The following is a 257,861-nucleotide window of genomic DNA, read 5'->3' on the forward strand; positions in this document are numbered from 1 at the left end:
CTGCTGAGCATTCCTTGGAAACAATTTAGTTTTCAGACACTTCCTCATAATTTGCTTTGTCCTTGTTCAATTTTATTCATCAGTTACTGGACACCAGAAACAGCATACAAAGATTCCGTTTCATATGCATTGCTGAATGGCTGGCTTGTAAAGCACTGAACTGCAATACATAAAATTATATAAATTGCCCAAAATTCCTACATAATGCTCCCCGTGACAGCGATGAGATCCATGTTAGCATGATAAAGAGCATGTCACCTTCCATCTCTCATTGAAGGACAATTTGCAGATAGCTAATTGAAAGTCACATCTAAATCTGTAAAGTTGAAGTCATAGTAGAGTCAGAGTACCTGTAAGAAAATGTAATTTTTCCAGTTTAAACTTTGTACATAAAGATGTTTAAATAATTTATGCAAAAATCACTGTAGGTTCCACTGGTTTAGTTGAATACTCAGCAAAGAGGAAAGAAGACAGTTAAACACTTTCTGAGTAAATACTGAGGTACATTTTTGGGCCATAAGGAGAGTATGATGCAAAATGATTGTCCACAAATAATCAAGACAATCAATTACAAAGACCAAAGTGAAGTCAAGTTACTAAATCTAATAATTTCATACTGGGCAAGATTAAAAGAAAGGAAAGGATGTCCTAATAGATTTCTTTATTAGTTTGGATTTCAAGGCCAAGCAACAACAGAATGGAGAGAGAAATGCTGAGTAAGCTTGGTGTTCCATCACCAGCAGTAGGAGAGGTGCTTTTCACATTTAGATTTCATCCAAACTCTGAAGCTGCCAGGGGCTTTTTGGGGTTTATTCACTGGAGAATAATCAAAGAACTACAAAAAACATCAGGAGAAAAATGCTACTAAAGCAATTTTGTATATCAGAAGAGATTTTAAATATTTTTTAGGAGCTTAGTTATAGCACATGCAAATTTATCTTAAATTTAAAGCATTGGAAAACTTTTCAAGTACAGAATGACAGCAGAATGATCAGATTCTCTTGTAAGTGATCAAATGATCAGCCTGACCTAATTGACAAAGAGGTTATATAAAATATTGCCTTTCACTTAATCCAGGGCTTTAGCAGTGTTTGGAAACTTTTTACAAAATAAAATGTCCCACTTGTTGAGTAAGGAATTATGGACTAGATACATGGACAGTAAGTCAGCTGTGAAACTGCCTGAACTGGTGAGCTCAAAGGATGGTGATCAATGTCACAAAGTCCACCTGCAGGCCAGTCACTGGTGGTATATCCCAGGGGTCAACACAGGGACCAATACAGACTCATAATATTGTTAATGGCCTGGATGATGGGATCCAGTGCAAAATCCGCAAATTTGCAGATACTAAGCTGGGAGACATGACTGACAGATCAGAAGGATTTGCTGCCATCCAGAGAGACTGTCTTGACAGACTGGAAAAGGGCTGATTGGACCTTGATGAAATTCAAGGAAAGAGAAGAAAGGCTGCTCTGCCTGGGGAGAATTACCTCTAGCACCAGGACAGGATGGAGACCCAAGACCAAGTGCTGGGGGAGCAGTTTGGCAGAAGAGTACCTGGAGGTTCTTTGTCTTCCTGTTTATCATGAGACAGAAATGTACCCCAGCAGCAAAACAGGCCAACAGCCCCTTTGGGCTGCATCAGGAAGACAGCTGCCAGCAAGTCAAGGGAGGCAATCTTTCCCCTCTGTCCAGCATTGGTGACTCTGTATCTGGAGTAATGGCTCCAGTCCAGAGCTCCCTAGTACAGGAGATATAGAAGCAAGTCCAGTGAAGGACCAAAAAGATAACTAATAAAATGACTAATAATCTCATATAATTATGAGCATAATCTCCTAAGAGAAAAGGCTGAGAGAGCAGTCATTTTTTTAGCTTGTAGAAGAGAAGGCTCAGGGAGATCTTACCAAATTGTGTAAATACCTGTAAAGTAAAGAATATGGAGCCACACTATTTTCTGAGTGCTGCCTAGTGACAGGACAAAAAGCAATGCTCAGCAACCTGTTGTAGCTGACTGTATTCTAAGCAGCTGGAATAGATGATCTTCAGAGCCTTCAAACCTCAGCTCCTTTGGTAAAAACTTAGTAAAGGCATTCAAGATCTTTTACAATGGAGGATACTCCCATAAATGTCTACCCAACTTGACAGGCATTGAATTCTGCTGAGTCTGTAAACAGCAGTGGGAGATGGGAGCCAAAAAAAACCCATCTGTACTACTAGTCTAGTAAGAGCTGCTTAAAGTATGTGGAGTGATAATACAGTCAGTGCAAAAATCAAAATCTTATATACATACATGTGACACAGGCACAAACACAACTTGTAATAACAGCTATAAAACCTCCTGCAGTGAATAATGTATTACAGCCTCTTTTCAGAGATGGGTTGATTGATAGGTAAATAAATTAATATTAATTTTGAGACTGACCAGAAAGCAAATCATATGTTGCACCACATTCAAAAACCATGGAGACTATTTTAACCCCACTGAATATGGTCTTCCTTCTAAGGAAACTAGCTGTTCTCCTGGTGGAGTGCTGAGATGAAGCTGAGATTATACAAGTGGAACTAGTTCTCTTCAAATTCCAGTCCCTAAAAATGAAAATCTTCAAAAGTAAGGATCAAGGTCTCAAGCTCTTTAATTTTCAAAGCAAGGCAGAGCAGATGGTATGAAACATGGTGCTCTTTTGAGAGCTACTGTTACTGTACATCTTGCCACATTCTGCACAAGCATGACTTGTATTGTGTCCCCAAAAGATAGGGAAAAACATGCTTTGGTAAGCTACAAACTACATTTGTAAATTACTAAAAGGGGATCTTCTACATATTTGGAATGTATCTCAAATTTCATTTTATCAAATGCAAGGAAAAGCAACTCAGGAGTATCACACAAAAAATAATCCAGTTTACTACTCTCAGCTTCTTTACAATGTAAGAAAGAGGAGATTTTGTTTACAAATGGGACATCTGGCAGCCAAATAAAAGATATTTCAAAGTCCCTTCTAAGTGGATAGCTTTAAGAAAAATAGTATGTAATTCACAGATAGTCAATATTTAAATAGAGTGAATGAGGTAGATGTTCTCCTTCAATGAAATCTTACAACCCAGTTCTTATGAGAAAAGATAGCTTGTTAGGTCATTCATATTAACTAAAGTCAGTTTGCCACTGTCATGGTCCCTGTGAAATCACATAAACCCATGCTTGGAGCTGTAACTGGAGGAGATACTCCTACTCTCAGTAAGATATGGATTTCAGAAAGAAATAATTTTTTTGTCTCTACATGCATAATACCACATAGACTGGCAATAATGGAAAAGGGACAAGTAATCTGCAAATCTTCCATCAGTTTGAGACCACATAGCAAAAAATAGGCACTTTCTTTCTCAAGCTATAGAGTACAAGGAGAATATACTTTAAAAAGTGTTTAAATGCATCTATACGCAGTAGAGAGGAAAATGATCAGTGAGATATATTTTTCATTCTTCATATTAATATAATAGATCTTTGACATTAAATTTGGAAAAGCAGAATACAGTACTTTTGATGCCTTTAAGAACAGTCACTGTCATGAAAGAGCGGAGCCAGGACACTTGGAGGAAAATGAAAACTTCTTTCTTCAGTATTCATGAATACATAAAGAAAAGGAATGCCCTTCCTCTGTCAGCTGACTCTTACATGTAAGAGCTCTTCCAGATTTATTGTTTGGCATTTCATGGCTCTGTGTTATTATACACATATACATGCACATAAAGGCTGTAAACAATGGACTGCATAATAGAGAATACCTGAAAATTCAAAGCTACCTTAGATTAAAGGTCTTCCATTGAAAATTTAAAGGCATATTAGGAGTGGCTTGATTTGTTCAGCCTGGAGAACAGAAGACTGAGGGAAGTCCTCACTGCAGTTTATAACTTCCTCAAGAGGGAAAGAGGAGGGGAAGGCACTGATGTCTTCTGTAGTGACCAGTTATAGAACACAAGAGAATGGCTTGAAGTTATGTCAGAGGAGGTTTAGGTTGGATATCAAGGAAAGGATTTTCACTCTGAGGGTGGTTGGGCACTGAAACAGGCTCCCTTGGGAAGCAGTCACAGCACCAGCTTAAGAGAGTTCAAGAAGTATTTGGACAGTGCTCTCAGGCACATGGTGTGATTCATGGGATTGTCCTGTGCAGGGCTAAGATTTGGACTTGATGATCATTGTGAGTCTCTTCCAACTCAGGATATTCTAGGATTCTAGAGTACCTGAAAACAAGGGTAGTTGGAAGATTTGTTCATTTTAAGGGCTACATCATTTATGCAAATACTCTTTTCCATCCAAAATGGAATTTCATTTATGAAGCTTTAAAATCAAATCCTACATTTGACATATTAGAAGAAATTACAAATTCCATAATGCATAATATTATATTTCTAATGTATCACTGGCCCATACTGAGAAACAATCTATTATATAGATTTTGCATTCAATTGTTTTGTCAAAAACTACACAGCACATCAAAAGTTAATAGCACTAGGGAGTTCTGTGATTAATATGAAAACAAATGGTATATTAAAAAATTTCTTTTGTTCTTCATTCACAATGATGAAAATGCTAGGATTTAACCTTTAAGGGTTAAAGAGTTTAATCAATGTCAATGTCTGATCTTCTGAAGGCGATAAAGAACAGTCTGTCTAGCGATACCCAACAGAACATCACTTTGTCAAGCCACAAAGCACCCAAAAGCTTGTCAAGTAAGTTACCAGAAACCTCTTTGTGGTTAGAACTCAGCTCCTTCCTGCTTGACCTATTATTTGATATTTGACCACTTGGTTGCAAGACACTTGCTCTTTCCAGCTGAAATGTCACTGGGGCATCTTGTCAGCTCCTCGACATCTCGGCCTGACATACAATTTTACTTTTGTGTGCTACAAGGCAGAAAATGCAGGGCAATGGCCTTGCTTTAAATTCTGTCAGCATCAAAGATGGGCGTCACTCTTGGGTCCTACCAACAACAACAAAAAAGGAGTCTATTTGAAGGTCAAAACAGCCATTACTTTTTAGTCTTTCAGTTTAAACTAAATACATTACCTGCAACGCTGGTTTGGGAACTGTCCTTATAAAGTATATAAACATATCATCAGAAATCCTCCCTCCACAATTGTTCTTTCTTATGAAATGCAGACTTGATAAAAGGGTGAGTTTTCAGCGCCTGCAGGGACCAGATTCAGTGGTTAACTTAACTTGTTCAAATAGGCAAGTGGTATCATGTAGCTTTACAAGGAGCAACCTGACCTTCTCACATTGACCAGCAGTGACATTATTGTGCAGGAAGAGAAGCAGTCACATCATTTCTGTTTTGCACAACCTGCTTAAAGTTTGCAACTAAATGCTTGTCTTCAGTTGAGCTGACAAGAGAAAAGAGGGGGCTCAGTGAACCATGGCAGGGCTGCCATGAAATGACAGGAATCATTGGCATACATTTCAAATAGCTCTCTCAATCCTATTAAAGTATTGCAGTCCTGCTTTAAAATAGACAAGTATGAAACAACTTTGATAGATAGAGACTAAAATGGCTTATTGATTTTTTTTTTTTAAGACTGAGGAAAATTACCCAAAATGTGTCATTCTTTAACATTTAAAAATATACTACATAAAAAATGAACAACTGCAATAAATAAAAGTTTAAAGAAATAACTGCTTCAGTATGCAAAACTGACAAGTGCAGAAATGTGAACATACAAATGCACATTTTCATAAAACCATAAAATTAATGTAAAAAATACAAATATTGAACTACAATTCAAAGATAACAAAAAAATTACACTTTAATTGCATCATTTTACATTAATATAATTTTTTCCTTCTTGAAGATTATTGATACTAAGAATTTGAAAATCCATTTTCCATTGTTCTTCTGGGATTGGATGTGACATCCAGGTTGAAGAAACAGATTGAAGACAGAGAACTGTCTCTGTTTTGCATAACACTGTAGGATGTGTCAGGTTCAGCTTGCAATGCCAAAAAGTCTGAGATAGAACTCTGGTCAGGCTGAATTTCTAGCTTGGAGCCACGCTGATGTTTGAATTACCTGTTGTTTCCTGGAATGATAAATAAAGAGTAAAAAAAACAAAGCAAAAAGAGAATCTACATTTACTGTTAAACTCCTTTCACAAAGGTATGTATATAAGTATTTGCAAATGCTTGCTTCTTCTTTTAAACACTTACTTTGATACCTGAGAACCAACAGTCATATTTAATAAGAAGAAACAAAGGATATTTTCTCAGTAATTCTGCCCATGGAAGTATTAGAAAAAATAATCTTCTGTATTTGAAGTGCTACAATACTTACAGAGAACTTTTACCCCCTCTTCATTACAATTACCAGATTTCTTTTTTATCAAATAAACCAACTTTTTCCACAGTCTCCCTGTCACTGTTACTAAGAAATATATGCCATGCTAACCATGGAATGTATTTGCTAATTTTTAAATATACTTTATCATCAGTTGAAATCAAACACTTCATACTCTTCAAATTCTAGCCTGTAAGAAAATGGCCAGAAAATATATACTGAATGTACGTTGATGGGAACATGATTCATATTTCAATGAGTTTCAACATTCAGTCAAACAGATATAAAGGTTAGACTAGTTAAAATTCAACATTAAAGAATTTCCAGCACCAAAACATCAGGCATCATAGTTTGAAAGATAATGTATAATATCAGTATATCAGTACTAATAATTCTCTAAAAAATGGCGAAGAAAGACATTCTGTATTCCCCTTAACAAATAAAAGAAAACTCAATGCCATGTTGCTCTTCTGCCCTTTACCAATACACTACATGGTGTGAAAATAACAAAAATTTCATCAGGTCTTATAATACGTGAAAGCATCACATGCAAAGCATAATTATGGAATAGAAATTAACACACTGAATGACCATTACAGTATCTTTAGGGCTCAGAACACTCTCTCTTCAGGAGAGTGTAAGTTTTAAGAAAGAGTATAAATACATATATAAACACACACACATTGAGGCATAACCCGTACATACAGACACACAAACTCATACATATCAGGAGAGAGGTGAAGGGTGTGTGCATATTCATATTTCAACAAATCCAGTCTCAATTATATGTATAAAGACACATTCATGAAAGATTCCCCTTTCCTCTGTTATCACTGCTGAAGAAAAATCAATTGTTGCCTCTAAGACCTACTTCAACAGTTCCCTTTGATATGGACTCTTTTGATTTCCTGATTCACCACAAGCTATATTGCAGCCACTGTAAACTACTAGGTTATGTTAGATCTTCATTAAGAACCCATACAGTAGCAAATTTAGATGACTGTTTCAAGTATGTACTTAAAATGAGGTAGTGCCCTGAGTTTTTCTAAATTATAGGTCTGAGGAGGATCAGATAACCAGCAGGACTTGCAAGGAAGATTTGTAACACTAGTTTTTCAGTCCTTCTGGGCTCAACTCTCTACCAAATAAGAACCACTAAAAAGCCAATGCACAAATGTGATCTCAGTGCACCAGCAGATCTGAAATGAGATCTCAGTGAAGGCTAATACGTCGATTAACAGCCTGTTCTTTGTATGCTTAGTACACAAAATTGTCTCTAAAATAAGAAACATTCATTAAAACCATTACAACAGTAATACACAAACAACTTGTGATGTCCTAAAAAACTTCCATGTGTAAAAAAAATTAAATCAATAAGCTGCAAGCTACAAATGTGTTTCACTCTGGATAACAAATATTCAGGAAAATTTAAACATATAGGTTTGTACTGCTTTCAACAGCTCAATTAATCAGCATACCACAATGAATGAAAAAATCTTATGCTATGATTACACTCACATACTACTCTTTCCCAAGTTGTAGTGAGGGTTTTTTTTAAAAAAATATGGCATCAAAATCCCAGTAAAGAGATAAGAAATCAGATTTCCTTTGAGAGTTGCAAAAAAATGTACGAAACTTAATGATTGGCAGCAAGTCAATAGACTATGTTACAGTAAAAGCTTCACTGTTGGGGGGGAGGGGAGCTCTGGTTTAGTTATCTAGAGCCTGTGCTGTAGTTCTTACACAGAACAGAAGACTACTCATTGAACAGAAGGGAAATCAGATTAAATAGCAATGTAATTGATGTAAAAAACATTTTTTGGCTCTTACTACTAAGAACTGTTTTGATCCAATATCTTTATATACCCTCATGATGAGTAAAAAAATAGTACCCTATAGGTTGGAAGAAAAAATACTCAGAACTGTTATAATATTCATTTTCTGAACACATACCTTTACAGAGAAATTTCAAAGGCAGTTATAAATTCCCCAACAGACCTCTTTCATCATTATTGTATTTAGACACCTTTCTAAAACATGTTTTAAAATAGCAAACTCAAATGACTATGCCAAAGCTGGATGGTGATAATCCATCATATAAATATGCATTTAGGTAATTTTTAAAAGAGGAATTATTTATCTGAAATAAGATGTCTGTTCACGTAAATCTTTAGCACAGCACTTTTATTTACCCTGTAAGCCGTACATAACTCCATCTGAACTGTTACACTTCACCAGGACACATATGTCTAGCAAAAATAGGTTTTCAAAATATTCATGGAACATAGAAATTGGTCATATCCTGTGCACAGTTTTCGAAGTTTGATCACTTAGGTTTACAAAGTATGTTTTCTCAAAAACAAAATATGAAAAGTTAATCTATATTATGGAATAATTGCTTTCTAAACCTTAGTTAAGCAATTTTTTATTAGACGTGGAAAAGATTTCTAAACCAGTTCTTCTCTATGGTTGCTCTGTGACTAACCTACAGTAAAATTTAGGATTTAGTTTGAAGGTTGTCTCATGATATATGAGCTGTTTTACCACAGTTAAAACTCATTTATAGTGGGTTGCTTTATTATGATAATATTGTGATGGAGTATTTTCACACCATCATTACTACACCCTTATGTTTTTATCACAATGTCAGCCTACTCAAAAGCATCATGTTGTGATCATTTTGCTTTTGTATATCCATATTTGTGAAAAAATGTGCACAGCTGAAGACTTGAAGTTAGAAGACTATGCATGTGTTATGACATTGGTGCAGATAATTACATAAGGAAATAAACTGTTACAAATATACTGTGTATCTTCATTTATAGGAGAAAAATCTATAGCTGAAGCTGCAAATTAGTCAGAACGGTTTCAGCCTTCAAAATCTACACAAAGGCAATTTTACTGGACAATTTTCACAGCTTTTCAATTTCCCTCAGCTATGTGTGTTACTATTACAACTTCTTTCACTTCTCAGGTTTCCCGCCATTAATTTTTGTCACTTAAAACTGCTTTCAAATACTCAATTTCAAAATACAGTAGCCCAAACTTCTCTTCTGCTTCCTTCTGACATGTAACATGCTACCTTATTAAAAAAAAAATATTATTAGAAAATCAGAAAAATAAATAGTGATAATACTTTTGTGCATTAAGGCTTCTAGGTTATGCACACAATAACAACTGGCTTCAACTGAGGTAAAAATGCCATGAAATTGCTTAGAATCAAGAGACCACGTAAGAGACAAAAGGGCATGAAGTTTAATACAGAATACAAGCTATGACAGTTCCCTACCTGTGTGATAATGTAGGTGTAATAACAAGTGCAGTGTTACATCCCAATGTAAATGAAAAAAAATTGTTGAATTATAAGGCCAAAATGTGATCTGTAATTTTCCAGAATACAGGACACTTAGGTGTGTGAGCACTCCTGTCAGTAAATAGAAACGCAGAGGGAGGAGTAAGCTGTAGTTTCTTCAGAATTCTAGTGACCCCTAAAATCCCTGGAAAGGCAGTAGCACAGTTTCTCAAGAGTAGGAAGAATTTTAAGTTAAGCACAGATGCAGAGAATGGTGAGGGAAAAGTGAGAAACAGTCAATATATTTCTCCACAATTGATTTCTGATACTCACTTCTCTCAGCCCAACTTCAGAACATGCAAATACACAGTAATACCAGTAGACAGCAAATCAAATGGCCAATAATATTCTCTTCAGCTTCTCCAACCTATACTATCTTTCAGCTTGTATCCTTTCACTGCTGCATTATCAATTCCAGTAAGTGTTAAAAAAAAAACCAGTGTCTTCAATAACCATTTTGCAGTACTTACGTGGAAACCCTATTTCCCTATAGAGAAAGATGAACATTGTCAGATGATTCACAACCTCCTACTCAGACTATTTCCAAAACCATTGTCCGGCCTTTTGCCAGACAATGCCAAGGGACTTCCAGTATGCTGTTTTTTTGTTAGGTTTTGTTGTTGTTGTTGTCGTTGTTTTGTTGGTTTTTTCTGTTAAAAGTAGCTCCAAGAGCAATTTCTTACTCTCAGTGAAATAATCAAATAAAATGCTACAAAATGGTATTTGAAACGTAAACTATGACTTGTGCATGGATGTCAGTGCAGTGCAGTGCTAGTTACAAACTTTTTCAAAGCAGGAATTGTATGACCAAAACTGGAAAGTTTGCTTCCCATGTCAATGATGCAATTCTGTATGCTGAGGCAGTAGGACTAAATTGGTGCTCTGACAAAATGTAAGAAAATGGTAACACTCAGTATAAATTTTAATTGTCAGCACTCCTGCCTGGGTTGTGCAAACAATTTGCTATCAGAGAATAATTCAATGGGCTGCCAACTCATTCCATATTAAGTCAGAAAGGTAGACATACACAACATACTTTGGGTGTTGCTAGCCAACAATACTAATGGCTTTTTTCATTATCAAGAATTCCCTCTTCCACTTTCAGGAGTTTTTAAACAAATATGTGTCTGTAATTTTGGGAAATCACAATTTTTTTCTTACTTTCCTAATGCTCTTGCATTTAATTCATTCAGTGAAATCACACTCTGGAGGCTCAATTAAAAGCAATTAAGAGAAAGATTTCATTATATATTGTATTTGCTTTCCTAAAAGAAAATCCTGTTTCATTCAAACGTACTTAATGTTTAAAGAACACACAGGACTGGATGGATTATCACACCCGATGAACACTTCATCTTCAATGTTTTGTTGGCTTAAAAACAAGTAATTTGGTTCTGCATTGCTAATTTTGCTGCTTTCTAAAAGTTTTGGCCAAATTCCACGCACAGTCTATGCCATAACACTTTGTTTCAGATGCTTTATTGGAATACACAGGGAAGTTTCCCTTTTTTAGGTCAAATTCTCTGCACTGCACTGTTAATACCAAAATATTAGACAAATAAAGCCTTGCTCTGTTTTTTATGGTGAAATGATTGGTCTGTTTTGATTTCAAGTTTCCAAAGTCTTTAGTACTTAGTCCTTTTAGAACCTTTAGTACTTTAGGTCTTAGTACTTTTTGCCCATGATACCTACCACTGTCTTTCCACTTTCTCAAGAATGGAAGCAACTTCTATTTATTTATTCATTTAATTAGACTGGGTGTCCAACCCAAATGACTATTGCTTTACTTTGTGCTGCACACTGCAAACAACATTGAAAGGTACAGTACACTTCCTATTACGGCACCACTCTGTGTTTCACAGCAGTATGTAAGATCATCTCTGCATGTAACTGATGCCTCTCCTGCTCCAAAGAAGTCTTTCCTGCTATGTGACTTTCCCCCCTGCTTCTCATTGCCCTAAATCAGTATGTCATTCATGGTTCCCCCTGGCTCTTGGTTACTTTCTAGCAAGAAGGGGAGAAGAAGACAACAATCAGAAACTAAAAGACTCACAACACGATGCTAAGACACTACCAGCTCACAAAGTAGTCCCCCTGCTACTTAGCTTTTTCTTCTAGGAAAACAGTCCCTTTTCCACTATTTAAAGTGTCATACTTCATATTCTCATGAGATATGTATTCAGCCATCATCCGAATTCCTATCCAGAGGACTGGCTGATGTAAGCCTTCAAAGTTTCATCTGAGTAGCATGTATACTGCTGCTCTAGCAGAAAAAGGAAAGAAGTATATTTACATTCATTTTGCCAAACATTAGCATCTTCTGTCCAATCATTTGAATGCAGAAGTGTTAGGAGAAAACAGCTTAGAGTACAAGGGTTGACACATACAGTGTGAAATCTTAAGGTGCTTGAATGCAATGAGGGAGAAAGTGAGACAGAACCACGTTTCATCTCCCTAACTGTGCTACAGTCCACATGAACTTTGTGACAGGTCTCTGTCTCTCAGCCACACTTCACTAGCTTCTGCTGACATTCAGCTGTCAGACAGCAACCCTTTACCATGCCCCTAACATGCTCTACAGCTTCACCCAATTAACTCGCTTTCACTTGACATTGCAGCAAAAAGCTTCATAATAGGTGGTCAAGGTGCACAGTGTCTGCTTGCCCTCTAACTGCTCACACACAGCAAAATGCTACCTTCCTTTTTGTCTGTTTGCGACGAACCGGCACAACTACAATTTAGGCATTCTGCTACAAAATGGAACAAGGACAGTGGACCTTTGCCAGCAGTGCATTTATTAATCTCTTACCAAAAACTATCCCAGAGCTAATAATGACAGCAATTTTGGCAAAAAGAGTAATTATACTAATTTGGTAAAATACTTCGCTTTATACTTAATATACTGTTACACCAATTTGGTTTCAAGGGGAAAGAGGAGAAAATGTAATTTATTTGCAATATTAGCACTTAAAGACATAGAGAAGGAATGTCTGCAAACAATGAAAGTGTCTTTATGACTCAGCTTTCTTGCATTAAAAAATCTTTAGATATTCAGAAGATTTTTCTTATGTATTTCTACCAAATACACAATATTTTTAGGAATATTTTTAGAAATATGAATCTATGTAGCTAATAAACAAATGATCTATTAAAAATATGGAAATCAACATTTTAGGATTCACTTCATAGCTTATAGAAAAACAAGACCAAACACATTCACTGTTGCTTTGCTAACTGATGCCTTGAGAATACTTCAGTTTGCTCACTAGATCTCTCAAGTATATTTCTATATAAAAATATGGAGTAGGTCAGAAAAGTTCCTTAAAAAGTCGATATGTATGTAATAAGTACTGATGATGCCCAAGTGCTCTTTGCTGAAGAGGGTGGAAGAGTATGGATTGAGCACTGATGTCTGGACAGTGAAATTATGAAAGCCATAGTGGCATTATGGCATATACACCACAATTCTAACATGACAGTTCTAAAAAAACTGTCCACGTAGCCCTTTAAGATTCTGGTTTGCTAAACTACAGCAAGCTCATATAGGTTATGTAATTTATTTTCTTTACAAGCATATCTGCATGGAAAAGTCCCCTTGTAGTTCTCTAAAAATCTCTGAAAGGGCATTTTTTCCACACAAGAAATTTTATTTTCACAAAGTGAAGCAGACATCAAGACTGTAGAAAATAGAAGCTCGAGAGAAGTCCTAAACATGAAGTAAGGAAAACAAGAAAGGAAATACATTGATTAAGATGTAAAGCAGACTCCTCTCATGACAGAAGTTATAGGAAGAACATAGAACCAACTTGTCTTTATGAAAGGTGGTGAACGGCAGCAAATCATAAGGAATTGTAACTCACCTCTGGAAGAGGCTGCTAATGCAGAAGTGGATAGTTTTGCAGGAATGAAAAAATTATAATGAACACCTCACTCAGATTCCATGTAGGAAAACGGCATTACTCAGAATTAAAATGAAGTGTCAGGGACATGCATGGACTCATAGTGAATAATATTACTGTAGATGTTGTAAATGAACAAATGTTATTTTGGTTCACTAGGTACTGAGATTATAATCTGGTGTTGTTCGTAATCCTGAAATGACAACAGAAATGCTGATGTCCAGATCTGACACAGCCTTTACTATCCACTGTCGAGGAGTAGATCAAAATTCACTCATTGGAGACAAATGGAACTAGGACCATAAACTGGATATATGGTTTATGCAACCTATCTGCACCTATTTGAAAAACAGACTGACTGGAATCTCATATACAAAATACAAACACTTGGATTTTGAGTCAGAACACCTGTACAGTTGCATTAGCCTACAGGCTAATCTGAATGTCAGTTAATCTAAATAACTGTATTAAACTGAGTAGTCTCTTTAAAGAAAGATCCTCTAGTGACAGAGCAAAGAACGACTAATTTATACTACATGTTTAGAAGTGAACCAGTGTTACTGTCAATTTAATTTTCTCAAAATGAAGGTTTATTATTAAAATCATCAAGGCATTAGGAGAACAAAGGGTTCCATCCTTTTAGCACTGGCCAATGCATGTAGATTTTCTCGATAGCCTACTGCGGAAGTGTAGGCTTCTACCTCCTAGCCAAAATCCTGAAAAGGGCTTCATCCCATTCCGCCATAAATTAGATTAGAGAAAGATTCACCAGAAAGAGGTACATTTAGCTCCTTGTAGGTTTAGTATAGTTTTCTAAGTTTTGTTTGCTTACTCAAGACAAGTTGTTTAATGTTCATTGATTGCCATTAAAACTTAGCTGAAGCAACTTCAGGAGGGAATTACTCCTTCTCCAGTAGATTACATGCACTATCTGAAGCAGTGTATCTTCAATAGAGTTCTAAAGGGCAATTTTTTAACAGTAATGGTAAGTCAGGGAGAACAGTTGGTTTTCTAGCAGTATTGCTTATGAAGTATCAGCTGATATCTGAATAGCCAAGGAAAAGTATTTCAGGCTCTTTCAGCTGATGGCTAATACATAGGTCTTCTGTAAATTCAAGATCCAAATTACATTAACTGGGCAAGGAATCAAGCTTATCAATTATAAACAACTTGAGTGTGGGTGAGCTGGGTTTACTGTCTCTGTTGGTTTTGGCCAAATCTATATATACAATTATATTTCAGACTGAAATTAAATAAAAAAACATCTAATAATTACTTGAACAGAACTTTTTATACTTACTAGATTCCTGAGCATAGCCTTCAAGAATTCTTTTTAGCCCAGATACTAGATAATCTCTTTCTATGAGGTTGAATATGCAGTTCAAGTGAGTTCACTAAGCAAACGGAACCAATATTTCCTCCATATCAATCAAATTTTATGTGAATAAAAACTTATTTGAAATGAAATTTCAACCTTTCATATATATTTAAGCCAAATGTGTGTTCTTAAAGCAAAGTTAAAAAAAAAAAACAAAAAACAAAAGAAACCTCAAACAAACAAAAACAGATACCACCACCCCATACAAAAAACAAGCAAATAAAAACAGCCCAAAACCCAGAAACCAACAACACATTCAACACTCCAAATTTCATCAGGTATGTAAAACTTCTAAAAGTCATGAAGAACATAGAAGAAGATTTAGGAGTGTTTTTCAGCTTTCTGGTTTGTAAAACCAGAAAGGTGTAATATGAGTTTAAAAAATTACGTTTTCTAAAACAACCCAACTCCAAAACAGGGATGTTTCAGTAATTTGTGCCTTGTACATTGCAGAATTATACCTTAAATTTCTTTACTTAGAGCTCCCATTGAGATTAAAGTCCTCTAAAACATCTCATATTTAAAGCACAGTAAACTTCAGCAAGTTATTAAATTAAACTCAAGATAGTTAAAGCAATAGGATGTTTTGACATATACAAATTAAAATTAAACAGTATGACTTGATGTGTCAGGAAACTTTGCAAAGTCCTAGTTAAGTTACAATGTTTAATGCACAGACTCCCAAAAGAATGCAATGGATTTAACAGACCTTGTGGAAAGAAACTTGATGTCACACAGGCTTTGAAAGACTAACAGGCCCCTAACCATAAACATATAAGCGCCATACAACATACCTTTTGTGATCAAAGGAGACCCTCAGTACCAAAAAAAAAGCTGAAAAATTAGTGAATTGTTTCATTATTGTGGTTCTGGCCTTCAGAAACTGTACATGTCAAATCATCTGCGTCACCTAGATAGAATAAAAGTCTTTCAAATTACTGGTGAAGATACAAATTTAAGAGAGGCAAGTATTGCAATGTCACCTTTGTGGCAACAATTACTGAGTCAGCTATCAGTTTATGGGCCAATTTCAGTTGAGACCCAGATCCAAAGGAGTGGTGTCAGAAATCAGTGTGGCTTTAAGAGCTCTATGGTGCCACTCTAAAAATAGGAATTCCTTTAGGAATTCAAGGAGCTACAGCATCTGAAAAGGATGGAAATAATGTCACTGCTTTCCCAATATCATCACATGTATCAGGGAAACTGCTGGTGATTAATCAAACTATCTGTGACCATATTTTTAGAAAATTTTATTACTCGCTGTTCATTTAAAAGGTACCCTCCTTTCCACCCAAATTCTTGTATAATAGGGAAGTGAAACTGCAGTTTAAGATGCACATTTCTTTCTAAATCCCTTTCCTGAACTGAATTGATAAATAAACTTATGGAAACAAATGCTATTTGAATAATCAAGATCATTATCATAATAATATCCTTTTAGCTGACAATAAAGCTCTACCCTATGGAGTGTTCATTTCCCATTTTAAAAATTTGTTCAGTGATTAGTTTATTCAACAGGTCAAACTTCTGGACAGAGTTCAATCTCTGGACAACACAAGTCCTCACTATGATCAACTAGAAAAACTGTGCCTTCTCTACATAATACGGGTTTCACAGAACTAAATGAAATTTTTTTTATACAACTTAGAAACAATAAATAAATAAATATAAACCTGATGGGTAAAAATTAAACAGTGTGTCTTAAATATGTAAGACCCAATAAAAAGGAAGACAAAGATGTAACTTCCTGTCTGTATTCCCTTAAATCATGCCAATATTACAGGAATAAAATTATGTGTTAAGAACAATATTATGCTTTGTCCATTAATTGAATTTCCTGCCTTTCTATCTCTGTAAGTCATACTCTCCAATATATTTCAAAGATTTGGTTTTTCTTCATTTCTCATATTAACTTTTATGCTTAAAGTAAAAAATGCAAGCCAATAGAAGTAGGCAAATACATTTATTTTTACAAGACATAGGCTACTCTATTGCAAATGTCACAATGTCACAGGAATGCAATGGTTTTTTTTGCAGTTGAAAAAGACGGGAACTTGCACTATTATAGAAGGCAGGGGGAAAGAGTATTAACAAGCCAGCAGGAAAACAATCTGATTTCATAAATTCTAGAAAGGCACAAAATAGACTGCTGTAGTGTGCAGTTACTCTTTTTTACCACACTCACTATCTCACTTTGGCCTGAAGGGGATCCACCCTCCCCTGTGTGGACTAGTAAGGTTAGTTCTGACAGTAAAAATCTGCTGGGGGACCTAGGATAGAGACAATATTCAACCTTATGCCCCATGACCTTCCCCCCAGTCTGTGCACCAAAAGCAGAAACTAAAAGGAGACAGAGCATCAGAGACAGTTGTCTCCTGTGGAGGGAAGGTTGACTGCTATCTGGCACCAAATGATCTACTGGTGGGGCCATGACTACCTCTCTGCCATCCAGAGGGAAACACAAACTTCTTAACATGAGATTTTCCTTTACAAAAGCTAAAGTGTGTGTGTGTGCATATATATGTATTTTTTTGTTAAATTATTATTCTTCTTAGTGGATGCATGTAATATTAGTCATGCTACATTTAAAGTGCATGCTGCGAATTACTGTGTTTCTGAGGCTAGCTGAGAAAGAGACAGGCTCCTGGCAACACTGCCCTAGGTCATACTCTAATCTTCTTTTTCCCCTGTGATCTAGGCAGTGAGCTAGTAGTATAAAGTAAACAAGAACAGCAAAAAGACCAAAACTGTCTTTCTATTATCTATTATCCTGATCAAGTGAACTGCAACCCACAGGGTGCATCTATACATCTTGCACTCTTTATCAGAGTTAGTATCTGAAGATCAGCACTGAATTTTCTCCTTCTAAACAGTGCTTTACATACCCAGCTTGAAACATAAAACCAAACAGGTGTGAAAACAAGAAAATAATTATTCACAACAGTATAACTTGTAGGATCTAAATTTAAAATGTAAAAAAAATATCAGGAAGATGACAGACTGGATTGCATGGATTCACTCACCATTTAAGCATCTATGCTAGACTCATTCAGGCACAGCTATGCTTTAATCCCCTCCAAAAATTTCTCAGCAAATTCAGAGTTTCAGAACAAACAGACATTCCCTTTATGTTTAACCCACAGTTTAGCAGGGAATAATAGAAGCTTCCTGGCTCTCTTTCTTGAAATAACTTCTTCAAAAGGGGGGAGGAAGCACCTTCTGGCCTGAGTAAAAGTCCTTGAGTCTGGAAAGAAGTGAATTTGTCTGCCTTTGTAGAGAATATTCCTTTTCTTCTATAAAGACAGTAAAATTGTATCCTTGGCTCTGTTCTTTTGTAAAAACTTTTTCCCAGGGTTAAATGTCCTGGTCTATAATATCCAGTTCTCAAAATAACAGCCTGTCTAGCACTCCCAATACTTTCATTTCTACTGCAGCATTAACAATATATGTAATTAAATATGAATGCTTCTTTTAATTTGATGTCCTGGAAATATTCCTATGATAGGTGTGGGAAGAAGGCAAAAGAAACAGCAGTGTGTAGCCAACAGGAAGCAAATGTATGTGGCTGATTAATAAAACTCATTTTGCATTACCAATGAAATACATTTCAAAAGACTAGTGCAAAGGTGTCTAATAAGGAAAAAGCCATCACATGGTTGTCTCCTGGCTTACATCTGCCCTTCACAGCAACTGGGGCATTTCTGAAACCTTCTTTTTCAGGAAACGCCACCTAGTATTTGCAAAGAAAACAGAAGATTAGCTCATTCCAGTATTTCTCCTTTGTAAACTAACAAAATAAAGTGGAGGCATCCACTGCCTTGCTCTCCACTAATCTGCTGCAGGCAGAGAATGAATGCATGATGATTTTTTACAGGACAAACTTGAATCTGCACTTTAGACTTGCTTCCTTATTCAAATCATTAGTTTCTCGAAATCCATTTCCAATTAGTTTCTCCTGAAGGTACAGTTGTTGCACTGGTCTGCATTTAGGGTAAGAGATGAATACAGCTTTAGCTTCCAAGTGTCTTGTTTTCAGTCCTGGGAACTGAGGATCCTTGTTTGTGAACTGGTAGTTCCAATACCTCACTAGAAACACATTTCTAATGCCATAGAAATGCAAACCATGAAGGAAAAAAAGGGAAAGGAGATTACCTTCCTGAAAACACGACCCTCCTCTTTTTTCTGACTTAGCCAATGACTTGAAAGATTTGTTTTGTGCTTAACAGCGGAACAAACCTGCGGTCATTTAGGAACTTCATGGTTTCCATTAAACCACACAGCATGGACATTTGGAATTTCATAGCAACAGTGAAGTGAGAATGTAGATCTTACTTTTCCAAAGTACCGACCTCTACTGAGAGTTAACACCCACACACATTCTCGCACATTCCTTAGCCAATTCATGTCATTAAGGAGAGCTGAAGAACAGACCAACAACAAAAAAACAAAACAAAATGAAGCAAAACAAAAAAAACATCCCACAAAACCCCAACAAACTCCACTTAAGCCTCTTTCTTAAGCACTTGAAAGTCAAATGCTACAAGTGGAAATGTAATGTTTAAATGCAGCACTCTTTCTGTCCATTCACACTGTTTACAGCATTAACCCTGCAACTGAAAAACTGAATTATTGGAAACCACCCAATTATCCAAACATTTACCTCTCTGCAGGTGTAAATACATGGGCCTAATAAGCCTTCCCACTGTGAAAGCAGTTACTTAAATTATATTAAAATATTAAAAACTATTTAATGAGCTTTTTTCCCCTAAAGTAAATTGAGTGTGTGCCTTAACCTGCTTCAGGCAAAGGAAGTTTCAAACATATTGGTTTTGAAACTAGCCATTATTTCCCATGTTGCAAAAATGGCAATTTTATTTCCCAACAGCAAATGAAACTGTCAGGAAAATTTAGATGCAATAAAATTGGGTGGTTAAACCAACATGCTGGATTTGGAATAAAACTGAATTAAAGGAATTAAAATTAAGCATTATGTCAGTCAAACTTTAGAAAAAACTATTTGAAATGGGGGAGGGGGATATGTTGGGGTACGGGTTTTTTGCAAAAGTTAGGTTTTGGACTTGGTGGGGTCCACCCATAACTACCCATTTTATGTCCATCAACTGTGTCACATTTGAAATTTGCGCAATGAAAAATATTTTGCATAAAATGTGTTGCTTCTGGCAACATTTCTGCCTAAATAAAAAGTTGTCAGGCAGTGTGTGACTTTAGTGGTACAGAGTTTTAAAATGGTGGCTTCAGTCCAAGGCTAGCTAATAACGGCTGACATGCACTGGAATCTTGAGGCCTAAATCAACATTGTTTTCACAGCTGTAATTAAGCCACCTAATCAGAAGCACATTTTGACGGGACAGTTTCTGGAAGCCAGACATTACAATTTCTTATGCCTGGAGCACAGTGGCTCATGAGAGGTCCTCATTTAATTTCAGGTTTAAAAAAAAAAAAAAGGCTGTAAAATGAAAAGAGTATAAAAAAAAGCAGTGTATGGCTGTTGAAATGAAGCAGGCCTATGTGTTCATGCCTTGACCAACCCTGCATCCCACCCTCCTTTGGCCCTCTGCCGAGTCCCCAGCTCTCAAGTGGCAGCTACACACAGTGAGATTAAGGGCTTCTGCCAAAGTCAACAGATGAGCTGGTCTGAACTGGCTCTCTGTGTGTTCTGATTGTAAATTGTGCTGGTGATGATTAGAGAACTCTAACACAGGATGTCAACTCTTAAAGCTGTCCAGAGAAAATATTTTTTCTTTTTTTTTTAGTTCAGGAATTTTTTTTAAACTTCTTTTGTGGCTTGGTACATAGTGTTGTGTCTATAACTTTCAGATGACTCAAACATGAATTCACACAAATCAAGCAACTATATTATTAAAAAAATACACTGTTACTTGCTCTCATTGGCACACTTCCCTCATTTAGGAATGTTTATATAGCAGTGCTGCTGCAGAATGCAACTCTCTGATTAGTACAATACAGCACTCTTGTGCTTCTTACACCTGCCAAATGGAAAACAGCCCCAAAATTCAGACTATCAACTAGGTTTGTTGTATAATCATCAGTTTGGGATGTTGTCATACCTGCTTCAACAGTATACTGTCTTGCTTTTTTCTTGAGCACAGCTACATTGGTAACTTTAACATAAACTTTCAACCCCAGAGGCCACTGTAAAACTATCAATATGAAGGCACCAGTCACTGGGGTCTGATTACATTTGGTTCTGCACTTTAATTACATATGGATTCTATTAACTGAAACTTTTGCCTTATAGGCAACATTTTAATCAAATTACTATAATTTTCAAATATGTTACAACAGTCTGACAAGTTTAAAGTTCACATACCTAAAATATTGAGTATAAAAAAAAATTTTGCATAGAAAAGGAAGCATTCTTAACAAAATAGCAAATGTTGTTGGATTACTGTTTTTTACAATGTTACCCTAAGTTGCAGAATGTGATTTATATAGTTTGGCTACAACTATTACTTGTGTAAGCAATATCACATGACCAAGTGATCATTTACATTAGGATATGTGCATTCCTTGGCTACGCAGTAGCAAGTGATGCTCAATTTCTTAAAGACAGGAAAGAAATTCAAATATTTCAGTAAAAACATAATTTCAGGGAGATATTACTGCTTGGTGGATTCAGTCTTACAGAGAGACATTAAACTTAGTAAATCTTTATTAATAGAGTTTCTATTTTCACTTGTCTGTTATTTCCACATTTTCACATCTATCACTATCTCAATACTTGGGAAATTTTCCTTGTGGGCCTGTCAGATTTTTCTTTATTTACTATCACTTCGGGAACATTCACATGTTCCACAGCAACTATATGATTACTGAGGTCCATATTTACTGAATTCTATCTTGTCACTAGAGGACATGAAGTATAGAGCGAGAAACTTAAGAGAAAGGTACAAGAGAAAAACACTCTCAGAACATCTGCGTCTTGTTTTGGGAAACCAAACCTTATTTTCACAAACAATCATTGAGAGAGAAAAAGTTCTCAGAAGACTTTCCCTTGGGAACAAATCAGCCCCTAGTGCCTGAAATTCTCTCAGGTTCAGAAAATCATGTCCACACTGCCTATGACTATTTCCAGGAAAACACATCAAGACAGAGAGTAACAACAAAAATAGCAAGTCTAATTACTTTGTGCAAGGCAACTTAAGAACTAGTACTCCAAATTTTCACAAAGGAAATTCAAATGTGTGTAAGACTACATGAGGTAGTGAAAAAGCCAAGCAGAGTCTGTTGGGTTTGCATGGCCTGGTTTTTGGTAGCTGGGGGACCATGCAGGTGAATTCTGTGAGAAGCTGTTGAAGCTTCCACCATGTCTGGCAGAGCCAATCCCTGATGGCTCTGAAGGTGGACATGCTGCTGGCCAAAACTGGGCTAATGAGTGAGGTTGGTAATGCCTCTGTGATAATGTACTTAAGAAGAAAATCAAAGCAGAGTGGGATGCAGTTTTTTTCCTAGCCTAGAGAAGAGGAGGAGGTGAGATGTGAGGGAAAACAACACGGAAACACCAAGGTCAGTGGAAAAGGACAGGGAGGAGATGTTCCAGGTGCCAGAGCCATGACTCCTCTGCAGGCCATGGTGAGACCATGGTGAAGCAGCTGTGCCCTGCAGCCCTTTGGGGTCCATGGGGATGCAGAGATCCACCCACAGCCTATGGGGGAGGTGCCCATGCCAGAGTGGGTGGAGGCCTGGAGGAGGCTGTGATCCAGTGGGAGATCTGGTAGAGAGTGGGCCCTGCTGCCAGGGTGGAGCAGCCTGTCCTTGGAGGGCTGCACCTCATGGAAGAGCAACCCACGCCACAGCAGTTCTGGGAGGACTGTGTGTCCGTGGGAGGGACTCACATTGCAGCAGGTTTGATAGGTCTGCTGTTTGTGAGATTGGAGCCACGTTGGAGAAGCTAATGGAGAACCCATGGTCTCACAGGGGAAGGGATCCTCTCCCTGAGCAGTCGAAGATGTTGGGTGACAAACCGAACAAAACCCCCATGCCCTGTCTCTCTGTGCTGTCGGTGGGAACAAGGGAGGGGTTGGGGGAAGAAAATGTGTTTTTAAGGGCTTATTTTACTTCTCATTATCCTCTTGTGACTCTGTCAATAATAAATTCATGTTTTACCTTTAAGTTGAGCCTGTTTTGCCCTGGAAGTGTTTTCTCCCAGTCTTTATCTCTACTCATGAAGCCTTCACTAAATTTTTCTCTCCTCTGCTCAGCTGTGGTAGGGGAGGGTGAATGAGTGACTTTCGTGGGTGCCTGGCATTGAGCCAGTGTCAAACCACAACACAGAGTTTTCTTTCAGGAGTTACCTGCTTCTTGCAACACCTGGGAAGAATTCCTTCAGTTACATCAGAGATATGGCTCTGGCCCATGAAAGACACTCTCTGACACTTAATATGACACCAATAAAAGCCTTTCCCTTATGCAGCAAGAGAACAAGCAAATAGGTAGGATTTTTTCTTTCTAGTTCCATCTTCATAATCTAAATTTAGGACAATGCATCCCTGTTAGATGCAGGTCTTTGCCATAGAACACAGATTTAACTGGTGACAAGGAAACAAAGTATATGGGGGAAAAGACATGTAAAACCACTATCCTGATCAGCCTGGTTAAGTAGGAAGAAAATGTCAGGGAAACAGTTAACTAATTGATTTAAATGTTTCTTTTCTCTCTACCCCCTATGAATGGGGCTCATATAGTTCTTGAGAACTGAGAACTACTCCTTTGAGTAGGCAGAAAAGTGTACATCTTGCTTAATGCAGTTTTTCAACTCAGAAGTATGAGACCATATGTCAATCACTAGGATCCCATGAACAAATACCTAATTTTCATTAAATATATGTTCATTGAAACATCATTCTACTTGCTTCTCTCCCCTCAACAAAACCCATCATTTCTGTATTTTGAATACTTTAAGTGATATCACGACATTTCCAGACAAAGGACAGACACAGACACAATTGTGGAGAAAAAGATATTACACAAAGTCACATAAACCAATGGGTGACTTGACTTCACCTCAGCTAGGAGAAGCATCAAAAGACAACAATTGTTTTCACAGTTAGAGAATTCTGTTACATTTACAGATCTCTTTACTTCACCCCCCTCATCCATCTGAGACTCACTTTCTCCCCTTTTCAGATTAAGTTGTCCTTTTGGGTTACCCAATTTCCATTTCAACAGTACACACAAAGCTTTTCTGTCTTCATAATATTTAGAAATTACTGTATTTTCCTCTTCATTTTTTATTCACCTTTGATTCTGAGGTAAAAACAGAAAAAGGATTATCACCAGATCAGTGCACATGCAGGTTCACAGAAGCACCTGACAAGAAGCACTTGTCATAACAAACAAAAGTGGCTTTTTTTGTTTGCCAGAACTGATACCATATCATTTTACATTCTTAAACTTCTGACAGCAGTACTGACATTGAGTATAAAATTTTACGGCTACAAAAAGACTTTCTGAAAATATTTTACAATTAACTGAATTCTGTTCACTGTTCATCCTGTGTGTCCAGTTACACTGGAAAACAGTGTCACTGCATCCACACCCTGCAACACCACACTTACAGCAAAAACCCCTTGGACACCATGGGTTCACATACTTGCCATGTGACTAAATATGATGACACATTGCCCTGCAGCACCCACAAAGACACTGCTTATGACTATACTACTGCACAATAGAGCACTTCTAAGCTCTCAGTTCAAGGTCTACTTATTACTGCAACTCTGAACAAATGAGCAAGTATAACAATAAACTAATGTATCTGAAGAAGAATAAAAATTAATAAAAGCAAAAGAATTTGGGACAGTCCAGTTCATCGTGTTTGTATTACTGTATGTTGCTGAACAAGAAATAGGCAGGAAGGATTATTACAAAATGTTGATAGTTTCCTAATAGAAGAAAAAAAATAATATGACATTTTATAACTGTAGGAGAAAATTAAGAAGCAGTTGGTAAAGAATAAAAAAAAAAAATAAAGAAGTTAAAAAAAACCCAAACCAGCCAACCAGGAACTCTCCCAACCAACAGAAAAGAGGTAAGGAATAGAGAACAATAGGAAGGGGGGTGGAGGGGAAAGTGGGGGGAGCAGAAAGAAGGAAAGAAGAAGAAAAGAAGACAGGTAGAAAACCTAAGTTGGTTTTCAGCCATACTGAATTTTAAAGAGTTGCAAGAATTAAAAATGCGAAGGATCTTTCTCTCCACAGAGTAAGAATCATCAGAGACAAGTATGACAGATAGATAGCTGGGCATTAATGAAGACTACAGAGACATTCTGCCACTGACTTCACTTCTCCCCACATAATTCTCTTCTCTATAAGCAGTTTTTCCAGTGTTCAGCTCACCTCTGTCCATCATAATCATATCCCTTCCTGCTCCTCTCTGTTGGCATTAGCATGACCATGTGTATCAATCTCAGAATCTAAACTCTGTTGACTAGAAGGATAGTGCTTGGACTAGAAATAGACTGGAGGATGGAGATGTCAATTCAGAATCTGAGATAAAAGATGAGGAGTTAGAATCACCAATTTTGCCTCATGGCATCAGTTTTGTTTTTACAATTATTAGCGAAACCCAAAGCAGCAAAAGAGAGAATTGGGGTGAATAGAAAGAAAAGTTACATAGTTATGAACTTACAGTAGGAACAGGTCAATTAAGAAAGCAATACCCTCTAAACATGGAAAATACCACTACTGATGAATGGCTGAAACTTGCATGCAATGGGATGTTGGCAGAGCAGGATCGTTAAGAAACTAGCATAAAAGACATCAAGAACAGCCACAACACAGTGAGATAAAACCCAATTCTATAAGAAAAGAGTCCACACATGATACACAACTGGAAGACTTCAAAAATGTATTACAGCATTGCGCAGTAATTTTTGTTCAGGAAGCACAAACATAAGTCATATGAAGGCCTGCAGCTGATATAGTACAGTGCTATTTTTATTGCCTCCATGTAAAGTTTTGTCTGCAATGGATATAAAATTGAAGACAGTGAATTAAAACTAACAAAGCTTGTCTAATTTTGAAACCAAATTAATTTTTATTCATTTAAAATAAGCAAAAAAAAAAATCTGTTTTATTTTTTTTTTACTAGAGAAAGCAATTTAGTCCAGAACTTCTTTCTCAAAATCAAACCAGAAGAGTAGCAACTAGAATGTTAAAATCTAAATAATGCTGCAAAGCTTGATACCTGAAGTTATTAAAATTCATGCTTAATACAACTTTTACACATATTAGGGAAAAAAATTAAAGAAAACCCAAGTACTACAAAATATATCTTAATCATTTTTTCATGGCAACTTGAGACTCTCATTCTGAATGTTTTCACGTTTACATTAAAATTTTAAAACACTTGATATTAATGCTTAGACCTAGGTTCAAATTAAACTGCATCTAAAGGAAGAACTACTGTTCTCCCCAAAGGGCTAAGAGACCCCTCCACAATGCAAATAGTATCATCTTTACATTGACACTGCACTCAGATACAAACTACTTTAAAAACACAGCATTTAGTCACAAACATTGGAGAGCTGATTTTCACTATAATGTATCAGGCCACTACATAGCCCTTAACAGACAGGACTAGCACAATCTTTGCTAAAAGCTCTCTCAATCCAAATGAAAGCAAACCTTTCTGCAAGTTTGGCAGACTTCCCAATCTTTAGTAAATATGTGGTCATCTTGATTTAAATAACAAAAACAATCATAACAGGCAAAGAAGCAGTCCAATTACATCGGGCACAGGCTCAACAGGACACACGTAAACCTAGCAGAAGACATCAAAAGAGTCTGGTTGGAGGAGGAAAAAAGCAATTTCAGTGAAGTAATTTCATTTCTTAGAAAGGTTGTGTAATCACAAATAGAACAAAGTTTTCATTCAACAATTGTCATCTCAAGATGTTACAGCTCAAATTCAGCACTGATTAATATAGTTTATATTCACACTAATTTCCCATTGTGCTGTTAGAAGCAGAAGAAATCAATGTAATTCTGTTGGAAACAACCAAAGCCAAAGCCACAGTAACAGCCTTTGAATATATGTTAACTTGTGTGTTTATGTCATTTGCATTGTGATAGCTCTCTTCTTACAGATCTTCTGTTTCAAAAAGAAAGACAAACAGTACTCATTTTCTTTATGGTCATTTACTACACAAGACAAAAGAAAAGACAGCAGGAAGGGAAGAAGAACAACAGCAACAGCAACCACCACCACCAATAAAACAAACTCCAAAGCTTTCTCTTTTATCCTCTGTGGAAAAGTAAGAAGAGATGGAAGAGAAATACTCTGCCTGTATGCAAGTTGCACATTCTAGACAGTCTCATTCTAGAGATACTTGGCTACATATTTATCAGAGTTTATGTGTCTGGCCTCTTGCCTGTGTGACACAAATAAATCTGCATTTAGTAATTCCCCTAGAGAGAGGTCTCAAATCTGAAGACTCACCTTGTTACCCTCAAACAAATCCAAGTACCTTTGTGGGCAACAATATTTTTAGATCAGAAATTATTCCTGAAATTGAATTTTAACCTTGTAAGTTTAGTGAGAAATATTATTCATAACCACAATTGTCTAAAAATAATTCAGATCGCCTAAGAAACACTTTGTTTATGTGAAACTTAGAACATTCTGGTTTAACATACAACATCTCTAGATGTATAATTCTTCAGGTCTGAAGTTCAACTATTACTGTACTTGTAAAACTAAAAAAATCACAATGTATACTTTTCCAGCAGCAATGAACAGGTCCTTTTAGAAAATATGGTAGTAAAAACTAAACCCTGTTTTAACTTTTATCATTCCTTTTCTCTTCAGAAGAAGTTTCTGTTGATACTGTTTTTATTGCTCTATTATATTTATAGATAAATCTTGTATTTCCCTACAGAAGCTATACAGCATGAAGGGAGATGCTGGGTAAGAAACCACATTCAAATGACAAAAATTATTTGAAAAGCAGACTTACCATCTGTAAGGTCACTTTCATGAAGACTAGCTGTATGGAACTTTGACTTTAGGGCTGCAATGTGAAGCTGAAGAGATTCTGTTTCTCTCACTAATACTTCAACTCTGGAAACTGCAAGTTGGTAGACTTCCATGAAACTTTGAATCACAGGCTTTAAAAAGTAAAGTAAATCATCAGTGCCAGACAAGCTATACTTAAAATGCCAAGTAGCATACATCATTACAAAAGATCTAATTTTTATTCATTGGAAAAATCAAATAGAAGTTGTAAACCAGGCACTTAGTTTGTAAGTCAAGGCTTAACCAAAGGTCTAACATAAGACTTTGTACTTCTTCAAAAATCTGAAATATTGATAGCATCGAGGAAAAGCAAATGACTGTGCACCACAATTACAAAGTGAGCTGTTTACAAACATGTAGTACTGCATTTAACAGCTTACACTTATTTAACTACAAAACTCAGTGCACATTCAGTTTATGTTTATAAAGAATCACTACACAATTTTAGATGAATTTCCATACTTTCAAGATGAGTCCTCCCACTTCATGATACGAAAACTAATTTGTCAGAAACAAAAGAAATACGGTAAAGCTACAGATCGCTGGCAGTAAATAATCAGACTACAATATAGCTGGAAAATATAATTGTTTTCATGTATATAAGAATGCATGTAAGAATGTCCCAGTTGTGCAATATCAATCAGACTGACAATAAAATTAGCAGCACAAGAGAACAAATTATTTGATATTAGTGGTAACTTCATATATATCCTAAATAGTCTAACATTTTTAAGATTATTGGTCTTCTTTACAATGGGTTAATGACATTTTATAAGTTACAGTTTTCCCATTGGAAACAAGCTGTAGCAAGTTGCAACTGTAAGAATATACTACAGATAATATGAAATTGGCATTCTGAGTGTGTCTGTAGAAGACCTATGAACTTAGTACCACAAACAGGCATTCACTAAGGTTTTAACAGTTTTCCTTTCTTTGTCTTCAAACGCACTGCTACTTTTCAGAATAAAGGTAACATCACTGAATTCAATCAGGTTATTTTATTGTGAAGTATAGAAAACTGCCATGGCAAGTCAACACCAACACATCGTTTCTTATCAGAAAAAATATCCAAAATGTTTTAAATACTATGGTGCTAACCCAAATAGTATATTCACATAGCTCTGCAAGCCTGCCACTGTCAGGTCTAATCCTACTTTTAAATTTTTTTTATTTCACATTCAACACAACTAAAATGCTGCATCTATTCAGAAACAATACCAATCAGGAACGGGAATATATCTCATACTCCACATAATACTGCATGAGAGTCTTCAAATGGCAACAGCCTACATGTTAAAATTGAGACATATTGAAATAGGACTATTACCTGGGCCTGTGACCCATAAACAAGGATTATACAATTAAACAAAAAGCTGTGTCTCAAATCTCAAAGAAAAAAAATCTCATGTGTTCATTTAACTTCACACGATAGTTAAAGGTTTCACCAAACTAGAATTTAAAGAGACATCTCCTTAACTTCTTCCTTTTACCTCTGCTACTACAAAACTAGTGAAGACACTAGATCTACAGCTTTATCCTACACCTCCACAGGCACTCTTAAGTCCATGCAGTTATCTGAAAGAGCGTTTTCTAATTCCTTGCTGACTTACTCAGATATTTAATTTGTTCTCTCGTTTAATGAATTTGAAAACTTTAAATCTAAGAGAAATGCATTAATGAACTTTTATTTTCACACATAGAAATTTTTTTTTTAATAATTTAAATTTCTTTTTAGTCCAGAAGAAAGTAGTTCTGCAGTTACTAATGGTTCCTTACGAATGTGGAAGGTGACATTTATGCACCCACACGTACACATTCTGTCTAGTAAATCCCAACTCTCTAGCAAAGAGTAACGGTTAGTTCAGGTCTCTCTTGCTCAGGAACAGGTTAGGACAAGCATTATTTTTGGGTCTTCAAGGGGGTGGCATGAGCATGAAGAATACTTATTCTAAATTACATCTGAGGAAAGGCAAATATATTGGGTTTTGAGATGTGCCACTGGAAGGCACAAATGATTTTAAGAAACTTTTGTCAGTCAGAGATTGGATGATGCATCTGTCTTCAACAATACAAAATTTCCACTTACTGGAAAGCCTGATACATAATGAAACTACATAGAACCTGGCCACTTGCAAGTTATAATATCTGTAATCTAATTATTAAATGCATCAGTAAAGAAGTTCAGAACATCAGTTTAGATCCCTGTTTGAACATTACAGATACAAATATATCTCCAGCTCTGGAAACTGTTCTGTGATCAAGAAAACCAGTTGACAGAATTTCCCAACACGCAAATCTAGCTCTGCAGAAATTTTCACTCCAGCTTTCTTTTGTTTTAAAGCACACATAGCAGGAAGATGTATATACAGTTTTTAAGTATATATAACAATAAAATGTTTCAGCAACACTCCTGATTGTCTTTTATAACATAAAATATGGCATCTATACACATCTGCATGGTCTTCATTTAAGCAAGCACTTCTCGTTTTGAATGTGCTGGTAATAGTGTGACATTAAAACTGTGAGCAGACCATAAAACAATAAAAATTTGTATTCAGTTACACACAAAGTGTTTCAAGAATGCTCACCAGAAAATTACTTATGTTCAGAAAGGCAAGATGTAGTGATCCCCAAATCTTACAGGAATAAATATTACTGCAACTCATTTTGAAAGTCTAAAACATTTTCAGACAGATGAGTGTTATAGGAAAGTTAGTGGGGAGCAGACTTAATCAAGGAGGTCACAGAAACAGTGGAGTTGAAGAATACTGATTTTAAACATTACTGGCTCTAGGTGTTCCTCCCTGCTTTTTCAAGGGGCTTGGACCAAAGGACCATCAGAGGTCCCTTCCAACCTCAACTAAATTCAGTGGTTATAAATTCATCCTGGGGATGGAACACAATGCAGTCGTTGAAATTTACCTAGGACTGTCAATTTTAAGAGCATAAATTGTAATTGCTCCTCATTATTCAAAAACAAAAAGAAGAAACAATCAGATGCTGAACTTTTTTTCAGAGCAATCTCTTTCTTTTCACTCCACACAATGCTTTAATGTATAGAGGATGTCACTATTATTTATGACATCAACATCTTACGACACATACTACTGATATGGCAGAAGCAAATGGTAGGAGTGCTTTTAATCCAAAAGCATCTGTGAGAGAAGACCCCTGCTCCAGCACTAAGACAAGACACAAGAAGCTTCATGAAAACTTCAGATGCATGAATTCCCAGATAACTTGCTACAAGTCACAAGATAAAACTATATTCAAACAGTTGGCTTGTAAAAAGGATGCTTTTAGGCTGAAGTTGTTGGACTAGGAAGAAAATGTGCAAGAGTACCCCAATTCTGTTTTCAAATAGAACTTTCAATGTACAGATTATTTTAAGCCTAAATATTTCTAACAATCTCTTTTTATTACAGCTTATGACAATTTAAAACAGTATCCTTATCTAGAAATTCCCTAAGAGCACTTTAACAGTCTTTGAATGCAAAATCAAAATATTTTAAATATCATGGTGTTAGTCATGTCATAAGAGAACTAGGCATTTTAAACTTTAGATCTTTATTCAATTATAAAAATGGCCTCTGACAATTTGGAATGGAAGAAGGCCTTTATGACCTGTTCAGTTGTCTCATCTGTAATATAAGGGTATGCATAAAAAGAATTGGCTTTGGCTACAGGCTGGTGAAGATGAGAAACCAAAGCTGAGAGTAAAAATAAAATGAATTAAGTTGATGTTGTTTATAAACCAAAACTAGTGAACATCAGTGCAAAAGAGCAACATTTAAGCCTTGCTTTCTTTCTCCATATTAATCTTTAAAAGCACTGAGAACATTTAAGCTTAGGACAGTTCTCCAGGGAACATGTAAACCCATTTTTTTCTAACATTCCATGCACTTTTGAATAACCAATCATTATATAGTTCAGTACATAATTTATATAACCAGTAATTTTCAGGTGGATAGTGCTATACATGCTGTAAAACTGCATTTGCATGTATTTCTTCCTGTAAATCTACAAGACTGAAGGCCTTCAATCTGCTGGAGTACTTTATTTAAAGTGAAAAATGGCTAAAACTGACAAATTACATAAAAATCAAGAAAGTGGAAACACAAAAAGAAAATCAATCTTTTAAAAAAATTAATTTATGAAATTCAAAGGTTATTCAAACCTCAGTGCTCATTGAAGTTATAGTAGAAACATACAAGAAATACACATATCAGCAATGCAAATTAGCAGAAAACCTCTCAACAAAGTGTTAATGCATTTATCATACATTATAAAAAAGGCCTTTTAAACTCCCACTTAAAACACTATACATGTTGTCTCCTTTGTCCTTAGTGTTTGGCCATTGAGAACACATTTTAAAAAAATCATTTGGATTATGAGTTACAAATTGTAGTGAATGAAAATTTCAATATAAAGTTTTACACTATTCTAAAGTTACAAATAAAATACAAAATTATTAAAAAACAGTTTGTTTATGTTTGTATCAATGCTATTACATTATCTCAGGACTTGTTTGGCCTGCTGCTATCATAGAACTGCATCTCATGTTTGGAAGGAACAAACCTAAAGGAAGGAGACCTTATGGTGAAATGATGCTTAATAAAAGGTGCCAAAAAGACTAACAGCCTGACAACATAAGCATTGACTTTGTAACATCTGATGAAGCAGTCAGAGTAAGAACACCATCTACTTTATACAACATACTTTAAAAACCAAAGATGTACAGAAAAGTTGAAACTCATGTTCGACTGCTCGGTTCTTCCTTCAGGAATTCTTCAACTAAACACAGTGCTAGCATGTAGCAAATTACCCCAGGACTACAATACAAAAAGATAAAAAAGAGCAAGAGAAGGAATAATGAATGAACTTCAGAAGAATGCAAGATTAACACTGGCAAATTAAATTAGCAAACTGCTTACATGAGAATCTGAAAAGACTGAGAATTTCATTTATGGTACAGAGTTTGGCTGAAGTGGAATTCAGGCAAGAGCAGCTGGTGTGAAAGCAAAAGTCCATGGAATGAAGTTCCATATGCCTGTCATTACTGCCTTGCTTTCAACAGACATAAATAAGACTCATTAAAATGAGTCCAGAAAACAAAACGTACATCAATTTCTTTTTGTTTTCATAAACAAGATTTCAGGATAATTATTGTATCTTTAAAGAGCTATATTTGGAGAAGTAATTATTACAATGATTTTCCCCCATACATCTGAGAGCACTTGAAAACCCATCCTGGCTGCCTTGACCCACAGTCCAAAATGTCTAGTGGCATCAGTGAAGGATATAAATACAGCAGCTTCCCTGGCATGGGGGAAAAAACCTCAAGGGAAACAGTATTCAGCAAAATTGCACTTTTGCAGCTGTTTGGCACTTCTTTAATGATCTATTCTCCTTGTATCTCATTTCAACACTAAACTTTTTGTTCAGTTCCATTCAAGCATGGCATGCACAATTTAAAGGTGCCAAAAAGCAGGTCAGTTTTGTTACAACTTTTTTTTTCCCCCAAGGAAAGCTGACTCGGTGCCACACACGGGGCCTAACTCTATCCCCTTCGCTTCAATAACAATTACTTTACCCTGTAGGTCTCAGCAGATAGCCCAAGGGAATGAAGCTCTAAATAAAAGGCTAGATTCTCTGCAAGAGGTAATGACATGACTTCCTACAAGAAAATTGAAAAGGGAGCATTGAACTTGACAGCGATGGAAGAGAAAGTGCTTCTTCTGGAAACCACAGTGGATGGGCGTAACAACAATTGCCATGAAAATTATTACAAAGTGTAAGACTTTCAGAAATTACCTCAATCTTTTAGAAACAGATAAATTAGGACAAATGTGTTCAGTTGGTATGACCAGGCAGAAAGCATCCTGAGAATTTTATAGCAAAGGAGCTAGCTACCTGCAGCCTTGACTATTTAGAAATAATTCTGGACTATGCAACAAAATTGTCTATTAACAAAATTAAGTAAATACAGTTTTTTATAGGCCAGTGATGTTTATATACAAAGAAAGACGATTCTCACTGTCTATTGCACGAAGTCAAGCACAGTTGAATGCAAAATGTAAAGGAGAAACAATTCCTGTCCCAAAGAATGTGTAGCTTAAGCTAAAAATGGGGAAAATGTTACCACTACATTGTATTCTTCCCATCCTCTTACACAGTCTTGATTCAAAGTAAGTATTTAAGTTTGTGAGGAAGGGTTAGAATTTTTAAGTAAGTGGTTTTAGTGAGAAAGAAATGGAAACTGAAATAAGTTTCAGGCTGATATCCTGTCTTCTTTCCAGTGTGTATCAGTTTCTTTTGCAGAGTATATTCTAGACAGTGATGAGAGAGCAGGGTAGTCCCTGACACTACTATAAAGCCTACATTTAAGTGAGTTTGATGTGAAAATCTACCAAATGCAAGCATAATGCATTACCACAGATGAGAAGAACCAAACAGCAGCAGTCTTACTACAAAATATGATAGCATTCCATTATACATTCAGTCTTGAGGAGAAAGAAGAGACTAAAAATTCTCATCAAAATTCAGTAGAAAAGGACAAGTGAAATACAAGTTGTCTGAATCTTGATGATATTGCCTTTGGTCTATTGAAGTGACATCTGGAACCAGAAAAAACATAAATGTTGAAGTATGGAATTCTGTTTTCCACAACCAAATATCTATTAGTAAAACAAATTTTAAAAAACAGTATTTCTCATTTCCTCATTCCTTAAAATGACATACTATTCCTTTATATCTAACATATGGATATCTTATATAAACAAAACAATTTTTATAGATAAATGTTACCTAAACACTAAGTCTGAATTGCCTAAAATCTATTGATTTACTATAGGTGAATGTGTAGGAGAACGATTTAAGGAGGGGAGATAAGCAGATATTAATCTATCAGATTACTAACTAGAAAAATCTAAAGTAGCTTCACATGGCTTGTGAGGTAAATGTGAGATCTGAAAAACTCTTCTCTTTGAAATGCTGTCCACAAACTGCCCAACATAAGTAACTAATTTAACTATTTGCCAACATAGTAACTTACTGAAAATCAGAATATTATTTTTCATTGATTTAAAAAGTGCTCACTTAACTAAGACCAGTTTCAATTACTTTTAGGAAAGAAATATGCTTTACTTGTGAAAGAAATACTGACTTAGTTTTAACCACTGTAGAAAAAGTCTGTCGCTGACTCCAAGAGAAAAAAATGATCACCCCACAAAATCTGGGCTCAGTATAGACATTTCCTTAAATATTTTGACTAGAGCTTGAAGTGGTATAGATTTTTCCCTTCCAGCCACAAGAAGCATCTTTTTAATTGCATATTAAAACATTTTCAAACTGAAGTAAATATTTTTCATATGGATAGAAGGAGGAAATGTCCACTTTTTGTTTTCCACGCAAAAAAGTGAGCATACTCTATGCTCTAGTTGCCATTTACTGGGAGAGATGAAGGTCTCTTCTGGCAGGTTTAGTTAATATGACAAATGCAATTGTGTGGCTCACGCATTAATACTCACTACTGAGACCTAATCCTGGTATCAGATTTTAGGTGAATGCTCAAGTCTAAAGAGCCTAGGGGCTAGAACACTGTGCAAAGTTTTGTGGAACACCTGCTTAATTTCTTCTGTTTTTCTTAAGAATGCTCATGGTAGCAATTCAATTTAATTCAACATAAGTATTTAATCCTACATAAAGCAATATTTTGTTGTTTTTCAAGGAAATTCTGAAGTATACCTGCTTGGTTGGATCACAAATTAATTTTTTCACTTTGGCTTCCAATTAATTACACAAATTCATGATGCCAGTACAGGAAAAAGCAATAGTCAATTTCTCTAGAGAATGTAATTATCAAGAAAAGTTGAACTGCATTCCTCAAATCCATTGCTACACCTTTAATCTAATGTTAACTGTCACAAATAGGATGGACAGGTGTCTTCCCTTCATTCTGCCTAAATTCAGATGTTAATGAAATAACTAATTTATTCTATACATTCTTAAACAACATTAAAAAAACCCCAACAACATGCAAATGGTTAGATTTTTAATCAGACTTGCATTTATGCTATGAAAATGTTTTATTAGAAATTTCAGTGACAACAGCTTTTGTTCCAAAATATGAGGAGGAAATTTAAAGAACACAGTACACCCAATACCAAATCTCACAATGACCACATACATTAGCATCCCCCTTTCCAAAGTAAATGTCTGACGGAAGTTGCATCATCACTGAGCTTGACAATTTGCTATCCTTAAAGATTACTATTATATTAATATTTTTTCACAAAGTTTGCTTTTAACCACCATAATCTGAGGAAGAACAAATAAAAAGATTCCTATCATCTCTGAATATTTAGTTCTAAAAAAATGGATTTACAGCTGAAGAAAACTCTTGGTGGGAAAAAGCGATTGTGTTTGTCTTTTTGGCATTTGTCATATGAGATATTAGCTCAGATCAGAAAGGTATAAACACCAAACAACACAAGCTAAAAACTGGTGGATGAGTAAGACTCCCCTATACTGAAGTCTGGCCTCTTCTGTGCAAGAGGTCAAGAAGTTAAGTGAGAAAGCTGTTCACTTGGAACAAGAGTTGAAAAAGTTGAGTAATGCATCTGGTCCAGGTAGCTGAACAGGCAAGCTACAGATTGAGATGCAATGTGAGCTCTGGGTGGGAGCCTGAGGCAAGAGGCTGTGAACTGCCAAACTTCAGGATAACTAGGGGCATGAATATGGGTGACAGCAGCCAGGTGAATGGACACTGACAGACACATCAGGAGCTGGGAATTGCCTACCTTTTGGATCCTAACTGAAAGGCCTAAATTAAGTTAGTCCATCCTAACTTAAAAAGAGAAATGAGAGTAATATTTTTCAAACTACCTTTCATGTTAATTCATTACTATTTCTGTTATCCATTTTTCAGAGTTGGACCACAACTTGCAGTTAGGCAATTTTTCAGTAATTGTGCCTATGAATGTTGGTAACATAGAAATCATTTCAATAGCTTACAAACTCTAGAAACTACAGATGATTTCTACTGTTTTCACCTTCAATAGCTTACAAACTTTAGAAAGTATGGATGCTTTCTACTGTTTTTACCTTCTTGTAGTTCAGAAACGAGGAAAGCAACCTGAAAAGAAACTTCTGCTGGCGTGTCCAAGAATGAAAGGTGATTATGACAGTCAGTACCAAAATATGACTATATAAAGAAAGGTAAACTGATATACTTATTAACATTTTAATAATAAATTAAAGAGTAGAAGTAATTTCCAAAACAAACCTAAAAACAGTTTTTCAGAAAGCATGTAGTTAAACTGCAGAAGACCTTTCCAGAAGCCATGTGAAAATGCTTACCTTTACATGAGTTCAAAGAGAAATAAGACAATAAAAATATTATTTTTTTTCCAGAAGATCTGTCAATTTAAATGGTGAAGGCTGGGAAAAATTCTGGAGGCATTTTAGCATTGTTTCTTGTACTATTAATTTTTTTTTTTTTTTTTTGGTCTTTTTCCCTGCCCAGTCTGTTTTTAAGCAGGAACAACCAGTTTACTGCTATTCTATGTGCCCTCTAGGCATTAGATGCTTATTCAGTCCCACAGTCTATTTCTCAAAGGAGTAAAATTTGCAGCAAGTCTCATGTGGAATAAGGCAGAAAAAATCAAGCATCTAGGATAGTGACCTTTGTTATAAATGCAAAGGCAGATTTGGGTTAAATAAAAACAATTTATTATAAAACAATTTTTATAAAAAAATAAACAATGAGGGAAAACCACAATAAAATAAACAGCGCAGCGCTGGGTGGACAGGGGTCTATACCCAAAGGTATAGGTGTTCCCAAATCCACGAAGGAGGGTAAACTGTCCGGGGTTTTTATAGGGATTTTTAGCCTTGAGGCCAAATTCCAGGCAGGCACTATTCATCAACAGTCCTTGATTGTCGTATGAATTGATTTCCTGGCATTGGAGAATAGAGTCGAATGGACGTCCGGACCGAGTCTCCTCATATGTAAAGAAATTCTGAGTGGCTCTTGTGGTTCAGGCCATCCGGATGGGATGGCTGGATCCGGGTTGGAGCCGATGGATATTTCGGCTGGATTTTTCCTTTTGTTTACTTGATGGCTTCCCCCAACGGTAGCCCGCAAGGCGAGGTGTTCGGGTCCGGTGATGAATATCTCGTCGGTGCCTCTCCGTTTTGGCTTGATGTTTCGTGTCCTGTCTATTCTTCCCCGTTGATGGTCACCGAGCCTGTCCTTGTCAGTTTGAGGAGTTTTTTTTTTTTTTTTTTTTCTGTCAGCTTGATGGGCCGCGTCCTGTCTATTCTTTTGTTGATGGGCGCCGGCTAGGATCGTTATCCTTTGAGTGGGAATTCGTGGCTAGATCTGGGAAGGGCTTGTGTGTCATACTGTACTTTATATTTTATTTCGTTATTGTTATATACATTTATTTAGATTTTTACGAATTTTTACAAGTTCATTTCTCACAGTCCCCCGCCTAATAATTCATTACATTAAAAATTCGTGTTATTTCATCCAATTCTGCAGGGGAGGACTATAATTTTTTTACTCACATTCATCTTCTTCCCAGTCTGTTAACGAATTCTCACTATATGCTTGTGCCAGGTTATATTTATTTTCAAACTTCTTTAAGGCTTTAATCACATTTTCGTTTTCTTTTTCCTCCTCTAATTTCATTAGTTTAGAGAGAGGAGTAGGTCTTCCTTGCGCTTTCTCAGGATCAATTGGAAGTGTGGCAATCTGCATTCCTTGCACAACAGAGTGAATTAGTCTGATGAAGCAAGGAATTAAGCAGGGAAGGAAAATGATTCCGGCAACTGAACAAGTGATGAAAAATACTAGCTTCTTCCACCAAGCCCCTTGCCCGAATATCTGGTCCCACCAGGAGGCTTGTAGGATTGAATTTTATTTTTGGACTGGCACATGAGCTACCTTTTTAATTTCAGCAGCTAATCTTTTTATTGTTTCTCCGTAATCGTCTATTTCCATACAACACTCGGATTCGTTGTATCTGCCACACACTCCTCCCTCTTCGGCTAGCAAATAATTGAGAGCTAGTCTGTTTTGGTACACAAAAGCTCTCATTTGTGAATGTTGTTTGGCTAGGAGTTCTAGGGCTTCTGAAGTGTGGTTGGAAACTATCTTTACCACCGCTTGCAACTTGATAAGTCTGTTGAGGAGATAAATGGGGGTTCTGTAACCCCAGCTGCCATCATTTGCCTAAGTAGCGGCCCGTAATATTGAATGATCCTTTTGGCAGGTCATTCTTCCTCGTTCTACTTCTGGTTGCCTCCCGCTATTGGTAGTTTCCGTTTTAATTCCTTCTTTTGTCTGTTTAATGTCTCAAAGAGAGGGGCTCAATGATTTATTCTCTGTTTTAGGTAGAGTAAAGAAAAAGGGCCGAATTATTCCAAGTGTGCAGGATCCTTTCCATTTTCTGGGTAGCTCGCTGTATGCCTTTTTCCACATATCCAATGTATACTATTAGGAGCTTCTCAACCCTTGTTCAACTTTGCCGGATCATCTCAATATTCCTTCAATTCTATTAGCTCATGGAAGGGATTGGCCCCAGAGTTTTTGTACTAGTAAAGTTCAATTATTTCCATCTATTCACAGTTATTCCCTCGGGAGCGACTCTAATAGCCCGCGGGTGGTTCAGGTTGCTAGGTTTTTGTTTTGCTTTCCGAATTCACCGTGAGTGTGCTTACACACGGGGTATAGCTTACTAGATCAGTGAATTCTTTTCCCTCTGGTCTTGTTTTTGATATTTTAGAGCCTTCTCATTTTTAGAAGTTACTCTGGGGTTAGTTCCTCTCCCTTCCAAGGCTATCTTTCAGCTGATTTTAAACTGCCACAGATCTAACAGTTAGATAGACCTAATTCTGTGGCTATTTCTTGCATTAGATCTATGAAAAGATTCTGGTTGGGGTTTGGCAACCCCCAATTGCTGTATTGTTTCTCTAATTGCTCATAATGTTCACTAAGAGAGTTAAGCTTCTCCTGTTCTAACTTCTTTTTCTGAGCTTCCGCTTCTTGCCTCTTTAACTCTAGGGTTAGTTGTTTTATATTTTGTTTTCAGGGTCCACCCCTTCCTCATCCCTGGAGAAGCAGAATACTTGGTTGAATTGCAAACATACCCGGTCATCACTACTTTTTAACAAATCAAGGATTATCGGTTCATTATTAAAAAAAAGCCTTTTTTTTTTCATGTTTTAAATTTCTACTTTCCCAATATATTTTCCCTCCCATGGTACACATTTTCAAATTCGCTTTATTGTAACATAAAGGGTTAACCGCATAATATGCCAAAAAGGTGGATTGTCTTTTCCCCCCTATCCAGACCGTTTTGTTACATTGACTGCAGATTGGAATTGGGGAAATCACTCCCACTTCTCTCCTATACCTGAAATGGGAATTTTCAGTCTTTCTTTTCATAGGAGTTTTAGACTGCCCGTTCTTAAGCCTTGCCCCTGAGTGGTAACACTGGACCTTCCCCTTTAATTTACAAAGATTATACTGAGTGCCGTTAGACAAACAATCGTTCCGGAGGACAGTAGTTAACTATTCGTCTGGTATCTGTGGCAGTCTGACACTGCTCACACTTCCCCAGGAGACGCTCCCCCGGAGGTACTTCGGGAATCATTCTCTCGGCCAAGCACACGGCTAGACTCAGGACAGTCAGGATTCCCCACCGGTGTATCCCTCTGCCTTGCCCTTCGCCCGTATAGAAATATACGGCGGGGATTACCATCTTCTCGGCAGCAAGGATATTCTTCAGGGGCCCTTGTAGTCCTTATGGCGTATCTCCTTTTAAAGGTAGCCCACCGAGACGACTTAATCGTGTCTGTCCTGCACGGTACTTTTACTGTCTTTCGGCACTCAATTTCCAAAGCCTCTGCCTTGGAGTCTAGTTTCCCTCTTATCCCCTTTTGAAAAAGTAGGAACCACTCAGGAGAGTCGAGTTCCAACAATCCCGCCCTGGTGGCAAGTATTAAGAGACGGCTAGTCAGCTCCTGTTCTTTAGTCAGACAATTGGTACACAGTCTCTTAGGTTTGTACTCTCCTCAACAGTGGGTTACTCAAATTTGTTTACAACAAGCACATTTAAAATGTATAAATGGAAAACAATCACAGTTTGCGTTGATGTAACTTATCTGGTCTGCAGCTCTACGATTTTAGAACAATCATGTACTAATTTTTCTGAATAGAAACTGAGCAGGATTTTTGTGCAGTGGTTTTCAATTCTAAACCGGGTGAGCTGATTAAGATGGCTTCATATTTTAGAAGCCTGGAATCAGTCAGCCACTTCTCTGCTTTTTGCTGCAATATGTTTTTCACATCGTGGGGAGTGTAAACTACTAGGGGAGGAAAAGTTGTTTTCCTTGCTTCTCTTATTAACAGAGCCACTGTTACAATTGCTGGTAAACACGTAGGCTAACCCCGACTGATTGGATCTAAGATCTTTGAAGCCTATAGGCTTCCCTTTGTCTGCCCATTCCTGAGTCAGGACTCCCTGTGTTGTTTGTTTACTCACATTCACGAACAACTGGAATTCTTTATTCGTATCTGGTAGAGTTAGTACTGGGGCAGTCATAAGAACAGTTTTTAATTTCTGGAAATTAGACTCATTCTGTTCAGTCTACTTCAGCTTGTCAGTGTTTAATCTTTCATACAAAAACTTCACTTTTTCACTGAAACCCTCAATTCACTGCCTGCAATATCTTAAGAGCCCTAGAATTTGTCTAATTTGCCTTTTTGTTTTTGGTGCAGGCAATGCAAGGATGCCTGCTACCCTCTTCGGGTCTAATTTTTTCTTTGAGATATCTAATGTCTGAGGTATTTTATTTTTTATTTCAGGCTCTGTGAATTGCAGCTTGGATTTTGATACTTTCAAACTTTTCTTTCTTAGAAAGTTTAACAAGGCAATCGTGCTTTTCTTCACACTTTCTTCAGTCGGTCCAGCTATTAACAAGTCATCTACATACTGTGAAAGCTTTGTCCTGTCCTCAAGAGCAAATTGGGTTAACATTTGTTTTAAAGCTTGTCCGAAAAGGTTCGGAGACTCTACAAACTCCTGGGGGAGGACCGTCCACCTTAGCTGTTGCTTACGGTTTGTATCTGGGTCCTCCCACTGAAATGCAAAATAATCTCTACTCCTTTCATCTAGAGGGCAAGTCTAAAAAGCATCTTTCAAATTAATCACACTATACCACACATCTTCTGGTGTGAGTCTATTTAGTAAAGTATAGGGGTTGGCCACCACCGGGAATCTAGTCCGGGTCCTAGCGTTTACCGCTCGTAGGTCCTGGACCAATCGGACGCTATCATCCGTCTTTTTTTTTTTTTTTTTTTTTTTTTTTTTTTTTTTTTTTTTTTTTTTACAGCCAGGATGGGGGTGTTGTGTTGAGACATGCAAGGCTCTAAAGTACCCTCGTTTAGGAGGTCATCAATTATTTGTTTCAACTCTCTTCTCTCTTTGAATGCTATACTTCAGGGTTTATTTTCTCTTCATTTTTAGGAGTCAACTTAAATATTTTCACCACTAATTCAGAATTTTTAATCAAGATATTAATTCTTAAAGCAACAATCATGTCCCTTCCCAGTAAATTGTAATCTGCTTCTTCTACTAATAGCAAATTCCCTAAGCAAATTTTATTTTCAGATTCTATTTCCACATCTTTTATTATAGGTACTTCAAAGGGGTCTCCCTTTGCACTGATTACAAAAACTTTTTCTCTGCTAGCCACACATCCGTATGGCAATTTCTGCAGGGTACTTTTCTCTGCCCCAGTATCTACAAGAAAACTTACTTCTTGTCGTTAGGGGCCCACTTTTAATTTTATCAAGGGCTTCTTGGATGTTCTGGTCTCTAAATTAAAGAGCCCCTGACACTCTTAATCTTCTTGAAAAATTTTCTCATCTTTTATTCTTTGTTTACAATTCCGCTGAACGTGTCCTACCTGTTTACAGTAGTAGCATTCCGGGCTCTCTCTCCGTGGGGCCGGGGCTGCCCAGTGAGAACCTCGACTTTTTCCGGGTAGTGTTTTAAACTTACCCTGCATCTGTTCTTGTTTCTGGATTTCTTTTACTGCAGTTACTAAAACCTTAGCCTGCAATTTCTGCTTCTCATCTTCTCTCCTCATGTATACTTTTTTTGAGCTTCCCTTAGGAGCTCCTGGAGGCTTTTATCTTGCCACTCCTCGATCTTTTTTAATTTTCTCCTAATGTCCTCCCAAGATTTAGCAACGAATTGTGTTTTTTAACAGAACCTCCCCCACAGGAGAGTTCGGGTCAGTCTCAGAGTAAATTTGTAAACTTTGCCGTAATCTCTCGATCTATTCAGTGGGTGGTTCTTTTTTTTTTTCCTTGACACTCTCTAAAAACTTTGTTAATGTTCTGGCCCCTAGGGACCGCTTCTCTGATACCTTGTACAATCATGCTCCTTAAATCCCTCATGTTCTGTCTGCCTTCCTCTGTCTGTGCATTCCAGCTCGGGCTTGCGCTAGGCCATTTCTGGTTACCTGGCGTCCCCTGTGGATTGCGTCTGTCCCAGTCTCTGATCCCGGCTTGTTTAATCATTTCCCTTTCTTCCGGATTAAACAGTGATCTCAGGATTGCTATAAGATCGTCAAAGGTATAAATGCTACTCCCTAAAAATTCATCTAACCTCTCAGCCACTCCGAGAGGGTCATCTAACAACCGCCCCATCTCTTTTTTTTAATGCTCTTACATCTCCAGAGTTAAGGGGGACATTCACAAAACCGATCACTCCCGGGGCCGTCGGTACTTCCCTAAGAGGGAGCAACCGGTGCCCCTCTTCACTCTCTCCCCATTCATTATCTATCATTCTTGCTTTTAAACGGGTTCTACTTGCGGGAGGGGAATTGGTGATTGTGTATTGCCTCCCTGTTATTAATTGTGGAATTTCTGCCGCCACCCGGTTGAAGGGAGGAGCCCCCTCCGTTGTATGGGAGGGTCCCGGTTGTGGCGGCTGGATCGGCAGGGGCGGATAGGGTGATCCCCAGCCTTGCGCAGAAAAAACCTCCGAGGAGGTTGCTGTGGTTACGGTGTTTACAGGCGGGGAAAGGGGAAGGGCTGCCGGCATTGCTGCTGGCCCTGAGTCTCCCGCTTGAGACACACGTATCTCAGTGGGTTGGTCTCGGGGGCCCAGGGGTGCTGAAGGTACCACCTGATCGGCAGAGGAAGGTCCCGCTGGTCCTCGATACGGGGGTGGTAAGTGATCGAGGGGTTCCCAGGACTCAGTTTTCGACTCACGTTTTTCTTTTTGCTTTATTGGAAATAGCCCTACTCTGGCATTTACCCAGAGCTTAGCGTATTCCTTCTCCTCAGGATCTGAGGGGACTTTGTCCTCCACATAGGAGAACAACTTGTTACACGTCCATTTTTCAAATGTGCCTAACACTGGCCAAGTGAGGTGACTTCTCAACTCCTGTCCTCCCCAAACCTCCATACAGTAATGTATTAATTTCTCCTTTGATTTCCCCTTCCTTTGGGGACAATCTTCCCAGTGTTTTAGCATCCACCCCAAGGGACTTTCCAGTGGGATGTCTGGTGATTCCTCCCCCTGATTGGAGGAATCTTTTCCTGTGCTTCTTCCTTGAAGCCTACTCTTTTTCTGCCCCATACTTCGCAAATATATTCTTACCTTTCTTCGACTTCTCCGTGAGTCGATATCAGTTTCTGCGTTGTGTACTTAGGAATCAAAATTTGCCGATACTCACCTTTCAGCGAGCTGAGCTGAGGTCTCTTGTAATCGGAACTTTTGATTCTTCCCTGGACCTCTCTCTGGGTCCGTTACTAAGAGGGTTTACCAGCCTCGAGCTCGACAAGACGTCCCTTCCCCTCTTAGTACCTTGCGATCAGTTCCCGAGACACCCTTTGGTCTCAGGTTTTACCAGTGTGTGTCGAGGGAAAAAAAAAACTTTCACTCTGTATCGCTTCCTTCGCGGCCGGCCAATTCCCTCGCGGGAGGATGGAAACGCGACCTTGAAGTCCGCACTCGCTTCGTGATCAGATCACGTCTCACACACTCGCCCGATCGCCCGCTCAACCAGCAGTACTTACAGCTATTTTCCTGCGTGGGTGTCCCTTGTGCGCACTAGACGTTTTACGAGCAAAGTAAGCCGCGGCTCCGAAGGCTCCGTGCCTTCCGAGCTCTCCGATCCGGATTTATCCTTTTTATTGTGGTTTTTACCTCCGCCTAAATTTGGTTCGGATATCGGAACGAACTACGGGGGTTCTTCACTCACCAGGCCGCCAAATTCAGCGGGGGTACCCGTCCCGGGCAGCGAGATTCCCCGCAGTTTCTCCGATCCGAGTCACGGCACCAATCTGTTATAAATGCAAAGGCAGATTTGGGTTAAATAAAAACAATTTATTATAAAACAATTTTTATAAAAAAATAAACAATGAGGGAAAACCACAATAAAATAAACAGCGCAGCGCTGGGTGGACAGGGGTCTATACCCAAAGGTATAGGTGTTCCCAAATCCACGAAGGAGGGTAAACTGTCCGGGGTTTTTATAGGGATTTTTAGCCTTGAGGCCAAATTCCAGGCAGGCACTATTCATCAACAGTCCTTGATTGTCGTATGAATTGATTTCCTGGCATTGGAGAATAGAGTCGAATGGACGTCCGGACCGAGTCTCCTCATATGTAAAGAAATTCTGAGTGGCTCTTGTGGTTCAGGCCATCCGGATGGGATGGCTGGATCCGGGTTGGAGCCGATGGATATTTCGGCTGGATTTTTCCTTTTGTTTACTTGATGGCTTCCCCCAACGGTAGCCCGCAAGGCGAGGTGTTCGGGTCCGGTGATGAATATCTCGTCGGTGCCTCTCCGTTTTGGCTTGATGTTTCGTGTCCTGCCTATTCTTCCCCGTTGATGGTCACCGAGCCTGTCCTTGTCAGTTTGAGGAGTTTTTTTTTTTTTTTTTTTTTCTGTCAGCTTGATGGGCCGCGTCCTGTCTATTCTTTTGTTGATGGGCGCCGGCTAGGATCGTTATCCTTTGAGTGGGAATTCGTGGCTAGATCTGGGAAGGGCTTGTGTGTCATACTGTACTTTATATTTTATTTCGTTATTGTTATATACATTTATTTAGATTTTTACGAATTTTTACAAGTTCATTTCTCACACCTTCACCAAGGTACAGGCAAACATAACATTTTGACATGTAGGAGAATCTCTGCTCAAAACCCAGTCCTGTGGTCTTTGCAAGCATGTGTAAAAACTTGAGAATTTAAACTTCAACTTGTAATTTTTCACTTGTACAGTATTAACCAGAAAACAAAAATATTTGAGATTGGAAAACTGCATGGAGAGAAAGTCTGGCACTATACACGGTGGCAATGGCAGGAGGCTTTGCTCTCTAATCTCTCCCTTTAGCTTTTGTCAATTAAGATAAGGCAGAAAGAGGGGGATACCACTAGGTGCTGGTACTGGAAAAGAACAATCTGCCTCTTAACAGAGAGAAATCAGAACTAAAATACAGTCTTCAGGCATTAAATGTACATTGTAAGTTTCCCCACACAGGTGGAAGAGATTATTCTTCCCTCCTGATCTTTAGTTTAGAACTGCTCTTTTATCAAAAGAGATCCAGATGTTGAAGCAATCCAGAGGAAGCTCAAGTTCTATCAAAGCTCCAGGAGGATAAACAAATTTTTGTCATTCCATGGATATTATCTTCTTAAAAGCCATAGATCCAATCCTTTGCAGGTACACTTGCCAACATGCAGGCTGTGTACCCTTATTATTCAGGTTTATAGAACAGTTCCACATTCATCTTATTTCCATTAGTTAGAGCATTCTCCAGCTGTCTTCATTCTCTCCTCACCCCCTAATTTCTTAACATCTTTTTGCATTTAACAGGGGGAGATCAAAAATGAGAGAAGAGACCATAATGAAGGGAGAGTTCTAAAATAGTATAACAATTGAGTACTGCAATGGACAAGTATTGAGTGCCCTACTTAAAGCATATTAGTTCTGGGACACCTATAGCAAAGATTTTATGAATCCCAAGAATCTGTGCTTTGCACAGTCCAATATAATGTTGGAATCTGTGATCCTAGGATACTAGCAACACATGTCACTAGACAAGCAATCAATTCAGTAAATGAAAAATCAAGACAACAGCTTCAAAATAGCTTACTATGATTCCTGTAAAATAACAATGTAAAAAAAAGAATTTGCAGGTAATAACATATGTGGATTTATAACCCAAAATTAATACAACCCTTTCCACCAAAAAAATAAAAAAAAATAAAAATAATTGACAAAAGCTACTAACAACGAAACACCACCAAAAAATACCCCAACAAAACCCCCAGCCAAAATTAATTAGCAACCAGTTGTTAGAATCTGGTAAAACAAAACAGTCTAACATTTAATCCTTTCAAAACTTTTCCTCTTCAGACTTCAGCAGTATAGCATTTGGGATGCTATCCCAGTCTACTTCTTCAATAAGTGTGGAAAAAAGAGAACAGCCTGTTTTTTATGCCTTGTTTTATATTCTGAAAGGTTTACTGTATTTTACTTAATCCTTAAGTTGCATAGTCATTGCTATATTTTTGTCTAACTGCTGTCACTTGTATTGTCAAGCAGAAGGGCAAATCAGGGTCAATTTATATAAGCAGAATGAATCTGAAAAATCTTCATCAGTCTTTATTTCAAGGCATTATGCAAAGAAAACTTGACATTAAGGGAGCCGTAACTGACAGCAAATGATATCAATCAGCAAATCACTAAGCCATAATAAACTCACTCAAGTTGTAGATAACCCTTCTTCTTCTCCCAGGTCTTTAACTACAAGGCCCACCAAAATGCAGTATCTGGGAAGAAATATCTCCCACAATTCCATTACAAAAATCTTGTACTAATACGGTGCAATATTTAATAATTTTTTCTTACTCTGTAAGCAATTAATAAGAGTAACAAGGAGACATGCTTTATAAGAATGGACTACTAAGCAGTTAAGCAAAAAAAAATACTAAACAGAAGTTTCAGCATTTGAAGAAAGTTTTTTTTTTAATATAAGAAAATAGTCTGATTCTGTTTCTGCTTCTTAAACATTTGTCTATTGCCTCATTAACTTCTATTGCTTAGGCTCACTTGCTCAGCATTTTTTTAGGTTTTGAAATTAAAAGAACCAGTACAAAAAATGTAAGACTCCAGACAATTCCAATCTTTCATGGTTTTCATTAATTTAACTTGTAACTCACACAATTACCAACAATTAAACATCTATGCTTCTTAATGGACTTATCTGCGTAGCAATGGTACACACTGCACACTCTCTAAGAAAATAGTCCCAAATTTACACAGCTGCTCTCTGTGAAAACTATTCCTGAAGATGCTGTGCACAGATAAACCCATGTAGTTCTGAAAGACATGATTTCTGAATTAAAAATAGCTGCCTAACAAGGTGCTGTGAGAACTATACCTGATATCTTCTGTGATTAAATGATGCTTTATTTTTCAATTACAGCTATTAGGAGTCTGCTCTTGACTGAGGCTTTGGATACATATTGAAATCACCATGACTCTAAAGTAATTTTTCTCATGAAAGGATAGTGAGTAGCAAACAGGAAAGATGCAGCAACCTGGTAGGCAGGTGAAAAAGAAATCCCATGATTACAAGCAGAAGCAAAACTAAGTAAATAAACTTAGTGAATTAAGATAATATTTTACACAGTTCTTAAAGAGCACTCTTGCATATTAGCACAGATAACTCCTAAGACATCACCCAAATGCAATAGATATAAATATATGAAAAAGGTCTAAGTAGACAGAGAGTTACATGACTGCTTGATAGGGCCAAAAAAGAAAACTCCATTGAGAAAGGTTACTGAAAGGTTAAATGATTATATACTAACCTTGGCATTCAAGATAATCCAGATAATCAACATCTTAGCTGAAAAATTTTTATAAAACTGATACTGCTTACGAAAGGGGCTGGACAAGAGTCAGTAGTGTCACAGGGACAAAGAGAGCTTCAGTAATTGATTAAGCAGTGATTACAGATACTGACTTTGATATTAATGGTCCATAAGGCAAAGACTTAGCATGGCTGGAGTGCAAACAGTGTCCCAGTTAACTACAACATCCTCTGAGAAGGTTCTTCATGTAATCTGTCCTAATTTAGTAGAATGAATAAAGGCAAGTTAAGAAATAAAAAAGTGCAAGGGTTGCTGAAAAAGAGAGGGAAAGAGGCTAAAGATAAGGAGCAGAGAAATGAGGAAAGGAGAGAAGGCCTGTAGGGGATAGGGAAGAAAATACTGCTAACAGAAATACTGTGAAGAGGCAAGGAAGCTGAGCAGTTAAGTGGTGGAAAGGAGAAGCAGTGTGAAATTCAAATTTGAGAAGGCAAATTTTCAACATCACTACCATTTAAGAGATGTCTCATTTTTTAAAGTTTTAAATAGTATTATCCTAATATACATTAATCTTATGTTTTAAAGTAATTACATTGAATTACGCTAAAATGCTTCTAAATATTTAGAAGCATGATCGTTGAGGGTTAGGTGTCCTTTTTTTTTGGTTTTGTCATTCTGGCCTGCCCGTGGAATTTTTACCCATTAGCTGCAGAGACAACCTAACTGTGGGTATTTAGTGGGTGATTGATAAAGGACAAAGAGTGGCCGGGCCCAGTGGGGGAAGGGGGCAGGAAAGGAGGGTGGGGACAGTTTTTGGCTGGCTTTCTTCGGCTTCGGGAAAAGAGATTCGTTTGCTGGGTCGCGGAGCTGCTGCGGTGGAGAGAAGGGAATTTTCGCCATCACCCGGACGGAGCTGCTTCTTCTCCTTCTCCCCTCTTTGTTGGTGGCCTCGCACCCCCTGTCCTGCCGGGACGTGTGGCAGTGCCAGCCACCGCCGCGGAGCTGCTGATACACCTCATCCACCGGCCCAGGATCTCAGCTCATCCCTGCTGTTCCAGCTGAGTGTTCCTCGGAGCCCTGCAGGAGCACCGGGACTGACTGCCCGAGGGGTTTGTGAAAACAAAGCCTCTCCTCCATCCCGTCTCAGCCGAGAAGGCTGTCCCGGGGTCCCTGGTTCTGTTTTCTTGTTATTGCTGTAGTTATTGCTTGTTTGTTTGCCTGGTTATACTAGTAAAGAACTGTTATTCCTATCCCCAGATCTCTGCCTGAAAGCCCCCTGATTTCGAAATTATAATAATTCGGAGGGAGGGGGTCTACATTCTTTCATCCCAAGGGAGGCTCCTGCTCTCCCTAGCAGACACCTGTCTTCTAGAACCGAGACAGATTTTGGCCGCCCAACGTGGGGCTCGAGAGGAAAAGGGCAAAAAAGGAATAACAGTTCTTAAATAACCTAACTTTTGTGTGCTGGATTTAGAGACCTTGTTAGGTAGAACAATGTTGTTTAGCTTACCCAGGTTCGTGGGGCATGTGGTCACAGCTATATTTCTCCCATTTGCTGTACCTTACCTAATATGAGTCCTATAACTAAGGCTACTGTGGCTATTATCCAGTTTGTTTTGTGGGTTGATAAGGTGAGGAATTCATGGATGTTTAACGTCCTCTGGACGGCAGGCTCATGGATTCAGAGCTGTCACACACTAACTGGATGGTTTTCGGGTTACTTTAATAATGGTACCTACTGGGAGAAAAAGACAGCTGGGGAAATTTTCTCCCAACCTTTCACCCAGTTCCTTGGGCCTACCCCACCAGTTTTCGAAGGGTTAAAATCTTCTCTGAAGACAAATGACATCATACAGTGGCTGGTGTTGCTGATAGGCCTGTTCTACTTAGCCTTCAGAGACAAAGGGAAAGAGACCGGAGATGCTACTCCAGAGCCTGGCACAGCCCCAGAGACAGGGGGTGCTGCTCTAGAGCCTGCCCCTCAGAAATGAACCACCCAGAGTGGGTAGGGGTTCTGGTGAGGGAGATGCGTGAGATGAGCCAGAAGATAGAGTGCATTTCCTCAGCTGCTGGGAAACCCTCCCCCTGCCTCGAAGAGGGAGAGTCTGATGGTGCAGCAGTGGAACCCACAGACGTTACAACCGTCCAGGTTCCAGCTGAACCACAAGGGCAGTCACAGCCAGCAGCTGTTGCCCCTGTGGAAACGAGGAAGCCTAAGATGAAATCACAGCACCTTGTTGATAAGGATAAGAAAGGAGGGTCCTCACAACCCACAGGGGAGCCAGAAGTTGAAATCATTACTGAGTCTCTGACATATGACAGTCTCCGTAACTTGCAAAAAGACATTGTGAGGCGGGGGCGTGAGCCTTATACAACCTGGTTACTTCGGGTCTGGGACCTTATGGGTACAGGCGTGCAGCTGGATGGTGGTGAGGCAAGGAATGTGGGACCCTTGACCCAGGACTCAGGTGTGAATCAGGTATTCGTCAGGGAGCAAGGGCCCCTTTCCCTCTGGGAGTGGCTTTTGACGAGTGTAAGAGAGAGGTTTGTCCACAGAGAGAGAATGGAAGAGCACTATCATAGAAGGGACTGGAAAACCATTGAGGAAGGGATCCAACAACTGAGAGAAGTGGCAATATTAGAGGTCCTTTTTGGGAGGGGTGGACAGCATGATAATGACCCCGACAAAGTCAGGTGAACTGGGCAGATGTTGTGGAGTCTGGCAAATCTAGGGCCACGTGACTACACCACCTATATTGCACTGATTAACGCTGATAGCAGCCGAGAGACGGTGGGTTCTGTCACCACCAGGCTTAGAAATTACGACAGTATGGTCCATGGCCCGCAGCAGGCTAAGATTTCCGCTGTGATTAAGGAACTCAAAGAGGAGATGAGGGAAATGAGGGAAGAGATGAGGAAGAGCAGTTCCCATATGGCACCAGTGCGGGTCACAAGCCCAAAACTCCAAGCCCAGCATCCCCCAGCTAGAGAGAGAGGGTACACCTCACGAACTGAGCTGTGGTTCTTTCTACATGACCATGGGGAAGACATGGGAAAGTGGGATGGGAAACCCACTTCTGCCCTGGCAGCACGAATGCATCAACTCAGGGAGGGAACCGTTAACCAGAAAGGTTCCACTAAAGTGAAGGTAGCCTCAACCTCCCGTGACCAAACTGCCAGACATTACAGAAAAGAGGATGATCCCCTTGAAGGTACCTCTAGCATGTATGCCCAGGGAGGAGAGGATGACCAGTGCTAGAGGGGCCCTGCCTCTAGCCAGGAAGAGGCACGGGAAAACCGGGTCTTTTGGACAGTGTGGATTCGATGGCCTGGAACATCAGAGCCACAAAAATATGAAGCTTTAGTTGATACTGGTGCGCAGTGTACCCTAATGCCATCAGGACATGTGGGGGCAGAACCTGTTTCCATTGCTGGGGTGACAGGGGGATCGCAGCAGTTGACTCTGTTAGAAGCCGAGGTGAGCCTGACTGGGAAGGAGTGGCAGAAACATCCCATTGTGACTGGCCCAGAGACCCATGTATTCTGGGCATGGACTTCCTTCGGAATGGCTATTACAAAGACCCAAAGGGACTCACTCAGGTGGTCTTTTGGAATAGCTGCTGTGGAAGCAGAGGACATTAAGCAATTGAACACCTTACCTGGACTATCAGAGAACCCATCTGCAGTAGGACTCCTGAAAGTGGAAGAACAGTGAGTACCAATTACCACCTCGACGGTGCACCGCCGGCAGTATAGGACAAATCGAGATGCTGTGATCCCCATCCACAAGATGATCCGAGAGCTGGAGAGCCAAGGGGTGGTCAGCAAAACCCACTCACCCTTCAACAGCCCCATCTGGCCTGTCTGCACAAGTCTGACAGAGAATGGAGATTGACTGTGGACTATCGTGCATTGAATAAAGTGACTCCACCTCTGAGCGCTGCCATGCCAGACATGCTGGAGCTCCAGTACAAGCTGGAGTCCAAGGCAGCGAAGTGGTACGCCACTATTGACATTGCTAATGCATTTTTCTCCATTCCCCTGGCAGCAGAATGCAGGCCTCAGTTTGCCTTCACGTGGAGGGGAGTGCAGTACACCTGGAACCGACTGCCCCAGGGGTGGAAGCACAGCCCCACCATCTGCCATGGACTGATCCAGGCTGCCCTGGAAAAGGGTGAGGCTCCAGAACATCTGCAGTACATTGATGACATCATTGTGTGGGGGAACACAGCGGTGGAAGTATTTGAGAAAGGAGAAAAGATCATCCAGATTCTGCTAGAAGCTGGCTTTGCCATCAAGAAGAACAAAGTCAAAGGACCTGCTCGAGAGATCCAGTTCCTGGGAGTAAAGTGGCAAGATGGACGGCGTCAGATTCCCACTGAGGTCGTCAATAAGATCACTGCAATGTCTCCACCCACCAGCAAGAAGGAAACGCAAGCTTTCCTAGGTGTCATAGGTTTCTGGAGGATGTACATTCCTGAGTACAGCCAGATCGTGATCCCCAGATCTCTGCCTGAAAGCCCCTTGATTTCGAAATTATAATAATTTGGAGGGAGGGGGTCTACATTCTTTCATCCCAAGGGAGGCTCCTGCTCTCCCTAGCAGACACCTGTCTTCTAGAACTGAGACGATACAACGTATCTGGAGACATGACTCCAGATACCAGCTGAACACTTCCAAGAAGATTAAATTTGAGTTCTCCACTTTACACCTCTTCAATCTGGTTATTAAGACTTTACTTAGTTGTCAGTCATTGCTTAAATCCTACACCAACTTTATATTTTTTAGATTGAAGTTCACAAAAGGTCAGGTATGCAAGAGGTGTTGCCCCACTCTAATGCTTTTGAGACATTAACTTATTTACATGCATTTCAACTCAAAATGCAAGTGTAAAGTATCAGCAGAGTAATAAAGAATCACATTTCTCTTTAAACAGTGTATTTCAGACAGGCTTGTGGTCAGTCCAGAAGCACTACATTTTGACACTAGGTAAGAAAGCAGTCCTTTTGGAGAGCTACAGAAGAAATTAGTCCTTTTGGAGGTGGGAGGGCAACCTAGCTGCTGTTGATGGCACCTGCTGAACTCCTGGACAATGAAGACCCAGTTTTACCTGACAAGAAACAGCAATCTGATTCCAAATGAGGCAGCATTCTGGCCCCTATAATGCAATTGATAGCTCCTTCTCTGGTGAAACAGTGTAAGTAAAAATAAAATACTGCAAGAGTGTGCATGATGCGTCTTTATATCTCCCTAAAAAACATTTCTTCTTTCTGAAGTATTAAGAGAAAAAAAAATTTTTTTTTTCTTTTATGAGCCATGTTTATGGAAGAAAAAACTTTAAAACACAAGTACAAGATTTAAAATTCTAGTAATACAGTTTTTAAGCAGCTGCTCTATGATTAATTCATCTCATTAAGTCCTCTTACCAGAACTGATTTATGTTTGAAAGACAAGCCCTATGCAGAGGATAAGATCTGATGACAGAATTATAATGTTACCTTTGAAATCACTTGCTTCCTCAATTTGGTAAGAACTTTTTTATTGACAAGTGAACACAGAAATGAGAAAGTGTTTATTATTTTGAGGAAAATTATCAGCAGAATTATGCATATCTTTCACCATGTAACCTATCAAGCATAAATCTAAAATTAATAAACAAGTGAAAATAAATACAAATTAGGAAGCTCCTAAAACTACATTTATGTTTGTCCAATTAATTAGAAAAAGTGGACCTACAGCACAATTAGATAATGCATGACTAAATCATGCATGAATGCAAAAATGGTATGAATCTACTTCTTCGTAAATTTATAATGATTATATGCTAACACTGAAGATATGTCACTACTTGACTGTATTACTACTCAAAATTTAAGTCTTCATTTTACTACTGCACTTTTCATTTTAAATTTCCTCAAAACACCTAATAGGAACTGCAAAGAAGTATATATAAATCTGCATGAACAAATGCTGAAGATAGAGGGAGCAAGCTGGGGCAGGTGGAAGGGAAAGGCAGATAAGAGTAGCAAACAGGCACAGGAAGCAGGAGAATGAGACCCAGGCAGAGTAGCAGGCAGAGACTGAAGGAAAGCTCAGGAGTAGGTAGGGCAGAGAGAGCAGGCACGCAGGGAGAGGGAAAGCAAGGGCACTAGAGAGTGGGTACACGTGGTGCGTGTGCACACAGCAGCAAGTGCACAGACAGGAGGGCACGCGTGCAGTGGAGAGTGTACAGAGGGCAGTAGATCATGAGAGCATGTGAGAGTGACAAAAACAAGGGAGGCAAGACTCAGTGAAAACTTACCATCTCAAACCCCCCCGAAGGAGAGAATCACAGAATCATTATTGTTGGAAAAGACCTCCAAGACCATAAACCCTTGACTGAACACCACCACACCAACAAACTATAGCACTAAGTGCTACATCCAGCTGTTCCTTGAATGCTTCCAAGGATGATGACTCTACCATATTCCTGGTAAATCCATTTCAATGCTTTAGCATCTTCCTGATGCCCAACATGAAACTCCCCAGGCACAGTTTGAGCCTATGTCCTCTTGTCCTGTTGCCAGTTGCCTGGAAGAAGAGACTGACTGAAACCTGACTACAACCTCCTTTCCGGTAGCTGTAGAGAGCAATGAGATGCTATTGGAGGTTAGGATTTTTTGAGTTTTTTCTTTCTCTCGGGAAATTTTCTCCTATATGTTGCCTAAGAGATGGTAATGATGATACTTGGGAGACAGAGGATGTGGCTGGGAGGAGGAGGAGGGAGAAGGGTGCAGTTTGCTGCTGTCTCTTGGCTGAGGGGGCTTTCTCTTGGCAAGAGCCGAGAAGCTGTGAGATTTTGGCTGGGGGTGAGGGGCTGGGCCCGTGCCCCTCTCTCTCTCCTGGGATCCGAGTGCACAGGAGTGGTTTTGGTGACGGACTGCCAACTGAGGCCAGAGGATTCGCTGCCACTACAGAGCTTTTGTCCTTCACCTTACCATGGGTGAGTGTCTGCTCGCAAGAGCAGCTGTTGAACTGGGACCTTTCCAACAACCCATCTCACCGGGAATGGGACCCTGACCCCCGAACCCCCTGGAGGGAGACAGTCCCGGCTGCTTGCAGTAGCTGCCTGCGGCAACCCGCCCGCCTCTGCCCAGCCCCGCTGTTTTCTGCCGCTGCTTTGGGGTTTTTGTTACATTTTAACCCGACACCCCGTGCCCGCTCGGGCTCCCGCGGCTCCTGGCACGGCTGGGGAGTCCTTGCTACCCTTTGTTGGCCACCCGGGTGTGGCCGCCTCCGCTGCTCCGGCCGGCTGCTCCGAGGCTCTGCCGCCGTCCATCCCACCCTGCGGAGGGGCTCTGGGCCCTGCCGTCCCTGGGTGTGCAAAGGGACCCTTCCCATGGCCGCCCCGGCCCGCCCCGGCCCTGCCCGGAGCTGCAGTGAGGGGAGAGCGCCCGCGGCCCGGAGGCTGGGCCTGGCCTTGTGCTCGGCTTGGGCCAGCGCCACAGCTGTTGTTGCTTGTTTGTCTTGTTACACAGATATAGTAATAAAAAAAAATGTTATTCCTTTTCCCATAACTTTGCCTAAAAGCCCCGTAATTTCAAAGTCGTAATAATTTGGAGGGAAGTGGAACATTTTCCATTCCAAGGGAGGTTTCTGCCTTCCTTGGCAGACACCTGACCTTTAAACCAGGACAGCCTTCTTTTCCCCAAGCTAAACAACACCGGCTCCTTTAGCCACTCCTCACAGGACTTGTGCTCCAGAGCCTTCCTCAGCTCTGCTGCCTTTCTGTGGACATACTCCAGCCCCTCAATCTCCATTCTGTAGTGAGTGAGAGAGGGGCCCAGGACTGGACACAGCACTTGAGGTTTGGCCTCCATCAGTGCCGAGCACAGAGGGACAATCCCTGTCCTGGCCCTGCTGGATACACCACTGCTGGTACAGGCCAGGATGCCACTGGCCTTCTTGGTCACCTGGGCACAGCTGGCTCATGTGAAGCCACTGTCAACCAGCACCCCCAGATCCTTTTCTGGTTCCTTTTCTGTGTTCAACTAGTATCTGGAGTCATGTCTTCAGATAGCCTGGATCATGCCGATAAATATTTAGAAGTAATTTTATCATAAATCAAGTATAATTCCTTTAAAGCATAACATTAACATATGTGTCTGAGGTACCTAAATTTGCAGCAAGAAGTTTCATGCCAGTTTCTACCCTTTTATGTCTACCTCTCCAAACAGAAGAAACCTAAACTGATAAGATACCAACGCTTAATTACTTATACATAAACATTTACATCTCATTGGATTTATTTGTTTGTTTGTTTGTTTGTTTATTTCTTTAGGGGCTTAATGAATTGTCTTTAGGTAAGAAGGCTTGACATTAGTATCAATTACATATTTGATGTAAAAGTACTTGAGACAATTCAGAACTAGTTGAGTTGCCTTGAGACAATTAGAACTAGTGAATGCCCACTTTTTGTCCACTATAGAACTATTTCAGAAGAGAGTGTTGATGTTATTAAGTAACCTTATCCTCATTCTAAAGATGTAACACAACTGAACTCAGTATTTTATAAAGAGCTGATGACCTTTACTAGGTAATTTAAATAGTCATCTGCCAGGCAAGACTACTAGAATTGGCAATACCATGTCATTTTAGCTGCCTTTACAACCCTGTATCCTGTATTCATATAAGGCTTCATATATGATTCCACTTTTTGACTCCAGTAGGAACATCATGGCATGGCCCAAACAGCACACCTTCAATGCTGCGTTCATTGCATTCCAGGGGTTTGAAAACAATACTATAGTTTTTCACTTTCAGACTTAAGTAACTAACAGCACAATTTTGTGACATAACATTCTTCACAGCAATTAAACATCAGGTTAGATTTTTTCAAGGCTATAGCTACCATATTTTAATCTTAGAGATATTACACCTTTTTCATTATTTATGCAACTGAAGTGACATTTTCGAACTACTACAGTAATTCTGCTGCAGTCCTAAGAATTTAACAAATGCCTACAAATTAAGTAATACTTTCACTACTTGCATGGGGCTTTAGAAGATGCTTCGTGCAAGGATATGCTTGTTGAGTAACTTAACATTTCAACCTACAACATAACTTTGCAATTTAGGAGCCATTTCATAAAGTACAGGTTTTGGAGAAGATACACAGAATGGTGTGTCCAAATATTTAATTTCACTACCTAGAGGTCGAAACTAGAGGGTACAATTCTTTAAAAGATGCATACTACTTCCATATGATGAGGAAGTGCTACACTCAGACCAATTTTACAATAATTACTGGTCTCAGCCCCTACTACAAACTGCATGCATGAATAATAAAAATAGAACAGTGTCATCTTCTGTCAGTACTCAACAGTTCTGATAGCCAGTGCTTCATCCCTATCACACTGTCTAATTTAAGAGCTTAATTTTTCATGCAACTTTTAAAAATATACCATCAAATACCAATGAATTTAGACTTGGGAAAAAACTCCCAATGTCTAAAACTTGCAGATAATAAGGCCTTTAACTGAGTCGTACTTATCACAGACTAACTACAGCAGTTCTAGAGGACATGCAGGCAAACAATCCCACTGACTTTAAAGAGAAGTGTCCATAAAGTGATTACTCACAGTTTCCTCATTCAAGATTACAGGATTGCTCTTAATGTAGTTTTGCATGAAATTAACATCAATTAGCTGACTCCCAGCTATAAAAGACACATTTTATAAGAAAATCTCTACAATGTGCTTAGAAAGTTATCAAAAAGCACTGTGTAACTAGAAATAGAGTAATTAGAGATAGGGAGAGGAAGAGGGAGAGAAGGGGAAGGAAGAGAAGCGAAAGGGAGAAGTAGAATGGGAAGGAGGAAAGGAACTTCAGTGATACAAACTGAACCACTGGAGCTGTTTGTGGACACAGAGAGTAACCAAGTGTAACTGAAGCTGGTAAACAAAAAGTAGGTTTACACCACTGCACTACCAGTGCAGCACATACATTACTGTGGATTAGCTATAGTGCAAGTAAGTACTCTGTACAAATGTGAAATGTAACTTTTTATACTACTGTTTCTGTTCTTAGAAATAATGATGGAATAGGCTGGTTTGGAAATGCTTCTGCAATCACTGGAAGGTCAAAAAAGAACGGAAGCTGGGATGAAAAGAAAAAGCAGAAGCAGGTATCACCAAACAGGCTCCCAAATTAGAAGTACTAGTATTTAAAAGTTGGTGATTTCTATGACAGCTTCTTAGAAAAAAGATGCACCTGTGGAGTTTTTCGCGCAGCTTTAAGAGTGATCATCACTGTATGGGGAAGCATTTGCAACATACCCTCTGCCAGAGACATACAGCTGTGCTTACTACAGTGTACAGGAATCTCACAGTTACCATAATTACTACTTTATTTTGGAAACATATTAATAAACACATAATTTAAATATTTTTCATATTGAAAGACATGCATCTAAAAGGGTAACAGTGAGAAATTTCCAGTTTAGAATCTGACTTTCTTGAATGCTTGGTTTTGTGATGCTGTTCCTGCAATTGTATCCTGTGTGTAGAACTGAAAATCTACAATAAATTAAAAAAGGTTACTACAGAAAAGTATACCTTTTATATCAGGCAATATTAGGCAATTTATATTAGGCAAATATTAGGCAATATTTGCATTTCCTAATATCCTTGCACTTCACTTGACTACCTTTACTCTCTCTCTGATTCAGACAGAAAAGCATAGTGAAAGAAGTATGTACTCACTCTGCCTTTTGTTCTCTCATTGGGAAAATGAAATATTCTGCTTTTAACAAGAATGTATTCTGCACAGCTACAAAGACTAAGGCATAGTTTGTACAGAAGAAGACATGAATTTAGAAATAATAAGGAGGCATTGCACAGAATCCATTTTCAGAGCTGAAGATGTGTACATTTTCAGTTGTTTTCTCATCTTTTCCCCAGTTTCCTCCTAAAAAAACTAGTATTTTGAAATATATAAGTATTTAAACCTACATAAACAAAATAGCTCCTATACTAAAATATTACAATTAGCAGTTCCTTTTAAATTATGAGTGCTAAAGATAATTTTTAATTCTAAAACTGAAATATGAAAAAATATGATACTGACCAAGTAGCAGCATAAAAATCTTGTCTTTCTTTACACCGCATTTTTAATTTCTATTTGTCTTGCTTAAATTAAGCAGAGGAAAGGGGGGCAGGATAGAATAATATTGATTTTCAAATATAGTTTCAAATATGGTTTTCCATGTAAGTTTCTTGTCAGTTATTTAATATTATAGTTTTAATTAATACCTAATTAAAAGTTCACATCATCTCTGAAATACCACATCCAACAGTATATATGAAAATTATTTCTCTTTCAACTGTTGACTACAATAGTTTTGAAGCATTTTCTTCTTCACGCATTCAGAGCAGTCCAGCTTCTTGTTCTCAGTTGCAAAAAATGAAAACAAGAAACAGGATTATTTTAGACTCTAACCTGAAATGCTGCAGCCTCTGGCCTGCCCTTCAGCCCTTCCTCTGAAAAGGTCTCCAGGTGCAGTTTGGGTAGCTCCAGGGTGAAGTCATTCGTGGCTGCTGCAGTACACGGCAGCAAGGCCTGATCTCTGACCTAAAGGGAAGAAAACAGCATCAATGGTAATTCCCCTTCAGACACATTAACTGGGATGAACTGGGTCCCCTTGAGCCCACTGAGTGGACTTGCATTGATCGCTGGACCTGAAATCCATGAATAAATTTAGGACTAATTGATTTTTCGTTGCAAATAAATCTCTAATTCAGAGTGCTGGGAGAGAATGTTAAGAAGAAAAAGCATCTTCCCCTGGTCTGAATGAGAAGAAAAAGACACTAAGGGCTCTGTAGCCCAGCTGGCATATACATTTCACAGATCTGTCGCCTGTAAAAACCTCATAAGAAAAGAAACAGTAATTGTACTTCCAACTGAAACAAACATGAGCTGTGAAATTAAAAAGTTCATGTGATCACATCAGTGAGAAGCTGGCATGTGAGTTCTGTCTACTCTGGTGTAAGTCCTCCAGAATAAGGTTCATTTAGAAACAACTCAGTCAAAATTCAGAATAAATGAAAAATCCACAAATAAGGCAAAATTAACTAACCTGCAGCTTTCCAATAAGGGGGGGGAAGAATGGGAGGAAGAAAGAAATGCTTGCATTTTGCGGACTCGGTGCAAGACTTAAGGCACTGAGTGGTATTAATGGACTCTAGCGCGGTTTCCAGGCAGGGGGCAGGCCCGGGTTTGCACAAAGCGTGTCCGGGCCGTGTCCGGGCCGTGTCCGGCGGTGTCCGGGCCGTGTCCGGCGGTGTCCGGGCCGTGTCGGGCAGCCGGACGCGCTCAGCCCGAGCCGCCCGGCGACCCGCGCGCCGTTGGTGTCGCAGTGCCACCTGCCGGCCGCGCGCGGCAGCGCCGCCCGCGCTTTTGTCCTCGGGCACGGCGCGGCACAGCGGGAAGGCCGGAGCGCCCCGGGAAGCGCAGCGCTGCCCTGCCTATCGCAACATGTCGTGCCTCTGTCTGCCGGCACGGACGGCCTGTGGGACGTTCTTAACGCGCACCTTTCCACAGCAACACCGCAGCCTATGTTGGTGCACCGCACCGTGCCACGCACCCATATTTCATTCTATTTAATACAAAATTTACAATGTCTGCCTCCAGGAGATCCCAGTAGTCAGATTATATTCTAATACAGATGGATAGACACACATACAAATATATATTAGTACAAACGAATAGATTAAATCCATTCATTTGGATTCTGTTGAGTAGCAAGAGTGAGTACTGCAAAAATAATTTACTGTTTTAATGACCTAATACACAGTCTAATACTAAGACATATACTGAATATATACTCAAACATATACTGGATGTATTACAAATACATATAAATCAATAGATATGCCATTTACTAAGTACTTTTTAATAAATGTCAATTTTTTATTAGAGGCTGCCTTGCCCACAAGAATGCACTGAACATGAATTAAAACATAGATCTCTTCATTTTAAATCCCAGATTATTTTTCTTTAACCACTTATAAAATTAGAGTCTTGTAAAATGTTGATTATGAGTGAACAGATTTCAAATAATAGTAGAGCCTTTGAAATCTGCTGTGATTGAAAGAAACATGGGAAAATCTACTGATACAAAGAAGAAGAGATTTTATTTTATTCGTTCCTCTGTTCTGTGGGAATAGGGAGCCCTACATTTCCCAAGTTGACCTAAAGAATTCCTGTCAATACCTGTGGCTGCCAAACATATGCACTATGATGCAATTTTTATAACAGGAAAGGTCCTCTACACATTTTTTGCACACATAGTGCACTAGGTTCAGGATATACAGTCCTATGGAACAAACATACTCTCTAGAGTGTTCTGTCAGCATGTGTAATTCTGGTCAGATGTTAACCTTGCTGAATATAACAAAATACATTGCTTTAAATACACACACGCACGCGCGCGCACACGCACACACACACACTTGATTTACATTTTTATAGCTTATATATACACCAACTTTTCAGTGTCTTTGCTGCCAGTATGCACACAGATAAAAGAAAACATTAATGTGGATTAAGGTACTAAGAATTTATCAACATCAAACCACCAGTGTTTTGCCTTCTACCCTTCTGAACCGTAGTCAATAGATCTAAATATTTTACTGCACCCTGGCCAATTCATTGTTTGATGTTTAAAAACTCAAACAGAATCAAAGAAAATTTATTAAATTTCAGCCCCCAAATGAGATACTATTAGCTTTGAAAGTCAAGTTTAACTGCGATATTGATGATTCTCTTTTTTCTGTGACAAAATTCACGAGGGAAATCCCTATGTCAAAGTACAAAAGCAGATTGCTAATACTAGGGGGAAAAAAACAATGTATAAGCAATGTAGGTATAATATATACACAATACAGACAGTAGAAGTCCTTTTAACCCTATTAGTTTCAAACTCTCTATTTCGGTATTGGGGTCTGACACTCACTGAACAATAAAATATAAACCTTGTTTTTTAAATGGCTGCATTGTGGTAAACAAATGCCATTAATACCACTGCATCAGAAAAGTACGTATTAACTTCTTAAAGAGTGTGATTTTTGATATGATGATTCACAATTAAAAAAATAAATAAGCTTTTTTTTTGTGTTTGTAAATACTTAGACTGCAGAGAGTACATCTCATTATCAGTATGTATACTGAGAAACTGAAAATTAAGACGGACTTTCCCTTTGAAAAATACTCATGATGATTCAGGAAAAATTTTAAGTACAGAATACTGGATATATGCTGTACAAATATCACTATATTGTTTCACTAGAAGTGAAAATATTCCAGGTTGCCTACCTATTCAAGGACTGGAAAGCTATAATGGCCATGCCTGCATGGAATCATGTTGGAGAGACCAGATCTGTATGAAATCTTAGTAAAGAACTAATTCAGTAAATTCTGTCTATTGGCTTTTTGAGATCCAGAAACAAAACAACAGGAGTTGGGAAACTGTACTTATTTGCTCATTCTCTAATGCTAGAAAAACAATATGCACATACAAACTTGCATTACAGAACTACGAGGCAATGGTAAAATGGATGATTTAATTTCCTTTTTAAAAGAGAGTTTTTTTGGAAGCTCAACAGACAGAAGAACCATCTTATGCAAATAAGCTTTAAAATACAATTTTCAGAGATTTTTTGTATTTAATGACATTTTTTTCCCTCTATATGAAATCTAAATTTTGTCTGAAAGGTCTCCTGAGGCTAGAGAGCTTTATGTTCAAATCTAAAACACCTAATCATCTAATCAGGCTTATTGCAATGATCAAAAATGTCTAAAACCAGTTTCACTTCCCTATGCTCTAAAATTAATATAGAGAAAAATTATATAAATTTATATTTATCCAATGTTAGTGGTTTTGGCCATTTCTGATTTTGGTAAACATAATTTTAGCTGAGACTGTGAAAAGTTACAAGAATGATTTTATACAGAGTAAATTATCATGACAGCATGTTTCTAAATACGATCATTAGATTTTTCTTTTAGTTTAGACATACATAAATACTATCTGAAAACAGATAGTATTTGCCTGAAAACAGGCAAAATCACAAATGGATCCACACTCTTCTACAATACTCATAGCATTTTAAAGTAAAGGAGAAGAGTGACTTATGACAGTGTTTAACTTTTTAATTAATTAGGAGAGCAACAAAGAAGACAACACTATAGCCACTCAATTTAAAATCAATAAAGTACTCATTAATTCAGATCAAAGCTGAAACTGAATAATAAACTGAAGTTACGTTATTGACTGAACCAAGGTCTAGAATTTGATGGGCTAATTCTGCATGTCCAAAAATGAACTTTAAAATTTTCTGCTGCTCAAGTTAATAATAGTTTTGTCTGCAGTCCACTCCAGCTCTCACTTTGGTTTTTCTAAGCACAGTTTGATGTGGTATATCCAGTTATGCCAATAGAGGTATGGTACTAAACACTAGCAAGTTGTAAATGGTATTAGAATGTGCTCAGCCCTTCCTAATGACTTTTCCCAGTTGCTATTTGACTGGTACAACAAACCTGAGATTTTAATCTTTATTTTGTTCCTAATGAAATGCTTTCTTATGGTGAAAAAAATTATAAAATTATTTATATATATAAACTTCACAATGTAAGCTATATGCAAGAACACTTTGTAAGTTCAAAGTTCACCAACCCTATACTAAAAAAATACTTATTTTTGGGCTTATTTTTATTTAATTTCCTACTCATTTTAAATAGCTTATCACCTGCAATTTAAAGAACAGAACAAGATTTGATGAGAAGTGAATTGAAAAGAGTGCTTCAATTTGTTTGTCCTTGAGATGACCATATTGCTTATATAACAGAAGCTGCAAAGACAGAAATCATTCTAAAAGAGCAAAATGGTTTCTACCACACTGCTATGTGTTCTGCATGTGTGACATACAATAGACAAAAAATTAGTTTAGAACTTTTTAAGTAGAAGAAAGCAGTTTGAACATAAATCTTAGTCTTACCCACAGTCTTGCAAGTATGTGGCTGATTCAGGTTCATAGTGTCAATACCTCCATGGCAGCATGTACACTGGGGGCCATATTACACAGATTAAGAATACACTCATTTACTGGACACAGTCCTTTGCCATGGGAAGCATTTTACCAGAAATAAGTTACATAGTAGCTGCTTTAAGAAGGCAAGTCTTTGTTGTAGTGTTGTACAAATGATCATAGAACTAAGAAGAATAATAAAAAAATTATATACATTGTTGGAGAGAATTAAACCTTCAAGAACACTTCCTATTTTTCTCATGTTTAGTATGAATTGTTAAAAGTTTTCTTACTCTATATTAAAAATACATGTGAATATACAGGAAGGAAGTTGCACCAACAATAATAATACTGAATAGTTTTGATAGCAGTAGTTCTTCAAGTTGCTGATACAGATTCTTTTCCTCATTATACATTCTCTGTATAATGAATTTCTATATACATATACTTTGGGATCTCTAGTGATCAACCTAAGTGTTATTCATTTAAGGGAATACAGACCCCAAATGATTTGCTGCAAGATTTGACACAAGAATATCCAAAGAAGTACATCCCACAGCACCCTGTTAGATCATAGTCAATTTGTTAATATTGGTTGCTCTTAACACCAGTCTGAGTCTGCTCTGAAAGTAAGGAAATTACTACAAAAAGTATATATTCATCTTACTGAATGAGGGCCTGTATAATTTAAGATACAATATTTTCTATCAGGATGTTTCAACAATCAATGATTTTAGCACTCCAGAAGTAAAGAGACTGCCTGTGACAAGACTGTATCTTAAACTGAAGGCACTTATAATCAACCACCTAAAAACTGGAGAATTATAGACACAATTAGAGAGAAAATGAGGTGACAAATGGTATTTGGAACCAAATTAGTCAATTGAGCTGCAAAAACACCCCACCAAAGCTTTTTTTTTCCCCTGAGAGGGGTGAAAACCAAACTACACCAAATTACAATGTATTTTGCTTAAACAAGAATGTCATACAGGTGGGAAAGGGAAACAATTGGATGGGTATCTTTTATGTGGCCATCACAGTTAGGTTTGAGTAGTCATTAAAAGCCATCAGATCATTGCACGTTCCTTCATCAAAAGAAGAAATACAAATTCAAGGGTCTGACTTCTGTTGATAGTGGAGGTTTAAATAGCATTTTGGCATACCTTAGTGTAGGTGGCCATACATTACCACAATTAGATATACCGAATATTTACCTCAATAGAATAACTACTGAAAATTTCTGTATTAGCAAACTGATTCAGTGACTATCCTTTCTGATTACTGACATACAAATCTGTATTTAATTACAAAACAAGCCATTTCACAGGTGGTTTCTAGGAAAGCATTAATTACTTTATAACAGTGTTTGTGTAAGGAGACATATCTCATAAAACTGATGTTTTGGGTTTGATGTGCTTGGCTTTTTTTTTGGCTTTTTTTTTTCCCCCCTTCAAGACTAATCAAGATTATGGAAATTAATTTTCAGAGCAGAGTACCACCCCAGATTTACCTATAAGATAAATTCAAGCTTTCTTACATTACTACGTACACACACTACATGGTCTGTTGAATAAGATGTTCATTTGATCCAGAGTTGTTTTTTTGCAAATGTTGACCACAGCAACTAAGCTTCTATGAGCAGCAAGATGGGCACTAGAATACACCCCCTATGAAAAGATTTCAGTGACCTTGGGCTGAAAAGGAACCTGTGTCTGGAGAAAATAACAGTTAATTAATTTAATAATTCCACAATTCTCCAATGATTTCTCCTTACTCAAGGCAAACTATACTCAAGTATTCAGCCTTAAAAAAACCTAAAAATTCAATAAAAACTTCACCTCAACCAACCAAAACAAGCAAACAATCCCCCACAAATAAAACCAAAAAATCATCCTAATACCAACAAGGAAAACCAAAAGATAAAGGCAAATGCATCCTGAAATTAATTATTTAGATATGTCCAAACCGAAACAGTTAAGCACATGGATATGACATTCGGCAATGTCTTATCTTTACTTTGTGAAGGTTTTTAAATCCCTCTTGAGCTGGAGTACCATTTTTAGCTTGGCTAGGTCAGAATGACACTGAACAATATGAGTGATGACACACTAGACAGCTATATGGACAGAGTTGTCATCAGCAAGCCAGCTGTGCTAACACCTGTATGTCCTGCACAACCGATCTTTAGGAACACGGATCAAGAAAGTCAGATTGCTAGGAGGGGAAACAAAAGTCATTCATCAAACACTGAAATTAAGAAGCATTCATTTGAGATGGAAGAGGAGAAAAATAAGTATTTTGACTGCATTTTTTTTCTTAACACAGAGAAATAATAGCTGATTTCCTATTGTAAACTTCCTACAGGAGGTATTTAGAATTTTAACAACTGGGTTTTCTTTGTGATTTTTTTGCATGTACACATACTCACTGTTTCAATAGACTTGTCATAGGGCCAGTTGAGAACAACCCAGGACCACAGTGATGGACAGATTTTGAGCACACACACAAGTAGGCTTCACTCTTACTATTATGTGTCTAACACACAGAAAAGCCATCTTGGGAGTTTCATTAGGTTAGGAAAAAAATTTAGATCACTAAAACAAGGGCTTTTAAATCATTACTGATATAACTAAATAATAGGATGGACTATAGGTCCCAGTTAACTGAGAGAAATGTGGCTTATCAGTATACCTGAATGTGTCAGGTCATATCTACTGGAGTCTGACTGAGACAGCTAACTTAAGTCTCATAAGTGTTCTCTTCTTCCAGGACCTGATCAATTTGTGGTCTCCTTGCTGCAACTAACAATTATTGACACTTACACTGAGCGTTTTTACGGATGTAGTCACTTGTATATGGACTTAAACCTATAGTAAATTAATTCCTTGCAGGCCATAAAACTGTCATCATAAGGAAAAGCATTTGATTGCTATGGACCACATTAGAAATAACAATCTACTGCTAAAACCTTACTAATTCTCAAGTATTCAATGGCCCCACTCCATCTCCAACTGTATTATAAAACTGTATTATATGTGCTGTATTATAAAAACTCAAACCATTAAATTAGACAAAGAAAGGTAGTTCTGCCTTTGTGTATCCACAAATATATAGCTGGATGGATTAGCGTTCATATTTTTATTTCAACCGATAGAATCATAGGACCAGATCTTATAAACAGACAGTTTAGGGGCATTTCAGAGGAGGCAACAGGGGTGGCAGTGAGGCAATGAAACACAATAGTGGAAGGAATTCAAGGCATGACTGCTGACAGGTCTGCATGGAAGTTGTTCTGCTAGCTAGCTAGCATATGAACCTTTCAATCAGCAGAAATTAAGTGCATTACAGAAATGGACAAAGAGTAATTCTTCTGACCAAGTGCCAGAAGGAAAGGAGCATACTGGGTAGCTGTTTTTATCCCTGACGTGTCCCCAAAGTGTCAGAATGAGTAGGTTGTTAGGTGGTATTGGGAAAAATAAAGAGAACATTGTATTGTATTAACATGCTAAAACAGCCAAACCCTAAGCAGCAAGGACAGGCTGAGAACTATGATAGACTAAGCTTGTCAAGATTTTGATAGTCAAGAGTACAAGGAGAAACAGTTTTCTGTTGCTGTGAAGGTTGGCTCACTAGAATGACTTCCCATGGTGGTGTGTAGCACAGGCTAAAGAGAGAAAAGGAATTCAGGCAGGCTGAAAAGGAGGCAGCTGTAGCAGTGTACCAGGTGCAGCCTCTGTGAGGACATGTGAGTGCATGACAAAGTTGGTTCCAGACACCTCTGGTTCCAGACCCACCACAGGTCACAGATAAGCCCCACAGCCCTGCTGGCAGCCCCTTTGTGAAAATGAATTTAGGAGTGAGAAAAACCCACCACACAGGGAGACAAGGAGGGAAGAAAAAGACTGAATATCAAAGTCAGAGAAGAAGTGGGGCAGAAACACTTAAGGCACTGGATTAGGTATTTCCTTATAGCACAGAGGAATATGCTAGAACATATATCCACACCATATTCCATGAAGGATCCCATGCCAGAGCAGGTCCAGGAAATCCTTCAGGATAGTTCCCAAAGGAATGGGAGTCCATGGAGAGTCCATGCTGAAGCAGATATTCTTGAAAGATGGCAGCCCACATGGAGGACCCACAGTGATGCAAGAAACAGCATGAGGAGGTAGAAGCAGCAGAGAGGAGTTGCTGTGGACTGACTGCAAACCCCTGTGCCTCATCGCATGAGCAGAGCGATCAAAAGTGAAGCTAAGATTAAAAGGCAGGTTAATGCTAATTTTTTAATTGTTTCTAACTCTTCAAATCAACTTCAAAAAATAAACCAAAATAATTTTCCCAAGTTAGCTGTTTGACATGTGACAATAACTACTATGCAATGTCTGTCTAGATCTCAACACATGAGCTTTCTCATCCTGTTTTGTCCCTTTGTCCTCTTGAGGAGGACTGACAGAGAATCTTGGTGGGCATCTGGCTGCTGGCCAAGGCTAACCCAAAAAAAGCACTCAAACTGAGTAGCAACACAAGCGGAAGGCTGAAGATTTTAGCAGAGATAGTGTAAAATTATTTCTTCCTCTGATGGGATTACAGGATCATAGAATATTCTGAGCTGGAAAGGACCCACAAAGATCATGAAGTCTGCTCTTAAAAGACTGGCCCATACAGGGATTGAACCCACAACCTTGGAATTATTGCCATAACTACTAGATGGTTAACAACACATGTTAAAGAATCTAGTTATAGAAAATTTATAGATCTGTTTATACAACCAGAATATTAAGAAATAAAGAAAAAATTAATAATGGAATGCAGTTTATCAGCAAGCATAACAAGGGTTTATTTATAACAAAAATAACTTACTTTTCATACACAAAAAAAGGACTGCCTTTAAAATAAGACATGTTCTTAAATTATTTTTCTTTTTATTAGAAGACTTTTAAAGAAAATTCTTTATGTTTGAACTTCAAGTAGATGGAATTTCCTTTCCTCTTTCTTTCAGTAAAATTTTATTTATTTTTGTTATAATTTTGCTATTACCTTTTAGTAATCTTCAGTATTTTGAGAATAAAACTGAACCAAACCACAATCCTCTTGAGGTCTCTGTTTGTTCTTGGTGATGCTCTGTTTTGATGTTTTAATTTGTTAAAACATCCACTTTGCATTTAGATATTTGTCCATAGTATTTAGATGGTATAAGATGAAGAAAGATCTCTTATTTTATCAGGAACCTTTGTGGAAATAATTCATCTCCAGGAGTAGGATAAAGGTAGCTAATGCAACAAGACCCAGGGTAAAACAAAAAATAACCTTCTAAAGAACATCTTGTAATTTATGAAGGACATGAAACTAGTTGCTAAAAATATTTTCTGTCTTAGCATATCCAGTGCTCAAGTTCTTTAACAGTTATGCTTCATAAATATTCATAAAGATTAAAAAGGTATCTCTGCAGTAGTCTTGAAAGAATCATTCTGGGCACAAGCATGCCCAAGCCCTTTTTGGCAAAGTCAGACGTATGATACTGGATGTCGGTCACAGTGAGGGGCAGAAAGGGGTGTGAATGATCCCTGGTCTAGTGGTATATTAGAAGCATGCACAAAAATTGTTTCCCTTGGCTCTGATTTCTCTTACATTTGTTTGCTGAATGTTACACCTTGGTATACCCAAAGGCAGATGATCTAGTGTGTACATTGCTGACTTCTGGAATTCTTGTAGGGATAGAATATGGAGAGGAATGAGGCCACTTTAATGGATCAGAGTATACTGCCTTATCCTGAGTCTAACTAAGATTACTAAGGATGTCTGTAAAATCCCTCTGAGATCTATAGGTAAAAATTTAGCATTATGCATTAATAATAGAGATCCTGAAGTGATGTAGTGGAATTTTGTGGATATTTGCTCATTAATACATCAACACAGAAATACTGAAACCTTAAATTTCCAACTCCACTAAGTAAAGCTGCAGTTAATAGTAGTACTTGTCCAACTTCAGTTGATTCTGAACTTTACCCATTTTCTTTTGATTTCTTTACTTAAAACAAAAGTAATTCCCAGAATTTCTAGTGGAGAAAAAACAGCTTGTGGTTCCTTTACTAGTATGTAATTCTTCATGTTCTGATTTTTTTACTGTGTAGGAAACCTTTTCAGAACAACAGTGTAAACTTTATAGTTTACACATAAGCCATGTTTACTAATGCTAGGTAATTAGTTACCATTATGATGTAGGGTTTACATTTCAGATACTTCCCAAACAGAATCAATAATTTCCTTTTGTTCTTCTAGGAGAAATAGTATGTCAAATTTTGAATTATTTACAATCAATTTTTTTAGTTCCTGCTGAAAGAAGCATCCTGACATTTCTAATTATGTTTTCCTCATTCTTTAGGTTGACAAACCAGAAAGGATAAATTGTTTTGCTACTCATTAACGTTCTATGTGGGCCTAAAAACTACGTACATCAAGAATTAAGAAGCAATATGGTAACTAAAATTTTCAAACAAAAGATGGCTGTTGCTCAATTAATTCACTGCATTGGGTTAATCAGTACTAAGCATGTGACCTTCTCTACAGCCTTTCCCCAAACACTTCAATCCTTGTGCATATAATGGCATTGCTTTTAAAACCAAAATATAACCTTGCAATCCAAAACAATAAATTCTGAATGCCAAGGACATTACATGTATCTCTTGCTGCAAAAACACAACACTTTCTGCGTGACATAAATTTTTAAGCTTAAAAGAAGCCAGTATGAAAAAGGTGAGGACAAAAAGCAAGACAGTCTCTACCAGCAGAGTTTGCTGCAACTAAAACACACAGTTTTAGGTTCTGTCACTTTCTTGAACATTAAAGGAAAGAGAAACTTGAAAAAAAGTATCTGAAAATTAAATTAGTTTTGGTGAACACAGAAACTAAAATGAAGAATAGATTCCCATGTTGCTGTGAATTCAAGATGTGATAAGGGAAATTAACACTCCAAGGTAATAAAAACACTTATTTTGCTCTGTGTTTCTCTAGACTAAAAAACAGTTATAAAAAATCAACAACTAGAGCTACAGTTAAAAACAGTCCTTTTGACTAAATAATTAATATTAAAGCTTTGTTGGACTTTAAAATAATGTTATACCAGGGCAAAATTGTGCAAGTCAAAGAGACTACTTAAGGTTATTACACAATTTTAAAAAAATCCTAAAAATATCATGGAAGTTTCTGACTACAGGTTAGAACTTACTGTCTTTTCCTTATGTTTTATCATGTATCAAATATTAAAGTAGCATGTGTGAGGTGCCCCAGCCCAGGGAGGCAGAGATTCAGTTTCAGATCAGCATTGTTGAAGTGAGAGGCGTGTCTGTAAACTTGGCTGGTGTGAATTCTGAACTTCTGCTTTGGGAGCTGGACCCTGTGAGCCCTGGAAGAGCTGCCCCACCCCAGAGCCCTCATGGGGTGTCAGCCCAGGAGTTCTGGTTGGGTTTGAGCCCCTGGGGTTTCTCCCTTGCTGTGTTCCTAGTGGTCCCTGACCCTGAACTCCACCCTGGTTCTGTCCCTCAAAACCCATCACCCTGCCTCCACTCAGGGCTCTCTGTCTCTGGATCTGAGTTTATTCCCATGCTGAATAAATGGTTTCATGAACAGAAGCCCGTCTCATTTGTGTCCCATGCTGGTTCCTGGTAACTGTAGCTTCTCTGGAGGTGATCCTGCAGCTGTGAAACACAACAAGCATGCACAAACCCATATGTTTTATGGCCACCATGTATGTGACATCACCAAAAGACCTCTGACTTAATGGCACAGACTTAACTCCATAGAAATTGTCAGCTCTTTGGATGTTTAACAGTCTTCACTTGGTAACCAGAAATACTGCTTACAGTGATTAAGGGAAGGCAAGTGGATTTTGTAGTAAGCTTTGTAGTAAGAAGTAAGAAGTTTGTGCACTACAAAATTGTATTTTATTTCACTAAAAATGATTAGTATTTTTAGGATAAAAGAAGTTGAAGGTGGAAATAAACACCTTAAAATTTCTACTCCTTCCCTGAGCAAAAGCAGTGGTAAAACTTCGATAAGTCTAGAAATACAAATCAGAGGAATCATTTTAAAATTCTTACCTTATGAAGAGTGTCTTCCACAGCTTTCATATGACTAATGATCAAGTCTATGTCTCTATTACAAAAGAAAAAAAAAGGTAGATCATAGAACTGAACCTCACCTGATTTAGAAATTAATTTTCTGCTTTTTAACTATCATGTATTTTCAAATAATTGTTGATAATTCAAATTATTATGGTTTTGTCTCTCCTTTTTATATCCACAATGCAAACCTTAAAAAATACTTCATGTACCACTATTTGGTGTATTTCCATATGAAATTTGTTTCTATTGTAGACTAGCAATTAAACTAGCTGTTATTGTCAGCATATTAATGAAAAACAGTTGTGTTCTTGGAGAGTTTTAGGTGTAAAAGGCATGTGGAATGGAGTCTTCTAGCAGGAAGAGAATACATTCTCATACATTTCCAAAATAAGTCCAGCCAAGAATCATATCCTTACAAAAGTGAGTATTCTCTAATGACCTTTTGTAGATTAGGGCTTCAGTAAGAAAGACAGCTCTCATCAGCTATGCTGTCATGAAAAACCTTGGCCTCAATTCATGATTGATAGAAATAGAATTGAAGTTACATAATACTGTATGACTAAGGAGAAAAGACAGCATGACCAACAAAACACCACAGGAAGTCAAACGGATTCCATGGTCGAAAAGCTAATATACCTCAATATTCCAGGACTGTCTCTTATTTTGCCAGCTATGTGTTTATTTTGTTTGAGCTTTCAGAATACCTAAACCAGAATCCAGAGAATCAGTATGATTTAGACTGGAAAACACCCATAAGGTCACTGAGTCCCACCATTATCTTAGCACTGCCCAGCCCACCACTAAACCGTGTTCCCAAGGGCCACATCTACACATCTTTTAAATACCTCCAGACTCTACAACTTCCCTGGACAGCCTGTCCCAATGCTTGACAACTCTTTCAGGAGACAATCTTTTCCTAATATCCAATGTAAACCTCTCTTGGTACAACCTGAGGCCATTTCCTCTTGTCCTATTACTTGTTACTTGGGAGAACAGACCAAGCCCCACTTCACTACAACCTCCTTTCAGTTAGCTATAGAGAGCAATAAGGTCTTCCCTCGGCCTCTTTTTCTCCAGTCAAAATCATGGCATTCTTCCCCATGGAATGACATCTGCCCTCATTTCTTGATTCATACTATCTCAACAGAAAATACAGGAATGTGGCCAGAAGAGTAGAATTGGCTTTTACATTCCTAATAAAGCCACATAGACTTTTCTTTTTTCAGGATCTCACCTTTCTTTGGATTAGACTGACAGAGTTCTTGGTTGCTGTCTGGGTTTAAACCACAACACAGAGAAATTACCAGAAAGACTACTGTGTTTTTGTCAGGTTCACTGTTTCAGACACTTTTATTAATACGGCTTCTTACTCAGAAGAAAAGTGGAAAGAACTGCTAGCTACCACTACCAGAAAATCAAGGCAGAAAATCTCCTTCTCAGCAGAAGCTAGATATTTAGCTGTCTTTTACAGCTCTACAAAAATTTGGGAAAGAAGTTGAAAGACACCCATGCACTGTCTACAATCACTTAGGTCATGGAATGGAAATTAAAATTAGAGTTTCTGGGTAGGACCAGAGTCTATTTGCCTACTTTCCTTACATGTTCCAAAGGAAGAAACAACACTTGCACTTTCATGAAGAACTGATAGAACCATGACTGGTTTGGAGTTTTCACATTTAAAAAACATTTTCTGAATATAAGAATGGCCATAGTGAATGATCCTTACTGAAGTGCATAAAATAGGTTGGGGCAGGGTGAAAATGAAAAGGCTTTTGAGAAAAAAATCCTTCTTTGGGTCATAATCTGCTTTGATGCACTTATACCAAATAATGTTTGTCATTCTAATTAGCTTGTTAAACATATCACTGATAACTATACTAATTACATTATTTTGCTAGTACATAAGCCCCTTAAAGCTTCTAAGCTATTGTTCTACAGATGTCAAATCTACCACAGGTATAATGAGAAATTTTAATTTTAAATTGAACTTTTTTTAAATCTTGGCCATGGACCAATATTATTCAAAGTGCATACTACTGTAGCAGTAATAGATAACAAAGTCTGAAAGGATTTATAATTTTATCTGACTATATAACTCTAAGAGGTTAGTAATAATCTCATTCAAGTCAATGGAACAGCTTTTGACTACCAATACTTTCAAAAATGGTCCCTGAACATTTCCTTCCACTCTTCAAGTTATAGTAAAAAAAGGCATGGGGCTTACATCAAATCTAAAACTCTCTGAAATCAGCAGAAATATCTATACTATTCCACAGATAAGTCTAGGTCCAAAATTGATTTCAGCCCCTTTAGAACAATCATTTCTTAAACAAACAGAATGTGAAGGATCTACCAAAGAGATGTTGTCAAATCAGTAAGGTAATTGGCAGACAAAATACTTATGCATTTTGGACCAAGTATTTGTAGCACTGTTATGGGATAACTACAGAAAACATAACATGTAGTATCTTGAACTAACAGGTTTTTTTTTTGAAGACTATCACTGAATTTCAAAGAGAGGCAGATGTACTTTTGTTTTCTAGCATTACATTAGCCAAGGCTAAAACCCCGTGCATGAAAGTAAGAATTGATCTTTTGTCCGTTTTAAGTGATCTCCCCAAGGTCCCAGTGCTCACTTCGCTGCCACGCAGAGGGCACTCTCTGTTTCACGGATGCTCTCACTCAGTCGACGCTTGTCCTGCTCCAGCTGGGTAAGAAGTCTATTTTGCTGACGCAGAAATCGATCTCTTCTTCTCAGCTCCACCGTTGCCTCGGAGAGACTCTGCAAGCAGACAGAAAGCAGAGTTACTTGTCAGCCCAAATAATTAACTTCAGTTTATGCCATAGGCTATTAAACAAAGTGGAAAACAGACTGACTGTGTAGTAGATTTGGACCATTGCATACTAAGGTTTTATGAATCCTCGAGCAAAAACATTACCTCAAAAAAAAAATTACAACTCAGAAACCCCCAGTTTTTAGTGTATTGACTATGTACAAATATATTTATAAAATAAAATTATTTTTTGATCAAGCATGGACATAGACAATGCTATAATTACTATACTTACAAATACCAGATCTAAACATGAAGAAAATAATCAAGAGAACAGCTTTAAAGAACACAGAATATTCTCAAAACTTAATTTAAAATAAACATTAAAGAAAAGAATTCACAAAGAAAAGGAATAACCACAGAGGCATTTATTTAAATATTCTGCACTGTTCAGAAATTTCAGTAGAGTGAATAATCTCATATTCTCTGTTAGTGCATCAAGTACAATCTATTTTATGGCACTTTCACTATTTTAACATTAGTTTCCCAATATGCAAAATAACATGTGTATTTTTAAAACATTTCTCTCTGGCTTAGAATTAACACAACATGCTTTAATCAATTCAGATTAATCCAACAGATGAAAAATAGCACACAGGACTAATTAATACAGAATCTGGCTGGTTGCTACTCCTTTCTGCTCAGATAAAACAATACATTTATAGGCTGGAGTATTAATAATTTGATTTCATAATTTTTTACATGTTACATTTTACTTACAGCTGTTAATTGCCTTTTTAGAAAGAAATTATAATAGGTGGTTATAAACATTCTTTTACACATAGCATATTTCCTGATAGATTCTAGAATACAGAAGAGAAAGCTTCATAATTGCAACACTGAGCTCTTGCATACCTGTTTTTCAAAATTTATGCATACATTTTCTGCTTAAATTCTAAGAATGCCCTGCATAATATTTATTTGTACAAATGTGTACTTGCCCTGGACTGTGGAACACAGAGATGTACTATGCTGTGGATAAGTATGAAGAACAGTATATAGAAAATGCTGATAAAAATTTGGAGGGTGCTGAAAACTCAGCTAATCTGAAGAAGTTTCAGACCTGCTTAAGGGTCAGAGGCACTTCAAAAAGCATATGAATTTCTATAAAAGAGCAATCTACAGCATAGGCCTGCATAGGTCTGCAAAATAAACTGTGATCTGTGGACTGGCATAATCTTCTAACATTTCTAAAGAGAAAAGGCAACCAGTTACTTCAATGGTGGAGTATTTTGAAGGTACAGCACCATTACTTGAACTCTTGTTCAGGAATTTACAAAATCTAGGCTGAAATTAATCACAACTGTAAGAAAAAAAAATAAGTCTATTTAAGAAACTCTAAACCCAGAAATGTTAGTACTATTCTTGTTCAAATGACTGCAGGTTGAATAATTCTATTTTGACTCTTATGTTCTTATTTTCAATAAACAACTGCTATACTTTCCCTAAGAAAATATGAACACACAGATAGCATCCATCTTCTGCACAAGGATATTCAAAACCAGAAGTCTCTCTTTCAAAAAATCTACCCTAAAGCCACTGGCAGCTATCAAAGCCCTGTCTAAACAGAAGACTTTGTGAATTACCAGATTTTCAAAAATTTTATTTTTAATGTGGGTTAGCATGGATAAAAGGATCCATCTCTAATTCAAAAACAAAGAACATTATTTTCTTCCTATTATTGTGTTTACTGTTTGCTTTCAACATTGAGGGAAGAGTTCTGAAAACCAAGTCAAGTAACCCCCCCCGCCCATATTCCCACCTTTGACAAACGGACTACACTTAAACACAGAACAAAGTCTCTGTTAGCAATGTTTGATCCAACACAGTTTCCCACCTGATTGAAAAACCTGGTTTTAAGTAGTTTCTGCTAGTATTTTGATGCAAGAAATTTTTGATGTAATGCTGTTGAATGGATTTTTCCCCCAATATACTAGCAGTCCGAAAGAGTAGAGAAAGACAGGATAATAGGAACATTATGCATATTTATTTCATTTTTATTATAGCTATCCATCTGCAGGGGTTGAAGAGTTTTTGGCTCCCACAAAAATCTTTCATTACTGACCACAAAGAGAGAAAAGACCCACCAGTCAAAATCTTCTGTCAGTTGCTAACTCATCTAGGTTGCTCATTGCAAGCACATGCTTATTAATGAGGCAATAGCAGGGCCTAACTTTTTTAAGGGGCATGCTCAGCAATCCACACTAGCTGTTGATGAAGCAATATATAAATGGTTAAATCAAGTATCTCACTGAAGAGCTGCTCTATTATGTTCAAAAAGAACCCCATTATTTACAGAAATCTCTAAAGGATTCAGTCTTTGTCTACTAGTAATATTGCAATATCTAAGCAAAATGGAAACTGATTTTAGCACTCCAAAGCACTTTCAGCAATTATTTGAAGCTTCTAGCTACTGTGGGTTAAAGTCAAGCCTTGGCAATGTTCAAATACAGTGTGGTGTACTATAAAATAATGGCTGGTAAGCCTCTTTTTTTTTTTTTTCTTCTTCAGATTGATCTAATTAAAACCCTTGATAAACTTTATGGACTCTAATATTTCCAGCTGAGTGACTGAAACCAAGAGGGTGTGCCTCAAGGCAGCAAGGCAACAATGATAAGCAGCAGGTTAGCCACTAATTTCTCAGCTAGGGTAGATTGTGAAAGTGTGATGTTCTGATATCCAAGAAAGTGTTCAGGAGAGAATAGGATAAATCAAGTTTAATAACTCTGCTCCTAATTGTTCCCTCAATGCTCCACTCTAATTACTTGGAGAACTCTCCTGACTGTCACCTGATATTAAGTTGTTGGAGGCTGAGTGTGGAGCAGTGAGATAATCAATAAACATTTAGTGGGGAGAAGAATGAAGATCCCGTTAAGCAGTGGGAACCTGCAGCACCCAAAGCCCTTCTGCTCATGAGAAAACCTATGGGAGACCCATAGTGATTGCAAAGCAATAATCCAAAGCACTGGTTTTAGGCTTTGAGGCCTTTAGGCAACAGTACATTTGAGAAAAAAAGGTTAACACGGTCACCCTAATTACAGCCCATTTTCACATTCTTCATATATAAGCAAAGACAAGCCAATTAGGTAGAAAGGAAGATAAGGGAAGTTTTATTTGTATACTAATTAAACCCCTGATGAAATTAAAGGAAAAACATACAGCTCTGTAATTGTGTCTGAGAAAGGTCACTTCAGGTTCAGTTATCAGAAAAGCACAGCCTTGAGATATTTCACTTAATCCACAGTATAGCCCTTATTTTGCCCCCCAGGTCTTAGTATTTACAAAAATAAGAAAATTTCAAAACCTGATAATGCATTTATCTTGAAATGTTTTCTGTGGACAATTACAACCGTTAGAAAGTTGAGGCTAACTATGATAAGAAGAATGAAGGTTTTAAAAACCTAGTATGTTTGCACATAGTTCTGTGAAGATGCTGAGCTTTCACTTTCAAATACAAGTGATTCTGAAACAACTTAGAAGCTAAACTCCACTTTATTAACATTCTATAAAATGCCAGTTATCTATCTTTCTCAGATTTTTAGGCATTTGGGTGCTAATTCAGACATCACTACGTTCCTTCCTCTCCAGTCCAAAATCTCATGTTTTCATGATTTTAGTTTTCATGATTTCATCAGTTGTTTTCATCAGAATCTTCAGAAGGAGTTTCCTTAAGAGGCATTTAGATTTAGACCTTTTTTCCCTCACAAATTAAGCATGAAAAGACATTTGTTGGAGAGAACAGCAAGCAACTGATAGCACAGAGGAAAAATCTCATTGGCTGTCTGTTGGTTTGGTCCTTCCACAAGCTTCCTTTAACAAGTTTAGGTTTTGCAGTGAGGAATCTTTTTATTCAAAATCCATTACAAAAAGAAATCCAAGTTTAATATTTTCATTCTTTACACATAAAGAGGATGCTATTCAAAAGATAACAGATGGACAATCACTTTCAATGAACAATGACAGTCACAGTTTAAATTCATGCAAAGCATATGTGACACATTTATACTGAGACTGTATTTTCCAAGATCAACTAAGGCTAGATCAAACTGCTTAGTAAATTAGATTTAAATTGCATAGACACAACACAGCAGTACAAAATATGCAAATACACTGCTGTATGTGTATAATGAACTAATTTGTGAAATTGAAGATTTTCTCTTTCAGATGAAGTTTTATATGTATATTCTCTATTTAGATGCAGAATATTGCATTTTAAAAATACATTCTGAAAACTGTCCTACACCCACAACTAATAAGATTTCACAGTGCAAAGGAGTATAGAAACGTAAGCCAGCATCCATTCCTTCCCCAGTTTAAACACATATCCCATTATCCTTGTTGGCAAACATGATCTCTGAGTGCTCCATCAGAAGTCTACAAGTAGCAGAGAAATCTGCAGTTTCAATTGGTTCAAATCCAACAGGTACAGCAAGCTACATTAATATTTAATGTTTACTGTATTTTTAGTGTGCACCACTGCAATGCAAACCAAGTACATCAGCTCAAACTGTACAGCTGAAATTCCACAGGATGTTTTTTGAAAAGAATCTTTATTTATCAAAAAGAAATAAAAATTATGCTTCTTCTACCAAGACAGTGGATTAAAAATCTTAGGGAAAAAGGGTTCTGTGAAAAAAAAATTCGTAACTGAGACTTCTCATCAATACTTAAAAAAAATCTAACACATCTAAGAAGTACATTGAGACCTATGTCAAGAAATAAGATGGACTGACACTTCTCAAGTAGAAACTATCAAGACACTATTTCTGGATTCACTGTGTGTTTCACAATGTCTGCAGTAGTGTCTTGAAACAGTTTAAAATGAACTCCATGTGGCTGATCTGCTCTTGCAAAGGAGAACTGAGGCTGACCACCCATGACATCCCTTCAATAACAAATTCTTTCCTATGCCCTTTAAATTTTGCTAGGAAAAAAATATATGAGTGCTCAAAAGGACACTTGAATGAGATGTATCTGCATTGCAGAAAAAAACAGTGATTTTTTTTAACCTCTTTGCCATGGGACCTTCATCCTGACAACAGCAATCTTTTCATACACTGGCACTGAGAGAAAGAACATACCTTATGACTTTTTTTCTGAAGTATATGATACAGCATGGAAGCAGTTAAGAATAGTTTATAGATCTCAGTGTATCTAACAAGTTGCAAAATGCTCTTCATGTCTTTGTTACAGCCTTGTGTAAGGAGGTCACAGAGCATGAGTGGGTCTACTAAGCAAAACAAATATTAACCAGCACAATCATTTTAATAAAAAACCAAGAAAATACTTTTGAATAAGATACTTGTAGGCGTATTTCCACATTTCTAACACAATGTCAAATACAATTGTTTGTGATTGTTTTATATGGAAAACCCTCATAATACTGGAGTACAAACTATGATTTATTCAAATCAGTACCAAAAATGTCAAGCAAACATCTAAAGATTATTATGAGTTAAATGACAATACATGTAGTTCTAAAAACAATTGTGATACATGGCTACAGTACAAGATCTAGAGCTCGCATATTAAGAAACATTTAAATGAAATTTTATTTGAGAGTCATTCAATAGATGGGGTAGGGAAAATGCACACATTTACATTTTGCATGAGATTTTTCTTACAAAAGTCACTTGAAATTTGAGGCACTCATGTCATGAAAACAAATTATATTCATTACCTACGTATGTGAAACAGTTCATTTATTGACAGAAACATAACCCTTAGACATCCAAGTAAGTTTAGGTACCTCAAACATCTCACCTGCAGTGATTCAGGCTGGATTACAGTGCCTCAAAGATTTACAGCTACGTTTAATATCTCTTTGCTGTAGTGCAAACATTTCTCAATAGAAAATCTATTCAGATCAATAAGAAAGGAATCTATTTTTCAACTGCATTAGCTCAAGATGTTTAGCAAAATATGACTGAATATGCTTTGTGAAGTCACTGAGTTATGTTTTAAAGTTATTGTGAATTAAAAGACTTTAAACACAGTAATTTAAACACAGTAGCTTTTTCTGATTCATTTCACACAAAATCTCTTCCAGAGGACAGATCATATGCTCATTCAGCTTCAAAGTAAAACTAAACAAAACTTTTAAAGTGATTACAAAATATAAACTGCCCACACATAGCCTAGATCCTCATGGACTGTTGAGGGAGACCCTTTTGAATAAGAAGATGCACCGGGTCTTTCAGATATACACTAATCCAAACAGAGAATAACTGAGGCCTCCTTTTAAACTGTGTTTTGGAAAGTGATAAAATACATTATAAAATATATACACATTATAATTTAGAAATTTTAATCATGTTTTAAACTAAGTAAATTATGTTGGTATTACTGCAGAGAGGGATTATACCACTTAATAGAACAAATACAATTTTATAAAAACTCAGGCTTTATTACATTGAGTTTTAAGAATAATCCTTGAAGTGAGAATTTTTGGAATCACATGCATGGTGGAATGAGTACATGATCATTCACTCCTTATTCAATTTCTGACACACTACCTCAGGACTGATGCTTTTTTCTCCTTAGAAACATAAATTTCTTTCCCACCACAACATTTAGCCCTTTGCAGTCACAGAGCAGAAAAGACACAGCCCTGCATATGTAGTAGATTTTCTGTGCTTTGGCAGTGTCATGCCTTTAAATCAGCTACTTAAGAGACACCAAAAAAGGATTAATCTTGGGGGTTTTCACTGTTACACTTTTTACCCTGGGAGACTCTCAGCCTTATAGCTGGTACAGTTCCAAGGTTTCAAAAAGATGGTTTACACTTGGATTCCATTACAAAATATGACTTTTCATAACTGCCATGTACCTGTAAATGAGGCACTAATATTACAAGTGAAATCTGATGCTGTTTTGTAGCACTGTTTTCTGCAATACTGTTAATTTTGCTACACATTATCTACTTGTGCACATTAGCACACACTATGCAAGATAAAAACACAACTACCACTTAGACTTCATCTTCATTTTAAAAGTGATAATCTATCATATATACATACATAAAAATATTTAGTTCTGTATCTGTGAGGACACAACATACTGCACCAATTTCTTGCACTTCATTTTAGCCTCAAACCATCTCTCTCTGATCATGTCCTACTGGTCTCAATGATCTTGCAATACCAGTGATATTTCTAAGCCCTGGAAGAGACTATTTTAAGTTCTCAATAAATACTCTTCCATTAGATTTGTATCAGAAATTTTCTCAGAATATTTCTGAATGGTAACAGTCAGTTAAAACAATTCAGGAAATAGAAGAAATAACAATAAAATATTAACAATGACAACAATTTATTTACAAAGTAAATAACCACAATTTAATTTCCATTGTTTATTTAACAAGGAATACAATCTGAAGTTAAGGGACATCTTGACACAGACAAAAGTCATCTGAGTCAGGGTAAATGACACAGCATTCTACTTCAGAACTAAATTTGAGAAACAAATATTATGGTACCCTGTCTCTGTCTTCTCTCCAGACACCTTTTCAAAAAATGGGAGGACTAGGAGTCTTCAGAACAGTTTCAAGGAAATTTCTAAATAGAACTTCAGGTTCAGTTCTGACTACAAAAATATACTGTCCATAACCTCAATATATTGGTGACACCAACTAAGTTTTTTTACTGCTGCAGGTTGTTCTGCAGCACTTTATTGGAAGAGGCTGCTGCACAATTCCACCAGATAAAAGTGCATTAATATGAGCCGTCACATTGAGGAGTTAGGGCAATGCCAAGAATGTCAATTAGTGCCACACAAAGGTTTCATCTTTCTTCATAAAGAGTTTTTGATTTTCTTTAATTACTTAATTAGACAAATCTCTTTTTTTTAGCATGACACTAACATTAATGTGGGCTTCACAAGATTTATCACTTTATAGAGTTTATATTCAGATACTGCATTCCCCTTCAGAAGAGTTCTGACCAAACCATACATGCAAGGTATGTGTGTTTTTACAGAGCCCCAAATATTATTTAGTGCATGAATATTTTATTTGAATATCAGGCCAGCCACATCCTGCATGATGTACCTGCAGGGAGAAAACACACATACGTGATTATCCCTGTTACTTTCTAAACCTCAGTAAAATAAGAAAGAATTGATAAATATGTAATTTTATATTAAAAGGTCTATTCTTCAACACAGGTCACCCTAATCCTTCCGTTCATTAAAAACTGAAGAGGAGTCACCTTAGCAGAAAAAACCAGATACAGTAAAACAAAACATAACTTACATAAAAGGCAACTTTTAAATCATTCTATTGACAAAGCATCAAAGATATATTACATCCCAATATTCAGTAAGGAGATCAAAGTGCTATAAAGACATATTGATTTGATGCCTCACTTCCTTCTGGATATGCTTTGAGTCATACCAAGTACCATACAAGAACACAAAGCTTAAACAAAGAATAAGTTTCCCTGAAAATACATGATCCTGAAACAGGGTAGTTAAACAGTGGCAGTGATAAATCACTGCAACTGTAAAACTGAATTATTATTTGTCTCGTTTGGTATATTTCCTAACTCCAAGACAAAATTGTACCATGATGGTACAAAATTTGGAAAGTTACCTACTTCACTCACCCACAGAAATGACAGTTACAAATATGCCTATCACTAGGTGATACCACACAACCAATTATTTTAATAAATTATGATTAACTTTTTCTAAGAACACTTATTTCTTCATTCTCACACCTGAGAAATTTTCCTGTATAAAAATGAAGTAGTATTTATAAATGAAATACTGGGACTCCTACTTAGAATTGAGTATCTTAATATAGTAACTCTAAAATCACTCAATTTCTTATTGAAAAGTTGATAGACAAACAAAACAAAACACTAACAAAAACCCCAAAATACAACAGCACTTAAGGTGCTTTCACTTTAACAAGAATGAACTGGAAACACTTTAAAGCTTTTTAACTGAAAAGTAAAAAAAAATGCAACAACAAGAACCTCACTGGATTTTTTATAAATACATATTGTAAAAGACAACATAATAAATTATGCAGAATAAAATATAACTTCTGTTTTGAGTTTGCTGCCCTGCTATAATCTTGAAGAGCTTCCATACTGTAATAGAGGACAGCGTAGGTACAGATTTTGGAAGCTTAAATTGGTATAAATTTTGAAAAACCTTCCCCTTGAAAATCATTGCATACTTAATGGAGTGTCAAATTAAATTAGAAGATCAAATTATATGAAGGATAGACCCGGCTGCTGTCATAGCATGCAGCCAAGGGAATACAGGTGCAAAGGAATGCATCTCTTGTTTTAGTCTTATGCCAGTTAGATAAGATACTTAATTATATTCCAACAGTTTAATTATATTTCAATAGCTATTTGAAAGATTTTACTTCTGGTTTGACAAGAAGATATAAAGTTATTTGCAGAATTAGCTGCACACAAAGAGAAAGGGAGAACATGGGAAAACATGACTAAGGTGTACAGTCGAAAGTCCTACACATTGGTATCTATACTACCAGGAAAAATAGGGTATAGAACACCTTCTTTAAAAAAATCACATGCTGTTTTAAAGATCTATTGATTCCCTCTGCACATCTCAAGGTAACACAATTACTTTGTAGTTGATCCAATAATATAACAAAGATCTCCCAGGCACTGGATTTACCAAGAAGCCTTTCAGTATTTTTGAGGGAAAACTGAAAGATAGTTGAAGGTCTTGAAATAACAGGGATAAATGTTATGTAAGTACATATGCTTAATAACCACATGCTGTAATTACACAATAATCCCATTTTTCTTCCAAATTACTTGTCAATAAATCTTTCTCACTGCACTATAAATTCCAAGGTCATGGACAGAGGTATTTATTAGTATAATTACAATGCAGAAATAAAACCATTAAGCTTTTAGATCCTGATATTGTTCCATTTATTCTCTCCTTTCCCCAAGGGGGAAGCGAATAGTTCCTACAAATGGTACACCCAGAAAACATTGGAAGCTATTTTTAAAAGACTAAAAATGTGCTGGTTCATGCAATTACTTTGTTAAAGTTATCTTTTCTCTTTATCTAAACTTTGACAGAATGTTAGATCTATCTTCTTTTTAATACTATAGTGCAGCAAACAGACTCAGGATCAAAAGTATTCCCTGAAATAAGCAATGTTACCACACTATTAACAGTAGAGCACTCTGGATTTCACTGTGCACCAGTTGGTCATATTGGACCAAAAATCCCAAGGTCTCAGCCATCTGTCGAGATGTAACTTGCAGTCCAAATTTGTGGACTCTTGTTTCCACAATTTCATTATCCCTAGGCACCAGTCTGTCTGTCTTGGTTACTTGCCTTCTTCCACAAACCACCAGAAGGGCAGCTAAGCGCATGACTCATAAAGTGACTGTTGAAATGAGACTACTGAATCAGACTAGCTTGAACAAACTTATTCCATAATTTCTGGGAGAAGGGTAAACCTATTCTTACCTCGAACTTAACTCCTAGTCATAATTAGCTCTCAAAGATTAACTAAAGTGATGTTACATAATCATGACTTATTTCCGTGTTATATCTCAGTGTGTAAGTTACATACAAATTGATTGAATGGTGAGAGCATTTTCTCAGAGTTATCTTAAACTCTTCAGCAAGCTAAAAATAAAACATTATTTTTTTCTTACTTAGGGATGCTTTTTCATATTTGTTAGATAAATAATGTTTAAATCTGATTAGATTGAACGCAAATGTAATAAATTGCCAATTAATTTCATTCTTCTTCCAATGTAAAGTAGCAGCAATTTGGATATAATTTTATCATTTTCTTACTATACAAAGATAGTAAATAATATACCTAAATAATATTTTTAATACCAACAATAAAATACAGTAATATAATAATTTAGGAAAATAAAATGTACAGCTGGTGTAAAAACATGTTCAAATTCCAATGTAAAACCTTAACATTGCTCAAAAATTAACTATTACATTCAATTTGTAAAACTAGACAAAAGAGGAAATGCAGAGAAATGAAACAGAAATACAACAATAATGATGGTACCCTTTCAAAATAAGAACTTCCAACTAAATTATGGTTGCATGACGTGTACTACAATATTTTCCATTGTTGCACTGACCTTCATATTAACACAAACATATAATGAGTTCATAATCACAAATTTTAACTTTATTCTTCCTCCAATTCTGGTCATGACTTAAACATTTTCCAGAAAGCTTGACTCAGAAAAGTTAAGGCAGACCTTAAACAACTTGGTTGACAGTTGCTCAGCTGCTTCATTGATGACTACAGCACAAAAAGAAGTCTAAAAGCCATGTACTGACTTCAGTCTCTCCAGACTAATGCTAATACTGATGAATGTTCTAGGCACAGAACAAATGAAATACACAGATTTAACAACCTGTCTAGGAACAAGTTCTTCACTCAGAGGGCTGTTGGGCACCAGAACAGCTCCCCAAGGTCACAGCAGAAGCCTGACAGAGCTCAAGAAGTGTTCAGATAGTGCTCTCAGGCACATGGGATGACTCAAAGATGGTCCCATGCAGGGCCAGGAATTGGACTTTGATGGTCATTGTGTGTCTTTCCCAACTCAACTCCAATTCAATTAATCTAACTCCCTGGACAAACCACAGAAGGGTGAAATTTAAAGTGAAGTTTAAGTTCAGAAATCTGAAATACAAATTCACTAATAATAACAGAATGCAGACTTTATCTAGGTTTTTCTTTTGCAAAAAAGAACTCTCAGGTCTAGCTCACACACTATCTATGTGTCTTCCTATTATGTAAAGACAGCAGCTGCTAGAAGGAAGACTATCCCTTTCCATAAACCTAAATTCCATATACAATGCATTGCAATCTACAAAAAAAAAAGCACAAAGGATCAGCTTTATGAGAAGCTTCTAGTTAACCTAAATCTTTGAAGACTAAGAAGTTAGCTGTAGTGGAAGTTATGTAATAGAGCAGAATGAACAGTCCTACTTATTTTACAAACAGTTAACACAAATTGAAATACCTGACAAATCTCTTAAACCTGCAATTTATTGTACTAAAAATCACATTCCTCTTTCAACTAAGAACAGAGCAGATGACAATACTAATCCGTCCTTACCTACTTTATAAGTTATTTAGGTGTTCAGAACATAGACAGTATGGAAACTATAAAAAAAAGAAAAAACAACAACCCCCCCCATTTAATTGAAGAATTATGAATTTTAGTTTCTAACTTCCTCAGAAGGGAGTTTGCTTCTCTTTAACATGCTAAACTTCATTAATATAAATTCTCTGTTAAGTTAGATCCTAGCACTAATCAGCTATACTGCTTTCTTTAAGGAACAGCCTTACATTTAATTGGGCAATGCACAGAAATGCAGTTTCTTGACAAAGAGACAAACAAATTTTTAGAATCAACAGTATCCCTCAGTGCATCCAAATTCTAGCAATATTTTCAACTTAAGATGTCAGAGGAAAAAGATCTCAAACTCTTCTGTTCTTACTGTTACTGCAATCTATCTGAGAAGCATGAAAATCACTTGATCTTCCTCATGTAAATGAAGTCTTTTAACCTTTCTCCAAGTTAGAATACTGCAGCATTGTTAGAAGTAAGTGTAAAACCCACTCACAAAGTATGTGCTGTGGTATTAGTAAAAGTGGTATTAGTAAAAGAAATTGTAAATATTTGAAATGGTCTTTCAGAAAAAATATACAACTATAAATATATGAAGAGGAAAAGTCATGAAAAGAAGAAAAATGTGTTCACCTTCACCTCAAATTCACCCAAGAACTGAGAGCCTGCTGAGGGAGAACATCCACCTCTAAGAAACAGATAAATCCCAATCTTCATCTGAATCTAATGAATTCAGATATGTCTGTCTGGTGAAGGATACTCTGGACAGAGAATATGTCTGTATGATTTGAATGACATAGGTATTGAAAATAAACACTCCAAATCCTCCCACCAGAAAACATCTTTATGTGAGTGTTATCAAAGCATTTGGATGAGATTTTTTTTCTCACTTATTCTGTCATAAATTAATGGCAGCTTCACTAAACTCAGCAGATTAAACAAACCCAAAATTTAGGGTACCTTCTTCTAAAACACGTATTGTTTTGTTGAGGCATTTTGGTATCAAGTAATATGATTTAACATCTATTGCACTGGAGCTATTAATTAACAATTTATAGAATTTATTCCATAAATAGAACCTTAAAAATATGCTATTTTTATTACATGCACTAACATACCTAAAAGGAAGTAAATATATAGACTGTGCATATCAATAGGAAACAAAAACACTTTACTTGATTAGACCAGCTGGTATCAGGACTTAAAAATACGTCTGTTATTGACACCTGTTTAGCATTTGTGTAAAAGTTTCTCTTCAAAGAATGAGGAATCAGAGCAAATGATTCACCTCATCTAATAAAAAGAAGTGGTGTTAAAGAGTAGCTTAGTTCCAGCTGACCTTGAACTTAATTGGCTACTTTGGATGTCTCTATGGTATATGCCACTAAGAAGATAAAAATATACAGGATTAAAATCTGAACTGATAAAGCTAAGAAATTAAGTATTACTCCTTTAATAAGCCTACTTTATGAAAGTACATGAATACTAAAATATCTTCTTACTGATTGCTGTTGAACTGTGAATAAGTTTAAAAATAAGCTATCAAAAATGGAAGTATCTAATATTTTAATTTTCTTCTTCTTACCTGTTTAAAAATTACGAATAAAGAATTCAAAGCATGTCTATTTTTTCACTCCATTTTCCACTCTATTCTATCTGACCTTACTTGTATGCCACCACACTCACCAAATTTTTATATACACTTAAGTCTATGCAAGTAATATTATTTTGTACCTTAAGATGAAAATGGAGTAATTTTTTCTATTTTATTTTTACAGTACAACAGTAAAATTTCTTTTCTTTTTTTCTGTCTTACTTAGGTGCTTAAAAACCTATGCAGTTGTAAGAACACTGTTTTACAAGGGCTAAGTTGATTACTACAAAGCTGAGATTGTTTCACTGTACTGCAAAATGAGAGCTACAAAAAAGCCCCACAAAAACAATTTTTTTAAGTCAGAAAACCTAATTAAGCTAAAGAAAAAAGGTCTGTCAATTAAGATGCCAAGGCAAAGGCAGGGACCATTTCTTCCTGTTGTGAATAAAGGTATGAGCAAGATTGGGTTATGGTTAACTGTGGGAGAGAAAGAGACTTTTACTTGAATTTTAAATACCAAAACATATAGAGCTCAAAATTTAAGAAGCACTTTTACTCCATGGTATCAAAGCATTATATTAGACTGCCACTTGAATTTCAAATGTACTTATTTAACACAGGTTTAGAACTGTAAAAACAATGATAAAAAGTGAAAGGTGAAATGATGATTTAGGATGCATGCATTGTAAAATTGTATCTACATGACTAAAAAAATGAAGGAACACTAGATCATTAACATGTGTTGACATGTTACCACAACTGTTCTTGTCTCCTTTTTTGACACATATACAAATTTTGATATATATACAAATACATGCTCTTACAACCAAAAAGCCATTTTGTGCTATCTTTTGTAGCAAATTTCATGAAGAAATTAAGAGATATCAATTAATATTCAAAGCTGAGGGACAGTACACAGCAACAAGCCTACAACTTAAATTTGGTTAAAAACTCATCAGTGGGAAGGACTGAATTACAAGGTAAGAAACCAAATCAGTGTACCTGTAAGTAGTAAACGTCAGCCCTAAGGTTTAATTTGCCAATGTTCTTTGCCTTCATCATGTCACCTATATTATTACATTGCACTGTATCTTTAAAGCTTTCAGCAATAAGCATTTTACACTAAACAAAGTTGTTACAGTACCAAACAACTGTTAAAGGACTGTAGAATTAGGATGCATTTTAGGATTATGACTGTCTCCAAAAAAATGGTATGTAGCCTTCAATTAATAAAAACGAGAACCTGTGAAATGTAATTCAGTATCCAGTGATCTGTGTAACATATTTGTTTAAAAGCTCCTCCTATATATTAATTGCCTACAATTGACCTTTTTCTTAATTGTCTCTAAATAAATGAAAAGGTCTGTTTTAGGCAAAGTAAAACATGGTGAAAAAACATGTATTAATGTATAAAAAGTAGACATAAATGAAGATTTCAAATAGGATTTGTCTTCTAGTCCTTCCATTCTTTTTATTCCTAATAGCTATTTAAAAATCTTGAATCAAGCATTTCTCAAAGAAATCAAACACAAGACTAACAGCTTGTATATACATGGCAGTTATATCAGAAAGAAAATAGCAATAGAATTAACAAGCAACCTGAAAACACAACCAAGTTTATTCTTCCATTTAAATGAGACACTCAAAACTAGGGAATTGTGAGGGAGAAAAAAAACCCCACAAAAACCAACAAGTAAATTGGAAACATCAGTGTTTTTCACCCTTAGTGAGGTAAGGAATTTTTAGTAAATAATACCACTAGTGAAAACCTTCCTTAATAAATTTAACAACATCCTTCAGCATCCTCCACTATACATCACTTCAGATCTCCACTTTGCTGCAACTCATCCTCCTTGACATCCACTTTCATTGTTATATTTTCAATATTTCTGACATTTCTACTGGTTTTGTAGCTTGGATCATTTTGGTTTTCCTCCTGCTTGGCACTTTTTCACTCAGAATTACAAGTGCTTCTATTTCTCAAAATACCAGTAAAGCAGTCTCTTCTGCTCAGTTGTCAATTCACAGAAAAATACTGGAAGATGGAAAGACAGTAGTAGGGCTGAAGAGCAGACACAAGCAGCAAAGCTTGCTTTAAACAGAAAATAAATAAAAGCTGCAGAGCTCAGGTCACCACCCTTTACTGGCTTGCCATCACAACCTTTTCTCTCTTCCCATGTTAGATATACATCTGGTTTTAAACCTCTAATACTATCTGTGTTCCTTTGTTTATTATCAGAGATTCTAATAACATAATCTTTTCCCTCATTACTCAATATGTCTACAGAAAATTCTAAATTCTGATGAAAAAGGATTTCTCTCTATTGTCACCTCACACATTCCAAACTGACAAATGTATTCTCCATCCTAATATTATATTCAGGGAACAGACAATTCAGGTTTTAAAAAATTATTGTGACCTCTATCAAAAATCAAAGTATCCCTGTACTTTTTAATTTATTTTTTATATAAATTGCAAACACCTTGTGATAGCTAGATCTGCTGTCACCTGTGTCCCCTATAAATTTCAGACACTTCACATATATTAGTGTACATCACCCAGTTCCAAGAGCAGAAAAGTGATGTTATACCTTGAAGAATCTTGACAGTGTTTCCGAGTACTCTAAAATTTCAATGGGCTATGTAGTGTGTGTGTGTGCATTTACGTTTTATTTGCACAAAAACGATGATATTTGGCTTATTTACCAAAAAATAAAGGTGCCTAATTTAGAGCAATAATCTTCTTACCTTTACAGATTCACTTAAGACTTGGGTTTTATCTGCTTCTTCACTGGATTGCCATTCTAGTTTATTATTTAACTCCTGTAGTTGTTGTGCTTGTTCATTCAAAAGCAATTGTGCCTGATGCTCCCGATGTAATGCATTATTTAATTCTTGACATACACCTTCAAACCTCTCATGGGTGATTAATTTCTAGTGAGAGAAATAAATTGTGTTTGATTATGTAACTATACTTACCTGTTTACATACTTACCAAGTTCCACTTGCAAACACATTAAATTCTAAAACAAAAGCATGCCAAAGGTTATTATTTATTTAGGTTTATTAACTCAAAGACAGACCACCAAGCAATAAAATGGTCAGACAACTTTATTCACTGTATTTTTTCAAAATAGCATTCAGCCTACTTTAAATAGTATGCACTTGCTATTCTATTCAAATTAACACTCTAGATCGCAAAGAAACAATATTTAGAAGGAAATATGCAGATCAATGTCCCACATTTTCGTGTGTACCTTGTTAACCCTTGTAAATGTCTTCCTGAGCTCTTTCTCCCTTTCCAAAATTGTTCCAGAAAGACAAAATAGTTCTTCAAGTAAACTCTTTGTCTATATTTGAAAGGCAATCTAAACTGTGGTAATTTGTGACAATGTTTCAGAACTGTAAGCAATAAAACCCAATATGAGCAAAACCAAAAATAAGCAGGTATAATTTTGTCTGAGTAAAAAAACCCCAATATTTTACCAGGAAAAAGAATGGATTTGACACCCTGTGTTAAATAGTCTCTGCTTGGTGTCTTGATTAGGACAATCAAGTCCCAAATGGGGCAATCAAGTGTCTTGAGTGGGACACACTGACAAGTCTACCAACTCAGCTTCAGTACCACTGTTGGTCACAGCTATAGAAAACACTGCTTTTTTCTGGGCCACAACTGTTTTGGTTTACTGTATACCTGTTGAGCATATATGTATAAGATTTTTTAACTATTCACTATCTCAAATACTTCAAACATATATTCAATTCTGACTGCAACAAGAAATAAACATAGTAGGAAAGGTGCTTAGTGAACCTCCAGCATGCTAAAGCAAGACAAGTTTCTTCCCCTCCAAGGACAGCAGGTGCAGTTCTGTACATATGACAGGGGTCTGAGAACCCATCAAATGGCACCAACCCCTCAAACACCATGTCCATTAGTCACAATACAGTGGTTTCACACAGTTAAGGAACCTTTTTGTTGTGTCTTCTTGCTCCTGTTGGACAATGTTATTTACAGGTTAGCGAATGCAGAGTGTTTAAGTAAATTGATCAGTGACAGCTAGGCATCAGGAATTTGGTGCATATATACTAGCAGGCATGTAGAAGAGGGCCTTTTTTTCCCCTTCCATAAACTTAGTCCTTCATGAGAACAGCCGCACTAAAATTTGCATTAACTAGTTCAGGGCATCAAAGATACAGTAAAATGTCTATCATAATATTCAACAATATCCACAGAGTTCATACCTTTTGAAGTTCTCATGAACATACTTATTCAATGCCCTCATGGTAGCTGACTTTGCTGAAGTGAAATCTATAAATGCTTTTTGGGTATATAAATCACATCAATATTTTCAACATACAGAAGCAACCTGGTTGCTGAAGACCAAACATGTAATTTATAAGAACAACTCATTCTACAAATCAGAAACTCTTGTGGAAGGGAAGCCTTTCTAAACACATCTGAATTCTAGTTTAGTGACATTTACAACACAAATGTTCCGTAAAATTATTTTATTATTAGAATGATTTTATACTTATTTTTCAGAAGAGCACACAAAAACACATCTTATAAGCAGTCACCTCTAAATCAAATATACTTACTTGCTTATGCATATTTAATTGCTCTTGAAGGCTCTGGGCTTTGTCTGCTTCTTTTTTCATCTCACTGAAATTTGATTTGAATTCTGCAAGTTGTAGGCGCAGTGAGCGGCGTTCCACTTCTGCTGTATGAAGTCTTTGTGTAAATTCAAATATTTGCTTCTGCAAGGATTCTATGTTCTTCTATTAATAATAAATAACAAATTTATCTGCTTTAACATGAACTATTTTAACAATAAAAGAGTCACATGTAATATCCAAGCAAATTAGAAAAAGTTCTCATTTTGTCCATCATCTCTAAGACACAGGAGTGCAAAAAAGTGAACCTGTTTCATCTACTCCTGAGGGTAACTGAAAATAATGTTTTCAACAAAGTACTATTTTAGATAAGGCCCACAATAAAAGACCAATTACTTCAGAAGGTTTCTCCTTTCCCTCTGATTATAGGGAAGAAGGCTATTTTTACTGAAAGATAGAACACAAAGCAGGAGAAAACAGAAAAAAAGCAAAACAACAAAAACCAAACAAATAAACAACTCTCCCCCCACCCCCAAAAAAAAAAGCACAGCAAAAAAGTCAACCCCATAACATTTAGTTGAAGCCAAAATCAAGCTAGTTCTTACAAAGCAAATACAACTTTGACAGAAATTTTAAAAAACCCTTTTTCTTGGATACATCAAATCTCTTAAAATTCTTTGACATAAAAGAAAAAATATATTCATGCTTCTGGGTGTTAGGAATTCAACTTCTGATGTCTACATAGTTGATTTCAATGTAAAAATCTTATAAACTGAAACAAAACTAATGGTACTATCAAGTGAGCTTCATCCTAACACTTGGGCCATGAACCTACTGCTTACATGAACTAGGACTACAATTATGCATACCAGACTGGATACTCTGTCACACAATCCAGCTTCCAGGGCCTGGGTATTTATTTTATTAAGTCCACGAGTCAAGCTCTGTACCAAGGAGTCTTCCTCCAGGTAGGCAATGTACTTGCTGTGGTCTAATGGAACCATCTCCATTACAACATTTAGCTTGTCCATAAGTTTTGAAAATGAATTCCTGGCTGCACTTAAAAGTAACTTTCCAGAAAGCCAGGACTTTGTACCTTTAGAAAATACAAAAAATAAAGACAAACAAAATCCCCAAATGAACAATCAAACAAAAAACCCTCCACAACAACAACAACAAAACCCAAACCAAAACACAGAAAAGAAACATCAAGTAGGTTATTAGTTTCAGTTTCTTCCAGTGAAAAATAGAGCATATATGATCTCTTAAGATACTCAGTAGAAACTTTCCATTAAAGACTGTAAGTCTGAGTTCAAAGGAATAGCTCAGAGAGAGACTTTAAGATGAATTGTGTATTTGGCAATGAAAATTCTACTCCTATCAATTTATGAATGGGAAGGTAGGATAAGATTCTAAAGAATAGGATTTGTTTGTCAAAGACTACTTGTTAACTAGTAACATGCCTACTGTTGTTATTATGTTCTCCAACACCATACTTTCTAAAGACTTTCTTCAGTGTTCTAATTTTGTAATTCAGAAAACATGCAAGACAGATGCAAGCAAATGGAAGTCAGGTCAGGTCAGAAGTGATAGCACATCACATATTACACTTTATTGTAATATTTACAATGCAAATTTCTGAGAGTTTCCTGATTTCTCATCCCTCTTCTCTACAGATGTCTAAATCATTTGCTGTTCAAAATTAGTGAGGCTTGGTACCTTAATGCCACACTATTTATATTCTGAGACAAGAGAATATAATTTACCTTATTCCAAGGCAATTAAAATTTTACAGCTACAATTACGTATTTCCCCACAGGATTTTGGTAATCATCCTTCTCATATAATGGACTTAAGGCCCCAGCACACCCAACATGTCCTGCTTACTGCTAGATTCGTCAGGTCTGTAATTAATAATTGTGTTTAATGTTGATAAATAAAATTGTCAGTGCTCCTTCCACTAATTGGTATTCCAGATAACAGTTAATAGGTTTATTTATGCCTTAATAAAAGTCTTGTAATTTAGTTTTCCCTCTGCTAGGCAGGTCTTAATCTGTCATTACTTGTCTTATGATACCATCAGTGTAAGATGACAAGCATGGAAGAGCTTATTTACATTCAGTAGTACAGCAGATCTCCTGTTGCTGCAGTGAACTAAAATATTTACTTAAGAGTATAAACAGAAAAAAATAACTCTGGCTTAAGTTAAAGAATTTCTGTCTGTAGACTGTGAAGGAAAAAGCCAAAGGTACAAGGCAAACAGAACATTATTATTGATACATTTTTATTACAATTTTCATTGTAAAGATCATTTACATGTGAGGTTGAGATTTACCTGTAAGCAATAACAAAAAAAGCACATGATAAAATCAAATATTTTCTTTTCAAAGCCCTTTTCCTGCTTGGTTTTGAAACAGGACCACTACAGCGATTCCAGTGCTTAAATGGAGTATCATTTTTGAGTACATGTTCTCCATAACCTCAGCAACTAGTAGCCTTTTCTTCATGACCAAAATAGCATCTTTAAAGTTAAAAATCTTATGAGGCATTTTTATCTTACACATCAACTAACTAAACATCCTTTTCAATAAAAAAAATTATTCTTTTCATACCCAGAAAAAACTTCTATTTCAATGCTCTGTCTACTTTGCAAAGGATCCTTTCTTTTACTTTGCTGGTTCACTATTACAGATCACATAAAAGAAAAATCTACCTTCACCAAATTAACTCTTATCACAGATTATCCTGTCATACTTGTCTTTCAGCTCCAAAGACTGTCTCTTTTCTCCAGTCAGAATGCATTTGCTAGTTGAATGTTTAGTTAAATTAATCTAAAATTAAAACTAAAATGTTTTTATGGCCTTCCATGTAAGATGGCAAAACATTCTCAAAAACTGTCCTTTGGCACGATTTTTGTTATATATCGAGTAAAGGAGACTGTCAAAGAGCTACTGTTCCTTCACTTTTCCCAGTATTTCCACTTGCTATCCCAGCTTATGAGATTGTTTGCCTGTCAGAAAACAGTGTTTCTCCATATGTGCAGTACCTAGCATGGCAGCCCCTATCCCTATGCCTAGAATCCCATATTTAACTGTATCAAAAGTAAATTTAAAATAATAGTTCAGGCAATTGTGTTGTAGCATTTTCAAACAGTCATTCCACTTCACAACAAGCACTTCCTTTAACCAGTAAAGTTCAGCATCCATAAGCTTAGGTATTTTCTTGGGGTAGGGATAAATAGTCATGTCTTCCATTGTTTTTATGAAGAATAACTTTGAATAAATAGACAGAAATATTTTGAAGTAAGTTACTGATTGTTTTGAAAGATGAAAACATAAATCAATTCCACAAGGAACTGTATCTATAATAACTGAGAGGAGAATAGACTGTTTAAGTATATATATCTTAAGTACCTGCCATGAAGGATGGAAGAATTATAATAAAAACATTAAATGATGTACATTATAATGTGCCTAAGGAATTATTATCACAAATTCAGGTACATTACAAAGAACAATCAAGTCTTACATTAAGCAAATGAAAAAAAAAGTATCAAATATTACTTCGCTGAAAGATGAAAAAACAATTCTTGTTTATTCACTTTTGGTGAAATTGAACACCAAGTCAGCAGGATTAACTTTGTACTATGCAAGACTAAAATGTTCATGTAAAACTTTTAAAGCTTTGTATATTTAACAGCTGGAGATATTTGTATTGAAAATACTGGCCATTACCATCTCTGGTTTATCAGTACAGTACAGATTTTGTTCCAACAAACCTAAAATCTAACCGTACAAAAAAATCAAAGCAAACAAAAAAACTCCAACATTGTAATGAACTTGCATTGAAACTGAATCAAACTGAAGCAAAGAGATCATTCCAAGACATGCTGGAATGAGACCCAAACTAACTAACACTATGAAGTGAAATGATCATCAATGTCAAAACAAAACCGCTTATTTAAAAGATCAAGAAAGGTGCCTCGAATCAGAGCGTACAAACCCAAAAGTTTCAGTGTCATCTGAGTGATCTGCATTTGGCTTTCTTCAGCTGCCTCAAATGATTCCTCAGAACCTAGCCACCTTTAAATGTAATTTCTAAGACACTGAATCTTAATTGTAATTTCTAAGACACAGAATTCCATCTTGATGATCCAGACAGCCCCTTCTTGTACTATTCTTGCCTGTGTCTAATCCGGAACTGCCATTATTTAAGGATATGAAAAGATCGCCTATTTACAATTTTTTAAGAAATCCAACATCATTGAAGTTGGTTTCAAGATTTAAGTCCTATTTAAAATGTTACTTATAGAATATAATGTAATTTTCTAAGTGTGGAAGCTTTCAAATATATTCCTTCAGAGCCTAATTACTTCAATACTTCTGGAAATTTCATATCATACTTTAAATTATTTATTATTTTTTGAACCAAAGATTCTTAGGAGACTTGATCTCATGAGCAACAGAATTCCAAGTAATATATGAGCAGTTAGGCCTTGAGATTCTGTGGAAATTACTTCAAATAGAGGTAAGATATGAAAGAATCACCAAATTGACTGTGGCCGTAACATTCCCAGCATGGTTCTTCCTAATTCTCAAAATCAAGCCTGTGTTGAGTGCAGAGGTATCTAGCAGAGACCAGAAGAATTTTCAATACTTCAAACTGGCAAAATATCATGACGTTTAGGGCATTCTAACCAGTCATTCAGCACATCCATGCTGCTGCTGCATTTCTCTCAATTCTGCAATTTGCTGTTCCTACACAATACTCTGTACACAGGAACACTTGCACTATAAACCCTGTAAATAATCCAGAATCCAGTTCAAACTTTGCTTTGTAAGGATGTAAATTTAAGTTACTGAAAACAGAATGACCAAAGAAGAGAGCTTCTGAAATTGAATCAAAACACTTCTGTTTCAATGTCTTCTGGTATCAGTTTGCAAATTAAGCTTCTGGGAAATGAATCATCTTATCCCTGTCCTGCTACTTCCATTTATTCCTATAAATTTTCCCTGCTTAAACAGCCTTTATTCTTGACAGAATTGTTGATATTTCAAAATTAAAAGTTACCAAAGAACTAAGGATGATAGCCATGCAGATGAACCAAGAAAATCTTACATCAGTTCTCACTGCAAATAAATTAAGGATAATAGTTAACAGCTGGGAATCATGAGGTGACATTTCCAGAGGATGACACTACAATTTTTCATAGGCATAGCAGAATTCTATGCAAACACAGACTGAGAAAATTAGGAAATCTAGACACAAACCTAATTAAGCATAAACTTAGAGAAGGAACACTGTAGAGACATAAAATGAGGACTGTTATACATTGTGTAAACTGAGAGCATTTTATTCTCTCTCAAAAACTGTAAGATAGCAAACACACGAAAATATTATACATGAAATTAAATTGTTTTCCAGATTTGGAACTACTAAATTCATATCATATAAAACACAGTAGGAAATTATTTCCTTTCAGTCAGCGGCTGTAACATCCCAAGTTGAAGATGCGCCAGTTTCAGAGCCTGCACTTAAGAAACACACAAATCAAATAAAAACAAAATGACATAGATTTTATCTATGGAAAAATATTAGGTTGAGCTCCAGGAAAACACTTCTTGACTATTAGACCAGTGGAACAAGCTAACTAGGAACCTTCTAAGAGTTACTTCATTGGAAGCTTTTAAAAATGGGCTAGCCAAATATTTATGTGGTGTAGATTATTTTTAATATCTCACAATCAAACAGCCAAAGCGGTATATATGCTTTCTAAAAGCACTCTCCAGCCTTCTCTTCCCATGACTCTATATACCAAAAGGATAAAGTATCATACCACCATCTAAAGAAAATTCAATCTGTTCCATCAATACAGCTCTCAGGAGACTTGATCCAGAATAGTTTAGATAAATCCTAAAAATGGAGATGATGTAACCATCCTGATTATTTTTTTTATCTTCAGATACAAGAATATACTTTTTAAATTACCTGTTTTGTTAACAACATCCTGCAATTCAGTGACTGAACTGATTATTGCAGCAAGGAGGTTGGAACTAGCAAACCAATTGAGTGCTTCCACACAGTAGAGCTCTTCCTCTTCACAACCTGTGGAATAGAATTGTAGCTACCAATAAAACTGAATAACTTAGATGAGGCACACAATTTCTCTTTCAGAAGTTGACTAAAGCTAGAAGTACATCAGCCACAGACTATTTTCAGGACAATGTAGACTGTACTAAATATGCTTCCACAAGTACTAAACCAGAAAAATAGATTAAACTTCCTGTTTGGAAAGCATTTTTGATACAATTTTTCTTTGTAGGTGGATGCATGAGCTGGTTTGGTAACAGAAAGGGAAAAGAAGACTACATAACCTCTAAAGGAAACGCAGAAATCCTACAATAATATTTTACCTCAATCAGTAAGAAACTTCTTTGTATTTTTCAGTAGGAAATAAGTACTACATGTTATTGATAAAATAATTTTCAAAAATATATTGCTGGCAAATAACGTAGGAACATTTCAAGAAATTTATCACATGGCGCAGATGCAGTAGCACCTAGATCTGAAATCTACAATGCAAATATTGAGGATATCAAACAATGGGAGCTCATGTATGTACTTGCAACTTTATGTGCGTTTCTAAACAGACTAAGCATTTCCTTTCACAGGAAATTACATTTATCAAGTTAACTAAAAATTACAAATTCAGAAATTACATTTGTTGAAATGTCATTAAATTTGTATTTACACTCTATTGTAAATAATATTACTACATGTTATTCACTAACCATGTCATTTGACACAACATTTATCAAAGAAGAAAAAAATTAGCTTACTTGACAGATTATGTTTGCCTTTGGATTCTCCTACACAAACTGGAATTCCAATGCCTTCCTTTAAGCCATTTGTCCAGGTGAAGAGAGAACTAGAAGACTGTGCTAAAACTTTAAGTCTGTTGGCTGCCAAAACTGCAATCACAGCTCTTCGGAATACATGAATCAGGCCTTGGGATTTTCTTTTCTTAAGTTTTGCTTCATCTTGATTGTTTTCCTTATCATCAGAGAGAGCATGAACAAGAGTCCTAATCTTCTGGTTCACTAACTCATAAATGTTCACCTGATGCTGGAGAAGGTCTCTTTGGAAACACATAGCACACAGTCGGCCATATAGAGGATACAGGGCACCTGCCAATAGTGCACAGGCTGCCAGGAGAGAGGAATGCTCCTTCTGAAACTGTGTTAACATCTTTTTCACAGAAATGCTTTCAAGAGCCAATTTCTCTTGACTTTTTTCAAGGATATAAATTTTTTTCTTATTTTTCTCTGCTGCTTTTTGGTATTCCTGGGATAAGAGGGAAAAAAAAACCAAAAACAACCAAACAAAACCAGAAGAAATATTAACAATGAGTCTTTTAACTTAACAAAATCATTTTTACCTAGATAAAACACTTTTTTTTCTTCACATTCAAGTAATATACTAAAGGAATAAATATTACTAGTAATGACGATGAAAGTATTTCTCCTAATAAACAGCTAAACAAAAATATATGAAAACAAACAGTATTAGTAAAGTTTGTACAGTCTTCAGTTACAAATGGATTTCTGGTTCCTGATGATATTCCTTAGTACTCCAATAGCCTGCACCTGGTTGTCCACAATGCAGTTTTATGAGTTGACTAAACAGTAAGCAATTATATGCTCCAATTTCAGAAAGAACATTGTTCAACAAAGCAGAAATAAAGTTAGAATAAAGGAGAGGAAAAAAATAAGGAATGCTCTGGAACATAAACGTAGACAGATTGGCAGCAGCTGGAAAAGGGGAAGTAAAGGTGATCTCTTAATTACTTTGTAATCAACCCCCTACTTATATATTCACAGATTAATTAGGTCTCATACAGGACTGAGTTTTCAAAAGAACAGTGTAATACAGATGTTTTTATTTCGCCTAGTGCCATTGTAGACTTTTTTAAGTTGCAGAACATTGTTTTTCCTCTAAATGCCTTGAAATAGGGAAAGAGGGAGATTTAAAATAGCAAACCAGTATAGAGTAATGAAGATGGTAACAAGTCAGGAAATGCCAGGACTACAGTTAGAGGATGCAGACTGCAGTACTGGAATCAAGACACAATGCTGGGCGCTCTAAGTCACCTCAGAGACTAAAACTGTGTTCTTGAAGCATGAGAGCCTACTGTGATTGAAACAGGGACTACATTTAAACAGGCTCCACTGGTATAGGGAGATAATAAATTTTAGGCACTTCTCACAAAGAATGTACAAGATCAAGCTAAATGCTAATGCTTCAGCTACCATACATGCTGACAAAAAGGCAAACATGGATGGAATTACAAGCCCATATGATGAAGAAAACTGAGGATTGTGCTAAGTTTTTCTTAGAACTCTCAGAGCTATAGACAATTTTGTTAAACGTGAAGTGACATTAATCCTTTTAGCAGTGGTCTAAAGCAAAGCAAAATTCATCCATGTTCTCCTATATTCTCTTTGGTATAGGTGCCAAACAAGTAGTGAGCAGGGCATCCTAATTTCTTTTCCCTTCTCCATTATGCAAATATAAAAGGGAAAAAAAATATACACAGCTATCCCTAAAATGAAAATAGGAGATCCCACGCCTCTATAGAGATGTACCCTAGTCAGATCAAAATGTCTTTGACTAAATAAATATTTTATAATTTCTTTGGAAGGGAAATAATTTGTAATGCTATTAAAATACTTCAAGTGATACAAAAATAGAGTAGGCCACTAAAAGATTTAATTTCAAAATGCAATTTACAGTCCACATATGTCACTTTACTATGCTGAAATAAAGTATGAACATGGACAATACTTTCAGTGCTACTGCATTATTTACGGTGTTTGATTTTTATAGATAAAAACCCTGATAGCATGACTGGAAGGAACTGAAAAGGTAAGCCAAATTTAGAAAACAACCTATGGTTTCTAGCCATCACAGGTCAAAGGCCAATATCTAAGTAAACAAACTGTGATCCCTACAGGGTTGTTGGACAGCAATACCAACATTCAGTGTTCTTGCTAATTGAAGCGTTTTTTTATGCTTTTTGTGATAGGGTAATATGCAAAAGTAAATAAGAAACCCTCTAACAAACCTAAGTTTTGCAAGACAATAGATCTTTCTTTTACTGGCTAATAATTGCTTTCTCTGTGTCAGACACTGTTTCTAGAGTTTTCTTTAAAGCTTAAAAGCACAGTTCCTGAAAGAGACACGGACTTTTCTTCCTAAACATTGGCAAGCTGGTTTCCTTTGGTGTTTGAGCTTTGAGAGGCACCTCACTGGGTTGCAGAGCTTCATGAATTCCAAGTAATCTCAACAAAAAATCAGGCACTACTAGCAGAACTATTTTATCCTACTTCTTACTACACCCTTACCCTTTATTCTGGCATGGAAACAGGACTGAAAACTAGAAATATAATGACACAGAGACTTTAAAACGTTTTTCTTTTGGAGTTCTGAGCATAGATAGCAGTAGAAGGAATAGAGCCCACCCCCACATGTACTAAAGCTGCCCCCAGGGAGGATGAGCAAGCAGAAATGTGATTAACAGAGAGGGCAAATAGGGCATGAGCCATGTGCCATGAGCCAGGGCACCATGCCACTGTTCGCACAGGCAGGGCAAACTGAGGCCCTGCCAACTCAAGCACTTAGCTCAGTTGGTGATCTTCACTCAGTGATAGAGCTCAGGTGTGGCATTTGTTTGGATGAAAGTTACTTCCTCTGTGCACACCAGAAAGGATGGGGCAACCCAGATGGAGCGCCCATGAAACCATGCAAAAGTCGAGGTCAGGCTGCAGGGAACGACAGAGCCTGGCACTGCTCTCAGGGCAGCAGAGACAAGAGCTGTGTGAGTTGTGATCAGGCAGATGACTTACAAAGCCTAATGCTGGAGCTGAGGGACAAAGTAGAAAGACTAAGAAGTATTAGGGAGTCTGAGGATGAGACTGAGTGGTGGAGCCACACTCTACTACACCTCAGACAAATGCACCTACTGTCCACATGAAACAATGGATCCCCCACCCTCTCACCACCAAGCAGCAGGGGATCTTAGAGACAGGTGAGTGGAAACAGGTTTCTCCTTGCAGAGGGTAGGTAAGTCCCCTCCCAAACTGCTTCAACTTCCTAGGTGCCCTTATACAACAGGTGTGGAGCCCTGGATTCTCAGAATCAGGGAAATGAGAATGTGGATGAAAGTCCATCTAGGCTGGACCAATTGTCTAGGACAGGGCAGCCTACCCCCTACATCAATTAAAAAAAAAAGAATGGTAGTAGTAATTGGTGACTCCCATTTTAGATAAACGGAGAGCCCAATATGCTGACCAGAATTAACCTATACAGAAGTATGTTGCCTCAATGCAGCCCAGATAAGAGACATCACCAAGAAACTTCCCAGTGGTACAGCCAACTGATCGCTACCACTTACCTGTTTACCAGGGGGGTAGCAGCGAAATCCCAATAAAAAGACTGTGAGTTATCAAGAGGGATCTCAGGACCTTGGGATAACTGGTCAAGGGATCTGAAGCACAAGCTGTTTTCTCTTCTGTCCATCCATCTGCAGGGAGTGATGAGGAAAAACCCAGGAATATCCCACAGAGGAAAACATTGCTTCAAGAGTGGTGTTACCATCAAAATTTGTGGGGGTTTGATCATGGGTCATTTTATATGACACTGAGTCTGCTGACAACAAGCGAGATCCTCCTGTCTCAAAGAGGGAAAAGCATCTTAGAAGGGTTCACTGAAAGAGCTTTAAACTAAATTTAAGGAGGGACAGGGATAGGGACAGGCTTGACAGAGAAAAGGTGTGGGAAGGGGAGAACTACAGTGACCAGCCAAGAAGCAAAAGGAGGCTTTGCCTCCCAAAAAGAAGGAATGCCTCCAGATTGTATAAGCATTCAAAGACATAACCAGAAGACAGATTATGCACCTCCCCTGGGATTTTGACACAACCAAATACTTCCATGAAGTGCATGTACACCTATGAACACAGAATGGGGAACAAACAGGAGGAACTAGGGATCTTGTGTGCAGTCAAAGGACTCTGACCTTCGGAATTAGAGATGTGGTGCAAGAGCTCACATGACCGGAATGCTGTAATAAAGGAAATGCTATTTAGGAGAGGCAGACCAAGAAGGCAAGGTGGTGGAGTTACTCTCTTGAGGCAACACCTGGAATGTATAGATCTCTGTGTTGGGGTAGATGATGAGTGAGTCAAGAGCTTATGGGTCAGGATAAAAAGGCAGATCAGTAGGGATAACATTTGTGGGTGTTTGCTACAGACCATCTAAAGAGCAGGAGAAAGTGGATGACATTTTCTACAGGCAGCATAAAGCAGCCTCAGAGTCACAGACACTGGTTCTTGCAGGGGATTTTTACTACCGTGACATCTGCTGCAGAACCAGCACCATGAAACACAAACAGCCTAGAAAGCTCTTGAAAAGCAGTCATGACAACTTCCTGTCACAGGTAGTGGAGGATCTCACAAGGAATATTGTGCTGCTTGACCTCATACTAACAGGGAAGGCCTTGTTGGAGATGTGAAGTTTGGGCTTCAGCATCAGGGGAGGAAGCAGGGCAGCACCACAGACTTCAGGAGAGCTAACTTTAGTCTCTTTGGGGATCTTCTTGGAAGAATCCCACAGGAAGAGCCCCTGCAGAGAAGAAGGGTGCAAGACAGTTGGTTGATATTCAAGGAAAAGTTCCTCCAAGCTCAAAAGCAATATATCCCGATGCGCAAGAAGTCAGCCAAAGCGGGTAACAGAATTGCATGATCAAATGAAGACCTGTCACTACCCAGGCAGGAAACACATGGATGGAAACAGGGCCAGGCCACTTGGAATGAAGAGAGAGAGGTTCATTTCATTTCCTTCTTCAGAGGAAGTGGAAATGAGACAAGAAAGGTCAAGATGTATCTGGAATTAAATGTGGCCAAGCATGTCAAGAACAACATCCTGCCCCTCTACTCAGCCTTAGTGAGGCTACATCTAGAGTGCTTTCTCTATCCTGGGCTCCTGATTACAAGAGAGACATGGAAGTCCTGGCACAGGTCCAGTAGAGGGTGACAAAGGGGCTGAAATATCTTTCTTACAATAGAATGAGGGGGCTGGGCCTGTTAAGACTTAATTAGAAATGACTGAGAGGGGATCTCATATATATATTGTCTCCCACAACATCTTTGCAGGTAAGCTCAGGAAACATGAGTTAGTTGAATGGACCCTGACAATTGCAGAGCTTAGTGGGTTGTGATCAGTAGACTAGAAACCAGCTAGAGGCCTGTAAGTCAGTGGTGCTCCCAAGGGTCCAATCTCACTGAATTTGTTATCAGTGACCTGGAGGAGGGGATCAAATGCACCCTCAGCAGGTTTGCAGGTGACGCTAAACTGGCGGCAGTGGCTGATCCACCTGAAGGCTCTGCTGCCATTCCCTGGGACCTTGATCAGCTGGAGGGTTGGACAGAGAGAAACCTAATGAGGCTCAACAAGGCCAAGTGTCAGGTCCTGCTCCTGGGGAGGAACAGCCCCAAGTGCCAGCACAGGCTGGGGCTGACCTCCCGCAGAGCAGCTCTGTGGAGAAGGACCTGGGACTCCTGGTGGATCACAAGTTGTCCATGAGCCATCAGTGTCCCCGTGGCCAGGAGGGCCAGTGATATCCTGGGGTGCAGAGTGTGGCCAGCAGGTCAAGGGAGGTGACTCTCCCCATCTACTCAGCCCCAGTGAGGCCACACCTGGAGTGCTGTGTCCAGTTCTGGGCTCCTCAGCACAAGAGAGACAAGGAGCTGCTGGAGAGGGTCCAGTGGAGATCCACAAGGATGGTCAGGGGTCTGGAGCGTCTCTCTTGTGAGGAGAGACTGCAGGAGCTGGGCCTGTTTGGTCTGGGGAAGACTGAGAGGGAATCTCATCGATGCATAGAAACATCCCAAAGGTGGGTATCAGGAGGATGGTGCCAGACAACATTTTGGTGGTGCCCAACAGTGATGTTGGATGAGGAGCAACGGCCAAAGCTAAAGGACAAGAAGTTCTACCTCAACCTGAGGAAAAACTTCCTTACACTGAGGGTAGCAGAGTACTGGAACAGGCTACCCAGGGAGATCATGGAGTCTCCCTCTCAAAAACCTCCTAGATGCATTCCTGTGTAACCTGCCCTAGGTGACTTTGCCTTGGCAGGGGGGTTGGACTAGATGATCTCCAAAGGTCCCTTCTAAACCTAACAATTTGGTGATTCTGTGATTCTCATCAGTTTCTACAAGTATCTAAAGGAAGGCTGTGAGTGGATGGATTCAGGTTCTGCTCAGTGGTGCCAAGCAATACGAGAAGAGCCAGTGGGCACAAACTGACACACAGGAACTTCCATCTCAACAAGAAGATGAACTTCTTTTCCATGCTGTGACCTAGCACTGGCACAGATTTCCCAAAGAGGTGGTAGTCTCCCTTAGTGGGGATATTTAAAACAATCTGGACAGAATTCTGTGCAATGTGCTCTAGGACAATCCTCTTGATTAGAGGAGTTGGACCAGATGACCCACTGTGGTCCCTTCCACCTCAACCCATTCTGACTCTGTGGGGCAGTGATCCCTGTAGTTAAGCTGTTTTATTTTTCCAAATATATACCTATAAACAACATCAACAGCCCTTTTCTCCCTTTGCTGTGTTTTAAGTACATGGGCCAGACGTGCCTACCAAAGAGACCTGGTAGGACAGGACCAGTACAGTTACACACACTTCTCTTCTTCCCTTTGTACCCTTTGCAGTGACTTTTCATATAATTGCAATATATCCCACCCTTTATCTAATTCACCTGCCTTGCTGTAAAAGGCCTCCAACCAAAAAAAAAACCAAAAAACCCAACACATTTTTTTCTTCCCAGGGGACCTTTTCCTTTACCTATTCAGCAAACCTTTTATTTTTCTGTTAAAACTGACATTTTTAAAGTAGTTACAGTATTTTTCCCTTACAATATGTTTTTGCATATTGGAACAAAACCCTTCTATTTTGAGTAGCTGCCACGAAAAATGGGGACAGATTAAAAAATATTGATAGAATAAACAAACAACAACTGGTAGTTAAAATTCAGAGGACATTTCCTATGAGACTATAAATAATAAATAATTTGTGAGAGGCTAAGGCAAAGGCATAGTAACGTTTTCAAAATGGCACACTATCAAATCAAGTGGACTAGACTCCTGCTTCAAAAGGCAAAGAAAAAGGATATGCATTTTAAGCTCCATTGACTCTCCAAACATGGAGACCACTGACAAAAAGTGGTATCTACAGAGTGCCTTGTTTATTGCTGATCTGTGATAAGGCTACTCTGGGAATTTCTGACCTATAGAAAAACAGTAAAACAGCTTTGTGATTACACCATCCATCTGACCTACAGAACCAGCTGTGAAGTAGTAACTATTAACATTCATGGATCCTATTGTGGAACCAGAGACCCTGAACAGTACTGGCTGGGGACAGAAGCAGTAGCAGGTGTCACAGCCACAAAAACCTCCAGATTTTGCAGTGTTTTAATTATAAGGAGACCATTCTGAAAAGCCCTCTCTACTGCAGTTCTAATAAACCAAAGCAGTAATTTTCAAGATACATTACTTATACTGCTGTGCAGTTAGAGCTCTCTGTTAACTCCTGAGAGTGCGAATTGACACTCTATGGTTTGCTTTCATACACATGTCAACAATTTGAACAACTTTCTAAAGAAGTCTCAACACAGGACCTCTGAGGAGAAAATACCTAGAAGTAGTCATGGAACACTGGTTGAAGATGAAGTTACAAATAAAGGAAGCATCCTATGATGTACCATTAGGTTGGTGCAGGACAGCAAAAATCACTCATCTTCTCTTTCCAGAATGGAACTAAACCCTACAAGGGGTTATTTCACTGAAGCACTTGCAATTAACACTCAGATTTTTGGATGGAAAATGTAGCAAATTGCTACAGTTCCCTTGTAGTGCTAGGATAAGTGTCCTAGAGTGAGGAGACACACAGCTGTACAATGAAATACTGGCAAATTATATTCTATTTGCATTGATTATATGTTTCCTATAAAATTTAATGAATAAAGCTTGCTAAATAATTAAATTAAAATATTGCATTCTGCATTTTTATGTAATCACTGGCAGTCAGTAAATCTTAAAGATCCTTTGAAGACATTTTGTAACCTGTGGCATATTTTTCCTTGTTTCTTTTGGAAATAAGGCTATGATATTAGTCTGTCTGCACACCTCCAATCAAAAAAGCACTGATCTTGCAGACGAATATGGCTAACTGGCTCAAAATGCAATACGCAAAATACAGTTAAGCCAGGAAAAATGGGCAGTAAGGACTAGGATAGCCCGAACAGTAGACATTTATGGACCCTAACCCTATGGATGCCAGGAAAGGAAAGGCTTAATTTGGTATTTGCAAATTGAAAGTCAGTCACAAATTAGAAGTCGAGAAGAAATTAGACTGTCTTCTTGACAGTTTGACACTGAATGGTAAAAAAGACAAACTGGAACATGAGATGGAAAAGAAATTGTTGAGTCATCTAAGTATATACAAACATTGCACTACCTAGATTACAAAACTACCAGCTTGCACTCCAACATTACATAACCTGCATTAGAAAACATGCCCAGGTGTTTCTAAGGGAAAATATTTCCCTTTTAATGATTCAGTAGCTGTACAGCAAGCTGATAGATCAAGTTTTTTCCAAAAGGCATGCCTAATATGCACTCCACAAAAAAAGAGACACATTTTCAGTACATGCTTTACATGCTGTCTATACAAGTCAGCTGTAGAAACTGGAAGGTTCAGTACCATCCCAAAGAATGGTGCGGTACTGCAGAGCACCTATTTTTCACAAAACACTTATAGAGTTTTTAAAGACATGACATAGGAGGAAGAAATCTAAATTGTGTAACTCCACTTTTTTTTTATGAAGTTAGTGTCATTTTTAAAATTAAAATTAAGCTTCCTCATTCCACCATTCTTTTTGTTGGTAAATGAAAGCCGTAAACTGAAACTACACAACCTTGAGGAAATTTAATATAAATCTGCATGCCACTTATTCCACTCATAGTGATGTTTTTAGCCTTGTCAATATCCAACGTGAAATGTAAATATCAAGCAAAAAAATCTAAAAAATTATAACTCAATCCTAAGAACTCACTATAAATAGCTCTGTAAAAAGAATACTTCATAAATGTATTTTTCAGCACACAAAGACTTCCAAGACTAAAATCTGAGTCAAATATAGCATTCCTCAGATGAAGTAAGTCACAGGTGGCAGTCACAAGTAACAAGGCATACCTTATTTCCTCAATTTCACAACACTTTTAATTGCAACACCTGTAAATGACTGTGATTGAAAAGATGGTCAATGGTTATTGTAGAATAATAATGAACATTTTAAATTGTAAATAACTTGTCTAAAAACAAATGCCAACAGTTTTACACTTTTGACCCTCTGCTCACTATATCATCTGTATAACAGCTTCCTCTAATATTGTTGAAATCTACCACTAATTGGTTTTTAGGGTTAGAACGTATATACCTAAATTTATCCCCAGATGACACCATATTACTGTAAGTCTACACAGTCTCTGCAAAGCGTGACACTGAAAAAAATTACTGCTGCATTATATGATTCTTAAATAAAGAAAATTCAATCTTACAGCCTTAACATTCTCAAAAAAAAAAACAAAAAAACCACCAGCAACTGTAAGCCAAATTAGGCAATTCATTTCTAGAATGTTTTAACAAAGACATTTATTTCTTTTTATTAATGAAGTTAATACTAGCATAGAGTTTGCAGGGGGGTTTTTTATTATTTTAAACAATCTTAAACAGGTTAGGGGTTTAAACTACTGAAATAGTCCATTAAATATTTATAAGGAAAAAAAACAGAAGTTCATAGCACCATACCTGTGCCCTTGCATGAACTTCCCCAAGGAGATCTGAGTACTGCTGTTCCAGATACTTTTTTTCATTATGCCAACAGCATGCCTCTGCTTTCATCTGTTCAGCCATTTTGTTAAAAGCATCTTCCTGGCTCTGCTGAAGCTCCTTCATAGTATTGGACTTGTTTCTACAAACATATTCCAGGTGAGATATCTGTGTGACAAGCATTTAAAAACAAATTCTTTTACTTTTCTAAACACCTTTGTACTTTATTGTGCATATCAGTTTAACCACAGACAATCCCAGCATAAAATCTGAACTGATTTCTTCAATATATTCATTAAATGTAAGTAAAAGCCTTCTACGACATTATTTACTTGAACTGTGCAACAAAATGAAAAAAATTGGATTCAGTTTTGCTATTGTTGTACCATGTTGATATTTGTTGCTTTCTTTGTTGAAAACCTGTACACTGCTATTTTTTTTTTCACAAGTGCTTAAAACTTGTGTTGCTAAAGTACCAATCTGAGTATCCTAGTCCCTTAAAAGTTCACAAGAATTGCACACAATATAAAAGAACAGTCCTTAATTTAATTTTTGTTTTATTGGAAAACAAAAACATTCCAGATACAATTAAACATGGGAAGAATTTCAGGACATTTTAGCATACAAAAGTTGTTTTCAACAAGCACAAATGATCTCTGTGGATAACTTTGGAGAAAAATTTTGTTCGCAACAAAGTGGGTACAACGCAAGTTACATACTGTTCAAAATCCCTGAAAAGCTGGTAAGTACATGAAAAGAGCTGTACAGACCTCACAGTCAATATATGACACAACATCCCCAAACACTGCCAATAATGTTCACTCCCTTCTCTTCTACTCCCTTTCCTCCTTTACTTTGAAAGTAAAATAGAAAAGTACACCAAATGTTCATAACCCAGATTTTATCCTACCCCTTTAGTAGGGGGGTAGATCCAACTGACTGCTGGAGTATTTGTTAAATGATGGACAGAGTTAGAACAATTCCGTGTAACCAGCCCTGCACCTTACTCAGGCCAGAAGAGTGGTCACTCCTGAAGATGAGAAATGTCAAAAGATTTTCCCTTATTATGTCTCAAAAAATATCAGCACAGACAAGTTCTGGAGTTGCTGTATTAGTCTTAGAACTGACTTGATCAATGGAGCCAGAAAATGAACTGAAATCCTAAAGATTGTCATATGTTAGTCTGTGGAGTCAGTTTATTAAAAAGGAGGTCTTTTCTTTCCTAAAAATGCAGGGATTTCTGGAGAGAAAGGCCACATAAGTTACTTACATCCTGAAAATTACAGCTCCTCCTATAGCAAATATTGGTATGTTTTATATAAATGGATATTTTCTACTAGTGTTTCTGAATATAATTCTATAATCCATGAGTTACAATTAGATATAAAAAATACACTGTCATTCTTTCAAACAGTACATCTGAATAATAAACATATAACTCAAAGACGATATTCCTTGAGTAAGTGTATTTTGTTTCAGTTTTATGGTAAAATAAAGACTTGCTTTATTAGTGTAAATGACTAAGTTCTTTGAATTGCTTCATCAGTAAGATTAATTTATTTTCTTTTAATTAGGTCCCTGTGGCTAATATTGGCTAGTACTATTAGCATGTCCTGCACTGAAAGTGGAGCTTAGAGACTTCATACAGACTTCAGTCACATTTACATGCCCACAGCAATGGCATCAAACTGAGTTGTAGACAAGCTATAATTAATGGTATTGAATTATTAACGTCCAAATTCTTTTTGAAATAAGATGAATGTCAGTCCTTCTTAATGATACTGCGATGTGGACAAATGTCACTGAATTTAATAGAGGTAGCTGGTGCCTAAGGACACTTACCTTCTCATTAGCCCTGTTGAGGTCTGAGATCAGGGCATCAACATTCTCCTGCAAGACTACACAAAGCTCAGGCCAAGAGAATCTATCTAGCATGCCTTCTTGTTGTTTTATAAGCACACAGCCTGCTATCAAATGCTGGTATAAGCTATGAAGGAAGGTCAGTTTCTCCTGAAACAAAAGGAAACATTACTTGTTGTATCTGAACTGTGTTACAATTGAAAGACGTGCATCACATGGGCAGTAATATGAACTACATGCAATTGAAAAAAGCCCACACAGTTCATTCTCAAACCTTTTTCAAAATTCTGCAACAGCTAACATTTGCAGTCATACATATTGAAGTGAATGTAACAAAACAGGTTTTACAAAATATGTCTATTCAGACATAATATATAAATAACTTATATAAATACAGAACAGTCCTGCTTTCATCACAACCACTACCTGATACAGATAAAAAATTCCATGTTAGTAGTAAATGCAATTTATTTATTTATGGTAAAATTTTCAGTTATATTCAAACTGTACCCACTTGCAACAACTGCAGAGCCTGCAGAAAATTCTTTGATTGGCTTGGCAGTGCAACACACCATTCATACAACTATCACTCTAAAGTCTTTTTTAAATTGTTTTTTTATGGATTATATATGAGACTAAATGGCCAGACAAAATAGGCTTATAGCTTCATCAGTTAAATTCCACAAGCCACACCTCATTCATTTACACTGATTTTAGTCAGTAATATATTGATGCAAATTATAAATAGACTTCAGCAACAATAGCATGCCATAGAAATTCCATCCTTAGTGCTTATAGTACATATATTCAATTTAGCAACTTTGATTATGACAACAATAGAAAGCTGTACCTCAAAAGTCACAAGAAAAAAGTCTGTAAACTATTGCAAAGGTTCCCATTGTTTTCCAGGGGCCTTGGTTAAGGTATTATATTAAGAAATTATAGATGGGAAACTAGGGTTTTTCTGAATCCTTTCAATTACACTTAGGTGCATTTTCTCACAATTATTTAATGGTATTTTATGTAATTAAAAATAAATTGTAGTTTAGTTTAGTTTAACTTTGTTTCTAACAGATCTACAAATTCCCCAAGGAAAATCCAGTGTGCCACCATCATTACATTTTTTGCTTGAGCTGTGATAAAACTGGGATAACTATCCATTTGGCACAAGAAACAGGATTCCAGGACCCCAAATCAATTCACACATGTTGAATGCAACCACAGGGTTGTAGACATGCTGACTTTACAATATAGCCAGACTTCTAGTTTCCTCCACTTTAATCATTATCTGATGTGTCTAACAATTCCAGCTGCTTCATGTGGACCCCATTTAAATACCAGACTGTAAAAGAGGTGGAAAGAATGTTTCCTTTTTACTCAGTTGGCATCCATGTCCAAATTTGTGGAAGTAATGAGCTCAATATGCACAACAACTACAAGTATATCATTGCTAGTACAGAACCGCTTCAATGGGCAGAAAAAGCAACAAAATTAACATCTGTTAATACATATAGAGAGAAAATGTTTCTGAAATAAGACAGTGTGGGCCCATTCCCACATACAGCACATCACAATTAGTTAACAGATAAAGTAAGAATTTCTAAGTTTTGTGGCATGCATGCAAAACTACCTCAATTCCATATTTGCTATCTATCATTTGCCATGTGGATCAGTAATTAATACATGATAATGACAGTATTACACGTTTCAACTGCAAAACATTTTTGTTAACTTTTAATTTGAAAAAAATAAATAATTGTTTGTCAGGCATAGCTTTTTAAATAAACTCTGTTTTTCAAAAATTCAAAATACTGGAATGATTAAGCTATTAGTTCTGATACAAAAGAAAGTAGAACCAATATGTCCTGAGATCCTGTAGATATTAAACACATATTTCAAAATACATATCTTAAAATCATATTTTAGCGATAAATCTGTTAAGACTAAGAGTAACCATCTGATGTATGTAAATGTATAAAGCTGAGATTAAATAAAGACTCTTTGACAGTCATCTTGTCTCTAGTAATACCTCCATATCCTTCTGGTAAGCCCTGGTAAGCTTCTGGATTTCATTTTCAGATTCTGTGGCACGTACTTGCTCTTTCTCCCAGCATTGCTGTACATCCTGTAGTTGCATTTTTAAAGTTTCTATTAAAGTCTCTCTGTCTGCACACTTAGCACGCAGATGGTTTAACTCTTTATTGGCATCAGCCATGATATCCTGAGCTTCCTGTAAAACAGAAGAATGTAACAGAAAGGCTGGTATAAATTTTACTCTATAAATTGCTACCTTAGTCAAGTGTTCATCACCTGAGGAAAGAAATAGTCATATAACCACATGTATTCACAAGACTCCAGGCTAGGTGGACTTACTTTTTCCTTCAGGAACTGAATTTCAAATTGACAATAGGCCTCTTCCACAGCTTGCAGCTAGACAGCTTTGTAAATCTATCGCTAATAAAGGCTCCATGATGCAGTGATCTTCACAGTCCCCTCTACCCCCACAAATGAGGTGCAGAACATAGGGACACATCCTCTACAGAGTGCAAACCCCTCAGAGCAATTGAAAAGGTACATTATTTTTTTGAGTGAATCCCTGATCTGTTGGAGCTGAGTCTGCAAGCAATATAGCTGCTGTTGCCAATTGTATTATTTACATGCAAGATAAAAAAAAGTGAGGACTCACTTTGGAGGCTTGAGCATGGGAAGTAAGTAACAATCAAAAATGGTCATAAATACCATTATGTTACCAGCACCAAATCTTACCAGGTAAACAAAGAACTTAATACACTATCCATTTTGAGCCAAAATATTGTCCAGTTACACTGGATGTCCAGCACTGCTAAAGTTTGCAAAAGGTCAAACTGAAACTATTGCTTATTTTTCATAAAATCATACAAAAGATACTACCAAAATCATAAGAAAATGACAAGTTTTATTCTTCTAAATAAAAATATTAAAATATTAATTTTAGATTTCTAATATAAATGTTTTCAGTTTGGATCTAGATTTTGATCATCTATACAATATTATTACCAAAAATTTAGAGAGATTGAAAACCAGCATATTGCATAAAAACCAGTGCCCTGTTTGTGTAGGAAGCTCAGTTTGTGAGTGAAGAATACAATTTATCTCTTGCAAAGGGTTGCCAAATTTTTAGGTGAGTTAAAAAGGTGCTGTAACAGAAGTCCTAAATCTTCTGAACATAAATTAGTAAAGAAAGTTCGTAACATGTGACAACACATCATGTGTAAGTATCCATTAATGTGAAGATTCAATGAATGCTACAGAAAAACACTGCATAAAACATAAAGCAGCATATCCTCCACAAAAGAATCTGAAAAACTCTGGCTTTACAGACATTCTATTATTGCAGTAATACAATATACTGCTCGTTGGGACAGTAAGCTAAAATACAACCTCAGGACTTGCTCACTCCCTCAGCTATTGATTTAACCAGACAGGACATTACAAAACTGGTGTCAGCCAAAAACAGAAAAAATAAATATTGTTCCAAAACTAAAGGAAAGAGCTCTCAAGTGTTTTTATCTCAGGTAACTTTAAATCCAAGAAATTTTAGGCCGCACGCTTGACAGCTGCTAAAGACAACTCGATGCATTACATGCATTGACCTTTCTGATAAACACAAACAAAAAAAATTAACCAAAGAATGGACATCTTTTACAAAATATACCTTCTTAGGCACAGTGGTAATTAATTTATCTTTCCCTTTCCTTGAGAGAAACAGTTAAACAAAAAAGATTACTGATACCGATTTCAATAAAACAATACTTAGCAAATTTATAAATGTATTTTAATTATTTCAGAAGTGAAATCACTGAAATTATGCACTTAGTGGTAACCAGAATAAAGCAGCATGGTTTCACACAAACTTGCAAGGTAAACTAGTTTGCTCAGAATACAGTGATATAGAGACTTTGATAAGAAAAAAAATATACTTTTAATCCAGAAAGATACCTTTTGCAGAATATTCAAATTTTAAGCTAAATTCATTAAACCATACCTTAAGGTCTTGTCTTAAAGCACGCATTTTCTCCTCAGATACATTAAGTTCTTTTGTCATCTTTTTACACAAAGCCTTTGTTTTCTCAAGCTGTGAAAAATATGACAAACAGGCTTTTTATAGAAAGGCTGCAATGATCTATTCAATATAATATAAAGGAAGAATTTTGTATATGAAAGTAAAAAACCAACATGTATTTCAATTTCTTGGAAAGCTTTTATACTCCATACAATCTAAATAATATGTCATTACAAAAACCCTAAATAACTCTTTCATAATGATTTAAAATAAAGACTAGTGGCAGAATCCCAAACTGAGTCCACTCTTACCTATCCTATTAACTCTCAAAATATCTGACAAAAACACAAATTCTGAAATGCGCTTGAAAGCATTCAGTAAATTCAGGTAATGATCCAGGGAGTGGTTTGAGAAAACAAGTTTTCAAGTCAGTGGCCATTTGCAGAAATTATCCAGCTAGAAGCATAATTCTTTTCTGAGCACTGGATAGTACTCACATACAGTAAAAAGCAGAAGTGCTCCAAAGAGGCACAGTGACTACTGTAGGGTTAAAAGTAACCATCTCAGAGGTTGCTTAATGTGTGCTGAGGTACCATCACTTTCCACTCTCAAAAAGTATAACAGCATATCAAAATAATCTGTATCTTTGTTTGTATGATGATACTACTAATGCCTGACATTTAAGGAGCAACTCAGAAACAGAACACTTCATTTACAAAATTTATTAATTACTTTTAAATTTTTTTATTTTTGTATTTTGATGTCAGGAAATCTGGCAAAACACTTAGAAATAATTATAGTAAATTAAAGAATGCTACTGGAATATTTCCCATCTTTTTATTGGTTTACTAGTATTTTCCATCTCCTGAAACATATTCTGGCATCTGCATTATACAGAAAGTCAGAAGCTAGTTATCTACAAAACCCAAAACACTTCTACACCTTTCAGTCACACAAACTAACTAGATCTTTTAATTTAATGTTTAATACAGTAAGTTAAAAATGACACATTACAAGCTTACCAGCATATTTCATATATACATACAGATGTACACATACATTAATAAATTCATCAATGTGTAGGATCTTGTTGAAAAACTTTTATAAAGAGAACCACTAAAATTTGCTCACTATTGTATTGCTTACTAAAAACCCTTCCTTACTGTGTATTAAAACATTCTATTGTATTGCACAGTGCCCTTCACAGTCCCCTTGTGCATTACTGTATTATTAAAAAGTTTTATTATTAAACATATCTCACACATAAAAAGCCAAAAGCAGCATTCTCTGTGGGGGCGGGGGTAATCAAGAAGGACAGAGCACTGCCCTTTCTGTGCACCATGAAGGTGCTCAGTGATCTCTGGCTCCATATGACAACTTCAGGGTCAGTCACACACAGTCCTACTGGGAAGTCTTGTGGCAGGTCATCTGTTGGTCCTGCTCTGCTTGCGATTTATTTTCCTTGACAGTTCATTCTTCTTTCTGTCAGAACACTCTCTTTGCTTTCTTAGAAGCCACCCCCTTGGTCTCCCCACTGCTGTCTCTGGCACAGTTTCACAACAAAGCACATCACTAAGCCAAAGCCTGCTGAGTCGACTTTTCAACTGTGCTGCCTATCACGTGATGCTCCTCCTCCCAAATAACAATTCGCTGTGGGTAATATGTTCCTAGTTACTCTTCAGCTTCCAGACTTGGGTCTCAGAAGAGTTTCATAATGACTATACACATCAATTCTCTTATCTCGCTGGGAAAGATTTAACAGTGCTTGCTGTTTAAAAAGTATAATTGTTTCCATGGTCACTTATTTTTGTGCCCCTTGAACAAACTCAAAGGTCTTGTGGGAGACCATTCTTTTCACAATAACAGGGGCAAAGCTGATATACTTTTCTTTTATTATTTTTTAATTTTTTTAATGTGTTGAGTGACTAGCTAGACTACGCATTTGTCAAAACAAAAGACAAAACTCAGAAATTAAATAGAGTGCTGGCACCTTTACAATCTTACAATCTTGCCTTTCTGTATTTGCCAATTTTATTCAAAAACTAATCACAAGTTTGCACAAAAATTTCAGTGGTGCAGTTAACTTCTTTCTACAGCCTTTAAAGCCACAAATTAATAAAACATTTACACCCAAGAGGAGTAATTTAGTCAGACTAGCAAAACACACAACAAAATAAATGCAAAACTCTAACTTCTTAGTCAGTGATATAAAAGGACAGTAGGACTGCATGGAAAACATCTGATTTTTTCAAGGGTAAGTTTCTCAAAATTGAAATAATTCCATTATTTGCTTAGATAACCTAAAGACAGTATTCTAACAGTCCTATTTTAATTGAAATGACAGTAAAATAGCTCCCAAAGAGAATCCATTGAAAACACACTCTCCTCAGAAAATTATACAGTTTCATAAGTACAGGGGAGCCTGATCATTTACATAACTGAGAGCAGTGACTATGAGGCTCAGCCATTATGTATTTAGGAACATGGCAGTATATGCAGCCACCCTCTGAGATCATTATCTTTTAATTAAAATCCTATATATGAACAGCTTGTTATCCTAAATGTTTTTGGGAAAAAAAACCCAAAAAGATTGAACAAGAAAACCAAATTAATCTAAAAAGACAAAAAATTGTCCCCACAAATGTGAAACTTTACTGTAGGGCAAGCTTAGACAAATAGTAGTGACAGAGATTTTTTCTTTGGGCATACTTGAAGCTGTCAACTCAACATTCCCACTCTTCTGCTATTTTTTACAAGCTAAGTTTATGTACTGCTGCAGGCCAAATGCAATACATATAGAGCCAAACATTGCAAGTGTTACCTCATTAGACGTATCTTCCAGCTTGTTCTGGTAAGCTGTCAAGGTACACCTCAAAGTCTCAACGACAGAGCAGCTCAGAGGTTTATCTTTGTCCTCACAAGTGCCTGAAGGAAAACACAGAACAAAAATTAAGCCTTAAAGCCACAGAGAGAAAACTACTCACCCTGGATACAAGGTATTAGAATTACTTAGGGCTCTCAGTAACTATACAGAACACAGGAGAGCAGCCTTGTTTGCCATGAGAGATACAGCTGTATAGCCATGCTTTCACAGCAAATATAGCTGAAAGATACTTGTATAAAAGCTTTAATACTAGGTGCAGAACTGTAAATTCTGGATTACATTTATAGCTAATGCTTTTGGTATGCAGTCTCACATATTATTTCTCTTGTGGTCACGCATGTGTCATTCAGTCAGACAAGCCAACTTTGAAACCACACAATTATATACTTTGAAAAACATGTTGTCTGAAAGTTAAGAATGTTACACTTTTCCTGACATTATTTTGCTGTTGTGACTAAGCCTGCATATGGTAATGAAGTACTTCATTTACCTAAAGCCTTTCTGAGCCAAAGATCACATGAATATGTTATGCTTGGAGAAGACTTAAAAACATTTTAAATTATCTTGAATTTTATTCTAAAGGAAATTACTAAAAAAATATTATCTGTCTGCAGAGTCCTACATAATACTTCAATTATAAATCTGATATATCCATTATATACACTCTAAACTTATTTATTAAACCTTTAGATTGAGACTTCTGATCTTCTTGCCCTAATTAGGGACATATGAACAAGCCTGACCATTCCAAAGTGCATAGAACAATGTGCCAAGAAAGCAAAATAACACTGTATTGATTGAGAGGTCACAAGATGTCAGTTGATACTCAGTTTCCAAGAACATACTTTTCTTTTTTTCCTGGTGTTATACCACAATACTAGGTTATTGACAGATCATTCTTCTCAGCATTACTTATATTCCTAAGAAGCATTTATCACTTTGTAGCAAATTACAGTATCAACTTTTCAAAAGTTTTAACATGTTCTATGAGCAAAATTATCTTTACCAACTCTTAACAGCAGCCTTATTTTGCAAAAGTGAAAGTATCTGTGGCATTTTAAATCCAGGAAGGTTAAATCATCATAACTACCACCACAACTAAACAATGATACAGGTGTTTATCACCAGTGTCTTTAAGCAATTTTCACAGAGTGGCTCCTAAAGTCAAATCAAATACTAAAATCTAAGCCTTTTCTTTAGCTCCCCATAAAACTTTATCAGCTAGAGGAGATGCACTTACATACTTGCTGGGTACTTTTTTAAGAATTCCGTAATTAGTGTCATCTAATAAGCACAAGATTCTACTAAGGCATTGTAAATATAAATAAATTATAAAATTACTGTTAAAAATATGTCATCATCATAAAAATTATGTCATTTCTCCTGTAGGCTTCACATAAAGCATCAACAGAACTCAGTGGAAAAGCTACTTAAGTGCACAAGTCAGAATGTATTACCATTCAGAAAATTCTTTCTGAAGAATTAGTTAGCCTCTTCTCTCCCAACTTTTGATAGTACCAGAAAGTATAAAGCGCTATTCAGGTTGGACTAGGTTTTACAAAGTCCCAGCTAGTCAAAGCAACACATATTTGCAAGATTGCTTTCAGTAATAGGATCAAGATCTGTTCTACAGCATGCACACCCCAGTGACAGACCCCTGTTCTGTCCTATCAGCCACTCCACCTGCTTACCAGAGTAAAGTCTATAGAGTCAAGGAAAAGCAAGAGTTCATCAATGACAGTTAATGACACTTCAGAGACCTGTGAATCCTACAGATATCCCAAGCAACTTTATACTTAAAACCAATCTAAGAAGAATTCATAAAATCTGATCTTTTTTGAGAAGTTACAATTTCATATTGAATAATGTGACAGGTGTCACCTTACTGTAATTTTTATCATATAACCACAGCTATAGCTATGCACAGAGCTCCAGCCCAGTCTTCTCAATTACAAGACCAGCCTCTCACTACTACCCACTATAGGAACATTCTGCATTGAACTTGTTGCACAAGAAAAATAAACACTATTTTTTTACACATTCTTGTAGCTCAAGCGAAGTGGTAACACACAAGTCTCACTCAGTTTAAAACAATACCTATTAAGTCAATCCAAGAGTCATCTTCCATGCCATAGGTTTTGTCCAGCTGTCTAAATATTGTATTTTCATATTTTAAGTCCCAACCTGCAATGCTGTTTTAATATCATGTTTGCTCAAATTAGAATTTAGTCAGTAAACTTTCTATGCTATCATTCATTGCCTTGGCTGTAACCCTATTTCTACGCAGCTCAATCTGCCAATAGAAATACCAGATTCAGCCTACCTGCATTAGCTGAGAACAAACCTGAGGCTTTAATGCTGCCCAAATGTTGTCTGCCTTCATACAGCTGTGCAGGAGACACACAACATAATCCAAATGCACTCTCTTGTGGCAGAAGCACCATGTCAGCAATGAGATAAAAAACCCAACCCAGTACTTGAAGTGTACGCCCAGTATTGTGCAAGAGTTTGAGGGAAGATTTAGGGGAAAATGCCAAGTTCCATGTGAGTCTTACGGAAGTACACAAGTGAATAAACTCTTAAACCTGCTGTTTCAGACTTTCTCCTAGCTGTACTGGGCCAGGGTAGGAAAGAGTTCATTTTCTTAATAGTTGATCTTATGGTGCTACGTTTTAGATTTTTGACCAAAATAATACTGGTGGCCTGTTTTAAATGGTGGTGCTAACTCAAAGCAGATAACACTCTGAGAACTTATTTTTATCTTAGCACTCATTTCACCTTCTACTTAGATTATTACAACCACAATTACTTTTTTCTTGAAGACAAAGATCCCTAAGAACATACCCAGTTGTATGTGACCCAGGCTGAAGCAGTTTTGGGAGGACTGCTGCCTGTGGGATGGACTCGCATTGCAGCAGTTTGCAGGGAGCTGCTGCTCATCAGATAGAGCCACGTTGGAGAAGTCCATGGAGAACTGTCTCCTGTGGGAGGGACCCCACGGTGCAGCAGGGGAGCGACTTCTCTCCCCGAGCAGTGGGAGAAGCCTCGGGTGATGAACTGACCACAATCCCCATTCCCTGTCTCCTTGTGCCACTGGGGTAGGAGGTAGAGCAGGCAAGGAGGGAGGGGTGGTGGGAAGCTGTTTTTTCAAGGGTTTGTTTTACTTCTCTTTATCCTGCCCTGATTTGTTAGTAGTAAGTTCACTTCATATCTGTAAACTGAGCCTGTTTTGCCTATGATGGCATTTGATGAGTGAACTCTCCAGAACCTAACCCCAACCCATGAAACCTTCATTAAATTTCCTCTCCTCTGTCCAGCTGCATGAGTTAGCAGCTTTCATAGGTGCCTAGCATTAGCCCACCGTCAACCCATGACATAAACTTAAAAATATAGTATTATCTTTACTGTATAGCTTAATAATCACAGACTAATCAGTGCTCGAATTAAGGGGCTGGATCTTTAGTGTTTGATCTTTAATATTGACAGATTTTTAAGTACATCTCTCAACCCCTTGAGTTCAGTGCTGACCACAAGAACAAGAAAGACTTCCCCATCAGCTGTGGCACATGTAGCCCCTCATCTAGTAATTAGACTACAAAAATTTATTTAAGACTTTTACTTTTACTGGCATCTAGGCAAATATATTAATAATAATTTGTTTAAAAATTTAAATAAATACTATTAGATACAAAAAAATTTATGTACATCAGAGTAATAATAGCACAAAAGCATTAAAAACTAGGTTTCAAACTTAAAAGCATAGCAAATATGTAGAACAAATGTCTTAGTCAATGTCTATTTTAATATTAAAAGACTGTAATTGACTGTAAAGACTTAGTCAATCCACTGCAAAACTAAATTCTACTATCTGCCTCAAGAGCCTCTTCAGAGATACTAAAGCTTGAAAAAAACAGATCTATTTAAATTAATTTAAAAGTTTACTCTAACAAAGGAAATTAATACTGAAGGTACCATTATTGAATTTCTAATATTATAGAAGCAAGTCAAAGCTGTTCTCAGCAAAGCTTACCATGCAAAAGACAATTAGGAAACTGCACTTTGGCAGCAGCTTCCAGCTCCCCTCAGAGTTACTTAAGTCCTTCTGAGCATGTGGAACTTCGCAAAACTGTGGAAAATGTACGGTCTTAAAGAGCTTTTCAACCATAAATCTATGGGTATTATCATGATAATTACATTTATAATTACAGAATAAAACTGATACCAGTTCTGAAACAAAAAAGCATATAGCCTGTGCAAGGAAATTAATGCAACACAGAATCCAAGCTCGATTTTTAAGGACAAGGGGAATCCCAAGAAGTTGTTTCTTTGTTGGAATTTAACAGCACCAGGCCCTAAAAAAAATAATTTTGTGAATATACAAAAAAATGTATCTTCATTTAAAATTGTTTTTAACAGCCCATTTATGCATATTGTTGCTAAAAAGTGCAAAAACATAACATGATATTTATAAAATTAACCCATTTGCTCTGTAAGCCACATTTTACTTGCTTTCTTCCAGCTTACTTTCACTGTAAATTGGAATCACTTTGTGTCTAGAACGTAATTTTTCTAACAGGAATTACAGTTTAAAATGAAGGTTTTAAAAAGTGTTCAATTTTCAGCTTTAAAAAAAGTCATTAACTTGATGTTAAAGTTCAGCTTGTTTATGTTAGCCACTGTTTCAAATGTCTAACCAGGCAGAAGTTTATTAAGTCTAATACAATAATTATACACAAAGGCAGGTAGCAGAGTGACACTTACCGACTTACAATTAATTTTAATGAAAACAGAGAAATATTTGTTCTGCATCAGATTAAATGAATGCAACATAGCCCTGGTCCACAATCAACTGTAAAAAGTATTGTGTTGCATCATGTGTCCTACACAACCTTTTTGAATATATGACCTTTAAGTTGCTGAAGGTTGCCTCAGAATTTGGCTCAGTTCAGGCAAAACATCTGTTCCCTTTGCAGGTATACTGTAAGGACTTTTTTCTCAGCTGGATTTAGAGCACAGCAAGTGAGCCCTTTTCTGACCGATCATATACACCCCAGCATTTGTAAATCAAGCTCTGGGCTGACAACAGCAGGTCCACAATCCGTCACCCTTTCTCAGCTAGCAAGGCCATTTGACTGCTGTGAGAACTGCTCTTATCATGTCATCAAATCAAAGCATGTTGAGAAGAGGGAATGCAAGAGGCATCTGCAGAATTCCCACAATGTAGTGACTTTGGAACATTGACAGATGCATCTGTCATTTTATACTTTCAACTAACCTGCTGTCCGCTGGCCTGACATAGCAAAGCTGTCCAAGAGTAACTCCAGCTCTCTCATGTTGTTTTCATACGTCTCTGTTAGAAAGACCTGGTGTTTCTTGGCCTTTATTTGACAGGAAGAAGGAGACAAGACAAGAGGAGGCGGGGAAAGAACACATTAAAATAAGTAAACAGAAGAAATACACATCACAATGATATACTTGTTCCTCTTTAAATTTAAATTTCTGCTATATTTCTTTTTATGTCTTTTCTCGAGCCAAGAGACCTAACATGACATAACAAATAAAAACCCTGTAACACAAAACTAAGGGATTTCAAACGCAATACAAAAGATGGTTGTACAAAAAAGTCTTCATCATTGTCTGCTTTAAAAGTATCTTAATGAACATAAAATTCTGTCTATCTATGCAAGCAGTGAAATCTACTGTTATGCCCCACAAGGGCATCCAGAAAGACACCAAACTACTGGCAGACAGGCTAGAAATCCATGATTTGGCACTCAGTCAAATCCCACACCTATTCTCATTGCAAACCTGCCGACTTCAATCGTTAATACGTTCCATGCTAGATAGGGATTTCTTCAACACCAAAAACTAATCCTTATGCATGGAACATAAAGCTACAGAGTTCTTAGCCCCTATCACTGAATTTTCTTAAAGAAAGCTGTTCACTAAATGCAGCCTATTGTTCAAATCAAGACACCAAATTTTTCAAGGCCAGAAAAGTTCTACAGCACATTTTTTAAATCGCTATAATAGGAAGACTATATCAAATCATGCCTTCACTTTATACCTGATAACATGCAGTTATCAAAGACATGCATCCATAATTCCAGACAAGACCAAGGTCCTTTTGGGTATATGTACTTTTGACTTCTCAAGAAAATGTGATTCTAGCTGCTGACTGACAAAAAGTAACACACCTCAGCAATTCAGAAAACCTAAACCCAGCAAAAATAAATGAAAACCAACCACCCCTACCCCCCCATCCCAACTCAAGAGGAAACTAGATTTAAATAACTTCACAATTTTCTTATGAGAAAGGTTATGGCCAAAGACATCTCATGACTTTTAACTGCTCAATTTACTTCCATTCTAAATTGCAACACGTATTTGCATCATTTCCATTTCTACTTGGTAATGGAAAGTTAACCTTTTTTACTGAGCAAAATTCTACTGTTTTCTATCATATCTAGAAACTGTTGCTTTAGTTATGCTTCACTGCATGTCAAAGAACCCAGGCAATTTCTTATGTGTGGGAAACATCCTCCCCAGGAAAACTGCTACATACTGGTAGCACATAACTGTCAGGATAAAAAAAAAAACAAGAAATGCATTTAATTCTCTGCAGTCTTCTTCACTATTCAGTTTAAATATTTTATAACTTTGCTTTACTCTTTCAATTTTAATTATATGTACTGTATATCAACTAATATATTATTCATATGTGTATTTCAGTGTTAGGTCCCCTGTAGCATTTACACGCTTTTTCTTGTGTGAGTGCTTGTACTACACTTCATAAAGAATTTCCAAATCACTTCTATATATTGAAAAATAACCAAGGTTTAATTCCTACTCCATAAAACTATCTATATAAATAGAACTTGTAAATGTGGAGATCCAGTAAAAATATTTTATGGGATGCAAGCACATTAAAGTAATTTGTTCTCATGTACTGACATAATCTCAAAAATCTCACATATTAAAAATAAGAAAATATAACAATATGAAAACATCACAATAAAATAAATACTCTTTTTACATAAAATAATGCAGCACAAAGAAGGTGAAAATAAATTTATCAGAAAAACGTTTTCCTGTGGAAAAGTCAAATGTAAGAATTTTTCTCAATCTTTTCATCCAATTTTTCCCATTTTGTTTAGTGAATTTACCATAATTTAGTCAGTGTGTTCCAGTTTATTTAGCCTTCACCACTTCTCTGTGTTTTATTTGCTAACTGCATCTACACTTCCTAAGTAAATTTTAGCATCTTTTTCAACAGTAGTAAAGATCAAAAGGAAATTACTTAGACTAGCCAGTCTCTCTACACTTGAACAGCAAAATATTTAGTATCTTTCCTTTCTAACTTCTATTTTCAATCACTGTCCCCATTATCAGAAATTGAAGGAAAAAACCTCTGTAAATTACACTGTTAGCAATCCAGGCACATCCAAAAGGATCTAATATTAATCTGATTTCTTATGTCTCACTCACTGTTATCTAACAAGAATGTATACAGTCAGAAAATCATGAATTTAAGCTGACAGGATACGTGGAGGTCATCTGGTTCCACTCCCCACTCAGAGAGGTATGGTTGAAGTCAGGTTAGGCAGTTCTGAAATTGTTCAGTCAAGTTTTGAGTATCCTCAAAGATGGCGTTTCAACAAACCCTCCAGGCAACGTGTTCCAATATCTCACAATCTACATTGTGAAGTTTTTCGTTTTCCCCTTACTGGTAATTACAACTCTCCTGTTTCCTCTCATACTTCTAATGCACAGATCTAAAGAGAGTGTAGCTCCATCTTCTCCACAAGCACCCACTTGGTAGTTTACAGCCGTAGCTATTATCTCCTTAGTTTTCGTCAGTCTGAACAAACACAGGGAGTATGCAAAATGCTTTACTTTGAAAAGGAAAATGGAGTGCACGAGTATAGAGTCAAACACAACCAACTGCAGCCGACAGATTCAACTGTTCCAGGAGATGCAATTACAATCCTTCTCAACAACTCCATCCATCAAGAAGTTTTGCCATTCCTGTATTACTACTGGAGAAGTACAGGTATAATTGTTTCCTAGGTTATTTCAAAAGGGAAATCAGTTGACAAAATTGCTAAAGCCTTTACATAAAGAGAGTTTGCTTCACAGACAATGTTAGTACATACAGGTGAAAGAGTATTTGTAAAGTAAGTCTTCTGCTGACTTTGCTTGACTTCCTGTAGACCAGAATGGACCATTCTTGACCTAGACTGTGGTCCTTGAAAACAGCCTTGAAAATCAAAGGCAATGTCATTGATTTGCAAAATGAGGGATATGCAGGGAACTCCTGACTAAATTCAAGTATTAACAGAAAGCATAAATAAGTTTGTTCAGACATAGTAAACTTGGGAAAATATAGATACATTGTTAAAGCCTAGAAGGATATGTTTAGGAATGCCAAAATCCACCTAAAGTTGAATCTGGCACGGGATGTGAAGAGCAACAGAAAAAGATTTCTGAAGTACACCACCTGCAAAAGAAGGACTAGGCAAAATGCGGGCCCATTGCTAATGCAGCAGTGATCCTGTGACTAGGAGAGAGAAAAAGCCTTCTCTTTGCTTTTTTCACCTCTGTCTTCACTGGAAGAACCTGCCCTTGGGAATTCCAAGTCCCTGAGATCAGTGAAATTTCCATGAACACTCGAGAACTTAAAATTCTCAAAATAAACTAGAAATATTTCCCATACTCCCCAAAGACAATTCCCTTCTTCACAATATATTCCAAACTGAACGCTAAAAACCTAATAACAGGGGAGAAAAGTCATACTTTCTGAACCCAGAACATACGTTGAATTTTAGTATACAAAATGCTTCCTTGAAACAAACTTCATATCCTTAAAAAAGGCTCATATTATCATAAAACAACTACTGAGGACAAAATCTTTTTAGTAGAAAATGAGCTTGGCAACATATTTATTTAATCACCAATTTCAAAACACAATTAAACTTTCAAAGAAATTAAAGAGGAACCAAACATTTTTCATTAAAAATACTGCAGATACCAATGAGGAGAAAATCTTTTCCCAAATACTTTCTATCCTTATCTGTAAGAATAACTTGAACTTTTCGGAAAACCGACTGCTTGTAAAATTCTTCCACTCACTGTCAGACTTATGTTAATCTTCCAGAAGGGTATTTTAATTTATCCGGAAAAGTTCCTACTACCTTGGTTGTAGACATATTTCCCTTAACTACCACTATTTGATTTTTGTTTCTGTTCCCATAAAGAAATTATGTCCCATTGTTTTTCCAGCATTTTGCAAAAGCCATGGATGACTAAAATAAATGTAAACTCTATACACAGTTCTGGGACAGCCCACAGAATCTGATGCTGCAAATGTGTATCTGTATCTCAAGTTCAGTAACTTTTAAAAAATAAACATGTGGGCAGGACTTTGAGGCCTACCTTAACAAAACCACTGCCATAGTAGGCAAGGAGTTGGGGTCCTGCTGTACAATGAACTGCCTTAACTCCTGAGGAACCTTCTACACTTTAATATTTAAAGTTACAAGGAGTTCCTGGAGGGGTTCTCTTGCACATCGACTAATTCACCCACTTTGTCTCCAGGTCTAATTCCAACTGCTGATGGCAGAATTAGAGCCAAATCCAGAATTATGCAATAGCCACCAAGGAGCAGTATGCTCAGATACTCCTTGAAAAGTGTTTATGTAAAAATTCTTTATAAAAGTATCAGAATGTTTACCCGGCATGATCTTAGGGGCAGCAAATCAAAGCATTTACAGAAATACAAAAGACCGCTCCACAGTTCACAAAACACACGTTTTACTCAAATGATTCTCTGTAAAGCAGAAAAGTGGCACAATGGTATTATAAAAAACAAAACAAAACTGTCACTGACAAACTCTCTCCTTGGGCTACTATTTATTTTTGCTCAAGCTATCAAATTGTTGACTACTTATTTTATTTTCTTGTATTAGCTAGAATATTCAAAAATCTATAGAAGAGTGTGGCCACATGTAAATTAAATTCAGTATCTCAAGGAATTTAGTATTTCGGTCTCAGAAATTAATCAAAATACTGAAACAATTCTTGTCCCATAAAAAGAGATTTGTAACAGCTTTTGGTGGGAGAGAATGTTATGATTCTCTCTGGGTTTTGTGGTTTATTTTTTTTTCCAAGTCAGAGAAAATTTTTTGAGAACTGCAGCTTTAAATTTTAGATGCCTGTCCTCCAACACCAGGACATCACAGCTTGAGTGACCTCTGCACTTCCCTAATAAATTACAAAATTGGTTTGTTTGCAGAAGATCATTGAAGCATATGCTTCAGACCAACTAGTCTTCTTACATTAGGACAATAATCGAAGTAACATCTGGGAAGAAACACTCTCCCCCTTTATTAAGGCAAGAAAAAAAACAATCAAGGTAAAATAAAACTTAACAATCATTAGCACAAAATTAATGAAGACTGTATATCTGAAAAGGGATTTTTTTTTTTCTAACTGAAATAAACTGTCCACATTAAATTGCCTAGATGATATTTACATCTTTGCCATTGTGGACCCATTTCTACTCCATAGAATCTGTAGAACAGAATCATAATCCTCAGGGTACTTCATTGTCTGTTCAGTCAATACCTAGGCAACTTCTGTTAAAGAACAATGCTTAGTGTGTACGTCCTGGAACTAGATTCTCAAACATTTCTGTTCTGACATTTGGTAAACTACAAGGCTTTTATGGACAGCTGAGATGCAAACAGAGCATGACTTCAGGCATGGCTGTAAGAGAAAGATTTACATGGGGAAAAAGACAAGCTATGTGCAGACTATTACACAACTTATATACAAATTATGCTAGTTCTGACAGAATCTATAAAAAGGGGTGGAAATGTATACACATGTCTTCCAAACTAAAGGAATTTATACTAAGATACAATATTTTAATTATTTCACTTTCCTAATATGCATTCTGGTGAACTGACAAGTTTTCCAAATTTCAATTTGCATTTTTCATAAAATGAAGGTTTAACATCTCCTGCTTGTCCCATTCTAAGGTCGTCCACTACCAGGTATTAGAAATGTAAATATCCTGAGTAACTTAAAACTCCTAAAGATAACCTCTTTACTCTTTCCATGGGGCAGGAATACAGCTGGGGCTGTTTTAATTTAAACCAAGTGTTAAATCACAATGGCCGTTCTTCTAAATGCCTATCCTTGAAACTAAAAATTTCTAGAAACCCTAGCTAGAAATAATGACAAGCTTGAGACCAATTTCCTCAAGTAAACATAATGTAAATATTGAGAACTTTTTCATGCTGAGCATTCATAAGCAATTTTGTTTGATAGTAACAGATCCTATCACATTTGACCCATGCAAATTTCTGGCAAACTTCTGCCACATGCTGATATTTAAAATTACGAGCAGAATGTACTTTACTGTACATTCAACTGATCCATTAAGGAAAAAAAAGTACTTTTTATTATAAAGTTTCAAAACAATGTACTTTGTGTATCTTAAAAATATTTTACAAAAATTTTACAAACAAAAACATTAATTTGTATGTTAGCAGTACTGTGAGAAACTAAAGATTTTCAGACTGAAGTGGAAAAGACATATTCAGGATGTCTAATAATAGATGTACAAAATGTAAGAAAGTAATTAACAGATGAAGAAAGCAGGAGGTGGAAATAAAGGGAAGAGAATGCACTGACAATTTCACACAATTTTAATATAAGTAAGGTGAAACCTAATAACAGTATATTGAATGTTATTTATACTTAGTTTCTGCTATAGCCTTCTGCTTTTTTATTTTGGGAGGAAAATAACAAAAAAGCTGTCTATACTGAGTAAACAAGACCACACATAGGCACTCCTGCTTCCCAATCAAATACGAAAGTCTTCAGGAAAAATACAAAGCCATCCAAGGTGATAAAAATCTAATCCCACAGGGGACCACTAATACAACGCTTCAGAAAATGAGTATTTTTATTACCTGTTCAAGACAGTCTTGTGGTTTGAAATCATTCCAGTAAAACAATTAAAACAACCTGCTATATGAATAAGACAGTTCTTTCAAGAGGGGCAATCTATTTACTTTTACTTTCAGTAACACAACATTCATTTTGAGTACACCATTTAATACCATTGTCATTACCAAAAAACATTAAGTGTGAATAGAATTTTGTCCTGCACTCTTGCCAGGTATGACATACATTTTACTACAGAATTTTTCTTTATATTCGTTTTCTGCCTGAGAAAATTATTTTTTCAGGTTGACTAAGGCAGAAAGTGTCTTCTAATACTTTAGTGCTTGCATTGAAGAAGCTGTGGCCTTCCAAGGGAAAAATGGTTTTTTCATTTTATTTTTCTTCAATTTATTAATTACCAATCTACCTGGGAAGCTGATAACACTAGGACAATGTATGGAATAATTCCATGAGCTGAAGAGTAGACACCAAAAAATCTCAAGACTCTCTGAGGCAGATCTCTGCTCATATACACTGAATAGCACAATGCCTGCCAGTAGCAGGGAAGATATCATGGTAATCTCCTACACTTGTAAGTCCAAGAAAAATCAAGAACAGAAATTTACAAGCTTAGAAAAAAAAAGGCTAAGTATAGAAATACTGTAAATGCTACTATACAATGAAGAGAGATACGGTTTTCTAGATCAGAGAATCATAGAATAGCTTGGTTTGGAAAAAACCTTCAAGTTCATCTAGTTCTAATGCTAGACCAGGTTGCTCAGAGCCCCATCCAACCCAGCCATGAACTCTTCCAAGAATAGGGCATTCACAACTTCTCTCTTATGAAAACAACCTGTGTTTAAGTGCCTCACAACTCTAACAATAAAGAACTTTTTCCTAATATCTGATGAAAAGCTTCTTTCAGTTTGGAGCCATTCCCCTTGTCCTGTTATGACATGCCCCTCTAAAAAGTCTCCATCCATCTTTCTTGCAAGCTCTTTTCAGGTACTAGCAGGTCACAGTTAGGCCACCCCAAAGCCTTCTCTTCTCCAGACTGCCTCATAGCAGAGCTGCTCCGTCCCTGTGATTACTTGGTGGCCTCCTCTGGACATGCTCCAACATGTCTGTCCTGTGCTGGGACCCCAGAGCTGATGCAGCACTGCAGGTGGGGTCTCAGCAGAGCAGAGGGGCAGAATCCCCTCCCTGGCCCTGCTGCCCATGCTGCTCTGAATGCAGCCCAGGACATGTTTGGCATGCTTTCTTTCAGCAGAGTCACATCCAACTTCTCACCCAGATGCCCCCCCAAGTCCTTCTGGGCCGGGCTGCTCTCTATATGTTTATCTCCCAGCCTGTGCTGGTATCAGGGGTTGTCCTGACCCAGGCACAGCACCTTGCACTTGGTCTTGGTAAATAACATGAGATTCTCATGTTACTTCTACAGCTTGTCCAGATCCCCCTGGATGGTATCCTGTCCTTCAGGTGTGTCAACTGCACCACTCAGCTTGGTGTCATCAATAAATTTGCTGAGGGTGCGCTCCCATCCCTTCATCTATGCCACTAATGAAGATATACTAAGCTTTTTGCCTTGACCCTCCTGTTCTTAAAGAGGATGGCAAAACTGATATTCAAAGTTGAGGTTTGTAGAAATATTGGGAAGGCACCAACTGGTCATATAAAAGGAAAAATATTTCAGAAAATAACCCTGTAAAATAAATCCAATATGACAAATGCACACCAAACAAAAACAACCCAATCAACTAAAAAGTTTGTCATCTTCAAAGAAGACATTTTCAAACAATTTTTGCAGTCACATGCTTGCACTAGAAACATTACATGAAACAGAAATAAGCAAGGCTACAGTGGTAACTAATCAAGCCTGAGATAAAAAAAGCTTTGATAGGAAGATAGAACATTCTTCACACAAAATCATAATCCTTATCCACAAATTGCCTTCATCATCAGGAATGTAAAGGCTGGTTACTCTTGACTCACAGCCATAGTTTTGAAATAATTATTTTCTACAAATAACTCCTCAATTAAATACTTGGTGTATCACTTAAAATGCATTTTGGAATTAGCTTCTCCAGTATCTTACCTATATTTACTCCTGTTTGACAAAACAAAGTAATACATATAAAAATCAATGCAACTGATTAATTGATTAATTAATTAATCAATTGATTAATTGATTAATGCATGAGTAATTCAAAGTCAGATTTATTTCACAGCTCAGGACATCAAATGCAGATTATGTTCAGAATATGTTTTAAAAAACCTAAACAATAAGTGCCATAGGCTTTTTGTCTTACCATTTCAAGTTCACTCTGTAAGTCTCTGCAGCCTTTTTCAGCACTCCCTAGTCTTGCAGAGAGGTCTATAATTACCTTCTTCTTTTCCTCAATCACTTCTTTCATTTGATTGTTTGAGGAGAAACACTCTCTTTCTAATCTGGAAAGTTTCAACATTAGAACATTTTAATCAAAAATACTTATGCCAAGAATTCTACATATTTTTAAAAGACAATCTGGGTATCACATCATGTTAGCACATCATATGACTTATGAAGATGCTTGTCTTATTATTTTTTAAGTGAAGAAACATCTATTACTTCTAAGAAAAACTTTTCAGTTATGGTTATGTTCTTCTCCATTACCAAGGCTTGTGTTAGACTTCCAGTCATAAATTAGTGTGATCATTTGGATATTATCCAGATTACATGTTTAAACAGAAGTCATTGTATTTTAATTAACACATTAGTTCTCTTCAGAAAGACATCACATCTTGCATGATCAACACTGATTTCAAGTACAAAGCTTTCTCCTTGAGTTTCCACATATCTGACTATATCCTTACCCTGATTCTGGCCAGAACAGGGTTAATTTTTGCACTACCCAGGAGTGGGCATGGCTAGGACCTGGTAATTATTCTGTACCACCTCATGTCATTTCCTGGGGACAGAGAAAGGGCTCTCTTGTGGATAGCATGGCAGAGGGACTGGGTATGATTGGGAGTTTCCACAGCATTCAATCGCAGGTGAATCAATTGGGTTTTTTATCTTGTACACACTGTCACTAGTATTGTTGCTGTTACAGTCCATGGTTTTATTTCATCGTTGTGTCCAGTAAAGTGTCCTTATCTCAGCCCATGATCTTTACTTTTTTGACTCCAATTCTCTTCTCCAGCTCCTCACAGAAGTAGGAAGAAGAGGAGAGGGGAATAAACAAGTAGCATATGGTTTGGTGTGTTTCTGTAGTAACACTAAATTGGGAAATACCATTCTTAAACCATGACAACTCTACTCAGAAAGGCATGATTTCAATAGCAGACAATTCAAAATTTCAAATGGCTCTTGTACTACATCAGTTCTCCTGGTATTCAAGAAAACAAATACACAGAAAGTCTGGCATGGATTAAAAGGTGGGTCATGAGAAAACTACAAAGCCAAATAACAGCAAATAGGAGATACAGCCAGGGACAGGAAGCCAAGGAAAAATTTTGATGGACTGCCTAAGTATATAGGGATGGAAAAGGAGGTGCCTCAGGAAAGGCACCTAGAATGACCATTCACAAAAGATGACAAAGATGAGAAGGTATTTTACCACTGTTATGGTAGGAAAGAAAACATGAACAGACTTCTACACAAAACAGCTATTTTATCAACAGCAGAGAGAGAAGAACAATATACTTCCTGTCTTTTTATCCTCCAACTTTCCTGAAAAGGTCTACTCCCAAACCTCTATGGTCAGTAAAAGGGCACAAAAGGAGAACAACTGCCAGCAATAGGTGAGGACTGAGAACAATTGACTGCAATTGAGTCCGAGAACTTTGGAAAACTCAACCCATAGAACTGAGGAGGTCAGCTCACCTACACTCAAAGGTTCTGATAAAGCTGGCTAATGTTCAAAGTGACACTGCTCATCATCATGATGAAAAGTCACAAAAATCAGGAGAAGCCCTGCAAATGAAGAAAGGCAAATGTCACACTTATATTTGGCAAAGGTCAAAAGGAGAAGCCAAGGAACTATAAGGCACTGGAAGGTTTTGACAGAAATCCTTCTAGAAAATTTTCTGGGCTTGTGAAAGAGACAAAGGAGATTGGGAACACGCAGGGAGGATTTACCAAAGCTTAATCAAATCTGACCAACCCAGTTATGTTCCATGATAAAATGATAATGGCTGTGGACAAAAGGAGTCAAATATAACTAAATTTTAGCAAGGATTTTAGCACTTTCTCACACAGCATTTTTATAGTTGTTACAACTTAAGTCTACATATGTGAATTATAACATTGGTAAAAGCGGTTTGATAGTAAAGCCCAGATGGTAGTAGCTGGAATGGCCATAATACTATAGAGGTCGGTATAAGATCTGTTTTACAACTTCATCCATCATGTGGAGTAAGCCAAGAGTGCAGTCTCACAATACCTGCAGTGAACAGTGAACTGGGTGTGGGTAGATCATGGCACAATACAATTGATACACTCAACAGAAGAGCAGCCATTCTCTAGTAATGGAGAAAGAACAGGCCAGAATGAACCTTCTAAGATTCAACAATGTCATGTGCAAAGACCTGAATTTAGGAAGCAAGACCACCCTAAAGTGATGTGGCTCGTAACTGGCTGGATAGAAGTCATGCTCAAAAGGAACCTGGTAACCATGACACACAGCCACAAATCAGCAGCGTGGCATATGAGCAGAGACAGCTAACAGTGTCCTGGGATGTATTTAATAGCAGCATAGCCAGATCAAGGAAGGTGATTAATCACCTTCTTTTTGGTAGTAATTGCAATACATCTAGGATAATGCTCACTTTTAACTACATGCATCCCTCACAACATGGAAGAAAGCTGGATGGCCTAAGGGAAAGATCACCACCATGGTCGGCAGCAGAAACACATCTAAGAACTGAGGAAACTTGGTACGTTCAAGCTGGAGAAGAGATAACTCCACAGTATATAACGGGCCTCCCAGTATCTAAAAGGAGGTTATCAAGGAAATGCAGTTGATCAGAGCAGTGTTTGTCTACAAGACAAGTACTGAATCCAAAGAGGTTCAGACAAGGATTTTCCAACTTTATGGAACAGATTCCGAGAGGTTGTGCCATCTCCACTCTCCACATTTTCAAGATCTAGCTGGAAGAAACCCTGAAGAGCCTGATCTCAAAACTTACATTGGTTTGAGCAGCAGGTTGGACTATAGATCTCCTGCAATTCCTTTCAACCTGAACTAATCTTTGATGCAGCTCTCAGCAGTAGAAACATCCAGGTGTCATTCATCTCTTTGTTTCTTCTCCTAGCACTCTTGTCTCCCTAGAACTGAAAGTAGTGTAAAGGGCTCAAAGTTCTTCGAATTTTGAAGCTTTTGAACCAATATTGACACTTTCTGACTTTAATTCATCTGTTAAAGATTAATGTTTCTTTTCAGCTGAAGGACTACTTCAGCAGTCCTTCAAATACCTATGTGCCTCTGCATCAGCCTGGCTGATTTTTTGCTGTAGCTGCAGATGTTTACTTCCTATTCTTCAAAACCTGCCAGTTTCAGTCCCCCTAAGTAGCTTCTACTCTCACAACTTTTGGAAACACAGCAAAAGCAGTTCCAAATTATTCTATGTCATGTTCTCACTCTTTAAGGAAAGTAAGTTCACACAGAGACCCAAATCCCATGATGCTTCTAATTTACATAGTGCTACTGGGTTCAGAGCTAATTAATAAATTATGCAACCCAGAAAAGCCTGTTAGCTTGGTTTTGGTTATTACAACTATATTTTTTCTAAGAAAATAAAAAATTATGCCACCCAGAAAAGCCTGTTGGCTTGGTTTCAGTTATTATAACTAAGTTTTTTTCTGAGAAAACATATGCTTACAACATTATATAGCTTTCAACTTTGGTGTTATTTACCTACACCAAGTCCAGCAAAAGAGACATACAAGTGTTCTAGCACAACAAATGAAAGTCTCTAAGACTTTCATTTGGCTAAGGCTTAAAGACAAACTCATTCAAGTCCTCTAGAAAAAGAGAAAATGTTTGGATGCCGAACTATGTCTTAAAAGAAAAAGCCAAGATCCTGACATTGTCTGAAGTCCAAGGACCAGACCCTTCAAAGGTAAGTAGATCAAAGGCTGTTGTATTCTCTCAGAAGGTGTCTGGTGAAAGCAATCACTGATATTCACCAATGTTACTGACACTTGTATGCTTCAAAGAATAGAAAGGGCACGGGAAACAGATGAAGTAGTACCTGCCCACCCCATGTAATTACCTCAAGGGAGCTGAGTAGATTGATGTCCACCTCAGAAAATGCTTGACCTTTGCTACTTATCCTAATAGAGGTCTGGAAATTTAGGTATCTGGACTAACAAAATTGTGAGGATACGCTGTTCATCTTTCTTCAACATCTCTTAACAAAAACCACCAACTGTTTTAACTATGTTTTAACTGTCTTAACTTTCATGGAAAGGTTTGCATTCTCTGAAATCACAAAAAATAATTTGTTTTCAAAAACTCAGCTGGCAGAAGCTGCTAGAAGTAATTGCCTGAATGAACACATGATTGCAAGCAGTGAAAAGCGCTGTTTGGATATTAGACAATATTTATTCTCATATTCAATTAACACAGAGAACAGATGCCTCAAGCAGGCATAAATTCTGTTTTATCCAAAAAAAACCTCTAGGATAGGAAAAATTGCCTTCCTGAAGAAGAAACGCTGAACATAACTGGCCTGTTTAGAGCAAAAAGTGAAGACTTTTTAAGATTTATCTTGCATTTTAGTAACACAAGTATTTACTTCTCTGCAAGCAATACTATTAAAATTCCTAAGGCATATAGTACCGTATCTGTAAAAATTGTATTTCATACTCTCAATTACAAAAAATATATTTATTCAGGTATTTCTTGCAGTAATTCCAAACAAAGAAATATATTCTCTAAAAAAACCTCTTATTTTTCTTTTTTTGATGATAACATTTTCGAAGATGTAACTTTTGTGAATCAAAAATATCCTAGACACAAACCCCTTCAATTCTCAAAGAAATATCTTCAAATATCTAGGTAAAAGACCCTCACAAGGAACAAAACATTATTGAATGCACAGTGCAATTCAACATCTAACCATTATTGTTATGTTGGTCCAAATAATCTAATAGAGAAAAATACCTGTAAGAGTTTATCAGAGACTTAACTGGAAAGCTACTACTTATAGATGTTCCTGTTTTTTAACTGAATTTACTAATCTAAAAATTTAAAAACAGATCTTGTGGTAAAACTCGTAAAATTCTAATGGTTTGGGAAATACCTCAACAGCTGTTTAAGTTACATCAAAAATGCTGCTAATTAGCTAATATTTTATTATAATCTATTGGGCCCAAGAACACATTCATAATAACAGCTCCCAGACTGATTACAAAAAGACATGTAATGACAACCATGTTGACAAGACAGGATAGTTTTTTCTAAACTGAAAACTACAACAGCTTAACAAGCATTAGTCAAAAAAAACCCTCCAAACTAAAAAGCCCCATATTTCACTGAGGATGATTAATTTCTCTGGTCTAATGTCAATACAAAGATGAACTCTGGAATATCAGGTCTTGAAACAAGTGAAAAAATGGTTCAAGAACATACACGGGAAGAACACTAGTTCAAGAAAACTTTTGTAAAATTAATTTTCCGTATTTTCTGGACCACTGAAATATGGGAACCTACCAGAGAGAAAAGAAAAAACCCACTACACAAAATTAGAAACTAAGAAAACCAAACCAAGATGAAAAAAACCCCACAGTCCATATGCTCTTTAAGAATAAAAAAGTTACGTACAAAAAAAAACTTGAGTACAAAGTAGCCTGTTGTGCAAAACTACTTATCAACAAACCAATCCTCAAAAAAGGCTGGTTTGCAAACAAAGGAGCTTTTTTAAAACAAAACAATAAAAACTAAGTAAAATGTCAAATCAATGGTGTAGGCCTTCTCCAGCTCAAGGAAAGACAAACAACTTAGTATCAATCTAGTGTCTTGTATTTAGTGACAAAGAACCAACTCATGTTCACAGCAAAAACAACCAGGCAGGATAAGATTACAGTTTAATTAACTGAAGTTGTTTTAAAACTGTAGAGAATCTTGAAATACAGTTACTCAGTTTCACAGCTGTGAAGTCTGCAGTCTTTCTGAAGAGCCATTTTAGATTATTATCATAATGTATTTCACAAATATTTATCATAAAGGTTATATCATTTTCTTTGAGAATAAAGTTTTCATTTTTTAATATGACTCTGGCTTACCTAAATGTTCATTCAGGCCTCTTTTGACCTTTATTTTAACAAAGAGCTCTAAGAAGTTTATAATACAGCACAAATTTCAACTATATTACTGAAAACATTTCTGTAAGCATGAATATAGGAAGACTTAGGTCACAAAATTCCTTTTTTGTAGGGAAACCAGTTTCTTTTTTCCCCTCTACTGCTTGTATGAGCAAGTCACAAATACTTTAATGTACAGACCCCCATAATCCCAGACTGAGAGATGCAAACTGTCTTTTCCAACCTATCCTACTACCTTGAGTCTCTCCCCACAATCACACTGTGCCACCCACTTTATGTCTTCTTAACCCCCCTCTTTCCCTAAATTTTATGAACTACTATCCTTTATTTCACTTACTCCTCAGTTCGCTGTCTTCCAACACCATTCCTCTACTTGATATTTTCTCACCCCAATATAAACTTCATTCAGCCAAGGAAGAAGACTCAGTACAGTATATCCTATATCTGCCCAGGGAATATAGCAAAACCTTTCTTCCAAAAAACATTTGTTACTACAGACACAGTAGATTGTGCTGAGCAGGAAAGTAATCCCTGGTAATTTCATCTGCTCTCTTACACTTCATCCCTTCTTCTATTGTCATTAGCTAGTTAACACTTTCCACAATCATTCAAAAGCTGAAAATGAAGATTCACCACTATAAATGATACACAACTTCTCAACAGGAGTCTTAAAGATTGCTCTAGCTCACTGAAGTGAAAAATAATACTTTCATAATAATATAAGTGTATACAGAAGAAAAAAAATCTGTTCTAATCCTGCCATGTGTGCTTTACTACACTCCTCCCAAACACACAGGAGACAGAATCCTGCCATAACTATCATTTCCAACAGTTTTGCTTTGGCAAATAATCAGTAACAGACCAGTTATTTTCTTTGCCCACACATATGGTTACTGATATGGAACTGTTATTAACGGAACACCAGGTTCTGAGCTTCAGGTTGGTTTGGGAAATGGCATCAGATTTAGCTGTTTTATACTGATTGAGAACTATATAAATGTAAACTGTAAGTGGTAATCAAGCTGCCCACTGCCATTTTACAACGAATTTAAAGGGAAACTTACACATTGAGTTTTTCCAAGTTCTCTTGGGCATTGTGTTTTTCTCTCTCATATGCATCTTCTAACCCTTTGAACTCTTTCTTGATCATTTCTAAATCTGAAAGAGCTTCTTCTCGTCTGTCCTTTTCCACATGCACAGCTTCTTCAAGTTCACGAATTCTTAACTACACCAAGTGATAAAAAAAGCAATTAAAGCAAGTTAGGAAACACTAGCATGATCTTTAGTGCTGTTCTATGGTCTGTTCTGCTTTACAGTAGAGTGTATTCTATTAATTCAGTATAAAAGCATATACTCATGTAAAAACATTGAACACATGTAAAAATATAGCAATACCAGAGACAAAAAGATATGATGATGAAAAGTACCTTCTGTTCTCATTTGGAAGTGTCTGAACATTTTCAGTTCTTATTAATACTGAAGCTTCCCATGGAAATTCTAGTTTTAAAATAGACTCATGAAGTGTGGGATTAACAATAAAGGCTACACTTTCTCTCAGAACAAAGCACACTTCTAGCTTCTTCATATATATGAACAAGGAAAAAGACTTTATCAATTATTCACCCATAACACCCAAGTCTCTAAGTTTAAGGAATGTTATCATCTCAGTTCCTTTGTATGTTGCAGAAATAGGAAATTAAGCAAACTAAATTTTTTCTACTAGTTTAACTATCATTTGTAAAATTTAAATACCTGTACATATTGAAGATCATGAAATTAAGAGAATAACTGACTGAAGAATGGCAATGCTTATTTCTGTTACTCAGAAAATAGGAAAAAAAAAGATTCCAAATTTGTAAATTTGTTAACTAATATGATATTACTAAGCAATTACCATTTCATTTTTTCAACCTCTTTTTTAATAAACCATAATTATTTTACTGAGCCCAACAATGGGTGGTACCGTTTAAGAATACAAAAATGTAATGCTCAAGTATATATAGTAGATTTAGTCATATAATCAATCTTTACTGGCAATTGCAAGTATCATAATTTTGGAGCTGAAATGTACTCTGAGAAACTGTGTTTGAAACTATAGTTTCACGGTTCATTATGCTCTCACTCCTAGACAAGTTGAATATATGCACTATATCTTCAAATTGCTCTAAGCAGCCATTCAGAAGATACAGGTCAGGGTATCTAAACAGCAGTATAGTGTTTAATTGTTGTGAAACATTTCCTTTTCCCTCACTGTTTAAATGCTAGTGGGAATTCTCAAACTTACAAACAAGACATCTTATTTTATTATTTAGTCTAATAACTTTATAGTTCTATGAAAAGCAGATACACTTCTATTCTGTCCTTTTATGTATTTGTTTTTATGATTTTGACGCTTGTTGTAATAAATCTCTTTAGGTTTTTCATTGGAGCAAGTGTCCTTCATATTTTTTGGAGCATTGTACCTTCCTAACTTCCTCAACTGTTTTACTGTAAACTTGTATGAAATATTAAACAAAATACCAGATTACCTGGATGATCTCCGAAGTTAAATTGGATGCTACATGTGCTGCTCTCTCTGCTTCAATGTTATCTTCCAGTTTCTTTGTTCTCGCTGCAGCTGCCTAAAAGTGCATTTTGAGGATATTTACCTTCAGAGAGATGATGACACCATGTGTTTTCAACTCATTAAGTATATTGGGACTCCATAAACCAACGTGATATATCTGAACTACTTTGGAACTGTGACAACTCATACCAAGAAAGACATTACAATATTTTTTACATATATAGATGATTAAAATAAATTAATTTTATTTAATTAATTAATTAAATTAGATTAAATTACTATTTTCTATTTAGTTAAGTAAATTGATGTAGTATCATGTCATTGCTGCATTTTTTATAATCAACCAGGGTCAGAAAGCAAATAAACCTACGTAAATATTCTTCCTATTGCCCCACTCTTTGCTCACTTGAGGTAACACAACTATACTCTGCATTTTCAGAAATACATTAAGGTATCAATAGAGCATCTACAGTTTCATAAATGAAAAATGATTCCAGTGACTGAGCACTGGAACAGATCAAACAGAGAGGGTGTGGAGTCTCACTCACTGGGGATATTCAAGAACTGTTTGGACAGTTGGCAATCCTGTGCCATGTGCTCTGGGATGACCCTGTCTGAGCAGGGAGGTTGGACCAGATGAACCCTGTGCTCCCTTCCAACCTTGCCCACTCTGTGACTCTGTGTAAAACAGCTTGATTAAGACACTTCATAGTGTCTAGGTATTATTCCTTCTAAACATCAGCTTCTAATCCCCTTTGTCATTAATAGAGAACTGGTCCTGCTTCAGTTTCGAAGGACTCCTTAGCATCCTCCCACAGATGAACATCTGTGAATAGGATAGTTTTCAAAAATACTGCCAGCCTATTAAAAGCCAATAAAAAATACAAGTGATGTGGATTTCAATTATTTTTAAAAACACTTAAACACTGAAAATAATTATTTTTTTGACAGAAGACAAAGGAAACAGTAAGGAATGTGTGTATTACAACATTCAGAGAGGAAAATGCAATTTAAAAAAAATAAATAAATGAAGAAATTTAAACTTCACTGAGAATATTTCACTGCATACCCTGAAGAGCAAAAACACTGTGCCATCTTTGGCTGGCTTGTTTAAGTGTCTATTCTTACAGCAAATACTGAAATAAAAAAAAAGAGTAAAGTTTTCTGGCACAACGTACTAATTCACAAGTTCTGTACTGAATTTGACTTCTAAGTCTTATTTTAGTTCCTGAGCACCTAACTTCATCTCAGTCTCATTCCTGTCCGAGTCTGAGGCACAGAGTGTGCCCATGTCTCTGATGCCTAGCTCTGACATCCAAGAAAACACTGAATTTCATATAACACCATGAAAACAACTGTTAAATAGAAAACCTAAAAGTGTGTGTAGCTTAGTGAGTTTTCTTAAGTTACTGGGTGAAAAAGTTAAAGTTTAGAGTTTAAGCTAGTTTAGAAAACAGAAGACAAGATGGAGGGTTTAAGGTGTTGTCTCTTTTCCTTCTTATTTCTTCTTCATCTTCTTCTAGAGGTTTTTAGGTGATTGGGTAGAGAATGCCACAGTGCAGCATACAGGTGTTGGGTCATTGGGTCACTAAGAAAAATAATTTATGTTTCTATAGTTAATTGGGTGAGAATAAGTATAAAGATAAAGAAAGATAAAGAAAGATAAAGATAAAAAAGCTGCATAGTTCGAGGCCATTTTGTGCCCTTCAAGCCAAATTGAGCCAGGCGATGGTGAGTTGAAGTTGAGCAGAAAGTCTGGGGAAGACCTGCCAAGTCTTTTGATATATATTAATAAACACAAGAAACAAATCAGCCTTTAGAATATCATTTCTGAAATAGAACTGAGATAAGGGAATCTCCCCTTTGATGGAGTATCCCAAGGGGCTCAGCCCTGAGGAGACCAGTATCACCGGCAACGATTCCAGCTGAAACCAGAGATGCAAAACACCATCGAAATGGTTACCTTATCCTCTCAAATGGACACCCCTAAAATTATAAGTTTTTTTCAGTCTCAAGATGAAAAGTAAAAATTGAAATGACAAATAATAGCATGAACAATGGTATCTCCAAGAATTAAAATCCAGAACAACAAGATTCTCCCAAAGAGAACATCAAGAATCAGTTCTTGGTATAGCTCTTTACAAGAAAAGGCTATCTTCTTGAGCTAGCATGGACACTAAATGCAAGGACAAACTATGTGGTCCAAAGGAAACACAAATTCCTGGAAATACAGAAACCTTAGCTCTAAGAAAATCCTGGGACAGTAAGTAAAGAAGGCAGGAGCCGGCTGACATCCATAAAAAGTGCCAGTATATCACCCTTTTGATGTCTGAAGCAGGAGCAATTCTGTTTAAACAGTAACATTTGTAGATATTACCTTTGCTTGCAATGCCAGAAGTCACTGAAAAATTAACTTGTAGAAGCAGCATGCCTGTAAAGAAAAAGCACTGGCAAAAATTGGCATTCCAGACATAGACATCTCTGATGATCTTCATCTTCAAGAAACAGCTCCTTTTTACAAACAGGACAGTGTATCTAGCCTACTGGAAAGGAATTATGATCTTCATAACCAAAGAAGAGCCAGATGTACCTGACAGATATTGTCATTAGAAACTAGAAATCAAACTTTGACACATAAGTATCATCATACAGATCATATCCATATATAAAGGCATGAAAAAATTGACTTTCTCAAAACTGGTGTTTCTTCCTAAAGCTAAACACATCAGTGCCCTGGTCTTACTTTTGAAATGCCTCTTCTAGAGTCTGATTTTTTAAAGCTTTTCCTCAGAAGCTCGTTACAATTTTGATTTTTACAATCTTGTTTAAAATAGTTCACTGTAACTCCAAAAAACAAAGAACCATGGAAAGAAACATCTTTTCATTCATGATAAGTCACTGTTAGAGATCTGACAGAACTACCACTAACTTGTTATATTATTAGAAGCCAAAGATGAAGAGTAAACTGTGTTCTTTCCAAAAGTCTCAGAAGATTATTCAGGCAAACCTTAATCTTATTTTACCAGTCTATATACTACACCCAGAAGACTGGATGCTTAAAAGAGCTTTCAAAAAAAACTACAGATATGAATTGGGTAAGTCATGTAGATGCTGACTGTGGAGCACTGAATATTCTTTTTCCTCTGCTCAATGAATACCTTGTTAAAGCTTATGATTCACCATACCTCTAGCAAATTTAAACCAAGCCAAATGTCAGCAAATCATTGAGAAATTAGTCTGAAAAAAACCCCAAACTTCATGAAAGACATCAAACCAGACACCACCACTTAAGCATGGCTAATCAATACAGAGTTATTAATAGGAAGAAATTCAGATTTGGTCAGATTGATCTAAGGGAAAGAATCTTGTTATTTCAGTCTATGAAACTGTACATCAGACATAGAACTTGCACCTGTATTCAACACCGAGTCTGAAGACTCAGTTGGAAAGAACACAGCTGCAACAAAATGCCATACAGAAAATCTATTCTATTTTGCTGATAAAGGTTCAAACAGGCTCTACTGATACGTATATGCACTTCCCTTCACAGTAAGAAGCTGCATACTCCACTGGTGAGAACAATCTATTACACATTCTATGAGTAGAAAAAAAATGTCAGGGATGAGTCTAACCTGTAAAACTGTGGTAAAAATTCCAAAAAGAGAAACAGGAAGGAGTTTTGTTTTCCTGTCTGACAAACAGAAAGACACTGGCATCAGAAACACTGTTAGACAAGCAAACCTCTCTGAATCAAATTAAAGGTGAGAATCAGTATCCTTACTGAATCATGTGCCTGAAAATTTTACATAATGCCTTTCAACAAAAAAGAAGCTGTGTGAAAACCATCTAGAGTAAGCTTGCAGACCACAGATATCCAGATCATAGGCTTGTATCTGGGAATCAAAACGGAATACATAACTGGTTTAACATGGGAAGCTTCCTGTCAGATCCAAATCCATCTCAAAGATGGACCAAAAAGCGAGTTCTCCACTGATTACAAAGCATTTGCTCATCCAACATAGAAAATATTGGTTATTCAAAAAGATCCAGTCACTTGTTACTTTCATGTGCACCTAACAAGACATATGAAAGCAGACATCTTATTAAACATAGCAGACACAAACTCATGGAATTTTTGGTTTCCTTAGATATTCAAGGTGATTGACTTCAGCCTTAATTTAAAGAACAAATGTTGCTGGGATCAGTTTCCATGATAGCACAGAGAGAATTTTGACTTCTGAGAAACAGTAAATAAAAGTGACTAAGAAAAATTCAATGCCAGCATTTAGACTTGTGGGCAAACAGGCTTTATGTTTACTCTCTTAGGGCTCAGTCACTTTTTTCAGTGTAACATTGGATATCAATTCTGATGTGGAGACATTTTCTGCATGCTTACAGTTGGCAATACTATTTTCCAAACTGTCCTTTGTGGCTTTCATTTTTTTGTCCTTCATACTTGTTTGAAGTACTGCAATATTTGTAAGCACTGGTGTATTCAAAACTAAAAGCCTTAATTTAGTATCCTACATGACACATTGTGCAATACCATGTTTCCTGTTTGACATTTACACTTACAAAAACAACCCCTTTGTCAGATAAGCAAGCAGTGGGGGGGGGGGGGGGGGGGGGGAGAGAAATACACATTCGCAACACTTACTAAGCTTAGATACTTAATGGAAGTATTTTCTCTCTTTTCTGTTTCTATTTAAACCCCTTCTGCAACATGTTTCAGTTTCCAGGATACTTACACTTATCAAAGGCTTAGGTCCAACCACTATCTGAAAAGGTTAGCCAAGAGAGTTTTAAGTGAAAAGGATACACATGTACCTCATATCTGGATCACCATTCAACCATTCTGTTTGTGCATTTCCATATTCAGACTCAGATATTTTTCCTACTTAAAAGCATTTCCCTATGGCTCAAAGCTCAAACCAGGGGGTCTAAACACTTCTATGGGAGATGTACTGACCACTTCCACCTAGTGTTAGAAATGCTGCTACCTCTTGATCATGGTAAGGTGGAGCCATCTCCTGTCCAGAAAATAAACAACCTTTAGTAACTATAAAGTTACTTAAATACAACAACAATTCTTAACCACTGAAGTAAACGATCCTTCCGCCTGACAGTGTGGCTAACCCTCACTTATTAAGTACATATTTCCTGTACTGAAAGTCTAGAGAAACGTGTCACGCTTCTAGAGAAAATAGCCACGCTTGACTTGCATGACACTGGATAAACGATTACAGTGGCATGGGAGATACAAGATAAGCCATATGCTTGACTTAAGGTTAAAGAAAGGGTAAAAACAACTAACTAGGACTGCTAAGCTGATACAGCTTGGCTGCCTTTGGATAAAGTCCAAGTCCATTCCAATCTGCTACCGGGCTGCAGCTGGAGAAGCCGTCTGAGCTGCACTCCCTTTCTAAAGTCCCTTGTGGGGAAAAGATGTCTCTTTTGGTTTTCATGCTCAGTAGATAGTAAAGACCTTTACATGAACTGACACTGTTACTCTATACAAGCACATAGACAAGACTCATGTGACTTACTGCTAAATACTTGTGAGGGCTACATAAAACACTGTTGAAACAACTTTGGTCTGAGGGACTTTTTTTTGAAGACTAACCAGTCTTCAAACAGAACTTCAATAAATCATGACACAGGGCTCTATGAAGAGGAAGTTCTTCTCTGAGATGAAGTCCATTAGCATAGAAGTATAAAATAGTTTGTGTGCAAAAGAACAATAAACATCACCTTCCACTAAGATATCTTGCTCAAAGCCCCATCCAACCTGGCCTTGAACCCTGCCAGGGATGGGGCACTTACCACTTCCGCAGGCAACTAGCTCCAGTGCCTCACCACCCTCATAGTAGGGAAATTCTTCTAACATCTAATCTAAATCTACTCAGTTTAAAGCCATTCCCCTTTGTTCTATAACTACATGACCTTGTATAAAGTCTTTTTTCCAGCTTTTTTGTAGGCTCCTTTTGTCACTGGAATGCTACTGTAAGGTGTCCCCAAAGCCCTCTCCAGGCTGAACAGTCCCAACTCTCTCAGTCAGTCATTACTGGACAGGTGCAGTACTCCCAGCCCCCTGATCACCTTTGTGGCTCTCCCTCCTATGGACTCACTCCAACAGGTCCATGTGCTTATGTTGGGACCCTAGTGCCAGATGCAGCACTGCAGGTGGGGTCTCTGACCAGAGTGAGCAGAGAGGCAGAATACCCTCCCTCACCCTGGCAGCCATGCTGCTTTGATTGCAGCCCAGGATGCAGATGGGTCTCTGGGCTGTGAGCACACACTGCTGGGTCATGTCCAGCTTCTCATCCCCATCAGCACTCTCCAGGTCTTTCCCCATAGGGCTCTCACTCCATATTCTCTGCCCAGCCTGCACTGGTGCTTGGAATTTCCCTGGGGCAATAGGACACTGTTACTTGGCCTTGCTGAACTTCAAGAGATTTGCACAGACCCACCTCTCAAGCCTGTCAAGGTCTCCCTGAATGACATACTGGCCCTCCAGTGTGTCAACTGCCCCACACAGCTCCATGCTGTCAGCAAACTTGTGTGTGCATTTGATGCCACTCTCCATGTCACTGACAGGTGCTAAAAAGCACTGGTCCCAGTATCAATCCTTGGTTGATGACTGCTCTCCATTTGGATATCAAGCAATCAACCATAACTGTTTGAGGGCAACCATCCAGCCAACTCCTTATTATCAAGTGTTGCAGTCATCAAATCCATGTCTTTCCATTTCAGAGACAAGGATGTTGTACAGGACACTCAAATCCTTTGCAGAAGTCATTATGTCAGTGAGCTTGTCACTCAAGAAATATAACTTCGAAGCCACCAGAGAGTTCCCACTACTGAGCAACCTGCAGCGCATAGAATCCTCTAAGTATGTGGTACTATATATTTTTATCTAAAGTATACCTCTTTAGACATATATATATATACACACACACATATATATATACATATATACACACATAAGTATATTACATACTACTAAGCATGTAGTAACTAATATATGACAGTCACAGCAGCTAGAATTCCTGGATGACAGCTATGCATTGTGGAGACTCTAGAAAGCAGAAGATTAAGCTGTCAAGAAGTGTGTAGTCATAGGCAAACAGTTTAACAGTCAGCAGACTGAGGAATGTCCTTTCTTGCACTGCTTGGAGCTTTTGCAAGTCTTTCTGATGAGCACCAACAGTGCAATCCAGAAACAGGAAAAAAAAACCAAAACAAACAAACAAAAAAAAACCCAAAGAAACAACAAAAAAAAAAACAACAAAAAACACCACGCAAAATGTGTGTTTGCAGATTTGGGAGGGGCTAGTTTTGTTTTCGGCTGCAATCTAAATGTCATGTTTCACTGACTTAGAAAGAGTGAGAAATAAGCCCACAGCCTTCAAGCATTGCATATACATATACCTCATACAAATACAGATATTAACCATTCCCCAAGTCCCCTTTGCATCACAGCAGCCTTACCAAGCTAATACAAACATACCTGTTTAGCACCTCATGTCAATATACATAATGGAGGAAACAGAAGTAGAAAAGGAAAGCTAAAGGAATAGTCTTTAAATAGAAACTAGAGGTCTCAGAAATATGACAATATACTCATTCTCAGAAATTGAACAGACCAAGTTATAGAACATTCTTCAGGCCTCATAAGACTTAAAAAATTTGAGAGACCTTGAGCTTCAGCTTACTAAGAGTTGGCAGCCTCAGACACATTAAAAAAAAAAACAGAAAATCATTACATTTATAGGAACAAGGCAAAGAGTTTGAAATTTATAAGCTAATAATTTTGTTTCTTGTGGTAAAGTCTACATTCTCATTGCAAAACCACCTTCCCACCCACTTTTTGGCTGGATATATCACAAGAAACATTATTTTTATATGATAAGTTTTCTTGTCTTTTTCAAGTATTCCCCAAGAATCCTCACTAGCAATTGAACTAAAGCAAAAACAGAAGACTGGTTCTGGAAAATTGATTATCATAAATAGTATTATCTTGATGAGTTCAATAGCAATAGATCAATAATTTTTTTGGCTACTGATTCTCAGGCTGAAGAGGCAGAATGGTATCTGAGGTTCTCAATCTCAATTTTTCTGGCACAGTGTGTTTCATACTTCAGAAGCACTCCAAATCTATGCAACTTACTGTTATCACTGCAAATTGGAAAGCTAGCAAATTAGACAGTGCAACAGCTATCTTTCAACTGAAAACTTCACGGAAACTTACCATTATTCTTTCTCTCAGTTTCTAACTTTGGAAACGAGAAAATTCCTCTTTTCAACCATGATCAAAGTAATTAGTCAAAGATAAAACCAGACTAATATTTGAAGAAAAAAGATAAGTAAAAAAACTCCAAAACGGGTGGCAGAAAGGTTTTTTGTACATTCCTTTCTTTGTAAGTCTTTGGATATAATCCTTCAAACAAGTGTCATTGTACTAAAGTAAAAAAATTTAAATTTAACATTTCCTTCCATTACCAAAACCCAAGTATTTTCCCATGGATTTCTCCCTTATGTCTAGCAGAGGCTAGCAAAAGAACAGATTTGTGAACTCCAGAAAATGTTCAAATTCATTGCTTTTCGAGAACTAGCATATAATAAAATATTTTAAGATTGAGGTTTAAGTAGAATTACACTACTCCTCACACAATCACCTTAAGAAGTTTCTTAAGTTCATCAAGAACTCAACTACACATTTATTAACCAAATGATCATTAACATGAGGCATGGAAATTAAAGATATGTATCCTGTATCTACCAGCTTCAATCCATAAGCTAAAAAATGTATAAAGAGAGTAAAAAGAAATACAGATCTACTTCATGAAAAAAACTAGATCATTCTGTCTGAGGCATACTACTCTAACGCTTTTATATCTTAACAGAAATTCAGCTTGGATACTGATACCATAATGCACTTAGTGGATGAAAAAAGTTATGGATGTTATAGATCTAGTCTTTAACAAAGGCTTTTAAACTATTTCCCACAGCATACTCCTGGAGAAAGTTGCTGTTTATGGTGTGAACAGGTACACTGTTTGCTGGATGGCCAGGCCCCAGGAGTGGTGGGAATGGCGGTACATCCAGCTGGCACCAGTGAGGTTCCCCAAGGCTCAGTATTTGGGCCAGTCTTGTTTACTATCCTTATTGGTAATCTGGATGAGGGGATTAAATGCACCTGCATTTGCAGATGACACCAAGCTGGGCAGAAGTGTTGATCTGCTGTAGGGTGGGAAGGCTCTGCAGAGGGAGCTGGAATGTCTGGAGAGATGGGCCAAGACCAATGCCATGACATTCAACAAGGCCCAGTGCTGGGTCCTGCACTTTGGCCACAGCAGCCCCAGGCAGTGCCACAGTCTGGGGGCAGAGTGACTGAAAAGTGGCCCAGCAGAAAAGGACCTGGGGTACTGGTGACAGTGACTGTACCAATGGCATCCTGGCCTGTACCGGCAATGGTGTGGCCAGCAGGAGCAGAGCAGGGGCTGTCCCCCTGTACCTGGCACTGGTGAGGCCACTCCTCCAATCCTGCGTCCAGTTGTGGGGCTCTCAATTCAGAAAGAACGTCAAGGTGCTGGAGCATGTCCAGAGCAGGTCAGCAAAACTGGTGAAGGGTCTGGAACACATGGGAAGTGAAGTGGAGACTCTTCACTCCTGTGAAGAGTGGCTGAGGGATCTGGGAGTCTTTAGCCTGAAGAAAAGGAGGCTCAGGGGTGACCTTATTACTCTCTACAACTGCTCGAAAGGAAGCTGTAGCCAGCTGAGGGTCAGTCTCTTTCTGCAGGTAGCAAGATGATGGAACGAGAGGAAATGGCCTCAACTTGTACCAGTGGAAGTTTAGATCAGATATGAGGAAAAAATTCCTCATGGAAAGGGTTGCAAAGCATAGGAGGAGGCTGCCCAGGGACGTGGTAGAATCACCATCTACAAGGTTATTATAGGCCCTTTCAGATAATTACACATATACAATTTACTTTTAGGATGTAGAGTGAGATGCAAGCAGCCAACAGGACATGAATTGAAGACTAACCTAGTTTGGTTTTTTTGATTCAAGGACCTGTGCTAATTTTCTTTAACTTTCAAATGCAAATGTTTTCATCATATACTTTTCCTTAACCACTGCTAAAAATAGCTATCCTTATCAATAAGTACCATGAGACTCATTTTTTCTGTAAACTGAATATGTTTTCTTACATTATTAAAATATTCAGAAAGTTAAAATAACAAAATAACATAAATTTAGAAGCAACAATAATATTTTTTTCTGATTGTGGTCAGTAGGTAGCATTACCCTAGTAAGACCATCATTAGGGTACAGCAACTGCACATTTTCAACAAATTGCACTCTTTCTTTTCAATTACAGATGGTGGGTATATAAAATCAAAATATTCAAAAATATAAATTATTTGCTGCCTTGCTTCTCCTCCTTTCAGCTCATGACTTCTCTGCTAGTATACAAAAACTATGAAGTCACAAGAAGAGTCCTTATTCAAGTACTGGGAAGCAAAACTTGGCGTTATTTTAAAAGGGCTATTGGAGCTTCACAGTATGCAACACTTCCCAACTGAAGGCAATTCCACCTAGGCCAGTAAGTGCAGCTCAAAATACATGACAATGGATTTCCTGTAGAATTCTTTGAGGGAACAAAAGTCTACCTTGTTGGTCAATAAGTCAGTGTTTTTAGTTGATGAGCTTTGATTTTCCCTGTAGAAATTTTCTTTTGTGCTTCATCCTTAATGCAGGACTCTACCTACCTAAAAATCAACGCTTAAAATATTAATTTTGCCTTTAAGAGAAAAACAACAGAAAAAAAACACAGCTGAAAACTATGTCACTTGTTCCTTTAAGGTTATACAACATTTAAGAAGTGGCAGTTCTTCTAAATTCACTGCAGAAAATATTTAAAGATGCCTTTGGTAGTAAACATATGTTGGGATAAAGAATTGTCCACTCACTATGCTTTTCTGCAATGAGAAATATTCAAGAAAGTCTTGGTCCAGACTGTACAAACAGATAACATAACTACTACGAAGCCTACCAGTGGACAAATAAAATATTGAAACTTAGGAGGAAACTAGCTGTTTAGTGTAAAGAGCATACTTAAAAGACTAGAGACTTCTCAGCCATAGATGTCACTCAACAGAGAGGAAAACTAAACCTTCAGTAACTAACTCGAGACAGGAGGAAGCTGCTGTAAGACCATTGTGATCTTCCAACATTCTACTCCCTCACCTAGCACAACATCTGGCAATTTCTGCGCCTCCAGCAGATTCTCCACCAGAAATCAAATAATCCAAAAATATAAGAAGATAGACAAATTAAGACTTTGGAGTTCCTAAAGTAAAGTTAGCCTCATTGTCACACTTATATAAACCTCTTCCCATCTGCTATTTAAAGACAAGTCTCAAGCCAGGCAGACAATAAAAGTGGCATTCACCTGTTCAGCCTTTTAGGCAAAACAGATGTTCAGTATTTTGTTCATCAAGTACACAGAATTCCAGCCCAAGTGGAAGGTTACATCACTCAAAAATTAAATTGTTCAGTGTCAGTGCTTGTTGAGACTAATAGCAATAGTAAAAAAGCCTTACTTCAAGTTCCTTTTTAAGTTTCTTCTCTCGTTCAGTGCTGTATTTAAGTTCATTGGCCTGAGATCTCAGCATCTCATTACAGCCACTGTGTTCCACCTCCACATCTCTCAATTTCTTGCGTGTATTTTGTAGTTCATTATTCAGCTCCTAGAAAAAAAAATAAGGCATTAAGAGTTACTTTTGCTAAGGTAAAGTAGAGTGATCAAAGAGGAAAGACTGCATCAGAATAGGTTATTAAAATCTAATACATCAGCACATGTCAACCATTTACCCAACAACAGACATGTTCTTCATTTGCTACCGGATAACATGTGTTGGCTCACAACTCACTACAAACACGACCTTCTGCAGTAATACTAAAGTCAGAGCCAATTCTCCACAGGAAATCTTTCTCCAAAGTGGTACAAGGCTGCTCCTCCAATTTGTTCTCTCTCAGAGCTCAATGTCAATGGTGGAGAGGGAAACAAAGTTAAGTGCATTTGATGAAATGATACATAGACAGAAGTTTTACTTTGTTATTATTTTTACTGTTAGAACTTCAAAACAAATAATCAGACATTTGTTGAAAATTACTCCCATAGATTAAATATGCATAATTTCTACTATTCTGAGGACTTTTCTGTCTAGAAACTGAATTTAAAAATTAGCTATATGAACTATGAAGTTCTTGGAAAGATAAAATAACTAAGCTGTTCTCCACCAAAATTTCTGCCTTTGAAAGCTGAACCAAGCTACAGGTTGGTGTAATTGCTAATACTATTGGACTCAGCAGCTCTGTGGAGTCACTACTACAAAATCCTCATTCATGCCACACCAGACACAGAGCAAAGTAGCCAAATAATGAGCCCCCAGTAGCCTAGTTCCTACTTAAGCTGGAGATTCCAGAAGAAATCAAAAAAGAATAGCTTTGGTCTAGTGGACAGGAGTAAGGTTTTCCATAATTAGCATCAGAAACAAGTTACAAATCCAGTGACTTAGCTGGAGGACCTTTGGAGAGCCAATTACGTTTTGCGCAAAACACAGAAAGATTACTTTTAAGTCCTCCTGTTCATTTATTCCTATCGTTTATCGTGGCAAGAGACATTTTGTGAAAATAAACCTGGTCTACAAATTCTGCTATTACTCTTATATCACATAATCTTGTTCCTGAAGATTACTAATCATATGGCATCTGCAGAGCAGTGAGGAGAAGGAAAAGAAAAATGCATTATTCATAAAGAATGATTCTTCAGAAGATTGAAATTTGACAGAAACATGTTTATACATGAAGATCAAAGAAATATGAGTCTTCTCAAAAGTTTAAAACAAATTTTAGAAGCTCTTCATGACTGAAGGTATAAAGTCTTAGCCACTTAAACACAACACTAAGAGATTCATGACTCCCTTATTAACACCTAGTGCCACTCCATTATTACCAACTAGTAACTGAAAAAAATAATTAATTTTCTCTTTTTTCATGTGGAGGCACTATGACACTGTTTTTGGCATTCTCTGAAAAGGGAACAAGGGAACAAGGGAATAAGGAGCATGCCTGTGAAACAAGTGAATTAAAAAATAGTAAACTCAGTAAATCAAAATATTGCAAAAACAGTCTACCTGGATATGGATTAAATTTAAGGTAATTCTCTAACTTTGACTGTAATACCAAGACAATTAAGAGGTTTCTTCCCACCAGCATGCAAAAAAAAAATTACTTTTACTCAAATTTACAACTACTCTCATCTTCTCCATATTGGAAAGATATAGAAATATTTCTCTTGAGATTTAGCTTCCACGTATTAACAGCAGTGAACTGTGAAAAGTACATATGAACTAAGCAATACATAGTTTCCTGGAAAAATACTACATCAAGACTTCAAAATATTTTATGCTGGAAATGTAGTTAACACTAGCAGACAAAGACTGACATGAATAATACATCAAGCTTGTTAAACAGGTCAACATGACTTCAGAATCTTGAAATCTCTGAATTTTTCAGACATGGTATGACTATGTCAGATTGTTCCAGCAGTTACCTTCCCTTGGAAGGTCAGAAAGACCTTCACCATTAGCATATTTCACCATGCTAAAAAAGAAAACACCTTTATATATACATGCGTATTAGCATGTCATATACACACTCACTATACATATTTGCTTATCAAAAACATGGCTGGTTGGTTGGTTTAAAGTGTGTATAAACAACACATTTTCACAAATAGTCTATGGAAAAACTGAGTGCTTCTGTGAAGGAATACTATATTCTGACTCACCACAAGATGATGCTATTGCACTTACTATTGAACTCTAACGTCTTTTACTGTGTACCAAACGCTATGCTAAGCACACTCAACATAGCACAATGCAAACCCTTCTCTGTTAGAAAGCAGAAAGGATTACTTTTACTCCATATCACAGAGATACAGTTTAGTAGATTCAACTGATTTTATTTCTATGCCTACCTTAGCATTTTCATAGCTAAGTTCAGATTTGTAGTTCACAAAGTGCTACAGGATTTGCCATACATGCTTAGAATCTTGGAACTCAGGATTTGCCATACATGCTTAGAATCTTGCTTCTACTTACATATTATGACCACTTTATTTAGCTTCCATTTCAGAACTCAAAATAACTACAAATTATTTAAAATGAGACTGTAAATACACAACACAAAAGACTGAAATGCTGAAGTTTTAGTTTACAAACTTAGACCCATCTGATATTTATCTGCCAAGTTAAATCAGTTGAGCTTTCAAACAACAACTAAGATAGTCAAGTCCAGATTCAAGATTTATGTATTTTTTTTATTTCCCAGCATTTTATAACTTTATGTAACTATAACTAGGGTAATGGCCAAGGGAACACTACAAAAACAAAGCAGAAAAACTAAACTATTTTCAATTGAAGAAATTTGAAAATTTTACTATTCAAAGCACACACACTGGTAGTTGACACCTAGTAGTGAATCACATTTACTTTAGCAACAAACAATTACGTAGCTTTAGTACACTCCTCCAACCAAACCCCTGCTTCTACAAATCACCCTCCCCTTCCAAATCAACATATATTGACAAAGAACACAATGACCCAAGCAATCCACTGTTCCTTTTGATATGAGGATAAACATTACTTCTAAGAGCATAGTATACTTAAAACATCATTCTTTTACACAGTATTAAACACACTGAATAAACACCTCTAAACACTACATACAAGAGATGACAAGTCCATTCCAAATCCTCCTCAACTTAACTCTGTCTACTGTTAGCCAGAACACAGAGCCAAAGCACCACTTTTAGCTTGCTTTACCTGGCAACTTAATAAGAAAACTGTGTCTAAGAGTAAGTTTCCTCAATGCCTAAGCCTAACCTTATTTTTTTAAGAATTGACTTTGAGAAAATTGAAATCAGTGGGATCCTTTTCCATCAGGTCTCTTTGTCATTAAGATAAACAACACACAACTACTTTTGCAGTCCATGCACAGAAACACTACTTACCCACACACTACCTGGTTTCTAGTACAGGTGTCATTACTGCACCACTCCTTCCAGATCTTGCCTTCAAACAGCTCAAGAGTCAGTACATAGTACTTCTGAAATATATGTAATTAAAGGAGTGTCTCTGCCCTGTTTTGTTTTGCAAACTGCTTCTACAGGTGCCATATAGAATCTGACCAACAGCACCATACATAGTACCACAGGTAGGTTTACTGTCAGAAATTGGCTGTCAAGCTGCCAGGTAAGTTTAGTGTCATTTGAGAAGACTGTCCCAGGCTTGGAGCTGACTGGGTTGGAAAAAAGTAACCAGAAAATTTTCTACTGCTTGACCAATGCCCATCCCAACTGAGACAAGTCTGTTACATCTTAGAAGGGACTACAAAAGAAGAATATATATTAACATGCTAATTTTATAGCAGCAATCTGCTTTCTCCATACATCATGCAGTGCAAATGTCTATCAGCCTTATGAATACACTTTTTTTTATTAACTACAGCTCAATACATTCTGGTTTTGCATCAGTGTTTCTTACCCAGCTAAGATACAACATACGTAACTTGTCATTTAAAAAGACAAAAGTATCATTGAAGTACAGTGGTGTAATTGTGTCTCTCTGGAGCAGGCAAAAGGTAACTTATGTTCACTCAGCACTTCCACACCATAATGCTACATGATTTCTTCTAAACATATTTTAGTTTTGATTAGTTTGGCTGTCTAAAAAACAAGTAAAAACTTGTAGAAACAAGTTTGTACTTCTATTATTTTTTACATGTTTAACACCCAAAGGATATATAAGTATCAGTATAAATCAGGAAAAATGATGAAATTAATTACTAAAGAACCAAACCCCACACTCTAAAGTAGATTATAAGGCCATCTCTTAATATTAGGTGTTTTTTATCTAACCAAATGGCAGAATTCCTAGCAATGCTTACTTTTCAAATGTGGTAAGGAGTGAGTAACATACAATGCACAGCTGGAAATCCCATCACCACTGTTCAGGTCCCCTGAAAGTATGTGGTCTTCATATTATACAAATTATTTTCATATTCACACACTATTGGATGTCAGACTGGGGGAAGTAACAAGGAAATTGAATCAGTAGGTGGTTAGGTATCCCTGATTTTACTAACTCAGTATTGCATGACAGTGCAAATGGACTGTGCACTGGTTAACTTCATTTAGGCATTTGCCATCAAAACCAGCCATAATTCATTTCATCAAAGCAAGAAACACAGTGGCACACTAGGTGTAACTTCATAAGGCTATGTTCTTCAGAAATACTCTGCAGCATTTAGCTACTTTGGGGATTTTTTTCTAAATCAGAAAAACCTCAACCCACTACACACTTCACACCAAAAAATTATGGTTCCAGCCATTATCTCACACAACTTCACAACTACTAACACACCATACCAGTAAAATCGTTTCTACTTCATTTCTTTCCTTAAGAAGGAATATATATTCATCGTTATAAATTCTGCTGATATCATCCTTCGCCCTTGCCAGTCTTTGCTGTTCTTCTTCCCACTTCTGTTGAGCATTATGAAATGTTTTCTCAGTCTCTGCCACTTTCTGCTGAAGGTTTTCATTGAATACTATTGTTTAAAGAAAAAGAAAGAAAAAAGGTAGAAGTAGCATGGCAAAATTTACCAAGGAAAAAAAAAAAAGCCAAACACATAATGATCATCAGTTCTTCAGTTTATTTTAATATCCTGTGAAACACTGCAACATTAACTCTCCAGCACTGGAGAGCACCATCTTCACTAAGAAGACACTATCAGATTTTGTGATAGCTCCTATCACATCTTTCCCACAAGAACATAGGAATGTATGAGAGATTTTTAAAAATTAAAACACTTTTTTTCTCTTAGAAAAGAATAAAAACATGAGATAACTCTTTGTGGATCAGTTCCAAATCACCATATTCTGTGATTCTGTGAAATTATATCTTTATAGAATGGAGGACTTATTTTCAAATTGCTACATTTTGCCAGTTTATTTCTAAATGTCATTTTTGATACGGCTATTAGTCTGTATCAATTAAATTTGAGCTCAGTTTAAATGACATTGAAGATAGGCACCTCTTCCATGAAAGAGACTGTAGATAAACCTAAGGCAGGTTAGGTTACCATGCAAAGATTTAGCTTTTCCAAGGAAACTTAACTGCTCCTCAAGAGATTTAAATCTTCAGCCAACAAATGACCTGAGATGGGGAACATTGTATACACTCTTCTGTGAAAGCTTAAATGCCATAGAAGCCTTCATAACATGTAAGCAGCTTTATAGGAGAAAATATTTCACAACGGCTTTCCATTTTACTGAATACAACTAGCTGCATTAGCACTTAAGTCATCACCTCTTTGTAACAGGATTTTATTTCAAATCCATCCCAATTTTCTGGCATTTCTTCCTAGTCAGAAAATAATTAAATGAAGAGAACACAATAAGATGACACAGAGAATCAGTGGACACAATGACAGGAAAGGACTGTCAGATGGAAGAAAATCAGCCCTGAATAAGAATAGCAGAAAAAAATCTGGAGAAAACACTGAAGAGTACAAGGCACAAATGAAGTATTCTGTCTCAGGAGATATGCTGGGGTTATATCAAAGCACCATGTGAGGTGAGAAATGCTCCAAGGGGCAAAGGAAAAGAATCCGGATATTATTAATTGCTAAAAAATTAAGCAGCAAAATAATTTGGTTTCTTTGGCACTTGTCACAGACAAAAAAGTTTGAGAAATTTCAGGCAATGGAATTCATTGTCAATTGACAGACTACTAATTATTGACTATGGTATTGAAAGAAACTAACACCTATGTGCATTTAAGACATCCCTTGCTTCTGTAAAGACTCCTATTCTTTTTTGCTCTCCAGCCCCCTCACCACATGTTAGTTCATTCAGGAAAGTCACAGGCATCCCAGCAGACTGGGTTCTCTGTGCTGTGGTTCCATCAGCATCAACACCTCTTGGGTCCTGCCTCTTGGTATCTGCATGGCATGACTCTTACACTGGCAAGGAAACTAGCACTCATGGAAAGAAACATAACTTTACTCTAGGTGAGAAACTAACAAATCAAATCTTCCATTTGTAATCACAGAGAAATTTCCAAGGGGGGAAAAAATGCCTTCTTCCAGATTGCAATCTATATACAAAGATGTGTCATTTTTCATGTGCTTGCAACCCTTTAGATTTTTGATTATTCATGTGTTCTCCAAAGGAGTGAAAGTTCAGCTTTCAAAATATCTTAAAAATACTTGTTACTTTAAGTACTTGCAAGATCCAGACTCCATTTTGGTTCTTGGAAGGTTAAAATCTTCATGAAGTACTCCAAACTCTTCATTGAATATCAATGGCTCATCAAAATCATAGATACATCTTCTGTACTAGATTAAATAGATATACTAGTTTAGGTAACTAAAAATGCACCTCACTTCTTGCAAGTATGAAAAATCTCTCTGAGGAATATAAAGGATGTAAGTTTCTGAATACAAAATTAGTAGGAAATAAAAAGGTTAAAACCTTCCCTTCCACCTACTACTACCACAACACACATTATAAAAAAAGAAACAAACACAATGAGAAAAAAATAAACCACACATGAACAATGAAAAGCTTGAAACATTTGAAAATATGAAAGAAAATAGACATGTGATGAGAACTTCTAGAAAAAAGCTGCTGGAAATAGAGCAAACAAATGAGCAGAAATTAATTTTTGCTAGTCTTTTTTCTTCTATTTTTTTTTTTTTTTTTCCTTCTGAAATGGAAAAGAACTACTGGCCACAGAGATAAACTGGATGTGAAGATGGCCACCATGATTACAACTCTATACACAGACAGGAAGAAATAACAAAAGGTGATGGATAAGAGGAAAGAAGGTTGGAAGATTAGCCACCTAGTTCCAACCCACACATGAAACAGTAAGAGCTCTCAAAAGTAGATGGATAAGAGATGGGAACATAAGACAGATTAAAAAAAACCAGCAGTAACTAGAAAATTTAATTAAGTCCCTGCTTCCGACTTACCTTAGTGACATGAAAGAGACCTAGCCTTTATTCCATCTTTACTCTTTTGAAACCTACCTTGCAGTTCCACAAGTTTGTTCCTTGCATCACTTAATTCTTCTTCTGCAGTACACATTTTCAGATGGGCACCTTTTCTGGCAACTGCCAACTCATACTCCAGACCTTGTCGAACAGCTTCTCCTCTCTCAATTTCTGACCGTAATTTGATTATCTGTTTTTCATAGTTGGACACCTAGAAATTAAATTTCACAAAGCTGCTAATAATGTTCTCTTGAAAAAGTGCAACACATTACAGAAATACATCTACAGAATATTTTTAGAAGGTACTTGGAATCCCATTCACAACTGCCTTCTTATTCCACTTGAATTTGAAATCCAGTCTTACAACTGCATGTCTATGCACATTTCAATACTTCATTGGTTTTTGCAAAGTGATCCTTTTCCTACATGAATTTCATGTACTTTCTAACATACCCCTCAATTTTTCAAAAAATACACTACCTTAAAAAAATTAACCATATGTTACTGCCATCTTCTGCACCTCGAATGAGAAAATGCCACAAGAGAAACATTATATTCTGGACAATTTTCTGGTAACATTCAGAAAAAGTCATACTGGGATATCAGACACATAGTAACTCACAAATATACATACAAGCATAAAATTCAGTCCAATAATGCTCAATAATCAATCAGATGCCATTAATGTTAACACACAACAAACAAAGAATAGAAAACACTTCCAAAAGGAATCTTATATAGGCTGAGAATCAATATTTGCTGCCAAAAACTGGATTCAGAAAATCAAGTTCAAGATATTTCAACACAAGAAGGTGGAACGTAAAATACATATTCCTTCAAAACATCCACAAAGTAGCAATATTCTTGTTAATGAGAACTTCACACGTGGGAAATCACCCACATTACAAAGGATTTCCTCTATGATGTTGTAGCAAACTAGTGTTGAAATGAAGTAGCATTAAGAATATACTGAATTAATATTTTCTTTAATATGAATATCAGTTTCCCCACAGGAAAAGGTTGGTACTAAGTTGTAATCAGTTTCAGTACATTGCTGCTAGGCACACTTCCCATATTTGCTAATGCTAATCTGGTTTGAACTATGCTGCTGAGGAACTATTATTACTACTATAGGTAGCACTCTGCTCTACACAGTCTGCCAGGAGCAGTTGATGTGGGTGCTCATTCATCTGGTTTTGGCTAAATACAGCCAATAAATCAAGTTTGTTGTCCCATGATATATTTATTTATCTTAATAATATATATTAATAAATATATTAATAATAATATATTTATTATCTGGGTATGTACCCAAATTGAGATGCCTGCTTCTCCCACAATGACTTGCTCATTTTTATTTTATAATTGGCTTATCAACTGTAGTGTGATTGCAAAAAATGGATACATGGAACTATCTGGATTAAAACCAAACAAACAAACCATCTCTTACATTGAGCTTGGGGTACATAAGATTCTTATGCATTTTGCTGTTGAGAAGTGCTTGAGTTACCTACCCACCTTTAACTATTAACAGTGACAGCAGAGGTGGTAACAGTATCTATGAACAGGTATGAGAGGTCCCTAGAGTGATACGTTTCTTGGTATTTTCCAGCTTCTGACTATGATTTTGATCCACCATGTGAGAGTATTGAAATATGACATTCCAAGAGTAAAATAAGGCAAATGGAAAACAAGTCCTTACTTCTTGATTATGTTGAATAGTTAAGTCCAAATTTTCTTTTTTAGCTTGAAGAAGTTTCCATCTCAGACATAAAACAGCATCCAATTCCGATTCATTGCTCTTCAGTAGTAACTCACATTCCTCATTATGTAAGCTGCAAAATATTCTTGTTTTAAAAAAAACACAAGCATTCCTTTTAAGTTTTAATGCTCCTTTATTTCAATTATCAGATTGTGGGTCCAAAGCTCTATACATTCTCTTACGTAAAACTACACCAACTGTAACTTATTATGCAAAACTATGAGAGATGTAGAAGGAGTAACTCAATCGGATATGAACTTTGAATTTCCCTTGGTTGATTTAAGCATGCTTTTAATTATTTTTCATTAGTTTTATTAATACAATAAACTTCCAGGATGCTTAAAAACATCATTCCAATACTATATATTAAAATGACTAACAAGTTTCTGTTTGTCTCTTCAGTAAGGCTCATTTTTTAACATGGATTGCTGTCTTAAAAACATCACTGTCACAAATGCATAAATGTGGAAAAAAATAGTAAGTCTCACTCACACTTTGTTTTTAAAAATATATGCATCTAAATTACAGATAAACAGTTGATGACAAATAAAATACAAACTAAAGATCTAGTCCTTCAAAATACTGTGTTATTTCCATTATTTTTTCAGCCTAAAGAAAATCTACCTGGCAGGTAAATGAGTTGCCTCTGAGCATCACTAGTAATACCAAAATAATCAAAAAAAGCTTTTATGTAGGGAGTGAAAAATTAGTATGAAAATACATATTAAATTAACTAGTTTAATAATCTTACAATCAAGTATTATAACTTCAAAGTAGACAACTCAGAGGATTTCAGGAGCTGAAACTCAGTGTTCACATTATTTGATATAAGTTGCTTTTCAAATTAATAGAACTGTGTATGAATGGCTGTAATAATCAGTTGCTCCACACAAAAGTGAACAGGGCCACTAAATATCAACTAAATTGTAAAAAGAAACACGGTTAAATTAAACAAAAAATTGGCATCATTTCATGCAGAGCTGAAAGTACTAAAAGAGCTTACCTTGGTCCACATTAAGTCTTAAGTATTAATTACAGAAAAAACCCACAGAAAATTACAGAAAAAATTAATACATTTTACAGAAAAAAATAACAAATTCCAGTATACTGGGTTTCTCTAAATAAAAAAAAAATGTTACTTTACTCCTAGATTTATGTACAGGCACCATTAACATGTTTCACAACTAAAACCTTTACCTGATGATATGTTTTATCACACAAGCTGACTAATACATATGTCATCAACAAGGGGAACAGTATTCTAGATTAAATAATAGCCTTTAAAGACATTAATAACAAAAAATTATGAAATTTCAGGTTTTTAGCTACAGCCTATAAATATTTTGTAATTTAATAAATTCTGTCAAATCTTCATTTAAAAACAAGATGGACTTCATCTGTGTGATCTGAATAATTGAATGTCATCAGTAATTGTTCCACAGGGTGCCATGTACTTAACACATTTTCTGTTTCTTTTTTTTAACGTAAGAGATAAGGATCATTAAAACCCACAAGTATTAACAAGTAAACCACTGGCACATTACTAGATTTCCATCTATCATAGTTCTTACTATGATACCCATACCCAGAGGAACCAACACTGTCCCAAAGGGCAAACAATCAGTACCCAGGTAAGTAAAACCACATATCATTATTTTAAGCAACCCTTAGCTAATGCAATAAGAAAATACGGTGGTAAGTCATTAAGGAAATAAGAAGAATCTGAACAGCAAGAGTGAAGCCTTTTCACTTGTCCTAAAGTCATGAGCCACCCACAGTCAGGTGATAAAAAGGGATTACCTTTCTAAGGATCCTTAGGTGCGTAATTTGCCAGGTGAAAAACACTTAAGATGTGGACATAGCATAACACCCATACAATTTTTAGCAATGTTTAGCAAATTAGCATATCTGACAAAAATCCCCAATTACATACATAAGTAGTAACGTAGTTTACTCCCAGTTCAACCTTCCTTGAATTCCCCCCTTTTAGATAGGAACTAAACTTTGTTTATGAAAATGTGTCTCAGAGAGCTAGTTTCAACCTTGGTGTGTCCAAAATCTAACCCTGGACACCCAGGTTGCAGACACTGGGGAATTTATTTTGTCTTTCTGTCTAACAGAGAACATAAAATGCTAGCTGCAAATACTATGATAGGCTACACAGCTACAAATATATGTGTAAAGAATATAGGAAACATAAAAGAAAAAAAAAGGCAAAAATAAATTTTGTTTTACGAGCACCTGTAAACTGCATAAAAATAAGAACACAAATAAGAATAATAATAATCACTGAATTTTGCTATTTCTATACAACCAGCAGGTTTTTACAGTCAGATTTTAAACAGTGACAAATAGCTCTCACAGCTAAGATAAACAGAATGAATTAAAGTTGACTTTAATTGTGCCAAAGATCAAACATGTATCAGGTTAAACAAAATAAGAGCCATGTGCAAGACTTACAACCGACCTTTCCCCCCCCACAGCCATTGCAGAAAGCCCTCCTGGAACCCCATGACATTGCTCCCAAATGGAGACAGAAACTACCTCAGTATGTCTCCTATGCCCACGTGAGAATTCTTGCACATGAGATGGCCAGTAAGCACGCATGCAATGATGAAGTGACTGCTACCAAAAATTCAATAAAATGAAAAACTCCTTAAAAGCAATGTAGCATTAAGAAGCAGGCATTCTTTTTTCAGCCAGACACACAAGGCAGTAGCTCCTCCTACAGTCTTGGATGTTGAGTGTAGGAAAGTTCCTGTTTATATACTGTATTTTACATGCATGGTCATTGATTGTCCCAGAATAAAAATACACATTATAATCGTTTCCCCACTATCATTTAAGTATTTTCCCTCTCCTTTATACATGTATTCTTCTGTCCTGGGGGTCCCTCCGGTAGTCCATAGTGGTCCAGTGCTAGAGCTAACATAGTCAAGCTGTCAGGGCACTGGGGCTGGTGAACTTCCAGTTCTTCTTACACAATGGGCATTGTGCAGTTCCACAGGCCAATGGTTTTAGGAGAACAAGCATTGTGTTAGCTCACCAGGTGTAGACAATTAATCATCTGGTAACATGACAACATCAATGGACAAAGGAAGGGCTACAGATGGCATTTATCTGGGCTTCTGTAAAGCCTCTGACAACACCCTTCTCTCTAAATTGGAGAGATGGATTTGATGAGTGGACTCATCACTGGTGGATATGAGAACAGTTGGACAGTAACATCCACAGGAAAGTGATAGCTCAGAGTCCCAAAGGACATCAGTGACAAGTGGTGTCCCTCAGCATCCATACTGGGACCAGTATTATTTAGTATCTTCATTAATGATACAAAGGGATCAGCTACTTTCTTAACAGGTTTGCAGGTGACACCAAGCTGAGTGGTGCAGTTGACACACCTGAAGGATGGGATGCCATCCAGGGGGATCTGAACAAGCTCAAGAAGTGGGCCCATGGGAATCTCAGGAGGCATACCAAGACCCAGTACAAGGCACTGCACCTGGGTCAGGGCAAGCCCCCAGCACAGGCTGGGGATGGACAGATCAGAATAGCCTGACTCAGAAGGACTTGGGAGTGCTGGTGGAGGAGAGGCTGGACATGACCCAGCCATGGGCACTCCCAGCCCAGAGAGCCAAATGTGTCCTGGGCTGCATCCAGAGCAGCGTGGGCAGCAGGGCCAGGGAGGGGATTCTGCCCCTCTGCTCTGCTGAGACCTCACCTGCAGTGCTGCATCAGCTCTGCAGTCCCGAGCACAGGAAGGACATGGAACTGTTGGAGCATGACCAGAGCATGCCCAAGAAGTTGATTTGCAGGATAGAGCACTTTTCCTGAGGTGAACTGGTGAAAGGCTGAGGGAGATGGGTTTGTTCAGCCTGGAAAAGAGAATGCTCCAGAGTGAGCTAATTGTGGCCTTCCAGTACCTGAAGGGAGCCTACAAGAGTGATGGAGAGAGACTACTTACAAGAGCAGGAAGTGACAGGACAAGAGAGAAAGGCTGTAAGTAAAAAGAGTAGATTTAGATTAGATATTAGAAAAATCCTTTACTGTGAGTGTGGTGAGGCACTGAAACAGATTGCCCAGACAAGCTATGGTTGCCATATTCCTTGCAGTTGGCTCAAGGCCAAGGTGAATGGGGGTCTGAGCAATCTCATCTAGTGGAAGGTGACCCTGTCCAGAGCAAAGGGTTGGACTTCAATGATCTTTGAGGTCTGTTCCAACTCTGGCCATTCCATAACTCTAAGATCTAGTAACTGTATTGACATGGCATAGCTTGCGTATATCACACTGTATCTGGTTATTTTTCAGCCTGAGTTACATAATTTCAGGGATCTAGAAAATAAACCACAAAAATCAAGAACTATATTACTGGACTTAAAAATACAGAAATGAAGCTTACCTTCTAGCTTCTGTAACGGTGCAGCTGACTGGAGAGGATGAACTCATGATGGCCAATAGGCAGCTTTTTAAGCTACATAAACTATAAACTCTGGAGAATGAATCGTTGACTATATATACATTTACTTAGCAAGCCTCCAGGATGATTCTCCCGTATCATAAAAACATTAAAATCTGTAAGAGAGACATGCTTTTGTTTATTTGGCAACATAGTGAAATAATAGTTTGTTAATACTCACAAGCAATTAGAAAACAGTGTTACTACTATGTCATGTGAACAATTACCAACTATAATTTTACAGTTTCAGACAACTATGAGAATTGTACTTCAAGTCCTTTAAGCTTTAATACTGTAGATTAACATATACATATATAGTAACATAGCAGAATATCCCCTGCCAAGGTTTACAGAATATCAGTAAAAAATATTTTGTTTACATACATTGATCCTCTGTCTTGTAAGAATATTACAAACTCTCTTAAATTTATTTCTCTTAAATTCTATTGAAATGCATATACCATGATTGCATGTACTAGGTTTACTGTCTGGTAACAGCCTTTAACACAGCAAGTCTTCCAAGTGTTTTACAAACCTGGAATTTTCTATTTGAACATATTTTTATTGTTTATTGTAATAGGGCTATACAGGAGGAACACTACATTGAACTATAACTCCTCTCACCTTTAGAATGAAGTGTTACAATAAAAAAGAAATCAACATATTTATAATGCAGACCTTAAAAAAATCCATTGTTTACATCAAGTTGCACAGCAAACTCTTTAATGACCTCTTTTCATTAATTAAAGCAAGGTAACATGAAACATAAGCTGTATTCAACAGTCAATATTAATGAGCCATAAGGGTTTGTTTTTGAACATGACAGCAGATGGACATCCATATTAAAGGCCAAAACAGGAAACTTGCCTGGACTCCATTTTGCCATCCCTCATTTGCAGCCACATGTTCACAGAATCATAGAATAAGCTGAGTTGGAAGGCATCCATTAGAATTATCAAGTCCCAGTCCTGGCCCTGCAAAGGACACCCCAAGAGTCACCATGTGCCTGAGGGCATTGTCCAAATGCTTCTGGAACTCTGTCAGGCTGTGCTGACACCAGTTCCCTGAGAGTCTGTTCCAGTGCCCAACCACCCTCTGGATGAAGAAACATTTCTGAATATCCAACCTAAACCTCCCCTGACACAATTTCAGACCATTCTCCCAACTCCTGTCAGTGGTCACCAGATAAAAACGATCAGTGCCTGCCCCTTCACTTCACCTTATGAGGAAGTTGTAACTGCAATGAGGTCTCCCCTCAGTCTCCTGTAGGCTGAACAGACCAAATTACCTCAGCCATTCCTCATAAGGCTTTCACCAACCTTGTGGCTCTCTTTTCAAAGCTAAAACTCTAATGTGTTTTTTATATTGTGGTGTCCAATGGCAGCAGTTGGCATAACATATTAATATAAACTGATTTTACTCATTCCAGTTGCTGCACTAGAAATATGGAGAAGAAAAAAATACATTTCTACTTCAGTCTATAATTTTAACAGAAAATGAAGCAAAAAACAATTATTTCTAAAAACTCTGAGTTTTTTGGTTTGGGGTTTTCTCTTTGTTTTGCTTTTACAGAGAAGCAGTATATTCATATAGAATAGCTAGATGGAGCCTTTGTGATTGTTAACATCTATGTATTTGAATTCACCATAGTGCATGTGTTCATAAGACTCAAAACACAATAATTGCCATGCAACAGTCACTCACACTCCTAAAGAAAACAACATAGCTTTCTTTCCATCTCAAATAAGAAAATAGTTGAAAACCTCATTTTCAGCGTATAGACTATGGTATAATTTCTAGGCACATATTAAGTTCCATTAAATTATTGGGGACTTGCACACTGAAAGCTTTAACTTTACGTGAGAGAAGAAAATCTTGATAAAGTACTTGTAATACTATACTCAACAAAGATTAATTGCTTTGATAAAAAAGAAAATGAGGTATCCTGGTATAGAAAACTATACCTCTATCAGTTGTGCCAAATTTTCACATTAAAACATAGCTCTGAAAACTAAGAAACTAGTTTTTCATACCACCCTTTTCTTAATATTGATTGCCAAAAAAATATATTTGGCTTTATACCAAAATCTGAACAGTAGGAAAAAAAAATGGTGCAACTAAATGCAGCAGAAAAAAAATCTATCTCAAAACATAAGCAAAACCTCCTCTGACACATCCACACCACCTAGAAGTTTTAGAACCTTCTGAAATTACTTCTAAGTCTTTTAATAACCTTGGGAGGGGGGAAGGGAAACAGGGAATATCTAATGACTGTTTTGTGGGAATGCTAATGATTTTGAATATACAACATTTCTCTGCTAAGATGCACATACGTAGTTTATTAGAACACAAATGTATACACTCCAAAAGCATGCCATTTCAGTTAGGGAAAAAAAAAATTACTGGGCATGGAGTGGCTCGTAAGAGTTCCACAATCAAACAAATCAAACAAAATAGTTAAGTTTTTGCTTGAGGAGGTAATACATTCGATGGATGTTACCTACAAAATTTGTGTCATATTCTCCCCACGAAGTTCTGAATATGCTTAACTAACTTTATGAAGGCCATTGATTTAGACTGGATGTGGAGAAGGAATTTTTTACTGTGAGGGTGGTGAGGCACTGGAACAGGCTGCTCAGAGAAACTGTGGATGCCCCACCCCCGGCAGTGTTCAAGGCCAGGCTGGATGGAACTCTGAGCAACCTGGTCTGTCGGGAGGTGACCCTGCCCACGGTAAAGGAATGCAACTGGAGGATCTCTAAAGTCCCCTCCAGCAAACTAAATCTAACTAAGATGCGCTAATTTAAAACACGCAAAGCCAGGCGGAACTACCACACCTGCGCTGCAACCTATAAAAGTTCACCAGTTTCGGCTGAACGAACCACTAGCTTTTCACTAACGCAGGCTGAAAAATTTTAAGCAAGCAGAAAACCAAAGTAGCAGCATCCCTTCGCTCCGCTGGCGCCGGAGCGGCGCTGCCTGAGCGCACGCTGTGTCGGCGGCTTCGGCGCTTTACCTGGCAGGAAGGGCTGAGGGAACAAGGTCAGAACAGAGCTCCAGCAGCAGCACTCGGAGGCCGCTCCGGGCAGCCGGGAAGCGCCGGGAAGCGCCGCGCCGTTTCCAGGTGCCGCCAGCAGGGACGCGGCCGGCGCGGAGCGCCTTCCCAACGGCAACTTCCGGCCGCGGCGCAACGTCATCAGCGGGCGGCGCGGCGGCGCGCGCAGGCCCGCGCACAGCGCCCGCACCGCCGGCCCCGGGCGCGTCCTGGGCCTTCTCACCTCCGAAAATATGAAATGCGTGTGGGAAATTAAAATGACCGATTGACATGAGCGCCAGATTGAGATGTGCATGTCCTCGGATTCGGGGCAGCACATTCTTTAGTGAGCTTGTCAAGAGAAGCAAACTGAATGTTTATCTTGATTCTGAGGGGAAAAAAATATGTTTTGGGAGACCGTGAGACAAAAATCACAGCAGGGTGGATGAGGGAGACTGGTTACAAGGTTACCGCTGCGCAAAGGGAAAGGTTCTTTGAAACATCCCAACTGAGAGATTTCAAGACCCAGATGTAAACATATGATGTCAAACAACAACAGCATAAGAGAGTGAGCGAATAAAATCCACCCCACCATACCCTAGAAAAGTGGACAATAGCAGTAACATGTCAGTAGTATATCCTTCAAGGTAAAAAAATGAAGTTTTAATGAAAGGAAAAAAAAACTCTGTAATATTTTCACCCTCTGAGATAAAGTCTCCAAATTTAATTTATAGTTTCTGACTTGATTTCTATAATTGGCTTTTACTGATACTGGGTTTTTCTGCTTCTCCATCATGCAATTATTTTAAATGTCTTGTGCAAAATCAAATAAGTTCTTTGCCCAGATTCACGAAAATAGATCTGATTAATTTATCTTAATAACAGCATGGTTGGGGTTTTTCTGATAAAAAATACAGAGTGAAGGGGATGTCCTCTCCTGTTGTCTGATGAGTAGTCAAAAATTAATATGAAAAATGGCCTCAGCAAATTGAAATATATAAATTATGTGATAATATGAAAGGAAACAGAGACTTAGCATCATATTTTAATTATGTGATGGGCTTTGGCAGTATAAAAACTTAGAAATTATTAACTTGTAATATTAGCTTATCAGCCCAAAATGTTCCACACACTCTTTTTTACACTGATAAACAAAAATTACTCTAACAACATTAGTGCAGCTGCATGCATGTAGTTAAACAAACACCTTTCCTTCCTCCCACACTGAAAAATATATTGCATATACAGAACCATAGAACATTATTTAGGTTGGAAAAGACATCTAAGATCATTAAGTCCTACCATTAGCCCAGCACTGCCAAGGCCATTGCTAAACCATGTCCCTAAGTGCTGCATCTATATATCTTTTAAATACCTCCAGGGATGGGGACTTTCACCCCAAATGATCATTCATTTTTACATAGGAAGAAAGTTTTATATCTGTCTTAATATACTGATAATTTTCTATTTTTGTATGAGAAAATTGATGTCAGGGATATGAACTTTGCTACCTCCAAGGAAATAAAAAATATTTTACTTAAGCCATCAGAAAATTGTAGTCTGATATTGCTTGACACAGATGGTGTGAAATTCTACAGATAAAGTTTATAAAGCAACATTTTTAATTTAAGGAGGAGAGAGCCTAGAACAAATCACAACCTGTTCTGTGGCAACTGCAGTGGGTGTTTCGGCCCTGACTCGAATTTCAGTATCAAAATTGAAAGGGTTAAGATGATTCTTCTCACAAGGACTTACCTTTATGTTCAAGTAGCACAGAGGGCAGCCAGCAGAAAACTGACCTGTAAAACTTGTGCATCAGACCACACATCAAGGATGAAAACTTGAGCACTAAATGGCTAGGTCTGCTCCGGTAAAAGAGTGTAAGGAGTAATTTTTTCTGCCCCCCTACAGCTTTCTGTTGGATTGGGCACCCATTGTACAGCACAGACATACTATGACTTGCAGGTGGTGTTGTGTGGGGCCATCACACAGGACTAAAGTCACAGAGAGCAGACAGGCCAGCTAATTTTTGATGCAGATTTAGAATTATATACAACAGGACAGGCAGACTATCAGAAGGAAGGAAGGAAGGTTGTGTGTTTATATCTGGTTTTGAGGTCTTCACTTTGAAGAAAGGTATTTGTGGGGAGGCTGGCAGTGGCTGATGCACTCATTAAGGAGATCAGCTGATAGAAACAGGAGGGGAAGGCACAGTGGCTTGAAATGCTAGGGGAAGAGGAAGCTTACTGCGGATCGATAAACAAACCAGGAGAGAACAGATACGGAGAGGACAAGGAGAGTAACATAGTCTAAATTAGTAATCCTAGAAAACAAATCCTAGAAAACAAAACCAGTCGACCAGAAAACCTCGACCAAACCCAGAAGTTTAGGGCGATAAGTAGCAGGTAAGGACTCTGTTGTAGACTTAAGAAAATAAATCGGCCTTGGGTTGTTGCATGCTGGGGGAAGTCAAGACATCAAGCAAGTGGACGGGGAGTACCCGGCAAACAGGGGCAGCTTTGGGGCCGGCAGCAGAAAGGGATGAGAAGCCCGGCAAGGGGACGGCCCTCTACCAGGGTTCGTGAGGCGTGAGACACACAAAGGGCCCCGCGGGGACAGTGGCACTCGCCCGCTTTGCATAGGAGGCTGGTGCTCATTAACCACGCCAGCCGATCAGTGTCTGCGCACGGCCCATCCGCCCGCGCGCGCGGCTGCCTCAGCTCAGCTCGGCTCGGCTCGGCTCGGCTAAGCTCGGCTCGGCTCGGCTCCCGCCGCGGCCGAGGGTGGTCCCACAGCCGCGCCCCCGCCGCAGCTCCTCCTCCTCCTCCTCTTCCTCCTCCTCTTTTCTTCCTCCCCGTCCTCCTCCGCTTCCACCCCCGGCGCCGCGGCCGCTCCGCCCCCACAGGGGGAGGAACAAACCACCTTTCCGCCTGCGGGGAGAGCGAAGGAGGGTTTTCCCATTCCTTTCACCAACTCTGCTTCAGTCCGGCGGGCTCTTTCCTCTCGTGGCTGTCCGGATTCCCCCAGGTGTGGAGGCGGGAGCCAAGCCGTCTGTCTGACGGCGGGGCGCTGGCCGAGTTCCCGCAGGCGCTCCGGAGCTCCCTGGCCGTCCCGGTGGGGTGTGCCGGGTGGTAGCGGCGCTCTGGCGGGAGGAGGCGGCGCGGCGGTGTTTCCGGCGGCGGGCGGCGGGCCGGGCGCCAGCGCTATTGGTAGTGGGGTGCTGCACCAACGCTGGTGAAGCGGCGGGCGGGCGGGTTGGGGGGAGACAGAGAGCGGAAGGGGGGGGGGTCAGGGGGAAGAGGGAGAGAGAGAGCGAGAGAAAAAGGGATGGAGGGATGGATGGAGGAGAGGAGGGCGGCCGGGCGGAGTTTCTTTTCCGCGCGCCCCCTCCCTTCCCCCTCTTGCCCCCCTGCAGCGCTCTCGCGCCATCGTGCCCGCGTGCGTGAGGGGGCGAGTGGCCGGTCGGGGGCGGGGGAGATCGGGACAAGGTGGCGAGTGGCTCTCCTGGCCGGGGGCGGCCTGGCCCTGCCCGCGGGCGGGGGCTGAAGCTGCGGAGTGCCCAGGGGGGTCTGTTTGCAGGGGTGAAAGGCGGGCACGGCACAGCGTGCCCCAGCCAGGAGCCACCCGCCCTTGCTGACGTGCCTTCTTGTGTTGCCCTTCTCTGCGCTCCCCCGCCGCGGTGTGTTTATCCCGGCAGCGAGTGGCAGGCACCTCGTGTGGCTGACAGTGCCTCCGTGGTTGCTGGAGGCGCAGAGCCTTTCCTTCTTTCGGCCCGGCTCTCCTGGCGGCAACAGGGCTTCTCGTCGGTAAGAAAACATGAGCCGAGATTTCAAACCCGGAGACTTGATCTTCGCCAAGATGAAAGGTTACCCCCATTGGCCGGCTAGGGTAAGGCTTCCTCTCCTCCCCCTGACTCGTTCTCTGCGGGGTGCGCTCACACACCTGTGCTGCGCAGCGCCTTCAGCTTCGCCTCCTGTGAGAGAGGACATGGCTGGGCTCCCGTGTGTAGAAGCGGCTTTGCAGTCACATTGCAGATCCGTAACAAGTAGCCCTCTCAAGTAGTCATTAGTTGTGCTAATTTGTGTAACGCGGCTTTACGGAATGAAGACTGCTGTATTGATGGCGTGACACTGGAGCTTGTGCAGGCTCCTGGAGCTGTACAAAAATGATGTCCCCTGTCATATCAGTTATCAAATGACTGCTCTTTGCAAAAGAAAAACAGTAATTTATGGCAAGATTACTCTTAAGTGGGCTAGGTCTACTGTGCTCTCTGTTAAATAGGCTAAGTGTATGTGGTAACTTGTCCAGTCCTTTTTTGTGTTCTCTGTGCTCCCGTGGAAAAGGCATGCCAAGTTCTGAGACTGCTGTAGGTCATTTGTTGGATGAGGGAATGGAGGTTTAAAAGTATTTAGCTAAGATGCTGATTTAGGAATTTGGTTTCTTTTAAAGTTTATTATCCTTTTGGTAGAAATTCACATTTGGGCTTCCACAACTTACGAGGTTAGTATAAGGGTAGGAAGTCTTGCTGTTGCTTTTCCTTTAGGACGGGCAAGATGTGAATGAAATTGTATTGTGCCTTTTACCTCTAACACATTGCAATTTCTGCTTTTAAAAGAAGTGATCATATGAAAAGTATCTCTGTAAACTGAAAATAATGTAATTTTCTATTGTTGTTAATACAGGTTTTGATTCTGCTATATTTTTTTGACATACTGTTAGATCTCAGTTCCTGCTTTACTTCTCTGTAGCTTTTTTTATTCCCATTTTAATGCTTAATTTTTACCTATTTCCCCCTAAACCCTGTTACTTGATTTGAAATATAATAGGCTGTGTTTTTCTTAGGTGGATGAAGTTCCTGATGGAGCAGTAAAACCTCCTATGAATAAAATGCCTATTTTCTTTTTTGGCACCCATGAGACGTAAGTCCTTTACATTTCAGGGTTGCGGTTTTTTCATTTTGAAATGCTGTGATACAAAGTTACGTTCTCTGAATGTAGTGTATTTCAAGCTATTGTATTTATTAGCATGTCTTCCTAATCTTAATCCTAATTCCTGATCTCTTTTGTCAAGACATGCTTCTCTAACATTTACTTAAGCTGTTCAAGTGAATGGTAGACCATAACCATAACATGTACACTTTGTTCATCAGAAAAAAAAAAACTTGTGCCCACAGTGATGTGGCTGATTGTTTTTTCTTTTTTTCTGTAATGAATTTAATTATAGCCCCGTATATCCTCAAAATTCTCAATGCTGTATTCACAAAGAAAGTGAAATAGGCAGGTTATCATGTGCTGGGGTTGTTTTTATTGCTTGTTTTTTTGTTTTTTTTCTGACAGGGTTTTGGGTTGTGGGTGGTGTTATGTCTATGGGCTCTGGAGAGAGACAAGGAAGTGCAGTTAGTTTCATATCTATCAAAATACTGACCTTTGGGTACTTAGAGCAGTGTTTTGCAGTCATACAGTATTTGCTTTGAGAGGCTGTATGTCTTCCACTGATGAATTTAATAGAAAATATTCTGTTCTGGGGCTTATGTAGTTCTGTGTTTTTGAGAATTACTGTTTACTTTTCAGCATGACTGGTTGGGTTAGTATAGATTTAAGGCATCATCAAATCCAGTGCTCCATTTGTTGTTTGAGTTGTGAAAAGAAACCCAAGCAATTTAAACCTGTATTGGTATGCTTTTAATTCTTATGTTTTTCTTAATGAAATGGTAGATTGAAATAGTGTGAGGAAGTTGTCCGTTTCTCAACATTTTCTGGAAGGATCTTTCTTTTTATCATTTTATTATATGCATTGGAATTGCTTTAATCTGGTACTTTATATCTGCCTTTTAGTAAGCCTTGCTCAGATAAGATACATTGTCCTGTTGAGTTAAAGAGTAAGCATCCCCTCCTGTTGGCATTACTTGCTATTACTTTTCTTAAAAAGCAATGTCTGTGATGAAAAAGATGCCTATATGCTTGGCCCATGTATTTTTTTTAGCTAATCTCATCTTTCAATAAATTTTTCAATGACTAATTTTTTTTAGTTTGGTTGGAGTTTTTGTGTGTGCGTAATTTAGCGGGTAATGAAGAGTATGTGCAATTTGATTCCAGGTTGCGAGGTTTGTCTTGTCCATTGTTTTAATTGTCATTTTAAATGTGTTTGGTTACCTTTTTTTCTTAAATTTTTTACACAACTGAACTTTGGCAACTGCAATGCAATTCTGCTTTGGTTCTGCTGTTGGTGAAGTATGCGTAATTGTGGATTGCACTGGGGTTTTGTGCAGTTGTAAATAAGTTTGGGAATGCAGGTTGAATGTAAGGGAGACAAAAATAACTCCTCATATCAAGCTTTAAAAATACCTGTGCAACTTTTGAGAAGTTTTATATCCTACTTCAGATTTAGTTTAGGACTCTTAAGAGATGTTTGGGTTTGAAAGGTTTGGTAACTGGGGGCTTTTTTCTAGTTTGCATGACTAATTTGAAATGTTTGTTCCTCACTCTGGTGTAGTTACAAAATAAAGTTTTGCTGGGATCTGTTTTTTGTTAGGCTCTAGGTCGCAGGTTACTAGAATACTAGAGAAACTTCTTGTGTCTGTTTCACACATGTTGCAATGTACAGGGTGTTCCATGACCCAGCTGTCTCCTGGTGTTTGTTAAACATGGTGCTTATCTTAACATCTGTAGAGTGATAATCAGTGAAACTTTTATAATTCTTGGTCTCACTCCTTTACAGCAGATACCTGTAAATTACAATAGGAAGGAACTGATCAGGTGACAAAGGAGATTGATGTTCCATAGCATGTAATTTTGTTTAGGTTTTTAGCTGTAAATAGTGACTTCAGTGATGCATCAGGAATTATGTAGAATTAATAATTTCTTGTACTTTTTTAATGGGAATTAAAATATATTAGGTAAACTTGTTCTGTGGTATGCTTCTCACAGTTAAGACTTACACATTGTACAAAGTTAGACACTCTACCTTCAGCATTTTAGTAGGCTGTGTATGTACAGTCTACTGTAATAATAAAAAATAAAATAAAAATAAAAAATATGGCAACTTTGAAAACCCACATAATCAGTTTATTCTGCTAAAACATCCTGTATAAAGCATGACAGGATTTTAGACTGCATGGATGGTTACAGCAGGAAAAAGGAGCCATGGGGGAAAAGGAAAGCAAGATTGTCTTCAGAATAATTCTTACTTGACTTATAGAAATAATAGTAATTGGGTTTATGAAATTACTGTAAATAAGTATTAACCTGTACTTTGCAGGATTTTGTTTTCTCTTAAGTTTGTTTTTTTTAAAAACCCAACTTATTGTGTTGGAGAGCAATAAAATGAATACTATTTTAATAAACACTTTATTTGGATATGTTGTGGCAGCAGATCATATCAGTACAAGTTTTGTTTGGTCACAGATGAACAGGTCACACTGAACTTTAGTTTCTGGACTTTCTGTATTAGGGTAATCTCCTTTTATTCAGTTTTTCTTGTTCCTTTTTATTTATTGGTACACGAGGGTTGCAGCAGCCTAGTAAGCCTCATAACCTTTTCACAGTAGCTGTTCGCAGTTGTTTTTCAATGCCTTATAATATGGACAAAGGCTTAGAGACTGGAAAAAATGCTTGCTTTCAGAAAATAGGGGAGAAGCAATTTTTTCCCTATTTTGGTCTCTCCCAGTTGCTCTGTATCCCTCCCTATCTTTTTGGTCTGGGTGAATAAGCTTTGCAGGTGCATGCTTCCCACACTGGCTGAATCCTCTCTTAACTATCTCTTGCCAAGAGGTGGGTGATGAGCAGTCCGAGCTGACAGTTGTCTACTTTGTGGACATAGATGAGTATTTACTGCTGGAGTAGATAATGCTTAAGTTTTCACTGAGATTCTGTGGCTTTTCTTTTTTCTCTCCTCCTTTTAGTGGGGTGTATGTCTGAAGTAGCTGTTGTGGTTTTTTTAAGCATAGTGAAGGAAATAGTGGAGTGGAGGTTGGAAATATCTGTTTAACTTTACTATGAGCTGGTACTTCAGAAAGCAAGTATCAAGCAACTTTTCAAATAGTTGGATGTAATATAATTGCAATAACACAAAGTCCAGGCATGGATTGAAATTGAGAAGGTACCACCAAATTGTACATTTTTCTGTTAGCAGCAGGTAGATTGGTACAGTGAAATCCTAACTTCAAAAGGCCATGAAGCTAAAGCAGAAATGGAGTAGTCTTTGATGCTCTTCAGCATAAACCATAATATTACTTCTCAGTAACATGGTACCTCATTTTCCCAAGTCTGAACTTGGAGGTGCTAGTAGTGAATACTGTGACTTTGTCATATGAGAAAAGCTAATAGGTAAAAGCTTTAGTTTGACAGCTTACAGTAGGAATAAGAGTGGTTTTGGTTTGTCTGGAAAAGAAACACAGGCAGCATCAAGACTGTTCCAAGAGTCTTAAAATAAAATAATTGTCATGTTTACTTCATCAAGAAAATGACTGGGGGAGAAGCTTAAAATAAGAAAGTCTTTATTGTTTAAATTTCATAAATCAAGTTGTGAGGTCCTATTGTCAGATCCTGAAAAAAATCTGAATTAATGCAGAATTAATTACATCTTACACAGCATTCTTAAAAATATGTGGGCAGTCAGTATATTCAGGTGATGCTTTTTCACATTCAACCCAAAATATTCAAGGATGCTTTATTCTTAACATTTAAGCATGGTTTTCTTCCTCAAGAAAGCAATTGCTCTTTCTATTAGTTTGTGAGTTTTTAATTGATCTGGTTCACAGTAGCTGGTTGACTTGTTTACCTGCAATCTTAAGGTGCAGTGCTGAGCATTTCTTGCCCAGATATGCAATGCTCTGGGAAGGAGGGAAGTCTCTGTGTGTGGTGGTAGTAATGGAAACCTTGGGCTATTGCAGGCCAAAATTTAGAAAACTAAGGACTCTAGTAGAATAGTTATTACAGTACAAATGAATTTAATATTTAATAGTATTTGGTGCTTGCTTCTTTGAAAAGACTAATTAAAATGTGAATTTTGTTCTTCCTTTCCTTAAGGGCATTTCTGGGGCCAAAGGACATATTCCCTTACTCAGAAAATAAAGATAAATATGGCAAACCAAATAAAAGAAAGGGTTTTAATGAAGGCTTGTGGGAAATTGACAATAATCCCAAAGTGAAATTCTCTCATCAGCAGGTAAGCTATGCAGACTCCACAAATCTTTGTTGCTTTGGGGGAGAAGGGGAAATGTTTTCCTGACACATAGTAATGATTCATTGTTCCTGTTTAACTGCAGGTTAGACAAAATTTCATGTATTTTAAAAATTTTAAATACTGTTTATAATTGGTGTCTAACGTTGATAGAATAAGGAGAGATGAGGGTTGTTTAACTGTAGATAGATACATACTTACAACTATGTGTGTTCCTGAAATGCCTTTGTAACTGTGCCACTGTGCTTGAAAAGTGGTGGGTTTTTTGGTGTCTCAAGTAACTGCCCCAAAACATTGGGTTACATTGGGTCTTCTAGGCAATGCTGCAATAACAAAAAAAAATTGCTTTCTGTTTTTTTTTGCTGTTTTTGCACAACATGCCGGGTTACCATTTCAGGAGTAATTAATTCCTGCTTTGTAAGATATCCCATGTTAGTATGTTTCTAGTTTGAAGGAGAACATGAATCAAGATTTAAGGAGTTTCCGAAGTATTGACAGAAACTGTATTTCAGGTGTACAGTTTCTTCTTTGGGATATGGAGAGATGCTAATCCCCACATCACAGTGGAAGGACTGTAGTAATAAGAGGCAGATTCTTTCTGGTACTGTAAGATACAAATTGATACACCTTTTCACTGTCCTTATTGTGGCACTTGAAAAGAGATGCTCTGCGGATGCTGTGCGTCATTCTAACTCATTGTAACATAAAATGTGGGTATAAATAATCAACAGCAAAAACTTTGTCTAATACTTTGTTTCACTCCAGAAATCAGTCAGTTCAGTTAACCAGTGCTTTCAGTAGCATCTGAGACATTCCTAGATACATCTCCAGTTGGGAAAAGAAACAAAACATGTTGCCAAGAGATAGATGCACACTGTTTTCTTAGTATAACTGCTTTTCTCCATTCCTATGCTTCAGCTGCACTTTCTACACAGCCTTTCTTGCTCAGGTTCTGTCTAGAGACATTGGGTTGTTCTTTGCAGTTTTTTTCCCTATTTCTTTACTGAAAAGAAAGAAAAATTTTTTTTCCAAGGTCATATTTAAGTCTTGTTCTTCTAAGTGAGCAGTACAACTACTGGAAGAAGAAACTTTTCTTAGCAGGGATGTTTTAATTGGAGTCCTGCATCTAGTTCTGGGCTACTCAATACAAACAGAGGAACATAAAGGTACTGGACAGAGAGACTCGTGAAAGACCATGAATGTGATGGACTGGAGCATTTCTGCTGTGAGGAGATGCTCAGACAACTGTGATTGCTCAGCTCTGGTGAACTTACGTGGGTTCTCCTCAATCTATACAAATATGTGAAGCAAGGCTACAAAGGGACTTGGTCAGACCCTTTTTAGGGGTTTACAGTGACATGACCAGAGAGCACAGACTGAAATGTGGGAGGTTCTCTCTGAATATGAGGAAGCTTTTTTTTTTTTTTTCTCTCTCTGACTGCTTCCTCACCGAGCACTGCTACAGGTTGCTCAGTGAGGTTGTGAAGTTGCCATTCGTGGAGATACCTACAAGTCATCTGGACATGGTCCTGGTCAGCCAACTCTGGGTTTCCCTGCTTGACCAAAGGTTGGATCAGTTTGAAATACAGAAAAAATGAAATTAAGCAGTAGATTCATGCAAATTTGCTTCTGAATTTGTCCTTTAACTGTAGAAAGCTTTCCTTTTGATAATCTTTTTCTTGTACTCTGTGCTAGGCATTATTAAAAGCAAGTTTTACTTGGAGCAAATCAAGCCCTTTAGCCAGCTTCTGTTTTTACTTGTGGGTATATCTATAAAAGGCTTTATTTAACAGCTGAGGCTTTTTTGAGGAGTACGACTTCTGGATATTTTAGTCAGGGAAGGAATGGATGTTTAAGTGTGTAACATCCCAATTTCCCTTGGGATAGGGTTAGTTTTCGTCTTAGTAGCTGGTGCATTGCTATGCTTTGCATTTAGTATGAGAAGCTTGCTGATAACACTGTTTCAGTTTTTATTAAGTAGTGTTTTCCTTAGAGTAAACACTATTTAGCAACAACTAAAAAACCTGTGAGTTTTGAACATAATTCTTATACTAAATCAAAAGCAGCACTGTACCAGCTATGAAGAATTACCTCTATCTCAGCTGAACCTGGGACTACTAGAAATTTTATGGGGAAGCTGGTATTTGTTTTAAGGGTGGCAGAGTGCTTGAATGTCACAGTAGAGATGGACAAGACACCTTCATCCAATGAACAGCTCTAATTTATTGTTCACAGCATATATTTATATGGTTTCCAAAAGCATCATGTTTAATTAGTTAGTAATTGTTTGCTGCTCAGTTCATTGGTTAGTGTTTGCTCGCTAAAGGTTTTCTTTTTTGAAGATATTTACATTCTTGTCTTGTGGGTATAGAGCCAGTTCTCATGGGTACAAGTCCCTTTTCACAGAGGTGCAAATTGGTTTCCACAGGAACAGGCTAATGCGCAGGCCTGAGCCATAATTTTACAAGGCTTTTCTTTTGTAAGGTTTTACCTATATGCTACACTTGATACCAGTTTCTGAAGCTCCACCATCTTTGCCAAAAGGGGGTACTGTATAGGGAACACAACATTCAATTTGGTGCACTTTAGTCAGTTGATACATGCTTTTTGTTACTAGTTCTGGTAATAAGAAACAAGAACAAAAAAAGATAGTTGGAGAAAAATGCTTCCTCCAGCTGCCTCTGCTCTAGCTTCATTGGTCCCCAGAGTCCTCTCTGCACATTTCATTGTGTCCCCAGGGTAAGACACTGGTGGTGTGGGAGACTGTCAGGTGTGAAGTGGTTACTTTGTTTTTGTTGTTCCTTGTTTCTTACTCAGCAGGTGCAGTGTGGCCTCCTCCATGGCCTGCAGCCCTACCCAGACATGCACCTTCTGTCTCCCCTCTGCCAGTGCTTGGTATTCAGGGAGCTTCCATGTCTGACCATCCTGGAGCCACTATGACAGTCACATTCACCACCAGCCTGAGCTGGGGCTGATGCCCTTCCCAGCAGACAGCTCCAGTGGTCCCATTGGGTGCCCTGCTGGCTCCCTGCACAGATCAAACTCACACAGTCAGACAAAGTTTCCTTTCTGGTCAGACCCTGAGTTTTGTTTACTGGCTGGGTCCATAAAATAATTTAATCATGATGCAACCACAGAATAGCAGCTTGAACAGGGTATTTCCTGGGAGGGACCCTGGACAAAGGAAGCCCTGGATATTTATAACCTCACAGGCAAAGCTTGGAAACTGTTGGGTCTTCCAGCTGAGTCCTTGGCTCCTGATGTCTGTGAGTGTCCACTGACCTGGCTGGCTGCTATGCCCTTTATATGGCAGAGTTCAAGATCTCTTGCCTCCGGCTCCTGCTGTTCACAGCACAGTCCACAATGACATGAGCTACTTTCAATAAATGTACTCTCATCTTGAAGCAACTCCTCTGGGCTGAAGTTTGGCTTGGGCAGTGGCTTACGTGTCTCCTCTTTCAGTGTCCCTCCTTGACTCTGGCATCTCTTTTGCCTCAGAACCCGATGTCCCCTGTGCAGGCATATTCTGTGCATGACTGTCCTTCCATCCCCTTTCCCCCTTCTCCCATTGCTGCTTGACTGAAGGCACCATCTGTTTGCAGGTGAGATGGGATGCTGAAGTGAGTCAGTTCACCCCTTGCCAGCCACCTCCCCAGGACCAATTGTGATTGGCTCAGGGCAGTGATGGACTTGGTTCCACCCATGTCACCAGTACCTGCCAACAAGCATGAGGGATGAGTGTAGGCAGTGAGGGATCTTGAAAGTGACGGCAAGTAGTTGCTTATGAAAAACGAGAGGAAAGTTAATGTAGATACTGATGAATAAATACATTTTCCCAACAATATTTTAAAGTGGAATAATGGATTATGGTCTGCTAATACGTGCATAGGTGAATGGACATATTTCTTTAGCTGCAGTCTTGGTTGTGAATGTATCTTAAGATATTCCTTGATCTCTTTGTTTTATCTACATAGAACTCTTTGGTTTTAAAGATTCTTAGAGCTCAGCTACACACTTAAAAACACATTTAGCAGGGAAGACATTTCAGGAGTCAGAGCTTAAAAATTCAAGATGAGTAGGAAGTTTTGTGTTCAGGCTTGAAGCATGTATGGTCAGAGGGAAGTGGGTGATCACGTGAAGGTTTAGGCAAAATTGAGCTTTTAATCTGGATACAAAATGATATTAAAGGGGTGAACTTGTCAGCACTTAGTATAGAGACAATCACTTGAAATTTTTTTCCTCCTTTTTTGTCCTCTTACTGGGTTTATGTCCCAGTCTGGGAGTGTGCCTTAAGTTGTGTACCACCCTAACATGGAGGTGGGGAAATTCAAATACACCAGAGTGAGATTAAGTGACAAAAGAGGTTAAATGATGGTGAACTAAACAGTAATACACCTTTATTCACATGCCAAAAAACTGAGCAAGAGAGAAAAATAATAAAGTAGGGAAAAGTGAAGAATTACAAAAGGTGAGAAAGGTAGCCACCACCAGGAATCTGCAGCATCCTGTGAAGATCCTTCTTTCCTCTGTTGGTGGGTAGAGCTCTGCTGGGACTTGCCATCCACTCATTTCTGTCTTGGCTGAGCGGTGCTTTGTGGCACTGACTCAGCAGTTTGACTGCAGCGTGGGGGCTATGACAATGGCACACGCATCGAGGTTCATGGCATTCCCAGGATTCACCCTGGTCCCTGGTGGTGATGCTGCTGTGGATGGTCATGGCCCATTTGCCACACCACATCTTCAGCTGCAGAGCATCTGGCCACCTGGATGTTGCGGTTCGCACTGTTGGCAGTCTAGGCTTGAGAAGCTGCAATCTGCTTCTGCTTTGTAAATGCCACTATTCCTTCTGATGGACCCAAGCAGTGGCAAAATGGGTTGTATGCTAGCACTTCTCCACTGCATTTTTTGTCTTAGTAAGGCCTTCTGAGAGCTGTGTTTTCTGTTTCATTGCCAGAACTGGAATGTTCCAAGAGCAGTATTGATACTTTGCAGATGTTGCTTGTAACTGCTAGTAAAGGAGTTGGAGGGCATAAAGGAGATTGTAGGTTGGGCTTCAACACAAGCCCACTTCTTCAGTGGAGGAAAAAAGGAGGCAGTGGAGTTCTGCCAGTAAGAGGGAGAAACTGATACGCAATGTAATGGAAGAAAAAGAGTAATTTAAGCTTTATCTCCTCTGTTACTAGGTTTTAACTTTTAATTCATTAATTATCTTACTGTAATCCTTTTTCTGCATCTTTTGAGGAACAAGTAGTTGAATCACTTAGGATTTATAAGAATGCACTTCTTTCTAGTAGCATCAGATGTCATATTTGACCAAAACCATTTTTTTTTTATTTCTTATCTTTCAGCTGTGTTATGTTTTATTATGCATAAGAAGAGACTTACATTGCAGTATGATAATGTGAAAATGAGTTGTTTACAGCATTAGAGTTTGAAAGTTCAATAAATAAACTGCAAATTAAATTGAAAACAGTGGAAATTAATGAAATTACATGCATTTAATATTCTTGTCCTTCTAGTAAGGACTTCCTTGACATAACACTTTCTTCAGTAATGTATGTGGGAGAATAAACTTCCGGTGAGGAGGGGATTTAGATCTCATTTTTAATGTTTTTTTTAATTGAAGCCCCATCCAGCCATTAACACTCCTATCAGTGAAGCTGTTGAAGAAAGCAGTCAGGAGCCTGCTGAGGGGAGTGAAGAAAAAGCAGGAGCCAAAAGAAAAAAGTCTTCTGTCCCAAAAGTAAGTGATTGAATTTCCGCTTTGTTCTGCCAGAAACATTTTCAAGTTAAAACTATACTGCCAAGTCTTTGCTTAAGTACTTTAAACTAACAGAGGTTTAGTGTTGTAACTTGCCTTTGCTTCTTTTCAGATATATTTACAGTAATACTTTTGTCCTTCTGTTTTTCTTTTACAGTGCTCTCTATGTTTTTACCAGTCTGTATTTCTATATCATAATACACTTAAACTAAATTCATACAGTACTTCCTAGGCAGGAGAAGTTGGAAATTATAATTATCATCAAGAATTAGGTTAACTTTTCCCTTTCTGTTTTTGAAGATTTTTTAATATTATAGACAGCTATGATTCACTTTCAATTGTTATAATTTATATTGAAAAGCAGAGATAGGGTCTGTCATGGGTGAAAGGGTACTTAAGTGTGTTTGCCAGAAAAGATTTATAAGAATCAGCTAGAATTAGACCATACTCTTAATAAACTACTTAGGATATAGAGAATCTCATAGCTGTATCAATTCAACTTTCAAGCCAGAAATCAGTACACAGTAGTTTATACAGAGTTCAGATTCTTTGTTTTGTAAATGTGTGCCTATCTAAGAAACCTTCCAAAACAAAATTAATTTTGGTCTGAAACACCTTTGTTTCAATTTTCTGGTGCAGTACATAGTTTATACTGTAAGAGGTGAAGCTTCCTAGCTTACTGTACGTTTAATGATTCAGTAGTATACCACTTCGAACTTTTCTCTATTCTTTAATATTTTGTTCAAATAGGGAAATTTTTCATATGGATTGGGACTACTGTGTGTTGTCAGCTCTTCTCCGTGTTTTAAGAATAGAATTCTAAAATTACAAAAATTGTCCTGTGTAGGTGGGTTTCACATTTATGGTATATAATTTATTTGTAACTCATTTCTGGAAATTACTACTCAACAGGATGCACAGTGCCCTTAAATTAAATGTCAGTCTGTTTTGAGTAGACTTGCCTTTATTCTTGACCTCTGTTTCCATTTGGATTATTTGCCAAGATTTAATGTAGTTTTTCTGTAGGTGTTGCTGTTCTGTAGGCTGTTCTTCAGTATACTGATTCACAATTGCAACTAAAGAATTTGCGGTGTGTGAATAGTGTCCAGTAGCTTGGTTATTCAAGAGTTAAAAAGTCCTTTGATTGGAGGGGAAAAAAAAAAAAATTAGTCTACTGGCTGTATGCTGATAGATGATGTTGAGAATCCTTTTGGTGAATTGGAGCCTGAAGAATTACTGACAGATTACTTCTGCTAACTTCTTACTGCCTAGAGTTCCTTATTTTAGTACTTGCAAGTGTGGAATGTGAGGGTGATTTGGGTTCTAGTTGCTATACCTTAGCAGTGCTTTGAAACACATGACTTCCTGATTGTGTTAGCAAACCAGTGGTGCTCTTCCCTGTGCATGCTTCCTATAAAAGTATTTGTTCTTAGTCTTTACTACTGTGAGGGGGAAGCTTCTTTTAAACTGGCCTTACTGATTAATCAGGATGCTTCACTCTGAGTTTATGCCTCAAGCAGCATTTGCTAGTAGGGATGACTTAAGCTTCATGTTTCTCATCGAAAGTGGTTTTAGGCTGTTCAATGCTGCCACAGTGTAAGAGAAACAGGAAGACAGAGCCATTTAAACATAAGATGGAATGGAAGATCATGACTGTGTCCTTTTGTATAGATTTGCCTAATTATCATCTTAAGGCAAAATACAGAGCAAATTTCTTTTTTTATACTAACGTAGCTATAACATTCCATTAACCAGTCCTTGTACTCTGGTTTCTTTTGGTTTTAGTGAACCAATAATTCTTCTGTCTTAAAATTGTACTCTGTAAAAAGACTCAGTGATGTTATGTATCTTCATGTAATTAGAAATACTGTGTGATAGTTGCTTTGTTCAGTGTTAAAATTTTAAAAGTTAAGTGCTTAAAAATGGCATTTTAAAATAGGTTCTTAAAGTTGGGACAAACCAATAGTATTCAAATTGAGAGGACTGATAATCTTAAAGACATGCAGATATATAGGCTGCAATGAAATGTTGATTGCTTTCAAGTAAATAATTACAAACTCTTAATTTTTCAAGTTCTAACTGTTTTTCCAAAACTGAAACCAGTATTTTAAAGATTTGAAAAAACCCAACAGAACAAGAGAAAGGGCATATATTACAATCTCACGCATGATTAAGCAGCTTACTTGTGGTTTGTTTACTATTTGGTCTGGTTTCAGCTAGGATAGATACAGTTGGTTTTCTTCTTCATAGCTGGCTCAGTGCTGTGTTTTGGATTTAGTATGAGAAGAATGTTGTTAACACACTGATGTTTTAGCTTTTGCCAAGTAGTCTTGGAAAAGTCTTGGGGAAGTCCTAAAACAAGGACTTTTCCATTTCCCATGTTCTATCAGTGAGCAGGTGCACAAGAACCTGTGAAGAAGTACAGCCGTGGTAGGTATCCTTAACTGGCTGAAGGGTTATTCACACAGAATCACTGAATGGGTCAGGCTGGAAGGAACCTAGTGTAACTTGCCTTTCTGCTCAAACAGAGTCATCCCAGAGGACATTGAACAAGGTTGTGTTCAGATTGTTCTTGAATATCTCCAGGGAGGGAGACTCTAGAACCTATCTGAGCAATCTTTTGCAGTGTTTGGTCATTTCACAGTCTTCCTCATGTTGAGGTGGAACTTTAGTGCATCAGTTTGTGCCTGTTGCCTTTTGTGCTGTTGCTTGGCACCACCAAGCAGAGCCTGGATCCATTCTCTTGCCACCCACTCTCCAGACATGTTTACACATTGATGAGGCCCCCTCTCAGTCATCTCTTTCTGAGGCTGAACAAGCCCAGCTCCCTTGGCCTTTCCTCAAAAGAAGTAGTCCAGTATGTTTAGGCTTTTAATGGGTACCTAAGAAATGAGCGTACGTACAGATTTAAACTACTTAAAGTCATGAGCAACCTGATGGTAATTAGCATGTTCTCTTTTTACTATAAAATACTTTCTAATGCATTTTTTTATTCTCTGTTGACTTGCTTTGCAGTTATCCCCTAAAGGGGATAATAACTTATCTACAGAAGCTGAAACAGAAGAAAAGGAGATGGATACTTCAAAGGAAGATGATCTACCTTCTGACAAAAACAGCAAAGAAGTACGTGAGAGCTTTTCTTATATGTAACAGAGAGCATTGTAATATTATGTTTATTGGTATAAATCTATTACTGAGTACTAAGACACTATAGTTATTACTACTGTGGCAGTTTCAGAAGCTGTTTAATTATGTAAAATTTTCTTTGTGTTCACTCATATTTATATCTCTCACTGAAGTTCCTAGAAACTGAAGTTTTCCTCAGAGGGGAAACTTCTAGTCTGTTTTGTCAATAAGATCAATTAAAACAGTTGGAAGACTGTGTATTTTATCACTTACCACTTACTGTATTGCAAATGTACTTCTTTTAAAGACTAGATAAAGAGTCCAGACAGACTAAAACATCACTGCATAGCATCTTTATTTAGAACAGAATGTTATTTAGTACTTAACTTGTTTTTTATCTCTCAGGAAAAAGTCCTAAGTATCAGATAATCACAGAATCATAGAATGGTTTGGGTTGGAACAGACCTTAAAAATTACCTAGTTCCAACCCCCCCCACCCCCTTGCTGGAAGGTACACCTTTTCCTAGACCAGGTTACTCAAAGCCCCATTCAGCTGTCCTTTGAACACTGCCAGGGATGGGGCAGACACACAACCCCTGTGGGCAACTTGTTCCAGTGCCTCACCACCCTCACAGTAAAGAATTTCTTCCTAATGTCTAATATTTTTAGATTTTTAATAATTTAAAAGCATGCAGTGTCTTCATGTAAATTTCAAGATTCTTGTCTAAATTGTGTGCCAAATGCTTCAGTAGTGTAAAAAAATTAGAATAAATGAAATGTATCTTTGTTTTATTAAGATTCTTAGGAACACTTTTAATCTTCACAGGATGTGGTGAAAACAAATGATGCTTCTATTCCTAAAGCTGCTAGAAGAGGAAGAAAAAGAAAGGTAACAATATGTTTAATTACTTCATGTTACTGGAATTTTTTGGATGTGATAATACTGGATGTTATTTCCTTTATTGTCAGATTATGCATAAATTTATGTGTTTGACACTCTACTCCCCCATTTCAAGTGCCTGAAATTTTGGCAGGAACAAAAGTTTTCCAGAGTGTTTTACAAGTCTTAATTATTTTTTAACTTGATGTGGAATATAGAGTCCCTATTTTCCCCAGATATCTCATTACAAATAAGAAAAAAACAAGACAGAAACTGTTGCTAAACTACTAATAAAATAACCTGCATTGAAGCTCTGAAAAATTTCTTTTAACATCTTCATCATATTGAACTAACACCTGAAATACTCCCCTTTTTCACAAATTTGTGATTTTTGTGGTCTCTAGGACCTGGAAGGATAGAGAGTTACTTTGAAAGATACAGTTCCAACTACTTGCTCAGCATACACTAGCCTTAATGCTCATGTGGTCACTCAGCAATCAGGGCTCTGACCCAACCGAAAACTAGAAATAAGTAGGGGAGATTGTAATTTTGTGTTTGAGACCTTACCTTCCAAAGTTACAGCTGACAGCAGGGATGGGGGATGAGTATGAAGTATTTGTGACTTTAGTATGTTTGTCACAGAAAAGTAGCATGCTGTATCTGTATTCTTGTCCTTTATCCTGGTCACTAAAGTTCTTGACTGTTTTTTCCTTTTGGCATTGGAGAGGGTGAAATTAGTGATACTTAAGTATAACCTGTGAAGTTTAGAGACCTTTTGTGTGTACAAGCAATCACAGAATAACATATATCCAGAAGCTGAAAGGTGTTTGTTTGAGAAAGTAATTGAAATAATTTGAGATACTGGCTCCATGTGTTTTTTCACTGGTGAAATTAATTTTTTAAACTAGTCTGAAAAACAACCTGAAGCTGAGGAAGCAGCAGCAGGGGCAGCAACAACTACTGGGCCAGTGTCTCCAAAAGTAAGCCCCAAAAGAGGAAGACCATCAGGTAACTTCAGAAGAACGATTTAATTTTTTTCACCACAGAAATATTTCAGTAGAATTAGTTAGAGAGTCATCACCTTCCCCAGAAGTACTATAGGGTATTTTTCCATGCTAAAGGCAGATTTTGCTAATAGATTGTAGAGAGAAAACATCTCAAAATGATGTGTTTAAGACATGAATGGATTTAAATTGTTTAATATTAATGTTTAGTCTTCTGAATTAAATACTGGTTGGTTTGGGGTACAAGTATCAACTTTTGCAGAATACTGCTTATGTGTATATATATGGTAGGAGCTCTTTGGCAGGTTTGCTGCATTGTATTCATTAAAGGTCTATAAAATACTTCGATAGAGTTAGAAGATCCATAAAACACAAAGATGAGTAGTGGGGGAACAAGGAGCCTGTAGGTGGAGTTCAGAGGACAAGAAAAAATAAGAGCTGAAGAGACATGCTCAAAAAGATGTTTAAGATAGTCTGTGTTGATTGGTAGACAAATAAAAAGAAAATATAATTGATTTTTTTGGAATGTTTTATTAGAAGTATTTGGTGATAATTCTGTAGTGCCTGTTTCTTCCAAATTAGCGATGATCTATTGTCAGTCACTTTAATGGTAAGCTTGCAAATATTTTTGATTGCTAATTACTGCTTTGGAAGACAGTTCTTGCAGCAGTTAAGTAAATCGTATGAGCACCTAGTCAGTGAGACAAATAATTTACAGTCCTCTGTATCTGCTGACAATAAAAAAAAAACATGGAACCACAATGAAATAGACTTAACTTTTGCCGTGGAAGCTGTGAAGAAATTAAGTATTAATTAATCCCCCTCTGCCATTTCATTACATGCACTAAGTATGCATTTTTAATGTTTGTGGTTTTGTCTTTACAATTTTTGCTGGTTTTCACTAATTTCAGTCAGTAAGAGCAGAAAAGGTTCTGTAAGAGATGCTTTGGCCTCTTATATAAAAAACCTTTTTGGAAAATACGCTATGCAGCCTTTTCTGTTGTTGATAGGATGCTTAAAAATGCTCAGTGCTAAGACCAACAAGAGTCTAAACACTGAATATTAGGTTTCCTGACAACATATTCGTCATGGTACTGGACAAGCATTTGAGGTGCATAAGTGCCAAGAAGGCAGGCTGTTTGTCTTACTGCTAACAGTATGGTGAATCTGAGGAAATGAAGATGTTTGGTCTGCACTGTAGTGTGGTGGTAGAACTTCCTGACAGTGGTTTGTTAGCCTGAAGAGTGATGGAAATCCCAGCATATGAGTAAAACTAGTGGACAGCAAACTGTATAAATGTAGGCATTAGTGACTGTTTTTCATTCTCTAATGTCAGGTTTCTCATTATCTAATTTCAGACTCATCTTAGTTGTGCAACATGTGAAACAAATTGCAACTGCATAGATTGCAAAAAGCACAAGAGTCAGCAAAAAAAATTGCCAATACTTCAACTTTGCAAAGAGATCTTGATTAAGTTTGGTATTCAATTAACTTGAATCCTGTACAGTAACAAAGTTAGGGTGTATATTTTGATGTAACCATGGCTTATGTCTGTTGAGTAAGTATCTTGACACATAGACAAAGATGGTGGCTGTGGACTAACCTGCTATTTCTGAATAAACACTAGCTTCTGAACTGAAAGTTCCAAAACCAAGAGGGAGACCCAAGTTGGTGAAACCATCGTGTCTTTCAGAGGGTGACTTGTGAGTTTTTTCTTAATGTAAATATTCTTCATTGCTGTGTTGCTCCTTATGTTAAGACTTGAAAATTATTACTCCTGACAGGCTTTTTCCCCTTTAGTGTTCACTGTAAGTGACTATTTGTATAGACTTTTTTATAATACAGAGTAATTCAAAGAAGGATATTTCTGAAACATGAGAGAGAACATCTTAATCTTCTGAACTTGTTTAATCTATACAAAATTCCTTATATGATTGTATGTTGAGTAAAGAAGAAATATATTTATTAAGAGAAAATACAGTATCACACAAAAATAAAATAGTGTTTTTTTTGTACATTTTTGTTTCAGAAATCTCTTCAGATGAAATTGAAACACTGTTAGTTACCTGAATTTTGGTTTTGTCATCTTCTTATGTTCTAATGTTCTTCTGTCAAGTCTAGTGCTTCTAGTAACCCATGGAAAAGTTGAACATAGGTTTAGTTTTCTATAAACTGGCACATGCACAGTTTTGGAATAGGAACAACTTAAATAAGTATACTTTATAAACCTAGTTTACAGTGTATGCACTCTTGAGTCCTACAGACCCATCTGTGTCTCAGGAGTCCACTGAGAACTTCTTGGGTTAGGATTTATGCACTTCTGGTAATGTTGCCTTCAGTTGGCCCTCCATACTGATATTTATTTGCTAGGCTTTTTTCCTCCCACAGGTAAAAAATTTTAGAGAAAGAATATTTTTGAAGAGTCATTAAGTGAATTAACTTCTTAATTTTACTATTCTGTGCTTAAAAAGACCCAGCTTCCTAAGTTAGAATGTTGTTCTTTTAAGTCACTGTAGATAATGGATGTGATGACTAAATACTCTTTTTGTTTTAGTGTTAGTGAGGAAGAGAAGGGAAAGAAAAAAGGACCAGAAGAAAAGCCCAAAAAGCAAGGGAAAAAGGATGAGGAAAGTCAGAAGGAAGAGGAGAAATCAAAGAAGGAATTTGATAAAAAGGAAGGAAAGAAGGAAGCTGAACCAAAAAGGAAAAATGTTGCAAAAGTGGGTTCTGCATCAGCTTCTGATTCTGAAGATGAAGGAGAAGAACAAGAAGGTGACAAGGTATAATTTTGCTTTCCTGATAAATTTATGATAGAGGAAAGTAGTATCACTGGAGATCTTTCTTCAAGTTAATGCAAGATCTTAATGGTGGTAGGAGTCTGGCGTGGCTATTGTACAGATAGATAGAATAAAATTTTCAGAACGATAGTTTTCTCAAATAATTATTTCAGGAACTTCTAGTATTTTCTAAGAAAAATGTATTTTCTAAGATACCTTTTTAACAAAGGATTTAAATGTCAAGAAGCTTATGGGCCTTTTTTTAACCTATGTTCTTTGGAAGACAGGTGTTGTTTTCCTTGGCTTTATCTGGAGAACCTGTGGCTTGAAATGACATTTTTGAAAGGTACAAAACTGTCTCTAGCCAACAGTATATAATGTCTTCATTTTTCTGGTGCTCAGTATTGAAAAGAAAACAAGGAGAAAAGACTAATGAAATTGTGTTTAGCTTCAGGGAAAGCTGGTATTTGTTGGGTTGCTTCATGGAGTAGAGTTGTTTCAAAGATACTTTGTTTCATCTGTTTGCAGAATCAATGATTTAATAATGTTACTTTTCTCTTTCCAATCATAAAATGCCAAATGAAAACAGAAGAAAAAAGGGGGAAGAAGCTTTCCTGCAGCTCACAGAAGAAACACTGTAAGAAGCCAACATGAGAGAGAAGTAACAGATAGAAAGCGCAAGCAAGAGGAACAGACAGAATCTGAATCGTGAGTATATTTTAATATATGATGCCCGCAAGTTGTAGAAATATGTTGAACCTAACAGGAGGTAAAACTTCTGAAAAACTTCCAAACTGGTTTGCACTGTGTTCTACTGTTCTCTCCTGCTGCCTATTTTGGTTTTCTATCTTAACTTCTTTTTCCTGGGAGGGTGAAAAGCTCCTTGAACCAAAATTCTTCAATTTTGAATTGAATTCAAAATTCCTGTTGTGGGAGAATAGGAAGAATGGAACATAGAAATTCAGTGATGTCAGTCTTACAGTGATGTAGAATCTCTAGGAGAAGACATCTGGTGTGTTCTTTTTAGAACTAATTTAAGAATATCCATGTAAAGGGGGATCAGTCTGAAAAACTGTTCAGGACAGCCATGTATTTTTCTTAAAATTTTTAGATCAAATTGGTAGGACCTAGTAGATCCTCTTAATCCATGGTTATGGATATTTGATGAGATATGGAATGCCTAGGTTATCAGGAAAGCATTTCCTTTGTCTCATATATGTAAAACTTTACAAAAGAAAGGCCTTGTAAAATCATGCTTCAGGCCTTGTTACTTTGGCTAAGTATAGCTAGCAGCTAGCCTGATAAGTTCCCATGCAAAAACATCTTGAGAATGAAAAGTTTGTTAACATAAGGAACTATTCTTGGAGAGAAAAATAAGTGCACATGTAGAAACAAGTGATCTGTTCCATGAGAATCAGTAGAAAAAGTACGTAAACATTGTTAGAGAGAAGTTTTTATTGACCTGTACACTCACCATTACCAACCAGTAAATTGATTTCCTAACCAGTTGGAATTAAACATGGTGCCTTCTGATAATTATATAAATATAAGCTGCGTGTAATAAAGATTGGGCTATGATGGAAGGATAAACGGGTACCATTGTCCGTCTCTGCTACGATATTCCTTCTCTGTCTGACTGTTGGAGCACATGCTGTCAGATAGAACAAGGAAAAAAATAATCTAGTACTGCAAAGCTGGTTAACTGATACCAAGAACAGACTGCATTTAGAAGATTACTTGAATCAAACATAAGAATAGATAGAAGATCCCACCAAGAATTTATAGAGTAGGGCAGTAAGAAGAAACCTGACTCATTTGCTTTTCTGCAAATGAATGAAGAAGCTGCACCACAAGAGCTTGATGTTATCATCTCCACCATTGGTGGGAGGGCAGAAGAAAGGAAGAGAACAAGGTAAAAATTTGGAGGAAAGGAAGAGAATAAAGGTCCCCTTCACCTGTAACAAAAAAATCCTTTCTTTTTCACATCCACTAACAAAAATGTAGTTTGTTTGGGTATTTCTTTTCGTGTGGTCCAGCTCTTTTTCCTCTTCTTCATATCACTCCTCTGGAGACCTAACATAAATACTCTACCTAATTGTGGCAAACCTAAGCATTTCCAGTTTTGGAGATATTAAATTGCCTTAACATCTTAGCAGCTTGGATTTGATTTTGGGAATCAAACTGTCATATACTGATTTACTTCTAACAACCAAATTTCTACTTCTAAATCGCTGTCATATTTTATGCATTGGAGGGTAGACAGAGTTTTATTTCTGTGAGATAAAGAAGTAGTGAATGCATAATGAATTTAATTACAGTTGATGACTAATACCACAAAACTCAATACTGATAAAAAGTAAAACTAAGTATAAGCTGGATCTGTGTTTTGATTATTTTGCTTATCAGTGTAGTTTCCATTTTCTGGTAGCTACTTTATTAGTATTTATTTAGTTAAGGTGCTTTGTGTACACCATTCTGTAGATATACAAAGTTTATCTGTAATGTTGAGATTGTGCTGCCAGTTGAAGCAGACAAGTTTCATGTTCTTTATGAAAGAAACATGGAAGATAAGACATGCATGCCTACATATTTTAGGTATGCATATTAGTATGACAGGAAGAAAATAGTCACAGGACATATGCTGAAATATGCAAATTCTAAAAGTAGCCTTTTAAATCCCTCAAACAAAACTCAGGGATTGTTAAACAGAAGTTCATGATCTTCTCTGCATCACGAGCTCAAAAGCTTATTTCAAAGATTTGTCTTCATCCTGTAACTGAAATGGAGACAATTTTTTTGTTGTTTTTCTTGAGTCTCAGCTTTATTTTCAGTGACACAAATGGGGAAAGATCAAGGAGGTTTCACTGCACTTTTAATAAATTTCTTTTTCTGTATTACAACTTCCTTCAAGAACTTTTGAATTATTACTGATACAATTATGGCCAGTTTTAAGATATATATACGGATAGAATTAATTATTTGAGAAAATAGTCATATAGGAACTGGTTATGATTAATTGATCTCTCCATAAATTCCCTGTGGTAATGGTAATTTCATTTATTTTGTCATGATAATTAAAAAAATTTCTTAAGTTAGTTCCATATAATGCCATTTTACCAGTTAATATGTTGTGTTAATATGCAACAAAATCCAAAATACAGTTTGGATATTACGAGTTTTCAAAATCCTTTAATTTGCAGCTTCTAGAAAAACATGGCTTTGTGTATAGAGGATTTATTAACAGTATCTTAGCTAATTAATTTATCTTAAATTGTTTGTCCTTGAAAATCAGGGTTTGGCTCTGTGGTTTTTGCATGCTAATGTTGTAGTGAGGTAGTACTTCAAAATATTGCATCTCATCCAAAAACTGGGGGTAAAAAGCAGACTTTACAACATTGTAAAAACATTTAAACATTTTTGATAGGCAGAACAAAGAAGAAGGCAAGAAAACAGAAGTTAAGAAGATTGAGAAGAAGAGAGGTTAGTTTAAAGAATCTAAACAGTACTTTTTTGTCTTTTTATATTTTGAGCGGAATTTATTCCTGGATAAGATTAATATACTGCTGAGGGTGGTTGTGTGGTCTCAGTGTGAGATGTTTGATCCATGATTCTACTTTCAGGTTTGTGAAACAGTGCATTTTTGCCGTGTTCTTTCTGCAGTACAGTAGAACAGGTCTTTGCTGTTCTGACTGCACTGTCATTTTAGCTTTTAAACCTCAATCTCTTCTGTTTGTGAGCATGAGAAAAAAGATTTTATTCTTTGATATCAATCACTTCAGTTATTCCCATCATTTTTTCCTTTGTATCTTCTCATAACACAATACTCTGAGGGACCTCTTGAAACTATCTAGATACTATCTCTCACGAAGTAGGAGGCTTAGATTCAGATTACTATGGTCTTGCCTGCTAACCTATGCCTGCAGACTGACCTTCATAGGGACAAGTAATTATTTTTTCAGTATTCCCATCTTTGAGGTCAATCCAAACCACTGTTTCTAATCTGTAATTTGTAGTATAATACAGATCCAGTGTCATGGACTCCATCCAACCCAGCATTGCAGCAAGAGGGCAGATAAAAACCCATCCAAGATGGATTAGACTTAAAGGAAATTGTTTGCTTGCATTATTGTTCAAAATACGTACCAAATCCAAGCAGGCATTCATCATGTGAATTAGGGAATGCCATGTCCATTCATCTTTCACACTTCTGAAGCATGTGTACTGGGAACATTTTATTTGGATGGATTTGGACTGTAACTTGAATCATGACCAGTTTACTGAAAACAAACCATCAATTTCCAGGTGTCCTGTCATGGAAGGTCTTCCAGCTTTGTAACTCTTAATATTTATTATAACTTTTTGTTCAGCTGGCCTACAATTAGAGGGCAACAGCTGTGTTTTGGAATAGAAAATTTTTTCCAGTTGTACCTCCTAAGGAGAAAATTGTGTGGGTTGCCAATAATGTTCAGTTTTAAAAAGCTGTGTACTTTTTTTCTGATTGTATTTATGTGTGCACCTGCATGTAGGATGCCTGCCTGCTTTCTTCTGTATGAGGTTCATACTTGTGGAATCATTTCTGCAAAAGCAAACCTGATGGTATTAACAAATGTTCATGAGTGTTGTTTTAATCTTCAGAAACTTCAGTGGATTCTAGGCTTCAAAGGATACATGCAGAAATAAAGAATTCCCTGAAAATTGATAATCTTGTAAGTATATATTTTTTAAACTGACTCGTGTTTCAAATTCCAGTAGGAAATACTTGGCATGTGTTCTTGTTTTTAATTAATACTCTGAAAATGAAAGGATTTTTTTCCATATAAAAGATAACTTCTGCTTAAATGTAGTTACTATGGGCAGTAAAAGATAGTGTCAGCAAATGAAATCTGTTTTGTTTGAAAATGCTACATTATAAATTATTTACCAGAAACATTCAGATAGAATTACGTCAAATAGAACATCTGGTGCCAGATCAGCCTGCTGAGCCACATAGAAACACCAGGACACTGGATGCAGTAGCAGGATGCAAGTGATTAGGGCTCCAGTTCACTGACTCCATTCACTGTCAAGGGAAATCTGCTGCTTGTCAGGGGTTTGGATTTGGAATGTTACTGATAGATTGAGGCTTTCTGGTCTTAATGACCATTTGCTGCTGCAGGTTTTCAGGTTGGGCACCAGTGGGGAGTACGGGACACTTGGACAGTATCAAACATGACTCTGTGACTCTGAGGGTAATTGTAAAGACATGGGGACCACCCAGAAGGTGATCCCTTTATTGAGGAAAAGTCTTGCAAAGGAGTGGATCAGTGTGCTAAAAGTAGTGTTGCCAAGGGGCTGACCAGCCTGGTTAAAGAGCATCAAACTAGGAATGGTAGCAGAGGGGCAAATGGTGGAGCAGGATGGCAATCAGATGTAAACAGATGTCAGCAGGGTGATATAAAGTGACCTTGTAATCAACAGAATTTCTTTGCAGAACAGGTCTGAAGTAGCATGACCACAAGCATCAGCACACTGAATGAGGAGCTGCTGGCAGCCCAGCATAATAAGGAAAACTCTCATAACCTTTGTGGACATCAGCACAACTATGTTTCTCTTAGGGATGGTTGTACACTAATACATGTAGTGTGAGGAGCAACCATGGGGAACAGGACATCTCTCTGCAGTAGCAGGGCTGTGGTTTCATTGGTATCAGAGATTCGGGTAGAAGTGAGGTGAGCCTTGCCTTATATTTTTACAGGCTCTTTAGGAAAGATGGGTGCTGGGAAAACAAGATGAAGGATAACTTTGTGAGAAACCAGTTGAAATGTGTGAAGCTTTGTACTGGGACAGCTGATAAGCCAGCTGTGAGCTTATGGATCGGGATTAATGGGCAAACCAAAATGAGTGACATCCTGAGACTGTCTACTACAGATCACCTTGTCAAGGAGAAGCAGAGAATTAAGTAATCTTAAAGACAGTGGGTAGACACCTTTGATTCTAACTGGAAGCTTAAAACATCCTAGTATTTGCTGAAGGGACATGTGGATAACACAGCAATGCAGGAAGCTTCTGGAGTTCGGAAATTGCCTAACACAGGTGATGAAGGAGCTGATAAGGCAAGACACTCTGTTAGACCTGATCCTCCAGACAGCAAAGATCTGGTCAGGTGTATGAACGTCAGGGGCAACCTTGGCTGCAGTGACTGTCATATTGAAGTTCAGGGAGAAGGGAGCAGGATGAAAAGGATCACAGCCCTGGACTTAGGAGAGCAGACTTTGACCTCTACAGGGATCTGCTTGGAAGCATCTCTTGAGAGACCATGCTAGAGGGAAGAGAGGACAAGGAGGTCTGCCTCACTTTTAGGGATTACCTCCTTCTTAATGTTTATTCATTTTAAAGTCTAGGAAAGTGTGTGCCTGCTGCTGTATGGGATAGGCAGATAGGCACTCTAGTGAAAAAGGAGATGGGTAAGGTAACCAGTGTCATCTTGACCTCAGTTTGCCTTTACAATTCTGTTCAGGAATCCTAGGCCCCTGAGACCATGGGAAGATTAAAACAAGAAAATGTTGTTGCTCAGAGGACAAAGATCAAATCAGAGAACAGTTAGATGGAGACCCAACACAGAATAAGCAGGAAAGTACTGGAGGAGCTGGATGGTGTCATTGTCCATCCACTCAGTTTTGTTTTCGAAAAGTCATGGTGATGAGGGGCTGGTTCCTGAGGACTGGAAGAAAGCAAGTGTCACACTTATCTTGCAGAAGGAAGATCTAGATTACTACTATACGCCATTCAGTCTCACACTGATCCTTTGAAATGTGATGGGACAGATCCTTGTGGAAATTGTTTCCGGTGATATGAAGTACAGTAAGAGCTATGAGAGTTGTCAGCATAGGTTAATGAAGATTAAATTATGCTTGATAAATATGATGTCTTTTTGTGAGATGACTAGCTTGGTGGATGAGTGTATATTGTTTCTATTAAGATTAAAAAGGCACACTGTCTCTCAGGACAGCTTCTAAGACAAATTTATGAAGTCTGAACTAAAGAGGTGGATAGAAAAGTAGACTGAAAACTGGCTGAACAGCAAGCCACAAAACACTAATCAGTGGCAGAGTCCAGCTACAGGCCAGTCACTACTAGTAGTCAATACTATTATAACATGTCATTGAAGACTGGGACGATGATGATACAAACCACACCTATAGCAAGTTTGCAAATGATGCAAGACTGAAATCATCAAAGGTTTGATGGGACTGTTGCCATCCAGAGAGACTTGAACAGGCTGGAGAAATGGGCCAATGGGAACTTCACCAGCTTCAGTTCCAGTACTGCACCTGTGGAGCAATAACCCTGTGCCTCCAGCATGGGATGGGGACTGAGTGGCTGAATAGCAGCTTTTCAGAAAATGCCCTGGGGGGTATTGGTGGACACTGAGCTTAGCATGAGCCACCAATACACTAAAGTGAAGGCTAAAGTGGCCAACAGCTTTCTGGGCTGCATTCTCTCTCTGAGAGAGAGAGTTGCCAGAACATGGAAGGAATGTGGTGGTTGCCCTCTACTTGGCACTGATGAGACACTGAACTGTATTTTGGTCTGCCTAGAACAATAGAGGTATGGACCTACTGTAGGGTGCCCAGTAAAGGTTCACAAAGATGGATTAAAGACTTGGAGCATGTGTTGGAAAAGGAGGCCAAGAGAGCTGGGAGTGTTCAGTCTGGAGAAAATACAAAGATAAGAAAATAAGCATGAGTGAAGAATTATGACAGCATGAGGAGCAGCAAGCCGTTCCAGCTAGGGAAACAGAGTTGTTCTGTGTGTTGGAGGCAAGGTTCTGGTAGTGGTGGGAGAGGGGAGGCTGCCTTGTGCTGGACTTAATCAGCTCCAGCCTGATACAGTGGAGGAACCACTAAAGGCATGGCTGAATGGTGATACCTCTCTGAAAACTTAAAAAGAAGGCAAAGCATACTGGGGCATAGGGAATGTATAAGGACAGTTCTCTGTATTAACTACAGTGCACTTAAGGTGCTTCCTTGCCTTCTCAGTGGTTAATCACTTGTGAAAAACTATGCATGGTAAAGCCTGACTGTGGTAAACAGCTTTGAGCATAGAAGTACTAGAATCATGAAAGCAGAATAAAGCTTGCTTTATGTATGTTGAAAGCATAAAGTTCTTGGTAAATATTACAATTTAGTCAAATATAATCTTTTTATGGGAGTAGCTACGGGACAACTGGGTGTTAAATTTTTGTTGGCAAGTTTGGCTATATAAATTGTTCTAAAATTAAGTACATAGTCAAATTAAGGATATTATAGGAAGGTGTCACTGAGCACAGAAGTTAGATTAGTATGACTAATTAAAGATTACTAATATGTAAGTTTTCAGACTGATTTCTTGTTTCTATACAGGATGTAAACAGGTGTATTGAGGCTCTTGATGAGCTCGCATCCCTTCAAGTCACAATGCAACAAGCTCAGAAACATACAGAGATGATCTTAACTCTCAAGAAGGTAAGATTTTCAATGTTAGTTCAAGTGTATGTGTTCTTAAATTGCTACCAGCTTTATTTACTGTTGGAGTACTCTGTCCAGTCTGGATCCCTACAGATCAATAATGATGCAGACAGATTGGAAAGGGCCCAGAGGGAGGGCCATCAAGGAGATCAAATGGTTGGAGAACCTGCCCTATAACCAAAGACTAAAGGGTTTATTTCCTTTCTTCCTGGAACAGTCATCACATTATTCCAGCAGTTTAAAGAGTTGCTGCAAAGAGAGGGTTGAGGCTTTTGTCTTCGCCAGAAGACATATGGGGAAGATGAGGGGCAATGGGTACAAGTTGCACTGGGAAAGGTTTTATTTTGATACTAAAAAAAATCTTTTTTTTTTACAGTAAGAACAGTTGTTTTACTGTAACAGTCTCCTCAGGGATGTGGAGGAGTTCCATAACTAGAGGTTTTCAATATGTATTGGGATCAAGGGTGCTTGATAATGTGATCCAGGCTCCCTTTCCCATGAAGAGTAGGACTGGGAGATCTTTTGAGGACCCTCCCAGCCTAGCAGTTCTGTGGTTCTGTGACACTTCAAGTGCAAAAGTCCATGATCTCATTGTAGGTTAAATGAAGAATTTAAGCTAGTGGGTGATGAAATTACACAGATATTTAAGGACCTAAGTGGAGCCTGTTTTATTGCTTTGATTTCAGATACGGAAATTTAAAATTAGCCAAGTTATCATGGAGAAATCTACAATGCTATATAACAAGTTCAAGACCATGTTTCTGGTTGGGGAAGGAGATTCTGTTCTTTCCCAAGTACTAAATAAATCACTTGCTGAGCAAAAGCAGCATGAAGAAGCTAATAAAACCAAAGAACAGGGGAAGAAAGGAGCAAACAAAAAAACTGAAAAGGAAAAAGACCAAACAGGTAAGTCACTGTGGCTTTATTTTCTTGTCACATAAAAGACTTAGTCTCCATTAATTTTTGAGCCAGCTTCAAAATATCTTTGATGTAGGAGTTTCACCAGTTTGTGAAAGCTTTTCCGTATCTGAAGTTCTCAAGGACAGTACTGCTGCAAATAACTCTCAAATTCAATGTAACATTTACCATGGTTGTTTTATCTGAATTGGCTAAAGGCTTTTGCAAAAAATAAGTCCTACAATGTTACAGAATTTTAAAATACGCCAAAACATTAAATGTGAGGTAGAATGGCATACTACCGTTGTTGCACTTTAACCCAAACCAGCAGCAAAGCCCTTCACAGCCACTTAACTCACTCCTTCACCAGTAGGATCAGGGAGAGAATCAGAATTGTAAAAGGAAGAAAACTTACGGGTTGAAATAAAGACAGTTAATGGGGAAAGCAAAAGCTGCCCACCTAAAAGCAAACCAAGGAGTTAATTCAGTGCTTCCCATGGCAGGCGGGTGTTCAGCCATCCCCAGGAGAGCAGAGCCCCAATCAAATGTAATAGAAAAACAAACATTATCACTTAAATATATTCTCATCCACACTCAAATATATTCCCATCCTTCTCCCCTACTTCACATACTCACTGTGATGCCATGTGGTCTGTAATGTCCCTTTGGTCAGTTTGGGTCACCTGTCTCAGCTGTGTCACCTCCCATGCAACTCCTCAACTTCTTCCCCTGTGTAAGAACATGAAAAGGCCTTGGCTGTGTGTAAACCCTACTCAGAAGTTACAAAAACATCTCTGTATTGTCAGCTTTGCATTAGCACAAATCTAGAACACAGCCCCATATTCACCACCGTGAAGAAAATTAACTCTACCCCAGCTGAAACCAACACAATCTTCTATTCCTCCAGTAGCTTTTGGTACCTAAGCTTCTGCCACTGAGGGAGAACTTGAAACTACTTAGTTTCCTTCATTAGCTTCTTGCTATATCATGCATGCTCTACTATATGTAGCAACTTTCAACCACTTCTGTGTTACTTCCCTGATGCAACTTTAGTAGTTCAGTGTAACAGTAAAGAAATAATAATTTATAGCAGAAGAATGTATTTATGCTTTTAACAGTACAGTTCCACATCAATTATGAACACTTGTATAGCAGAATATCAAAAGCTTTCCATAGTAAGCGTGTTCAGTAACAACTTTAAATAAGTACTAAAATAGATACATTTTTAAATAGAGGAATAAAATGGGACAGACACACTGGAAAGCTATGTTGCAATGTAGGAATTCTACCCATCTATTCAAATTTTTACATCCTTGATCTCCACAAGCACCTCACAGAAACTACATTTACTTTGAAATTGAATTCTGGGAGTAGAACTGGTTTTTTTCAGAAAACTATTTAGAAGTTACACCACCCAGATCAAGACTAAACAAATTACTGTAACTGAGGTGCCAAGGATTCAACACAACTATAGTAGGAATGTCACTGTACTTGCAATTGCTAAGAAAGCAGGGATGATTTTAAAATCCAACCATTTTCTGGTGAGAGAATGTATGATGCAGTAGAGGTTCCATACAGATCTTTCTCCAAATGAGTGATCAGCCCAACTAATACTTCAACAAAGGAGCTACACTGAGAGACTTCCAGGGCATAGTCTGGCTAGTGAAGCCACTCCAGGTAAGGTTAACACAACTTCAGCAGAACACAGTTGAAATATCGTGTTGTTGCCCAGCCATGTGGAAAATGGGAAAAAGTTCTATCAGAGTAGAGGGATATTTTATGGAAGTAGTTTTTTCTTTTATTTGCTGTAAAAAAAATCTAATCTTTACATGCATTCTTTTGCCCTTTTAAGAACTGAACTGCTGAACCCTATCTTCACAATGATGATACAGAATGATGCTGTAATTAATGGTATTTAATGTACAGCAGATTATCTGCTATCAAATGTACAGATTATCTGCTCTGTAACAAGGGAATATAGCATTTACTGTTTTATCAAATACCTCCTGTGGCCTTTGAGTTCAGAACCAATTTTGATAAAGTATATACAGATAAACTGTAAAAATTCAGATGTATAATAAATACATTTTTTATTTTTTTCTTTACTGTAACTCAGTAGTTTAATAAGAGGAGTTCTTTTATAAATCTGCAACTTGAAGTGAAATGGACCATTAGTTCAGAGAGTGACATTCCTCAACAATTCACACAAAATCACTTGCTCATAATACCACAGCAAGTCAGTCACAGTAGTCATCATAGAAATTCTGAAAGATGTTAAATATTTCTTCACTGACTTCACTAAATACACCTTCAACCAGTGCTGATTTCCTGTTTGAAAAATCCATGCCATCATTACACACTTGCATTTATATAATTTGGGTTTTGATTATACATAATTCGTTGGAGTCAAGAGTAAATGAAATATGATGGCATTATTAATTTCTACAGTTAAAGTAACAAGAATCCCCCAAAATTACTTGACCTGGTTAGAATGGTAAAAAGAATTTACTGCTGAAGTCTATTCTTTCACTGCTCAGAATACAAACAAGCATTAGGCCTATGATCTGTAGCCTAGCAAGCACGGGAAGAACTTCAACTTGCATGAAGAATAACTGTACAATTCCCATTGCTAAAACCATGGGATGAGGACATTGCATGAAATGTTCAGAAGTTGAAGCCATATCAGTTAGTGTCTTCTTTATTGTTTCAGCTGCCTGGGTATCAAGGTGAGGGGAAAATATTTATAATGTTTTATTTGATTATAGTAAAGAAATTATTTGGAGCTGTTATAATATAGTTTCATTTACTGCAAGTACCACTTTTCTGCTCTTTCATTTTAAAGGTTCAAAGATTCTGAATGGAGGGTCAGAAGCCCAGGACACCAACCAGTCACAACACAATGGAGAAAATGCTGAAGAAAAGAAGGATAGGCATGAAGTTGGCAGTAAGAAAAAGTGAGTTAATCACCTTATTGAGCTGAGGATCTGTTCTGCTTTAGCTTAATCATGTAAAATGGAACAGCAGAAGACTGAAGTTACTTAATCATGTTGAGGTACTATTTTCCTCACAGAGTTTGCTCTCATATTTAGAGAGTAACAGTGTGCAAATCTTCAGTTTAAGTTGTGAATGAATATTTTAAATGTTATTTCACTTGCTGATATGGTGGAGAGTTGAGAAACAATTACAGGATGTTGTGCTATTGGAGAAAATCAGTATGTGGTGGACCAGGGCAAAGTAAAAGCTTTTTCCCTGTGTCTTAGGGTATTAAGTTGGAAGCAAAGGAAGGCTGAGCCAAGTCTTACAGAAACTAATGAGATTTATTATTTTTTTTGTGAATTCATGTACTGTCAGTAGACAAGCCACTTTAAACAATCTTCTACAGTTCGGCTATAAAATCTCTCAAATGCAGGTAAAACTGCAGGCTAGGACTGAAACCTGTGAAATTCCAGAAGTCTGAATGCTCTACAGAGGTGGATGCACTTACCATTTTAAACACAAAGCCATAAGAATGCTTGAATTTGTCTGGTTTCAGTGAAAAAAATGTTTTGTAAACAGAAACAAAAAGCAATTAATCACTTATAGAAAAAGAAACACTTAATAGAATTTAATAACAAATATAGAAAAGGCCCGGAATTATCCTAGAGTTGAATTGTTGAAATACACTTTGTTTTCTCCAGGCACTCTGCACCTTGCAGAGATTTTTTTTGTTCAGCAGTATGTATTGGAGCAAGCTCTTTTCATCACTATCTTCATTAACATCAGGAGAACCTGCAGCTGCCTGGCATTCTTTTGCTCACTGCCAAGTTAAAATTACACAAAAGAGTGGAGTATTGACTAATATTTACAAGTAAACTTAAACACAACAAAACAAAAACAACAGCAAAAAAACCCCAAACAGCCCTTAAGATTAAAATTTATCTGGTGTTTACTGTGAGGTAGCCTCAGAAGTAGTGAAGTGGATTTGGGAGTTTTCAACCAGTTAGGCTGAATAGTCATTTGGTCTGAACAAGCAGCATGCTACAGGAACGCAGCGGAGTTACAAGTGTAGGTTCTCATACAGGTTATATTCTAGCCCTCTGCTTAAACAAATTAAACAAACATTTCTGTCAAGTGTGTGTGGTGTTTGCTGTTGCTTTGACCTCTATACTCCAATGATCTTTGACTTTGATAAGGAAAGAAACCCACTTTACAGAAAAATATTGTATGGCTTCTTGAACGCAGGGTTTGTGAACTTACTGTTAGCAAACAGCAACAAACCAGATTTTTAAATAAACCCCTTGCAAATAGAGTGCATGTTCAGAAATGTATCTACATGTCTGAATTCAAGCTCTAGACTCTCTGACATACAAACTTCCTTTTATTCAGTATTTTTTGTACATTTTTATTTGCAATATTTGGTTTCTTGGAAGTGAGAAGCAAGTAAATAAAATAAATAATGTCCAAAACACCTCTGTGGCTCACTTTAAGCAAAGAGCTGGTAAGGCCCCTAAATCACAGGACTATATTTAGTTCTGAATATTTCTCCCTCTACTAGAGCAAGACATGTCTGTACCTTTCTGAAGGTAATTCGGGAATTTTGGAAAAAGTTCTGTAACTTAAATTTTCTGATCTGATAGGCACATAGAAACATTTTTCATGGTGTTTTTGATAAAAATACATAGTGCTTCATGAGGTTACCTCAGTGTTTGGGATACAGTGAGTTTCAGTGGCAGGGGGTAAGGCATGTGAAGCTAGAGCACTTTTCCACCTAAACTGACATAGAGTACAGATACAGACTAACTGTTGTTGGAGCTCTGAATGACTGCCCATCATAGCCCATAACATACATCGATAGTGATGCCCCTCACTGCCAGCTTAGCTTCAGATTTGAGGGCATTGGGGTAACCTGACAGCTGGCATCGCTAATAGCCTCAGTTCTCCAGACTTCATGTGCTGCTGAGTGTTCATCAGCATCACTTGCTCCAGACTGTACAATCACCTGGAGTAAGTCTTGCTTGCTGCTTTTGTATGTGGTCAGTAACATTGCTTTATTTTGTTTCCTAGGACATGTGGTGAAGACAGAGAGCTTGAAAAGCCAGCAGACGATTCTGCCTTTGAAAACAAATGACATCACTAGAGTCTTGTTGTTTGGGTTTTTTTAATTACAAATTAAAGAGGATTGTTAAGTTTTGCATTTGAAATCTATAGACTGCTGAAATTCTAAATAATTTTATAAGCATAGTATTTTGAAGTTAAATTTTGTGGAATAAAAGCCCCTTTAATCTTGGTTTAAAAGTATTTAAACACTTTTGCCAATAGTTATATCCAGTATTAACAGGTAACACATTTCAGAAGACGAAATTCCCAGTTAGAAAATGCTTACATGTTACAGGACTTAGAGTTGTAGTCTATTTTTAACTTACTACTGTATGTTTGTCTAGTTAATAGCAGGAAAAAGTGTAAATACTTATAACTCCAGTTGCTTCATTTGTATAAAATTTCCTCTCTTCCTATGATACTGACCTCTGTTTGTGCAGCTTTTCAACTCTTGTTGGGGATGTCTTTTCACTGTGTTTTGTAGGAGTTGAAAGCGGCATTTTTCTAGCTGTTATAATGCTAATGTATGAGTATATGTCACTTTGTTTTTTTTTTTAAATAAGTTTAGTTCTGTTCTTGCAAAACGCGTTGTGCCAATTTACTGCAATGTGACTTTTATGGTTTGCTTTTGGTATAGTAAGTATACTGAAACGAAGTGTGGTGTTCTCACAGAACCTGTTGATGCAGAATGGTTGGAAAACACCATCTTGAATGATATATGGAATTAAAGAATTTTTAACTGACTAAGTCATCTTTGTATAGACAGAACCATTCATAGGAAAAGCCTAAGTCTGGTTTTAGTACTGTTTTGATTTTACTGCTTTGGCATTAACTTGGGGACCTCTAACTAGAATTTTAACAGAAGCCTGGTACAGTGTTTTAATTCCTGGAGGCATGAAAGGGAATAGAACAGGCACAAACCTCTCTGCAGAGTGTTTCTTGAAACACAGACTCACTCAAAGTATTAGAACAACTTCTGTGTGGTATTTGAAAGAGGACAGCCAGGTTAGAAATTAGGATTTTAAGACTCTAAGACTACACATCGAACAATGCTGAGTTGAAGGGGACCCAAAAGGATCATCAAAGTCCCAATCCTGGCCCTGCACAGGACACCCCAAGAGACTCACCATGTGCCTGAGAAACTGTCCAAACGCTTCTTGAGCTCTGTCAGGCTGGTGCTGTCACCACTGCCCTGGGGAGCTGTTCCAGTGCCCAACTCTCTGGGTGAAGAATCTTTACTGAATATCCAACCTAAACCTCCCCTGACACAACTTCAGGCCTTTTCCCCAGGACCTGTCACTGGTCACAGAGATCTGTGCCTGCCCCTCCTCTTCCCCTCATAAGTTGTAGACTGATGAGGTCTCATTTCAGTCTCCTCCAGGCTGAACAGATCAAGTGGGCTCAGCTGCCACTCATACAGCTTCCCCTTAAGGCTCTTCACCATCCTCATTGCTCTCCTTTGGACAATCTTAACAGCTTCATGTCTTTGTCATATTGAGATGCCCAAACCAGCCCCCAGCACTGGAGGTGGGGCTGCCCCAGCTCAGAGCAGAGCAGGACAGTCCCCTCCCTTGCTCCGCTGGTGATGCTGTGCCTGATGCCCCCCAGGACAGGGTTGTCCCTCCTGGCTGTCAGGGCACTGCTGGCTCATGTTCAGTTTTCTGTCAAACAGGATCCCCAGGTCCCTTTCCCTGACACTGCTTCCCAGCATCTCATTTCCCAGTCTGTCCATACATCCAGGGTTTCTTTATTGAACTTCATATGGTTGGTGATTGTCCAGCCTTCCCACTTTATGACAGTCTCTGCCAGACCTCTCTGCCCTTGACGGAGTCAACAGCTGCTCCCAGTTCAATACCATTGGCAAACTTACTATTCCTTCAAGTTCTGCATCTAGGTTGTTAAGAGGATGAAGAGCACAGAGCCAAGGATGGAGCCCTGTGGACAGGTCACCAGTCTGCTGTCACCTCATTCACTGAAACCCCCCATGCCCAACTCATGAGCCACTTGCTCACCCATTTCCGGAGGCATTCGCTGCATTGTGCATAGGACACTTTTTTCCAGGAGGATACCGTTAAAGACAGCTTTACTGAAATCCAAAAAGGTTATGTGTTCTGTCTTCCCTTGATTAACCAGGTATTACCTTGTGATAAAAGGAAATTAGGTTGACAAGCAGGACCCTCCTGTCATGAAGCCATGCTGGTTCTGACTGAAACCTGCGTTGTCCTTCAGGTGTTTTCATGAACTCACAGAATAACCTGCTCCATTATTTTACCAGTCAGTGAAATTATGACAGGTCTATAGTTTTCAGGGTCATCCTTCTTGCCCTTCTTGAAAACTGGGACAATGTTAGCCAGATTTCAGTTGACTGGGACCTCTCCAAATTTCCAAAACCATTCAAAAATCATTGCGAGACCTTGCAGTGACATTAGACAGCTCTTTTGAGTACTCTTGGATGAATTCCATCAAGCCCCAAACACTTCAAACAGACCCAGCAGATCCTGCAGGTCCACTGGGAGCTGATCATTCTCACAGTCCTGGTCCTCCAGCTCAGGACACTGGGACCCATGCCCCATAACCCATGCTGAAGAGAGGCAAAGAAAAAGCATTAACATCTCTGACTTGTCTATGTCCCTGTTGGTGAGGTGACCATCCTCATCCTGTAGAGGAGGGGCAATGTCTTTTCTGCACTGCCTTTTGCTATTGATATATTTAAACGCTTCAACCCCAGTTGAGATTTGACCACAAATGTTCTTCCTACAGTGGGGAGCACCATCTCCATATTCCTCCCCTGGCCTTGCTTCACCAAGCACACTCATGTTCTGCCTGGACTGAAAAAGAATATCCCTACTCAGCTAACCTGGCCTCCTGCTTTGCCAGGTTGGCTTCTGACATTTTGAGGTTGCCTGCTCCCGTGTTTCAATAGCTTTCAGATCTTGAAGACAATACCTGAAGTTAAACCTGCGAGTTCAATCACCATGGCAGCTCCGGTATGAAACTGTCTTTGGCAGATGGCCACAATGACTGGCCTCCAGAGACTGTGACTTTTGGCAATCTCTAGCACTTCATGACAGATTGATGTTAAGGGGAATAACTGACATGGCTGTACAGCTTGACCATCAGTCTCATTTAGCTTACAAATAGAGGTATGTTATTAAATGCTGGATTTTGTGGATTTCCACATTCCAGCTAGCCATAAGACATACTTAGTGAAACATCTTACTGAATACATCTTTTAAGATGTATTTATTGAAACCTCAAGGAACCCAAACAACTTCCACTTTTACCCTTGAAAGATTTTTCTCTGAAGATGTTACTGGAAATCCTCACATAGAGCATTTCTCAACTTTGACCATTTCTCAATTTTGACCATGTCTTTTTATCAAACCTTATAAAAAAAAAACAAAAAAGAAAAAGGAAAAAAAAAGTACTGTATATTTGACAAGGATACTGAATTGCCAGATCCACCTAGTTTTCACACAAGTATTGATAAGCTAACTCATCTGTCACAACTGTTTCAGATATAATGGGTCACCCTGACACTGCTTCAAACCACTAATTGAAATTGGATGCAGAGATGAAGATCCTGATTGTGTGATGCAATCATTCTGTCCATACAGCTGCTTGGGCTTTTGCTGCCTAAATTTACTGCCAAATCAGAAATAACCTAAATTCACAAAGTCTGGTAAGACTGCAGAAAGGATCATCTCATCTTGAAAGATGCCTAAGTGGCCCTAAACTGTGTCTCTTGAAAGATACAAGCATAAGAGCTGAGACTGACTGGGGAGTCACTTAAAGTCTTACAAGGAATAAGACTGATTCTTTCTCAAGAAAGAAAACACAGCTATGCACAAAATTTAAAGCAGAGTTAACTTTAATAATAGCATCCCTACGTCAAGAATGAAGTTTACTACAGCTTAAAGTATTGTGCAGCCCTGTTGAGTTGCTCATCATTCAAGTATACAGGGGACTCCTGTGGTAATGTTACAAGTGCCTGGATAGCACTGGGAAGTGCTATAGCACTGTCTATATCAATCATGTTTTACTAACAGTAAAATCAGAGGGACTTCACCTCTTCCTCAATAAAAGAAAGAGGGTTTTGTATCACCTTGTCAGCAAGGCAAAAACTTTCTTTAGGGAGAGAATCCGCAATACATTTGGGAAGTTTGGAATAACTTGTGAAGGATCATACTGCATAATCAATGAGTGTTTAATAAAAAAAACATCAATTCCAAAAGCTAACCACAGATTCAGGTTAATGTTTTTGAGATTCAACATAGAGACACGGGATCATTAAGATTTTTTTTCTCATTTTTTGTCATGAAATAATATGCCTGCTTGGTCATTTTCATCGTGAAGACACTCATAGCATTTAATAAGTTGCTAAAACAAATATCCAGCTGTACAGATTTAGCTCTACAAACGGGCTCTACAAACGGGCCCATTATGCAATGCTGGATTTCACTAAGAGGACTCATTCAGAAAGACTTACCAAATCAAGACCAGACCCAGTTGTCCCATCACAGCTTCTGGGATCTTTAAAACCTATGACTTAGTGTAACCTTTTTGTTCCATCAGTTAAGTTTTGTTTTATCAGTTAAGATGAATCACTGAATATGAAATAGGACCACGTCATACAAACAGCAAGCTTCTAATATGATTCTTCTCTGTTCTGTAGTTAAGCATTGAATGCTCTCAACTCCTACACCCAGACTGTGACTAGCTTCTCTCTGCCTTACTGGAAGCATGGGACTGGCCCACTAAAATTTCTTAATCTGCTGGGACACCAATTTTTAAATATATTTGACCTTAACTTTTAATTAAGAAGATAAATGGGTTGTGTGAGAGACAGCATTATTTGAGGCAAATCAATTTAATGAAAGAGTCAAGCCACATTTTGCCTTTTCTCTACATCTAAAGAAAGAAAATTCCCCCCCCCTCAAAAAACTACTGATTGCTTCTTTAGAACTCGAGCTAGCTCTCTGTATGATACCCAATCCAATACTGAAGAGGATTGGGAAGCCTGTATATTTATGGCAGACAGCTGAAAGAGGAGGAGATAGGGGAAAAATAAGGAGTAGCAACTTGGAAGAGGCACATGCTGAAGTTGCAAAAGTTGCAACCAGAGCTGCATAGTGAAGGACATTTAAAGCAGCTGCTGCAGCACCATAAAGCAGCCCAGCCCCAGCAGCTGGACTTTCACAGTTGTGATGGGCAGAGCACTCCCTTTTCTGCAGATTCCTGAAGGTTAAGAGAACTATCACCACCTGCTTTTACAAGTGGTTGTTTCATTAAAATACACAGGCCAACAGCTGACTGGTTTACAAGACAGGAAAAAAAAATTTTGTTGTTCCTAAAAAATGAATGGATTTATATTATTATTTAAATATGACTTTATACACCATCAGAAAGCAGTAAGATAAGGGAATGATTAGTGGAGTCTTGCAAGTGCTTCAGATACCTTTGTTTCAGGACATCTAAGATAATCAAGTCAGCACTGGCAGATCTGCAGCTACAGGACCTGAACAGGATTCAGTTTGTCACTTTTCTGTATCTAAATTGTCAGGATAGGCTGTATTCCCCCAACCAGAACTAGCTGAAGTTTCCAAAAGAAAAGCAGTTAGCACTAACTTTCCTAAACAACAAAGATCTCTGCTAACATCCTCTTAATTCCAGAAGACTTTAATAAAAAAGAATATCCTGTCTTGACAGATTTTCAGTTTAAAAAGAGATTAGGAACTACAAATTTGCCAAGTTTTAATAAAAAAAAAAAACCCATTACTTATAGTAACAGAATGATATTAAAAGAAGAAGGGTACAATGAACACTGCATACACTGTAAACAGTTGACAAAATTATTTAAAAGGCAAGATACAATTCAGTAGTGAATAATGGTGAAATGTAGTTTCCTCTTTATTGAATCAGTCCTCATAGTCAGAAACCAGGGACAGCAGAAGCCTTCAGATGTGAGCTTTAGCTTTCATTTGTAGGAAAGACTGAAGAGTTCCAGCATTCTGAGCTTTTCTCTCAGAAAGCATTCTCCTCCCTACAAATTCAGTACCATCCACCCTTGTTCAAATATGGCACTTGCCTAAGTTTTCAAGGTAAGATAAATACAAATCATGTTCTCATGCTCAGATGTTTACAGAGCCTTGGATACACAGAGCTTCTCAAAATCATAGTTTCTTTTGCCAGGCACTCTCAAACATCCACATTTTACAGTCCATAGCATCCAAACTACTGTATGTTGTAAAAGTGTACTATATTTTTCCATGCCAACGTATCTATAAAATCATACTTACTCAGAAAAACACACGAGATAGACTTCAAGTGCAAAGCACTCCTTCCAGCTCACGGGAGATGATTACTAGCCTAACCTAAGATCCCACAGTATGCTCAAACCTCAAGCTTTCCAGTGGTTTTAACAGCCAGAGCAACAGATTCAACAATGTCATTCACTGAATTAATCCTGGCACAAGTCAGTTTCAGTTGAAAATCCCAGGATCAACGTAAGGATATGCAAGAAACTCGCCCAGTTTATTGCCTTCTGCATCGTAATGGAGCATCCGAAAACAGACATCACAGAAGAAACAAGGATCCTCTGGTGCCAGACTGTCTCTGTTGGTTACCCACCTGCAGGTTACAAAACACAAGTGGTTTTTTTTCCAGTGCAACACACCTGTGGCAAACATCTCAACATTTTACTCAGGACTGGGGATGGCAGCAACAAACATCAGTAATAATTTTATATACACAAGGTACTACCTATATTGCATATCTCCCATCCCACACATACAGCTCATTTTCAAACTCCACACTCCTTCCATGTCAATCCCAGCAGCTACAGCAGCACTTCCTGAGAAACTCCTCAAACCTGTGTAGCTGGTACAGTGCATAAAAAAAAATAACAGGAATCGTCTGTCCACCCTGTGGCCATCTAAGTCATAAAAGATAAATATTTTTTTCCCTTAATGCAAGAAACTGTGAAATGGAGCAGACATGTACTGACCCAAGTTCCTCTGAGTAATCAAAACCATTTAGGAGTATAAAAGCAGGACCCAAATGATGCAGACAGGACAAGGTGAGGATTGCAGCACACTCCAGCAAGCACTGAAGTTAACATGAACACAACAAGTACAAAAAGGGCCTGCCATGTCACTGAGTAATTAAGTTATGATAGCACTCAAGATGCCACAACGGCTGAAGGCCTCCCTTGATTACAGATGCTATCTGCACAGATTAGAACATACTGGACAGCCAGCCAAAGCAGCTCTGCTGTCTATGGTTTAGCATGTCCCCACTTAAGCTTAGTGCTTAATCCTGGTTTTAATTTAATGCATTTACATCACCTCTGGTAATGCCCTCCCCATCCCATCTTTCCCCCATATTGACCCTTTGGCTCCACCTCCCCTTATGGCCAAATGTTTCAGAGATTATAGGTCCTTGTGAAGGCATCCTCAGGGCTCTGCTAGGAGCACTAGGATGGACTCCCATCTCAAGGGGAATTGGCTCGTTGCCTGATTCCAGAGAAGTCTAAGGCCAAACAAGCAAGACAACAAAGACACAGCTGCTCGTGTCAAACAGAGGCTGAGAGCATAAGCTGTCCTGAGGGGAAAAAAAAAGAAAACCAGTGTTTTTGCAAATAAATCATTCAGATCTATAAAATCAGAGAGCCTAGCCTAGTTTTTAGAGAAATTTCTACTGATTATTGGAAGTGTGTCTTGTATCTAAACATCACTAAAGTGAATAAAGAGCACCAAATTAATATTTTAGAAAATTCTCCTTTAAATGCAGAAAATCACAAAGAATTACTTCAAGAATAGCTGCATAGCACAGTTTTCAGGCAGAGGTTAGGAGTTTCCTGTGGGGAAAGTTAAATGCCTTTTAAAAAGCTCTAGGTTTTATTATATTAGAGTTGGACAGATCTATACCTGTGTAGATGCTAGATTAAACAAATGCGATCCATGAATTCTGGTAAATGAATTTGAAACACATACCTTGCAAAGGAGGAAAATGCAGCATTTTCCCCCCAAAAGCAGGATTTCCAAAAGTAATTGATAAGATAGCCAAGCTCTAGATACGCAAAAGAACATGAGCCAAATAATTAATCTCTTACTTATTTAGTTCTTTTGAAACTCCTGAATCAATTCCAAATGAACACTACCTGCAGGAAGCCTTTTCCTGGTTAGAGAGAGGTCAACTGCTTGAAGAGCGAAGATTATTATTATTATTATGAAAAATATACAGAGCTTCGATTTTTACTATTGTTTTTGGAGTTTGTAGCAACACCTAGAAAGACTTAACTAAGATGACAATAGCATCAAGAATGTAGCATACCTTGCTGTATACATGTTGCACACAAAGCATTTTCTGGTACATAGCCAATGTTTCTTGACCAGCAAGGGATATAAAGTCCTATCCAGACAGTCATCATGATGAACAAGCCTTGAGGGAAATAAATAAACATAACACATACAATAAAGATATTGCCATATTGAAATTTATCTGAGCATAAACCTGGACACTGAAAATAAGGTATAATTTAAAGTCTCATGCAAACTATGATTAGACTTCTGCTTAACATTCCTTAACACAGATTAAGATCTGGATATAGACTGTTAGTTGCACCATATGTGGATTTTATGGTCACAAGTAAATTCAACTTATGCAGTAACTCAGAAGTCTTCAGACCATCTCCTTTCTGTGGTCTTTTTAAAGCTTTTATCTCCTATACAGACTAACAAACTTTTGTCAGGTGAATGCTCAGATCATTTATGCGCAACATCTATGCTTTTATCTGGGTTATGTTCCCTTCGGAAAGCACCATGTTTTATCAATACTTTGATACATCAGGCTCCTGGGAACAGAAAATGACCTGTCACCCACTACAAGACAACCACAGGAGTGCTCTCTCTTTTTCGCAATGAGCAAAATCTACACAACAGTTCTATGGCTGATGTGGCTGCCACCTCACAGTACTATCACCCTCTCTGTCTCTTCCTGGCCTATCCACCTCAACCCACTATTTCCACTCCTCTATTCTCTTTTCAGCTCCTGCTCCTTAGCTTCAAGTTCAAACTAACAGTCCAGTTGAGTCTAGTCACAGCCTACAACATTCTGCTCTCTGGTATTCCAGAAACAGTATGTAAATCTGTCACACATTGGCAAAAAAAAAAACAAAAACAAAAAAAGCAAGGAAGATTACTCTCCTTCCTTCAGGTACTCCCATGTATATGAAAGAAAAATTTAAGCTCTGTAGAAGGTAGCAAAATAATTTTAAAACAAGTAAGTCAGTCTAACAAACATTCAGCATTTAATATCTGAAGTTTGTCCAGAGAAGGCTTACTTTCATTTGCCTAAGGACTCCCAAAGAATAATAACTTACCTTATATCTGTGATTATAATGATGTGTTCACAGTTCCCTTGGTGGCAGTAAAGGTATGGAAAGCCAATTTTGAGGTATAAATCATTAAAAACATAATCCTCCATCTTAACAGACCGAAGATTCTCATAGCCTCTGTCATGAGATTCTGACCACTCTATAATTGTCCTGAAAACAGAAAGGCCATCAGCACAGCAAAGCTATGAACTGTGAATGCAGAGAAAAAGATGCCCTGGGGACATGCAAAGCTCTTCACTGAGACATGGTTAAATGATGGAAATTAAAACGGTTCAAAACATTTGGTAATAATTTAAGGTGAGATACAGCACTACTACAACACTGTAGAACTGTTCACTGTTCTTGCGGAACATCTGCCTTTCATTCCTCACCAGGCAGCTTGCTGAGGAGTTTTAGTCAGTGTATGCTCCTGATGGCACCCATCCAGGTCAGACTGTTCGCAGCACAATACTTCTTAACTAGTCCAATAATTCAAGTTACTAGCAGGTCATTTTGCCCCCTTGGTCAATGACTTCATTTCAAAGAATTAAAAAGTTGGTTTTTTTTAGTTTTGTTTTTTCAAGGAGAAATACAAAGCTGACAGGTGCAGTTACATTTCCAAAATTTATCACTGCAAGGGCGCTGGCCACTCACAAGGCATCTAACTCTGCAAGCTGTGTATCCTATGACAAGCCCATCTGTGAAGACCATTGTTGTTGACAGACACAAGAAGTAAAATATTAATTTCCCTGAATCACATCAAAGTCTGGCAGAACAACAGGGTCCAATGGGGTCAGCTCTTCCATACCAGCCATTTTAAACATTTTGCTCTCCTAAATCTCACTAGTGTATCAGCAAGACCATACTTTCTTAAAATACCAGATTTCCTTTCTGATCAGCCATACAGACCCCATGTTGACTTTACCATGAAGGCATTCAAGACTGAGCAGAACAACCACTGCCACACAGCTGAGCTTGTTGTCTTTCTGACCCATTTTCTACCTCACAGGCAAGTCTTTTGATTGCCATCACAAGTAGGGAAGGTTCTTATAAACCCAGTACAAAATGGCACCTGTCACTTTACACAGAAATCCCATCTCAACGGAGCAAAAAAGGATTTGCAGGTTAAATGGGTTAATGCGTTCATACTCCTTTCAAAAGGGAAGTGAATGGAAGGAATAAGTAGAGCAAATAAGGTTAAACTTCTCTGTAAAAAACAATCATGGAAAAACAGTAGGAAAAGTCCATTCCAGCTTAATACCCTAGATATTCCAGTATCTGTCACACCACAAGTCATAAACAAAATAAAACAAATTTTATCTTCCTTAAGGTTTTCCAAATACTGTACCTGCTCAGATCTCTGCACTCTGGGTATCTTTTATCATTATAGAAGATGCCCTCAAAATAGAAGAAGGCAGATTTGTAGAGATCCTGAGAGACAGAGAGAGAGGTCTCCATTAGTGGTATGAAAGAATAAATACCTTAAAAAAAAACATGCCAAAAATCCAAGCATTTTAGGTATCTAAAGTATATTAAGAGACCTCATTCTATAGGTGTCAAAGAAAAGTTCTGCTTTGATTGTAGATGCTGATGTGACAGCTAGGCTCATATCATATGACTGCAAACTACGCAGCTACTGTGCTGATACTGTTCTCAAGGCATTACAGGTTACTGTAATGCTCTTCTCTTATTTCTGTCCCCATCATAGCAGTTATGGACTTCTACAAAAATACAGAACACAGGCATCACTGCACAAATTCCGTAATTTCAAGGCACTGACTTTAAAAAAGAATAATATTTTTAAAAATTAGCAAGATGCAGTGTGTTTACTTTGGATGGCTACCAGACACCTATCCAGCTGCTCTCTCACTCCTCTTTCTTAACAGCACTGGGCAAACAAAGTAACACAGGCAAGCTCATGGGCTCAGATAAAGGCAGTTTAATGAGAAAAAGCAAAGGCTGCATGCAGAAGCAAAGTAAAAAAAAAAAAAAGGAGACTTACTCCCTATTTCCCTTCAGCAGATGATGGTCAGGCAGTGGAATAAGCTGCTCAGGGAACTGGTGAAATCACCATCCCTGGGAATGTTGTAAAGGTGTATGAATGTGGCACTTGGAGATATGGTTCAGAGAACATAGTGATGGGAAGTTAATGTTTAGCTCAGCTTGTGGAGTTCAGTTGGCATCTGGTGACTCTTGCACTGCGGGTATGAGTGCCATAAATTGTTAATTTTCTTTGATGGAAGAGAATGTTACAAATGGACTGTCTACATGTGATAAGCTTTGTAATTAAGGAATAATTTTGAAGGATGATAGATTTTCTTGTGAGACCCTAGAAGTGAGGTGATTGGACCTTCCAGAATTGCCTGTCTGACCTTTTATACAGATGTGACCAGGAAGTGCTATCATGTGTAGCTGTGCATATGTGAGCATGCATGCAGGGGACAAGGCTTCAATTATTCTGTCATTTCAGTAAGAAGCACTTTGTGCTCCGATCAAATGCACAGAGTTAACTTGGTATGGAGTTAACTTGCTTCACAGCAGCCCCTGTGCACTCTCTGCATTTTTGATGAGGGGGAGTTGATAATACACCAGTGTTCTGGCTACTGCTGAGCAGTGCTTGCACAGCTTCAAGGCTGTCTCTCCAAGTCTCCCCAAGACCAGTGGGCTGGGGCTGGGTGAGAGGCTGAGAGGAAATGTAGCTGGTACAGTTGATGCAAACAGACCCAAAAAGAACATCCCACATCACATGGTGCTGTGCTCAGCAGTAAGAGCGGGAGGGAAAGAGGAAGGGGCGATTCACAGTGAAAGCATTTGTCTTCCAAAGCAGCTACCATGCATGCTGAGGCCTCAGGAAGTCATTGGAACAGAATCATAGAATTATTAAGGTTGTAAAAAACTTTTAAGTTCATCAAGTACAACCATCAACCTAGCACTGCCATGTTCACCACTAAACTATGTCCCAGGTGCCACATCCACACATTTTTGAACACTTTAATAGCTGATGATGCCACAACTTCCCTGGGTAGCTTGTTCCAATGTCTGACCATCCTAGCCGTGAAGAAATATTTCCTAATATCCAATCTAAACCTTCTTTGGTGCAATTGGAGGCTGTTTCCTCTAATCCTGTTTCTTGTTACCCAGGAGAACTGGCCCCATACCTGGCTACACTTGCCTCACCCTCCTTTCAGATAGCTGTAGAGAGTGATAATGTCTCTCTTGAGCCTCCTTTTCTCCCTTGGCCACTCTTCAAGGACTCAAAATAGATTTTCCCTATTTATTCTAAATGAGAAAACCATGGACAACCAGGCACTCTCCATCACCAGACCAGTCTGGGGACGCTCATTTGTGACCAGAGGTCTCTTTTTAAGCTATTAACTCTAGGCTGTCAAAACACAGGTAAAGAAGACACCGGGACCAATGACAGGACTTCTCAGATGACCTGCATGAAGACACAGTGGTAGGAATGTGTTTTGCATTCAGACTCTTTGATTCACTTCTGCCTGTTACCTCTGATCAGCCTGGTGGCTGATACACCAGATGATCCTGTTGCCAGCCAAAGGAATCTTAACAGCCCAGAGTAATGGGCCAACAAGAACTTGGTGAGGTTAAGCAAGGAGACTTGCAAGGTCTTGCCCCTGGGGATAAACAAGCTGGTGCTCCACTGTATGCTGAGGACCACTCAGCTGGACAGCAGCTAGGCAAAAAGAACCTGGGGATCCCGGCAGATCCCAAATTGAACATGAGGCAACAACATGTCCTTGCAGCAAAGACAGCAGATGGAGCTGATGGGATCCTGCACTGCATTAGATAAAATACCACCAGCAGGTTAAGGGAGGTGATCCTTCAGTACTCCACAGAACAAGGGATGCCACACCTAAAGTCCTGTCTTCAGTTCTTGGATGCTCAGTATAAGAGAGACATGGACATATTGGAGAAAGAATACCACAAGGGCCATGAAGATGAAGGGACTGCAGCATCTCTCCTAAAATGAGTGGCTGAGAGAGCTGTGAGTTAGAACCCTGAAGAGAAAGGTCAGGTAGGGGAATCTTATTAACATACACAATACCTCTAAGGAGGGTGCAAGGAGGATGGAGCCAGGCTCATTTTGAGTGAGAGGTTCAGGTTAATAAGCACAAACTGAAACATATGCAGTTCCCCTGAATCTCAAGAAACACTTCTTTACTGACACAGGTTACTGAACACTGACACAGATTGTCCAGGGAGACTGTGCAACCTCCATTCTTGGAGATATGCAAAAAATGTCTGGACATGGTCATGGACAACCAGCTGTAGGTGGCCTTGCTTGAGCAGAGAGAGTAGACCAGATGACCTCCACAAGTCTCTTTCAACCTCAGCCATTTTGTGATATGACATATATTATATGTCATACAATGTATGATAGAAGTGATTCAATTTCAGTTTTTTCAACTAGATGACTTGTTTTTTTCTTATGCAGAAAACACGTAGCAACTTTGGAAGAGAAGAATAATCTTCATCCCTACGTTTGATCAGGATCCAGTTGCAAACAACAAAGCACAGTGGGATGGTCTAACTTATCATTATTAGTGGGATTAAGCTATTATCTCTGGTGTTTCAGTGCAAAATAAAATCAGTCCACAGAAATACATCAATACAAAACTCACTGCTTGTGTAGACACTTCCTAGCAGTAGCAATAATGATGTTTTTCTTGATATTGCACAAAACAGATCATCTTGGTAATGCCACTATGAGGTATTTACTTGCAGTGCAACCAACAGGCAGAACCAATGGAGCTGAATTTAGTGCTGAAGACAAAACAAGACAAAACTCTGCCTCCCTCTCTGTTTTCAAGACTCCCACACATGTAGAGGGTTCCACATAGGAAGTTTTACCTTGCTGATGTGCTCTGGTGCTTGATCTGGCTGACTGCTGAACTCACCACCTATCTGGAGGTCACTGACGCAGGAAATCGAGTCTCTCAGCTCAGTGAGCTTCTGGCTGCCCAAGACAAGGACTGTTTGGTAGGGTTTGTGATCCTTATGCTACAAAGAACACAGCATACACATATATTCAGATAAATTATAACTTGTCAGCATCAGCACTGCTCTTCATTTGACAGCTTAAGGTCATTACTGGCAGCATCTGGCTTATCACTTCTCTGAAGAGCATCTTGCCACGGCCTCTCTTATGACTGACACTTAATAGTTTTGTTCAGAAACTCAAAAGTTACATTCTGCATCAATAAGTGCAGAAAAGACAGAAAGTCTGAGCTCACTTATACCAAATCCAGAAAGAGTACCTTAATTTTCATGTATTTAGTTTCAGGCTTTGAGCTTTCTGTAAAATAAATTAACAACTGAATAATTATTGTATGAGTTTTGTTATGTAAACCATTAACTGAATGAAAGCTAGATGCTACAAGAGCCTTATGAAATTACCAGAGTTGAAGAGTTTATAAAGTCTTCAGTAGACTCACTGATTTTAGCAGCTTGGGAGAGCACCTGAATAGGAAAGACTCAGAACCCAACCCAGAGAATTTCATACCAACCTTCTGAAATATAACAGGATAAAAGATGTTCAGGGTTAAAAGTAGTTCTCCCTCCTCAATTAGATCTGTTGGATTGTCTGGCCTCTTTCCAGTCGCAAGTGACTCCTGGAAAAACATACAAACACACACACGCATGTATGTATTATATTGGAAACCATATACATATATATACACATACACACACACACACACATATATATATGTAAAATAAACCCTGCATGACTGAGAGTCTGAGAAATGCTAACTCATTTTTGACTTCATGTAACCTTCTGAATTGAAAACGGACTACTTCCTTCAAGGTAGAAAGGTGAGAAACTTCTCCAATTATTGATTTCAAGCATGCTCCTTCATTTCTCAGCTTTGTTACAAGACAGCTGGCTGCTCATTCGCTATTGACAGGCCCCACATAAAGGAATTAGAGGCTGCTGTCATTCTGCCTTCATGGAACCCAGCTGCTACCAACTTTCACCACTTAAGGCTTTGAAATGCTCTTTGAATGCTTTTATATATAAAAGGGGATTGCAACCCTTAACTTGGGAACCACTAACCTAGAAAATATACACAAAATGAAATATAGGAAAATTACAGTCAGTGCAACACTTCCTCTTATTAGGGAAGCTAGACATAGCTGGAGGCCACAATTTCTCCAAAATCCAAACCCAAAACCCAGCACTGCCCTTGCCACAGGACTGTGTTTTATAAAATAAGTAAATGCATTCCTAAATTTCCATCCTGCTTTGTATTTAAGACACAGCCCAGCAGTGAGAATGAGGGAGAATACTTTTCTGTGGCAGTTTCCTCCCTTTCCAACAAATCAAGAGAGAATACTGCCTGCACAAACACCTCCCACCAGCACGGAGTATTCCTCAGATTCAGTAATGGGAACTTGTAGTCCTGTGAGACTCAGATATATTCGTGCTCTCTGCCTTGCATCAGCCTTCTTCATGTGACATATTCCTTGAGCAGTTTCTTACTGCTCTCCTGTATGAAGGCATCATGGTCCCAACCACAGAATCACAGCTCTGACACAGCTTGCTTAAAGAATGCAATGAATGACCATGTGCTCATTCTTCAGAGGCAGCAGTAAGACACCACTCATTGAATCCCTTTATGAAAGTTTCTGTTGCTAATATTTTCTCAGATAATCCCCAGGCTAAAAGTCCAGCAGAGTAGTAGCATCATGGTGTTTACAAAATGTGCCTAGGTCTCTGAACAGCTGAAACATGATAACTCAGGACAGACCAGGAAACCTCAAGGGGAAAAACAAGTCTAGTAGTTACATGAGGTTCTTTCCTCACTACACTTCTGTTCCTAATTTTTACAGCAGCTCATGGCTTGTTCAAGCCATGTACTCCAGCACTTCAGTGTCCCTGAAAGAGTTCAAAGAATGTGTATATGTGGTGCTTAGGGACACAGTTTAGTGGTGGATCTGGCAGTGTTTAAAGTAATGGTTGGGGTCAACAATCCTAAAGGTCTTTTAACCTTAATGATTCTATGAACATTTATGAATTGAGGTTTTGTTGTTTAAGACTTCAATGGTTGTCAAGAAATCATTAAAAAAATGTATTAAGCATAGTTAAAAAATTCCAGTAAGACTTACTGGAGGGGCTGATGACTACACTCTTGGTTCCTGGCAGTTCAGAATGGCTGAAAAACTTGGGTTACAAAGCTCAGAATTAGGAATTTACCACCACTGTGCTGCTACTGTCCCTTCTTTCAGCCCTACTAAAACTAGCTAATAATCATTCATGCACTGAAGCTTAGTTTCCAACACCGGACTCCAGGAGCAAAGCCATCACACATTTTGTCTAGCTCTATGTCTAGCTGTAAGTTCACAGCACTTAAAAAAAGCAGTCATCTAGTGGTAACGAGCTGGAGTTGCTTCTTAAATACATCCAGTATTAACAGAAAGAGCAGACTTCCTGTCCTATCTTTTTATAAAATGTCTTTATCCTTAATTACTACTTGCAAACTTGTATCTGCAAACATTTACAGTGTACATTTCATAGTGGTGAATAAAAAGCAACCAGAAGTTGGATTTTGGATGTCTTGACTACCTATAAGATGACAGGCAACTTACCATCTCATAGGTAAGAGTTTCTTGTCTGCAAGCCCGATCCACAATAATTGTTTCTTCTCTCCTTTCTAAGGCCTTCTTTCTAATTCTGAAGGGTAGGAACGCAAGACAAAATTTCATTCAACAATTTCCATGTAGAATTTCAAGAATTTCGTACTTTTAAATGACACAAACTACTACGAAGCAGTTTTCAAAGAAAAGGATTACTGTCTGTCTTAATGGGACAGAATGACTTAAAATACTCATCTCCTGACTCTCATAAAACCTGACAGGGCACAGGTCAGCTTGTGCACTTCAGCCGGTGTTTTTTTTCCCTCCTTAACTGCAAATGACAGATTGTTTGTGAGTAACTTTACACTCAAAATAAAAAATAGCAAAATGTTGTTTGAAGACATTGTCCTAAGACAAAACACTTTGTGGCCTTTGAGGAAGCTATTTCAACAATTCTTTCAACTTCAAAAAAAACTGAACTCATGTTCAAGCAAAACACAAGTTAAAAAACAACACACAAATATTCTTTCTCAGCCCCATATCATAGACACTTCAGAAAAATCTGAAAACAAACCTTCATTATCATTTCTAGAAGAAAGAGTATCAAAAGTAGAATACTGACTAAAATACATTTAACCACTGCATGAGCACCTAATCCTTAACATTCAGGACAAGTTTACTTATCCTCTAGACCCTCTCAAGGATCTTCAGTAACAATCAGGCTTAACACTGATCACAGTCTAAACACATTGCTTTACATTAATGATATGTAGTACAGCAAAGGCCTGAACTGGCCAAGTTTGCCAGTTGATAGAAACCTTACATATATTGGTTAACCTCTGAAATGCACCAGCAGTATCAGTGAATTCCATGAACAAAACAAAATTCAACAAAACAGATTGGGTTCATATAAAGAGGTTATCTGGTTACAGCATCAATACTTACAGTCTGGCTGTTACAGTATGACTGTGTTACTTAGAGGTATGAGTCAGGTTTCTTTGGAGGAACCTCACACACATGATTATCAGACAGCCCCTGCACACTCCAAATTCAGGCATCACTTCAGAAGCACCTAGGTGCAGAAATCCTTTTCCAATAAGAAAGACGGCATATTCTGTATATCTTAATAAAAATTCCTAAGCAACATTCAAGCAGGAGACTCATACCAATGGCCCCGTCATAAACTGGTGTTTCTGCCCTTATGGTATTTTTGCATGGTGCTCCAGAAAGCATTGCCTTTGAAGGGAATAAGCAGCCAGCCATACTTCCATGCTGATTTTCCACCCACCCCAAATAAGAGTACCATGAGAGCACTCCAATAGCATACCGAAGAGTGAGCAGACTGCTATCTTCAGGAATAACATCTGGGTCCTCTTCTTTTTCAGAACACATTAACATATCAATGCTGGAACAATAAAAAAATAACAGACAGAATCACAAAAACATAGAACAGTTTGGTTAGAAGGGACCTTACAAGATCATCTAGTTCCATTCCCCCCAGCAGCATTGGCATGGACACTTTTCACTGGACCAGGTTGCTCAGGGGCACATCCAACCTTCTCTAACTTCCAGGGATGGAACATCCACAAATTCTCTGGGCAACCTGTTCCAGTGCCTCACCACTCTACAGAGTAAACAATTTCTTCTTGATATTTAATCTAAATCTAGAGCTGTCCTCTTTGGACACAGCAGTGATTTCTCACAGTATGTGTACAAGTACGAGAGGCAGGAACCCAGAGGTGGTTTCATACCTGGTTCCATTTATGAGTTCCCATTTCAGGTTGTGCACTGCAGCACACCAGAATCAGAGGAATCATCATATGCACATCCCTTCCTCTGTAGTCCTTCCCAGAAGCATTTTGCATTAATCACAATAGAATTTTATCCAGCTTAAAGATAGTCTGAGGAAAAAACATATTTAAAACAGAGAACTGCTTTGAATGAGACTTGGCTGCTTTTGTCTCTTCTCTTTTGCAGTCTAAAAGGCAGGGCTTACTCCAGTGTCTAAGTCCACCTGCAGTTTGAATCCCAGCAAACTCTTGCACAAACCCATCTCTTTATCGGACAAAACTACGACTGGTGAAGTTCAGGAAAACCTTTCGGACCATACCATTTATCCTCAATAACATTAATTATTCCATTATATTCTTTCATTCCCTATGTCAACAATAATATCACTGCAGTAATGAATAACCCTTTGGAGTGGAACTGCATAGGAGTACAAAGTAATTGAGAAATAGAAGTCTGGAATCAACTGTTATAAGCTGACAATAAGCAAAAGTCAGAGAAAAAATTTTGATTGTGGACAGATGGCTTTCTTCTGATGAGCCAATAAAGTCACTCTGTATTGACAGTAATATGAATTTACTATTGTTTAGTTATTTTTCATTCAGCAACATACAAAGTTTTAAACTTTCTGTTTCACAGTTTTCACCTCAAACAGAAAATAATTTTTTTAAGTTACTGAGAAAATGGGATTCTTTCAGAAATACCATTTTAAAATGAACTTTACAGTAATGAGCCACAACCTCCTGGAAACAGAATGAACCTTGTGCTTAGATTCCCACTTGAGGAAGTGGAGGCAGAGACAACCAAGTGAATCCTGTGTCAAATGTAGACTGAAACACAGCTGAGAAATAGTAATTTAACTAACAGAAAGATGGAGAACAGCACTTTGGAGAACACAGTTCAACCATTAACCTTTTAGATACGGTTGTTCTCCACATAGCATAGAGCTGTGTTACAAGCAGTCCACATAATAAAGTAAAGGATAACCCCTGACAGATAAATCAACTCACAACCGATCCTTTCTGTAAAACTGACAGCATGACCAAATTATTTATGCAAAATCTTCACCACATGGATCAGTGATCCTATTCACCACAGAGACCAAGTCACTAGATTAAGTACCATTTTGAGGAAATGACTACATATTCAGTTATTTAAACACCACAGGTATTATTTGAAGCATCTGAAAATGTCTATTACCTACCATTGTGAAGTTTCACTTGCATCAAAAGTGACAGTTTCCCATATCACTTCTGTGCCGGAACCCACCAATAATATGTCAGATGTTACTAACAACACTTGTGCTTTTCTTTCTTCCCATAGCCCTAGGTGGGATCTCTGACTGTGCTATCCACACCATGACCATTAATTGCCTGCTTCAGGGAAAAAACTAATATCCCCAGAAAACCTGCTACAAGCAGACACTATGTAAAATCATTGTCATTAAAACTGCTTCTTCTTTTTCCTTGTAAGGACTGAAAGGTATCTAGTGTAAAGAGATACTGACATTGAACCCCTGACAAGTTCCGTGGAAGCTTGCATGCACTAGTACTGTCCCTTCTCACTTCTGAAAAGTCAGAAACCATCAATTTCTAAAGGTAAAGCAGAGCACCATTTTTAGTATTAGAACTCATTCTAATAATTAATTACATGTGTTTTTGTACCACATACACCGAAGTCTTGAAAGGCTTTGCTGTGTGGCCTTACACATAGGCCATGCTGGAGCTCCCACTGTGTAACTCCACTGCTGCCAGTGGAACCACATAAGCAATGCTTGGTCCATGGTCCTGAGGAAATCAAGCTTTACAAACACAAAGTATATGCTGACCCTCCAGAAATGAAGGCTAAGTCAATGTCAGACACTTAAGACACAGAAGCGCATGCAAGACAGAGTTCGCACTAGGAACACCCTCACTCCTGCCTGCCACAAGACTGGGATCCTGCTGTGTCCCCTCAGAGACTGTTCCTGCATCCTGCAATTCATTCAGTTGCATAGTTGCAACAGAGAGGAAAACACTGGCCATGCTGTTTAATTGAAACCAAGGTGAAGTGCAGGACACTAATGAGGAACAATAGTTGAAAGTTTGAAAAAAGCCACATGCAAAGTGTTATCTGAATTTATGTCCCCTATGGAGATATTTTAAGGTGACCAGAAATAAAAATGCAAAAGAAACTCTCTGGAAATGTAGACTTGGAAACAGACTACCAATGAAGCACTTAATCACTGTGACTTTACCTTTCCCAGAATATTCTAGCAGCACAATGAGTTTTCTCTTTTAGAAATTCAAAGATACTTTAGCATTTGGCCTGATACTTTATAATAAGCAGCTACAATGTCCATATTACTCTTTATATTGCACATATTTTAAAGGTACTACTTTCATCACCTTTGAGACACTAATACCACGAGACGTGAAATACTAATACGTTAAGACGTTAATGCTAGCTTAATGCAGCTTTATAACACATCCCAAGAGATATTTACAACTACCCCCTCTAATAAAACTAGAAGGTGAATTAGGGCTGAAGTTGAATAAGGTACCTGCAAGCCTCACCTCTCTTGACCTACCTAAAATCCACAGTGATTTGAGGCTTAGCCTGCCCTACACATGCACACAACAAATGACACAGAAGACAAAACAGAATAACATAACTTAGCATCTCCAACATTCAACAACTTCAGTCACTCCAGCACCAATTATGAATAAATACTTGTTTGCTCACAGACTCCTGAGGCACTTGAACAAAACCTAGAATTTTTCTCTTTTGACACCTTGGTAAAGAGAATTACTTATGGAATCTTCCAGATAAAGACACAATTTTACACCTGTTTATGATCTGATGAAAACACAAGCAATCTCTATAATGATTATCAGCATACAACTTGATATAACTTGCAATAGGCAAGGCATTCTTACTGAGTCAAATGCAAGTGGATGAAGATACCAATTTTTTCCTGCATTCTGTCTGTAGGAATCTATTACAGGAAGAAAATATAGTAAAATAATAATAATAAAACAAAAACAAACAAGTATAGCAACAACAAAAAATGAACCAACAAATAAACAAAAGAAATCCCAACCAAAAAAAAAAAAACAAACACAAAAAACCCCAAAATACTGAAAAAAAACAAACAAAAACCAAACCAAACAAACACTAAAGCAACCAAACAAAAAAATCCCACAATAACCATATTGGGGGTGCCCAAAGAGTTATTAAAATAAAATAATTTAAACATTATACATTTCAATGTACTGTATTTCAAGGAAATTTTATTTCAATGTATTCAGTTCAATAACATTTCTCCTCACCAGAAAACTCTACATTGTCAGGAATACTTAAATGTCACTACTCTACAAAAATTTAATGACAGATACTGAAAAACTTCAACCTGAATCCATGAAAGATTCTTTTAATCTAACACTATTTTAAAAATAGATGTAGGAGTGTCCACATCTTCCTATCTTTCTTCTGCCCAAAGAAAACCTTCTTAATTTGTCAGAAGCTTCCTAAGTTTAGAGTCACAAAAATCTGTGTTTATTTCTATCATGCGTTCATTTCGGCACTTGTAAAGTTATATTTACACCAGTAATACACGTGATCTCAGGATATTATAGAACAGATCTTGGTGTACCCCACTGTTCTCATCTCTGCTCAAGGGAGGAATATGAGCAGCTCAGAGCAGGTGAGTAGAAGTGATCAGAGGTACCAGTTGGAGGTTGGTCAATGTTAAGGAGAGATTCAAGAGGCTAGTGCTCCTTAATTTAAAAGCAAAAGCACATGGAGATTACGGATTGGGATTCCAGCCTGAACAGGGGAAAGGTCACACCAGGATGTGCAGGTTTAGCTTCATTCTCCTGCAAAGCCAACAAAAGTCTGCCAGATGATCAGTTTTCTCCCTGTCATAGATCACCAGCCTTTTTCCTCTTTCCTAAACAACCACCACTGACAGTACACTCAGCCTCAAACAGACAGCACTGCTCTGTAACACCAGCAAATGCAGACAGCAAGTGAAATACAGCAGGTGTAAACTGAAGAAAGCAGAACAGAAGAAAAAAGCAGAAGGAACGTGGAGAAAAATAAAGAAACAACAGGAAAAGGTCCTTGGAATTCAAATGAAAACAGCAACACACAGGATCAGGCAATAGAGTTGCCAGAGAATAAGGAGTACAGGAGAAATCAGGGACCATCTACACTGGAAGAGCTTACAGAGTAATTGCCATAGTTTCTGCCACACCAGAATACAGAATACATTTTTTTTTAAACCAATATCATCGTCTATTTTTACTAAGTCTAATAATGGTAAAAATTTATGCTAGTCACTAGAACAGTGACAGCTGAAGCACAAAACTATACAGATAGAATCAGAACTCTGGCATGTCTTCCTTACTGATGGACTACAGATAAATTACCAACTGTGATGCTTTCTACAGGAATTACTGCCTGAAATCAGGCCTTTCAACAGGTGAAGGACAATTCTTACTATCCATGTGACCGGAAAGCCTTGCAGCCATAGCGTGTGAGATGATGCTGCTGGTTCAGCACCCACGAAGCACTTAAATGGCTCTGACTTCACCACTACCCTGAGAAAAACAAGTCAGTGGAAGCGAAGGACCAAGAGACACTCAACAGGTACTGTATGCTGCCAGCTACCTGAACTACTCTAAATGATTTTAAGGGATTCAAACTAAAAGAGTGGAATTAGTATTAGGAAGAAATGCTGTGACAGTGTTGAGGCACTGGAACAGGCTGCCCAGAGAAACTGTGGAAGCCCATCCCTAGAAGTGTTCAAGGGCAGGCTGGATGGGGCTTTGAGCTTTGAGCAACCTGGTCTAGTGAAAGGTGTAGCTGTCCATGGCAGAGTAATTGGAACAGGATGATCTTTAAAGTCTCTTCCAACCCAAACCATTCTGTGATTTTATGATTCTTTGTTAATACAAACAGATGCCTGGCTTATTTCTTCATGTAAGGTATATGTTTCACCGTGCAACTGGTGCCTCCTAAAACCATGAAGATGTGCAGATACCTTTAAGTACTTAACCAGTACCAGGTTGCTAAAAGTTTACCCATGTAACTTCAAGCATCAAACTGTTCAAATTCACATTGTGTTACAAAGTCTCCCCTATTGGAGCACTATTCTCCAGAAAAATTGTTTGTCTTTCTGCGTATCTGGCCTCCGGAGATGTTGGTGACCAATTCTTCATGAGGAACTTTACTACAGGATAATGAGTATTCAGTACAAATGAAAAAGGGGCAACTTTAGATTCGGTATTGGGAAGAAATTCTTTACTGTGAGTGTGGTGAGGCACCGGAACTGGTTGTCCAGAGAAGCTGTGGATGCTAGAACTCTGGCTGTGTTGAAGGCCAGACTCGATGGAGCTCTAAGCTATCTGGTCTATTGGAATGTGTCCCTGGACATGGCATGGGGCTATATGCCTTTAAGGTCCATTCCAACCCCCTGACAGTCTTTGACTCTCTAATTACTCGGGAACTAGAAACAAACGTTTCACAGGCCCGGAAGAGGCTGCTCTGAAGTGGTTTTGCCCGAGCACCTTCCGCCTCTCTTGAAGAAGCACCGCGCCGTTCGGCGAGAGCACCAGCCACCTCCCCCGCACCAGCGCCGAGAGAGGCCACCGGCATCCCCCTCGCACCGCAGCCGCAAATCCCGGCCTGGAGGCAGCCGGGCTTCCCCACCTGCAGACGGCGCGCAGGTCGGCCGCCGTGCCCGGTACGCAGCCCAGCGCCGCCGCCACGTCTGCGTCCGCCTCTTCCGCCAGCTCCTCCTCCAGCGAGAGGTCGGGCGGCCCCAGCAGCCGCCGCCAGCCGAGGCCCAGGGCGCCCACGCGGAAGGCGCGCGTGTACACCTCCCCCGGCTCGTAGTCGGGCGCCGCGGCCGTCTCCGCCGCGCCCGCCTCCCCCATAGCCGCCGCCATGGTCACCGAGACCCGGCCCTCAGCCCGGCCCCGGGGCCCGCCCTCAGCCCGGCCCTCAGCCCTCAGCCCGGCCCCCAGCCCGGCCCCCAGCCCTGCCCCCAGCCCGGCCCCCAGCCCTCAGCCCGGCCCTCAGCGCTCAGTCCAGCCCTCAACCCTCAGCCCGGCCCTCAACCCTCAGCCCGGCCCTCAACCCTCAGCCCGGCCCCCAGCCCGGCCCCCAGCCCGGCCCCCAGCCCGGCCCCCAGCCCGGCCCTGCCCCACGCGTCATGGGCTGCGAGCGTTGCTGCTGCCGCGCCACCGCGAAAGCGACTGCGGAGCTTGTCCTGCCAGGAGGGAAACAGCAGGCAGCGTCCGCCAGAGAGCAAACAATTCCCCAAAAAAACAAAACCAACCAAACAAACAGAAAAAAAACCCTAAAGGAAAAAAGCAAAGAAATCCCCACCCCCTCTCCCCTCCAAAATTTCTCAGTTTATAAAAAAACGCACCGTGTCAGTGGTTCTAGAGCGTTACAAACACTTTCACACAGAATCACAGATTCTGTGAGATCATTTGGTCCAGCCTATAATAGAACCTTGTCATCTAGACCGCCAAAACTTAAGTGCCACAACCAGTCTGCTTAAACACCTCCAGTAACAGTGACTCCACCACCTCCCTGGACAGCCCATTCCAATGCACAATGAGCCTTTCTGTGGAGAATTTCTTTCTAATGTCCAGCTAGACCTCCTCTGGCACAGCTTAAGACTGTCCTCTCATTCTGCCACTTGTTATCTGGGGAAAAACGCCAATCCCCACCTGGCTATAAGCTCCTTTAGTATCCTTATTCTCCTCTCAAAGTGAAAACCTAATGCATTGGTACAATTAACAAGGCTAATAAGATATATTACCTTTTACCTGACTAACACTGCTCATACCAATACTGATAAAGTATATGTATGTGCCAACCATCTGGGAATTCCCCACTGAAGTATTGTGACAAAGCTGACATGGGCACAACCTGTTAAGGAAGATGACAGAAGTAACTCTGGATTGCCCTAACTGATATGAATACCGATTGAACCACAGCCTTTGCACTTGCTTCAAGACAAAATATTAATGGAATCAGAGAATCAAAGTATGGTTTGAGTTCAACCAGGAACCTTAAAGATCATCTAGTTACAACCCTCATTGCTGTGAACAGGGATACCTTCTAGTAGAACAGGTTGCTCAAAGCCCTGTCCAGCCTGGTCTTGGACAGTGCCAGGGATAGGGCACCCACAACTTTTCTGGGCATCCTGCTCCAGTGCCTAGCCCTCACAGTAAAGAATTTAATCCTAGCCTTCTTGCAATTTAAAACCATTGCCTTTTGTCTTGTCACTATCTGCCTTTATAAAAACCCTTTTTCCTTTTCATGAGACCCCTTGAGATGCTGGAAGACCATAGTGAAGTCTCCCTAAAGCCTTCTCCCTGCTGAACAACTCCAGCTATCCCACCTATTCTTCATATTTCTCTAACGAGGAAAATAATGCTGGGAAAAGTGGCATGTTATCAGATGGTGTTGAAGCAAGGGCTGATGGTAAGACCTGAAAAAGTTAATGAAAGGAGACTGGATTTTTGCTTGCTGTATGGAATGGGCAGAATGCCAAGAGAAGGTTATGAGATTTGCCTGCTAGTTTCATTAAGTAAAGTAATAAAGAGGGAGTTAAGAATGTAAGAAAGCCCAGCCAGAGCATTTTTGCTTTGCTTAGCAATAACAATGTGGCCTAAAGCCCTTATACCTCCCCCAGTTATATTAAGACTTGCACTTCATTTCAATGCTGAATTATTTTATTAGCTCTCATTAACCTCTGCCTCTTAATTGCAGTTATTATTCCTCATTATAAAAGTTTTGCTAAGCTTCATTTTTCCTGTAAGTGTAGATGGTCTCTGTTTCCTTCCTCAGTTACGCCCTCTGCTTTCTTCATCCATCACCTTTGTGCTTCATGAGATTCCTCAGCTCTAGAAGAAGCTCTTATTAAGGGTTGATGCCCTGACTTCCTGTTGGATCCTCCCTGAAACCTGTGAGCTGTTCCATAAGGAATCTCATTCCAATTTCCAAGGCCATGCCTGCCTTGTCATGTGTTTGTTGTTATTGCCTATGCTCTGTTTATTTTATGAACATACCTTTTCCCTTTGTGCACTTGCAACATTACCTGAAATTTGAAAACACCCCATCACTTATCTGATGTAGCCATATCTAGGGTGGAAGTTACAGGGCTGTACTGTTCTAAGCACAGTGTTGACATAAACAGGTGAGAGGAATTTCAGCCAAGAGTTGCAGGATTAAACTCTGCTCTTCCAGAAATCTATCAGGGATTTTTGATGTTCATAGAAAGGAAATAAGATACCTGTTTCAAAAACCTTCCTTAGAAAATCAAACACTGTGGAAATCAGTGAGCAGGGTTTGTTTTTTTTTTTTTTGTAAGACCATGTGAAAATGACATCACAGAATTCCCCAGCACAAGGGCGGTCACTGCCAACCACAGCACTGTCACAGAAGGGAGCACGCTTTGGAAGGAGCTAGAGGCTGCTGTGCTGTAATTATTCATGCTTTTTGGCATAATACCATGGCCTTTTCAGTTAGATATATGAACTTCCCTCACTGCGTCTCTTCCTTTTCCTCATGGTGGGTTTGATTTTGGAGTTATGTATTCATTTAAAAAAATCCAAACCTGTAAAGTGCACAGACCTCAATCAGGAAAACTGAATAAAAAGCTCAAGGAACAGCTAAGTTGAAAATACCAAAGCCGGTAATTTTTAACCGTGAATGGATGAAAACATTTTCTGTTTTGTTTCCAAACTTCAATACTAAGCAATACTTATAAAGCCACTCCACTCAATCCAAATCCTCTTAAGAACAAAGAGAGCTGTTTATTTTTATAGCTTGGAATTAATCTGTTGTGTATATACTAGGCATAAGGCACATGGGCATTTCAAGCTTTCCAAGAATAATAATTCAATAATAAAGCAATGAAGGATGTATGAACAACTCAAGGAATATAAACAGGCATTAGGCTGAAATCTTTAATAAGCGCTGAAATCCAAAGAACATTGAAAGTACACTGAGTCAGAGAAGTGAAAATAGTACAAAAGATAGCTGGAAAATAAACTAATAAAAGTACTGTACTTGCAAGAGGAATCGAGAAAAATTGTAACTTATGTGCTCCTAAAGTAATCAGGTAGCTTGTATTTTGTAGTACTGTAGTATCCTGTGAGCTTGAAAGACTAATTTTCAGAGCTTTCAAGTTCACAATTACATCTACAGTCAGTAAACACTGTAGATATATAACAACTTTGAAAAGCCAGTCCTAAATGGTCCAGTGAATCTAAGGTAAAGACTAAACCCCTGAGTTCCAGACTAGTCTTTTAACACAAGAAATACCCACCATTCCTTTCTTGATTCACACAACTCCAGAAGCACATAAATATTTGTAAAGCTAATCACATTCAGTGGCAGTATTGAGTAGTACTTCTTCTAAGCCTCTGTTAGAGGCTTAATATAATGACATGAGAATGCTTATTAAATGGTAGTTTTGTGGCTTAACCATAAATCGAATTTTATGCTAGTTTCAGCCCTATCTCACATCACTGAATTTACTGAGCTTCCACTTCAATCCAGAAAAATCACAATGATCACCACCTAAGCTCCATCAGGAGTACCATGACTAACAAACTTAGTGTTTGTAGGTAATCCAAAAATACCTTTGGCAAACTGGTGTTGAACGTTATTTTTATTCAGTGTTTTAGAATTAGCTTCATCCTTGTTCGTTACACCAAGACTGAGCTCTATGTTACCACTGTATCTTGGCAGACAAGGAACATTGTCACTGTTTTTAAGGCACTGACTGTGTCAGCACAGCAATTACAGAACTATGCAGAGGGCTATAATTTTGGGAGATGAGCTTTCAGCAGTTGTCAGTTTTTTCTTTGTCATGTACTCTACTTCTGGCCTTTGTTCTGAGGATGCTGCTGACTTCTGGACAGCAGCACCCAGAGAACTGATCAAACCCATTTGAAAGCACTCCCCAAAACTTTCTGAGCAAGGATTTTTTAACTTAGCCTATGCTAAACTGTGGTGTTTATAGTATAATCTCACACAGGTTTGCATCAGGACAGCTGTTCCCACCAGAGGCAGGAACAAAAGGGAAGGCCTAGAAACATCTGTCCTGTCACTGCTTCCAAAATTCCCATGACAATGAAGAGTGGTCTATGGGTGCAGCAATCTTTGCATCAAAGACTCTCAAAGTCAGCCACTAGCATCCTCTACTGTTACATCTGCACAAGAATGTTAGGTTCCTAAATGTAGCTATGGTTGGGAAAAAACATATCTTATGTTACTTTTTATAATAAATACAACAGAATATTAATGCGTGGCAACATATCATTATGGCTCTACATGGATCTTTGTTTAGACATAAAAAACTGCAGCCAATTTGAAAGCTGTGTAACTAAAATATAATTCTGTCCAAAGACAGATGCTTAACTCACTTTTGGTTCAGTTCACATTAGGTTCAGATGATTTTTGCATCTCTTCTTGAAAGTGAGAGCACCCTTGCTAAAGGGTAGCATCTTGTTTTGCCAGAGTATATAGTATGTCTATAGTATGTATATAGTATATGCTATCACTCAAGGTAAACAGAAACAACTAAAAAAACCCAAACCAAATGAAAACAAAATAGGAAGGAACATATGTGATGGGAAATTTCTGAATTTTGTCATGTCTGAGTATTGCTCTTACATAACTTAATTGAGAATCAGATAAGTACAGGATGCTTTCATCTCATGAATGTTGAATAGTCAGAATGATTTTCCTCAAGAGTTTTCATCTATCTCTAATGCTTGTTCTTGCCTGCCATTAAAACAGATGAAAGTTGAAGAAGAAAAGCTTAAGAGAAAGATGATAATAGGGATGCATATAATCCAAACCAGATCAAAGAGTGGTTTAGTTTTTAGATGTTGCTGAACCACATCATTCTGACAGCTGAATTTGGGTAGATTATTGGAATAAGCAATGAAGTCAGCCAATAGGGACAGATAAATTTAAAAATTATAAGATGTAGGATATGTTAAGTACTTAATCCACCTTGGTGGGATCTCTTTTCAAGATTCACACCAGTCTTTATAATATACATTTTTCTTCCAGGAAATTTCTGCCAGAATTTTTCCAGCATCAAAAGTTTAGATCTTCTTCCCAGAAGATTTGTTCTATATCTCAATGACAGCCAACAAGACTTCACTTTTTAAGGCGAAACTACACATTTATGGCATAGGAATCTTTTCTGAGTCTAGCTAAGTCACATATCTAACAAAGGACTAATAAAATGTTTACTAGTACAGTTTTACATACCTGTCATGGAGTTACTTTACCTTTAAGAAAGTTTAAGTTGCTGGGATCTGCCTGGCGTCTTTTCTCCTGACCAATTATCGGTCATTGCTGAGAATTGACAGCAGTTTAGGCCATTGAAAAGTGGGATCAACTTGTGAACCCTACCTTAAAGTGTAAAACCAGAGCTTTCTTGGTTCTCTTTGTTTCCTGGCTGGGAAGGGCGGCAGAGCCCCAGGCTTCCCTCTCCCTGCCCAGGCCATGCGGCCGGGCGGGGACTGGGCTGGGCCCAGCGTCTCCCGGCCGGGGGATGCGGGCCCTGTGGAGGGGGCTTTCTCCGGGCTCCGGCCGGGCCGGGCCGAGCCGATCTCTGGCTCGGCTGCAGGTCTTTTGCTGTGGCTGGATTCACTGGAGACTGCTGAGTGAAGAAGGAGAGAGGCTCTGGGCCTGCAGCGGGCTGGGCGCGGCGACTGCACTCTCCAGGGCAGCCATGAGGAACTTTCCATCGCAGACGGCTCCAGCTCCTGCACCGGCCGGGGCCACAGAACTACCTACAACAGCCTGGGCAAGATTTTAACTCTTTCATTTCCCAGATGAGACTTGCGGATTAATCTTTTTATCCAGACAGAGAAAAGAGAATGATCAACATGAAAAGAGACTTTATAAACTACTAGTGACAGGAAAGAAAAGAAAAGGTAGAGAATTAAGAAGATGTTTTAATTAAGCTGAAATATCTTTCTGTTAAAACTATGGAAATGGACAATAAGGTCTTGAAAACGCTCTTTTAATTCATGACAGTATATAGGGAGGAATAGAGTGTTCAAAGTGTAAATTTTGAGTAAAAAGTAGAGTAATTATGGTACAGTGAAGTGCTGGAAGATTTGAAGCCTTGAGAGGCAATGAGAAAACTGTTTTCTGGTGAAGCTCACGGAAACAGATGAAGAAGACTTTTTGCCTTTGAATAACTTATCCTTAAAAATCCCATCCCTAGACTCATGGCCCATACACACTTGAGGTGTGAAAATGGGAAGAGTGGGCTCTAATAACAGCAGCTCTGGGCAGCTAACATTAGAGCAATGGAAAACTATAAGAAAAATAGTTTTTCTTGTGAGAAACTCCATAAATTAACAGGAAGAAACTTCTGTTTCTCTATAAAGACTGGTGAAAAGACTGTAGCAAGAATTGGGACTGTTTTAACCATCAAAGTTCCAAAGGTTTTGTCTCTTTTGTCATGTGAACAAGGGAATAGTGGGTAGACAGGGGATGAAAAGGTTTTTCTGGAAGTTTATTCTGGTGTTCTTATTGTAGTTTGTCAATAAACTTTCTTTTTTTTCCCTTTTAAGTTTTATGCCTGTTTTGCTCTTGTTCTAATCCATATCTCACAGCAAGAAATAAGTAATTTTCTTAGTTATTGGTTTAAAACCACGACAATACCATATACCTAAGAAGGTGAAATAGTACAGAAAAGGTGCAGATTTGCAAGGATAGGTTCCACTACAAAAGAATTACTTAGCCTTTTTCCAATGTCAACTACCAGTGTGCTTGCACAAGACGTAAGGAACTATAAACTTTTTCCAGGCACTTTTTCCCTTCTAGTTGAAGAATTTCCTAGTCAAAAGTATAAAGAGATTTTATGGGACATCAAGCAGGACTACAGATGAGCTTCTGCAAGATGTCTTACTGGATTCATCTTCTCCCTTTGACTGAAGACTCAGTAACAATCTTTAATTTGCAAATCTTTCATTTGCATAATTGTGACTGTCTCCTCCAATTTTGAACTTTCCTTTGAAAGAAGCCTTCTCACACAAATCTATAATTCATTACCGGAGTGTTTAATTTCTGGTTTAGAGGTGTTTAATTTCAGATTTGGAGGAGTGATTGCAGAAATACTCAATACTTTGCTGGGAAAAAGAAGTGTATCTTTCAAAGAAAAGCAAGACGCATTTGATATCAGTGTAAATTTCATTGTCTTGGAAGTACAGAAGGCTTTATCTATCTAAAAAATACCCTGTTTTGAACTGTTATAGTTTAGTCACAAAACCTAAAAAAATGAACTAATTTCAACTAATCTGCCTTGAAATTTTAGCTGCCTATAAATTTAGTAGATAATATCCTTCTGTCTTTGACTTCAGAAAGGTATTTCAATACACCAGCTAGGTAATTTCTATGCTTGCTTTATGCTATAGTCACCAGATATGAATCTGTACACTTAGACATAGTTAAAAAAAATGAATGCAATAAAAGGAAATAAATGGTTCTGAACAGAGACTGACTTGAAACAATTCCAAATGTTGCAGCCTTTTTAAGTAAGAAGAGGGTGAACTAACAGATATATTCTCTCCAGTCCAAAAGCATTGTAACACCACCTCTTTTATGGTTAAGGTGTCCACTCAAAGAGATGGACATAGTCTACAGACTATATTATTGTTTTTCTGACTTTCAAATCTAAATATAGAACTCTCTGTTGGTCTTTAGAATATTTTCCTCATCTGACTTGGGAATAAACTATTATTTCTTCTTTTTTTATTTTTTTCATAATTAACTTTTTTTCCACCAAGACCCTTAGTCATGTCCAAGGACTCCATTTTGGCCTGTACACAGAACAAATACAGAAAAGAGGACAGGACTATAGTGCATGTTTATTGAGTAGACAGCTGTGACACTGTGTTCTGCCCACAGTGCCAGCAGTCATGTCCTACTGAAGAGTTCCTCCATATTCCAACCCTATTCAAACATGATGATGATTGTTCTTGACGGCACCTGAGGGTCTTGTCCCCATCTTACCCTTTGTACCATCTCCATAGATTACCCCTAGCAAAATTTTTTTGTGCAGTTTAAAGGGCTTTATATTACACCAAGTGATGATACAACCTCCTTGCTGAAAATTGGCTGTTGCCATTTCTTGACAATAGTAGTAATGAATGTTCAATTTTGCCAGGATGTGTGCCAGAGTCTGTCTATGTACATTTGTTCTCCTCCCACCAGGAGTCAGTGAACAGAGTACATTCTGCACAGTGTTTTGGTCACAAGCATCTGCATCTGGCATAAATTGTGTGTAAATTTTTCATTTTGCTTTGCAGGGGACCACTTTTGTTTCTTGCTTTGTGCCTGATGCTCTTATAGTGAAGTTGTTCTGAAGTGAATCAATGCTGTGTTTTTTTTTTCTTGTGTGTCAACCATTGAGGCATCCTGAGCAGGGAGAGATAAGTAACATACCATTGTCTAGGTAACAAAGCTGACTGGAAGAAGGTAAGGGCATCTTTTGTGTATAGTTATAATTTTTGCTTAGTAAACTCCATTGAAGCTGTCAGGCTCTCTGGTTAGGTCAGTGAGAGGCTTCCTAGCTATCAACATGAAGGCAAGCCAGTTTGCCTTTACAAAGATATATTGCCTTGGGTCCTGAAGGGACATCCAGAGGAAGGTATTTTGAGCCTCTTAGGCTGTTTCTTGTGCTGCACTACTCATAGTGTTTGTCCCTTACGTCCCTCTATTAAGGAATATTAAGTTATATTAATTCTTATATCCAGACCAGCAAATCTGATTTGTCTTGAGTAGCTGAATAGATGTAATGGAGTGTTTCACTCTATATAGCATCCAAAACTATAAATAGAGACAAGTTACCAATAAGCAGTGCTGTCCACAAGAAAACTGCTTTCTGTATCATTAGTAAACAGTGTATAAAATCAGAAGGCTTGGGGAAAAATCATCTTCTGAAAAGTCAGGGCAAACATGGATTGTAATGCTAGCAAAAGCCAAATAACATTCTACAGTGTACTGGCTGGCACAAAAAGTAACCCTAAAATTGTAAGGTTTTTGTAAAAACTTTTTGATTGAAGGTGGCTCCTGCAAAGAGTGAAATGTTCATGGGGTGAAGAGAACAAAAATCTCCATCATAGCATGTTCTGCTGAGACCTTATGACTTCTGATCCTGATTATTAACAACTGCCCTGTAAGTAAGTCTTTTCAGTGTTTTAGTATCCAGACAATCACAGGCAGAAAAATCTCAGCTATGGATGGTGATTCCAAATGGATCTACATTCCTGAAAGTTTCAGTGTCATTGCATGGAACTGAAAGGATGTGTTTTTTCATGGTGACTGTTTTTTGGGGTTTTTTTTTTTAGGGGTTTTTTTCCCTTTCTTCATAAATTGGTCAAAAAAAAGCCCTCACTGAGTGATTTTTTACACCTTGTGGTTAAAGAATGCACTGACTTGGGCTGGGGTAGAGTTAATGTTCTTCACAGTGGCTAGTATGGAGCTGTGTTTTGGATTTTTGCCAGAAATAACGTTGAGATGTTTTTGTTAATACTGAGACCCAAGGCCTTTTCCCCTTTTCATACTCTCCTGCTGGTGAGAAGATTGGGGATGCCTGGGAAGCTGGGAAGAAACACAGCCAGGACAGCTGATCCCAGCTGGCCAAGTGGATATTCCTGACCATATTGTATCATGCCCAGTATATAAAATGGGGGGAAGAAGCAGGAGGTGGGAGGACATTTGGAATGGTGGTGTTTATCTCCCCAGGTAACCAATATGCACAACAGAGCCCTGCTTTCCCGAGGTTGACTGAACATGGAAGTAGTGAATGAATTTCTTGTTTTGTTTTGTTTGCACATGCAGCTTTTGCTTTACTGATTAAATTGTTTTTATCTCAACCCACGAGTTTTCTAACTTTTATCATTCTGATTCTTCTCCCTACCCTGCTGGTGGGGTGTCCCCCTGAGAATCAGGCCTTTTGATATTGTTATCATAATTTCTAACCACTTTCCCAGGAAAGTAAATATAAACATAGATGTTTATACATTCCATTAAAGATATCCCTTTTGATAGATGTCTCTCACGGCCAGTGTGATTTGGAAGGTAGTAACCTGACTATCCAATCCCTAGCTGTTGTCAAAAATCTATAAATACTGAAATGACAGAATAAACATTATTCTTCTTTCATCATACTTCGAGCTATGTCTGTGTGAATCATTTCGTGTCCGACAGTGACAGTGGGGGAATGAGCAAGAGGCTTTGTGGTGCTTATTTACCAGCTGGGGTTAAACCACAAGCATAACAGTGAGTTCTGAAGCACTTCGTGATTTTGTCCTGCTTGCAATGTGTTTTGTTTCATCCGTGGCTTTCTCTAGAATTCTGTGTTAAATCCATCATGCCAATCATCCTGTTCATATCTTGCTGTGGTTAAAGTTACTAGAGAGATTGTCTCACTTCTTCTTATGGTATGACATGAAAGCTACATCCCACTTGATTATTTAAAATATCAGCTGTGTGAGGCAGATAGACTGTTCATGCTGCCAAGTAAATTAATTTGCCCCTCTAGAGTAGTACAAAAGCAAAGCTTGATGTCCTCTGTAAAAAAAGACATGGTAACCTCCTTCAACACAGGCTTCCCACTCCATTGCCAACAAAATAATTTCCAATCTACTAAATAAAGCCCAGCTGTTAGTGACATGACTGGCAATAATCACACACATTTTTCATCATGCAGGCATAATTCAGGGAGGTACACTGAAATCAAAAACTGGAAGCTATTCCTCTAAACAAATTTATTGAATACCAGTGATGATAATTATTAGTGATTAGTCACTGATTGCAAATGTGTTCTAGATTTAGACATTCTAAAATAGGGACAGCATGGCAGTTTTTCACATGGATATGAAGGTTACATTTTTTATTTTAACTTCTAACAATGACTCTTTTCTAGGAATAAAGTACTCAGTAGCTGAAATCTGAACTGCCTAAGTTTAATACTGTTTTATATATACTTCAAAAGCACATAGTATTTCAAGTTGAAAAAAAATTGAACTCTAGGAGGCAGAGGAGGAAGTGTTGCCTAAAGTCTGTTAAAATAAAGAATGTCAGATGAAAAATAAAATCGTCTTTCTAGCAGAAGATATTTAGACTAGGTCAAAGGAAAAATGGAAGTTGTTATAATTTATTTTTACCCTGGAAGCTATGCTGCATGACATTTTTGGAAGAAATCAGATCTTTTGTGAGACCAGATGGCACAGCTGGAACCTGAAATGGCAGTCCATGTGAACCATTTGAAAACTGATTTTAATTCCTGTGGGTTTTGTTGCTGTGTTGTTGCATTCTTTTCATCTGGAACATGGAGCTCATCTTACTGTGTGATCAGAGCAGCACTATTGTAAACTAAAGGGAGAGAAGAGAAATGCATGAGAAGGAAGAATGCAGTTTCGATCACTGTTAGGCCTCAAGAAAAGCCTAATTAGGCAAAGAATTGGAGGAGGGCATTATCTGTGCCCCTCTTTTCACTGATAATGCAGGTAAGCTTTGTAGACGTTACAGCAAAATTTGAATATTAAATAGTGTGTTGAAAATTCCTTCAATTTCTTCTTACCAATGGTAATTTGGAGATTTATGTAATGCTTCAAATAATAAGATTTTCTACAACTAATAAAAATTAATAACTATCGCTTATTGTTGAGCTAATAAATCTGCATCCTGTTAAATGGACAATTTCAACTGATTGAATTCTTTGAGAGTTACTGTACATAACTAGATAGAACTAGAATCTCTGAGATAAGCAGTATGAACAGGAGCATGGTTACATATGATTTGTGACCTCAAAGAATGACTCTGATTTGGTCCTCAAAGTACTCTTCTCCCTCGCTGCATTTGTACTGCCACTTCTGTGGCTCCCACGATGTCTGCTGCCCACATTCCCTGCAGCAATGTGCCCTCTGGACAGCAGCTGGCTGTGCCTGGCACACTGTCATACAAGACTTCTTAGCTGATGGTGCTCTACACATCTTCCTCTGAGCCATGGACCAGCCCAGAAATGTGAGGGAAAGGAATAAATAAACCACCACTGTTTGGTCAACTGCTTCCCTGCACTTTCCTGTGTTTTCCATTATGGAAAAAATAACTTCACGCTGCACAAACCTCACATGATAGCATCTTCTTTTTGTAGCCAGTACAAGAAAATTAATTGGTGCCATCTCAGCTGTTGTAGGTGTTTATGGTGTCCCCATACCAAACTTAAAACCACACATTTTAAGTTAATTTAAACATAGGTTCAAGTACTACTGCGGCTCTCTAGGAGACATTTGGTTATTATTAGCTAGTAAGGCTGCAGCTGTGGTTTGACTGACCCAGGGAAAAACTGTCAGTAGAACAAGAGTCTCTGTGGTCTCTTCACCTCCCACAGCTCCCAGTGAGAGGAATATGTAGTTATAAACTGAGACTAATCTGGAGATAAGCCCATTGGCCTTTGGAGGTTGTGCTATCTGTACACTGACCTATTATTGGCAGGTAGTGTATATATATTCTGGGTAATTATATAGTCTTATGTGGTTATGCAAATACCTGTGACAGTATCACAGTCACAGGTAATGACACCCTGCTTATGCAAGGTCTTAGTCTTGTTATTCCATGTTATAGTACTGTGTCAGGAAAGCCTGGGCAGCCAGCATAAGGTCATCCAGTCAGTATGTATCTGGACAGGCAGTAGAACTAGTTACTCAAGCTCCATACTAGTCCCTGTCTTCTGTCTTGTCCTTTCTATCCATCTGCCTTTTAATGTGGCTGCATCCCAGTGCTCTACCTTGTCTTCCATTGTGGACTACCTTGCATACTGGCTCAAGCAGGCATAAAATCTTGCGGATACTTGAGACATGACATTGCATTTCCTGTTCCATAGGAATATCCCCATTCTATTTATAAGAAAATTTCAGAACCTAAATCTGCAGGCTTTATTTGCAATCAGTAAAGAAAACATGATCAGACACATCATTCCTAAGCTTCAACTTGCTGGATCTATAATTTATTTTAATTCAAAACTCTCTAATCAAAAAGATTTTATTTTAAGGACTACAAATATATGCCCTTCTGCTGAGTAATCATTGCTTCAGTGGGGAATAGAAAGCCTGCAAATATATGCTTGGCTTCTCAGCATGACCTAGTGTGGTTCACAGCCATCTGTGTTTACAGTAAGACATCGCCCACATGCATTAGTCTGTAAACAGTATCAAACCCCAAAGTTTTTATTTTTTTCTCTTTCAATCTCCATATATACTCTCCTCTTCAGTGTGTCTCCATATAGGTATAAGTGTCTGCAAAAATACGTTTTTTTGAGGCCTAAGCAATCTAACATTTCTCTGAGCTAGTACTTCAAAGATGCCTTTACAATATTAATAAATCAAAGAATTGCTAGATGGTTATTAGTACTAGGGGAGCGTTTTTTAGCTGCCTAAAACCCTACCTGGTCCTTTAGCAGTGGTTGCATATTCTATATAATATAGAATATTATATAGAATATTATATAGAATATAATATAGAAGTCAGTGGATATTCAAGACCCAGTTAAAAAGCCAATGAGAAAATCTCACGAGTTTCCCAAGGGTGTGAGGGGTGTTTGGGACACCTCCATTTGGCATTTGGGAACTATTTCTCCATGTCAGTTGATTTCAGACTGTCAGCAAACTGTCTTTCAAATCAGTGCTGGTGCCACAAACAGCCACAAAATTTATTTTTCAGCTCTGTTATGTTTCTGCTAGCCTACATATATATTTGTGAATATGATTATGCAAAAATCATATTTAAAACCCAAGATTTCCCATAGATGTCATTGGCAAAGAATGGAAGTCAGATCAAGTTAGGGCTCACTATTTTTTACAAGGAGGACACACACATTTCAGGTATTATCCAGGAACACATTTGTGGAACATATAAAGCACAGCTGTTCTTACAATTTTATGACCTCCAGGACAAGGAAATACTCTTGGGCTTTACCTGTTCATAAAAGACACATTGCCCACATCTAACAAAAGTAAATTGACTCAACAGGGTAGGAGGTTCCATGATTGTTGAAAAGATGAAGAAATACCATCATATTCTTACATAATAGAATTAATGGCTATCTGCAGCTCATGAAGCAGTCTTGGGATTGTCCTGCATTCCTGTTCACTGCACAACCACTCCCACTGCCAGAGGGTGAATTGCTGCAGCCATGGAAGAAAACAAGGCATTTGGTGAGAGGAGATCTGAAAGAAAAAACGTCCCTGTGACAAGTGTTTGTAAATGCGTATTATGCGTGGTGGTATGGGGAGCAACTCAGTGATTGCTGTCAGCCAACTTTTTCCTTTTTTTATAAAGTCTTTTTTGTCCTCCAGGCATTGACTGATCTGATTTGAAAAGTCAAAGTTTTGGACAGCAAAGTAGAGTCTGCTGCCTCCTTGCCACATGCTTTGTTTTTGACTTCCTTGAACTGATAAGAATAATGTGACTGCTCTGCTTAAGGCTTAACTATTTCTTGTCCCCCAAGTGTACTAAGAATATTCTTTACTAAGAACAATTATTCTTAATAAAGCTTTAAGAATACAATGAAATATGAGAAATTACCTTAAATGCTTGGTTAAATAAAGCGAACATGTCATAAATCTTGGACAGATACAAGGGCATGTGACAGATAGACAGACAGAATAGACACATGTCTGTCAGCCAGGTCTCAGTGCCTGTCAAGGTTATGGAGCACATCATCTTAAGAGAGATCACATGGAACATACAGGGCAACCAAGGGATCAGACACAGCCAGAATGGGTTTAGGAAAGGCAGGTCTTGCCTTACCAACCTGTTCTCCTTTTATGACCAGCTGACCTGCCTGGTGGATGAGGGGAAGGCTCTTTCTGCCAGGACTTCAGCAAGGCCTTCACCATCTCCCACAGCAGTCTCCTGTAAAAGCTGGCAGCCCACAGCTGGACAGGCGCACCCTTCCCTGGGTTCAGAACTGGCTGGAGGGCAGGACCAGAGAGTGGTGAATGGTGCTGCACCCAGCTGGGGGCTGCTCACTAGTGGTGTCCCCCAGGGGTCTGTGGTGGGCCTGGTCCTGTTTAATATCTTTACTGGTGATCTGGATGGGGGGATTGAGTCTACTATTAGCAAATTCGCAAATGACACCAAGCTGGGCAGAAGTGTTGATCTGCTGTAGGGTGGGAAGGCTCTGCAGAGGGAGCTGGAACGTCTGGAGAGATGGGCCAAGATTAATGCCATGACATTCAACAAGGCCCAGTGCTGGGTCCTGCACTTTGGCCACAGCAGCCCCAGGCAGTGCCACAGTCTGGGGGCAGAGTGACTGAAAAGTGGCCCAGCAGAAAAGGACCTGGGGTACTGGTGACAGTGACTGTACCAATGGCATCCTGGCCTGTACCGGCAATGGTGTGGCCAGCAGGAGCAGAGCAGGGGCTGTCCCCCTGTACCTGGCACTGGTGAGGCCACTCCTCCAATCCTGCGTCCAGTTGTGGGGCTCTCAATTCAGAAAGAACGTCAAGGTGCTGGAGAGAAAGTCAACAAGGCTGGTGAAGGGTTCTGGAGCTCAAGTCCTGTGAGGAGCAGCTGAGGGAGCTGGGGTTCTTTAACCTGGAGGAGACTCGAGGGTGACCTTATCACTCTCTACAACTTTCTGAAAGGAGGGTGTAGCCAGGTGACGGTTAGTTTCTTCTCACAGGCAACCAGCAATTGATTTTGAAATCTTTTTTAGCTTATCAATACAGAAACTAGAAACATGCAAAATACTATCTGGTCTATTAATACGTTGCATTCTGCCGCAACCAGAAAACCAGATCTATCTGTCCTCTTATAAAATCTCCTTGTTCAATAAAAGTAGTTTTGTGTATTTGAATGGAAACTGTAAATGCTATGAAAAGTCTGAGCTGTCTCTTTATCAGTATGAGCCTTAATTTTCTTACCAAAAAACTGTTCTCTGCATAATTGATAGAAATACAAATCACATTGTCTCCCAAAGGATCTCATATCCTGCTACAAGAACATAATATTTTTTTTTTGGTCAGAATACCTCTGTGCCCAGCCAATTTATTGCTCAGATGAAATCTTCTCCTCTTATCTGTCTGTAAATCCAACTTGAAACACTGAGAAAACATTCTCTTTAGAGCTTGTATACAGCCTATTAATCCCTGACTACATGCTCTTCAACATTGGATATTTTGCTGATGTGTGAACAGAAAATTTTCTTTAGGTTATATGTGGCCAGTAAACAAAATACTCATTTGGGAAATATCCACCTTTATTTGATGTTTTGACATCTCCTGGACTTGTGGAACACAAGCTGAGGACATTAATCAAGCATAATTTGAATTTATCATCATTGCAGAAAGAAGCATCCATATGAATTTCACCCATCCAAGAGAATTTCTAATGGTTTAATGGTTTTTCAAATCAAAGTAAATGCATACTCATAATACACTGATTTCCCTATCAGGGTCTGCACATAGCCTCTAGTCAGCATATGACTAAACAGAATATTTTCGCAAAGAGCATTGATAGAGCTTTCTACAAGATGTATTAGCTCTTTTGTCTCAGAAACCCAAAATTAGCTACAAAAAGACTTGAAATTCACCAAATGCTTGCTTTTCTGCATAGTCCTTCACAAGTCCACTTATCCTTAGATCCCTTTGTGAAGTATTTATATTCATTTTTCAGTTCTTTCAGATAGTCTGCCAAATCATTGGACAAGTGAGCTCCCACAAAGTACTGTGTTAACATTTTGATACAGAATGCATACTTCCAACCCTAATGGAAGAACAGTGAAAAAGTGCTGCACACCAGTTTGGGCACAGCATCATCCTAACATGCCTACTGGGCTCTTGATTAGAGCCAGATCAGATACAACCAATGTAAAATGTGGACAAGGCAGGCTTGGATTCATCTATAAGTCTATCCATACTCTTAATCTATTAATAAATTCTAACTAATAAACTAAAATAAATTAAAGTAAATTAAAAAGTAAAAAGGTAAATAAAAACATTTTAAAGAAACTTGTTACACAAGTCTTGCATTTTTAGGACTTCTGAAATAAGGGGTTTGAATGAGCTGATTAAATCATGGATGCAGTTAAAATTCAAAGTAAACTTAAGAAACACAGTACTTGAAACCTACAGCACTTGTATTTAAATTACTAATCCCTGTTCACTCTAATAAACATTAGTAACTCATATTATTCTTAATATGTGTCTCTCCATTGGCTAATGTAGAATTTTGAAGCCAGAACAATGAGCTTCAAGAGCTCTTACTAATATAGAAGCCAAATGCTATGATGTACAGAACAAGGTTTATGTTCTCAGATGAGACACCTTAGGCTTTTCTCAGCTAAATGTATGCTGTATATATTTGTCTGTAAAACACAGAGACAGTTCCTAGCCAAACAGCAGCAAAATCTCTTCACTGAAGAGGGACCAGACCTAGCATTACTGTAGGAGCTTCTGAACATGGTAGCCTACATGACAAGATGAAGGAATCCTGTCTGCTTTGTAGATCTATGTTTTTTTAGAAAAAGTATCTATAACATGGATAATCCAACAATTAACAAGAGTTAAAATATGTAAGAATATGTAAATAAATCAATCAATAAATGTATTTTCCAACAGTGTGAAGGGAAGGCCTTTGAATACAATTTAGCAACACGCTCTCTGAGGATCCTTTTTCTTTGTAGGAAGAAGAACATTGATTCGTATATGTGGCATTTTGGATTTTGTCTCAGTGATTTTATTTTGATGGGGGGAAGGAAGGGGTTGCTTTCAGGCATTTTCATTCCCTGATGACTTGGACACATAGCAACCATCTGTTCAGCTGGTTCAATCCCGAACATGTTGTCTTCAGAGCAATGAAAGAACAACAAAATGAATAGACAAAAGATGTGACATATTTTCTGGCAAGCACATATTTGAAAACTTTTGTTATTAAGGCAAAGAACATTTCTGTAAGGTGCAGTTACAGCTTTTTCTGTTGCTTTTCAAATAGTACAGTATGTGAAGAAAAAACACATGGAAAAGACTCCGCTACATGAGTAATATAATTTCAAAGATGTCATAGTCTCCAGTAATTGCAGGATTTACAAGAAAGCTGCTCCATTTCTTGAATAAAAGTATCAAATGACAAAACACACTTTGGATTGTTAATAGGACCAAAGGTTTCAAAGGGAAGTAAGAGCCAATTAAAAATTAACCTTAGTGCAGCAGTGCAGACACTTCCTTAAATGTTTATTTAACAAGACATTCTGCAGGAAGACGTGTTCTGTCATTTACAATAAGGCATTCAAACATCAAACATCATGTTAGTGTCAAGGGTAGTGATGACACATAAATGGGTTTCATTTTCTAAACAAGTATTACAATTTAGTGTGGCTTTTTATATCTTAAGAAAAGGACAGTTGGATGAGAACAGTCACAGAGGCAATTTCTGATCTCTATTAATCTGTAGTTGTGTGAAAATGCACTTTGACAAGAGGCTGGGAAAAAGAAGTATCAAAATACTCCCAATGAGAGAGGAGACTCGAGGAGACTCGAGGAGACTCGAGGAGACTCGAGGAGAGGAGAGGAGAGGAGAGGAGAGGAGACTTGAGGAGACTCGAGGAGACTCGAGGAGAGGAGACTCGAGGAGAGGAGACTCGAGGAGACTCGAGGAGACTCGAGGAGACTCGAGGAGACTCGAGGAGACTCGAGGAGAGGAGACTCGAGGAGGCGAGAGGAGAGGAGACTCGAGGAGAGGAGAGGAGACTCGAGGAGAGGAGAGGAGACTCGAGGAGAGGAGAGGAGACTCGAGGAGAGGAGAGGAGACTCGAGGAGAGGAGAGGAGACTCGAGGAGAGGAGAGGAGACTCGAGGAGAGGAGAGGAGACTCGAGGAGAGGAGAGGAGGGCAGGGGAGAGGAGAGGAGAGGAGAGGAGAGGAGAGGAGAGGAGAGGAGAGGAGAGGAGAGGAGAGGAGAGGAGAGGAGAGGAGAGGAGAGGAGAGGAGAGGAGAGGAGAGGAGAGGAGAGGAGAGGAGAGGAGAGGAGAGGAGAGGAGAGGAGAGGAGAGGAGAGGAGAGGAGAGGGATATCACATATAACACATATCAAGATAAATAATTTCCATCAGCTGTAGGAGAGGAAAGGGTTAATCATCTGGCCTGATGTAAGGAGTTATAGGGGAGGCCTCTTAATCCCCTGCTAGAAAATGCTTTTGGTTGGATAAATGAGCAGAAGAGGAGATAAACAGAAAAGAAAATATACAAAAACTTAGAAAAACAAAGGGAACATCTCGTTTTTCTTTTGGGTGGGGGGAAAGGAAATGTGCTGGAATGTGCTGGAATGGAACAGAATGAAATAGAATGGAATGTCAGGGAGTGGAGTGGAACAGGATAAGAATGTTGAGAAGACATAATGTTGACCAGTAAAGTTAGGAGGCATGTAGGTGACAGGACGCCTACCTGCACTTTGAAATGTAGTGAAATGCCAGGTAGATCTTTGGCTTAGTTGTCTAAAATCACACAAAACAGAGAGACTTTTAAACCTTTTAAAAGATGATAATGCTTTGGTGTTTTGTTTTAGGGTTTTTGTTTGTTTGTTTGTTTTTTGTTTCTTGGTAGGTTCTGCATGATTATCTTACTGGTTTCCTCATGTATCATCCTGTTGGGTCTGACCTAGTACTCTGAGGTTTTGCATGGATGTCTGTACTTACATGGTGTAATAGCTATTACTAAAGTGTGTGTCTAGTTCTCTAACCTTGAACTTGGCTGTACATTCTGAAGAGGGTGGATCCAGTGCTCTGTGACTTATACAGTCATGAAAAGCTGTGCATTGGCTGTGAATAAATCCAATTTAAATGGTGTCAGCCTAAGAACAGCTTGACTCCTAGAGCAGGAGAAATGTATGCAAATATTGGGGGGTATTTTTTGTTTCCAGGGCTAGAAAGTTTAGGTAGTCTTTCTTAGTGGCATCTTTCATGGTTCTCCCCTAGGAAGCTTATAAGGATGTACAGAAAAATAATCCAAATGTAGTCTGTAAGTTAGAGATGGCACTTGTAGAAATGTTGCTAGAAACTATTTTGCAAATAATGTCTGTGTAGATACATAGCTAAAATAACTAGACGCTGCCTGAAATCTGTATGAGTTAATTGCATTATGCTTTCACCGAGGATCACTTATACAACCTGGCTTAGGTATACAGAAACAAGTCACATGGTAACCAAGATAAACCTCTGTACCATGGCCAAAGTTCATTGCTGTCCTTACCCTGGCTTTGTGAAAGAGGCAGGGCTTCCCTAAACAGAGAAAACTTTCTCATGTATCTTGCTCATTTGCGCTGAAATGTCTGATCAATCTCTCCCTATCGCAGGGGTTTGTATGTCTTTCCACCTCTGCAATATTTGCTTCATGCTAGTTTGGTAAAATGGTAAATATGGTAAATATGTCTGTTTGACAAAGAGGCTTTATTTCAAGATGGCCACCACTTCTAAATATGGAAACAAGAACTGAACGTTAAAAACTATCTGGCTCTCTAAAAGAATGCCTAGCAGAGTGTGAAAGTTTAAGTATTCAAATAAAATTTCTGCCCATACATATTTGTGAAAGAAATAACGCCTAGGTTCTTCACTTTCAAATAAAATTTTTGAGAGGTCTTACAAACAGGATTTAGATGAAGCAGCTTACTGCGGGTAGAACACTTCCATTCCTAAGTGTAACAACTCAGTACTTTAAGCTTTACTTGATGCTGTAGTCTGCAGAACATGAGTACTCTAGGCTGTAGTACTAGGCCTCCATGCATGCCAGGTGTTTTGGAAAGCCAACTTTCTTTCACGTCTCTCATAAAAATTATGTGTTGATTCAGTTCCTTAGTTCAGCCCTTTTGGGGTTTTCTTGGGGCCCAAGGCCAGACCATATGTTTTGAGCATACTGACTTGCCTTACTCTAGTTTAATTTGTTTACTCTAGTTTAATTGTTGCATTTTCTTAGCTAGGTGGATTGCTTTGTGTCTTGCTACATCCTCCTTTCAGCTGGATGTAGGAAAATGGGTGCTGGGACTGAGAGTCAATATTCCTTCTAGAGTCTAGAGTAAAGCCTGAGATGACTTGTTGCAGGATTGGGTAATGTGTGTGTGTATATGTGTGTATATGCAGGAATCTTAGAATCTACCTTAGCCTCCTCACTACATATATGCATCAATGCACTCTCATGTGTTTTAATTCTAAAGGGGTTACTGCTGTTGCTATAGTAATGGCTGAAATACTGTTTGTGTCTGGACTAGCTCAGCTTGTGGAAAGAAATAATATTTTCATACTTGTTCCTGTCAAGAGGCGTTGCTTCACCTCAACTGGCAAAATAAGTGCTGGTTAAATAACTGCCTAGAGGTTATGGCATGGCAGTTATAATCCAAAGGTAATACACCATCAGCAGTTTTTTGCTCTTGGCTGTTACATCTTGCTTTTCTTATTTATTTATTTTTATTAAATGGTATATCTGACAAGTTGCTTCAAATATATATGCCTGTGGTTTGCTTACTTAATTTTTTTTGCCAGCTTCTAACTCAGTGCAGCAGCAAGAATTTTCAGTCTCTTGATCTTGAAAGGTGTTCCTCAAATATGGTGATTCTGACTGCCTCAAAAAATATTTCACAAGGTATTTTTGTGAGTAGAGTCACATACAGTTTGTACTGCTCAGAGTACTGATTGTTCTAATAGGTAGTTTATGAAACAATACTTCTGGAACTAGGTGGGACTTGGTTTCTGACCTGCTCACTTGCCCTAGCTCCATCAGGGAACCTGCTAAATGTTTAATGAGTGTTATTTACAGCTATGATGTTTGTTTGAGTCTAAGAGAGAGTAACCCTACTGAAAAGTAGCTGTACCACTGCTAGGGCAATTTCTTAGCCTTCTGTTACAGAGAGGTTATTCTCAAAGATTATTTTCTAGTCCTCGAGAAAACTGTATCAGTTTTATATATTTTTAATTTTAAATTTATATATTTAAATATATTTATACTGAGGTGGATTTTATTATTCTATATTATTTAATCATGAGAAGCAGAATAGACTCTTCATCCTTGTAAAATCTGTATTTAATTGATGAGACTCAAAAAAATAAAAAAGGTACTTCTGTTTTCAAATTGTGCCATGAATTCTTTAATGACGTAAATTCACAGTGAATAGCTATACTGTGAAAGGATACACTAGAAGAGTTATCAAGTGTCCAAATAATGTCAACACACAGAAGCAGGCAAGTGATGGTTGTGAAAATGAAGAAAATGTAGGCAGGCTTCTTCTGTGTGGGAATTCTATCCAGCTGTACCTGACAGAGGAGAACAGACTCTCAAGGTCTTGCCTCCTCTGTCAGATCACAGCAAAATCCTTTCAACACATTCACTGGAATGTTCCCTGAATGCTCTTTGAAAGATTAGTAATCAGCTCATAATCTTCCTAATTCTTGCTGCAAGACACCTACAGTCAAATGGATAGAAACTAGAGCTGGCTGAGAACTGCTGCAGGCTTCTCAGAGGATTAAGACTTATTACTTCTTTCTCGCATTCCTTCAGAAGTGGTGGGTTTGGTTTTATTTTTTTTAAAATGGAAAACCGTAAGAGGAATTTACAAGGATTTTCTTTAATGCTTACATTTCAAGTGAGAAGAGGAGGAATTATTAAACTTAAAGTCAACTGGGGTGTGGCTTTGAGATGTCCTTTTTGACTATTACAATGACTTTAGCAAAAGCAAGCACTGTGGAAGTTTGTAAAAGACTAAGCAAAACTCAGTTATGGCTCTGCCATTCCCAGGACTTGTATTCAGGCTTCAGTAGCAATTTTCATGCCTTAGCTACCTCAATCAGACACGATTTGATGTAGTCATCCCTTCCACAATTATTTTAGTACTTGTTCTGATTGGAGAAAGGCCATTGAAATATACAGCCCTAAATCTGACCATGAGTATAAACTCATGAACTAAAGGACTTGGTGGGGAAGAAAGAATACAATAATATAAATGAAACCTATCAAGAGCTAGTTTTGACAAAATGGTGATGAACTAGTCCTTGATATGAGCTTGCTGAGTACATTAACTGAACCTCTGACTCATGGAGCTATGTCTTCCACACGTAGAATAACCACCCATGACATAACACACACATTAAAGCGATATCCCCAGCCTAACTTTAGAAGTGTTGGTGCTATAGTCCATTAAGAGTTTCTACCAGAACTTAAGTGATTGCACTCAGTTTTTATTCTCTGCTGGTAGCACGTAACTGCTTAGATGTGTGGCTTCTACAGAATGGCATAACTAGTTCTCATCCAGACTTTACGTATTAGTTATCCTATACATTTACAATATACCCCACAGTATCCTATTAAATAATAATAGTGGTTAAAAACTGAGCCTGAAATGGAGGTAGTATGCTGCTCTAAGCTAAAGGATACCTCAAAGGGATTGTCTTTGGAGTTGAAAAACAGAAAGAATAATGTCTTCAAAAGAGAATGGTAACTTGCAGAATAATCTTGTAAACAGCATGAAAAAGGGTTTCAGGTGGAGCTGACATGTGGGCAGACATGACTGTGCTGTGAGTCAAATACAAAGCATGTATGAGCCTGTCTGCTGCTTTTGCATGACTGGTATATTTAATGTGCTTCAGTTCAATCCTGGAAAAATATTAATATCACTGGAGTATCTTCCTACAAGTTGCCAGTGAAGAAACTCATTCAAGTGCATGAGTATGGGAGAACAGTGTGTTTGTGGTACCCTAACTGAATTTTGCAGGAAAGATGAACATATTTATGCTAGGTTCCCCTTCCCTTTTTTACTTAGCTGAGCTGGGTAAAAATAGCAGACGTAGCAAAGCAGTCTACGTAAGATTAGTAGGGACACTTCAGTTGTTAGTATACATTGAAAGCCCCTACATCTGCCTCTTCTTAGACTTAAGACTGCATTCCCAAACCTTGCAAAAAGTTCTTAAACTTTATGTGCCTCCTGGTCAGCTGAACCTGTTCAGTTCTTTCTCTCTTAATCTCTCTCTGGTTCTAATGAAAGATATCAAAACTATGTATTTTTTAACAAGGGCTGTGACAGAGAACTAACAAGTAGGAAGTGGGTATCATGCTACCTGCCTTTTAGTTGGCATTTGCCCCAGCAGGCAGAATACAGAAAAGTGGAAATTGGTAGATTTTGAGCGAAGAGCATCACCATACTGTGACCTATAGACAGGACAAGGTGAGGTGGGATACTCTAATAGTTCTCACAGAGCTGGCGGCTTTGTGAACTTTCTTTGTAAGTGACAGCTAGCATGCTGATGAAACCGTTCGTCCCCAGAGCCTGGCCTCTGGGAGCTGAAGGACTCTATGTGCAAGTTTCTCCCGGACATCAGATACTGAATACCTGTAGCTGTCTGACAACATCGGAGTGGCAGGGTCTGCACGCAGCGCTACCGGAGGCCCCTCCGGACACGAGCACAGCCCGCGCTGCCCTTCCCTGGAGCAGCCGGCCGGGCGGCGCGGCAGATCCCGGCAGAGGCTGCTGGCGCCCGGCACAGACCGCCAGTCCGCCACCGCTGGCTCAGGTGTGCAGAACCGGCCCGGGCTGCCCCTCAGGTAGCCCGGGCACTGGAAGGACACCGCGGGAACACCTGCGGCAAGCTTTGCGGCACCTCTGTCAGTGAAGCC

General features: G+C 38.0%; 3 protein-coding genes across 7 annotated transcripts; 1 reads left to right on the forward strand and 2 right to left on the reverse strand.

Moving 5' to 3' along the window:
• Positions 1 to 5,846: 5,846 nt before the first annotated feature.
• On the reverse strand, positions 5,847 to 171,343 carry CCDC171 (coiled-coil domain containing 171). 3 transcript variants are annotated; one of them, XM_088054189.1, is made up of 26 exons: positions 171,201 to 171,343; positions 169,052 to 169,158; positions 168,128 to 168,300; positions 163,669 to 163,801; positions 162,003 to 162,177; positions 159,334 to 159,515; positions 154,442 to 154,588; positions 142,797 to 142,889; positions 141,333 to 141,493; positions 134,270 to 134,408; positions 125,281 to 125,383; positions 119,943 to 120,046; positions 117,104 to 117,193; positions 115,109 to 115,309; positions 113,062 to 113,229; positions 111,199 to 111,387; positions 101,104 to 101,608; positions 100,253 to 100,369; positions 95,134 to 95,360; positions 94,250 to 94,429; positions 92,399 to 92,584; positions 75,743 to 75,888; positions 73,083 to 73,137; positions 60,401 to 60,532; positions 27,956 to 28,106; positions 5,847 to 6,072 (listed from the first exon to the last, which is right to left on the reverse strand). In XM_088054189.1, exons 3-26 carry the CDS (start codon positions 168,172 to 168,174, stop codon positions 6,059 to 6,061), a joined length of 3,645 nt encoding a protein of 1,214 aa, XP_087910315.1. In that variant the 5' UTR covers positions 168,175 to 168,300; positions 169,052 to 169,158; positions 171,201 to 171,343; the 3' UTR covers positions 5,847 to 6,058. The 3 variants fall into 3 exon arrangements, with proteins under 3 accessions (XP_087910315.1, XP_087910314.1, XP_087910316.1); XM_088054188.1 differs by lacking the exon at positions 5,847 to 6,072 and adding an exon at positions 26,192 to 26,760; XM_088054190.1 differs by lacking the exons at positions 5,847 to 6,072; positions 27,956 to 28,106; positions 60,401 to 60,532; positions 73,083 to 73,137; positions 75,743 to 75,888 and adding an exon at positions 83,362 to 83,987.
• A 2,747-nt stretch (positions 171,344 to 174,090) lies between these two features.
• PSIP1 (PC4 and SRSF1 interacting protein 1) lies at positions 174,091 to 209,148 on the forward strand. Of its 3 annotated transcripts, none has more exons than XM_014252205.2 (17): positions 174,091 to 174,245; positions 174,916 to 175,106; positions 176,061 to 176,137; positions 180,245 to 180,383; positions 186,025 to 186,141; positions 189,175 to 189,282; positions 190,112 to 190,174; positions 191,074 to 191,173; positions 192,797 to 192,872; positions 193,724 to 193,949; positions 194,536 to 194,654; positions 197,371 to 197,426; positions 198,582 to 198,652; positions 202,328 to 202,429; positions 203,119 to 203,338; positions 206,172 to 206,283; positions 208,373 to 209,148. In XM_014252205.2, the coding sequence occupies exons 2-17, from the start codon at positions 175,035 to 175,037 to the stop codon at positions 208,434 to 208,436; spliced, it is 1,722 nt and encodes a 573-aa protein (XP_014107680.1). In that variant the 5' UTR covers positions 174,091 to 174,245; positions 174,916 to 175,034; the 3' UTR covers positions 208,437 to 209,148. The 3 variants fall into 3 exon arrangements, with proteins under 3 accessions (XP_014107680.1, XP_014107682.1, XP_014107681.1); XM_014252207.2 differs by lacking the exon at positions 174,091 to 174,245 and adding an exon at positions 174,347 to 174,427; XM_014252206.2 differs by lacking the exon at positions 174,091 to 174,245 and adding an exon at positions 174,372 to 174,452.
• A 4,699-nt stretch (positions 209,149 to 213,847) lies between these two features.
• SNAPC3 (small nuclear RNA activating complex polypeptide 3) lies at positions 213,848 to 233,098 on the reverse strand. The gene is made up of 9 exons (XM_005522667.3): positions 232,860 to 233,098; positions 226,705 to 226,782; positions 225,390 to 225,474; positions 223,310 to 223,414; positions 222,654 to 222,803; positions 219,130 to 219,212; positions 217,788 to 217,952; positions 216,740 to 216,847; positions 213,848 to 215,035 (listed from the first exon to the last, which is right to left on the reverse strand). The coding sequence occupies exons 1-9, from the start codon at positions 233,096 to 233,098 to the stop codon at positions 214,888 to 214,890; spliced, it is 1,161 nt and encodes a 386-aa protein (XP_005522724.2). The 3' UTR covers positions 213,848 to 214,887.
• Between the last annotated feature and the right edge of the window lie 24,763 nt (positions 233,099 to 257,861).

The sequence above is a fragment of the Pseudopodoces humilis genome, chromosome 4 (genome assembly GCF_049639895.1).
Source record: "Pseudopodoces humilis isolate 2021_Gansu_Grassland_sample_001 chromosome 4, ASM4963989v1, whole genome shotgun sequence".
In the NCBI taxonomy this organism is placed as follows: domain Eukaryota; kingdom Metazoa; phylum Chordata; class Aves; order Passeriformes; family Paridae; genus Pseudopodoces; species Pseudopodoces humilis.

Bases quoted from the DNA above. Each gene is read 5' to 3' on its own strand.
- CCDC171 (XM_088054188.1), bottom strand. From the start codon at position 168,174: ATGAGTTCATCCTCTCCAGTCAGCTGCACCGTTACAGAAGCTAGAAG. The intron at 163,802-168,127 runs GTAAGCTTCATT...AATATTTTGCAG, and splicing joins ACCGTTACAGAAGCTAGAAG to CTTACATAATGAGGAATGTG. The intron at 159,516-162,002 runs GTAGGTTTCAAA...TTTAAACAATAG, and splicing joins CAAACTTGTGGAACTGCAAG to TATTCAATGAAAACCTTCAG.
- PSIP1 (XM_014252205.2), top strand. From the start codon at position 175,035: ATGAGCCGAGATTTCAAACCCGGAGACTTGATCTTCGCCAAGATGAAA. The intron at 176,138-180,244 runs GTAAGTCCTTTA...CCTTTCCTTAAG, and splicing joins TTTTTTGGCACCCATGAGAC to GGCATTTCTGGGGCCAAAGG. The intron at 206,284-208,372 runs GTGAGTTAATCA...TTTGTTTCCTAG, and splicing joins GAAGTTGGCAGTAAGAAAAA to GACATGTGGTGAAGACAGAG.
- SNAPC3 (XM_005522667.3), bottom strand. From the start codon at position 233,098: ATGGCGGCGGCTATGGGGGAGGCGGGCGCGGCGGAGACGGCCGCGGCG. The intron at 226,783-232,859 runs GTGGGGAAGCCC...TTATTGTTCCAG, and splicing joins GACCTGCGCGCCGTCTGCAG to CATTGATATGTTAATGTGTT. The intron at 217,953-219,129 runs GTACAGTATTTG...TTCTGTTTTCAG, and splicing joins GAGTGCAGAGATCTGAGCAG to GACAATTATAGAGTGGTCAG.